Source organism: Pleurodeles waltl, chromosome 6 (assembly GCF_031143425.1).
Source record: "Pleurodeles waltl isolate 20211129_DDA chromosome 6, aPleWal1.hap1.20221129, whole genome shotgun sequence".
NCBI lineage: Eukaryota > Metazoa > Chordata > Amphibia > Caudata > Salamandridae > Pleurodeles > Pleurodeles waltl.
The window spans coordinates 351,436,905-351,725,262 of NC_090445.1; positions in this window are offsets into that span (position 1 = coordinate 351,436,905).

Here is a 288,358-nt window from a genome sequence, read left to right on the forward strand (position 1 = left end):
TGCTGGCTCTTCCTTCTGCCGGTTTCCGGTTCCTCCTTGCCTCAGCCTCTCTCCTACAAGCAACCTGCAAAAGAGAAAAAAAGACAAGGTTAGACTGATCAGTATCTCTTGCCAGCAACAAGTAAGTGCAAAACTTTTTATTACCTGAAAGAACTTTGACAACAATTTCTGGATTCGTGTATAGACAATTTGAAACAAGATACCTTCCACGAACATTGTGATTCAAACTCTTTGTTACAAGAATACTTTGCGGATCTTTGTGGAACTTTTAAGAACCATTAACAGCAAGGCAAACAGTAAATCAAGGACTTGCACAAATTACATGCTGTATTTTGATGTAAAAGTACAGTATTTGTTTTATAAAAGATTCTGGAAATATGGGAAAAGTGAGTCTGCTATTGGGAATTTAGGCTTTAGTTATATTAAGATGAATGTTTGATATTGGTAATTCTGATAACGGTATTTGTTTAATGTTTTAGAAGCTTTACAGTAATAGAAAGCACATTCCAGAGCAGTAACACATTCCAAACCTGGAAACTAGAGACCAGGATCCAAGAGGTACTTTTAGAAGAGAATTTCTAATAAATAAAGGGATAGTCAGGAACCCATTTAGGAATAGGTTGCACGTATCTGTTCTTTGTTTATGTTTCATTAGGCACCAGTTTCTACAGAAGTCAGAAAGGGCCGCAGATTTGTGCAGCACTTCAACAGTGGAAACGCAAGAACGGTGTTGTCTCTCTATTTTTTATTTTATCCACTTCCCCCCTTCCCTTGAGCTTCTGTTCTTAGTGCACTGTGTTAAAAAACTAGTGTGAACAAGCAGTTTCAGGGTGGGGTCGGATTGTCTTCAACCTCCATCAGAACTGAACAAGAACTCAGGTGAGCTGGGCTTTGACACAAGCACAAGCCTTAAAAATTTTCAGTTCTGGTGGACGATGAATACCGGGGAAGAAATAGAGGGCATTGACGTCACGGATATGGCGCAGGCCCTAAATGAGGACTTGGCTCATAATGAATCAGTGTCTGGCATCTTGCAACATATGCAAGAGGAAATAGAGAGATTAAAGATGGAGAATACCTCTTTAAAACAGGATTTAAGTAGGTATAAATTTAGGGGATCTCAGTGGAACACAGCTTTTACGCCTTTGTTTAAAACCTCCTCAGAGACAGGGGCACCATCAAAACATACAACTTTGCCTCCCCCAGTTGAGGTTACTGTTAATGTTCCTAATGCTGTGCCCTTAGCAGCACCTGAACGTTTTCATGGAGATAGTAACAAATTCCATGTTTTTATCAATCAATGTCAATTACACTTCGTTTGTAAACCACAACAGTTCCCTACTGATGCTACGAAAGTGGCATTCGTCTTGTCTTATTTGGGTGGCACAGCAGCCAATTGGTCATTTCCTTTAGTGGATAGAGATGATCCCATCCTCCATAATTGGAATCAATTTAAACGTACCATGACCAGCCTTTTTGCAAAACACACTTTCATGCAGGCAAGTGACAATGAGCTTTTAAATCTTAAACAAGGTAACAAGGATTTATTGACCTATCTCACTAGTTTTAATCGTTGACTCACCGAGACACAGTGGCCAAAAGAAAAGCGTGTCTCCCTTTTTTATAAAGATTTGAGAGACGAGTTAAAAGACGCGCTGGCTCATATCGTTGATTTGCCAGAAGACTATTCGGACTTTGTAGATTTAGTTGTGAAATTAGAACATAGACTAGGAGAAAGAAAGGGAGATAAATACAAACTGGAATCACGGTTAACTTTTATTAGACACGAGAAGAAAGACACAGATAATAAACTCCCTGAGCCTGAGCCTATGCAAATAGGGACACTCAGAGGTCCACTCACATCAGAGGAAAAAGAAAGAAGGAGAAAACTTCAATTATGTTTATATTGTGGCAGGGCAGGTCACTTTGCCAGAGAATGTCCAGTAAAGCCTAAAACTCCACGAAAGGGTGCTGTTTCCTCCACCTCCTCAACTGAATCGGGAAACGATTAAGCTCGACAAGGGGAGAGGTTACTTGTTCGAGAAAACATCGTAATCAAACCTCTAATGCTGCAGCCTTCATGGTACCGCACATACCCAGACATTTCATAATTCAGGTCGTTTTAATTGTTACTACCCAAGTGAGGCATTCTCTCCCTGTCCTACTGGAGACAGGAAATTTTGTGGATAATAAGTTAGCTGAAAACTTAGGACTTCCTATGTGTTAAAAAACTAGTGTGCTGGAACAAGCAGTTTCAGGGTGGGGTCGGATTGTCTTCAACCTCCATCAGAACTGAACAAGAACTCAGGTGAGCTGGGCTTTGACAGTAACTACCCAGTGATGATCGTCACTAGGTAATATCTACATATATGTAGATGTATATATGTATATATATATATATATATATATATATATATATATTTATTTCACTGAAAAAAAGAAAGGTTACAGGACGTTATAGTTAGGTTCATTTACTGACATAAAACCATAGAAATTCTGCAGTTATAGTTACCTGAGCTAACTATAACTTGTGCACCCATAGTGCACTGCTTATGACCTCGCATTTTATATCACTCATGACATCACTTATGACATCATCAACTGAACCTCTCACACACCCAGTCAAACCATCATAGAAACTGTCATAGAATCACAGACATAAAACTATTCATCTACAGACCTATAAAACAACTGACAGACACAACCATACTCTCACCTACACAGGACTAACTCAGCCATTCACCCAGACATATAGTTACTCACACAACAATTCAGAGACCATTTCAGTCACTGACTCAGCCACTATTACAGCCATACAACCACTCACATATTCACTAACACACCCACACAGCCATTGACACACCCATCATATTCCCATACAACCCCTCGTACACTACACTGTTTACTTACTAACACATTACTCAGTCACCCATCCATCTTCTATCTCACCCACTAACACAGCCAGAAACCACTTGTACAGCCAATCTCTCACTCATATAGTCATTGAGATAGATACTAACTAACATAGCCAGCCACTCTCAAACCAACACACTCACCCATGCAGACATTAACACACCCAGTCACTCATATATACAGTTTTTCAAACATCCACTCACTCTCTGATACAGTTACTAACAAAGTCACTCACTTATGGATACTGCCATCATACAACCACTCACTCGCCCATACAATCACTAACTCAGCCACTCAGTCAACAACACTGTCACTAACACACGCAATTGCTCACCCATACAAGCACTCACACACCCACTCACTTACCCGTACAACCACTCACACACCAACTAAGTTAACCAATCCAGCAATTCACACAGCTACTTTGTCAGCTATATGGCTACTTTCACATCCACTCATTCTCCCATAAAGTCACTGACAGATACACACACGTATGCATTAATGCACTGACACACCAAACAACTCACTGATACATTTACAAAAACACTGCTTAACTCAGCTGTACAAGTAGTCACACAGATACTCACCTGTAAAACCACTCACACTCACTTAACCAATGCATCTACTCAGAAACACACTCATTCACCAATACAGATACTTCTACATCCACTCACTCTCCCATATAGTGACTGACTCTACCACTTTCTCACCCATAGACCCACTCACACATCCATACAATCAGTTGCATTGACTGGATGATGTCATCAGTGATGTCATCAGTGATGTCATTTCAGATGTCATCAGTGATGTAATATGTGAGGTCATAAGCAGTGCATTAAAGGGCACAAGTTATAGTTAGCTCAGGTAACTATAGCTGCTGAATTACTATGGTTTTGGGTGAGAAAATTTAGAATCTAACTGTAATGCCCCTATAACCTTTGTTTTCTTTCAGTGAATATCTATGTTTTTTTTTTGTATTCTATTTCCTAACTATAACATCCCTGCAATGTTTTGTTTACAGTGAATTTGTATGTTTTTTAAAATTGTATTTCATAACTATAACATCCCTGAAACATTTGTTTTTTCAGTGAATGTTTATGTATTTTTAAAATCTATTTCCTAACTGTTGGGAAGTGGAATATTGGCAAGGGCAGGTAAGTACCTACACTTAGCAATAGGCTACTAACCCCCAATAGGTCGAGTTAGATCTCAATAAATTAATCCCAGCTCAACCCTTGGTAAGTGGCATGGCCAAATTGAGGGATGTTCCAAAGCATTTTTACTATGTTTATTTGTGGATGTATTATGTCTCTTTAAAGAGAGTGGAGCACTGTGGTGATTATGGGCTGTGAAAAAGATTGCTTGATCGAAACGAGTTGCCATTGTACTTTACTTCACATCTATGACTTTGGAGTGCGGTCTTTCTGTGCCTAAGAGAAATGGCATACTTTCTGTTTTCTATGTATATATCCATTTTTAAATGCAACCCGTTTTCCTTTAGGGAAAGCGGGCTGCATTAAAAAAAAAAACTGCTTTATTTAAAAGCAGGTACAGACATGGTGGTCTGCTGTCCCCAGCAGGCCACCATCCCTGTGAGGGCAGCCATTCCCAATGGGGTCGCAAATTTCGACCTACCTAATGAATATTTCTGAGGTAGGTCATTTGCGACCCCATTGGGAATCGTAAACAGTGTCATTGACACTGTAGTACATCAGCTTTTTCGAATCGCAATTTGCAAGTTGCAAAACCTAACATTCGTACATGTGGCCCTAAGTGAGTAGTTGATATTGTGTGTGTGGATGCACAAACGTTTGTATGAGTATGTAAGTGGATGCGTGAGTGATTCTGTGGATGATATCATTGATGTCATCAGCGATGTCATTTGAGATGTAATCTCTCATGTCATCAGTGATGTCACTGACCATGTCATCAGTGATGTAATATGGAAGGACATAAGCAGTGTATTATGTGGGCACAAGTTATAGCTAGGTGAGGTAACTATAGCTGCTGAATTTCTATGGTTTTGTATGTATGAAATGTCAGCCTAACTATGCCATTGTAACCTTTGTTTTTTCAGTGAATTTCTAAGGTTTTTCAAATTCTCTTACCTTACCATAACGTCCATGTAACCTTTGTTTTTTTCTGTGAATTTTTAAGGTTTTTTGAAATGTTAAGTAATATCTGCATTGTAAGGCCTGGTGGGATGGTTGATGCACTGTTTGGCTCTCTAATTTGTTGTTTGCTGTAGTATCTTTACTAGGAAATGCTTTCAGTTTTGAACTTTTATTCCATCAATATGGCTTTGACATGTGCCACATTTTTAGTATAATTTGTGATTGTAAGCAATGTAGTTCCTCTATAGAACATTGTGAGGTGCTGATCAGCAGAGACTTAACTGGCACTCTTGAAGTGGTGTCAAAAGTGAATGTTTGACTTTAATAAATATACATATAGAGAAAGTTCAGAGATAGTGGAATAGAGAGGAGTAATAAACAGAAAATGGAAAAAAAGAATATTCTAACCACAATAAGAGAACAGTAATGCAGTAACAGAGGGTAAAGAATTAGTAGAAAATGGGTACAAAGGTAAAATAAGAGAGCAGTAATGAAAGATAGTTTGCAAGAGAGATGAAGAAACAAGCAAAAAGAAATGAAAAAACTACAAACAGTGACTGAGGAGAAACATATAAGTACAAAGACTTCAACAAAGTATAAGTAATGATTTAGAACCAGATGAAACATATATACATACAAATGTTCTTATATGTAAAGATATACATGTGCACATATATAGATGTATACATGAATATATACATTTAAACATTAATACATACATATGTGTATTTGTATATATACATATGTAGCATATAGATTGTAAGAAAGAATGAGAAACAAAACAATAATGATAAATTTCATATATGCGATGATCGTGAAAACTCATGATACGTATGTTCCGGTTCTGCAGATAATTTGCAGATACCACGTGGTATTTGGAAATTCTAAAACACATATAGAGACTTGTTATACATGATGTTTCACTACAGCTGTTCTCTAATCTACTGTTAAAAATTACCTATGTGAAACTCTTTTTCTAGTGATTTAGTTTATGGGTGTATTTTGTGTGTTCACAATGATGTTGTTCCTCATGACGAACAACGTCATTGCAATTATTATGTGACCTAGAAATAGAGCTCAGTGATTGGAGAAGACACTTTTGAACACTTTTAAAGGAAGTTCCCTCCTTTTCATTTTTCCTGAAGGTTCTGCTTCATTCAGTTGAGCTTTTCAGCAGTGTAGCGCTGTTTTTGGATTGTTTGCTTGGCAAAATGACTAGTGGAGGGAATGAGAACCCAGAAATATTGGAAGAAAGAGAAGAGGAAGAATTGCAGGTAGTTTCAGAGCAACCAGGTGCGGATAACCAACTACAGCAAGAAGAAGTCTCTGAAGATGAAGTTCCACTACCTCGTAAACAGGGTGGCATGGGCTTTTTTTACTATCCCTCCTGGGAGTCAGAAACTGTGGCAAAATTAGTAAAATGCCCTTTGTGTGAAAAGATCCTCTTAAGAGGAACTTCTAAAAATGTTTCTTGCAGTACCACCAGCATGTTCTATCACCTCAAGACATACCATTGAAGATACCTTGAGAAGACAAAGCGGAGTCAGAAAGGAAAAGATACTTCTTGCTCAGCAAGAGCTGCTGCTGGAAAACATTTAAATAATGAATTATGTTTTATTTAAACTATTCATGATTTGATTTTCACTTTAATCAATTATATATTTTTTCTATTACATAGTATTATGATGTAACTTTCTGCAATACCATGTTATGTTATATATTATACATTGTATTTCTCACTCCGTTTTCTCCAGTGAATCTTTTCCCTGAAAAACTGTGGCTGTACTATAGTCTTTTCACTGTGCTTATGTTTTAGGTGGGTCCTTGAACTGTCAGATTGTGGAGATTTACTCCAGTTTTTTTTAATGTGATTTACTGCACAGAATAATCTAGACAGGTCACTCTCAAATAGTAGATGAAATATAAAAGGAATACACTGTTGAAATCTAGGGCACTCTGAATATAGTCTAGCTTACCTGTACTCAACTGCCTGCATTTGTACATCATACCTACCACCAACTTCGGTAGGGAATAGGTGTGGAAAGGAAGGAGCTTCTAAAGTTTTTCTCACACACTTAATAGAGCTCCCTGTGTTTTTCCCTGTGAAAAAGCTCAATAGCATCTCTAGTAATCTTTTTAGAATGTAGAGGATGAATACTGTAGTGTTCATAAATTTCTTCTGTTTTTGTTTGATCTACCTTTTCAATTTGGCCTCTTGGTTCTACAGTATCATCATCTGTATGGGAAATATCTTGGAGAGAATCTACATCTCTATAGTAAATGTTATTTTGTTCCAGATACAATGTTGATTTCTTAACTTTGATAACATCTACTCACTGTTGCCATATCATTTTACTCTTAATAGGCCCACCATTCACTAGAATTACAAGTCCCTCTTCCAAATCTTTTTCAACACCTATAGATTCAATATTCACCTTAAAATCTAATGGCAAGTAAACAACTTTACCTTTTAGACCCTTCTAGAGCTCACTTGCAGGCACCTTTCCTGTTTTTGGCTCCATTCGAACAATTGCTTGAAATGGATGCACATACTGTATAAGTATAGACTCATAAACATTCAACTCTTGCAATTTTTGTGGAATTGAAACTAATTCTAAGTTGTTATACACTGCTCTAGCTAGCATTTTATTCTCCTCTAGTTTATTATAACACTACTTACATATAATTTGTTATATACAACAAAGCTTTCTTCTCCAAACAAATAAGCTGCAAAATCTTGCCACTTACCTCTGTTATTTTCTTCAGTTTATGAACACACAATGATATACCGAGTTTTGCTTTTGTAGTGAGTTAATCTACAACATACCCAATCACAGTGTGGTTTCTCTAAACAGACTGTTTTAAACTTCCTAATTTCTTCTTGAAAGTTATCCACAGATATACTTAATTCCCCTTCTGCTACATTTGCATATTGTAACTGAGCATTTTCTCTGCACTCCTGTTCAGGTCCAAAGAAACAAAACTGGACATCATCACAAAAATGTTCTACTTCTGCTCAGGTTCCATGCAAAAGAACTTTATTATTTTTCCCTAAACATAGTGCAGGAGTCTTCACATGATAAAGTCTTCTAACTAAAGTTTGCATTTACAAGTGGTGCACAGCTAACATGCTAGTAAATGTCCTTGTCGATTTCTATATTTTCTTACTCTACCTGGATCTAATCCTTGCAAAATGGCTATTTTCTGTTTGAGACTTTTGCATCGAAATGAACGCAGGAAATTTCTCACTGTATCAATTGATTTTTGTCAAACACTGCTACAATTTCAGTTGTAAACAGGGGGCTGTCTATGCCTATCCTGAACTTCTTCAGCTATGACTTCTTCTACATTTCTAGGTACCATTACCTCTTTCTCAATAGGACAACCATCTTTAACTTCATCACACCGTCCAGATTTGTTAACTGCATGCACTAGGCAAGTAGCTTTTTTCATAAAGAAAGGCTCAGTACTAGAAGTATGTCTTTGTTCTCCACCAAAAACTTTGCAAACGTTAGTTCTTTTCATAAGTCTTTCTTTACATTTTTCTCCTCATACTCAACACTATTTTATCTAGTGTTTTAATTTTGTTCAAAATCAAAATAAAGAGCTTCCTCTTCCAAGCAAAGGGATTTTCAACTATACCCTCCACATATTCTCTTTGTTTCACAGTTCTTCTTTTATAGTTCTTCATATTTCTCATTAGATTCTGCACTACTCTGTTATGGAACATTCTTACTCTTATTTCCTTGAACCGGTACTGTCTTCTAGTAAAAGTTTCGGCTTCTTTATAAGATTTTTTTAGATGTGATATTATGTGGTGTTACTCTTTTCTTACTTGATGTGAAACTTTCGCTTATACACACTACATTTTGCTGTTTCTCAAGTTGGCCACATAGTATTTTAAGAACTTTCTTTGTTCTCTTACAAGAGCACCTTGTTCTTTCATTACTTTTCCAGCATTCTGACCCTTTTGTTTCTCAGTTCTGTACAGATAGTATTTTTGTTTTTCTTTCTTATTTTGCTCATTTTTCTACGCCATTGCAAGTCTTTGTCGCTAACTGGATTCTTCCACCTGAAAACTAATAATAGAAAATAAATTTAATTTCAAAATATTTATATCTACATCAAATATGTTACATGGTTAAGTACAATATAAACTATTGTAGTATTTTTGCTCATAAGGTTTCTGTTGCATATCACACAGGTGACTTTACAAACCAGTTTAACATCTAAACTTCACTGGCCAGTGACATATTTCACACAGTCTGAACTAGTAGGCCTTTCTCTTTAGAAAACCACTATTTATGTTGGTGTGTTAAAAACATCTGTAGGTAGTTGACTATATATCTCAATAAACGTAGCTATCTACATGTACTTGCGCAATGAGATATTTAGTATGCCTGCCGGTATGCAACTCCCAGGTTTATTTCTTGTATGAGAGTCCAAATCTGAACATAACTGCCTGAAAATATTTCTCAGTGCCTGTGTTAGGAATTCAGGGGTATTTGAGTATGTCTCTTATCGCCTTTATTGTTGCTGATTATATAAGTGTTGTCTTATTATATGAGTGACTCTAGAAGTGTCTTTCTTTACCTGTCAGTGGTTCAAACACAGCGTCATTGGTGTGGAAACATCAATCTCAATTCATTGGTGAGTGCTATACTCTAGGTACTGTTTGGCTTAGGGCTGTAAAGCACAAGATATATGCAATCATTATAACATTGGTAAAAACTGCCTACCGCTGCAGTGACGGACACCAACATTCCGTCACCTCGGCTACCATCCGTCCATCAAATTATGAGTACTGCCTGACTTCCGCCACAAGAAGGTCTTCCGGCAGGGAGTGGGAAGGGGCACTGCTACCACGAGCAGCGCCCCGCCAGCAGAACACCGTCAGGCCATATTACTGGTCATAATACGGCTGGCGGCGTTCTCCTGGCGTGGCGATGCTGGTGGTAGCAGCGCCAGCTCACCACTGTCTGCCACTATGACCACTGCCGGATTTCCGCCCTTCCTGTGGCAGAAGTCAGGCAGTGCTCATAATATGGTGGACAGATGGTAGCCGCGGTGACAATATGTTGCCGGCCGTCACCACAGCGGTAGGCATTTTTTATCGCCAATGTTATAATGACAGTCTATGACACATACATACAAAACCGAAAAAAAAACAGCCAAAACCACAAATCCGAAAGACCCACCGAACGTGATAAACTGTTGGTACTACCACCTATACCACTACGCCACCACACACACACCAAAAACCCCACCACTTCACACATCACCCACTGCACAACATACACAAACCACACAACACCCATGTCCCCACAAAGACACCTGTTTCACCAATGAGGAGTTGCGGGTAATGGTTGAGGAAATAGTCAGGTTAGAGCCAAAACTGTTAGGAGCACAGGTCCACCAGATTTCTATTGCCAGGAAGATGGAGTTATGGCAGAGGATTGTGGACAGGGTGAAAGCCGTGGGACTAAATCCACGCACAAGGGACAACATACGGAAGAGGTGGAATGACCTAAAGGGGAAGGTGCGTTCCATTGCAGCAAAGCACCAGCTCGCCATCAGGAGGACTGTCGGTGGACCCCCACCTCCTCCCCCACAGCTGACAGCATGGGAGGAGCAAGTCATGGCAATCCTGCATCCTGAGGGACTCACTGGGGTAGTCACTGGGGATTGGACACTGGTGAGTCAACATTTACTACCTATCACCCCCCCATACCTGCATGCCACCATGACTTCTCACCCTGACACCCATCACCCCACTCCATCCCACACAGTGCACCACCACAATTACCAATATGAAATGCCAAGCCCTGCATGCCATACCCACTGCATGCACATCCCTTCCAGCCCTGCATGTACACCCACCACCAATGCATGCACAGCATGAAGAACTAACAATCCCACAATCCATCTCCATGCTCAACCAAAGTTGGGAGGGCAACAGCAATAACATTGGGGAAGCTAGTGATGTAGAACATGTCACAGACATGTAGCATAATACACCACTTACATCCGCACAGGTGTCCCAGCCAATGTCAGCGGCGAGGAGGTGCCATGGATACCCAGTTCCCCACCAGAAGATAGCCCCATTGGTGACAGCAACTAAGGAGCTCAGCATTTGGATAAACTCCCCGGCCCTTCTGGTACCACTGGTCTGTCAGCTACCCCATCCCACACTCAGTCCACTACGGAGCCTCCCCGCTCAGAATCCAACACCACAGCAGCCACCCAACATCCACTGACCTCTGTCCCCAGGACACGTCAATCAGTAGTGTGCCCACCTATACAGGGATCTGAGTCCACACCTCACAGGCAAGATAATGAGGGTCTTGGGGTCAGTGGGAGTGGGCACACCGTTTAGGGGACACAGGCACAAGGGGCCAGGGACATTTGGAGTAGAGCTGTGCGTCAAGGGGAGGACAGGCCTAGGGAACTGAGTGACCAGGAGGACTCACTAATGTCCTGGGGGCATACCAATAATCCCAGGACAAGATGGGTCAGGTGTTAAACATCATGCAGGAGAACCAGCGGCTGCAGGGGGAACACCACCAGGAGATCAAGCAAGATTTGCAGGCCTTGAATACCACCATGGTCTCCATTGCAGGGGTGCTTTGTGACATGGCCAACATCATGGGGCAGTAAACAGCACAAAAGCGGGCCCCTTCCACTAGCCATTGCACTGACCAGCCCTCCACATTTGCTGCAGCTAGTGAATAGGAGGCCCTGTCACAGGACACACAGGCCACCAGCACCCCACCCCCTGTGGAAGATGAACTACCCCGCAATTGTTCCCTGTGACCCAGGCAGACACAAGAGACAGTTGCCAAGACCACCGCCAGGAAATGAGCCCCTCCTGAATGTCCCCCTTGTGTCACACTGTGTCACCTTGTCCACTTTGAACTGCCAATGCTCCCCTTCCTATGGCTCCTTGGACACTGGACCTGTGCAACAAACAGACTGACCCACTATAATGGACTTTTTTCAACCATCACCCCACTCCATTGCACGTTGCATCATTCACCAGAATAATAAATAAACACCCTTGGACACAATTTGAGTAATAGTGCTTTATCTGAAGTAAATTTACAATGTATTGAACTGTTGTGAACTGCATGGTCCTGTGCAAATGTCCAGCAATATGTTGACCCATCCTACATATGTGTCTCAGCAGTCTGTACACATCACAGGATCACACTTTTGTAACCACACGAACATCTGCAATATGGGAAGTCATAGGTGACCGTCAGTTGGGATGCAAAGACAGTGACTGACATAATGCTACAGCCACACAGCACAACACTTAGATGGAGAAATTATTAGTTCAACAGTCTTACCTGAGTGTCATTGGAAGCACTGCTGTATCATATGTGTCCTGTTGTCCACATCCTCCTCCCCTTCCTCCTCCTCACTGACCTCATTGTCCACTGCTACCACAGGTGCATTGTCATCACCCTCCTCCTGCAGATAGGGCACATGGCGTCTGATGGGCCAAGTTGTGCAACATACAGCACACAACAACAATCCTGCAGGCCTTCTCAGGGGAGTAGCATATGGATCCACCTGTCAGATGAGGCCCTGGAACCTGGCCTTCAGGAGACCGAAGGTACTTTCAACAATCCTCCCATACGCCCATGAGCATCACTGCGAGCATCATTGTACCTATTCTCAGCCCCTGTTCTCGGATTCCTAACAGTGGTCAGGAGCCAGGACAGGTTTGGTAGCCGGAATCACCCACAAGAAGTGAGGGATACACATTAGCCTTGCACAATGACCGGGGGTGTGACTCCTGAAGGCATAATCTGACATACATTGGGTGGGGATTCAGGATCACCTGTAAGCCACACTCTATGCCTCTGTAGTTGTGCAATCAGCTGTGGAACACTGCTATTCCTCAGGACAAAGGCATCATGCACTGACCCAGGATACTTGGCAGTGACGTGGGAGATGTACTGGTCAGCAAGGCACACCATCTGGACATTGAGTGAGTGGAAACTCTTCCTATTCCTAAACACTCGTTCATTGGCCTGGGGGGGGGGGACTAAGGCATAGTGGGTCCCGTCAATGGCCCAAATAACATGTGTTATATGTCCCATTGCATAGAATCCAGCCTTCACAGTGGGCAATTCATCTACGTGGGGAAATGCGACATAGCTGCACATGTGTTTTTGCAAGGCTGTCAAAACCCTTGCAAGCACAATAGAGAACATTGGCTGTGACATTCCTGCAGCCAAACCCACTGTCACCTGGAAAGAGCCAGTTGCCAGGAAATAGAGTACTGATAGTACCTGCACAAGAGGGGGAATTACTGTGGTGCAACGAACAGCAGGTAGCAGATCAGGCTCCAATTCTGCACACAGCTCTGTGATTGTGGCCCTGTGTGAGTATGATGTGCCTGTCCTCCATTGTAGCCAAGTCCACAAGAGGTCTGTACACGGGTGCTTGCCTCCTCCTCCTATTCCTCCACAGTGGTTGGTACCTAAAGGACCCAAAAGTAAGAAGGGAGTGACAACAGGAACTATGGACACACTACATCAGTGTAAACAGAGCATGTTTGTAAATTGGACACCTGAATTGTCTAGGTGTGTACATTTGACATCAATGACACACTTTTAAATCAGTACATGTGTACTAGCATTAGAAAATGGCAACCGCCTGTCCTGTATGTAGGGACAGGTGGAAGTGACCTCACTCCGCCGGCGTTAGGCGTCATGGCGGGAGGTGCTCCGCCCACGCCATGCAATTCCTCATTGGCTAACATGGTTCTCTATAGAGTATAGGAACCAATGATGATCAACGCCGGTGGTGACGGTGTTCCGTGCCCGCTATTTTCTTTCTACTACTTCACTTGATTCCTGACTTTCCACAGGACAACATCTCTATTGCATGTGCTGCAGTGACCTGTGTCTGGAACCTGTCATGGCCCGTGCAACAGGGGAAAGGGCCCCAGCCTTCACCTCAGAGGATTTGGAGAGGCTCGTGGATGGGGTTCTACCCCTGTATGGGGAGTTGTATGGGCCTCCAGACCAACAGGTGAATACATCATGGGTACGCTGCACGCGACAAGGCTGCATTACGATGTGTGTGTGCTGCAGTGTGTCATTTGGGGGGTATGGCTGGGGGCAGTGTACTTGAAGTGGTACAGGTCATGTGCGTGCTTGATGAGGGGCAAATGCAGTATGTGAGCCTTTTGTTTGACAGGCTGGATTATATTGTTAATGGTGTCCTTCTGAACAAATCAAACATTCACCCCCAGTCACAGATCTAGGTTTAATCCATCAGTTTGTTTGCTTGCCATGCCATTCCACCTCAGACCCAGCCATGTGCCAATCAGTCTTGACCCTGTTCCTCATGGGAACAGTCCAGCCCGAACTGCCAAGCCAGGTCCTCCCTAGACCGGAAACAAGCATCCTGTGACCGGTTTCAGGGTTTCACCCTTGATCAGCCAGGCTTGTTTGATTTGTTCTGCATTCCGTCCATATTTTGTTGTTTTTGCATTTGTCGCCCCAAGTGGGAAGGGTATGCCCAGACGTGGGTCCCGTGCTTGCTATGCCACCAGATTCGAGCTAGCCCGGCTGATGAAGGGTGATACACTAAAAACGGTCTCAGGATGCTTGTTTCTGGTCCAGGAAGGACCTGGCCTGGCAGTTCGGGCTGGACTGTTCCCATGGGGAACAGGGTCAAGACTGATTTGTATATGGCTGGGTCTGAGCTGGAATGGCATGGCAAGCAAACAAACTGATGGATTAAACCCAGATCTGTGACTGGGGGTGAATGTTTGATTTGTTCTACATTCCGTCCATCTTTTGTTGTTTTTGCATTTGTCGCCCCAAGTGTGAAGGGTATGCCCAGACGTGGGTCCCGTGCTTTCTATGCCACCAGATTCAAGCTAGCCTGGCTGATGAAGGGTGATACCCTGAAACCGGTCCCAGGATGCTTGTTTTTGGTCCAGGAAGGACCTGGCCTGGAAGTTCGGGCTGCACTATTCCCATGGGGAACAGGGACAAGACTGATTTGCATATGGCTGGATCTGAGCTGGAATGGCATGGCAAGCAAAAAAACTGATGGATTAAACCCAGATCTGTGACTGGGGGTGAATGTTTGATTTTTCTGCATTCCGTCCATCTTTTGTTGTTTTTGCATTTGTCACCCAGGAGGGTGGGCATCTCCTGCGGCCCAGGCACCTCAGGTCCTGCCCCAGTCAGCCCTGCTGCTCTCAGCGAGGAGGCTATTGACCTTCTGAGATCCATTTCTGTAGGGCAGTCAACCATAGTGAATGGCATCCAGGGGTAGAAATCCCAGATACAGCAATGCAATGCCTTCCTGGAGGGCATTTATGGTGGCTTGGCGGCCCTACAGAGATGGTTTCAGGCTCTGGCCTACTACCTGATGGCCGCCAGAGTCACTGTTTCTTCCGTCCCCCTCCAACTACCACTTCCCAGTCCCAGTCTCCTCACCCCAAGCCCATCTCATGCACACATTCTGACAAGCATGCACACAAAACAACAGACAAGACTTGCACAGACAAACACAGGAAGCAAACTTCAGTCCACATGCACTCACACAGGCAACACACAGATGCACACATAACATTATCCACTGCCTCCACTGCATCCCCCTCCTCCTCCTCCCTCACAGTCACATCTTCACTCACACCTGCATGCACTGCATCAACAGTCACTGAACCTGCCACCTGCACAACCTTGCCACAGTCTCCAAACAGCATACCCACAGACATGCACCCCACACACCACATGCACAGTCTCCACCACCACCATCACCACCTCACTTGCAGACACCACCACAACATCCATCCACACGTCCTGTTTGATGTCCGCCACCCTGTCTGCCCCCACCAAAGACACACAAATGCTCACACTGAGACCCCCAACAGCCATCCACCTCACACATGCACACTGTCCATGCCCCCGTACCCAAGTCCAGCACACCTCCTCCTCCTGCAACCACTCCCTCTATCTCCGCTCCCATCCCTACTCCCACAACCCACCCCATTGGCCCTAAGAAGCTTTTTCTTTCCCACCTTCACCTCTTCCCATCCCCTGCCCCCTTCCTGCTCGTAAGAGAAAGGTCCCACACCACAAGCCCAGTACCTCCAGCATCCAGTCTGACCCTGTTCCACCCCCAAAGACTTCAGATGCCACTAAGGGGCACATGAGTGTGACTCTGCCCCCCACCCCAAGCCCACTCCTCTGCCCCCAAAATGGAAGGCCAAAGTACCACCCCCTCCCAAACCAAAACCCAAAACTAAGGAGACACCTCCCAAAGCCAAACCCAAGGAGCCCCCTCCAAAACCTAAACCCAATGATCCCACTCCCAAAAAGAAGCCCCCCCCACCCCTCCCACCCCCCTGGCCCCTGAGGTGCCGACCTATTTCCAACATTATGCCCCTGCACAGTGGAGTCCTGTTGTTGTCAAGTTGGGTCTTGGACTTTGCCCTGTGGGCATTACAGACTTTGAACTGGCCAATGGCCCTGCCTGTACATATGTTTTTCTATTTTTATTGGATTTGGGCTTGTCATCCTACTGGATTACAGTGGGTGGAACAGAGGTATGTGTCCTGGCTTTCTTTGCTCCTGGGTTCTGTTACTGTTGATTTACTCTGCAGATAGTACTGGGTGTGTTGTGTATGTGTATGGTGTGTGTTGTATGTGTGTCACTTACCCCTCCCTCCCTCCCTTCCTCCCTTGTGTGCTAGGCGGCTGTACTCACCATTGTCATCTTCGTCAGCTTTGGTACTCCAGGCGTGGTACAGCGTGGTACAGCATCAGTAAGACTTGCAGGTCAGGTTCCATGGTGGCTGCTGACTCCTCTGTGTTCCTGGAGGTGAGTGTCTCCTTTTATATGATGTGTTTCTGCCAGGCTTTTGTTGGTGTTGCTACCACCCTGGAAATCCTGGCGGTGAACTATGTCATAATATGGTGGGAGGATCCTTGTCTTCTGCCTGCCTGGAGATAGCTACCGCTGTGTTCAGTGTTCGTACCACACTGGCGGTTGGTGTGGTACATTGGCTGCCTATGGGAGAGATCACCCCCATGATAATTATTTAGTGGTCATTACCACCGGCCTGGCGACGGTACTACCGCCATCACCGGCGTGGTGGTCACCTGACTGCCAAGGTCATAATGAGGGCCTTAGTGTATGAGTGACTGTTTTAGTTCCTGTATGACTCTCCAAATGTCTACCTAACTGATTACACATGTACCTTACTGCCTCAAGAGAAGCTATTCAAAATTGAAAAGTACATTTCCTAATTACTTAAGGTCATTGAAGCTTGATTGATGAGAAAGCTGACACATTTGCAGTAAAACATGACTTTCAGATTTGGCAAAGCAGTTTCACTGGCCGGTAAGATAGCACACAAAGGATAGACAGCAGTAGGCCTCACCCTTCAGAGAAGCACTATTTGTCTGGATACATGAGATAATTCTGTCAGTACTAGCCTACATACCTCAATGAACGTTGCTGTGTACCTATGGTAATGCAATGCAATGTTTTAGTACACTTGCCAGTGACTGCTTATTTTTGTTCCTGCATGACTGTCTAAATGTATACATTACTTACTGGTGGAACAAATAACTCAGTGCCTGTATTAAGGAATACAGGGGTGTGTGAGTGTGTCTGAAATTGCCTTTCTTTTTGGTTATATGTGTTTTCTGAGTATGTAAGAGACTATAAAAGTGTCTGTGTTTCTCTGTCAGTGGCTGAAACATAGCATCTATGGTCTGCAAACATGATTCTCAGTTCCTTGGTCAGTGGTATACTCTACACTAGACTTTCTATAGGCAGTGAAAGCACAAGAGAAGCTCTTTAATTTGTAGAAGTACATTTCTTAATCACGTTAGCTCAGTGCAGCATGCTTGGTGGAATACCTACAGCTTATCAGACACATGACACATTTGTAGTAAAACATGAGATTTGGCAAATGAGTTTTACAAGCCAACTTCACAGGCCACTAAGATAGCACGCACAGGGTAGGCACTTGTAGGCTTCACCCTTCAGAGAACAATTATTTGTCTGGATACATGAAAAGATTGTGTTAGTACTAGCCTACATAAATCAGTGAATGTAGCTGTTTACCTATAGTAATCTAATGACATTTTTTAGTACACCTGCCAGTGACTGTCTGTTTTCATTCCTGTATGACTTTCTAAATCTATATATAACTGGCTGAACAAATACCTGATACCTCTGTTAAGGAGCACATAGGTATGTATGTGTGTGTCACAATTGCTTTTCTTAACGCTGGTTTTAGAACTGCTTTCTGAGTATGTAAGGGACTATAAAAGTGTCTGTGTTTCTCTGTCAGTGGCTGAAACACAGCATCCATGGTCTGAAAACATGATTCTCAGTGCCTTGGTGAGTGGTGTACTGTACAATAGTCTTGCTAAGGGCAGTGAAAGCTCAAGAGAAGCTCTTTAAAACTGAAAAGTGCATTTCCTAATCACGCAAACTCATTGCAGCATGTTTGATGGAATAGCTACAGTATGCCCGAGAGCTGTTACATATGCAGTAAAACATGACTTTCCGAGTTGGCAAAGCTGTTTTACAAGCCAACTTCACTGGCAACCAAGATAACACACACAGGGTAGGCACTACTAGGCTTCATCCTTCATAAAAGCACTATTTTTCTGCTTCCATGAAAACATTCTGTCAGAACTAGCTTACATACCTCAGTGAACGTAGCTGTCTATCTATAGTAATGTAATGAAACTTTTGGTACACCTGCCAGTGACTGCCCTTTTTCTTTCCTCTATGACTGTCTAAATCTACACATGACTGGCTGAACAAATACCTCAACGCCTATGTTAAGGAATACAGGGGTATCTGAGTGTGTCTACAATTGCCTTTCTTATTGCTGGTAATTTAAATGCTTTCTGAGTATGTAAGAGATTATAATAGTGTATGTGTTTCTCTGTCAGTGGCAGAAACACAGCATCAATGGTCTGCAAACATGAATCTCAGTTCCTTGGTGAGTGGTATACTCTACAATAGTGCTTGGCTAAGGGCAGTAAATGCTCAACAAACGCCCTTTACAACTGAAAAGTACATTTCCTAATGACTTACGCTCATTGCAGCATGCTTGATGTCAGAGAGCGGACACATTTACACTAAAACATGAGTTTGAGACTTCACAAAGCAGTTTTACAAGCCGACTTCACTGGCCAATGAGATACCACACACAGGGTAGGCACTACTAGGCTTCGCCCTTCATGAAAAGAATCTCTCAGTACTTGCCTATATATCTCAGTGAATGTAGCTGTCTACCTCTGTCAGCGTAATTAGATATTTTAGTACACCTACTGAGATGTGTCTGCCTGTTTTCATTCCTGTATAGCTAAAACATGAATTTGAGACTTTGGATAGCAGTTTTACATGCCTTCTTGAATGGCATTTGACACAGCACACACAGGGTCTGCACTACTATGCCTCACCTTTAAAAAATGGTAGAGATCTGCATACATGAAAAGATTCTGTCAGTACTTGCATATATATCTAAAAAACATAGCTTATCCACATCCAAAAAGGTGTCCCATGATTCAAACAATAAGCACCATACTTCATGACTTACTTACAACATATCTCTTAGATCACAAATATGTAATTAAACATAGGATTTCTACTTTACTAATAAATTGCACATTCCATGAGAAACTGGCAGTGCCATATTATAAAAAGAGTCTGCACCAGGAAAAGTGACCCATATATCAAATACTGTATATTTAACTACATCTAGCACTCTAATGCTACACATCCAAGTCAGTACTATGTTAAACAACATTTATTCCATCTAATCACATACAAACCTGCTACTCATGGATCACTTTACCTAGTTTTAGTACATTCCTATAAACATTAGACTCTGTTTTAATAATGTTACATTAATTAGAATTTTTAAATAAAAAAAAAAATCAAATACACTTAAAATACCTTAAAAATAATTACATTGGAGATTTGCTCTTCGTATCTCATATGATAGTTTGAATACTCTCCGTAATTGTCTAAACTAAGCATAAGAATGGGTCAGCACTGTTACACTTAGCAACCATGAATGGCAACCTTTTCAACTTTAAACTGTGTGATATTGCACATAACAGCAAATAAATCCATACCTTTCATTTTTGTCTTTTGCAAGGCAACTTCTGAATGACTACTATATGTTAACCCTTCAGTGTAATTTTCTTAAGAAGCCATCATGCTAGCCTTATTTTCAGTAATTGCGGGTTAATCTTGATGATTGCGATTCATTCGCGAAAAAAAGGGGTGTCCAAAAATACATGTAGCTTGTTTATTTTATAAATTCAACAAGATTCTTTACCTAATCAGCAATCCCTCTTTAGAAGAATCAATGCTTATCACAAAATAAGTACCACACTTTTTGTTTTTCAAAAAAGACAATTGTCTCTTTCAGACCCTTCCCCCAATACAGCCTTAGGACAGTCTACATAGCAACCCACTAGAACCAATAGGTCACAAGTTCACTGCACAATCTCGAAAGGGCATAGTAGTTAGAAAATGAGATGCAGCAGGTGTGGTTTACTGTGCACATTGAAAAACATATCTAAGTCTCAGTGCACATTGGCCCTTATTACAACCCTGGCAGTCGGTGATAAAGCAGCTGTAATACGGCCAACAGGCCGGTGGTAACAAAAATGGAATTATGATCATGGCGGAAACCGCTCAGACAGACAGCCACTTTAACACACCGACTGCCAGGGCAGAAACAACAAGCACCACGGTGGTAACCGCCAACAGCCAGGCAGAAGACAATGTTCCGCCCACTGTATTATGACCGGCCAATCTGCCACCTTTTCCGGGGCGGTACCAACAACATCAAAAGCCTGGCGGAAACACTGCACAGAAGAGAAACAACTCACCTTTGAAGGCTCAGGGAACAACCACAACGCCATGGAGCCCAAGCTGCATGTCTTCCCCATGCTCGTTTACCTTCTGCTCCATTATGAACACCAATGCCAGTGAAGACAACCATGGTGAGTACTGCCGCCTAGCACACAAGGGAGGGGGGAGTAAAATGAGAGTGACACACACACTCAACAAGCAACACCCCCACCCCCACCCCCTACACCATACACACAAGCAGATGCAGCAATATCACATATTGACCCCGTACCCCTCAGGAATAATGCAAGGACAAAATGATTTGAAGAAAGTGAATGTAACAAGAAAAAATACTATGAATAAGTGCATCCAAATTCAAACGTATATACATATTTACAAATGTAGGGACACTGCCCAGTCCTCAATGTCCGTGGGCCACAGGGCCACAATACATAGGCCAAGGCCCCACCTCACTCATGCAACTACACGGAGAGAACACTGCAGGGGCATCAGGTCCAAAATAGACAGGCACCTCAAGGGGACAGGTAATGGGGGGCACCTCAGCCAGAAGATGGTACAACGCCACTGGTCTTGGAGGGGAATATATGCCCTGTGCGCTGTCCTGGGGAGTGCAAAGCCACAGTCTCTCAAGTGGGTGGTTTGCCCACTGCTTGGTCCTGGGGAGTGCAAGGCCACAGTCTCTTAAGTGGGTGGCTTACCCACTGCTTGGTCCTGGGGAGTGCAAATCCACAGTATCTCAAGTGGGTGGTTTGCCCACTGCTTGGTCCTGGGGAGTGCAAGGACACATTCTCTCACCTGGGTGACTACCTCCACTGGTTCGGAGAGAGCATTGTGCCCAGTGAGCTTCATCCTATGGAGAATGGGGTGTGTGGATGTCTTCTTCCATTGGTTCTGGAGGGGGCATTGTGCCCAGTGAGCTTCATCCTGTGGAGGATTGGGTGAGTGGATGGCTTATTGCACTGGTTCTGGAGGGGGTATTGTGCCCATTGATGCAGATCTTGGGAGTGCAAGGTCACAGTCTCTCATATGGATGTCACACCCACAGGATTTGCTGCTGCTAGGCCACACAACAGCCCATGGACACAGAACTACACACTGTCCGCCATTGGTGATGGCTGCTCAGTGGTGGCAGTTGTGGTGCTGCTGGTGGAGCTGGCAGTGGTGGGGGGAGGCTCCAGCCCATCCCCTGCAGCCTCAGACGGCTGTCCACTGGGGCTGCTGCTGGCGGTGCTGGTGGCAGTGCTGGCAGTGGTGGGGGGAGGCTCCAACCCATCCCCTGCAGCCTCGGACGGCTGCCCACAGGGCTGCTGGTGGTGGCGGTGCTGGTGGTGGTGCTGGCAGTGGTGGGGGGAGGCTCCAGCCCTTCCCTTGCAGCCTCAGATGGCTGAACCACCATGATTGGTGGTGGGGGCTTCAAATGAGTCCCAACACCTGGCCTCTTGTCCTTCCTGCCTGCTGGTGCAGGCCCCTTGCCCTTCCTGTCAGCAGCCGGGGATTTGACCTAGCGCTTCCCTGTAGCAGCTGGGAGTGCTTCCTTGCCCTTCCCTGTAGCAGCTGGGGGTGCCTCCCTGCCCTTCCTTGAAGCAGCTGGGGGTGCCTCCTTGCCCTTCCTTGCAGCACCTGGTGCAGGCACCCTTTCAGTGTGGCTGCCTGGGGCCCGGTATCCTCTCTCACCTGGAGTAGCTGTGGACACTACTGTGGCGTGGACTGTGTGGCTGAGGTGCTCACCTGGGTTCTGACTACCCTGATCTGACGTAAACGATGGGGGGGAGGGATAAGGAAGAGGTCAAGGGTGGAGAGGAAAAGTTTCTTAGGGACATTGGGGCGGGAAGAATGAGAAGCTTTGGGAGTGGAGGAAATGGATGTAGTTGTAGGAGGTTTCTGTCTGCTGTGTTTGGGTGCAGGTGCATGGGCTGGATGCTGTTGTGAGGTGGATGGCTGTTGGGTGTCTAAGTGCTTGTGTTTGGGTACTTTGGAAGGAGGGGGCACAGCCACAGTGGGAGAGGGCACAGGGGACGTGTGCATGGATGTGGGGGTGGTGACTTGCAGTGAGGGATGTGTACTGATAGGTGTGCTGGTGATGGAGGTAGTGGATGAGGATGTAGTGCATGCAGGTGTGAGGGGAGGCAAAACTGGGAGGAAGGTGGATGACGAGGAGGAGGGGGATACAGTGGAAGCAGTGGATGTTGGTATGTCTGATTCTGGATGGTGTTTGTGTGAGTGCCAGGGGATGATGTGTGGTGCTTGTGTTTCCCTGAACCACTCTTGTGTGTTGTCTTGTGTGCATGCTGGTCTGCCTGTGTGCTTGGGATAGGTTGTGGTTGGTGGGAATGGGATTGGGTAAAGGAAGTTGGAGGGGGAGGGTAGAAACTGGGACAATGGCTGCCATCAGAGAGGAGGCCAGAGCCTGGATTGATCTTTGTTGGGCCGCCATGCCAGTGTGAATGCCCTCCAGGAATGCATTTTTCTGTTGCATTTGTGCTGCCAGCCCCTTGTTGGCATTCACAATGGTTGACTTCCCAACAGAGATGGATTGCAGGAGGTCAATAGCCTCCCCACTCAGGGCAGTAGGGTTAACTGGGGCAGGGCCTGAGGTGCCTGGGGCGAAGGAGATGCCCACCCTCCTTGGTGAGCGGGCACGGGAAGCATGCTGAGGGGCTGCTGGGAGGGCGGTGCTGGTACGGGGGTGGCGGCTGCACCTGTAGTTGGGGTGGGCACAGAGGTGTCCGCCACCACCAGTGAGCTTCCATTGGAGGAGGTATCACTGTGAGAACTGTCCCCTCCAGTCTCTGCCGTGGTGCTCCCTTCGCCCTCCGTCCCACTGGTGCCCTCACCATCGGTGGATTCGCTGTCCTGTGGGATGCAGCTCCCTCCATCACCGGTGCCTCTGTTCCTCCACCAGATGATGCTAATGCAGAGAAGGACAGGGTGACAAAACAAAAAAGGGGGGAAGAGACAAAGGATACACTTGGTCAATGGCAGCACCAACACCACCGTTGGCGTGCACGACCCACACACACAGGGAACAGTCCTACGCACTAGGCAATGCACTGCCAGTCACAAAGCTAGTCACCAGCCCATGGACATGGACACCTAACACCAATTGCAGCATACCTGAGACCCACAGACCCCTGCCCAGTAGGGGATGCCTACTAGCTTGGTTGGAGGAAGTTTACATCAGAACCCTGCCAAACATGGGACCAACTCTGCAATGTCAGGCCTGGCCTACCGGCACCCACAGGCCCACATCCCCTACCCGGATACCACCCCATCACGCGCAAGTTGTGTATTGGGGCACTGTACAAACCCCCTTGTGACTGCTGTGATGCCCCCAAGCACCCATCCAGGTCTGGATAGGCCACCGCCACTATGCGGGCCATCACGGGGGTCGAGGTTCGACGGGCACCCCTTCCTCATTGGGAGGCCATCCCCAGCTGGGTCTCTGCCATCTTTCGTGCCCAGTGTCTCAGGTCCTCCCACTGTTTGAAACAGTGGGTGCTCTGCCTGCCGTAGACCACCAGGGTCCACACGTCTTTGGTGATGGCACGCCATATACCCTTTTTCTGATGGGTGCTGACCTGCAGGGAAATGGACACAGGGAAAGGTATCAGTCCGACCGTCCGGCCTGTTACACTCATGGTCCACCATAGCCCTTCCAATCCCCTTATGCACAAACATGGCCCAGCATACATGCTGCACGCTTCCCAGAGCCCATCCACCAACCCCCCTACACGCGCCCTTCACACACACCACTCCACGCATTCATGCCCCACGCATTGTGCTCACAGTGTACTCACCTATTGGTCTGGAAGCACATACAGCAGTCGTTACTGGGGTGGGACCCCATCCACCAGCTGCTCCAACTCTGCTGAGGTGAAGGCAGGGGTCCTTTCCCCAGTGACACGAGCCATGGTTGGTTCCAGACACAGGTCACAGCAGCACATGCAGTATAGGTCCTCTCCTGTTGAAGGTCAGGTAGCAAGTGAGTGAACAGATAGAAAATGGCGGTCACGTCCACGGCGGTGCATACCGTCACCGTTGGTGTACATCACGATTGGCCACTGTACCCCATAGGGCCCAATGATAACCAGTGAGGAGTTGCACTGCGGTTCTCGACCGCCTCCCGCAACGATGCACAACTTCAGCAGAATTACCTCATTTCCACATGTCCCTCCATACAAGACAGGCGGGTGCCATTTCAGGGGGGATGCAGGCCATGGCACCTAACTGCATCACAGTACACATATGCACCATTTGGACCTCTCCAACAATATACTGTTACAATCACAACATGCAATAAAGTGTAGTGGTTGTAAATATGAGATACTAACCAGCTGCTCACCGTTTTGCCCTATAGATTGCAACCGCTGCGGATGCATAGGAGATGGAGACATCCCCCGTGTACAGACCCCTCGTGGACTTGGCAACAATGGAGGACAGACACATCGTCCTCACTTATAGACTGGACAGGGCCACAATCACAGAGCTGTGTGCCCAATTGGAGCCTGACCTAATCTCAGCTATCCATCATCCCACCGGGATCCCCCCTCTTGTGCAAGTCATATCTGTGCTCCATTTCCTGGCAACTGGCTCCTTCCAAGTGACAGTGGGCTTCGCAGCAGGAATGTCTCCACCAATGTTCTCAATAGTGCTGACCAGAGTGTTGTCTACCCTGATTAAACACATGCACAGCTATCTCATTTTTCCCCAGGTGGAGGATTCAGCCACAGTCAAAGCTGATTTCTCTGCAATGGGACATATCCCCAACATTATTGGGGCAATTGATGGTACAAACATTGCATTCCCCCCCTCCGGAGAAATGAACAGGTGTTCAGATTTCGAAAGTGCTTTCACTCAATGAATGTCCATATAGTGTGTCTGGCGGACCAGTACATCTCCCATGTCAATGCAAAATGTCCTGGGTATGTGCATGATGCCTTTATCCTGAGGAATAGCAGCATCCCATATGTGATGGCTCAACTCCAAAGGCACAGGGTATGGCTAATAGGTGAGCCCTGGTTCCACTCAGTGGATGTTGATGTATGGGTATGGTATGGGCCCTAAGAGTTAGTGTGTACCTAACAGTTGTCCCTCAATATTTGCAGGTGACTCTGGTTAGCCCAACCTATCATGGCTACCGACCCCTGTGAGGAATCCCAGGACAAGGGCAGAGGAACATTACAATGAGGCACATGGGCGAACAAGAAGAATTATAGAGAGGGCATTCGGCCTCCTGAAGGGCAGGTTTTGTTGCCTCCATCTAACAGGTGGATCCCTGTGCTACTCACCCAAGAAGGTCTGCCAGATCATCGTGGCATGCTGTATGTGGCACAACCTTGCCTTACGTCATCAGGTGCCTTTTTTGCAGGAGGATGAGGCTGGAGATGTCCGTGTGGCAGCAGTGGATCCTGTGGACAGTGAAAATTAGGAGGCAGAGGATGAGGATGAGGACAACAGAAGTGCAATAATTCGTCAATACTTCCAATGACACACAGGTAAGACAGTGTAACTTAACATTAAATTGACAGTTTTGTGTTTGACATTGTCACTGGCAGGCTGATTTTCCCACTTTTATGGTCACTCACTGTACCCTTTGGCATCTCTATTTGCAGATATGCGTGCCCCACTATCGCTCCTTGTGTGTTGACTGCAGCCAACTACAGGTCATTCCTATGTATAAATTATTGTACAGTTGAACTGGAATGTTTAAACCTTGTTGAACAAATACATACTTAAATCATTTGACATACTCCATACTTGTATTTCTCAAAGGTTGTTTACTTAAGTCCTAAGAAGTAGAGGGGGATGCTTAATGGGCTGGGGTGATGGTGGAGGAAAGTCCAGGATAGAGTTCAGTCTATTTGTATCACAGGTGCATTGTCCAAGGGGGCATAAGAAGAGGAGCAATGGCAGTTCAAGGTGGACAGGATGACAGGGTGGGACACAAGGGTGACATTCAGGAGAGTCTTATTTCCTGGCAGGGGTCTTGAGAATAGTCTCTGGCTTCTACCTGGATTTCAGGTAATGTTTGCGGGGTGGTTCTCCTTCTGCAGGGGGAGGGGTGCTGGTGGCCTGTTGGTCCTGTGGTGGTTCCTCCTGTCCACTAGTGGCATTGGAGGTGGAGAGCTGTTCATCAGTTAGGCTAGTGGTAGGGGCCCTGTGGTTTTCCACTGTCTCCCTCATAGTGTTGGCCATGTCTGCCAGCACCCCTGCATTGGTGACCAGGGTGGTGTTGATTTCTTTCAAGTCCTCCCTGATCCCCAGGTACTGTCCCTCTTGCAGCCGCTGGTTCTCCTGCCTCTTGTCCAGTATCTGGCCCAGCATATCTTGGGAATGTTGATATGCTCCCAGGATCGCGGTGAGGGCCTCCTGGAGAGTCGGTTCCCTGGGCTTGTCCTCCCCCTGTCGCACAGAAGTCCTCCCAGCTTCCCTATTGTCCTGTGCCTCTGTCCACTGAACCGTGTGCCCACTGACCCCAGGTCCCTGATCGTCCAGTGTTTGTGGGGTGGCCTGGGGTCCCTGTAGTGGTGGACACACTGCTGATTGACGTGTCCTGGGGACAGAGGTATGGGCCCGCTGGGTGGGTGCTGTCGTGGTGTTGCCTGATGGTGGAGGTTCTGCGGTGGTGTGTGACTGTACCTGGGTAACCAACTGTCCGGAGATCCCTGATGGACCAGGGTGGTCATCCAGATCCAGGTGTCCAGAGCTGCTGTCATCCATGTGGGCCTCTTCTGGGGGGTGGCTGGATGTTGCTGGTACCTCCTCTCCAGTGATGTTGGCTGGGGGACCTGTGGGGATGTAAATGCAGTGTTATTATTTCTGCGTGTGACATATTTTGCATGGGTGTGTTGCCCTCTATGGTTGTTGTTGCCCTGGCAGATTGGCCTTTGTTTGAATTGTTATTTGGTGGGCTAGTTGATTCTCTCGAGTGTGCATGCAGTGGTGATAGTTATCAATGCAGGTCTGTGATGGGTGTCCATGCATTGGGGTTGCATGCAGGGCTTGGTATTAGGATGGGTGGGTTGTGATGGTGGGGTGTGTGGGAGGTGGTGGAGTGATGGGAGTGAGGGTGAGGGTGGGGGTTTGTGATGGCATGCAGGTGGGGGGTGGTGATAGTAATGGAGAATTGACTTACCAGAGTCCAGTCCTCCTCCTCCTCCTGCCAGGCTCTCAGGATGCATGATTGCCAACACTTGCTCCTCCCATACTGTGAGTTGTGGGGGAGGAGGTAGGGATCCACCACCAGTCCTCTGTACAGCTATTTGGTGTCTTGCTTCCATGGAACGCACCTTCCCCCGTTGGGCGTTCCACCTCTTCCTGATGTCATCCCTTGTTCTGGGGTGCTGTCCCATGGCGTTGACCCTGTCCACGATTCTCTGCCATAGCTCTATCTTCCTAGCAATGGATGTCTGCTGCACCTGTGATCCGAATAGCTGTGCCTCTACCCAGATTATTTCCTCCACCATGACCCTTAGCTCCTGGGGTGTCGTTATGGTGCCATGGGTGTAGTGTGAATGGTGTGGGTGAGGGTGTGTGGGGTGATGTGTTGGGGTGTGTGATGTAAGGTGCGTGGATGGTGTATAGGTGATGGTGGTGTGTGGCTGTGGTCTTGTCTGTGGTCTTGCTATCTCTCTTGTGGCAATTGTTTTTAGTTGTAAAGAGTTGTGGATACTGTGGATGTGTGTTTTACATTAATGTGAGTGTGTGGGTGTGGTGTGTGTATGTGCGTCAGGTGTGTGTAGTTTGAATTGTCCAATGTGGTGTTGTTTTGTATTTGTGTGTATTTTGAGTGCAGCCGTATATACCGCCAATGGTTTAGCGCCATTGAATGTCCGCCGCGGTGATCCGTGGGTCATAATGTTGTGGGCGTAGTTCAGTTGGCATAATGGTGTGGGTTTGGATACCGCCAGTTTATCAACCACCTTTGGTCTGGCAGACTTGTGCGTGTGGCTGTATAGTGACGGATTGCTATGTGTGTGTCATAAAATGCTTCGCGGTGATCCGCCACGGCGGCGGTATGTTGGCGGCAGTCAGCATGGCGGTAAGTGGGATTTACTTCCAATGTCATTATGAGGGCCACTGTGTTTTCACCAGAGCCAATGAAAGATCTACTTACTTGTTCTTTCAAGATACCACCTAATTTTTGTAACCTCCATATTCACATTAGCCAATCAAGTGAATGTTTTTTAAACCTTGACCACAGCTCCATTTTAACTTCATCCGATTTACAAAACTGTCTCATTCTGCTGTAGCCATCTCCTGATTGCTAAAGCTGATTCACTTCAAAATGGTTAGAATGTTGATTGTTGGGCATAGCTATGTGTTTTGGGCTAGAGAGGCTGCTAGAAAGAATGGAATTGACAAAGACTTGGATTTGTTTAATGTGAATATTAATTGGATTGGCCAGAGAGGATTAAAGTGGAATCAATTACTGTCTTCGGTTGAAAGCATTAGAGATTGCCAACCCCCTGGCCTCATGATTGTGCACTGTGGTGGTAATGACTTTTGCACACTGACTGGGTTAGTATTGGGAATCCTAATGTAGGATACCTTAGCACAATTGGTGAGACTTTTCCCTTACACTCTCTTTGGTGTACTCCAACATATGCCAGAGGCAGAAATGGAGATGGTCAACTCAGTTCTGTTCTCAGATAGACAAAGCCAGGAAACGTGTTGATGAAATGGTTTCAGCATTCCTCAGAGACCACAACATGGGCTATATATATCAACAATCTGCACTTTTACATGAATGGTATATATAGAAGTGATGGTGTCCATTTCACAGATAAAGGCAACAGAGTTTTTCTTTCAAAACTAAAACTCTGAATTCACACTTACATGTAGCTATAAAATATTTACAATGAACACAAAGCCTCTTCTCAGGGCCACCCTATTGCCCAAAACTCTAGTTAATTTAATTTATAATATCCTTTATTTTTAAATTCTTAAAAATATTAGTGACAACGTCACAAGATTCACTTTAATGTTGTGAAAAAGTAAAACAAAAACAAGTTTTTAATGCACACCAGCCCATTTAAAAACCATAACAGTATACATTAGAAATTTTCATGATCAACCATTAATTGTTTCTTTCCAAACAACTTAAAAAAAACATATATAACTCTCATTCTCACCAAATATTGCTAAGTTGTAGGTCTCTGACTCACAACATAATGGTCCAAATGGGTCTTTAAGTGGGTAAAGAAGTATGTGAATTCTTCTATGACAGGCTGTGTAAGGGTCAGAATGTGGCTGTGATTGGGTGCCTAAGAGTTTGCATGGCTCTGTAACTGGGTGCATAAGCATCTGAATGGGTCTCTGACAGGATCCAAGAGGGTCAGAGTCAATCTATGAGTGGGCGCATGAGTGTCTGAGTGGGTCTGTGAGTGAGTGCATAAGCACCTGAATTGGTCTGTGAGTGGGTCCAAGAGGGTTAGAGTGGATCTGTGAGTGGACGCATGAGTGTCTGAGTGGGTCTATTAGTGGGTGCATGACATCTGAAAACACACCATTCTCGAGCAGATGATCCTGCACTCGTGGGGGGTGGAGTGCTGTACCGGTCAATACACCGGCAATATAATCCACAGTCCAAGAGAATAAATGAATGAATCGCTCACTCCGGCAGCCAGTGTCCATTCCATTCATTTAACACACAGCCCGTTTCGCCAATATCGACTCCTCAGAAGGAGCCGGCAAATTACAAAGGAAACAACAGGCGCAAGGAACTGAGGCAGGGGTACATCGACCAGAAGCAGAGGAGATGGCAGATCCATCAGGGAACAAAAGAAGTGGATCAAAACAGCAAAGACGCATGGGAAACAATGAAAGTTGAGCAACACAGTTGTAATGTATCTTGAAATGGTAAACAAAACTATCATCTACTTGTTGGATAGAGTTTTGATTGATATTGAGAAACATCTTCAATGCTTTGGCTTGACATATTGGCCCTCATTACAACCCTGGTGGTGGGTGATAAAGTGACAGTAATACTGCTAACAGGCTGGTGAGAACTACCACCAAATTATGACCATGGCGGTGACAACTCAGATAGACAGCCACTTTACCATACCGACTGCCAGGGCGGAAACAACAGCCACCACAACAGTAACCCCCTACAGCCAGGTGGAAGTCAATGTTCCGCCCACCATATTAAGACCCTGGAAACCGCCACCTTTTCCGGGGCAGTACCAATGACATCAAAAGCCTGGTGGAAATACTGCACAGAAGGGAAAGGACTCACCTTTAGAGACACAGGGAAGAACCACGCCGCCATGGAGCCCGAACTTCAAATATTCCCAATGATTTTCTATGTCCTGCTCCACCACGAACACCAACAGCGGCCAAGACGAGCACGGTGAGTACAGCCGCCTAGCACACAGGGGAGGGAGGAAAAAGAGAGTGACTCACACACGCACAACACACACACACACCCCAAACACCATACACTCAATAAGCTGCAGTAATAAAACATATTTACCCCTGAAGAATAATTTAAGGGCAACAGGAATGTTCAAAAGTGAGTGTAATAATAACAACACAGTAGAAATACGAAAATGCAATGTAATGGTGTACAGTTCAAGGGACACTGCCCAGTCCATATTGTGCGTGGGCCACAGGGCCACAGGCCAAAGTCCAAAGGCCTACTTATTACCTGCACCAACACGGAGAGAACACTCCTGGGGCATCAGTTGGAAAATAAGCAGGCACCCCTGGGGGACAGGGAACGGGGGTGGGGGCACCACTGGTGGCAGATGGAACAAGACCACTGGTTCTGGAGGTGGTAACATGCCCTGTGCTTGGTCCAGGGGAGTACAAGGCCACAGTCTCTCAAGTAGGTGACTTGCCCACTGGCTCTGGAGGGGGCAACATGCCCTGTGCTTGGTCCTGGGGAGTGCTAGGCCACAGTCTTTCAAGTAGGTGACTTGCCCACATGCTCTGGAGGGAGCAATATGCCCGGTGCTCTGTCCTGGGGAGTGCAAGGCCAGTCTCTCAAGTGGGTGACTTGCCCACATGCTCTGGAGGGGGTAACATGCCCTGTGCTCGGTCCTGGTGAGTGCAAGGCCACCGTCTCTCAGGTGGGTGTCTACACCAGTGGTTCTGGAGGTGGCATCGTGTCCTGTGCTTTTGATCCTGGGGAGGCTGAGGTTGGTGGGTGTCTTCCCCACTGGTTCTGGAGGGGGTATCGTGCCCTGTGCTTCTGATCCTGGGGAGGCTGGGGTTGGTGGGTATCTTACCCACTGGTTCTGGAGGGGGGCATCATGCCCTGTGCTTCTGATCCTGGGGATGCTGGGGTTGGTGGGTGTCTTACCCACTGGTTCTGGAGGGGGCATTGTGCCCTGTGCTGTTGATCCTGGGAAGTGCAGGGTCACAGTCTCTCAGCTGGGTGTCATACTCACAGGATTTGCAGGGGGCAAGCCGCACAGCAGCCCATGGAGGCAGGACTACATACTGTCTGCCGGTGGACATGGGTGCTCTGTGGTGGTGGTGCTGGTGCTGCAGCCGCTGGTGGAGGGAGGCTCCAGACCATCCCCTGAGGCCTTGGATGGCTGCCCACTGGTGGTGCTGGTTGTGCTGCTGCTGCTGGTGGTGGTTGGGGGAAGCTCTTGCCCATTCACTGTAGCCTCGGACGGCTGCCCACTGGTGGTGGTGGTGTTGCTGGTGGGGGGGGCTCCAGCCCATCCCCTGCAGCCTTGGACGGCTGTCCACTGGTGGTGGTGGAGCTGCTGCTGCTGGTGGTGCTGGGGAGAAGCTCTTGCCTATCCCCTGCAGCCTCAGATGGCTGCACAACCATGGTTGGTGGTGTGGCCTCTGTCTGGGTCCCTGCCCCTGGCCCCTTTTCCTTCCTGCCTGCTGGCTCCTTGCCCTTCCTTGCAGCAGCTGGGGCAGGCACCTTGCCCTTCCTGTCAGCTGCTGGGGATGGCTCTTGCCCTTCCTGGCAGCAGCTGGGGATAGCTCCTTGCCCTTCCTGGCAGCAGCTTTGGATGGCTTCTTGCCCTTCCTGGCAGCAGCTGGGGCTGGCTCCTTGCCCTTCCGGGAAGCAGCTGGGGCAGACACCCTTTCACTGAGGCTGCCTGGTGCCCTGGATCCTTTCCCACCACGAGTGGGTGTGGAGACTACTGGGCCCGTGGACTGGGTGGCTGAGGTGTTTGCCTGTGTTTTTGCAACCCTGGCCAGACGTGAAAGATGGGTGGGGGGGTGTAGTAGGGAAGAGGTCAATGGTGGAGAAGAAAAAGCTTTTAGGGACATTGGGGTGGGAAGAGGGAGAAGGTTTGGGAGTGGAGGAAGAGGAGAGGGACACAGTGGAAATGGTGGATGTTGGTATGTCTGCATCTAGATGGTGCTTGTGTGAGTGTCTGTGGGATGACGTGTGGTGCTTGTGTTTGCCTTTGCCACTCTTGTGTGCATGCTCATCTGCCTGTGTGCTTGGGATAGGTTGGGGTTGAGGGGAATGGGATTGGGAAAAGGAAGTTGGAAGGGGCAGGGTGGAAACAGGGACAATGGCTGCCATCAGAGAGGAGACCATAGCCTGGATTGATCTCTGTTGGGCCGCCAAGCCAGTGTGAATGCCCTCCAGTAATGCATTAGTCTGTTGCATCTGTGCTGCCAGCCCCTGGATGGCATTCACAATGATTGACTGCCCTACAGAGATTGATCTCAGGAGGTCAATAGCCTCCTCACCCAGGGCAGCAGGGCCAACTGAGGCAGGGCCTGAGGTGCCTGGTGCGAAGGAGATTCCCACCCTCCTTGGTGAACAGGCACTGGCAACTCGCTGAGGGGCTGCTGGTATGGGGTGGTGGCTGCACCTGTAGCTAGGGTGGCCACAGATGTGTCCGCCACCACCACGGAGCTTCCATCGGAGGAGGTAGCTGTGTCCGAACTGTCCCCTCTTGTCTCCACTGTGGTGCTCCCCTCGCCCTCCGTCCCACTGGTGCCCTCAGTGTCGGTGGACTCTGCCTCCTGGTTCCTGTGGGATGCAGCTCCCGCCATCGCTGGTGCCTCTGCTCCTCCGCCAGATGATGCTAATGCACATATGGACAGGGTGACAAAACAAAAAAGGGGAGGGGAAGAGACAAAGGATACACTGGGTCAATGGCTGCACCAACACCACCGTTGGGATACATACCACCCTCACACACAGGGAACAGCCCTACGCACTATGCATTGCACTACCAGTTATAATGCTAGCCACCAAGGCATGGAGAGGGGCACATACCGCCAAATGCAGCACACCTGGGACCCACACAGCCCTGACCAGTTGTGGATGCCTACGAGCTAGGTAGCAGGATTATCACTTCAGAACCCTGCCCAACATGGGACCTACTCTGCAATGTCAGGCCTTGCCTAGGGGCACCCACTGACACACATCTCCCACCCGGGTCCCACCCTACCATGCGTACATTGTAATGATGGACACTGTACTCACCCACTTGTGGCTGCTGTGATGCCCTCAAGTGCCCATCCATCTTAGGATCGGCTACTGCCACTAAGCAGGCCATCAGAGGGGTCAGGGTTCGACGGACACCCCTCCCTCGTTGGAAGGCCATCCCCAGGTGGGCCTCCGCCATCTTCCATGCCCAGCATCTCAGGTCCTCCCACCATTTCCGACAGTGGGTGCTCAACCTGCCATAGACCCCCATGGTGTGCACGTCCTTGGCGATGGCACGCCATGTACCCTTCTTTTGATGAGCGCTGACCTGCAGAGAAATACACACAGGAAATGTCATCAGTCACACTGTCCTGCCTGTTTCACTTCTGGCCCACCATACCCCTTCACTCCCCATTTGCACACTCATGGCCCAGCACACAAGCTGTACGCCGCCCAGGACACATCCACCCACCCCCCTACATGAGGCCTTCACACACACCACTTCATAAATTCATGCAACATGCATCGTGCTCACAGTGTACTCACTGGAGGCCCATACAGCAGTCCGTACTGGGGTAGAGCCCCATCCATCAGTCGCTCTAAATCCGCCGAGGTGAAGGCAGGGGCCCTTTCCCCAGCCATGGTAGGTGCCAGGCACAGGTCACAGCAGCACATGCAGTGTAGGTCCTCTCCTATGGAAGGTCAGGTAGCAAGTGAGTGATCAGATAGAAAATGGCAGTCACATCCACAGCGGTGCATACCGTCACCGCCGGCGTACATCACCATTGGCCTAATGTTAAACAATGAGGAGTTGCACAGTGGTTCCTGACCACCTACAACAATGGCGCACAGCCTCAGCGGAATTACCTCACTTCCACCTGTCCCTCCACACAGGACAGGCAGACGCCATTTCGGGGGAGGGCAGTCTCTGCATAATAGATGCGTCACAGTTAAAAATAGGAAATACAGGACAAATACCACATAACCATTACAAATTAACATCATGCATTGTACTGTTGTGGCTCTGATATTCAGTTTGTGTTTGGCTCCTCACTCTTTTGTCCCTTAGACTGCAACCGCTGTGGATGAATAGGAGATGGAGACATACCCCGTGTACAGACCCGTGGTAGACTTTGCAACAATGGAGGACATGCACATTATCCTCGCCTATATAGTTTACAGGGCCACAATCACAGAGCTGTGTGCCCAACTGGAGCCTGACCTGATATCTGATATCTGTCACCCCACTGGGATCCCCCCTCCTGTGCAAATCTTTTGCTCCATTTCTTGGCAACTGGTTTCCAAAGTCACAGTGGGCTTGGCAGCAGGAATGTCACAGCCAATGTTCTCAATAGTGCTGACAAGAGTGTTGTCTGCCCTGATTAAACACATGTGCAGCCACATTGTTTTCCCCCAGGTGGAGGATTTGGCCACTGTGAAGGCTGACTTCTATGCAATGGGACATATCCCCAACGTAATTGAGGTGATTGATGGAACACATATTGCATTTGTCCCCCCCCCGGCAAAATGAATAGGTGTTCAGAAATCAAAGAGATTCCACTTCATGAATGTACAGATGGTGTGCTTGTCGGACCAGTACAACTCCCATGTCAATGCTAGGTATCCTAGGTCGGTGCATGATGCCTTTATCCTGAGGAATAGCAGCATCCCAAATTTGATGGCCCAACTACAGAGGCACTGTGTGTGGCTAATAGGTGAGCCCTGGTTCCCACCCAGTAGATGTTAGTTTATGGGCATGGTGCGGACCATATAGGATAGTGTGTGGCTACATGCTGTCCCTCGATATTTGCAGGTGACTCAGGTTACCCCAACCTATGGTGGCTACTGACCCCTGTGAGAAATGCGAGGACAAGGGCAGAAGAACATTACAATGAGGCACATGAGTGAACAAGAAGGGTAATCAAACTGACCTTTGGCTACCTGAAGACAAGGTTCAGGTGCCTCCATCTAACTGGGGGATCCCGGTGCTACTCACCCAAGAAGGTCTTCGAGATAATTGTGGCATGCTGCATGTTGCACAACCTTGCCTTGAGATGCCATGTGCCTTTTCTGCAGGAGGATTAGGCTGGAGATGGCCATGTGGCATCAGTGGACCCTGTGGAAAGTGAGGATGAGGATGAGGACAACAGAACTGCAGTGATTCGACAATACTTCCAATGACACACAGGTAAGACAGTGTTACTTCACATTTCATTATCATTATTTAGATTATCTTTGGCACTGGCATGCTGTATTTCCCACTTCTATGCCCACTTACTGTACCCTTTGGCAACTCATTTTGCAGATGATGGTGCCCCACTATCGGTCCTGGTGTGATCACTGCAGCCAACTACAGGTCTTTCCTATGTGAACATTACTGTACATTTGAATTGCAATGTTTAAACCTGGTTAAACGAATACATACTTAAATAAGTTTGACATAGTCCATACTTGTATTTTTTCAAAGGGTGCTTATTGAAGTGCTAAGAAGAAGAGGGGCAAGTGCGTTGGGACGGGGTGATGATGGAGGAAAGTCCAGGGTATTGTTCCAGTCTATTTGGTGCAGAGGTGCATTGTCCGAGGCGACATAGGAAGGGGAGCAATGGACAGGGTGACAGAGTGGGACACAAGGGTGACAATCAGGAGTCTTGGCAATAGTCTTTCATAATGTTGGCCATGTCTGCCAGAACCCCTGCTATGGAGACCAGGGTGGTGTTAGTGGCCTGCAAGTCCTATCTGATCCCCTGGTACTGTCCCTCCTGCAACCACCTGTTCTCCTGCATATTGTCCAGGATCTGGCCCAGCGTATCCTGGGAATGTTTGTAGGTTCCCAGGATCTCTGCAAGTGCCTTCTGGAGAGTTGGTTCCCTGGGCCTGTCCTCCTCCTGGCGCACAGCACTCCTCCCAGTTTCCCTGTTGTCCTGTGCCTCTGTCACCTGAACCGTGTGCCTTCTGCCACTGACCCCAGGTCCCTGATTGTCTTGGGTATGAGGTGTGCCCTGGTGTCCCTGTAGAGGGGGACACACTGCTGATTGACGTGTCCTGGGAACAGAGGTATGGGTAAGCTGGGTGGGTGCTGTGGTGGCATTTCCAGATGGTGGAGGCTCTGTGGTTGTCTGTGACTGGGCCTGGGTAACCGACTATCCAGAGGTCCCTGATGGGCCAGGTTGGTCACCCAGATCCAGGCGACCAGAGTTGCTGTCATCACTATGGGCCTCTTCAGTTGGGGAATGGATAGTGCTGGCACCGCTTCGCTGCTGACACTGGCTGGGATGCCTGTGGGGATGTAAATGCAGTGTTATTGTTTCTGTGTGTGACATATTGTGCATCGGTGGATTGCCCTCTTTGTTTGTATTTGCCCTGGCAGCTTTCACTTGTGTACGTTGGTGTATGGTGGGATGATTGGTTCTCTCTAGTGTGCATGCTTTAGTGATAGGTGACCATGCAGGTTTGTGAATGGTGTCCATGCATTGATATGGCATGCAGGGCTTGGTATTGGGATGAGTGAGATGTGATGGTGGGGGGTGTGGGAGGTGGTGGAGTGATTGGAGTGAGGATGAGGATGGGGGTATGTGATGGCATGCAGGTAGGGGGATGATAATAGTATAGAGTTGACTTAGCAGAGTCCAGTCCTCCTGCTACTCCGGCCAGGCCCTCAGGATGCATGATTGCCAAGACTTGCTCCTCCCATGTTGTTAGTTGTGGGGGAGGAGGTGGGGGTCCACTGCAAGTCCTCTGTTCAGCGAGTTGCTGTCTTGCTGCAATGGAAATGTACTTTCCCCCGTAGGTCGTTCCACCTCTTCCTGATGTCGTCCCTTGTTCTGGGGTGCTGTCCCGCGGCATTGACCCTGTCCACGATCCTCCGCCATAGCTCCATCTTCCTATCAATGGATATCTGCTGCACCTGTGCTCCAAATAGCTGATGCTCTACCTGGATGATTTCCTCCACCATGACCCTTAGCTCCTCCTCTGAGAATCCGGGGTGTCTTTGTGGTGCCGTGGGTGTTGTGTCAGTTGGGTAGGTGAGGGTGTGTAGGGTGATATGTTGGGGTGTGTGATGTGGGGTGTGTGGGTGGTGTATAGGTGTAGGTGGTGTGTGGCTCTGGTTTTGTCTGTAGTCGTGGTGTCTGTCTCGTACCAATGGTTTGTATTTGTAAGGGGTTGTGGGTAATGTAGGTGTGTGTTTTATAGTGGTGTGGGTGTGTGGGTGTATGGGTGTCAGGTGTGTGTTATTTAAATTGACCAATGTAGTGTTGTTTTGTATCTGTGTGTGTATTTTGAGTGTGGCAGTATGTACTGCCAATGGTTTACCGCCATTGAATGTCCATCGTGTTGATTCATGGGTCATAATGTGATGGGCGTTGTTCTGTTGGCTTAACGGTGTAGGTTTGGATACTGCCAGTTTATCACTGACCTTTGGTGTGGCGGACTTGTGTCTGTGGCTGAATAGTGACGGATTGGTGTGTGTGTGTCATAATATGGTGAACGGATATCCGCGGCGATATGTTGGCGCCAGTCAGCATGGCGGTAAGCAGGATTTACCGCCAATGTCATAATGAGGGCCATTGTCCTTTACAGAACTTTAATGATACAGGGGTTAGGGTAGATATATTTAAACAAATAAGAAAGTTGAAATAGGAAAAATGGCACCAATTAAGAACTAATCCCATAACCCCACAAGATTCCACTATGCGTGACATTACTTCTGAGAATGTTACTATTATTGATCTTGATGTATTAACCACCCTGCATGAATTACAGGGTGACAAGATGGTTTCAGATGATCCTCCCACATTGCTAGACAGTTTGGGTAGACCATATGATGACCCTTTTTCCAGTAGTTGTAAATCTCCCACTACACTTCTGCCAAGCATGCCCCATGACAACATAGATACATTCCATGATGTTGTCTTTCAGGATTTCAAGAGGCTGAGAACTAACTAGCATAGGATGGTCAAGTACAACACCTCATTAGAGCAAATGCAGGGCCTTGAATCTTTAACAAGGGATCACAATCAACCAATCAATCAATCAGTAATTTCTAAAGCACGGCTATTCACCCGTAGGATCATAGTATCATCTTCTACCTGCTAACAAAGGCGGAAACATTGTGGTTCTTAACAGAGAAAGGTATAAAGCAGAGGTGATGAGGCAGCTTAACATTGTTATATCGTACAAGGTTACTGACAGGGATGCATACACAGCATTACCAACTTATGGAACAGGCTTGCCACATGACGTGACAAGGGGCTTCTTGAATAGGAAGAATATTGTTTTTTTGAAGAAATAGTTCTCCTAATTACCTAGTCAATACTTTCTTCCCAAGATACATGAGGACAGATCCAACCTCCCTAGGAAACCTATTCTGTCCTTCAGGGTCAGTGCATATAAAAATGTATCCAAATATGATGACATTGTCCTATGAGACTTTGTCACCATTCTTCTTTCTTAGGTGAGAGATATAAAGGAATTCTCAGGGAAACTTTCAGGAATAAATTTAAAAGATGACTTTCAGCTTGAGACTGTTGATTTCAAATCACTTTACACTGTCATTGACCAAGATGCAGGCCTTCTGGTGTGTCACCAATTTTTGAGGGCCAGACCTATTAGACCACACTGAGATGATTCTGGAAATGATATAAATGTGCCTTCAAAACAATATTTTCTTGTTCAATTATACCCTGTACCGTCAGATTCTCGGTACAGTGATGGGCAACTGCCTCACCCCCAGTTTTGCAAATCTCTTTTTTGGGCTGGTGGGAGTAGCAGGTTCAGTGATGTCACTCTGGAGGCACACTGTGAAAATGTTGTCCTTTGGATAAGGTTTATTGATGACCTCTTCATCATCTGGAAGGGTTCTATAGATGAAATCACTGTTTTTGTTAAGATTCTGAATAACAGCACACATAATCGGCCCTTTACTTTGACTACCAGTAGTGATAGCATTAGGTTTCAGGATATCATGGTTGAATTACAGCAGGGAGAGATACAAACATGCCATTTCAGAAAACCTACAGTAGGCAATAGCCTTTTACATGCACTCACTGGCCACCCGGAAAATCGGAAGTGGAGTATTCCATTTGGTGAGTTACTGAGGACCAAAAGTAACCGTAGCACTGAGTCTGCTTATAAGAGCAACACAGTGTAATGATAGAAAGGTTCAAGAATAGAGGTTACCCTAATCGGGTACTTGAGAGGACTACCAAGAAAGGGAATAACAATGAAGATATCCTATTCACTAACACCTCAAGCACCAACAATGATTCCACATTTAGGCTGATTTTGATGTAGAACAGTAGCTCAAATGATGTACAACAAATTTTGAACAATCATTGTGGGATTATCACATGTGATTCAGTGATTGGTAAGCAAAATTACATATAAGCCTACCATCACATATTGCAAAGCCATATCTTTGGGGGCACCCTGGTATGTAGTGACATCACTCTCAACAAGGCTTATAATAAACTTGACTTACAGGGCTTTTTCCCATGTGGGCGCTGCAAGGCATGTAAATATAGTCAATATAGACAATATATTAAAGAGGGTTCACAACAGTGGGGAATTACAAACATCCTACCAGACAATTTCTTACTTGCATCACCCAGTATGTGATATATATACCTGAATGTCCTTGTTCTCTGAGATATGTTGGTCAATGTGACGAAACACATGTCGGCAGTTTGTTGGATGCACTACCTATTGAAAGGAATAAACATCTTTGAATTTACTTCTCCACTTGGATTTACACATTTGGACTACATCAGTGTGCCCTGGTTTATATTAACATAGTTTAGGTCTGAATGGCTCTCTGATCAGCGCTCCGACACCCCTGGTGATTGGGTGTCACACCAGGCTGGCACCCCTTTTCATCCGGCTATTTATAAGTGAAATTTTCTTACAACTGTTCTCATGATTTGAATTGGATGTGCGAACTCTTTGGCATCAACCACTTTGCTTTTGTATTATATGTTGGGAGCACCGTCTGCTCTGTAAAAACGTTGGTGCTTGAACATATGTGGGCCATTGAACATGGTGACCCAAGTACTGTGTAGTGAGATACTTTCAGGCTGTTCATTTTAAGGATTGTACTAAGTTATCTTTCTATGCTGTTGAACACATTGCTAGAGATCCTAGAGGTGGAAATCGCACTCTGCATTTAGGAAAAAGGGAGTCATAATAAATCATTGATTTAGAAACATTAACACTGAAGGGGGTTGAATTGTGATGAAGAATTGAGCATACACCTATACAGAGACTAATTGTACATAAGAGTTAGGTAAACATTACCATGTGTTTTTAGTTTTTTTTTTATTTGATATTTGATGATTGCCATAGCAACTTGTTTTGTTTCCATTTCTCTTTTGTTTCCTGTTTTTAACTCTTCTCTACTTGTTGAGTTCCTTTGTGTTACAGGAATAAAGGAAGGGGCATTTGATCGGCTCTCTTCCGCCTGGTTGGGGGATGAGCACCACTACCCTGTTCTTCATCTTCACTTGATTGGTGTGATAAACCTTAGGATAAGATTTGTATGCTATGTTTAATTTACATTAGGTCTCCTGAGCTTTTCGGCACCATTGCACATGTTAGGGTACATACTAATTTGGAATGTTATGTTTGTGACTGCATTTAATTAATACTTCTATTATTTTTATTTGTTTCTATATTCGTTTACCTTGTCCCGCAGTAAATTAATTTACAAGGAATTTGTTATGCTGTCATTGCATGTTTTGATTCAGCTTTGATGCTTTGATTTCTTTTTAGCCCTTCTTTCCTCTGAAGTATAGGAGCACAGTCTATGCATTCATTTTGCTTATGATATATTTCATTGTGGCCCTGCCATTGCTTTGTATGTTTGACATACCATTTATTTTCTTTTTTGTTTTTGCCCTTGAGAATGCCATACATGTTTGTAAGGCCCTGTCATTTGCTGTACATAGAATTCCCTGGCTGTTGGAGGTCTGTAGTGCTCCCTTGCTGCCTCCAGGATGTGGCATGTTTCAGTTATGAGGGTTTCCCACTCTTCATTGCACTAGGTGTGAATTACTGTATTTTTGAATCTGCAAAATGTGATCTACCCCACCGCATATTCAATATTTCACACTGAATGTACAGTAACATTTAAATTTGAACACCACATTAACTTGCTTGTGGTTAGTCTGACCTGTGAGGGGGCCTGGCATATCCATGTGATGACAATTGTACTTTGTGACCTCCTTCCTAGATTTCCTGTCCAGGTACAAGCAGTATAGTGTTACATAGTGGAGATCCTTACAGGGTGCAGCATTGTACTATATCATCACATTGTCACATATGTAGACTGCCTCGCCAGCACATGGTACACATATAGATTTTTTCTTTGTATATTTTCATATGAGCTCTTCTGCTTGGTGTGTTTAGTGTGTTTTTATGAAAATATTCATGTGTACCACACATTGTTTGATTTGACATATGCTGTATTTTACAAATGCTACAATATGCTTACTGATGTTATACTCTTTAGCAATATGGTACTGATAGTTTTTCTCACTATGGTTTGCTATGTTTAAGACGTCATTGATGTCAGTGACTGGGGTGATTTAAACACTTTGGGAATACACCTTGGTTATGTGAGCAAGGTGTCCTTTATGGCCAAAACGCATTATGTGGCAAATAAACAGATGTACGCTGGCTGCCTGAGTGAATGCTGCATTCATTTCTTCTCTTGGGCTGTGACACACACACGCACACACACACACACACACACACACACACACATATATATATATATATATATATATATCACACTCTCCTTTTCTTCTTCAAAAAGGATACGGCACTCCACAGTTGCTAAAAAATAATTTATTGACACACAAAGGAACGCGTTTTGGTGTTTATGCCTTTGTCGACCTCATGGTTGCAATATTGGGTTCCCCTTATATATCACATGATCAGTTCTTCGTATGAACTTATTTTTTAAATTTCCTTAAAGTTTTATAAATCAGCCAGTCTTCACAATCAATAATACTGTTCTTCATTTTACACATAATGATACTTCATTACTAATTATTTTGGTACATCTCTAACACCACTCATAAATCCATCTAAACAAAACAACATAGCGATATGAATAGTCTTAAAAATGTTCATATTATTTTCATCACAATTACAATGAATATGAATTACTAAGGCTTAAACAAATACTACACCCTATATATCCTGAATAATAAATAATTTCTAGGGTTCATTGATTCATGCACGATATTACTAATATAATCTTATGATTTTAATATCCACATTTATACTATCCATTATAAATTAACTTAATCATGAGTGCCCATAACTGCCCATTTAATTTTCTTATAATCTTAAACTTAATTTCCTGAATGTAACTATTCAACTATTTGGAGACATGACATTCAACCAATATTAGATAACCTGCATCTATTATCTTGACTCTCTAACTCAATTTACTTGTCTCCTACTTAGGGCTTCTAAACACTAAATATTATTGTAAATGTATGAACATTTCCTCACTACTGTTTAATCCATTAGGGTATTTGGTATCCAACATGATTATATACCTCAATTTCCAATGTTCTTAATTTTAACTCCCTATTTCCACCTATCTTTGACTATTCCATCAATCACACTATATTTTATTTCATCCAATTTTCCATTATGTCTTTCATGAATATGGCGCGCAACAGGATACGTATCATCCTTGTTTTGTATGGCTCTCAAATATTGTAAAATCCATTTATGTACCTGTAATTTGGTACTCCCTACATACATTTTGGGACAACTACACTATAAATCATTTATTACATAATCACTCTTACATGAATATCGTCCCCTAATTTTATGTACTGTTTTATGTTCTGACACTAATGATTTAATACTCCTATCATTTTCACAAGCTTTATATTTGGAACATTTATAAAACCCATCCTGTTGTTTTAACCACATGTCATCACTTTCTTTTTTTCTAATGTCACTTTTTACCAATATATCCCACATAGATTTACTCCTCCTGTATGTCAGCTGAGGTTTATTTGGTATTTCTGTCCCTATCACAGGATCACTTTTCAACACATGTCAGTGTTTTTGCAGTATCCTTCTAATTTGCATATGTGCAGTGTTACATGTCGTTATAAATCTATGAGTACCTGCTTTTGTCTTACCGTTTTTCCTTTCCTTGTTTTTTACGTTAAATAGGAGAGAATCTCTAAAACGTGACTTCACTTTTCTTTTTGCCACTTCCAATGTTGTATCAGAATAACCTCTCAGTTTCAGTCTCTCAAATATCTCATGTTGTACTGACTCAAAATCTTTTTCAGTGCTGCAAATCCTTTTAGCTCTTAACAACTCCTCTAACGGAATACTCTCCTTCAACGGTTGGGGATGAAAGCTTGCTGCATGTAATATACTATTCCCTGCAGTAGGTTTTCTATATACTGTAGTTTCCATTCTACCTTTATCTATTCTGATCTTTACATTTAGAAATTCAGTTTCTTGTATATGTATACTACCTATACATTTCAAATTCAAATTGTTGACATTAATCTCTTGAATACACTTTCTTGCACTTTCCACATCACCTTTCTATATAACAAAAATGTCTTCGATATATCTCAGCCGCATAATAATATGGTCATTCCATAAATCTAACGGAGGGTTGTTGAGCACCTGTTCCTCCCACCAACCCATATATAGGTTTGCATAACTTGGGGCGAAAAAGGTCCTCATTGCCGTTCCGCAGCTTTGTTAAAATATTTTATTATTAAAGAAAAAATATTATGTTTTAAGCACCAATCAATCATTATAATCAACATTCTGCTATGCTTATAAAACTTTATGGGTCTTGCCCTCAAAAAATATTCCACTGCTCTTACTCCTTCTAGATGTGGAATTCTAGTATATAGGGCTGTAACATCCAAGTTCATAGGAATCATATCAGTTTCCCAACTTACATCAAACACTCGTTGTAAAAACTCTGTAGTGTCTTTCAAATATGAGGGTAAACTAATGGATGCAAAAATATTTCTGTATATTGTGATACAAATTCAAATAGACTACCTTGTATTGCTACAATGGGTGTACCCAGAGTTTTTAAAAAATCATTTTTGTGTATCTTAGGAATCAGATAGAAAACAGGGAGTTTGGGATGATCTACCTTAAAAAAACTATGGGGGTCATTACAACATTGGTGGTAAAAGCTGCTTTCCGCCGTGCAGAAGACCACCAACACACCGCTGCGGCCGCGGAATACCGCCACAGCTATTATGACCCACTGTTCGGAATCCGCCGAAATTCAGACACCCACACAAGTCTGCCACACCAAAGGTCAGTGAAAAACTGGCGAAAACAAATCCTCCACCGTCACAGCAGCAGAAACACGCCCATGCAATTACAACCAACGAATCCACACGGCGGTCTTTCAACCGCGGTATTCCATTGGCGGTACACACCGCTGCGCTCAAAATATACACACATCTCCAAAATTGCCACATTGGACAATTCAAAATACACACACGTGATATACATACAAACACCACTCCCACACACCCATCACAATATAAAAAACACACCCACATCACCAACAAACCCCTACGACCAAAAATTAGAGATGAAGGCGACAGACAGAGAGCACAGCAATAGACAACCCCACCACACAGAGGCACACAACACCATCACCCATACAACATCCACGCACAAAACACCCCACACCACTACACATCACCACACTCATCAACATATACACCACTCCACACATCACCTACACCACCCCATAGCACGCCAAAGAAACCCCAGGTTTTCCGAGGAGGAGCTCAGGGTTATGGTGGAGGAAATCGTCCGGGTAGAGCCACAGCTGTTTTGATCATTGGTGCAGCACACATCTATAGCTAGGAAGATGGAGCTATGACAAAGAATTGTGGACAGGGTCAACGCAGTGGGACAGCACCCAAGAAATCGGGATGACATCAGGAAGAGGTGGAACGACCTTTGGGGGAAGGTGCGTTCAGTGGTCTCCAGGCACAACATCGCGATTCAGCGGACTGGCGGCGGACCCCCACCTCCTCCCCCACAACTAACAACATGGGAGGAGCAGGAGTTGACCATCATGCATCCAGAGGGTTACAAAATCTAAGAAAAGAGCAAACCGGGGCACTCCAAACAAAGAGAGTCCAAAAGTCGGGTGACTTAGTGTGGAAAAGTTTAATCCTCAGTAATTGGTCGTTGAATCATAGTTCAAAATTGTTTGAATCCACATATGAGAAAGTATATAGCAGGTTACAATAACAAACTGACTCCTCAGAATGAACAGGCATAGATGAGCAACAAAACAGCCAACACGTGTTTCGTCCTCTCGGACTTTTTCAAGGCTCTAGGTATACTTTTTAGGTAAAGAATGGCTGATGGTGTTCAGTTAGATATCCACACGATGAAATAGACCTGACAAAAGTAAAAGGATCCAAAGTACTGTAACTGTGTTCCTTCCAAATCAATACCGGGTGTTCCTTATGCGTAGTGACTTCAAAATCCAAAATGCATGCCCCCCAGTACGGGACATGCAAACAAACGAAAAAGTCTAAATAGACCCTGTCTGTTTCTAACCGTAGAGTTCGGGAAGCAAATAACAAAGGCGTATGTGCTTGCCACTGCAGCGTCTGATACCGCTGCCGTTTCACCATATGCATCCAGAGGGCCTCGGAGGAGTCGGTGGAGGAATGGACACTGGTAAGTCAAATCTTAACTATCATATCCCCCAACCTACCTGCATGCTATCACACACCCCCACCCTCACCCCCTCCCCTATCACTCCAACTCCTCACAAATGTACTAAGAACACAAACCACCCATCCCTACACCACCACTACTGCATGACACAACAAAGCATGGACACCCATCACTAAAGCATGCCCACTGCACATACCCATAACACCCCACCAACCATCATCACACAAGCCCTCACACAGGAATGCTTGCATTGGGGTACACGCACACCCACCCATTGCACACCATGACACACACAGATGCAATAATCATGCTTTTATACCCCTGTAGGACCACTACGTAACGTCACCAGACAGGAGAGTCCAGACGTAAGAGGCCCACAGTGATGACAGCAGCTCTGGTCAACTGGATCCAGATGACCAGCCCGGACCATCGTGGGCCTTGGGACAGTCGGTTCCTCTTGCACAGGCAGAGCCCTGCGTACCCAGGACACGTCAATCAGCTGTGTGTCCACCACTACAGGGAAACCAGGATAACCCACCACCCCAACAACAACAGGGACATGGGGGCAGTGGTGATGGGTACACGGTCCAGGGGACGGAGGCACAGGAACACAGGGGAACTGGGAGGGCCGCTGTGCGACAGGGGGCGGACAGGCCAAAGGAACCCACTCTCCACGAGGCACTCTCACCCATCATGGGAGCATACCACCACTCCCAGGAGATGATGGCTATGGTCCTGGCCAAGTTTCAGGAGACCCAGCGCATGCAGGAGGAACAGTAATTGGGTTTCAGGGAGGAGCTCAGAACCATCAGCTCCACCCTGGGCACCATCGTAGGGGTGCTGAAGGACATACAGAAGACCATGAGGGACACCGTGGCACTCCAAGGGGCCCCTGACACTAGCCTGGACGATGAACTGCCCACCACCTCCCCCGGCGCTAGTGGACAGGACGCCCCGCCACAGGACCACCACACCAGCACCCCACCCCCTGCAGATGGTGAACCACCCCGCAAGCGGTCCCTGAGATCCAGGAACAGGACAGAGCAAGATGGCAAAACCCCCACCAGGAAATGAGACCACCCTGATTGTCCTTCCACTGTCCCACTTTGTTACCCTGTCCAGATTGGAACTGCCCCAGCTCCACTTCCTATGCCCATATGGGCAAAGCACCTGTGAGACTAATAGACTGGACTCTGCCATGGACATTCCTCCGCCATCACCCATCACAATTTTGCCACCCCCTCCAATAATTAGCACTTCAATAAACACCCTTGAACCACAAAACAATCTGGAGTCAGTCTGTGATTTAGAAAATTTGTAATATCTATGACAATAACAAAAACCATTTGAAAATGTAATGTCAACATATCTATGTTACACATCACAAGCCCATGAAGGCTGCAAGCAGATGACATACTTTGGTAACCACACCTGTGAAACCGTAATGGAAATGTATCACTCAGTTAGCAAATACTACTTCAAATTGACAGACAGGATAGAGGTAAAAGTGTGAAAGTATATGTATTAGGCAGGAATGTGTTCTTAACTGTGTGTCACTGGAAATATTGCTGTATGACAGAGTCCTGTTGTCAATGTCTTCTTCCTCTGCTTCCTCCTCATCACTGTCCACAGGCTCCACAGCTGCCACAACACCGTCATCTGGACCATCCTCCTGCAGAAAAGGCACCTCGCATCGCAAAGCCAAGTTGTGAAGCATAGAGCAGGCGATGATGATCTGGCACACCTTCCTTGGTGAGTAGAATAGGGATCCACCTGTCATATGGAGGCACCTGAACCTGGCCTTCAGGAGGCCGAAGGTGCGTTCGATCACCCTCCTAGTCCGCCCATGGGCCTCATTGTAGCGTTCCTCTGCCCTGGTCCTGGGATTCCTCACTGGGGTCAGTAGCCATGACAGGTTGGGGTAACCAGAGTCCCCTAATAGCCACACACGGTGCCTCTGGAGTTGACCCATCACATACGGGATGCTGCTATTCTGCGGGATGTAGGCGTCATGCACTGAGCCAGGGAACATAGCATTTACCTGCGATATGTACTGGTCTGCCAAACATACCATCTGTACATTCATCGAATGATAACTCTTCCGGTTCCTGTACACCTGTTCACTCCTGCGGGGGGGACCAGAGCTACATAGGTGCCATCAATGGCACCTATGATGTTAGGGATATGTCCCAGGGCATAGAAGTCACCTTTAACTGTAGCCAAATCCTCCACCTGAGGGAAAACGATGTAGCTCCTCACGTGTTTCAGCAGGGCAGACAACACTCTGGACAACGCGTTGGAAAACATAGGCTGGGACATCCTTGATGCCATGGCCACTGTTGTTTGAAAAGACCCACTTGCTAGGAAATGGAGCACTGACAGCACCTGCACTTGAGGGGGGATTCCTGTGGGATGGCGGATTGGTGACATCAGGTCAGGCTCCAACTGGGTACACAGTTCCTGGATTGTGGCACGGTCAAACCAGTAGGTGATGATTAAATGTCGCTCCTCCATTGTTAACAGGTCCACCAGTGGTCGGTACACCGGAGGATTCCGCCATCTACTTAAATGTACCAGCTGACGGTGCCTAAGAAGGACAACAGCGACCACAGAGTCAACAAATTCTCAGGTATGTACCCACAGCTACACAGAACACGACACTAAATACAAAATTCTTCCTGTATGTGTGTTGAGTGTAGGCCTAGGTATGTGTGACACAGTTGTAAACGAAGCCATGTGGGCCCCTGAAATGGCAGCTGTCTGACCTCTAAACTGGGACAATGGGATGTGAGGTAACTGCGCTGGCGTTGTACACCGTCGCGGTAGGCGGTCGTAGACCGCGGTGCACTGCTGCATTTGGTAACATTGGACCCTATGGGTCCTAGGAGCCAATGATAAAGTTCGCCGGCGGTGATGATATGCACCGCCGTGGACGTCACCGCCGCGGACGTGACCGCCATTTTCTATCTGATCAATCACTCGATACCTGATCTTCGACAGGAGAGGACCTACACTGCAAGTGCTGCTGTGACCTCGGTCTGGAAGTGACAATGGCTGGTGCGTCTGGGGAAGGGGCCCCTGCCATCACTGCACAGGAGTTGGAGAAGCTCGTGGACGGGGTCCTCCCCCAGTACACGCTACTCTACGGTCCTCCAGACCAATAGGTAAGTACACAGGGAACACGCTGTATGGGCTATGCCTGGGTGGAGAGGGCTGGATGTCAGTAGGAAGGGGGCAGAGTTCTGCGAGCATGAAGGACTGTGAATGCATGTGCCACTGGCAAGGGTAGGGATGTGGGCCACTCACTTCGACGGTGAAGTTGGTAATGACTTCTCTTCTTCCCCTGTACATGTCATGTAGGTCAGCACCCACCAGAAGAAAGATATTTGGCGTGCCATTGCCAAGGACGTCCGGACCTGGGGGTCCACCAGAGATGGAGCACCCACTGCCGTAAAAGATGGGAGGACATTCGCCGCTGCAGCAAGAAGACAGCAGAGGCTCAGCTGGGGGTGGCCTCCCAACGTGGGAGGGGTGCCCGTCGCACCATGACCCCCCTGATGTTCCGGATCCTGGCAGTGGCCTACCCTGAGTTGGATGGGCACATGAGGGCATCACAACAGACACAAGGGGGTGAGTACACTCACATTCTGATGACTTTGCGCGCAGTGGAGGGGTCTGGGTGGGGGAGGAGGGCTGTGGGTTTCCCTAGGCCAGGGCGAGTTCCGTAGGATAGGCCCCTCCAGAATGCAGGCCATGTGCCACTCCACCCCACCTCTGTAGAGTGCCAAGTACAGATATACATGCCTCTGTGTCATCTATATGGACAGATGACACTCATAGCCATGTAGGCCATATCCCAGGAACTGCATCTGTAGAGGCCAAGAGCACGGCGTAGTGCAGGGGGCTGCTGTGTCTGTATTGTCCGCCAACGGTAGCGGTAATCCATGCTCTCAACCTGTCTTTCTTCTGTTTCCCCACCCCTTTTGTGCTCTCCCTGTTCTTTTGTGCATCAGCATCATCAGGCGGAGGTACAGTGGCACCGGAGCACGAGGGAGCTGCATCTCACATGGCCATGGAAGGCCACACCACGGACTCAGAATACACCAGTGGGACGGAGGGCGAGGGGAGCGTCACGTCGGTCATCGGATCAGCAAACAGCGACACGGACTCATCCTCCGATGGGAGCTCCCTTGTGGTGGTGGCACCATCTGTGCCCCCCACTTCTACAGGTACAGCCACCACCCCCCCTACCAGCACCGCCCTCGCAGCAGCCCCTCAGCCTTCGCTCCGTGCCCGCTCATTCAGGAGGGTGGGCATCACCTTCGCCCCAGGGACCTCAGCCCCTGCCCCTGTAACCCCTGCTGCCCTCAGTGAGGAGGCCATTGACCTCCTCAGGTCACTCACTGTTGGGCAGTCTACCATTGTGAATGCCATCCAGGGTGTAGAAAGGGAGTTGCAACACACTAATGCATTCCTGGAGGGCATTCATTCTGGTCAGGCTGCCCATCATCGAACCCTGCAATCTCTGGCCTCAGCACTGATGGCAGCCATTGTCCCTGTGTCTAGCCTCCCCCCTCCAACTTCCTCCACCCAGACCCAATCCCCTGTACCCCATCCTATCCCAAGCACACCATCAGACAAGCATGCACACACCTCAACACACAAAAGTGGCTCTGGCAAACATGGGCACCACACATCCCACAGGCACTCACACAAGCATCACCCACATACAGACACTGCAACATCCACTGCCTCCACTGTGTCCCCCTCCTCATCGTCTCCCTCATCCCTCCCAGAGTCGTCTACACTCTCACCTTCATGCACTACATCTACAGCCAATAGGACTCGCACCAGAAAACCCAGCACCACACCCCACTCACCTGCACTCACCACCCCCATTACCATTTACACGTCCCCTGTGTCCTCTCCCAGTGTGTCTGTGACGCCCCCTCCAAAAGTACACAAACGCAGGCACCCACACACCTAACATCCATCCACCTCACGACAGCCTCCAGAACCTGCACCCAAACCATCTAATGTTACACCTCCTACAACCACCTCCTCTTCCTCCACTCCCAGACCCCCTCCAGCTACCCATCCCAGTGTTCATCAGAAACTTTTCCTGAGCAACCTTGACCTCTGTCCCACCACCCCCGCCCCTCCAATTCATAGGTCCCGTACTAGCACCTCAGCCAAAAAAAGTCCGGTACCAGTGGTGTGTGTTAGAGGTTTGTGCAGTGCACCGGCCACCAGGGCAGCCAGTGTGACACGGAGCCAAAGCACTGCCAGTCCACCCCCTGTAAAGCACCAGAAGTTGGACAGTGCCCGACGGGAGAGGGTGAAGACTCCTGCCGGCAAAGCCGCTCACAAGGGTCCCGGGGGGAGTGCCGAGTCAGCTGTGACTCCTCCCAAGGTGGTGAAGGGGCAGAAGAAGTCTCCAAAGTCTGGTAAGAGCAGCACGGCGGAGAAGGCCGCCATCCTCCCCGCTGGCCAGGACGCCACTGCCAGCACTATCGTCACTGGTCCAGAGACCACCGCCAGAGTCAGTGCCCTGGAGGGCAGCACTATCGTCACTGGTCCGGAGACCACCACCAGAGTCAGTGCCCAGGAGGGCAGCACTATCGTCACTGGTCCAGAGACCACCGCCAGCCTCAGTGCCGTGGAGGGCCTCAGCAGCCACAGCCCCGCTGGGCACTGAGGGACCGTCATGCCACACACCGCTGCACAGGTCAGAGACAGCAAAGTCAAGCCCCACTGAACAGTGCAAGCACCGCTGAACAGGGCAAAGACCGCCATGGCAAAGCACCACTGAACAGGGCAAAGACTGCCATGGCAAGCACTGCTGAACAGGTCAGAAACTGCAAAGTCAAGCACCGCTGAACAGGGCAAAGACCGCCATGGCAAAGCACCGCTGAACAGGGCAAAGACCGCCATGGCAAGCACCGCTGAACAGGTCAGAAACTGCAAAGTCAAGCACCGCTGAACAGGGCAAAGACCGCCATGGCAAAGCACCGCTGAGCAGGTCAGAAACTGCAAAGTCAAGCACCGCTGAACAGGGCAAAGACCGCCGACTCAAGCATCGTTAGCCCATGTGCAGCTGGGACAGTGACGGAACTGGGACCGTACCGGGAAGCATGATGCACTCTGGGCACCAGTCCCCCTCCAGAACCAGTGTAGAACTGCATCCACTACCTCTGTCCTTCACAGGATGAAGCACTCTGGGCACCAATCCCCCTCCAGAACCAGTGGAGAACTGCATCCACTCCATCTGTCCTTCACAGGATGAAGCACTCTGGGCACTAGTCCCCCTCCAGAACCAGTGGAGAGATCCATCCACTCCGTCTGTCCTTCAAAGGATGAAGCACTCTGGGCACCAGTCCCCCTCCAGAACCAGTGGAGAACTGCATCCACTACCTCTGTCCTTCACAGGATGAAGCACTCTGGGCACCAGTCCCCCTCCAGAACCAGTGGAGAACTGCATCCACTCCGTCTGTCCTTCACAGGATGAAGCACTCTGGGCACCAGTCCCCCTCCAGAACTAGTGAAGAGATCCATCCACTCCATCTGTCCTTCACAGGATGAAGCACTCTGGGCATCAGTCCCCCTCCAGAACCAGTAGAGAACTGCAGGGGTGAAGGAGGACACCCACGGGCACGGGACACCAGCACAGGAGGGCCCCGCAAGCGAGAAGTCGGATGGCGAGTGAACACCATCTATTGTCCGGATCTGGTGCCCTGGAGACACATGTGAAGAACCGCTGAACAGGGCCCTTCAAGACCTGCACCGCTGAACAGGGCCCTTCAAGACCTGCACCGCTGAACAGGACACCGCCGTCTCAAGAACCGCTGAACAGGGCCCTTCAAGACCAGCACCGCTGAACAGGGCTCTTCAAGACCAGCACCGCTGAACAGGGCCCTTCAAGACCTGCACCGCTGAACAGGGCCCTTCAAGACCTACACCGCTGAACAGGGCCCTTCAAGACCTGCACCGCTGAACAGGGCACCGCCGTCTCAAGAACCGCTGAACAGGGCCCTTCAAGACCAGCACCGCTGAACAGGCCACCGCTGTCTCAAGAACCGCTGAACAGGGCCCTTCAAGACCAGCACCGCTGAACAGGGCCCTTCAAGCCCAGCACCGCTGAACAGGGCCCTTCAAGACCTGCACCGCTGAACAGGGCCCTTCAAGACCTGAACCGCTGAACAGGTCCCTTCAAGACCAGCACCGCTGAACAGGGCACCGCGTCTCAAGAACCGCTGAACAGGGCCCTTCAAGACCAGCACCGCTGAACAGGGCCCTTCAAGACCTGCACCGCTGAACAGCGCCCTTCAAGACCTGCACCGCTGAACAAGGCCCTTCAAGACCAGCACCGCTGAACAGGGCACCGCCGTCTCAAGAACCGCTGAACAGCACCCTTCAAGACCAGCACCGCTGAACAGAGCCCTTCAAGACCTGCACCGCTGAACAGGGCCCTTCAAGGCCTGCACCGCTGAACAGGGCCCCACCGTCTCAGCACCGTTCTGCTGGGCCCTTCCTCTAAAGCACCGCTCCGCTGGGCCCTTCCTCTCAAGCACCGCTCCGCTGGGCCCTTCATCTCAAGCACCGCTCCGCTGGGCCCTTCCTCTCAAGCACCGCTCCGCTGGGCCCTTCCTCTCAAGCACCGCTCCGCTGGGACCTTCCTCTCAAGCACCGCTCCGCTGGGCCCTTCCTCTCAAGCACCGCTCCGCTGGGCCCTTCCTCTCAAGCACCGCTCCGCTGGGCCCTTCATCTCAAGCACCGCTCCGCTGGGCACCGCCGTCTCTGCACCGTTCTACTGGGCCCTTCCTCTCAAGCACCGCTCCGCTGGGCCCTTCCTCTCAAGCACCGCTCCGCTGGGCCCTTCATCTCAAGCACCGCTCCGCTGGGCACCGCCGTCTCTGCACCATTCCGCTGGGCCCTTCCTCTCAAGCACCGCTCCGCTGGGCCCTTCCTCTCAAGCACCGCCCCGCTGGGCCCTTCATCTCAAGCACCGCTCCGCTGGGCACCGCCGTCTCTGCACCGTTCCGCTGGGTGCTTCCTCTCAAGCACCGCTCCGCTGGGCCCTTCCTCTCAAGCACCGCTCCGCTGGGACCTTCATCTCAAGCACCGCTCCACTGGGCACCGCCGTCTCTGCACCGTTCTACTGGGCCCTTCCTCTCAAGCACCGCTCCGCTGGGCCCTTCTTCTCAAGCTCCGCTCCGCTGGGCCCATCCTCTCAAGCACCGCTCCGCTGGGCAATGCCGTCTCTGCACCGTTCTGCTGGGCCCTTCCTCTCAAGCACCGCTGGCCCATTGGCAGAAGGGGCAGGCCCGGATCAGTGTCGGGCAGGGCTGCACGATACACTCTGGGCACCAAGACTCCTCCAGTACCAGTGGAGTCTGTCATCCACTTGAGAGACTGTGGCTTTGCACTCCCCAGGATGGCACAGTGTGCAGGCCACCCACTGTAGAGACTTGTGAGACTGTGGCTTTGCACTCCCCAGGATGGCACAGTGGGCAGGCCACCAACTGTAGAGACTTGTGAGACTGTGGCTTTGCACTTCCCAGGATGGCACAGTGGGCAGGCCACCCACTGTAGAGACTTGTGAGACTGTGGCTTTGCACTCCCCAGGATGGCACAGTGGGCAGGCCACCCACTGTAGAGACTTGTGAGACTGTGGCTTTGCACTCCCCAAGATTGAACAGTGGCCATGGAGGCCCCTCGTGGATCTAGCGTTGTGGACTCATCGGGCTGAGGTGCCCCCCCTTCCCTTCCCCCTGAGGTGCCTGTAGTTTTACTATCTGATGCCCCTGCAGTGTTCTCTCCAATGGATTCGGGTCTCCTGTGTGGGCTTTGCCCATGTGTTGAGGACCATTGGCCCACGTACAATGACTGTAAGCCAATTTTGACGGGACAATTTACATATGTGTATATAGTTATAGGATGTTCGAATTACTTATTTACTTAGCCTTACAATATATTTGGATTTCGATATCATATTTTTTTATCTTTGCATTCTTCCGGGGGGTTTGGGGGGTGTCACTCTGAGTTGTTGCTCTGCATTGGTGTGTAGGTAGTTGGGGGGGGTGGTGTGTCGCGTATGTGTGTGCCCGTAACCTTTTCTCCTCCCCCCCTCCCCTGTGTCGTAGGTGCAGTACTCACCGTTGTCTTCTGTGCCGGCGTTCGTGCTCCTGGTAGAGGAGCAGGTAGACAATTGCTGGTAGGATGTGTAGTTTGGGTTCCATGCTGTCCAGATTCCTCGTGGAGTGTGTAGAGGTGAGCGTTTTCCCGTTCGTAGTCTGTTTCCGCCGTGTTTTTATCGGCGGGGCTCCCGCCCCGGAAAAGGTGGGGTATTGGTGAGTTGTGATATGGTGGGCGGTACATTGTCTGCCGCCTGTCTGTTGGCGGTGACCGCAGCGCTGTTTGTTTGTCCCGCCGTGGCGGTCGGAGTGTTAAAGTGGCGGTCTGTGTTGGCGGTTTACGCCAGGGTCAGAATTCCATTTTTTTTTACCGCCTGCCTGTTGGCGGGTTTGCCGCCGCTTTAACGCCGACCGCCAGGGTTGGAATGACCACCATAGAGTGGGGGTAGTCGGGTGCGGAATGAAAACAAAGTTTTGCTCTTCTGGGGTAAGGATTTGCCTTGAACACCAGCGATCGAAAAGATCCTTCAGTTTTACTTGAATCTCTCTTGTAGGGTTTGATGAGAGTTTTTTGTAACAGGTGGTATCATTAATGTGTCTGTAAACTTCTTTAGGTAGTCCCTTTTGTTAAAAAAACAAGTGTAACATATCTATTGGACATAATGTTTTTCTCATCACTACAATATTTGTCAATACCGATCAGGGAATGACTACTTAGATTCTATGCTAAACATTTTTTAACTGTCTTCAAATATTATGTGAATATAGGACACTTAGGCCCTAATTCTAACCTTGGCGGACGGCGGAGGCCGTCCGCCAAGGTACCGCCGTCAGAACACCGCACCGCGGTCGAAAGACCGCTGCGGTGATTCTGACATTTGCCCTGGGCTGGCGGGCGGCCGCCAAAAGGCCGCCCGCCAGCTCAGGGCAAATCAACCTTCCCACTAGGATGCCGGCTCAGAATTGAGCCGGCGGAGTGGGAAGGTGCGACGGGTGCAGTTGCACCCGTCGCGTATTTCAGTGTCTGCTAGGCAGACACTGAAATACTTTGTGGGGCCCTCTTACGGGGGCCCCTGCCGTGCCCATGCCATTGGCATGGGCACGGCAGGGGCCCCCAGGGGCCCCGCGGCACCCCCTACCGCCATCCTGTTCCTGGCGGGCGAACCGCCAGGAACAGGATGGCGGTAGGGGGTGTCAGAATCCCCCATGGCGGCGCAGCAAGCTGCGCCGCCATGGGGGATTCTAAGGGCAGCGGTAAACCGGCGGGAGACCGCCGGTTTATCCTTTCTGGCCGCGGCTGAACCGCCGCGGTCAGAATGCCCTGCGGGGCACCGCCGGCCTGTCGGCGGTGCTCCCGCCGACCCTGGCCCCGGCGGTCTTGTACCGCCAGGGTCAGAATCACCCCCTTAATACTCTACGAAACAGCTATAACCTGTTACACAATATCAAACATCCTTCAGCTCTCCATCTGGGGAACTGATATACTTGTTACTCACAGACTGCATGTTTCTATAGGGCTACTTAGACCTAATACTTGCATAATGACAAAGAACATGCCCAAGACAAGTATCTGCAACCCATTTACTATTAGGTTCTGTCTAATACTCATGTGCATCTCATTATTGATTGACTAAATGTATCCAAGTGTTTTCATCTCACGGCTTGTTTCCACCTAGATCATCTACATTAAGCAATGAATTTTCCTTGATGTACAACGATAATGGTATGATGCCCTTTAACTATAACCGTTAACTTATATATTTGATCACTAACGATTACTATATATAATACTTATTTGTCAGTTATCCTAAGTTTCACGGTGCCAGCACTACGTTTACTCTGAATTTTGAATTTTAAACACTGACTATTCACACTCTACTTCTACTCATACTTTTTGAATCGTTTATCTTTGCCACAAGTCTATGAGCATGCTTGTTGACACCACAAGTTATCAATCTTCCATCTATCTCTTCATCCATTTTATCTATGCTACAAAAGTCTTGGGCTTGACTTCAGGACTTAAACTTGGTTACGATCACCACTCAATATTCCTTTTTCCCTCTTTAGGCACATCTATCATTTCTTGCACCAATGAATGGTATCTTCATTGGGCTTCTATTAATATTTTAACCTATCAGTCCTGATAGTAATACTACTCTGGCCTTATTATTCTTTCATTATTTGCAGCCTTGAAAAAGCCCCAGGTGAACACACCACAAGTAGGCGAAACACATGTAGTATGTTGGGCAATGTCAGTGCGTAAGGGGATGTGAGGGATATGGTGGGCCATGAGTGTAAGAGGCCGGACGGTATGGCTGATACCTTTTTCTGTGTTTATTTTTCTGCAGGTCAGCGCCCATCAGAAAAAGGGTATATGGTGTGCCATCGCCAAGGACGTGCAGTCCCTGGGGGTATACGGCAGATGGAGCACCGACTGTCAGAAACAGTGGGAGGACCTGAGACGCTAGGCATTGAAGACAGTGAAGGCCCTGCTCGGGATGGTCTCCCAACGAGGAAGGGGTGCTCATTGAACCCTGATCCCCCTGATGTTCCACATACTGGTGGTGGCCTATCCAGAGCTGGATGGGCACTTGAGGCCATCACAGCAGCCACAAGGAGGTGAGTACAGTTTCCAAATCTGCAAATTGATCGTGGTGGGGTGGTCTCAGGTGGGGGATGTAGGCCTGTGGGTGCCCCTGGCCAGGCAAGACATTGCATGGTAGGTCCCATGTTGGGCAGGGTTCTGATGTGAAAGTCTTCCAACCAAGCTAGTAGGCCTCCACTACTGGGTGGGGGTCTGTGGATCTCAGGTATGCTGCTATTGGCCTTAGGTATGCCTGTCCTAGGGCTGGTGACTAGCATTGTGACTTGTAGTGCATTGCATAGTGCATAGGCCTGTTCCCTGTGTGAGTGTGCTGTGTACGCCAATGGTGGTGTTGGGGCAGCCATTGACCAAGTGTATCCTTTGTCCCCCCCTTTTTGTTTTGTCACCCTGTCCTTGTGTGCATTAGCATCATCTGGCAGAGGAGCAGAGACACCGGCAACAGAGGGAGCTGCATCCCACATGGCCCAGGAGGCCGAATCCACCGATGGTGAGGGCAAAAGTGGGACGGAGGGCAAGGGGAGCACCACGGCAGAGACAGGAGGGGACAGTTCTGACAGTGATACCTCCTCTGATGGAAACTTCCTGATGGTGGCGGAGACCTCTGTGCCCAACCCAACTACAGGCACAGCCGCCACTACCATACCAGCACAGCCATCCCATGAGCCCCTCAGAGAGTTTCCTGTGCCCGCTCACCCAGGAGGGTGGGCATCTCCTTTGCCCCAGGCACCTCACGCCCGGCCCCAGTTAGCCCTGCTGCCCTGAGTGAGGAGGCTATTTACCTCCTGCGATCCATCTCAGTTAGGCAGTCAACCATAGTGAATGCCATCCAGGGGCTGGCAGGCCATTTGCAACATACAAATGCATTCCTGGAGGGCATTCACTCTGGAATGGTGGCACAACAGAGATCAATCCAGGCTCTGGCCTCCTCCCTGATGGCAGCCATTGTCCCTGTCTCTAGCCTCCCCCTCCACCTTCCTCTACCCAGTCCCATTCCCCTGAGCCCCAAACTATCCCAAGCACATATTCAGACCAGCATGCACCCAAGACAACACACAGGAGTGGTTCAGGCAAACACAAGCACCACACTTCATCCCTCAGGCACTCACACAAACACCATCCAGAATCAGACACACCAACATCCACTGCCTCCACTGTGTCCCCCTCTTCCTCCTCATCCACCACCCTCTCAGTAGCGTCTCCACTCACACCTGCATGTACTACATCCTTATCCAAACCTCCATCACCATCATGCCTATCACTACACACCCCTCACTGGCAGTCACCACCCCCACATCCATACACACGTCCCCTGTGTCCTCTCCCACTGTGTCTGTGCCCCCTCCGCCCAAAGTACACAAACGCAAACACTCAGACACCCAACAGCCATCTACCATATAATAGCATCCAGCCCATGCACCTGCACCGAAACACAGCAGAATGACACTTCCTACAACCACTCCCTCTTCCTCCACTCCCAGACATTCACCCTGTTCCCACCCCTGTGTCCCTAAGGAGATTTTCTTCTCCGCTGTTGATCTCTTCCCCGTCCTTCACATCGGGCCAGGGTGGTCAGAACCCAGGCTAGAACCTCAGCCACCCAGTCCATGGCCACAGTATTGTCGGCAGCTACTGCAGGTGGGAAAGGCTCCAGGGAACCAGCCATAACCGCTGGCAGTGTGCTCGCACCAGCTGCCAAAGGGAAGGACAAGGAGGCACCACCAGCTGTGAAGGGTAAGGGCAAGGTGGCACCACCAGCTGTGAAGGGCAAGGGCAAGGAGGCACCACAAGCTGGAGAGGGCAAGGGGCCTGCCCCTGCAGGCAGGAAGGTCAAGAGGCCCAGTGCAGGGACTGAATCGGAGCCCCCACCACCAACCATGGGGGTTCAGCCTTTCGAGGCTGAAGGGGACGGGCTGGAGCCTCCCCCCAACACGGGCATTCTCGACACCAGCACCACCACAAGCATCACTGCCTGCAGCCATGCCAGCAGCCGTGCCAGCAGCAGCCCCAGTGGGCAGCCATCTGAGGCTGCAGAAGAAGGGCTGGAGCCTCCCCCCACCACAGGCATTCCCGACAGCAGCACTGCCACCACCATCGCTGCCTGCAGCAGCAGCCCCAGTGGGCAGCTGTCCAAGGCTGCAAGGGATGGGCTGGGGCCTCCCCCCACCATGGGCATCCCCGACACCACCACCAGCACCGCCACCAGCATCACTGCCTGCAGCAGTGCCATCAGCAGCAGCCCCAGAGGGCAGCAGTCCGATGCTGCAGGGGAAGGGCTGGAGCCTCCCCCCACCACGGGCATTCCTGACACCAGCACCGACACCAGCCCCGACACCAGCAACACCACCAGCATCACTGTCTGCAGCAGTGCCAGCAACAGCAGCCCCCGTGGGCAGCCGTCCAAGGCTGCAGGGGATGGGCTGGAGACTCCCCCCAGCACTGGCATCCCCGTCACCAGCCCCTCTACTGCCACCACTGAGCAGCCGTCACCGCCGGCGGGCAGTGTGTAGTCCTGCCTCCATGGACTGTAGTGCGTCCTGGCCCATGAAAATCCTGTGGATGTGACACCCAGGTGAGAGACTGTGACCTTGCACCCCCCATGTGCTGCATCACAGGGCACAAAGCCCCCTCCAGAACCACTGGAAGAAGGCATCTACTCACCCCTTCCTTGCAAGGATGAAGCACACTGGGCACAAAGCCCCCTCCAGAAGCAGTGGAAGAAGCCATCCACTCACCCCATCCTTGCCAGGAGGAAGCACACTGGGCACAAAGCCCCCTCCAGAACCAGTGGAAGAAGGCATCCACCCACCCCCTCCTTGCCAGGATGAAGCACACTGGGCACAAAACCCCCTCCAGAACCAGTGGAAGAAGCCATCCACTCACCCCATCCTTGCCAGGATGAAGCACACTGGGCACAAAGCCCCCTCCAGAGCCAGTGGAAGAAGGCATCCACTCAACCCCTTCTTGCCAGGATGAAGCACACTGGGCACAAATCCCCCTCCAGAACCAGTGGAAGAAGGCATCCACTCACCCCCTCCTTGTCAGGATGAAGCACACGGGGCACAAAGCCCCCTCCAGAACCAGTGGAGAAGCCATCTTGAGAGACTGTGGCATTGCACTCCCCAGGACATCGCACAGGGCATGTTGACCCCTCCAGGACAAGTGGTGTTGTTCCATCTTCCGGCTGAGGTGCCCCACCATTCCCTGTCCCACAGAGGGCCTGTGTATTTTCAACCTGATGCCCCTGCAGTGTTCTGTCCGTTTTGTGACAGGAGTCAAGTGGGGCCTTGGCCTATGTGATGTGGCCCTGTGACCCTCGGACATTGTGGACTGGGCAGTGTCCCTCCATTTGTATATCTGTATATACTATTTTGATTTTGATGAACGTATTTCTAGTATTTTATCTTATTACCCTCACTTTAATCAATTCCTTTTGTCCTTGAATTATTCCTGAGGGGTACAGGGTGGATATGTAATGTTACTGCATCTATTTGTGTGTATGGTGTTGGGGGTGGGGTGTTGCGTGTTGCCTGTATGTGTCACTCTCTTTTTCCTGCCCCCTCCCCTGTGTGCTAGGCAGCAGTACTCACTGTGGTCGTCTTCGCCGGCGTTGGTATTCAAGGTGAAGAAGGAGATAGATGAGCATGGGGAACACCTACAATTTGGGCTCCATGGCGGCGTGAGTCTTGCTTAGGTCTCCAGGGGTGAGTTGTTTCCCTTCTGTGCACTGTTTCCGCCATGCTTTTGATAACGCTGGTACCACCCCGGAAAAGGTGGCGGATAGGCCTGTTGTAATAGTGTGGGCGGTACATTGTCTTCCGCCTGGCTGTTGGCAGTTACCGCCATGGTGCTTGTTGCTACCGCTGTGGCGGTCAGTGTGTTAAAGTGGCTGTCTGTGTGAGCGGTTTCCGCAGTGATCATAATTCCATTTTTTTAATCGCCGGCTTGTTGCCGGTATTACCGCCCCTTTCTCACCGACTGCTAGGGTTGTAATGAGGGCCTATGTCTTCTACTCAGGTAGCTCAAAAGGTGCTTTAAGAAAAAGAACCTTTCCAGAGATGGGATATTAAGTTATCGTCCTACAATGAAAATTGGCACTTGGCTCCTTAAGCAAGCTCTTAAGAGGTAGTACACACAGAGAAAACATCACAACGACCCATCATAGCCATACAAAATCCCACTCAGGAAACAACAATCTATGATCCACGGAATAGCAAGAAGCAACCCCCGTTTTCAATAATAAAAAATACAATTAGCTCTTCAAGATCAAGCCTGCAGTTTCCAGAGGTGCCCCAGCAAGCTAGCACACTAACAAAACCTGACTGGTCTTAGCTTCCCCTGGCCTTGTCAGACAGGTGGGAAACATGAACTGGGAAAGCAACTCAGTATGATACCAATAAGCAGGCCATTAAGTTCACCGGATAGCTGGTACCTCCACTTATAATATGCTCATGGAACATATCTGGAATCAAGACCAAGGTCACAAACCCTGCAGAGGTTGATTATCTAAGGTGGTTTCAAGTGATTGTGCTGCAAGAGACATGGGATGAACACTTGGTGCCTCTGGAGGGCTGCATGGAGATTTCAAGGTTTGCCACATGACAGAACAATAAGGGTTACTGGGTGGTGGGGGGAGCAATATCCATCTCGATGCAACTGAATGTCCAATTTAATCTAATCCCCTGCAGAGAGAACTGGCTCCAGGTAGCAAAAGTAGAGGACTGGGCTTACAAGGAGAAACATCCTTTAATATTCCCAAATGTTTATATTAACTCAGAGCGGATGTCAAGGCTAGCTACTCTTCTGACACTGGGCTCAATAATACTAAACCTGAAATCAGTTCAGGATGCATAGTTCAGAGTAATGGCTGGGGATTTCAATGCCAATCTTTTCACCACCCTTGCAAATGACAAAAATCTCCTGACACAAGGTGATATATGGAACATCTCATTAAAAGTAGTGCCACTACTTAGATGTAGTGACCAGTGCGGCTCATGAGTTTCTACAACCCTAAGAGCTTCAGGGATATGGATCCTTAATGGGAGATGTCCAGGGGATTCACCCTAAACCTGGACCCACTCCTCTAAAAGGTAATTTACTGTGATAGAATGCACAGCAGATTCATTACCCCCTTTCCAATCTATCGCAGTTTTTAAAATCGAAGAACATGAGGAATGAGACCGTAACCCACAGATAACTGCAGATAACTCCCCACCCACTGTCCACGTTTCAGCCAACACCTTTATTACTGAACGTAAATTGGAAAATCGGAAGCGGCTGCGTTGGCAAGCACAAAAGCAGGATGGAATCCTATTTGACCACACAAATCTATTAGGAGAATACTCTTTTTCAATAACAAGTGCTATTAGCGACTGGAAGCAGTGCTGCAGGATTCTGATAAGAAGGCTTGGCAAAAAGAAAACCTCCTACCTACCAATAATTACCATCCAGAAAAACCCAGCATGGATGACAAAAACCATCATGTTAGCAAAATAGGCTCTAGACCGGGAATTCTAACTGCTCTAAACCCTTAATGAAGGAAGAAGAAGTCAAAGTTAAAGAACTGCGCAAAGAGTGCAAGAGAGCAACAAGGTTGGCCAAGAAACAGCACTCAGATGTGTTCTGGGCAAAGATGGTTCATACCTTTGATTCGAGAGACTCTAGGACCTTTTGGAACATAATTTGCAAGTTAAACAATGGCAACACTGCACTATCTGAAACAAATAAAAGTGAGGAGGGATAGACCCAATATTTGCGAAACTTTTATTGAACGAGGTAAGGAGAGCCCCGGCATTCGATGGGATGGAACAAAGCTGCAGCATTCCTTTAACTCCGACTCAACAAGGCTGCAGCAGCTCTTAAACTAAGATTCACGAGACCCATACAGCAAGGCAAAAAGAGCCCTAAGCAAATACAAAGGAATGGATACAACAATGCTGCAGGGGCACTTCGAGGCCAACCAATCAAGTAGGGTTGGTCCTAGAAGGAAACAGGTCTCCAGAAAAAGGGCTGGTAAGGTAAACTGAAGACAAAGCAGGTAAGCAAGGAGTAAGCTGAAATAAACTCAAAACAATTAGAATCAATTACATGAAGGATCCTTCTGATAGTGCTGCAGGTCTGTATGGCCTCCTGCCTGCCTTGAACAAATCCAGTCCACATGTATGGGCCAAAAAAACTTTGCATACTTTTCCGCGCTGTAAACCTACATTAAGCAGTTCTGGACTCCTGGCATGGATCAATAACCCACTCAATTTTTAAAGGGGTGATAGAGGAGACCCAGCAAATTACCACCTCATAGACCTTCTTGATATTGATGCCAAGCACTATGCAACTTTGGTGCTGCAAGACCTGCAAGAATGGGTGTGAGAGAGCGTAGCTTATATAATCTATATTAACATGAAACATTTATATATTAATGCATAACGATGCTACATAGAAAACAATAGTAATAGCGGTTTTGCTTAAACGTGCACTGAATTGGGATTACGGTGTGTGGCCACCAATGTATACACAAACTAATAATGATGAGAAAATTGTTCATGTTATGATTAATCAAGTTTATATTAACATTTATGATATTGCATTTACAGTGTAAATCTTATAGGCCTTAAGTTAGCGTGAGCTGTGGGTTTTTAGCTGCCCATCTCTCATATTAAATGCATTTTTCTGTTTTTCCAGTGTGCTGACTCGCAAAGGGCCACAACCCTGCAAATGTTCCTTTTCTTCAACTTGGAAGATGAATGTATCTTTGTGATTCCTTTCCCAAGCGCACATTTGGTGCCTTGGTTTAAGATTTGTATAACAAATTGAAACAAATGTAGATTAATATAATGTACAAGTATGTTTAGACCAATGGACAGTAGAACTGCTGACCCGAGAAGACGTGCCAAGGTATGATATAACACCGGACGTGCCACCTCCGAAGACTTCAATTATGAAGACCAATCAGAATGTTATGAATAAATGTGGGGTGACAATTGGGATAACCTAATGTTTAATTTGATAGGTTAAAGATAGTGGGGTATAGTAAATGTCCAATAGAATCTTGGGGGAATGTATTACGAAAAAGGATAAAAACCCATGTCACAGGAGGGTCGTTAGAACTAGGTAGGGAATGCTATTGATTTTATCCAGAAACTCTGTCACTCTGTTTGGTGACTTTGAGACTTATTAAAACCATCTTCACCCATAGACTGCCCATTTTACACTTCTCCTCCTTATGAGGGAAGTGTCCCCTGTGCCTTTAGCTGAGTTTAGAATGATGGCGTTTTGACTGATGTCCTGAAGACGAAGACTGATCCTGTGTGCTGACCTAATACTTGGAGGGTAATTATGACAATGCAATTTGTAATTTGTCTGTTTGCTTTTCCTTTCTAGGTGCCAACTGCTCGTTTTGATAGAGACCATAGCTAGATGTTTTCCAAATTGGTGTTCTAAATTGTTTTGCATGCAGCCCAACATGCTAATGCTAATCAGTGGTTAGGATAGGAGTTCACTTAGACTGACGTAAATAGACAAACGACTGATATTATGCAATGCTGAACTGACACATATATGAAATCTGCTGTGTTCTGATCTATGTTTACGCCGTGCTATGTTCTGTTGTTTGTGATTCTTGCATTAATGAAATCTTATCACAGTTGCCATATCGTGACTATGGTATTATGCTTCTTGGTATTGAGATTAACTCTTTTGCTCGTAGATTGTAATCAATAGGGAATAAAAATTCATAAAATTCTATTAAAGGTGTGGTTATTCATGGCTGAAAGGTCATGGTTGCGTCGACAAATTGATTAATGTCTTTAACCAAAGTAAAGTGCATTGTGGTGGTAAATATTGATGATATTATTGATATATTGCTTGACATCTTGATCAGTTATCTCGTCCTACGGTGTCTCTCCACTGGGTCACAAGATTCATTGGCCTAAACCGAGTCCTAATGTGTAATAAATTAACATAAAAGGATGCGTTAACAGTTCTGGTAGCAGAGGATGGTTTTGGCCCTTGGGGGCCCTAGGACGGAGAATCATTGTTTAATTTGTTTTTCTGTGATAATGCAAATTGGAGGTATGATGGGTTTCTAAGTTCACCATGACTTTCCCGGGATCTCGGAGCCTGCCTAAGTGAGTTGGGAATGTTCTTGGCGTCATAATGTGTGTGTTTTAGGGTTGTTGCGCTTGCTCAGCTTATGCCTTTTGCAGGTGATTGTGAAATTTGTGTGTATTTAGGTAAGGTAAAAGTTGTTTTAGTAGGAGTGGGCATACTCCGCAATATGAGAGCAGGGAAGTTGGCGTACTTCATATGAGTGTGGTGCTTGGTGCTCAAAATTATCCATGTGGTTGGTTGTTTATGTACGGACCTGTCGTGGTCTAAGACTCCGGAGTATGTTGACAAGTATAGGAGACACTTGGGTTCATGTTGTAATCTGTGCGGTTTAAATAGGTCAATTGGGCGTGGTTGACAAGTCAAGTTTGAGTCAAAATGTATATGTGAGATCTTCGATGGAGATTTGGCAAATTCTAAAGTGCACTAGGATGAGCCATTGACAAGTCGAGAGTAGAATTTGCGGGTCGAATTCTGCTTGCGTATGCGGGAGCTGATAAGGAGAAAGTAGTGGCTGAGGCTTCAAGTGAAATCTCTATAAAGTTCTGAAGCGAATGTGTTACCCTTCCTGTAGTAAACCGACAGATTTGTGATTGTCATTTAAGGTGCTCGCAATAATTTGCATTAGTTTGTGTGGATTCAGTGAGGAGCGGACGAGCCGCAAGACTTTCTCAGCTGCAGTGTGTGAGTGTGACGTCAGTGATGCCACGCTGAGATAGGTCAGTTGTCGAGAGGGGTCGCGCACGGATTGGCTGCCGTCCGTGAGAGACAATAGGTTGAGAAAGGTGGGTGAAGAGCGTCCTGGGAACTAAGTCACATTCTGATTAAAATACAATTAAGAGAAAATGGCAAAATGAATTTTGTCAAAGCATTCAAGAGCGCTCTGAAAGGAGACGCATATATTATAGCAACTGATGGGGAGCCTACACCACCCGAGGGTACTCCAGCTTACATGGTTATGAAAGAGAAGGGTGTCACGCCTTGTTTATGGATGAAACAATGGTGCAAATTAACAGAGAAGGAGGGATGTTTAGCGTTCCTAGAGCATGGGACATTCAATCCGAAGGTGCTGGAGAACTTAAGGTGGATGTTAAGTACACAAAAACCACCTCCGAGGCCAGCTCAATATGAGGCTTTAGCTATTTGGGACTTGATGGCTCTTAAACATAGACAAGAAAGGTTTCAGAGAAGACTGAAAAGGGCAGAAAAATCTTATGCAGAGGCTAGATGGGATAATGAGAATAAAATGTGGAGACGGGGAATTGTTGACGGATTAAAATTGTTCCCAGCGATAGCACAGGGAGAAGAGACTCAGGGAAAGAAAGCCTCCTGTAAAACAGATAAAGACTCAAACAAATCTAAAGAGAATAATAGACCTTGGGAAGAGGAAGATGATTCAGATGATGATGAATTAATGGACAGATTGTTACATGATTGCCCGCCACCCTATGCGGTGAGCGACAGCACCCCAAGCACTAGCGTGGATCCTGGGAACCAGACGCAGGAGAAGGGAGTTGCTGATACAGTACAGACTAGTGATACAGCTTTGATACAGAATGGTGTCACTGTACCCACTGCACCAGACATGCCGATACAGTTGCAACCTCCACCGCAGATACAGAGAATCTACCCAGACGTACCAGTACTTGAGACTACTACAAATCTGATAGTGCCGCCAGACCTGATAGATACAAAATCAAAGTTAGTGCAAATTGAGTCCACTCCGAAATTGCTGTCCCAGCCGCAACGACAACTGATACCAGGGTACAACCCAGTAGCTGGTCCTCCATTAGTGCCTGTCCCGGGTACTTTGGAACAGACCTATGGAGTTACTGCTCCACGGAGTCTGGGACCAGGTCAGACACCTGCCGCCATATTGTTGCCAATTACTGTCGGTCCACCAGTGCCATTGTATGTTCAAGGCAAAACTGACGTATGTGATCAGGGAGTGATGGCTCAATATGTGATAAGAGGAGGGTCTATGGGAACTCCCCAGATAATGGCCCGGGAGAACAAGCAGTTGAAAAGCCAAGGTCTTTAATAGACCTTAGCCCAGTGGGAGCACCCATAGAAGCAATGCGTCAAGCAGGGTTAGGGGTTTTGACTCCACAAATGATGAGCACGAACGCCTCACAGTCGCCAATGATACATGCAGGGAACATTTCACTGCAGGCTTTTACAGTGCAACAGCTAAACGAATGGTTGGAAAAGACTTATACTTCACAAAAGACTACAGTGACTACAGTCGAACCACAAAAGGAAAGGCAAGATGTGTACCTAAATCTTGTAAGATTGGGATCAGAAGCTGCTGAATTAGTGGAAGGTACGATGGGAGTAAATAGATTGGAGTTATACACGGAAGCAGAATTGAGATTCCTGTTCCCCAAGATTACCAAAGAAGTAGGCAAGGTGCATCAGAGATAAGCGAACCTGGCAGATAAATACAATATTGATATTAAAAACACTAAACATTTGAAAAGAAGCTACAGATTAGATTTTGACTCCAAAGATTTTGAGCACATGAGATCTGCGGGAATGAAGGCACATTTGAAAGAATTGTTACAAAGTGCGCAAATTTGGGGTGCACAGGAAAAATGGGAAGGCAGATGGGCAAAGGAAAGAGATAACGGAAAGGGTGACAGTCCAGGGTCAACTCAGGCCAAAACTTCACCCAGTGCAGAATCGGTAAAAATATTACCCATGAGAGAAACAGCTGGTGGTGTCTTAGTTCATGTACCGTGGTCCAGAGGAGACATCCTATCCTTTACCAATGATTATCCCAGACTGAGGGAGAAACCGATCGAGTGGTATCAGCAGACAGACAGGTTTGTGAAACTTGCAAAGTGTCTCTGGGAAGACTTGAATACCTTGTTTGAGATCATTGTTCTGCCTGATTTGTGGCTCGAGTGCAAGAGAGGGGTAGATTGGCCAACGAAGGAGCCGGCAAGGGATAAGGTGACCGTAGCACCCTCTGAAGAGGTGATGAAGTAGTATCATAAGGTGATTGAGTTTTTGAAACAAAAGGTGTCGCCGAAGGTGACTGATTGGCAGAAGATTGACCGGACCTCACAAGAGGTTAAGGAATCAATACATGCTTACTATGAGAGATTGTTAAAGGCATTCAAACACTACAGTGGTACTGAGACTATCGAACCGAAGGACATGAACCATCTTGTGTTTAGATTCGTTGAAGGGCTGAGACCAGAAGTTAGCCAGATGATTAAGAATCATTTGATTTGTTGACAAGCGAAGCCGATTGATGAAGTGTTGCAGTATGCGAAATACTGTAGTGATGAGATTGAGCTGAAGCAGAAAAAGCTGAAAGAGAAAGTGATAGTGATGCAGATAAGGGCTGCACAGGCAGGAATACAAGGAAATGGAGTTCAACAGATGATACAGCAGCAACCGAAAGCTAATGGTGCATTTCAGGCGCAGCCGAGAGGTCGAGGGTTTGTGAATCGCGGTCCAGATCTGAATACCGTTGTGGTTCAAAATGACGTACAAGGGGTGAAAAAGATGTCACCATATCACTCGTGTGGGGCATTGGGCACTGGAAATGGGAGTGCCCGAATGTGGTACAGGATGGTGTTGTTCAGCAAAGCACTAATGTCGGTACATTGCAAAATGTAAGACGCCCAAAATTGAGACATCAAAACCCGAATTTTCAAAATAACCTGGTACAGATGCAAGGGGTACAGCCCATGCAGCAGATGCAAATGCTGCGTTTCCAGCCAGCGCAAATGCAACCAGTACAACAGCAGGTTCCCATGGTACCTAGACAGCAAATGCAATTACCAATGGCTTCGATGGGACAGCAACAGGTGATGCTTCCTCAACAGGTCACAGGCCAGGTGATGAGTCAAAATAATACAGTACAGCAATTCCCATTACGAGGTGAGAATGGCATGAATGGAGAGTGGTCAGATGATAGCTCAGATAGCGAAGAGTGCAGACTTGCAGCATCTTTAGAGGTGGATCAGAGGGGTCCCTATGTGCAAGGAAAGGTGATGGGCTACAAAGTCTCGTTCCTGGTTGATACCGGAGCTATGCGCTCTACAGTCAGAAGTGCAGAGGTTCCAAAATTACCACTTTCGGGCGTACCATACGGGTAGTCGGAATAGCAAACAAATATCTGACAAAACCGATTACAGATCCAGTTCAGGTTGAGATCGGCAACTTCCAGGGGCTACATAGGTTTGTAGTCTGCGATTCAAGTCCAGTATCCCTACTGGGAAGGGACTTACTGTGCAAGACAAAATGTTCGATTACCTGTTCCAATGATGGAATCAAAGTACAGACAAATAGTGACGATGAAGGAGATGAAGGTCACTTTTCAGAGGAAGAGACAGGAACAACAAATGAGGATTAATCTTTAATTACCTTGTTCCCGATGCTTACCATGATTGATCTACCTGTCGAGTTACAGGGGACGGTGACAGAGAAAGTGTGTGATCTGACAGGAAAAGAAGTAGGGCTAATAAAAGGCGTGGAACCAGTTAAAGTACAGGTAAAGCCGAATGCATTGTTTCCTCAGCTGCCACAATATCATATGGCACAAGATGTTCTTATCGAAGTGTCTCAGATAATTGCAGACTTTCTGAAACAGGGAGACCTGAAAGAGGTCTTGAGCAGTCCATGTAACTCTCCCATAATGGGTTTGAAAAAGCCTTGTGGGAAAGTCCAAATTGTGCAGGATTTGAGAAAAATAAACGAGATTGTGGTAAAATGTTGCCCCAGAGTGCCCAATCCAGCAGTAATCATGTTTCAGGTTCCATGTGATGCTGAGTGGTTCACCGTTATAGACCTGTCACAAGCCTTCTTTTCGATACCTCTTCATGAGGACAGCCAATTCTTGTTCAGCTTCAAATTCCTGGATAAGGTGTACAGTTGGTGCAGAATTCCTCAAGGTTTTTCTGAATCACCATCCATTTTTAATCAGATATTGAAAAAGGATTTAGAATCCTTAGTACTGCCTTTCAATTCGACTCTAGTGCAGTACAGCGATGATTTGCTGATCACATCCAAAACAAGGGACAACTGTAAATACAATACCATTGCCTTCCTGAATCATTTGGGAAAGAATGGGCATAAGGTGTCACCTAAGAAGCTGCAATACTGTCAAAAAGAGGTGAAATACATAGGGCATCTAATCGAAAGAGGGTCCAGGAGAATATCGAAAGAAAGAATAACAGCCATATTGCAAATGAACCCTCCAACGACAAAAAGGGATGTCAAGATGTTTTTGGGAATGGTGGGCTACTGTCGCCAGTGGATACCCAACTTCTCGATCATCTCAAAACCTTTGATAAAACTGACAGGAAAAGAGATCAAGGATGAGCCATATACCATAGCTTTGTCCAAAGAAGAGCTTGAGTCATTTATGGAATTGAGGGAGTGCATGTGCAGGGCACCAGCATTAGGTATGCCTGATTATACAAAGCCTTTTCTACTGTTTTGTCATGAACATGATGCTTGTTCTTTGTCTGTCTTGACACAGTTCCATGGAGGTGCAAATCGCCCTGTAGCATATTTTTCAGCTACCTTGGACCCCGTCGAAGCAGCCTTTCCGGGTTGTTTGCGTGCAGTTGCAGCAGTTGGTCAGAGCCTTACGCAGTGTGAAGGCATAGTCATGGGATACCCCCTAACAGTAATGGTTCCGCATTCAGTTGAAATCTTGTTGACTCAAACCAAAACTCAGCACATGACAAATGCTCGTCTTACCAAATATGAGACAATCATACTGGGGTCACCAAATGTTTCACTAAAACGATGTACTGTATTGAACCCGGCAACTTTACTTCCTACTGAAAATACTGAAATTAACAATGAGGAAGAATTCGAACATGACTGTCTTGAGGTAACCGAATTGTGTACCAAACCACGACCAGATATTCAGGACACACAGCTGAAAGAAAATGACTGTATCATGTTCGTCGATGGGTCCTGTTTAAGAGATTCTGTTGGAACACTAAGAGCTGGTTATGCTGTATGTACCATAGCCGGTATCATTGAAGCCTCCTGGCCTGAGAGAGTGTTTTCCGCACAGGTGGCAGAATTAATTGCCCTTACTAAGGCATGCCACGCAGCTGTGACTCTGAGAGTCACTATTTATACTGACAGCAGATATGGATTTGGAATTGTACATGATTTTGGCCAACTATGGTCACAGAGAGGTTTCATGAGCTCTTCTGGTTCTCCTATGAAAAATGGTGAACAAATAAAGGATGTGTTACATGCAATTCAGTTACCTCTTGAAATTGCCGTGGTGAAATGCAATGCTCATGTTAAATCACAAGACTTTGGGGGTGATTCTAACCCTGGCGGTCGGTGATAAAGCGGCGGACAACCCGCCAACAGGCTGGCGGTCAAAAAAATGGAATTCTGACCCTGGCGGGAACCGCCAACAGAGACCGCCACAATAACACTCTGACCGCCACGGCGGTACAAACAAACAGCGCGGCGTCACCGCCAACAGACAGGCGGCAGACAATGTACCGCCCACAGTATCATAACTCACCAATCCGCCACCTTTTCCGGGGCGGGAGCCCCGCCAATAAAAACACGGCGGAAACAGACTACGAACGGGAAAACGCTCACCTCTACGCACTCCACGAGGAATCTGGACAGCATGGAACCCGAATTAAACATCCTACCTGCTCTCGTCTACCTGCTCATCTACCACGAGTACGAACGCCGGCGCAGACGACAACGGTGAGTACTGCACCTACGACACACGGGAGGGGGGAGGAGGAAAGGTTACGGCACACACATATGCGACCCCCCCCCAAACTATGTACACACCAATGCAGAGCAACAAGTCACAGTGACCCCCCCCAAAACCCCGTGAAAAATGCAATGACATAATTAAATTGTGAATAAAAATTTATGTACAAAATAGCCTCTGATAAGTCATGGTCAAATAGCAATAACATTTTTTAAGAAACAATTCAATATGCATTGCAATGGATAAACCGAGGCAATTAGTCCTGCACATCTAACGAAATTCGAAGTGTCCGTGGGCCAAAGTGTATCAACACAAGGGCAAAGCCCACACAGGAGACCTGAGTCCTTTGGAGAGAACACTGCAGGGGCATCTGATGACAAAACTACAGGCACCTCAGGGGGAAGGGAAGGGGAGGGCACCACAGCCACATGAGTCCACGACGCCAGATCCACGAAGGGGCCACCATGCCCACTGTGCCATCCTGGGGAGTGCAAAGCCACAGTCTCTCAAGTCTCTACAGTGGGTGGATTGCCCACTGCCATATCCTGGGGAGTTCAAAGCCACAGTCACTCAAGTCTTTACAGTGGGTGGATTGCCCACTGTGCCATCCTGGGGAGTGCAAAGCCACAGTCTCTCAAGTCTCACAAGTGAGTGGATTGCCCACTGCCATATCCTGGGGAGTTCAAAGCCACAGTCACTCAAGTCTTTACAGTGGGTGGATTGCCCACTGTGCCATCCTGGGGAGTGCAAAGCCACAGTCTCTCAAGTCTTTACAGTGGGTGGATTGCCCACTGTGCCATCCTAGGGAGTGCAAAGACACAGTCCATCAGGTGGATTACAGTCTCCACTGGTCAAGGAGAAGGCATGGTGGGCACAGTGAACCGTGAACAGTAGCTCGACCCAGATCCGGCACTGTCATTGTGCCAGTGGTGCTTGAGACGGCGGGGCCCAGCGGAGCGGTGCTTGAGATGAAGGGCCCAGCGGAGCGGTGCTTGAGATGAAGGGCCCAGCGGAGCGGTGCTTGAGACGGCGGGGCCCAGCGGAGCGGTGCTTGAGATGAAGGGCCCAGCGGAGCGGTGCTTGACAGGAAGGGCCCAGCGGAGCGGTGCTTGAGATGAAGGGCCCAGCGGAGCGGTGCTTGAGATGAAGGGCCCAGCGGAGCGGTGCTTGAGACGGCGGGGCCCAGCGGAGCGGTGCTTGAGATGAAGGGCCCAGCGGAGCGGTGCTTGACAGGAAGGGCCCAGCGGAGCGGTGCTTGACATGAAGGGCCCAGCGGAGCGGTGCTTGAGATGAAGGGCCCAGCGGAGCGGTGCTTGAGACGGCGGGGCCCAGCGGAGCGGTGCTTGAGATGAAGGGCCCAGCGGAGCGGTGCTTGAGACGGCGGGGCCCAGCGGAGCGGTGCTTGAGATGAAGGGCCCAGCGGAGCGGTGCTTGACAGGAAGGGCCCAGCGGAGCGGTGCTTGAGACGGCGGGGCCCAGCGGAGCGGTGCTTGAGATGAAGGGCCCAGCGGAGCGGTGCATGACAGGAAGGGCCCAGCGGAGCGGTGCTTGAGATGAAGGGCCCAGCGGAGTGGTGCTTGACAGGAAGGGCCCAGCGGAGCAGTGCCTGAGATGAAGGGCCCAGCGGAGCGGTGCTTGAGATGAAGGGCCCAGCGGAGCGGTGCAGAGACGGCGGGGCCCTGTTCAGCGGTGCTCTTCTGCACGGCGGGGCCCTGTTCAGCGGTGCTCTTCTGCACGGCGGGCCCTGTTCAGCGGTGCTCTTCTGTACGGCGGGCCCTGTTCAGCGGTGCTCTTCTGCACGGCGGGCCCTGTTCAGCGGTGCTCTTCTGCACGGCGGGGCCCTGTTCAGCGGTGCTCTTCTGCACGGCGGGGCCCTGTTCAGCGGTGCTCTTCTGCACGGCGGGCCCTGTTCAGCGGTGCTCTTCTGCACGGCGGGCCCTGTTCAGCGGTGCTCTTCTGCACGGCGGGCCCTGTTCAGCGGTGCTCTTCTGCACGGCGGGGCCCTGTTCAGCGGTGCTCTTCTGCACGGCGGGCCCTGTTCAGCGGTGCTCTTCTGTACGGCGGGCCCTGTTCAGCGGTGCTCTTCTGCACGGCGGGGCCCTGTTCAGCGGTGCTCTTCTGCACGGCGGGGCCCTGTTCAGCGGTGCTCTTCTGCACGGCGGGGCCCTGTTCAGCGGTGCTCTTCTGCACGGCGGACCCTGTTCAGCGGTGCTCTTCTGCACGGCGGGCCCTGTTCAGCGGTGCTCTTCTGCACGGCGGGGCCCTGTTCAGCGGTGCTTGTCCAGTAATTCAAGGGAGCCATACCTGGCCTGGACTCCCTGCTCAGTCGCCCTCCGACCGTGCTGTTGCAGGACCCTTCGATGACGGAGTCCTGGGCCCTTTGGTGTCCTCCCTTACACCCGGGATGGGGCTTGTGGGGCCCTCCTGCTCCGCGCTCCTGCTGGCTGACTTCTCCGCCCTGCTGCCCTTTCGCTCCTTAGATGGGGCTCTCTGGCCCTTGCCTCCCCTGGATGTTGTGGCAGGTGAAGTGGCCGAACTTTGCTCCTTGGGGGCAGCCGTGTCAGTCCTCTCACGGAGGCCCTTGAGTTTCCGGGTCCTCTTGCCTGGGGGGGGGGCTGGCTGTCCCCTTGCTGCTGATAGAAGTGTCACTGCTGCCAAAGGGTGGACTCCAGAACCCATGCACCACAGTGACACTCGAAGCTGGGCTGGTGGTGGCTGAGGTGCTCTTGGGACTCTTAGCAGATGGAGGGGGTGGGTCAGGGGAGGGAAAGAGGTTAAGATTTGAGAGGTAAACTTTTTTAGGACCAAGGTAAAGGGTAGGAGTAGTGGTGATGGGAGTGGAGGAAGAGGATGTGGTTGTAGGAGAGTCAGGTGTGCTGTCTTTGGGTGCAGGTGATTGTGACGTAGGCTGTCGTGAGGTGGATGGCTGTTGGGTGGGTGGCTGCTTGCGTTTGTGTGTCTTGGAAGAGGGGGTGACAGACACAGTGGGAGAGGACAGAGGGGACGTGTAAATGGCAGTGGGGGTGGTGACTGCACTGTGCGGACTGTACTGGAGGGTGTGGTGGTGATGGAAGCACTGGCTGATGGTGGTGTGCATGCAGGTGTGAGTGTAGACGTCACAGGGAGGGAGGAGGGAGACGAGGAGGAGGGGGACACAGAGGTGGTAGTGACTGTTGGAATGTCTGCATCTGGGTGTTCCTTGGGTGACTGTTTGTGGGATCTGTGGTGCTTGTGTCTAGATGAGCTGCCCTTGGGTGTTGAGGTGTGTGCAGGCTGGTCTGATGGTGTGGATGGGATAGGCAGAGGAACAGGAGACAGAGACAGGGTGGAGGCAGTTAGAAGAGGGAGGCTGGAAACAGGGACAATGGCTGCCGTCAGTGCTGAGGCCAGAGCATTGAACGATCGTTGATGGGCAGCCTGACCCGAATGAATGCCCTCCAGGTAGGCATTGCTCCGATGCACCTCCCTTTCCACCCCCTGGATGGCATTCAAAAGGGTAGTCTGCCCAACAATGATGGTCTGAAGGAGGACAATGACCTCCTCACTGAGGGCAGAAGGGGTGACAGGGGCAGGGGCTGAGGTGCCTGGTGCGAAGGAGATGCCCGCCTTCTTGGGCGAGCGGGCACGGAGCGTAGGCTGAGGGGCTGCTGGGAGGGCGGGGCTGGTGCGCTGGGTGGCGGCTGTACCTGTAGAGGCGGGGGGCCCGGATGTTGCCGCCACCACAAGGGAGCTCCCATCCGAGGACGTGTCGGTGTCGCTGGTGTCACCACCGGTCCCCGTTGTGGTGCTCCCCTCGGCCTCCGGATCACTGGTGCCCTCGGTGTCTGTTCCAGGGCCCACCGGGGCCTTGTGACTTGCAGCTCCCTCGTGCTCCGATGCCAAATCTCCTCCGCCTGATGATGCTAATGCACACATGCACAAGGAGATAAAGAAAAAGGGTGGGGGGAGAAATAAAAACAGGTTGAGTGCATGCATTGTCAACACCGTTGGCGGAGAGGACAGACACAGGAGCCTCATGCACTAAGCCGCGCAATCGGGGTACACTACTCAGTACTTCTGACTAGGACAACAGGTCTAGGGACAACAAACGCGCACATGTGTGATGCAGGACCATGGATAGCTGTACTTGGCACCCTACAGAGGTGGGGGGCGGGGGCACAGGGCCATGCCTAAAGGAGAGGGCTACACTACAGAAAGCGCCCTGGACTAATGTCACCCACAGCCCTCCTCCCCCACCCAGACGCCTCCACTGCGCGTAAAGATAGCAGAATGTGCTGATACTCACCCCCTTGTGTCTGCTGTGATGTCCTCAAGCGCCCATCCAAATCAGGGTAGGCCACCGCCAGGATCCGGGACATCAGGGGGGTCAGGGTACGACTGGCACCCCTCCTAGGTTGGGAGGCCTTCCCCAGCAGTGACTCGGTGGTCTTCCTGGTTCCGCGGCGGATGTCCTCCCACCTCTTGCGGCAGTGGGTGCCCCGTCTGAGGTGGAACCCCAGGGCCCGGACTTCCTTGGCGATGGCACGCCAAATGTCGACTTTCTGATGGGCGCTGACCTATTTGACATGTACAGGGTGGGAAAGGAAATTTCATCATTTTTCTGCATGTTAGATGTGAATGCCCCCCCTCCCCAACTTTGCCATATGGCACATGCTCTCATCTGTCGTCCGTTGCACTCCTCATTCGCTCCCCACCCCACCAACTTACATCCACCCCACTCCACACAGGCATAGCCCATTCAATGTGCACCCAGTGTACTTACCTGTTGGTCTGGAGGACCGTAGAGTAACGCATACTGGGGGAGGACCCCATCCACAAGTTTCTCCAACTCTTCAGAAGGCAGGGGCCCTTTCCCCAGTCGCAGCAGCCATTGTCACTTCCAGACCGATGTCACAGCAGCACTTGCAGTATAGGTCCTCTCCTGTGGAAGATCAGGTCTTGAGTGATTAATCATGTAGAAAATGGCGGTCACGCCCGCGGCGGTGCGTACCGCGACCGCCGGCGCACCTCGTCATTGGCTCCTGAAACCCACAGACTTCAATGTTAACCAATGCGGCTTCGTACAGCGGTCTTCGACCGCCTACCGCCACGGTGTGCCACGCCAGCGCATTGACCTCACATCCCATTGTCCCACTTCACAGGTCAGGCAGCCGCCATTTCAAGGGCCCACATGGCTTAATTTCAACTGCGTCACACAGGCCTAGGCCTTGCATTGCCACACATACACGCCTTTCAATGCATTGCGATTCTTTTACTGTGCAAGCTGTGTGAACGAACCTGTGGTTTGCCTGACTCTGTGCTCCATGTTGTCCTTCCTAGGCACCGTCCGCTGGGACTTGCAAGGAGAAGGATGAATCCTCGCGTGTACCGACCGTTGGTGGACCTGTCGACAATGGAAGAACGCCATATTATACTACGATACCGACTTGACCGTGCCACTATACATGAACTGTGTGCCCAGCTGGAGCCAGCCCTGATGTCCCCCATCCGCCAACCCACAGGGATTCCCCCTCTAGTGCAGGTTCTGTCAGTCCTCCATTTTTTGGCAAGTGGGTCATTCCAGACAACAGTGGCCATGTCATCTAGAATGTCTCAGCCTATGTTTTCAAAGATTTTGTCCAGAGTGTTGTCTGCCCTGATGAAACACATGCGGAGCTACATTGTTTTCCCTGAGGAGGCTGATTTGGCCACTGTGAAGGGTGATTTCTATGCCCTTGGACATATCCCCAACATCATTGGTGCCATTGATGGGACCCATGTGGCTTTAGTACCCCCAAAAGACGATGAGCAGGTGTACAGAAACAGGAAAAATTACCATTCTATGAATGTGCAGGTGGTCTGTTTGGCTGACCAGTACATCTCCCATGTAAATGCCAAGTTCCCTGGGTCAGTGCATGACGCGTATGTTATGCGTAATAGCAGCATCCCTTATGTGATGGAACAGCTACAGAGACAACGTGTGTGGCTAATAGGTGACTCTGGTTACCCCAACCTGCCTTGGCTATTGACCCCAGTGAGGAATCCCCGGACAAGGGCAGAGGAACGGTACAATGAGGCCCATGGGCGAACTAGGAGGATCATAGAAAGGACCTTTGGGCTCCTGAAGGCCAGGTTTAGGTGCCTGCATTTGACAGGGGGATCCCTCATGTACTCACCAAAGAAGGTGTGCCAGATCATCGTGGCCTGCTGTATGCTTCACAATCTAGCATTGCGACGTCAGGTGCCTTTCCTGCAGGAGGATGGTCCAGATGGTGGTGTTGTAGCAGCTGTGGAGCCTGTGGAGAGTGAAGAGGAGGAAGACGACGGGGACGACACAGACAACAGGGACACAGTCATCCAACAGTATTTTCAGTAGCACACAGGTAAGAATCACCCACGCCAATGAACATTTCCTGAAAGCCTCCTGCATCTTTACTTTGTGTATTTCCCCCCAGTTCTTTTTAACTGATGTTTGATTTTCCCTTCCCTTTTCAGTGCTGTATGACCCACTGCGTGACTTCTGCTTGGTTAGCCCATGGACTAATGGTTATTGACATCGGTATGTTGTCATCATAAATTGACTGAACATTATTGAACATTAATGTGTAATACATTTGTAAATAATACAGGCTGACTCCTGAATGATTTCAGTGCAATGAGTGATTTATTTTTAGTGCTAGATATTGGTACATGATATTAAAACGGTGATGGGAGGGGGTGGAGTAATGTCCATGGCAGAGTCCAGTTCTCAGTTTCACAGGTGCATTGTCCATATGCCTGTGGAAGGATGGAGCAGGGGCAGTTCAAGGTTGGACAGGGTGACAATGTGGGACAGTGGGATGACATCAGGGGGTATGTTGTGCTGGCGGGGGTCTTGGCATCCTACTCTGTCTTCCTGTGAGATCTCAGGTTCCGCTTGCGGGGTGGTTGTTCTTCAGCAGGAGGTGGGGTTCTGGTGGCCTGACGTTGTGGTGGGGCCTCCTGTCCACTAGCGCCGGCGGAGGTGGTAGGCTGTTCCTGGTCCTGGCTAGTGACAGGGGCCCTTTGGGGTGCAACATGGTCCCGTAATGTGGTTTCTATCTGGTTGAGGGCCTGGACTATGGTCCCCATAGCGGTAGCGATGTTCCTGAGTTCATTGCTGAACCCCATGTAGCGTTCCTCCTGCTGTGCCTGGATCTCGGTGAACCTGGCCAGTACCGTCGCCATCGTCTCCTGGGAGTGGTGGTATGCTCCCATGATGGTGGTGAGGGCCTCTTGGAGAGTGGGTTCCCTGGGCCTGTCCTCCCCCCCTGTCGCACAGCAGCCCTCCCAGTTCCCCTGTTTCCCCGGGCCTCTGTCCCCTGGACGGTGTGCCCACTACCACTGCCCCCAGGTCCCTGTTGTTGTTGGGGTGGTGGGTCAGCCTGGGTGCCCTGTAGTGGCGGACACATCGCTGATTGACGCGTCCTGGAGACGGAGGCATGGGCCTGCTGGGTGGGAGCTGTGCTGATGTTCCCAGAGGGGGATGGGTCTGGTGTGGCCTGTGTCTGTGTGTGGGGAACCGACTGTCCAGAGGTCCCCGATGGTCCGGGCTGGTCATCAGGTTCTAGGTCGACAGAGCTGCTGTCCTCACTGGGGGCCTGTTCTGGGGGTGGGATGGACAAATCTGGACCCTCCGTGGCGGTGTGTTGGCGTTCGGGCCCTGCAGGGGTAAAATAGTGTGGTTATTGTTTTTGTGTGTGCCATGGCGTGCATTTTGTGAGTGCCCTTGTCCCCCAGTGCTGGCATTCCCTTGTGGGAGGTGTTGTGAGGGTGGTTGGGGGGGGGTGGATGGGTATGTGCAGTGGTCATGCATTGGAGATGGATGTCTATGGTTTGTGTTGGCATTCAGGGGTTGGTGTTGTTTAGGGTGGGTTGTGCTGGTGAGACAATAGCAGGGAGGATGTGTGCTGGGGGGTTGAGATTGGGGGTGAGTGTGGGGTTGTGGGTTGGCATGCTGGTGGTTGGGGCGGGGGTGAAGTAGTTGAGATGAGACTTACCAGAGTCCATTCCTCCGTGTACTCCAGCGAGGCCGTCAGGAAATAATACCAAGGTTCAGGTTTCCGGTCTCTATAGAATAAGATAGGGGCAGACACTTCAACAATGAGGTGATTAAGCTCATGTGTGCCGCACTAGACATTGAACAAAAGCTGCATTGTAGCTACCGCCCTGAAGCATGAGGACTGGTAGAGCAAATGAATGGTACTCTGAAATCGAGAATGGCAAAAATGTGCGCAGCTACCAATATGAAATGGCCAGATGCATTGCCCTTAGTGCTGATGTCAATGAGGAACACCCCTGACAAGAAAGCAGGACTGTCCCCCCATGAGATCCTCACAGGGAGAGCTATGAGGTTGCCAGCAGTACCTGCAAATGCTCTAGTGAATATCACAGATGATATGGTGTTGGACTACTGCAAAGGTTTGGCTGATGACACCTGCATTGGCTCCCAGTCAGCAAAAGGATCACCTTCCGTCTTCTCACCCACGCACACAAAGCCCTCCACAACAAGGGACCGGAATACCTCAACAGACGCCTCAGCTTCTACGTCCCCACCCGCCCCCTCCGCTCCGCTGGCCTCGCACTTGCTGCCGTCCCTCGCACCCGCCGCTCCACGGCGGGTGGGAGATCCTTCTCCTTCCTGGCGGCCAAGACCTGGAACTCCTCCCCACCAGCCTCAGGACCACCCAGGACCACTCCGCTTTCCGGAGACTCCTAAAGACTTGGCTGTTCGAGCAGCGATAACCCCCCCTTTCCCCCCTAGCGCCTTGAGACCCGCACGGGTGAGTAGCGCGCTTTATAAATGTTAATGATTTGATTTGATTTGATTTGATGTGATTCGCTCTTTCTCTCACCAGGTAGAAGCTAACACATTGCCACCGATTGGAGATCCAGGCCACACCCTACAAGCCAGTGATTGGGTGGTTGTCAAGAAGCACGTGAGAAAGTCGTGTTTGAAGCCACGCTGGAAAGGGCCGTATCAAGTAATCTTGACAACTACCACTGCCGTGAAGTGTGCAGGAGTTCCAAATTGGATACATGCCAGTCACACGTAGAAGGTAACGTGTCCTGCTGATGAGGAACTTGAAGTTTCCGGCACAACAGATCCAGGAAGAAAAGTCTCAGGGCCAGAAAACAGCCAAGAAGGAACTGAGACTGCAGGAGGGCCCACTGAGAACAGCCTTGTCCCTCAAACAGTGAATGAGTTCGAGAGAGGTGACAGAGTGCCTATCTCAGTAGAGGCAGCAGGAAAACTAAGTCAAGGAGAGGTTCTCCCAGAAGTAGACAGATACGGGTTAGAACTTGAACCCGGTACAGATCCGGAAGAAGAAGAAGAAGGAGAAATAATAGAAAGAGATCAGAGTGTGCCAGCATCCCCTGAGCCAGCTGCAGGTCCATCAAGTGAAAACACCATATCACAAGAGGATGGTGCTGTCCAACGTCCTGAAAAGACACATTGAAAGAAGATGCATAAGGGTGATAATTGGCCAGAGAAACTACTCTTAAGAATAAGAAACATACCAGATGAAACAATAATAGAGGAGACCGATACATCCCGAGTGGAAGACCTAAGTGAAGGAGAACAGCAAGGTGAACGAAGGTTGAAAAGAAAAAGAGTCGCAAACAGAAGATATACAGGACGTGAATGGGTGTATGCTACAACATCTGAATGGCAACAAGAATTCCTAGCATTCTGTTTTGATCGAGAAGTACCAGGCCAATACTACGGTACCTGAACTAATCAAAAGGAGAGACCTGGTTAAAATGGAAAATTGAAAACTGAGAAAGAGACTTATAAATTACCGAATGTGACATTAGAACCGGATTCAACTTTGAGAAACCTGATTATGACAAGCTGCTAACCTGATTTGACAAAAGGGGTCCTGGTGCGAATGAAAACGCTGTGAATACACTCGAAGAGCAAGAGAAAAGTTCTAAATCATCCTCGAGTTGATTGTTATTCTGCTATCTGATTCTATACAGACATGGCTTGTAATAGAGGTAGTAACAAGGGGAGTAAGGTGTGTGGTTGGTTGAGTCTTATAATAGGTATTGTGTGTGCGATAATAATTGTGGGAGTGATTGTGGGAATGCTGTGGTTGGAGAAAAAGACTATTAACTCTACTTCAAAACCTGAAACTACAACACTAACACCGTGGGAAAGATTTGAGCAGGATGCAAGACACTTGCAGGAGGGAACTAATTTAAAAGGGGAACTTTCTACTAATGTCTTCTATTGCTTGCTAAATGAATATGTGGAAACCATGGATGCGAAAGACTGTTATGTGTGCACCAAAATTCCTTCATCTGTGCAAGAAGGGGTTACCTACCATAGCCTTCCTCTAACCTACGGGATTAGCTGTAGTTTACTACTAACAAGATTCTATAATCAAGAACATGTGCAATACTTTTATTCAAATCTGGATGTTGTGTTTTCTTTTGTGCCTGTGATTGAATTCTTGAACAAATTAGCTAAGGAACATGATATAAAGATAGTTAGAGGATTCTTTGAGCCAACGCTTACATTTGGAACTGCTTATGCCCATCGCAATAATTTGACTTGCTTATTATCACCTGTAGAGAAAAGCTTTTTAGATCACACTGATGATAGACGCAAAGCATTGAAAGAGAGATTAGAAAAAGGATTAGAGAAAAGCACATATGCAAATGATTATGCTTACACCGCAATCAAAACGCAAGGCAAACTAGCTATAGATGCATTACATGTAGGTAGGCTTTGTATATATAGGCCAACATCTGAGCAGGACAATTTGTTTGTGGGAACGAGTGAATGCAGACATGTGTTTTTGTTTCAGAGTAAGTGGACATTTATGCTGAATGGACAAGATCCAGTGATCCCTGGGATCTATTACATTTGTGGACTTAATGCTTATTACCGTCTCCCTAAGTAATCGTATGGGACATGTTGTTTGGGAATAGTTTTCCCAAAGATTTACCAGATTGATGACTTAAAACAAATACCTAAAACGTCTGAATTACAACATCCTAGGCAAAAACGAGAATCAGTGGCTGCTGTCATTGGTGATATATTTGGAGCTATAATCCCTTCAGTAGGGGTTATCTTGAATTCTATGAAGATTCAAAAGTTATCTACTATTGTGGATAACATGCTGATGAATTTTACAGGGGCTATACTCCTGATGGATACTGAACTTGCTGCAGAAAGAGCTATGACTCTTCAAAATCGCCTTGCTTTAGATATTCTTTTTAGCAAAGAGTGGAGGGGTCTGCAAGATGCTCAATGAGCGTCACTGTTGCTCGTTCATTCCAGACAATAGTAAAAAGATTAGAGGTAAGCTTGTTAACCTAACTAGAGATAGTGCAGATTTGAATGATTTGAAGGAACCTGGAGTTTGGGAGAAATTTGGAAAAGGAATTGCCAGAGTAGGGAGCTGGTTTAGCAACATTTGGAATGGGTTACTTGCTAAAATATTAATGGGTCTATTAATTGTTTTGGCCTGTCTATTAGGATTATGGGGGGCATGCAAAATCAATGACAAAATTAAGAGAAATTGGACCAAGAGAACAAGAAGAAATGAAGAAAGTGAAAGAGAGAAAATGTTCAATGAAATCTGGGAAAGTTCACATAAGGGACAAGGTGTTGAAATGCGCATTATGCGTGAAGTGAAAAACTAAAATGAAAGGTCAAGGGAAAGGTTTGTGTGATGACGAGCGTCATCAGAGGAGGGACTGACAGAGCGTAGCTTATATAATCTATATAAACATGAAACATTTATATGTTAATGCATAACGATGCTACATAGAAAACAATAATAATAGCGGTTTTGCTTAAATGTGCACTTGAATTGTGATTACTGTGTGTGGCCATCAATGTATACGCAAACTAATAATGATGAGAAAATTGTTCATGTTATGATTGATCAAGTTTATATTAACATTTATGATATTGTATTTACAGTGTAAATCTTATAGGCCTTAAGTTAGCGTGAGCTGTGGGTTTTTAGCTGCCCATCTCTCATATTAAATGCATTTTTCTGTTTTTCCAGTGTGCTGACTCCCAAAGGGCCATGACTCTGCAAATGTTTCTTTTCTTCAACTTGGAAGATGAATGTATCTTTGTGATTCCGTTCCCAAGCACATTTGGTGCCTTGGTTTAGGTTTTGTATAACAAATTGAAACAAATGTAGATTAATATAACGTACAAGGACATTTAGACCAATGGACCATGGAACTGCTGACCCGAGAAGACGTGCCAAGGTATGATATAACACCGGACGCGCAACCTCCGAAGACGTCAATTATGAAGACCAATCAGAATGTTATGAATAAATGTGGGGTGACAATTGGGATTACCTAATGTTTAATTTGATAGGTTAAAGATAGTGGGGTATAGTAAATGTCCAATAGAATCTTGGGGGAATGTATTACGAAAAAGGATAAAAACCCATGTCACAGGAGGGTCGTTAGAACTAGGGAGGGAACGCTATTGATTTTATCTAGAAACTCTGGGGGTTATAACAACTTTGGAGGAGGTGTTAATCCGTCCCAAAAGTGACGGATATACCACCAGCCGTATTACGAGCTCCATAGGATATAATGGACTCGTAATACGGCTGGTGGTATATCCGTCACTTTACCGTCACTTTTGGGACGGATTAACACCTCCTCCAAAGTTGTAATAACCCCCTCTGTCACTCTGTTTGGTGACTTTGAGACTTATTAAAACCATCTTCACCCATAGACTGCCCATTTTACACTTCTCCTCCTTATGAGGGAAGTGTCCCCTGTGACTTTAGTTGAGTTTAGAATGATGGCGTTTTGACTGATGTCCTGAAGACGAAGACTGATCCTGTGTGCTGACCTAATCCTTGGAGGGTAATTATGACAATGCAATTTGTAATTTTTCCTTTCTAGGTACCAACTGCTCGTTTTGATAGAGACCATAGCTAGCTGTTTTCCAAATTGGTGTTCTAAATTGTTTTGCATGAAGCCCAACATGCTAATGCTAATCAGTGGTTAGGATAGGAGTTCACTTAGACTGACGTAAATAGACAAACGACTGATATTATGCTATGCTGAACTGACACGTATATGACATCTGCTGTGTTCTGATCTATGTTTACGCCGTGCTATGTTCTGTTGTTTGTGATTCTTGCATTAATGAAATCTTATCACAGTTGCCATATCGTGACTATGCTATTATGCTTCTTGGTATTGAGATTAACTCTTTTGCTCGTAGATTGTAATCAATAGGGAATAAAAATTCATAAAATTCTATTAAAGGTGTGGTTATTCATGGCTGAAAGGTCATGCTTGCGTCGACAAATTGATTAATGTCTTTAACCAAAGTAAAGTGCATTGTGGTGGTAAATATTGATGACATTATTGGTATATTGCTTGACATCTTGATCAGTTATCTCGTCCTACGGTGTCTCTCCACTGGGTCACAAGATTCATTGGCCTAAAACGAGTCCTAATGTGTAATAAATTAACATAAAAGGACGCGTTAACAGGTGTATATTTTGACAGTCATTCCATGTAATCAAGCAGGATTTCACTCTCTCCAGGGAAACCTGTCAAACCTTGCTGCCCTTACCCTCTGTACTGAGAAATCCTTTGTCTCAAAATCGACTTTACATGCCTATTTTATCGACTTTAATGCAGCATTTGAAAGGGTCTCACGAAACTTACTCTGGGAAAGACGTATCTCCCTTGGGATACCTCTGAAAATCTTGAGAGCTATCCAGGTCCTGTACACTGAAACCTGGTTACATGTTAAATTGGGCTACAGCTCTAAACTCTCCCAGAAATTCTATACAACCACTGAATTATAACAATGTTGTGTGCTTACCCTCTTACTTTTTGACCTCTGTCAAGTGTATCCTCAGAACCGGATTGCGTAAATGGCCATAAATCTAACCTCAGGGGCCGTGGCACCTCACAAATACCATAGGCAGATGACTTACTCTTGAGGAGCGTGATCCCGTAGGTCTCCAACAGCTTTTAGGTGCACTCTCAAGTTTTATGAAGCAACACAAACTATGAATTAATTATAAAAAAACAAAAGTGGTTAAATTGAGCAAAAAATGAAAAGAACCAGAGCATTGCTGATATAAGATGTTAAACTGTCAGTTGAATCAATATATAAGTACCTTGTAATGATTTTCAATGCAAGAGGCACCTTTACTGCACCAATGGATTTAATGCCATCCAAAGCTGCCTCCCTAACATTCAGTTTTAACACCCTGTCAAAACCTTTACAAGGTCCTATTTCAGGTCCCCTACAAGGGATATGGGGACAAAATTATTTCCATCAGTCGCGTACAGGTGCAAAATAATTATAGGTATAAAGGTGGCAAGACTGCTGGACTTGCTAATTGCCAAATCCTATTGGTCAGTACATTGGCTCACTAGCCATTAATCTCAGGCCCACCTATGCTTAGAGCTTGGCCTGATAAAACAATTGTTTGCCACAAAATGTTCCTTTCTAAAAATGTGGCACAGATTTAAGTAAATAAACTTAATTGGTATATCAATTCAAAATCATTAGAACATAAGTCACATGTCATAAATTCAAATAATTCAAATCGTTATAAGACCGGCAAAGTAAATAAATACAGCAGGAGCCAAGTCTCATGAGGGTCTTTTTTGTTTGAAGAAGACGCCATCGACTTTTGGCTAAAATTGTGCAAGTTCCAAGAGAACTATCATTCCTGTCTTGCAGCCCTGGCTTTGTGCTGAAAGACCTACAACATAAATGAATACAATAGGAATAGAGTTCCATTGGACTTTGTAAAGAAAACATAATTGTGTTTTGGCTAGAATACTGGCGATCCCACTTGTGCAGTTTCCAAGCGGTTTGTAGTTCCTATCTCTCAGCCATGATTTTGTGAAGGGAGGGAGCCAGTGCAAAGAAGTACCTAGGGGCAGATTTATACTTTTTGGTGCAAAACTGGACTAACGCAGTTTTGCACCAAGAAGTTTAGCACCGACTGGGGCGCGGCCAAGATGGCGACCGATGCAGACACTAGTTGAATAGCTCTAATCCTGGCCCTTAAGTAATCCTGTTGGAACACCCCACATGGACCCCCCAGACGCCGGAACTGAGATTCCAACAGCCCTGGGAATGTGGAACATAGACAAGGGGTACCGTTTCACCCACTGGTGACAGCCCATGTACCTAAGGGCTGTGTGGCCTGCGCGGCCTGCGCAGCCTATTGGAAAAAGGAGGCGGGACCCTGATGCGGCCTGTTCTGCTGCTAGGCAGACTGAGGAGGCGTGACACGCCGCGGTCCTGCATACCGGAGTGAGTCTGGCAATCGAGGGAAGACGTGACTGCTGAGGCCGGCGGCACGAGATGCAGTGGTGAAGAGGATGCTCGGTGGGCTGGAGGAGCTGCGCCGCCCGGGAAGCCCGAGAGACAGGAGAAACGCTACAGAGAGCATGCGCCTGCACCTCGGGTTGAGCTGAGCTCGCTGAGACCTGGAAAGGAGGCGAGCGTGCAATCACAGTCCAGGGCCTCCCCAAGTGACAGGGGAGGAGGCCCTCCCTTCAACATTTTGGAAAACCCCTGGCAAGGTCCTGAAGGGCCTGTACTCAACCAGTGCAGCCCTAATGAAGGGGGAACCGTGCATTGACTGGATATAGCAAACACTGCAATGGCGTGCTCAAGGTACCAGTGGGAGGCTCTTGGCCCCTTTGACCAGGCTGGATGCTAAGGTCAGGTGGTAGCAGGGTCGGTAATCAAGAACTGCCCATTTGCAAGATTGGTTCAAAGGGCCTGATAGTAAACTGTGACAGCCCAATACAACCAATACGCTATTGAGGGTTTGGTAATTGAAGCCTGCTCTGGGCTATTCAAGAAGGCTACTCCTCAACAAACTAATTGAACATTGACAAGTGGAGACTGACAAGTCACGCTGAGGGAGGGGTAATGGCCCCCTTGCTATATGCATGTGATTGGTCCTTGTTTGTATGCATCTGTTCCGTTTAGAGCATACAAAGGGGGAATTGTGCACTTGCGGGCACACCCTTTTCAGTGGCAGCACTCATGGTCAAACCAAAGACTGCGAGGTTGCTACCACTTACTGAGGAAACAATGCCTCTTCTGTCTGCCACTGCTAAGGATAACGCAGTGACCCTCCAACAGATGAATGAGACTTTAAAGGTGCAGGAGAGGACCTACACTGCATGTGCTGCTGTAACCTGTGTCTGGAACCTACCATGGTCCGCATGACTGGGGAAAGGTCCCCAGCCTTCACTTTGGCAGAGTTGGAGAGACTGGTGCAGGGGGTCCTACACCAGTATGACTGCTGTATGGGCCTCCAGACCAACAGGTGAGTACACTGTGGGCATGATGCATGTGGAATGAATGCATGGAGTGGTGTGTGTGAAGGCCTAGTGTGAGGGGGGTGGATGTCCTCTTGGCGGCGTATTGGTTGTGTGCAGGGTCATGTGTGTGTGAATTGTGATGTGAAGGGGTATGGTGGGCCATAAGTGTAACTTGCAGGACTGTTTGACTAATTCCATTTTCCTGTGTGTATTGCCTCTACAAGTCAGCACCCATCGAAAAAAGGTCTACGGCAGGCAGAGCACCCACTTTCGGAAACAGTGGGAGGACCTGAGACGCTGGGCACAGAAGATGGCGGAGACCCAGCTGGGGATGGCCTCCCAACGAGGAATGGGTGCCCTTCGAACCCTGACCCCCTAGATGGCCCGCATATTGGTGTAGACCTATCCTGACCTGGATGGGCACTTGAGGGCATCACAGCAGCACACTTCATCACACAGGCACTCACACAAAAAAACTTCAGATGCAGACACACCAACTTCCACTATTTCCACTGTCTCCCCCTCCTCCTCCTACACCTCCCTCATAGTTCTGTCTACATCCACACCTGCATGCACTACTTCATCATCCAATACCAGTATCATCACCACACCAGCAGAACAAACACCTCACCGGCAGACACCTCTACAACAGCCATGCACACATTCCCTGTGTCCTCTCCCACTGTGCCGGTCCCCCCACTCCTAAGGTATACAAACGCAAGCACTCAGACACCCAACAGCCATCCACCTCACAACAGCATCCAGCACATGCACCTGCATCCAAAAGCAGCAGACAGACACCTCCAACAACCACTCCCTCTTCCTTCACTCCCAGGCCTTCTCCCTCTTCCCGCCAAGTGTCCCTAAAAAACTGTTCCTATCCACCATTGATCTCTTCCCTACCCCTCCCACACGTCCTGCACGTATGGGCAGGGTAGGAAGAACCCAGCCAAGCACCTCAGCCACCCAGTCCACGGGCCCAGTCGTAACCACACACACTTGTCATGGAAAAGGATCCAGGCCACATGTCTTGAAGGTGAAGGAGCCTGCACTAGGCAGCCTCAAGGTATAGCAGCCTGCCCCAGCTGCCAAAAAGAGCAAGGAGTCTGCCCCAGCAAGCAAGAAGGGAAAAGAGCCTACACCAGCTGCCAGGAAAACAAAAGAGGCTGCAGTAGCTGCTAAGAAGGGAAAGGAGCCTGTCCCAGCTCCCAGGAAGAGCATTCAGCCTGCACCAGCAGGCAGGAAGACCAAGGGGCCTGGGGCAGGAACTGTGATGGAGCCTCCATCACCAACCATGGTGGTGCAGCCGTCCGAGGTTGCAGGGGATGGGCAGGGACCTCACCCCCCAACAGCACCACCACCTCCAGTGAGCAGCCGTCCGAGGTTGCAGGGGATAGACTGGAGCCTCCCACGCCAGAAGAACTACCACCTCCAGTGAGCAGCTGTCCGAGGTTGCAGGGGATGGCCAGGAACCTCCCAGCAGCACGACCACCTCCACTGAGCAGCCGTCACCTCAGGCGGATGGTAAGTAATCCTGCCTCCATGGACTGCTGTGCGGCCTGACCCCGGCAAATCCAGTGGGTATGACACCCACCTGAGAGACTGTGACCTTGCACTCCCCAGGATCAAGAGCACAGGGCACAAGGCCCCCTCAAGAACCAGTGGGTAAGACACCCACATACTCAAGACTCCTCAGGATCAAGAGCACAGGGCTTGTTGCCCCCTCCAGAACCAGTGGGGTATTCACCTACTCAAGAGACTGTGGCCTTGCACTCCCCAGGACCGAGCACAGGGCATGTTGCCCCCTCCAGAGCAAGTGGGCAAGTCACCCACTGAAGAGACCTTGTACTCCCTAGGACCAAGCACAGGGCATGTTGCCCCCTCCTGAGCAAGTGGGCAAGTCACCCACTTGAGAGACTGTGGCCTTGCAATTGCCAGAACCAAGCACAGGGCATGTTGCCCCTCCAGAACCAGTGGTCTTGTTTAATCTCCCAGCTGAGGTGCCCCCCCATCCACCGTCCCCCTGAGGTGCCTGCCTATTTACCAATTGATGCCCCTGCAGTGTTCTTTCAGTGTTGATGCAGGGGACATGTGTGGCATTGGGCTTTGGCTGTTGACCATGTGGCCCAATAACATTGTGGACTGGGCTGTGTCCCTTTTTCCGTACATAAGTATATATCTATTATGTTGCCTAACTTATTTTTCTTGATGTGTTCTCATTACATTCACTTTTTCGCAATTGTTTTGTCCTTGCACTATTCATCTGAGTTACGGGGTAAAAATGTTTTAGTAATGCAGCTGCTTGTGTGTATGGTGTTGGGTGTGTGTGTGTGGTACCTGTGTGTGTCACTGTCTTTTTCCTCCCTCCCTCTTTTGTGTGCTAGGTGTCTGTACTCACCATCATCGTCTTCTCCGGCATTGGTGTTCGTGGTAGAGCAGAACATAGAAGATCATGGGGAAGACATGCAGTTCGGGCTCCATGGCGGCGTGGTTGTCTCTGTGTCTCCAATGGTGAGTCCTTTACCTTCTGAGCTCAGTTTCCATCAGTCGTTGGTACCGCCCCAGAAAAGGGGGCGGATTACAGTGTCTTAATATGGTGGGCGTAACATTGACTTCCGCCTGGCTGTAGGCGGCTACCGCCGTGGTGGCTGTTGTTTCCGCCCTGGTGGTCGGTGTGGTACATTGGCTTTCTATCAGAGATCTTTCAGCCATGGTCATAAGTTGGTGATAGTTACCGCCAGCCTGTCGGTGGTATTACCGCCACTTTAACACCAACCGCCAGGGTTGTAATGAGGGCCATATTCTCTCTGCTGATGATGCGTTAATATATTTACGTAAATGTACATCATCCCTTCCGGAGCTATTAAACTTACTAGATCACTTTGGGGATGTCTCCGGATTGCATGTAAATTGGTCAAAATCCTGTCTGTTCCCCTTTACCCCGGTTTCGGAATATGTATGGCCTGCCCTCTCGCTCTATAGGCTTCAATGGTGCCACTCCACTTTTAAGTATCTTGGCATCCAAATCTACCATACTAAAGAAGATTTATTGGAGGGTAATCTGAGACGCGCAATGCATGTGATTAAGGGATCCTTACCGTTTTGGGGGGGTCACTGCCCTTAGGACAGCAGCTACTGCGAAGATGATAATACTCCCAAGACTGTTGTATTTCTTCACTGCTCTGCCATTGATAATACCTCACTTTTTCTTCAGAACCTTGAATGGCTGGATGCTAAGTTTCATATGGGAAACTGTTGTCGGCGAGCCGCACTCACTGTAACACACCAGCCGCTAGCGAGGAGAGGCTTAGGCATGCCAAATTATGAATTATACTATGCAGCAGCACAGCTACAATGGCCACTTCAGTGGTTAATGGAGTCCCCAAATGCGGAGACATTAGCAGTACAGGACAGTCTGGGCAGGATCAGCACACTTGCATGGTTACTAGATTCCACGATTCCTCCCTTACATGGAAATAATCTGATGGAAGTGGCTCGCACATGTTGGAATGGTTATGTACGTAGGAAAGATTTAATTCCACCTTATTCACCCAAGATTCCACTGCCAGATATCCCTGGTGTGAGGAAACTACAAGCACAACAAACTTTAGAACCATGGTTAGAACAGGGAATCCACACTATAGGCAACCTATTCAAGGAAGGTTACATTATGACGTACACAGAAATAGATGAAACCTTCGGTATAGGTCCAGGGTGATTTCTAACCTACAGCACGCTGAAACAGCTAATACATAACGTTTGGTAAAGCAGAGACGCATAACCCCCGTCCTTACTCATACTACATACCATATTGTCCGTCAAAGGGCCCAAGCACATTGTATCCCAGCTGTATTGCTGTCTACTGGGGAGACTCGATTCGGAGCAGGCGGTGGCTTGGGTGCAATGGGATAGGGTCCTCCATGAACCCCTAACTCAACCTGCATGGTCCACAGCTATTCAAATGACGAGGATGGTGCTGCAGAACTCTAGATTTTGTTTCATTCAATTTAATTACCTACACCAAACTTACCTTTCCCCTCACCACCTTCATCACATGTCCCCCCACTCTAATTATGTCTGTACTTGTTGCGAGGAACTTGATGCCACTTTCTACCACATGGTATGGACTTGCCCACCCATACAGAGGACCTGGCATGATATCACCTCCTTGACAGGGGAATTGGTCGGCCACACATTACATACCCCGTCGGAATCCTGCCTGCTAGGAATACTTCCCAGATCGAAAAAAGATAGGCAAATGCATAGGTGTGTGGATCTAGCATTTGTATTATTCAAACGCCTCACAGCAATGCGATGGAAAGCACCTGGGGCACATACACTTCACTCTCTCAATGACAGGGGCATAGTGATTAAAGGGCTGGGCCTTTGGGATAATTTTATAACCCAACTCGAAGCCAAAGATGACAATCGTCCTCCTTGATTTCGTTAAGGTAACACTGCAAATATTAGGCAACACAACCATATATCATTAGCTGAAATCGCAAATAGTAGGCGGGTACGAGGGGCCATGGTTATGAGTAGGAACACCAAGCGTAATGTGCCCCTGGGGAGTCATGAAGTCATCTACCCAAGGGTGACTTATCACCAACCGTACATACATGCAGTAACTAATGCAATACATGCAACAATATCCTTGAAGCTCAAGAAGCTGATAAAGTGCTGTTTAAAACACATACTATTGATGAAAAAGGCATGGTCCATGGGATGTTGGTATCTTCCGTTATTATATTATACGAAGGTTGAGAAGATGGGGTTTTCCTGCTTCTTTTGAATTTTATCTCTGCACATGGATGTCACGCACAGCATTGTTAAATGAGACTGAGTGATCGGACCTCTATTGCTGGTGGCCCTCCACCCCCATGTTGTATTTTATTACATGTCAGATGATACGTATACAGTGGCTCATGTCAAATGTCGATGTTAAGTGTTGCGTATGGAAAATGAATAAAGGGATTTAAAAAAAAGTTTTGCACCGGATTGCACTATTTTTGTGCACCAGCTGGGCACCATATTTGTGGAGCAAGCCGGTGCAAAAGGTAGGGTAGCATAAAAAAAATTACATTAGTAGGGTGGGGCTGGCGGAATGGAAGAAGTAGATTTTGCACCAAAAATGACATTAGGCAGGTTAGAGTAAAAAAAATGACTCTAACCTGCCTAGAGTATTTTCTGACGCAAAACCATCCATACCACATGTCTCTTATCTTAGAAAAGACAGGAGTCATGCCTACCACCCCAATGGCCAGCACAGGGGACCAGGGTCACCTGGGCATGGCTATTGTACCCAGTGCCATGCAGGGGGGGCAATTTCAGGCCGCCAATGGCAATTACAAAAAAAGCTAAATTCTTACCTGTACTTACCTGGGATGGGGTCCCCCATCCTCCGCTGTCACTCTGGTGTTGGTGGAGGTGTCCCTGGGGCCTAGGCAGGGCACCTGTGGGCTTATTCCATGGTGTTCCACATGGAAATTGGCCCACGGGTCCCCTAATGCCTGCCTTGACCCATGTATTAAAAATGGTGCAAAGTAAACTTTGCACCATTTTTTGACACCTCCTCCCCCCGTTCATGATTTTTGCATGGGAGGATAAATAAGGAGCTAGGGCCTTAGAGTCATTTTTTGCCCGGGAACGCCTACCTTGCATCTCATTGATGCAAGGTAGTTTTCTGCAGGCAAAAAATTACTTTAACTTCAATATTTTGGTACTAAACATGTCTAGCACCAAAATATAAATATGGAGTTAAGTTTGCGGTGGATTTGCGTAAAACAAAAACAACGCAAATCTGGCGCAAACAGAGTATAAATATGCCCCCCTAAGGTGCTTATGCGAGGAGGAGCCGTGAGTTTGTGCTTGGAGAGAGCCAGTTCAAAGTAGTATTGAAGTGCTTATGCAAGGAGGAGCTGTGATTCTGTGCTGGGAGGGAGCATGTGCAAAGCTAGTGCAAGAGTAAAGTGCTTATACAAAAGTAGAGAACTTATACAGATTACTGTTTTGACATGGCTGTTGATGATTGTTACCTTGCTGCATGCTACGTTGGCGATTCCCTTGATGCCAAGCTGGATGCTTTAGATGTCGGGACTGGATTGTTGAAATGAAGTCTCCCACATCTTAGACGTGGCAGGTGTTTGGGGATGGTGATGTTATGCTGATAGATAGGATGCCTTCTTTAAACTCCTGCCAACTCCCTGGAGATACTTTACTGTTTGAGAGATTGCTCGATGGTCTCCCTAGCTTAGGCAGGCGTGCATGTGTTGTGGGCAGAAACGCCTGGTTCCAAAAAGGTGGTGAGGGCTCAGTGTAGATCTACAGAGACAGATTATGCAGATTGCATCCTTCTTTGGACGACCACACAGCCTACAGGCAGCCTCTCCTGCCCGTAACCATTGAGCCACATGTAAGTTTGAAGGGGAGATGATGAGGAAGTGACTCAGAAAATTGCCTTACATCCTTCAGCTAAATGCCTCACCCAAAGTTTGCTGCAGCTTCAGCAAGTTATAGCTGTTTAGCAACTTCCAAGCGCGAGCAAGCTTTTAAAGTGATGCCCCGTCTTCTAAGGAGGATGTTAGTTTTGATGTTTTGTGCCACTGGCTTGAAATTAATCAGCCATAATCAAACTCAGGCCCATATTTATACTTTTTTAGCGCTGCAGCTCCATCATTTTTTGACACAAAAGCGGCGCAAACTTACAAAATTCAATTGCATTTTGTACGTCTGTGCCGTTTTTGCGTAAAAAAGCGGCGCAAAAGCGGCTCTACAAATGTATACATTTGGGCCTCAGCTTTTAGTAGCAGCCTCAGCGATGCCGTGCAGTTGCTGCAGGCCTCTATATTGTAGAGTGCAAGGCCATCACCTGCCGCATTTAAGAGGATTCTTAATAGACCTGCCAGACCTCTCGCCATGCAAGAAGACAAAGAGAAGCTGGGCATGCCTGCCTATGCCTGGCAAATCATTAACTCCTATGTGTTTTTTAAAGCCACTTCGATTTCAGTCTTATCTGAAGCATAAATTAATACTCCTTTGCTTCGATATCTAGCCAACACTGGACCAACTTCCCCCTGGCTAAGACCGGCAAAGATAAATTGCAGACTGTGATTTGGACAAAGAAACATTAATACACATCCTTTGCCTCTGCCCATCAATGCTACCAGAGCACAGAAGGATTTTGCGGGGCGCCTTCATTTAGGTGGCTGTCCAAACATGCAGGCAAGCTGTTTTTGCTACACTCAACCAAGTAACACACATCTCAACATCAGGGTGGTAAAACTCCTGGAAACTTTTGAAACTAGAATAAAAAAAAACACATGGATGAAGCTGAGGCCGCATACAGTACTGTCAAGGAGTAGAGATCTATTTCCACTCATTAATAACTTTTACGAATAGAGGTAAACATAAAGTCTGATAGTTCTCAGCTAGTGGTTGTAAAATAAAAACAGTGACGAACCACATCGTAGATTAGCCCAGCAAGTACCAACAATATGACCCGTAAAGAAATATCCTCTAAAATATGCTTTCACACTTCCAATTTCTCTGGATAACTATGGTTATGGTTGATACATGTTTTTGAACATACAGCCAGGCACAGTCAGTTTGAATTATTTATACGCTGTTGGGTTTGTAGGGGTATAAGGTGGGATGTTATTTAAATTAGAGATATTGGCCCTCATTATAACCCTGGCGGTAAATCCCGCTTACCACCGTGCAGAAGACCGCTAACATACTGCTGCGGCAGCGGAATTCCGCTACAGGTATTACGACGCACAGCCCAGAATCTGCCACAATACAGACACCCACAGAAGTCCGCCGCACCAAAGGTCGGTGATAAACTGGTGATAACAAAACCCACACCGTCACACCAACAAGAATTCACCCACACTATCATGACCCACAAATCAAAGCGGCGGTCTTTCAACCGCAGTAATCCATTGGCGGTACACACCGCCACACTCAAAATGCACACACATATACAAAACACAACCACATTGGACAATTTGAAATACACACACCGGATACACATACACACACCACACCCACACACACAATCCAATATAAAGCACATACCCACATCACCCACGAACACTTATTACCAGAAATTTGAAAGCAGGACAGAGCGAGACACTACCTAAAACAACACCAGCATCCACAGACCCACAACACCATCACTTACACAACATCCACGCACCTCAAACAACACACACCAACACACCCCCTCAAACATCACAACAGACACCACATCATGGCACCTCAACGACACCCCAGATTTTCTGAGGAGAGCTCGGGGTCATAGTGGAGGAAATCGTCAGGGTAGAGCTACAGCTATTCAGGTCACAGGTGCAGCAGGCCTCCATTGCAAGGAAGATGGAGCTATGGCGCAGAGTTGTCGACAGGGTCAACGCAGTGGGACAGCATCCAAGAACTAGGGATGACATCAGAAAGAGGTGGAACGACCTACGGGGGAAAGTGTGTTCCGTGGTCTCCAGACACCAGATTGCTGTACAGAGGACTGGTGGTGGACCCCAAGTTCCTCTCCCACAACTAACAACATGGGAGGAGCAAGTCTTGGCAATACTGCATCCTGAGGGCCTCGCAGGAGTGGCAGGAGGACTGGACTTTGGTAAGGCAAATCTTTACTACCTTATCGCCCTCACCCCACCTGCATGCCATCACATACTCCCACCCTTACCCTCACACCCATCACCCCAACAACCCACAGATACCCCACCAACACAACCCACACATCCCAAAACCAAGCCATGCATGTAACACCAATGCATGGACACCCATAACCCAAGAATGTCCAGTACAGAGACTCACTCATGCCCCAAAATCACCAATCACACAAGGACCAAGCCAATAATGCAAGCACTGGAGTAGAGGGTCAAACACCCATTGCACACAATGGCACACACAGATACAATAATTATGCATTTACACACCAACAGGACCTCTACCCAATGTCACCGGACAGGAGGTGCCAGACAGTCCCCCCACAGAAGAGGCCCACAGTGATGACAGCAGCTCTGCACGCCTGGATCAAGATGACCAGCCCGGCCCACCTGGAACCTCTGGACAGTCGGTTCCCCTGACACTCACAAGCCACCACAGAGCCTCCCCCTCAGGAAACACCAGCACAGCACCCACCCAGCGGGCCCATCCCTCTGTACCCAGGACACGTCAATCAGCAGTGTGTCCACCACTACAGGGAACCCAGGCAAACCAACCAACCCAAGAAAATCAGGGACCTGGGGGAAGTGGCAGTGGGCACACTGTTCAGGGGACAGAGGCACAGGATAACAGGGAAACTGGGAGGACTGCTGTGCGACAGGGGGAGGACAGGCCCAGGGAACCCACTCTCCACAAGGCACTCTCCAACATCATGGGAGCTTCCCATCATTCCCAGGAGATGATGGCAACGGTACTGGCCAAGTTTCAGGAGACCCAGCGGCTGCAGGTGGAACACTACTTTGGGATCAGGGAGCACTTGAAGTCCATTAACACCACCCGGGTCACCATTGCAGGGGTGCTGGCAGACCTTCTGAACACCAGGAGGGACACAGTGGCACAGCAAGGGGCCCCTGACACTAGCCTGGATGATGATCAACCCTCCACCTCCACCGGCGCTAGTGGACAGGAGGCACTGCCACAGGAACAACAGGACACCAGCACCCCACCCCCTGCAGATGGAGAACCACCCCGCACATGGTCCCGGAGATCCAGGAACAAGACAGAGAACATTGCCAAGACCCCGCCAGGAAATGAGACCACCCTGAATGTCACTCTTTTGTCCCACTATGTCACCCTGTCCATCCTTAAACTGCCATTGCTCCACTTCCTATACCCCTTTGGACAATGCACATGTGAAACAAATAGACTGGACTCTGCCATGGACATTCCTCCACCATCACCCTAGCCCATTTTACAACCCCCTCCATGTATTAGCACAGGAATAAACACACTTCAATAACAAAACAATCTGGAGTCAGTTTGTGCTTTCACTAATATGTAATTGCAAAAACTATGGAACATAGCAATGTCAATGCACTTGTTCACATACCAATGTAACACAGTTGTAGGCCAGCAGTAAACATAGCAGAGGGCACAAAGTGGGACCCAGATCTGTGAAAAGGAAAGTCAAAGTGACAAGTCATGGTCCATACACTAAATGAAAATGACAGACTTATGCTAGTTCCAACAATAGAATGAGATGTGGGAAGTAGTGACATCTTCTTACCTGTGTCTCACTGGAAGTATTGCATGATGATGTTGTTTCGGTTGTCGATATCCTCTTCTTCTGCCTCCTCTTCTTCACTGTCCACAGGTTCCACAGCTGCCACAAGACCACCATCTGGCCCATCCTCCTGCAGAAAAGGCACCTGGCGTCGCAAAGCCAGGTTGTGCAGCATACAGCAGGCCACAATTGTCTGGCACACCTTCTTCCATGAGTAGCATAGGGAGCCACCTGTCAGATGGGGCACCAGAATCTGGCCTTTAGGAGGCCGAAGGTGCATTCGATCACCCTCCTAGTTCACCCGTGTGCCTCATTGTAGTGTTCCTCTGCCCTTGTCTTGGGATTCCTCACTTGGCTCAGTAGCCATGACAGGTTGGGGTAACCAGAGTCACCTGCAAATGTCGAGCGACAACTGTTAGACACACACTAACCCTTAGGGACAGCCCCATACCCAGACAGCAAATGAAACTGTGTGAGGACTTTAGGCTCACCTATTAGCCACACACGATGCCTCTGGAGTTGCCCCATCACATAAGGGATGCTGCTATTCCTCAAAATGTAAGCGTCATGGACTGAGCCAGGATACTTGGCATTCACATGGGAGATGTACTGGTCTGCCAAACACACCATCTGCACATTCATAGAATGGTAGCTCATCCGGTTTCTGTACACCTGTTCATTTCTGCGAGAGGGTACAAATGCCACATGTGTACCATCAATGGCACCAATGATTTTGGGGATATGTCCCAGGGCATAAAAGTCACCTTTCACTGTGGGCAAATCCTCCACCTAAGGGAACACGATATAGCTGCACATGTGTATCAGCAGGGCAGACAACACTCTGGACAACATGTTAGAGAACATTGGCTGGGACATCCCTGATGCCATGGCCACTGTTGTTTGAAAAGACCCACTGGCCAGCAAATGAAGTACAGACAGAACCTGCACTAGAGGGGGGATTCCTGTGGGATGGCGGATAGCTGACATCAGGTCCGGCTCCAACTGGGCACACAGTTCCTGGATAGTTGCAGGATCAAGTCTGTATGCGATTAGGATGTGTCTCTCTTCCATTGTCGACAGGTCCACCAGGGGTCTGTCCACCGGAGGATGCCGCCATCTCATCACCTGCCCCAGCGGACGTGCCCTATGGGGGAGAACAGCAAGCAGAGAGTTATCCAACACTGAGGTATCACAATGTGTTATTTTCAGAAACGTTATTATTCCGCACTGTGCCGGTATCTGTCTATATTCCCAGCCTAGATAGATGTGACGCAGTTAACATCCATCCCATGTGGCCTCCTGAAATGGCGGCTGCCTGACCTGTAAGGTGGGACAAGGGGATATGAGATAACTACGTTGGCGTTGTACACCGTCGCGGTGGGCGGTTGAAGACCGCGGCTCAATTCTGCATTGGTTAACATTGGGCCCTATGGGTCCCAGGAGCCAATGACCATGTACGCCGGTGGTGACGGTATGCACCGCAGGAGACATGATCAACATTTTCTGTCTGTTCCCTCAATTGATACCTGACCTTCAACAGGAGAGGACCTACACTGCAAGTGCTGCTGTAACCTCAGTCTGGAAGCGACGATGGCTCATGTGTCTGGGGAAAGGGCCCCTGCCTTCACTTCGGAGTAGTTGGAGAAACTAGTGGATGGGGTCGTCCCCCAGTACACACAACTGTACTGTCCTCCAGACAAACAGGTGAGTACACTGTGAGCACGCTGCATGGGCAATGCCTGTTTTGAGTGGTGTGGATGGAAGATACATGGGGGGCTGAGGCCTGCATGTGCGGATGGGGAGTGTATGTGCGTCAGGGCAAGGGTGGGAACTGGGGGGCAATAAGTATGACGGTCCGGACAGGTGAGTCATTTCCTTTCCCCTGTACCATTCCTCTAGGTCAGCGCCCACCAGAAAAAGGGTATTTGGAGTGCCATCGCCAAGGATGTCTGGACCCTGGGGGTCTACCACAGATGGAGCACCCACTGCCGTAAAAGATGGGAGGACCTGCGCCGCTGGAGCAAGAAGACGGCGGAGGCCCAGATGGGGATGGCCTCCCAAATGTGGGAGGGGTGCCTGTCGCACCATGACCCCCCTGATGTTCCGGATCCTGGCAGTGGCCTATCTGGAGTTGGATGAGCGCTTGAGGGCATCACAGCAGCCACAAGGGGGTGAGTACACTCTCATTCAGCTGACTCTGCGTGCATTACGAGGTGTCTGGGTGGGGGAGGTGGGCAGTGGGTTCCCCTAGGCCAGGGAGAACTTGTTAGGCAAAGTCCCTTGTGAGGCAGGCTATGTTGCACCCCAACCCCACCAGTGGTAAGAGCCATCCACACCTAGTTAGGCTCCTGTGACTTCCAGGTGTGCAGCAATTGGTCTTAGGCCTCGTACCCCATGGTCAGCTGAAATTTCTAGGAACTGTTAGTGCATGGTGTAGTGCAGAGGGCTGCTCCATGTGTGTTGTGTCCGCCAATGATAGTGGTGTTGCATGCACTGAACATATCTTTCTTCTGTCTTTCCCCCCCTTATTGTGGTCTCCCTGTTCTTGTGTGCAATAGCATCATCAGGCGGAGGAGTATTGGCACTGGAGCAGGAGGGAGCTGCAACCCACTTGGCCCTGGAGGGCGAAACAACGGAGTCTGAAGCTAACAGTGGGACAGAGGGCGAGGGGAGCTGCATGGCGGGGACAGGAGCAGACAGCAGTGACAGCGACTCCTCCTCTGATGGGAGCTCCCTTGCAGTGGTGGGCATGTCTGTTTCCACCACATCAACAGGTACAGCCGCCACCCCCCTACCAGCACCGCCCTCCCAGCAGCCCCTCAGCATGTGTCCCCTGCCCGCACACCCAGGAGGGTGGGCATCTCCTTCGCCCCAGGCACCTCAGGCCCTGCCCCAGTCAGCCCTGCTGCCCTCGGTGAAGAGGCTATTGACCTCCTGAGATCCCTCACTGTTGGGCAATCTACCATTGTGAATGCCATCCAGGGTGTAGAGAGGCATTTGCAACAAACAAATGCATACCAGGAGGGAATTCATTCTGGGCAGGCAACCCAACAGCGAGCATTTCAGGCTCTGGCCACAGCACTGATAGCAGCCATTGTCCCTGTGTCCAGCCTCCCCCCTCCAACTTCCTACTCCCAGACCCAATCCCCTGTACCTCAGCCTATCCCAAGCACACCATCAGACCAGCATGCACACTCATCAACACACAAGAGTGGGCATGGTAAACATAAGCACCACACATCCCACAGGCACTCACACAAGCACCATCCCCATGCAGACACAGCAACATCCACTGCCTCCACTGTGTCCCCCTCCTCCACGTCCTCTTCCTCCCTCCCTGTCTCGTCTCCACTCAGACCTGCATGCACTACATCCTTAGCCACTGCCTCCATCACCAGCACCACCATCACCACACACCGCTCATGTGCACTCACCACCCCACTACCATTCACACATCCCCAGTGTCCTCTCCCAGTGTGTCAGTGAGCCCTCCCCCAAAGTACAGAAACGCAGGCACACACCCACCCAACAGCCATCCACCTCACAACAGCCACAAAATTCAGCAGACGTACACCTCGTACATCCACTACCTCTACCTCCACTCCCAAACCCCTTCCATCTTCCTGTCCCAGTGTGTCTAAAAAACTTTTCCTGGCAAACCTTGACCTCTTCCCCTCACCCCCAACGTCCTTCCCCTAGGGCAATGCTTTCCAGGTCCCAGCCCAGCACCTCAGCCACCAAATCCCCAGGCACAGTGGTGCCAGCAACTGCGGGGTCATCGAGTGCGCCACACATCAGGGCTGCCAGTGTACCACGTAGCAAGGGCAAGGAAATTCCGCCACCTGCCAAGGTGAAAAAGGTACCCATATCCTGGAGGGAGAAGCCAAAAGTACCAGCCACCAAGGGCTCAGCAAAAAACAAAGGTGATAGTTGCAAGACAACAGAGGCACCATCAAAGCTGGGGAAGGGCCAAAATCTGAAGAGCAGGTCAGAAGAGGGCATGGTGGCACCGACTGAGGGACCAGTGTCACACTTTCTGTCAACGACCATGCCAACCTGTACGGCGATGAACATCACCACAACCGCCACCTGCACCGCCACCTACACAGCACCCGGCACGTCTACAGCCTCAACGACAGTCCCCAGCCTCTTCCCCAGTGGCAGCCATCCGAGGCTGCAGGAGATGTCCTGCTGTGTCCCTCAGCAGGTGCTGACCATGCACCGCCGCCAACACTGCCGCAAGCACCGCTGCAACAGACACCACTGCAAGCACCGCCACCTGCACCACCCCCAGCATGTCTACAGCCTCAGCAACAGTCCCCAGCCTCTTCCCCCTTGCAGCTGTCCAAGGCTGCAGGAGACATCCTGTTGTGTCCCTCTACAGGTGCTGACCCATGCACCGCTGCCAGCACCAACGCAACAGACACTGCTGCAAGCACTGTCACCAGCCCCGCGGCATCCTCTGACACAGGCACCACCGCTGACATGGCTACCGTCCCTACTGGTCAGTCGTCTGAGGCTGGAGGAGAGTTCCTGGACCCTGGGCAGTTTCCATGAGGCATTTCTTCCATCACTGTTTGCATCTGCAGATGGAAGGCGCAGCCTCAGCAGTGTGGGGTATGTCGCTGCCTCCATGGTGTATCATGCTACCTGAACCTCGCAAATCTCATGGCAGGCACACCCAGGTGAAGAAATTGTACCGGCCACACTGCACGTGGAGCACTCTGGGCACCAGGCCCCCTCAGAACCAGTGGAGAAAGGCATCCACTACCTCAGTCCTTGGCAGGATGTAGCACTCTGAGCACAAAGCCCCCTCCAGAACCAGTGGAGAGATTCATCCACTACCTCAGTCCTTGGCAGGATGAAGCACTCTGGGCACAAAGCCCCCTCCAGAACCAGTGGAGTATCACATCCACTACCTCAGTCCTTGGCAGGATGAAGCACTCTGGGCACAAAGCACCCTCCAGAACCAGTGAAGTATCACATCCACTACCTCAGTTCTTGGCAGGATGAAGCACTCTGGGCACCAGGCCCCCTCCAGAACCAGTGGAGAAAGGCATCCACTACCTCAGTCCTTGGCAGGATGAAGCACTCAGGGCACCAAGCCCTCTCCAAAACCAGTGGAAACTGTTATCCACTTGAGAGACTGTGGCTTTGCACTTCACAGGATAAAGCAGTGGGCAAACTACCCACTGGAGAGACTTGAGAGACTGTGGCTTTGCACTCCCCAGGATAAAGCAGTGGGCAACCCACCCACTGGAGTGACTTGTGAGACTGTGGCTTTGCACTCCCCAGGATAAAGCAGTGTGCAAACCACCCACTGGAGAGACTTGAAAGACTATGGCTTTGCACTCCCCAGGATACATCAATGGGCATGGAGTCCCCTCATGCAGCAGTGGCATTGTGTGTTCATCAGGCTGAGGAGCCCCCCGCCCCCTCTGCCTGAGGTGCCTGTATATTTTCAAACTGATGCCCCAGCAGTGTTCTCTCCATTTCCAGTCAGTTATCATGTGTGGGCCTCACCCATGCATTTTGGGCCCAGTGGTCCAGGTACAATGATTAGTACACTATCCGGACTTGTGTAGTTGGTGTACATATTTGTATATACTGAATTTTGACTTTTGACTAATGGATTTTTAATGATTACAATCATTTCCTTTTGTCCTTGCGTACTTCCAGGGGGTGGGGGGGGGCGTATATGTAATGTTGCTGCATGTATTTGTGTGTGTGTTGTGTGTGAGGGTGAGGGTGGGGGTGTTGCGTGTTGCGTGTGTGTCACTCTCTTTCCTCCCCCCCTCCCCTGTGTTGTAGGTACAGTACTCACCGTGGTCGCTGCGGCTACCGTTCATACTCCTGGTAGAAGGGGAGGTAAACCAACATGGGCAGTATGTGTAGTTCAGGCTCCATGGCATCCTGGTTCCTCGTTGGGTGTCGAGAGGTGAGTGTTTTCCCTTCGGTGTACTGTTTCCGCCGTGCTTTTAATAGCGTTGGTTCCACCATGGAAAAGGTGGCGGATAGGCCTCTTGTGATACAGTGGGTGGTACTTTGTCTCCCACCTGTCTGTTGGCGGTGTCCACCGCCCTGTTTGTTTCTACCGCCGTGGCGGTCGGAGTGTTAAAGTGTCTATCTTTGTCGGCGGTTTCTGCTATGGTCATAATCCCATTTTTGTTTCCGCCGGCCTGTTGGCGGTATTACCACCGCTTTAAAACCGACCACCAGGGTTGTAATGAGGTCCATTATTTTTTTATTGATTCTTATTATGTACTTTTAAGTAATATATTTGAGCTGAAAATAAAAACTTGTATTTTAATTCTATTTTTTTTATTAGTAATAGTCTTAATAGCAGGTTGAAGGGTTTGTATGGCTATTGAGAAGGTAGTTTATTTGGTAATACATACCTAAAATGATTGTTATTTAGTTTGTAATGGGTAATTATTCAATTGATTGTTAATTATGTAAATAGTTTAATACCAATTTATTTAAGATATATCTTAGTTTCAGATTGCTCTGCTTGGCTAGGTAGTAGGAGAGGAAGATAAATCCATTCACATATAATTTAATATAATGCTATTGTTTTAAGGTATTTTGTGATTACAATTTATTGATGACTGTGTACAGTTTTTATGTAATTACAATTGTATTTGAATTTTTATGTATGTATTACACATATTTATCAGTGCTGTGTATTTTCTTAGGCAAACTGGTTAAGAAGAAAGTAAATTTATAATATGTCCATAATAATTGATATTTATATGTAATTTATGATTTGGTAAATAATTACGTATATTTTTTTATTTATCTTGTTAAAAAGTATTTATTTAATGGAATGTGCCTGCAAAAGTGTGGTTATTAAGTTCTGTCCTTTCTTTTTTAATTTATATTTCCTCTGGTTTTAATTGTTTTGAAACTATATATATTTATAGATATATCTATCTATCTATCTATCTATCTATCTATATACACATCTGTATATATATATATATATATATATATATATATATATATATATGTACAGACACACAACACTACCTACTGGCGGTCACTAGTAGGTAGTTATAGTTAGGACCATTTTTCCATGGACAGAGCATTTGTTTGTTTTGCTAATAACTTTGGCACCGTTTGACATAACTTCACAACATTTTCAAAACTTGTACTTTGGTTGGTTCTGCTGCTGTGTTGAAAGTGTTGAGGTGGCCCATCAAGCGGAGACCGAGAAAAAGGGGGAGTCCCAAAACACTTTTCCCCCATTTTACATCAATGGGATTTTTCATTTTTTTTAACACAACTACTGCCAGAACATATGAACAGACTAACACCAAATTCAGCCAATAGCTAGCTCTTGGTCCACAAATTGTGCTTTTTGTAATTTGGTGTAAATCCCTTCAGTAGTTTTGGAGCAATTAGAGTTTAAACAATATAGATATATAGGGAAACATATTCTCCACGGATCCAGCTGTCCCTGTGCTTATATCAGATTGGTTTCCAACACTTCAAGCAGGAAGTGTTGACAGCCATCTTGGGACTTGGCTTCAGAAAAAATGCAAAAGAAAAGGGGCCAGGGTAGGGACCCTCTGGTCCCTTAGCTCTGGAGCTGGAGTCCCAAAGGGACCCCGCCAGGGCTAATAAGCATTTATTTCAAAACATTGGAAAAATCCATGGGTCCAGGTCCATGGATTTTTCTGTCATTTAAAAAATAAAACTGTGGTTTCCGGCTTTTATTGACTGAAGGGTGGCTCAGGACCCAGGGGCATGCCAAAAATAAGGAGGGGGTGCCCAGGGTCCCCCTCCTTGGCTAGCTGAAGCCCCAGGGCAAAGATTTAGGCCCTCATTACAACCCTGGCGATCGGTGATAAAGCGTCGGTAATACCGCCAACAGGCTGGCGGTAAAAAAACAACAGAATTATGACCATGGCGGAAACCTCCATCACATACATCCATTTTAACACACCGACCGCCACGTCAGTAGCAACAAGCACCACAGCGGTAACCGCCAACAGCCAGGCGGAAGACAATGTACCACCCACAATATTACAACTGGCCTATCCGCTACCTTTTCCGGGGTGGTACCAATGCCATCAAAAGCACGGTAAAAGCAGTAGACAGAAGGCAAATGACTCACTTCTGGAGACTCATTGAAGAACCACAATACAATGGAGCCTGAACTTCAGGTGTTCCCCCTGCTGGTCTACCTCCTCCTACACCAGAAATACCAATGCTGGCGAATATGACCATGGTGAGTACTGCCACCTTGCACACAGGGGAAGGGGGAGGAAAAAGAGAGTGATACACACATGCAACACCCCCACCTCCACCCCAAACACATACACACAAATAGTTGCAATAACATTACATATTCACCCCCTACCCCTCAGGAATAATGCAAAGACAAAATGATTTGAAGAAAGTGAGTGTAATAAGATAAAATACTAGAAATACGTCCTAAAAAATCAAAACTGTATTTACAGATATACAAATGAAGGGACACTGCCCAGTCCATAATGTCGGTGGGCCACAGGGCCGTATCACATAGGCCAAGTCCCCACTTGACGCCTGCCTCAATACAGAGAAAACACTGCTGGGGCATCAGGTCGAAAATACACAGGCACCTCAGGGGGAAGCAGAAGGGGGGACACCCCAGCCAGAAGATGGTACAATGCCACTGCTCCTGGAGGGGGCTACATGCCCTCTGCGATGTCCTGGGGAGTGCAATGCCACAGTCTCTCAAGTGGGTGGTTTGCCCACTGCTTGGTTCTGGGGAGTGCAAGGCCACAGTCTCCCAAGTGGGTGGTTTGCCCACTACTTGGTATTTGGGAGTGGAAAGCCACAGTCTCTCAAGTGGGTGGTTTGCCCACTGCTTGATCAAGGGGAGTGCAAGGCCACCGTCTCTCAAGTGGGTGGTTTGCGAACTGCTTGGTCGTGGGGAGTGCATAGCCACAGTCTCTCTAGTGGATGGCTTCTCCACTGGTTCTGGTGGGGGCCTTGTGCCCAGTATGCTTCATCCTGGCAAGGATGCAGTGAGTGGATGCCTTCTTCCACTGGTTCTGGAGAGGGCTTTGTTCCCTGTGATGCAGCACATGGGGAGTGCAAGGTCACAGTCTCTCACCTGGGTGTCACATCCATGAGATTTGCTGTTGGCAGGATGCATTACATTCCATGAAGGCAGGACTACAGTCCATCCACCAGCGGCTATGGCTGCACAGTGGTGGCAGTGTCGGGGCTGGTGTCAGTGCTGCCAGTGGTGGGGGGAGGCTCCAGTCCTTCCCCTGCAGCCTCAGACAGCTATCCACTGGGGCTGCTGCTGGTAGTGGTGCTGGTGGCAGTGCTGGTGGCAGTGCTGCCAGTGGTGGGGGGAGACTCCAGCCCTTCCCCTGCAACCTCGGACGGCTGCCCACTGGGGCTGCTGCTGCTGGCAGTGGTACTGGTGTCGGTGCTGGTGGCGATGCTGGTGGCGGTGCTAGTGGCTGTGCTAGTGGCAGTTCTGTCAGTGGTGGGGGGATGCTCCAGCCCTTCCCCTGCAGCCTCGGACGGCTATCCACTAGGGCCACTGCTTCTGGCAGTGGTGCTGGTGGCAGTGGTGGTGGCAGTGGTGGTGGCGGTGCTGGTGGCTGTGCTGGTGGCAGTGCTGCAAGTGGTGGGGGGATGCTTCAGCCCTTCCCCTGCAGCCTTGGGCGGCTGCCCACTGGGGCTGCTGACAGTGGTGCTGGTGGCGGTGCTGCCAGTGGTGGGATGAGGCTCCAGCCCTTCCCCTGCAGCCTCAGATGGCTAAAGTGCCATGGTTGGTGGTGGGGGCTCAGATCCTGTCACAGCACCAGGCCTCCTGTCCCTCCTGCCTACAGGGGCAGGCCCTTTGCCCTTGCCCTTGGCAGCTGGTGGTGCCTCCTTGCCCTTGGCAGCTGGAGGTGCCTTCTTGCCCTTGGCACCTGGTGGTGCATCCTTGCCCTAGGCAGCTGGAGGTGCCTCCTTGTCCTTGGCAGCTGGTGGTGCCTCCTTGCCCTTGGCAGCTGGTGGTGCCTTCTTGCCCTTGGCAGATGGTGGTCCCTTCTTGCCCTTGCTATCTGGTTCAGGCACACTGCCAGTGCTGCTGGGTGTCTCCTTGGAGCCTCTCACACCTGCAGTAGCTGCCGAAACTACAGTGGCTGTGGACTGGGTGGCTGAGGTGCTGGCCTGGGTTGAGCCCACCTTGGCCTGAAGTGAAGGACCGGGGGGAGGGGTAAGGAAGAGGTCAAGGGTAGAGAGCAAAAGGTTTTAGGGACACTGGGGCGGGAAGAGGGTGAAGGTTTGGGAGTGGACGAAGAGGGAGTGGTTATAGGAGATGTCTGTTTGCTGTGTTTGGGTGCAGGTGCATGGGCTGGATGCTGTTGTGAGGTGGATGGCTGTTGGGTGTCTGAGTGCTTACCTTTGGGTACTTTAGGAGGATGGGGTCATAGACACAGTGGGAGAGGACACACGGGATGTGTGCATGGATGTGGGGGCGGTGACTGCCACTGAAGGGCATGTAGTGATAGGTGTGACAGTGATGGAGTTAGTGGATGAGGATGTAGTGCATGCAGGTGTGAGTGGATATGCTACTGGGAGGGAGGTGGACAGGGAGGAGGAGGGGGACACAGTGGAGGCAGTAGATGTTGGTATGTCTGCTTCTGGATGGTGTTGGTGTGAGTGCCTGTGGAATGATGTGTGCTGCTTGTTTTGCCTGAGCCACTCCTGTGTGTTGTCTTGGGTGCATGCTGGTCTAATTGTGTGCTTGGGATAGGCTGGGGTTCAGGGGAATGAGACTGGGTAGAGGAAGTTGGGAGGGGGAGGCTAGAGACAGGGACAATGGCTGCCATCAGGGAGGAGGCCAGAGCCTGCAATGATCTATGTTGGGCCGCCACGCCAGAGTGCATGCCCTCCAGGAATGCATTTGTATGCTTCAAATGCCCTGCCAGCCCCTGGATGACATTCACTATGATTGACTGCCCAACAGAGATGGATTGCAGGAGCTCAATAGCCTACTAGTTCAGGGCAGCAGGGCTAACTGAGGCAGGGCCTAAGGTGCCTGGGACGAAGGAGATGCCCACCCTCCTGGGTGAGCGGGCACAGGAAACTCACTGAGGGACTGCTGGGAGGGCAGTGCTGGTACGGGGGTGGTGGCTGTACATGTGGTTGGGGAAGCCACAGAGTTGTCCGCCACCAGCAGGGAGCTTCCATCAGAGGAGGTAGCACTGTCAGATCTGTCCCCTCCTGTCTCCGCTGTGGTGCTCCCCTCGGCCTTCGTCCCACTCCTGCCCTCACGGTCAGTGGATTTGGCCTCCAGTGCCATGTGGGATGCAGCTCCCTCCGTCGCTGGTGCCTCTGCTCCTTCACCCTATGATGCTTATGCACATAAGGACAGGGTGACAAAACAAAAAGGGGGTGAAGAGACAGAGGATACACTTGGTCAATGCCAGCAAAAACACCACAGTTGGCATACACAACACACAGGGGACAGCCCTACGCACTAGGCGATGCACTACCACTCACAATGCTAGTCACCAGGTCATGGACAGTAATACCTAATGCCCATAGCAGCATACCTGAGACCCACAGATCTCCGCTCAGTAGTAGATGCCCACTAGCATGTTTGGGGGTGGAGTGCACCAGGCGCAATTTGCAGATTTTGAAACTGTACTCACCCTCTTGTGGCTGCTGTGATGCCCTCATGCCCAGCTCCAGATAGGCCAGCACCAGAATACAGAACATCAGGGGGGTCAGGGTTCGACAGGCACCCCTTCCTCATTGGGAGGCCATCCCCAGCTGGGCCTCCGCCGTCTTCCTTGCCCAGCATCTCAGGTCCTCCCACCGTTTGCAACAGTGGGTGCTCCACCTGCCGTAGACCCCAGGGTCCACACATCCTTGGTAATGACACGCCATATACCCTTTTACTGATGGGTGCTAACCTGCAGAAAAATGAAAGTGGAAAAAGGGATCAGTCATACCATACGGCCTGTTACACCCATTGCCCACCATATCCCTCCAATCCCCTTACGCACATACATTGCCCACCATACATGCTGCACGCTGGCCAGGACCCCTCCACCACTTCCCCTTACACAAGGCCTTCACTCACATCACACCATGCATTCATGCCCCTTGCATCGTGCCTACAGTGTACTCACCTGTTGGTCTGGAAGCCCATATAGCAATCGGTACTGGGGTAGGACCCCATCCACCAGTTTCTCCAACTCCGCAGGGGCCCTTTCCCCAATGACTCGAGCCATGGTCGCTTCCAGATTCAGGTCACAGCAGCACTCGCAGTGTAGGTCCTCTCCAGTTAAAGGTCAGGTAGCAAGTGAGTTAACAGATAGAAAATGGCAGTCACGTCCGTGGCGGTGCATACCGTCACTGCCAGCGTACATCAGACTACTGTAACCCATAAGGCCCAATGATAACCAATGAGTAGTTGCACGGCGGTGCTCAACCGCCTCCCGCAATGGCACAGAACGTCAGCGGCATTACCTCAGTTCCACCTGTCCCTCCACACAGGACAGGCATTCTCCATTTCAGGGGATGAAGGCCATGGCACCTAACTGTGTCACAGCCGACGTAAGCACATTTTGGGAATAAACATAAACAAACTGTTTCTGTAACAACATGCAATGCATTGTACATTGAGGAAATGTTGAAAACTGACCAGATGCTCATTGTTTTGCCCCCTAGAGTACAACTGCTGGGCATGAGTAGGAGATGGAGACACCCCCTGTGTACAGGCCCCTGGTGGACTTGGCAACAATGGAGGGCAGGCACATTATCCTCACCTACAGACTTGATAGGGCCACAATCCAACAGCTGTGTGCCCAATTGGAGCCATAGCTGATCTCAGCTATCTGTCAGCCCACTGGGATCCCCCCTCTTGTACAAGTCCTCTCAAGCTCCATTTCTTGGCAAGTGGCTCCTTCCGAGTGACAGTGGCCATGGCAGAAGGAATGTCCCAGCCAATGTTCTCAAACGTGCTGACCAGAGTGTTGTCTGCCCTGATGAAACACATGCACAGCTACATTGTTTTACCCCAGGTGGAGGATTTGACCACAGTGAAAGCTGACTTCTATCCAATGGGACATATCCCCAACATTGTTGGGGCAATTGATGGTACACATATTGCCCTTGTCCCCCACCCCCGGAGAAATGAACAGGTGCTCAGATATCGAGAGCTTTCACTCCATGAATGCGCAGATAGTGTGCCTGGCGGACCAGTAAATCTCCCATGTGAATGCAAAGTGTCCTGGGTCTGTGCATGATGCCTATATCCTGAGGAATAGCAGCATCCCAGAGGTGATGGTTCAACTCCAGAAGCACAGGGTGTGGCTAATAGGTGAGCCCATGGTCCCCACCCAGTGTATGTTGGTATATGAGTGTGGGGTTGGCCCTAAGGGTCAGTGTCTGGCTAACAGGTATCCCTCGATATTTACAGGTGACTCTGGTTACCCCAATCTCTCATGGCTACTGACCCCAGTGGGGAATCCCAGGACAAGGGCAGAGGAACGTTACAATGAGGCACATGGCTGAATAAGACAAATTATAGAGCGAACCTTTGGCCTTATGAAGGCCAGGTTTTGGTGCCTCAATCTAACAGGTGGATCCCTGTGCTACTCACCCAAGAAGGTGTGTCAGATCATCGTGCCATGTTGCATGTTGCACAACCTTGCCTTGAGATGCCAAGTGCCTTTTTCTGCAGGAGGATGAGGCTGGAGATGAGCGTGTGGCAGCGGTGGAGCCTGTGGACAGTGATGAAGAGGAGGCAGAGGATGAGAATGTGGACAACAGAACATCTATCATTCAACATTACTGCCAGTGACACACAGGTAGGACACTAACTTCAGCTTCCATTGCAGTTTTGTGTTGTACATTTTCACTGGCAGGCTGCTGTTCCCACTACTATGGACACTTACTGTACCTTTTGACATGTCTAGTCACAGATATTTGTGCCTTTCTCTGGCTCCTGGTGTATTGACTGCAGCAAAATACAGGTCATACCTATGTATACATTACTGTAAAGTCTACTTGCAGTGTCTACAGATTGTTAAAGGAATACATACTTAAATCATTTGACATACTACATACTTGTATTTTTTAAAAGGGTGTTTATTTAATTGCTGAAAATTGAATGGGGATGTGCAATGGGCTTGGGTGATGGTGGAATAGAGTCCAGGATAGAGTCCAGTCTCTTTGTATCACAGGTTCATTTGCCAAGGTGGCATAGGAAGTGGAGCAATGGCAGTTCAAGGTGGACAGGGTGACAGAGTGGGACACAAGGGTGACAATCAGGAGAGTCTTATTTCCTGGCGGGGTTTTGCAATGTTTTCTGGCTTCTGCCTTGATCACAGGGACTGTGTGGGGTGGTTCTCCTTCTGCAGGGGGAGGGGTGCTAGTGGCCTGTTGTTCCAGTGGCAGGGCCTCCTGCCCACTAGTGTCAGCGGAGGTGGAGGGCTGTTCATCGGTGTGGCTAGTGTCAGGGGCCCGTTGGTGTACCACTGCCTCCCTCATGGTGTTGACCATCTCTGCCAACACCCCTGCAATGGTGACCAGGGTGGTGTGGATGTCCCTCACGTCCTCCTTGATCCCCAGGTACTGTCCCTCCTGCAACCGCTTTGTCTCCTGCAACTTGGCCAATATCTGGCTCATCGTCTCCTGGGAATGGTGGTATACTCCCAGGATTTTGGTGAGTGCCTCATGGAGAGTCGGTTCCCTGGGCCTGTCCTCTCCCTGTTGGACAGCAGTCCTCCCAGCTTCCCTGTTGTCCTGTGCCTCTGTTCCCTGAACCGTGTGCCCACTGCCACTGACCCCAGGTCCCTGATTGTCCTGTGTTTGTGGGGTTGCCTGGGTTTCCTATAGTGGTGGACACACTGCTGATTGACATGTCCTGGGGACAGAGGGATGGGCCATCTGGGTGGGTGCTGTGTTGGTGTTTCCTGAGGGGGGAGGCTCTGTGGTGGTATGGGACTGTGGCTGGGTCACCGACTATCCGGCGGTCCCTGATGGGCCAGGTTTGTCATCCTGATCCAGGAGAGCAGAGCTGCTGTCATCACTGTGGGCCTCCTCTGGAGGGGGTTTGGATATTGTTGGCACCTCCCCTCCTGTGAGGTTGGGTGGGGGACCTGTGGGGTGGGAATGCAGTGTTATTGTTTCTGAGTGTGACATCTTGTCCATGGGTGTATTGGCCTCTATGGTTGTAAGTGCCCTGTTAGCTTTGCCTTGTGTGAGTAGTTATTTTGTGGGCTAGGTTATTCTCTCTAGTGTGCATGCTGTGGTGATGGATGTCTATGCAGGGCTGTGAGTGGTGTCTGTGCATTGGTGGTGAATGCAGTGCTGGGTACTGGGATGGGCGGGTTGTGATGGTGGGGTGTGTGGGAGATGGTGGAGTGATAGAGTGAGGGTGAGGGTGGGGGTATGTGATGGCATGCAAGTAGGGGGGTGAAAGTAGTAAAGATTTGACTTACCAGAGTCCAGTCCTCCTGCTACTCCTGCCAGGTCCTCGGGATGCAGTATTACCAAGACTTGCTTCTCCCATGCTGTTAGTTGTGGGAGAGGAGGTGGGGGTCCACCACCAGTCCTCTGAACAGCCATCTGTTGTCTCGCAATCACAGAGCGCACCTTCCCCCGTGGGTCATTCCACCTCTTCCTGATGTCATCCCTTGTTCTGGGGTGCTGTCCCACGGCATTGACCCTGTCCACGATTGTCCGCCATAGCTCCATCTTCCTTGCAATGGATGTCTGCTGCACCTGTGATCCGAATAGCTGTGGCTCTACTTGGATGATTTCCTCCACCATGACCCTTAGCTCCTCCTCTGAGAAACTGGGGTGTCTTTGTGGTGCATGGGTGTAGAGTGTGTGGTTTGTGAGAGTGTGTGGGGTGATGTGTTAGGTGTGTGTTGTGAGATGCATGGATGGTGTATGGGTGATGGTGTTCTGTGGCTCTGGTTCTGTGGGTGCTCTTGGTGTGTCTCTCTCTCAGTTGTCAATTTCTTTGAGTCGTAAAGGGATATAGGTAGTGTGGGTGTGTGTTTTATAGTGGTGTGGGTATGTGGGTGTGGTGTGTGTATGAGTGTCAGGTGTGTGTATTTTTAATTGTCCAACGTGGTGTTGTTTTGTATGTGTATGTGTATTTTGAGAGTGGTGCTATGTACCACCAATGGTTTACCATGGTTGAATGTCCTCCACGGCGATTCGTGGGTCATAATGCTGTGGGTGTAGTTCTGTTGGCGTAATGGTGTGGGTTTTGCTACTGCCATTTTATCACTGCCCTTTGGGCTGGCGGACTTGGGTTTGTGTCTGTATAGTGACGGATTGCTATGTGTGGGTCATATTATGGGTAGCGGTATACCGCCGCGGTCGTGGTATGTTGGCAGCAGTCAGCATGGCGGTAAGCGGGATTTACCGCCAATGTCATAATGAGGGCCTTAGTTGTATATGGGGGGCTGTGTGGCCCACCTCAGCCTGAGGAACCACCACCTCCCTGAGGCTAAAATAATACAGTGGGGGGGTCCGTTTCGGATCCCCAGTCCCAGGGACCACCACCTCCCCAATGTAATACATGTTGGAGCGGGCCATGCTGCCCCTATCAAGGAGCAAATTATGCCCCTGGGGACCATCTCCCCAGGGCCAGCTCCTGCTATGTCCCGGGGTTGCCCTTCCTGGCACATAGCTGCTTGCTTTTGCTTGATGGGAGCTGATAGGTTCCACTAAGCAAAAGCAAACAAAGTCTGTTGTCAAACAACTCCCACTGGCAAAAAGCAGAATTTTCATCTGTTTCCCAAAAAATATTGGTCCCGCAAGCAGTGAGCTTCTATTTAAGCAGCTCTCTACTTGTGGGAGCAATGCTGGTTCCGGTAGGATGCGGGGAGATACCTAGGACCGCCAGGACATTGAGGCTGTCTCCTGTGCTCCTGTCACTTTTTTTCTCTTCCATCCTATGATGGGATGGAAAAGAGGGAGAGAGATTGTTATTGCAATGGTCTCGCCATACAATGACTTCAAAGAGACAGATAGCAAGATGTTTGGTAAGAATGTTATAGTTACATTTTGATGTACAGCAGAACATGGTCACTTCTGGTATAATGGTAAAGCTCTTGGACTGTCACTCAGTAGGCTGAACGTTCAAGTCATTGCATCTCAATGGAGTGTGTTTGTTTATTTTCCAGTGTTTTGACTGTTAAACATTTGTAGTGATGTAACATTGAATGTTTTTGTCCACTCACAATCATTGGGTTTAATGTCATAGCTAAGTCTGGACACTACATGCTAAGGAGTTACTTTTGACTAGTGGATAGGGTCGTAGATACATACACTGAAGGTTGAGGGTTCTAGGCTAGGTGTGACTATGGTCACTTCCATATTACATTTTGTTTGACTTAAAATATTTAAGGTACATACTGAAAGGTGATCTCACTCTACTTATTTGACAAATGCATTTTTTTTTAATTTGTCAGGCCATGCACAGTGTTCGGTTGCCTGACGAAAGGAGTTGGCCACAGGGCCTGGCTACTGGCTAGGCCCTGCAGCCAACCCCTGCTATGCATGGTGGAAGGCTGTGCACTGCATGGGTTTGGGTGGTTGTAGGGGTTGGCTACAGACCCTGTAGCCATCCCTCGCTGTGCACGACCAAAGGCCATGCGCAGGGATGAGTGGTTATAGATGTTGGATGTATGGCCTGGCTGCAGAAGGTAGTTGGATTAACATATAGTAATACAAATTACTTTACATTTAAAATAACATGGAAATTCAGTGAAAAAACAAAGGTTACAGGGACCTTATAATTAGGCTCACATTTTAGACTTACCAAACCATAGAAATTCACCTATTAAAGTTAGAATTATCTCAAGTAACTATAACTTGTGCCATAAGGTAACTATTACTCGCACCTTTACCAATTATTAAATGGTTTCTCCTGACGCGTTTTGGTCTGCCGCCTTTTCCTATGGTTTACAGGAGTCCATCCTCACCACAGTGAAATAAAATGCAAATGACATAGTGAAAGGACTAACAAAGCATGGCTCCATCTTCCACAGTAGTTTGAGTGCCATTTTGTTTTGTCACCGTGGCAATCTACCTTCATACTAATCTACTTCATATAACACAAATATGGTCATTAAACCATAAAAATAATAATAATCATTAAAATATTCATCCAAGTTAGCCAGCTACATGTGCTTTTCTGGCTGCAATTGATGACTGGCAATTGCAACCTAAAAGCATTGTTTAGAAACAGATTGCATAAACATATGCAAGGAGTGTAAAAAAAATACAGTGCACAATCATTTGGTTCAAAATGATTCCAAACTATACTATGCCCCTGTGGTCTGTCCCATGAACTAACTATAAATGAACATGAATTAACAGTTCATAACTGACGCAATACAGCTGTTTTAGAACGTTAGAGCAACCACAATAATCATCATGACAATGCAGCCCAAGTGGACAGAATAGCAAACTTGTTTAAGAACCATTCATCCAATCCCCCAGGTCACAACACTCATCCAGAACACCATTTTCTGACCTGAGTGAAAAGCAGAAATAATGGAGTTTAAAACCAGTACATACTGAACAATCTGAAGAAGGGAAAAACAGCAATGTTGGGTGTCATGAATACAAATGAACTGACATCTCTCCTCATCAAAATTCAAACCTTGAGGTTGTCAACATTCATAATGTACCTGGACTCCAATTTGCACAATTCCTTTTCTCTATCTCCTCTCCTACAAATGGGTAGTACACTGTCAATTACTATAAGCTGCAATAGATTGGAATTGCCACAGTGAGTTGCAGCAAATTTTCTGGCTTCAGGGCACCATGTGTCAGGCCCTTTATTGCTCTTGTATGTTCCAGCACCCACTTGTTAGCTTTACTGATAGTACTTCCAACATACAAATTGATAGTATGTACATATCATACAGTAAATACAATACTTGGTGAAATAAGAAGTATGTTTTCTAATCTCAAACTCTCTGATCATGTTAGGCACTGTGAATTTCAATGTATCATGACTGTTTCTGCATGCTTTGCACTTCTTGCCAATTAATATAAATTAACTAACATCTCTCATCAAAATCCAAAGCTTGAGGTGTGAGGTTGTCAAAATCCATAATGTACCTGGACTCCAATATGCCTGATCCCTTTCCTATAACTCCTTCCCTACAATTATGCAGAACACTGTCAATTACAACAAACCACAGTAGGTTTGAATATCTACAGCGAATTGTAGCAAAGTGTCTGGGTACAGGGTTCTGTGTGTCATGACATTTTATCTCTCTCTTATGTTCCAGCACTCACTAGCATTATGGCTAGTACTTCCAACATAAAATTGATAGCATGGACATATCAAACAGTAAATACAATACTGGTGTTACAAGAAGTATGTTTTCTAATCACAAACTCTATGATATGATAGGCACTGTGAGTTTCAAAGTATCATGACTGTTGCTGCATGCTTTGCAGTTCTTGCAACAAACAAAACCCTATCTTTGTTGTTTGGGTGGCGTAGTCCGAATAATCACATTTTTATCTTTCAATGAGTGACACCTTTGAATATAATCTGGGGTGTGTTGCCAAATATATTTACTCAAAGTTGCATCCATGCCTAGCATGTGCCAGTATTTAGTAAGAATTTTCCTCACCATGTGGGCTTGATTAGAAAATGTAGTAATGAACAATACTACCTCATGTTCATCCTTGATCTGTTTGTGCATTGGATACAATAAACTGAGGGCCTCATTAAGAGTATGGTGGTCCCAAGACTGCTGTTCCCATGGTGGCAGTCTGACTGCTGCAATCTTGGCTGTCTGACCCCCAGATTACGATACTGGCAGTCAGACCACCAGAAGACCACAACCACCACCCTGGATCATGGCCCCTGACAGGTTGGCGGTGATGTAAGTTGTGGTAAAGCATGGTGGTGCCGATGTCACCACCTCTGTGCTGATTACCACTTACCTTTCTGCCAGCCATGAAAAGGCTGTTGGAAAGGCAGAGATGGGGACACAGGGGGCCCTCATATTGCCTATGCCAATGTTGTGGGCAGTGCAGGGTCCCCCCTGTCAGCACACTCTGAATGCGCACTGTCTGCAATTGCAACAGTGTGCATTTTGACTGGGCTGGCTGCGCAGACAGTGTGGTGGCATTGGCCTCGGCTCCCCCTGAGAGCCAAAGCCAATGGTGTTGCACTGTCTGCACCATCCCGCACTGTGGGAACATCTTAATACAGTGGTCAAGAGGCTGCCAACTTGGTTGCCCTCTCTCGACTGTCGTGGTGGCATCCAACGTTTGGACTACCACCATCATAATTAGGCCCTTAGTCTGGTGACTTGTTCAACCTTCTTTGCATCTTGATTGATTACTTTTTTAGGGTACCCAATTTCCCTAAATCTACACTCCATGATCTTCTTCTCATTTTCAAAGGCTGTTACTCAGCTGCAATTTCTCTTAGCCCTTACGAGCTCCCTATTAGGAATGCTAAAAACTAGATTTCTAAGGTGGGCACTAGTGTCAAAAAGGAGACTATTACCAGAGGTAGGTTTACTCTAGTTTTCAATTTGTCCTCTAGTACTTTTACTTCCACATTTAAGAATTCTACCATCTGCCTACTGGTGTTACCTGTGAAGTGAAGATTACAGCAATTGTTATTGAGAGTCTCAATAAATCTCATGACTGATTCTTCGTTACCTAGCCAGAAGACATTATCAATAAATCTCAACCACAGTACAACGTGTTCAGTGAATTCTCGTAAACCAGTCAGCACCTGGTCCTTCCACCAGCCCATGAACAAATTTGTATAGCAGGGGGCAAAGCAAGTGCCCATAGCCTTGTCATCAAACATAAAAAAGTTGTTAGAGAGACAGATTTGAATAATCTCTAACAACATCTCTGAATATAGTAAGAAAGAGAGAGAGCTTGCTCTCAAGATATGTCTGCATGCGTTCAGACCAGATTTGTGCTGTATACTGGTGTAAAGGCTAGTGATATCAACGATTAGCAGAGTGAAATCTTTCTCCCAATGAATGTCCTCTATAATGGTCAGAAAAAGTGTTGTGTCTTTTAGAAAGGCAGGTAATGATGAGTCAAATGGCCTGAGGTAATGATCTGCATACCTAGACGTGTTCTCCAAAGGAGAACTGAAGGAAAATACAATAGGCCATCCGGGAGGGTTCTCTGAATGTTTGTGTAGTTTGGGAAGTAGATAAAGAAAGGGAAACTTAGATTTGTCACATGCTAGAAAAAGGTACTCTTTCCACTCCAAAAGGCCTCTGTCTCACCAATCTGTAAGAGTGTTCTAACTTCCTGAATTCCACCATGTTGGACAAAAGTACATGTTGTATCTGCCAATTGTCTTCTATCTTCCTTCAAGTACATCTCTTTCGATAATAGCACTATATTACCCTCTTTATCAGATTGGCATATCACTAAATTGAGACATGATCTAATTTTCTCAATTGCTTTGAACTGATTGGGGCTGAGGGTCTTCCTGTTATAGACGTGTTCGTATCTAATGTTTTTAAAATCTTTGATGACACCTTTTTCAAAAACATTGATTCTTTTACATGAAATCATAGGTAAAAAGACTGAACATGGTCTAAAATTACTGGCAACTCATGCCCACCTCAATCTAATGCCTTACTGCCAGAAACTTCACTCTCAGAAGTAACCTGATAACATATTGCTGGATTTACAGAACCTTCCAATTTATCATCATGATGCAACTGAACATATATCTTTTTATGAAATGTTAAGATGCATCCTGTTTAATAATCTTTATCATCCCTGATGAATTTGTGTTGTTTCCTATCAGTAATCTTTATTCCCAATTTATTCATTTTGACCAGTAAACTTGTCATGAATTCATCAAAGCGATCTTTAGACACCATACTCATCAGTTCTTGCTGGAGTTTGTTGATTTCCACTGACATATTGGCTCTGTCTTTTATTGCATATTTCACCCAAATGTGCATCAATATGAACTGAACATTTTTTGGAATTATCAGTGCATTCGATAAGAATTTCTGGGTCCCGATTGTCATATGTAGGTATGGTGAAAATTCTCAGACCCCTTGGCACATGCTTCACCTCTATGTACTTCTGAAGGAATTCCGCCTCCCACCATTTAGTCATCTCATTTTTGCTTAATTTCTCTGTGCTATCAAACTTCATTTGTATACCACCTCCATCATTACCCTTTGCAGTAGTTTCAAGGTCAGAGTGGTAAAAAATAATTGATTACATGTTTCCTTCTTTTTTACTTCCACATTAGAAGCCATATTACATTAGCGAAGACATATTACTTATGACACTCCAAATGGTATCAGTAATGGTGCCTGCACCCTCCAGGTGCTGTTGTCTCTGTGCTGTATATACAGCACAATATAGCAGCTCCACTGCCGCAAATCAGTCAGACTATATCACTGCCAATCACCCAATATACAGTGGCCCCTAATGGGGAATTACTGTTTACTCTGTTTGGTAACTGCATGGGGCCTCTGACTTGGGCTCAGCCTCCGTTTCTTTGTAACCACACCCGTCAGGCTCTGTCTGGGTTGCCAGCACATAGAGAATGCCAAGCCCATTGCAGAATCAATATGCTGGGGATGCCATGCTGGTAATGCTCCACTTGATCTGAATACTGCAGAAGAGGTCACACATTACGCTTCACTCTGAAATGTTCATAACTTGGAGACATTCAGGGGTAGATGTAAGAGTTCCCTGCTGCTGTATACAGTGATGACTGTGTCCAGGAGTCCAGGAGATCAGGAGTGTCTGAATGATTCCTTGCACGGAGGCATCTTTGTGCGTGTATGTGTGTGTGTGTGTGTATATATGTATATATATATATATATATATATATATATATATATATATATATATATATATATATAGAGAGAGAGAGAGAGAGAGATATCTGAAAAGGGGTTAAAGTAATGTTATAGTTAAGTGAATATGTCAGTGACAACATTAAATTAATATTTTGAACTAAAAAAACACAGAAATTCGTTCACCAACTATAGTTAGCAGAGCTAACTGTATCTTGGTCCCCACCATCCACTGCCTATGACCTCACCTATTACATTACTCATGACATATTCTATGACATCATTTATGACATCAGTGATGACATCATCCAAGCTTTGTTTTTGCACATATTACTCTATAAATTAGTATAGCATTAGAGACCTGAAAGCAAGTATAAAATGCCTCAGAAGGATATGATTCATTATTAATGCCATCACAGATTCAACTTCTTTAGGTGTAAAGAGTATGGTTTACGTGCAACATTGACCCTATAGCATTCACTTCATTGGTAGCATAGTTCACATTAACAATCAACCACAGATATATGAGATACCCTCATTGCGTTCTGTGTTTAATCTGTATTAACTCTTCAGAGTAAGCCAAGCTCCTAAAATACTGAGGGCCATATTTATACTTTTTGACGCAAAACTGCGCTAACGCAGTTTTGCGTCAAAACAATTAGCGCCGGCTAACGCCATTCTGAAGCGCCATGCGGGCGCCGTATTTATTCAATGACGTTAGCCGGCGTTAGCCGCCGGCGCTGCCTGGTGTGCGTGAAAAAAAATGACGTACACCAGGAAGCGCCGGCGTAGGGGAATATGGAGCTTGGGCGCCAAAAAATGGGGCAAGTCAGGCTGAGGCAAAATTTTCGCCTCAACCCGATTTGCGCCATTTTTTTCGACTCCCAACCCCCATTGAAATGACTCCTGTCTTAGCAAAGACAGGAGTCATGCCCCCTTGCCCAATGGCCATGCCCAGGGGACTTCTGTCCCCTCTGCATGGTCATTGGGCATAGTGGCATGTAGGGGGGCACAAATCAGGCCCCCCATGCCACAAATTTTTTTTTAAAAATTACTTACCTGAACTTACCTTAATGTCCCTGGGATGGGTCCCTCCATCCTTGGGTGTCCTCCTGGGGTGGGCAAGGGTGGCAGGGGGTGTCCCTGGGGGCATGGGAGGGCACCTCTGGGCTCCTTCCGAGCCCACAGGTCCCTTAACGCCTGCCTTGTCCAGGCACTAAAAAACGGCGCAAAAGCGGCTGGATGTCATTTTTTTTGACCCGCCCACTCCCGGGCGTGAATTTTGCCCGGGAGTGTAAATACGGCGCACATGCCTCGGAGTAAATTTTTTTGACGGGAACGCCTACCTTGCATATCATTAACGCAAAGTAGGTGTCCACGCAAAAAAATGACGCAAACTCCATGGACTTTGGTGCTAGACGCGTCTAACGCCAAAGTATAAATATGGAGTTAGTTTTGCGTCGGAATTGCGTAAAAAAAAACGACGCAAACCCGGCGCAAACAGAGTATAAATATGCCCCTGAATGTCTGTTTCAAAATTAATGCCTTCTTACAGACAGCATTTATCTGTATCAAACCCATGACAGTCACCAAATCTACATGGAGAAATGAAGTTGTTATGAGTAGAGAAGTGGGTACTGTAAACAGTATCAATTCCATGGAACTCTGTACCACACTGTTTGCAGACAATTAAACTTTCATGATAAATACAGTACATGGTATTAAAGAGTATTTTCTAAGAACAGTGCACACTCAATGCAACACTTGGCAAAACCAATATTCACTTAAAATAAGCAATGTCTGAAGGTGCTATAGGTTATACTACCTAGTAGCCTGCATACTGTGGTGAAAACTTTACAGAAAGCCTGTCTTTTGAAGCAAAACAATCATATGTACATAGCTTAATACTTGGTGCACACAGTCTTTTATGCTACATAGAAATTGTCATGCTGAGATGATTCTGTCTAATATCTCAAGACTGCTTACAATACCTAGTATGTTGTACGTAGATTAGTTGCCCTGTTGCAGACGTTTTCTACAGAGCCTAAAATCTTATGTGCAACATGCCGAACACAAGTTGTCAACTGTTACCTGCACACAGTGTTACTCTTCAACGGAAATATTTATAATGTTCAATACCCGTACACAGCTAAGATGTATTAGAAGCACGGGCATTTTGTAAAGACTTACACCATTAGCTTGTCACAGGATTACAAAATTAGATAAAGTCGTACCATGTAGTTATGCACCACTATGTCAACTATTATCAACATTTGATAATGTCATCAGTGATGTCATAAATGCTGTTATAGAACGTCATGAGTGGTGTAATATGTGAGGAGATAAGCAGTGCACTGCGGAGGCGCAAGTTATAGTTAGCATTGCTAACTATGGTGAAATTCTGTGGCTTTTTGAGTTCAAAACATTGATGTTGTCACTGACATATTCACCTAACCGTAACATTACTTTAACCTTTGATTTGTTGGTGAATTTCTAAGTTTTTTAAAAGTAAATGAATGTTTCTTTTTCTATGTATATTTGGTAGGATAACTAAAAAATTAGTCTTTTCTGCACACATCTTTTCGAAAGATAATGACTTTGTATTCTAACATAAAGGAAGAGAGTGTACTGTTTGGTGAAATCTATGTGAATAATGATGTCTGAATGTAATAGGGTGCGATGAGACAGTATTTCAGGTGAGGTTGGTCCTTATCAGTACTACATTAGAATATCTGCTCCTCAAGTTCAATGATAATTTAATAAAAGATTGCTCAAGGGCTGTGTAGGTGTTTTTACATCAAAGAGGTGATTGTAAATCAGACAAAGAGGGTGATCACTTTCAATAATGTATATCATTAGTATTAACTATTTAAATCTATTTTTATGGGTGTGTCATTGCTCTCACAAGAGTCTTGCCGAGCACCTCTCGGGATGATTGTGATGTTGTAGAGTCATACATTGTGTTTTATAGTGTTGTATAAAGCTGTCATCATTGTGCTGACTTAGGGGCATATTTACAAGGAATTGGTAAAGGGCAGCACTGCAAGTCTGTGCTGCCCTATGCCAATTTGAATGGCCAGGAATGCACGGTATTTGCAAGACGAAGTGCATTCATGTCCTTTCAGCTAGCATCGGTGCACAAATTCCTGCCTAGTTCCAACTCAGGCTCCCTTGCACCATGGTGCAAGGGTTTCTGCTTTGTTGGCAGGATTGTTTTGCTAAGGAAGAGACACCTTCCTTCACAAATCAGTACCTGGAGGCTTTTTCATGTGGCCCACACAGAAAGAGGAAAAACTAAGGAGAAATAAAAATAGTTCTCCTCATTACGCCTCCCCAGAGGAGGTCTACAGTTTTGATGCATTCCCAGGTTTACAGATTCTTTTAAATCTGGGAATGTATCAATTCCATGGGTGCTGCTTGGGAAAACCCACTGCAACACCCATGGTTTGCTCCCCTGATGCGTTCTAAGGCAACACCTCAACTTGCGCTGCATTGCCCTACACCATATCTACGAGGCCATGAAAAGCCAAGCATGCTGGTTTTGCGTGGCCTTGTAGCTATCGGTCAGAACTCTTGTAAATAAGCCCCTTAGTGTTTAATACTAAGATATAATAAATGTGTCATTTAAACATGTATATTATAGTTATTTCTTTTTCAATTAAAGAGTAACTACTGCATGCATCTCTTGAGAGACAAGCACACACTCCCCTGTGTGGAGTCTGAAGGGTCTGCACTTCCTCTTTGGTCCGCAAGGATGGCCCACAAGATTGTATTTTTGAAATTTAGTTTTTAATGTTTTATTGTAATTATGAAGAAAATATGTCACCAGAGATTTTGGTAAACTAACACAATTTGATTATGTATTCCACCATTTAACACATGCAATAATATTGTTTTATGATCCTGTGAGACACATGCATGCTCCTCATGAGAGGTCCAAAGAGACAGCCTTGGGAACACATTATGAGTGTGTCATATAAATGTAATTATATGCAAAAGGGATAATCAATTCTTTGTGCTTTACTCATGTTTTTGATTTTGGTGTGAGCACACCATGCTAAGTTCTTGTGTTTACTTATAGGAAAATGATTTTTTCAGACCATACCGTGTTGTCCTCTGACTAAGATGAGCAGACAGGAGAAGTTCCACCACCTCAGTCTGCTGAACCTGTCAAAGAAACTCTCCTTTGGCAATTCTTGAAATGGGAACATAAGGGAAGAAAGTGTCTGCTAGGTTTGTAATCTACAATCTTTGTAATAAGGAGTTTATCAGGAGGACTAAGCAACAGTACAGCATGTGACCGAAATGGATAGGTCCTCTAGAGCTTCAACATCTTTTCAGCCAGGGGACACTGTAACTGCTCAGTTTCTTTCAGGTCAAGTGGATAATAATCCTGCATACTTAAATAAACCTCTTTTTTGTTGCTTGTGTAAGCAGATTATTTTTCATCTGTAACTAGTAGAGCTCTGCAGGATAGGTTTGCATAATAGCATTTATGCCATCTTAGGGAATCGTTTTTTTGGGAGAAATTATTTTATTCCAAGTATTTGCTCTAGTTTTATTTTCAAAGGAAATATTGTTTTATTTTTTACAGTTTTTTACCAGAATTTTGTTTTAGTTCTACCCAGTTTTGTTTCACTATAAAAAAGATAAAGAAAATAAAATAAGTTTAAGAATGCAAAACAAGTTTAAAATTGTCCAAAAAACGTAAAGAAGTTCTTTTCAGAGGTACGCTATAATGTCATTAGCTACTGTTTTTCTATTGTAAGTTCTCCTTTTTATATAACAAAGCTCACACAAGAGTCTTGTGAGAGCTAGAGGGCCCAATGAACCTGAAATAAATCAAATGTTTAATTAATTGTAGTTATTTTTACTACTGTAGGTGGCTCTCAAATGAGCCTTTTTTGTTTTTAAAACAGTGCTTTTGGTAGCTTTTTTTTTAATTGTGGGAAACAGAAGTAAGGAGACTTCAGAAAAATAAGGGTTGGGGTATAGAGACAAGCTGGCTGCTGTGTGAGCAGCTGTAGATGACCCCTCGCTTCCCCAGCTTACCTACTGGATGATTAGAGGGGTGCTTTGCCCTCCGTGGAATGAGGGATTTTGCAGCGCCAGTGGGGTTTTTGCCCTTGCACTTTGCCAGAGCCAGGTACACTCCGGCTATCATGGACCTCAATCCTGTGGAGGAACCCTGGCCCTCCGGCTCGCAGCAAGCATCTGCGGAGGCTGGGGGCAGCTGTGCGGTGATTGGTCCAACGGTGGGGTCAGGTCAGAGAGCAAACTAGGGCAAGCTCAGAATGGCTCCAAAGGCTTCACACAGCTCTCAGGGGAGAGCTGGTGCTGCTGCTGGTGCTGGGAATGTTGTTAGCACCACATCAAACTTGGCAGCCAAATCTAGGGAACTTCGCATAGATGATGGGCTGTTTTGGGCCAGGGGCACTTGTTTGGAGGCTGGAAATAAGGATATTATGCAGCATGGAGGAGGTTCATTAATAGCTGATATTTTCAAAGAACTACGGCAGGAAAAATGCTTAGCAGTATTATCAGGGAAGAGGGCACCTAAATTGACTACATCTTCATTGAAAGACCAAACGATGAACAGTGGCAATTTAAATCTCACACCTGGAACCAATGTGGCACATGCAGTTCTGGACTCAAGTGTGCAGGCAGAAAGGCGAACTAGCTCCTTTAAGGTCAGGGCTAATGCTATGACAGTAAATCTGTAGCTTTAGAAGGGTCTTTTTCTATGGGGGAACATGATGCCAATCAAAATAAACATTTTGTAGAGCCTAAAGAAGTAATGGTTAAGCAAGGAGGAAGTCAAGCGACCCTTGACTCAGACAAGAATGCACTTGCACACCAGAGTGCAGAGTCTGTGACGCTGGGTGATAAATGTATTTTAATCTCTGGCCAGGAGCAAGGTGGTGAAACACTCAATGTATCTGGGACTGTCATTTGGGAAGTCACCGAAACGAGAGTGACTAAAGGAGGAGAGTTTGGGCAGGCTGAGATATTAGAAAACTTCTTTTCACTATCAGATCAGTCCAAGGACACAGATTCCTCTAGCTCAGTGCAAGAAGAAGATTCCAACAGGAGTTATACCTCTTCTATGGCGTCCCTCAGTGAGACTGCCTGTGAAAAGATAATGAAGAGCACTGGTTCTGAGAAAACAGGCAAGGGGACTTTGGATAGGGAGGGGGCAGAAAGACCACAAGAGGAATGAGAGGGATGTTATGGGATTATACATCGACACAGCAAATTTTTGCAAACTCTGATGGATCCTCTCCAAGTACTGCTGTGTGCTTCGTGCCCTTCAGGGTCACCTTCCCTTGATCTAATATTTCAGACAATGATGCAACAAGATGAGCAGACCCAGGGCGACAGTAGACAAGCTAGGATTGCTAACAAGCAGCTATATGCTTCAGTGAGAAGGATTGCTGAGGCTTATTTCAGAGATTGGAGAGCATATAAAAGTGATTGAGTCCCACACCAATGCATCAGGATCTGATGTTAGTGCTGTTTTGCAACAATCTGCCACGCATGACTCACATATTTCAGTAATTCAGTGGAAGATGGAAGATTTTGAAAACTGGCAGCAACGCAATAATCTGCAGATTTTAGGGATCAAAGAAGGGGTGGAAGGCCAAAACATGCGGGCTTATGTACTCATATTATTCAGTAGCGCCTTTCCTGATCTCGAAAACTGGAATTGGGAGCTCAAAATACAGAGAGCCAATCGGTTCCTGCTTTTTTTGAAAAAGCAGAAAGATGAATCCACTGACAGTCAGATTCAACCCAGGGCCCATTGTATGTTTCGGCAACTGTTTGAGAAGACTCGCCCTGATTCAAAGAGAAATTTTGAGGTGATTTTGTTCTTCTCTCTGCCTGATTATTGTCCCTCTGCTGTGGAGGGACGGCAACTGAGGCCAATGATTAACCCCTTTAAAGAAAGAGGAGCAGAAGCATATTTGAAGAACCCTGCCAACTTAAAGATTGTGTACAAAGGCTCTGCAAGGATGTTTACATCAGAGATCAAATCTAAAGAGTACATGGAGAAGCTGACTTGAGTTAGGGATAATGGATAAATATTATTGCGCATCGGTATACATTTATAGGGAAATGAGACATGATAGGAGGACAGGGCCTATCCTTCGGTGACAGTATAGGAAGTCTACTGGGTTCGGGGACATTAGTGCAGGAGATGGGAGTGCTGGGAGAGGGGTGGGACAACTATCCATCTTACAGACCTAACATTTGGCTGGATTTGGGAGGTGGGTTAGGGTGGGAGAGGTATGTCAGGGATTTAGGGTAGGGAAGCGGATTGAGAGGGGCTTGGTGGCTAGTTAGTGGTGGGTGGGAGTGTGGTAGGGAGCAAAAAAGGGCTTGAATTTGGTGAATTTACATTGGTGGCAGTTGTGGCAGAGATGCTTAAATATTTTATTGTTTGGGTGACACTATATACACTAATAAGATGCGTGGAAGTAGCTTGAGTATCACCTCGTTAAACATATGTGGTTTTAATGATGGTAGAAAAAGGCGTTTTGTGGCTGAATGGATTAAATCACTTAGAGCAGAGATGATTGGCATACAGAAGACACATATTATAGGCTACAAGTAATATCTGGTGGAATTTCCCAGCTATCAATTATTGGCCCACACTATGCAAGGGAAAACAACTAAAGGTGTAGCGGTAGTCACACACAATGGATTAGCAGAATTAATCAAAGAATCTACTGAAAAATTAGGCCACTGGGTGATTCTAGAATGCCTAGTCGGCAGTATTTTCTTTACACTATGCTCAGTTTATGAACCTAACCTGGATGATCAGGATATAATTGATTTTATCAATATTGAATTAGCGGCTTGGCCAATGCCTATTATTGCATGTGGGGATTTGAACATCCATATTAGCAGCAATCTGCCATTTCTGATTTATGGGCAGTATGAGGGGAGGAAACCCAGAGTATTTCAGGCTGTGCAGACCCAGAGTATTTCAGGCTGTCCATACCGTGTGCAGTCACGGTCTGGTAGATGTTTGGCAGCATTGTAAAGCTTCCGACCAAGGATTTACTTTTTTTTCTTTCCCCTACAAGAAACATGTCAGGCTAGACTATATTTTTGTATCAATTTCACTGTGGGATGGGTTAACAATTGAAAAACATCCAAGAATTATGTCTTATCATAACCCCTTGGTAATAGAAATATGGGCAGTGTGCAAAGAACAATATCCTAAGACATGGTCATTTGACAAGGGCCTGCTGTTGGATCAGGAATATATACAATACATGAAGAAATGGATACCAAATTTCTTGAAAATTAATCTGGGGACTGCCCCCAGCAACATGGTGTGGGATGCCCTTAATGCAGGAATAAGAGGCAAGACTCTTAGCTTTTGTTTAAGGAAGAAGGAGCTGCGATCCCAACAACTGATTGTAGCAATGGCGGAGTTGGTAAGACTGGAGTCCCAGATAGTGTAGGTAGGAAGAACTTACTTTCCTGTAAATGAGATTTTGAAGAAAATATCAGTGGTGAAGGCTAAAATTGCCCAATCTTATTTACAGAGGGTCATGGGCAAGTTTCAGGCACGTCCACAGGAATGTTATGAGTTCAGTGAAAGTGTTGGTAAATTATTAGCCTTCAGAGCGCTGCAAAAGATGATGCATGGCTCCATTAGCAAAGTCAGGGACATAGACGGACACATAGTGAGAGCTAATTCAGTAGTTCTCAAGGTGCTTAGAGAATTGTACTAGAACTTATATTTGCAGGATGCTGATATAGCAGAATATGAGACAGATCAATATCTGGGCAAAATCCCTTTTGGGCAGCTGCACAAAGAAGAAAGGCACAAGGTGGTGGCACCGGTGACCACTGATGAGATTGAAGTAGCCCTGAACTCACTACTAGTGTTAAGGTCCCAAGACTGGACAAGATTCCCTTCAAATTTTTTAAAGTATTTTTTTGGGAACTGAGAGACGATCTGTTTGCACTTTTCAAGGATGTCTAAGGTGGCTCTCAACGGCCAGCTTCATGGCTTACAAATATCATTGTCTTTTTGAAAAAAGAAAAGGATCCTCTTTTGCCCAGCTCCTATCGCCCTATCTCTTTAATTAATGGAGACGCTAAACTTTATGCAAAGGTTCTTGCCACTAGATTCAGTAAGGTGGTAAGTAAATTGGTCTCTCCTTAATAGCATGGCTTTATCCCTGGGAGTGGGATTATTGATCATGTTAGGCAGGTTACAGCTTTATTGGATGCAGCGCAGGTTGCTAGGGCTCCTATGTCATTTATTTTACTGGATGCTGAGAAAGCTTTTGACCAGGTAAACTGGGCTCATTTATGGGCGGTGCTTCGCAGGAACAATATAGACCCCGCATTTATTAGAGCTGTTCAGGGCTTATTTAAGAATCCCACTGAAAGACTATATATAGCAGGATCAGAATCTGACACCACCTCAATCTCATAGGGTACAAGACAGGGTTGTCCTTGCTCACTTCTGCTTTTTGCACTATATATTGATCTATTTATAAGAAACCTATTAAGCAACAAGACAATTACCCCAATTGAAATGCCCAGGCAGAATGCTAAAACAGTGGCATACGCAGATGACATCGCGGTAGTAACACCAGGCCCAAAGACAACAATAGCTGGGATTGAGAAAGAAATGGCAAGATTTGGTAAAGTGTTGGGATATCGGTTAAATAAGGCCAGGTGCCAGATAATGATCAATGAGTGGACTAATTTGGAGGATGAATGGAAGACTAAGCAAGTTTATGTACTTGGGGGTCACGTTTGATAGCGCATCCAGCCCTTCTAAATTACTTGTACTTGGACACGCTGGAGGTCGGTGAACCTTTTAGCCGAGTTGGGCTCTCCTTATCCAAGAATAGTCGGATCACTCAAATCAGTAATCAATAACCATTGTAATCAATACCCAATACTTAATCAATAGACCAAGCAACACATTAGAAATCAATAATAATCAGTATTTTGACGCACCATGACCTTTCAGTCATGAATAACCACACCAGTTTGTTAGAAGTTAATGAATTTATTTCCCTATATTAACAAAGCTAGCACAATATAAGTGAGTCTCAAAATCAAATGAAATATGTATACTAACCTTACTAGCTGTCCATAGCGGTGGAAGAAACGCAATCTATGCAAAATCTGGATTATAATACACTCGGTTATAGCAATGCAAATCACTAATATAAGTAACTGAATTTGACTAATTTCATACATCGGTCAGCATAACAAGATTTCAATTTATCATGGTGCATCAAGTGAATATCTCAACTAACCTCTAATTAGCACTGGCATGTGGGACTTCATGCAAAATGAATTTACTCAACACAAATTTAGAAAACTTGTAGCTTGGGCCCTATCAAACTAGCAGTTGGTACCTAGGAAGGAAAACACAATGCATAATACAATTATCGTTTCATATTTACTAAATACAATCAGCATTCAAGGAAAGTCTTCGTCCTTCAGGTCCCAGTTGACCAGCATGGGGAAGATTTTAAAGGGGCAAAGTTAAGGGCAAGTTTCCTTGCGGCAGCAAGGAACATGGGGTAAAAGTTACTGCATGGGCAAGACGGGGGCAAAGTCAAAGTTAAAGTCTCTAGGGTGAGAATTCTTTAAAGTCTCTTTCTCTGTGACAGAGAAAGGTATCAAAATGTCATTAAAGATGGCTTCTTGAATCTTGCTTCAAAATGGCATCAAGGAAAATGGCTGACTTCTCTTTGTCCAGTGGGTTTAAGCAAGAAACATTCCAAATTCTTCAGGGTCTTCCATTCGAGGGTTAATAGGGTGGCTTCCTTTTGACCAATGAATAGTGTCTTCTCTTAGTACTCATTTTTACATACATCGTCCTTGGAGCCGTGGAACACAAGTTGCAACAAAGTTTGCCAATTAATTTGATCTTAGTGCTTTTATTGTCTGCACCTGCAAGAGCTGAGCTTGCATCAAAGAGGATGAAACCAGCCTAGCACGAAACCTTGAGATAAGTGTATTAGTCATCTCTACTAGAAAAATACATCTTTAAAGTAAAATAGTATGTCTCTGTTAATACAAGTGAAAATCATGCAGTTAAAATTTGAGACCAGGCAACTAGGCCAAAGCCTCTGCTAAATTTAAGCTAAGCATATAACAGTTTCAACAAGAAAATCATGGAATACATTTGCAATTATGACGGATTACTACATTTGTAAATTCTTTATGATTAATTAAGTCCGTTTATAATAATGGCGAACTATCCCGTGGGCACAACTTCCCACGTACATAATTTTTCTTTGGTAAAATCACACTACCTTATACGATTTTGGTTACATGAAATATGAATATTTGTTAGTCCTTCTTTTTCTGCGTCATCAATTTCTCCTCTGATGACTAATTATGTCATCACATCAAATCTTCCCACAAATTTTATTCCATTAAAATTCTGTTATAGTAATTTGGCAATTCAGTCAATTACCTCTTCCTTTTGGTTCCCTTAGATTTTTCTCTGTATATTTCTACCATTTTATTTTGTTCTTTCTCTTCTCTTCTCCTTTTGTTTCTTGTTTTCAATATTTTAATAGCTTTCCATATTCCCCAAATACCTAATAAACAAATGAATGTTATTAATATTCCTTTTACTATTTTCAGTAATAGTCCGTTCCAAATGTTGCTGAGCCAATTTTCCACAGAAGAAAATCCTTTTCCAACCTTCTCCCATACTCCTGGTTCTTTCAATTCCTTAAAATCTGTTCTCTCGTTAGTTAAATTTGTAAGCATTTTTCTAATTTGCCCACTGTTGTCTGGAATATAAGAACAACAGTGACGTGCACTAAGCATTTTGCAAACGCCGCAATCCTTTGCTAAAAGAATGTCTATAGCAAGCCGATTTTGAAGAGTCTTAGTTCTTTCTGCAGCAAGTTCAGCATCCATCAGGATTATAGCTCCTGAGAATTTTGTCAACATGTTATCCACAATAGGAGACAACTTTTGTATTTTAATTGAATTCAATATGACTCCTACTGAAGGAATCATTGCTCCAAATATATCTCCTACCACACCAGAAGCTGTCTCCCTTTCCTGAACATGATGTGATTCAGACAGCTTTGGACATTTCTTTAAGTCGTCCAATTGATAAATCTTTGGATATACTATTCCCAAATAACATCTCCCATACCATCCCTTTGGAAGACGATAATAGGCGTAAAGTCCACAAATATAATATCCCCCTGGAATAACTGGGTCTTGTCCATTCAGCATGAACGTCCATTTAGCTTGAAACAAAAAAGTATGTTTACATTCACTCGTTCCCACAAAGATTGTGTCATAATATGATTTAGGTCTATATACACACAGCCTCCCTACGTGTATTGCATCTAAAGCCAGTTTCCCTTGTGTCTTTATCGCGGCAAAAGCATAGTTATCTACAGATGTCCTTTTGTGTAATTCCCTTTCTAATTTCTCCTTCCCCTCTTTCCTCCTATCGTCAGTGTGATCTAAAAAACTTTTTTCCATCGGTGAAAGCAAGCATGTAAGGTTTTCTCTGTGAGCGTAAGCTGTGTGAAAAGGTGACAATGGTTCAAAGAAACCCCTAACTAGCTTTATATAATAATCTCTTGCGGTTTTACTCAGGAGCTCTATTATGGGGATATATGCAAATACAACATCATAATTGGAATAAAAGTAGTGAATATACTCTTGACCATAAACTCTGGTCATTAATAAACTGCATGAAATTCCATACGTAAGAGGCATGCTATGATATGTCACTCCTTCTTTTACTGAGGTAGGTATTTGTGTGCACACATAACAATCTTTCGCATCCATTGTCTCAACATACTCATTCAGCAAGCGATATAAAACGTTTGAAGACAATTCTTTCTTGTCATGTAAATATTTCTCATCTAGTTCGAGTTTCTGCTGAGGAGTTAATTCAGTAGTAGGTTTAGAAGTAGAAGCATCATTCACGTCTCTTTCATTCTTCCCATGCATTCCAAGAACTATTGCTATAATTATTAGTACACATGCAGTTATCAAGCCTATACACGCGTATTTACAACATTTCATTTTGTGTCCTTTTGTAGTGTAGCCTGTCATGATCTATATAGAATCAGAAAGTTGAAGATACATTATCAAATCAGGTTTGCAGATATGTATATATAAAGCTGAACAAGTTAATGTTCACACAGTTTTCTTTTAGCAGCTTAGGGGGTCATTCTGACCTCGGCGGTAAAAGCCGCTTACCGCCGGTCAGAAGGCCGCCACAATACCGCCACGGCCGCGGTCAGCCGCTACGGACATTCTGACCCACAACAGGAAAACCTCCAAAAATCCGACCTCCACTGCAGTCCGCCACATCAGCGGCCAGTGGTAAACTGGAGATGACCAAACCTCCACCGCCACGGCAACAGAAATACGCCCATGCCATTACGACCCGCAAATCCACGCTGCGGTCTTTCAAACGCGGTAGTCCATTGGCGGTACACACCGCCGCGGTCAAAATACACACTCCTTTACAAAACACTACCACATTGGACAATGTGAAAGGCACACACCTGAAACACATACACACACCACTCCCACACACCCATTACAATATAAAACACACACCCACATCACCCACAAACCCCTACTAACAAAAATCTGAGACGAAGGAGATAGAGACACATCAGCGAAAATAGAGCTACATCACACAGAGGCACACAACACCATCACACACACCACATAGAAGCACAAAGCACCACACACCAACACACACATCACCACATACACCACCCCACACCTCATACACACCACCCCTTGGCACCCCAAAGGCACCCACGCTTTTCGGACCAAGAACTCCGGGTCATGGTGGAGGAAATCATAAGAGTAGAACCCCAGCTCTTCGGCTCACAGGTGCAGCACACCACGATAGCCAGGAAGGCGGAGCTATGGCAGCGGATCGTGGACAGGGTCAACGCGGTGGGACAGCATCCCAGAAATAGTGACGACATCCGCAAACGATGGAACGACCTACGGGGGAAGGTGCGATCGATGGTCTCGCGACACAACATCGCAGTGCAGAAGACTGGCGGGGGACCACCACCCACACCACCAGAATTCACAGCATGGGAGCAAGAGGTACTAAACTTCCTGCATCCTGCTGGCCTCGCTGGAGTATCCGGAGGAATGGACTCTGGTAAGTACACGCTCAACTACTTCACCCCCCCCCCAGCATGCTAACCCCCACCCCCACCCTCACCCCCAGCCCCCCATCACACATCCTCCCTGCGAATGTCTCTCCAGCACAACCCACCCAACACCAACCCCTGCATGCCATCCCCAAACTATGGACACCCATCACCTAAGCATGCCCACTGCACATACCCATCCCCCCCCACAAAACATCCTCACAACACCTCCCCCAAGGGAATGCCAGCACTGGGGGACAAGGGCACCCATAAAACGCAAGCAAATGCACCCACAGAAACAATAACCATACCCTCTTACCCCATGCAGGACCCGAACGACAACACACCGGTCAGGAGGGACCAGAAATGTCCATCCCACCCCCGGAAGAGGCCCCTAGTGATGACAGCAGCTCTGTCGACCTGGACCCTGATGACCAGCCCGGACCATCGGGGACCTCTGGACAGTCGGTTCCCCTCACCCAGACACAGGCCACTGCAGACCCAACCCCCTCTGGGAACAACAGCACAGCTCCCACCCAGCGGGCCCATGCCTCAGTCTCTAGGACAGGTCAAGCAGCGGTGTGTCTGCCACTACAGGGCACCCAGGGGAACCCACCACCCCAACAACAACAGGGACCTGGGGGCAGTGGTAGTGGGCACACCGTCCAGGGGACAGAGGCCCAGGAAAACAGGGCAACTCGGAGGGCTGCTGTGCGACAGGGGGGGGAGGAGAGGCCCAGGGAACCCACTCTCCAAGAGGCCCTCACCACCATCATGGCAGCCTACCACCACTCACAAGAGACGATGGCGACGGTACTGGCCAGGTTCCAGGAGATCAAGGCACAGCAGGAGGAACGCTACATGGGGTTCAGCGACCACCTAAACAACATCTCTACCGCTATGGGGAGCATAGTCCAGGCCCTGAACCGTATAGAGGACACGTTTCGGGACCATGTGGCATCACACAGGGCCCCTGTCACTAGCCCGGAACAGGAACAGCCTACCACCTCCGCCGGCGCTAGTGGACAGGAGGCCCCACCACAACGACAGGCCACCAGAACCCCACCTCCTGCTGAACAACAACCACCCCGCAAGAGGAGCCTGAGATCAAAAAAATCGACAGAGTAGGATGTCAAGACCCCCGCCAGCATCAGATACCCCCTGAAGTCCTCCCACTGTTCCACATTGCCACCCTGTCAAACCTTGAACTGCCCCTGCTCCATCCTTCCACAGGCATATGGACAATGCACCTGTCAGACTGAGAACTGGACTCTGCCATGGACATTACTCCACCCCCACCCATCACTGTTTTACTTTCATGTACCATCATCTTGCACAAAAAATAAATCACTCATTGCACTGAAATCAATCAGGACTCAGCCTGTCTTATTTATAAATGTATAACACATTACATATCAATTACGTTCTGTTAACTTTGTGCTGAACACATACCGAGGTCACTTAGCATTAGTCCATGGGCTAACCAAGCAGAAGTCACGCAGTGGGACATACAGCACTGAAAAGGGAACGGAAAATCAAACATCATGTTAAAAGTTCTGGGGGGAATTAGACAAAGTTGAGATGCAGGAGGCTTTCAGGAAATGTAAAATGGCATGGGTGATTCTTACCTGTGTGCTACTGAAAATACTGTTCTATAACTCTGTCCCTGTTGTCTGTGTCGTCCTCTAAGTCTTCCTCCTCATCACTCTCCGCAGGCTCCACAGCTGCTTCAATACCACCATCTGCACCATCCTCCTGCAGGAAAGGAACCTGACGTCGCAATGCCAGATTGTGAAGCATACAGCAGGCCACGATGATATGGCACACCTTCTTTGGTGAGTACATCAGGGATCCCCCTGTCATATGCAGGCACCTAAACCTGGCCTTCAGGAGGCCAAAGGTCCTTTCGATGATCCTCCTAGTCCGCCCATGGGCCTCATTGTACCGTTCCTCTGCCCTGGTCCGGGGATTCCTCACTGGGGTCAGTAGCCAAGGCAGGTTGGGGTAACCAGAGTCACCTATTAGCCACACACGTTGTCTCTGTAGCTGCTCCATCACATAGGGGATGCTGCTATTTCGCATAACATACGCGTCATGCACTGACCCAGGGAACTTGGCATTTACATGGGAGATGTACTAGTCAGCCAAATAGATCACCTGGACATTCATCGAATGGTAATTTTTCCTGTTCCTGTACACCTGCTCATCGTCTCTTGGGGGCACCAAAGCCACATGTGTCCCATCAATGGCACCAATGATGTTGGGGATATGTCCAAGGGCATAGAAATCACCCTTCACTGTAGGCAATTCACCCTCCTCTGGGAATATGATGTAGCTCCGCATGCGTTTCATCAGGGCAGACAACACTCTGGTCAAAATCCTGGAAAACATTGGCTGAGACATTCCAGATGACATGGCCACTGTTGTCTGGAATGATCCACTTGCCAAAAAATGGAGGACTGACAGAACCTGCACCAGAGGGGGAATCCCTGTGGGTTGGCGGATGGGGGACATCAGGGCTGGCTCCAGCTGGGCACACAGATCATGGATAGTGGCACGGTCAAGTCTGTAGCGTAGTATTATATGGCGTTCTTCCATTGTCAACAGGTCCACCAGCGGACGGTACACGCGAGGATTCATCCTTCTCCTCGCAATTCCCAGCGGACGGTGCCTAGGAAGGACAACATGGAGCACAGAGTCAGGCAAACCACAGGTACGTTCACACAGCTTGCACAGTTGAAGAATCGCAATGGATTGAAAGGCGTGTATGTGTGGCAATGCAAGGCCTAGGCCTGTGTGACGCAGTCAAAATTAAGCCATGTGGGCCCTTGAAATGGCGGCTGCCTGACCTGAGAAGTGGGACAATGGGATGTGAGGTCAATGCGCTGGCGGGGCACACCGTGGCGGTAGGCGGTCAAAGACCGCTATACGAAGCCGCATTGGTCAACATTGAAGCCTATGGGTTTCAGGAGCCAATGACGATGTGCGCCGGCGGTCGTGGTACGCACCGCGGCGGTACGCACCGCCGCGGGCGTGACCACCATTTCCTAGCTGATTGATCACTCGAGACCTGATCATCCACAGGAGAGGACCTATACTGCAAGTGCTGCTGTGACCTCGGTCTGGAAGTGACAATGGCTGCTGCGACTGGGGAAAGGGCCCCTGCCTTCACGTCTGAAGAGTTGGAGAAGCTCGTGGATGGGGTCCTCCCCCAGTATGCGCTACTCTACAGTCCTCCAGACCAACAGGTGAGTACACCGGGTGCACATGGTATGGGCTATGCCTGTGTGGATTGGGGTGGATGTAAGTTGGTGGGGTGGGGGGCGAATGAGGAGTGCAACGCACGACAGATGAGAGCATGTGCCATATAGCAAAGTTGGTGGGGGGGGGCCAATCACATCTAACATGCAGGTCATTGATGATTGTTTCCTTTCCACCCTGTACATGTCAAATAGGTCAGCGCCCATCAGAAAGTCGACATTTGGCGTGCCATCGCCAAGGAAGTCCGGAACTTGGGGGTCCACAACAGACGGGGCACCCACTGCCGCAAGAGGTGGGAGGACATCCGCCGCGGAACCAGGAAGACCGCCGAGTCACTGCTGGGGATGGCCTCCCAACCTAGGAGGGGTGCCAGTCGTACCATGACCCCCCTGATGTCCCGGATCCTGGCGGTGGCCTACCCTGATTTGGATGGGCGCATGAAGACATCACAGCAGACACAAGGGGGTGAGTATCAGCACATTCTCCTATCTTTCTGCGCAGTGGAGGCGTCTGGGTGGGGGAGGAGGGTTGTGGGTGACATTAGGCCAGGGCGCTTTCTGTAGTGTAGTCCTCTCCCTTAGGCATGGCCCTGTGCCCCCGGCCCCCACCTCTGTAGGGTGACAAGTACAGCCATTGATGGTCCAGCATCACCCATGTGCGCGTTTTACGTCTCTTGACCTGTTGTCCTAGTCAGTAGTACTGAGTAGTGTACCCCGAATGCGCGGCTTAGTGCATGAGGCTCCTGTGTCTGTCCTCTCCGCCAACGGTGTTGACATAGCATGCACTCAACCTGGTCTTCTTTTTTCTCCCCCCACCCTTTTTCTTCATCTTCTTGTGCATGTGTGCATTAGCATCATCAGGCGGAGGAGATTTGGCATCGGAGCACGAGGGAGCTGCAAGTCACAAGGCCCCGGTGGACCCAGGAACAGACACCGAGGGCACCAGTGATCCGGAGGGCGAGGGGAGCACCACAACGGGGACCGGTGGTGAGACAAGCGACACAGACACGTCCTCAGATGGGTGCTCCCTAGCGGTGGCGGCAACATCCGTGCCCCCCGCCTCTACAGGTACAGCCGCCACCCAGCGCACCAGCACCGCCCTCCCAGCAGCCCCTCAGTCTTTGCTCCGTGCCCGTTCGCCCAGGAAGGCGCGCGTCTCCTTCGCCCCAGGCACCTCAGCCCCTGCCTCTGTTACTCCTGCTGCCCTCAGTGCGGAGCTCATTGACCTGGTGAGGACACTCATTGTTGGGCAGACTACCCTTTTGAATGCCATCCAGGGGGTGCAAAGGGAGGTGCAACAGAGCAATGCGTACCTGGAGGGCATTCATTCGGGTCAGGCTGCCCATCAACAAGCGTTCACTGCTCTGGCCTCAGCACTGACGGCAGCCATTGTCCCTGTTTCCAGCCTCCCTCTTCTGACTGCCTCCAGCCTGTCTCTGTCTCCTGTTCCTCAGCCTATCCCATCCACACCATCAGACCAGCCTGCACACACCTCAACACCCAAGGGCAGCTCATCCAGACACAAGCACCACAGATCCCACAAACACTCACCCAAGCAACACACAGATGCAGACATTCCAACAGTCACTAACACCTCTGTGTCCCCCTCCTCCTCGTCTCCCTCCTCCCTCCCTGTGACGTCTACACTCACACCTGCATGCACCCCAACATCAGCCAGTGCTTCCATCACCACCTCACCCTCCAGTACAGTCCACACGCGTGCAGTCACCACCCCCACTGCCATTTACACGTCCCCTGTGTCCTCTCCCACTGTGTCTGTCACCCCCTCTTCCAAGACACACAAACGCAGGCAGCCACCCACCCAACAGCCATCCACCTCACGACAGCCTACAGCACCAGCACCTTCACCCAAGGACAGCACACCTGACTCTCCTACAACCACATCCTCATCCTCCACTCCCATCACCACTTCTCCTACCCTTTACCTTGGCCCTAAAAAACTTTTCCTGGCTAATCTTAACCTCTTTCCCTCCGATGACCTACCCCCTCCATCTGCAAAGAGTCCCAAGAGCACCTCAGCCACCACCAGCCCAGCTTCGAGTGTCACTGTTGTGCATGGGTACTGGAGTCCACCATTTGCCAGCAGTGACACTTCGATCAGCAGCAAGGACACATTCAGCCCCCCCCCCGGCAAGAGGACCCGCAAACACAAGGGCCGCCGTGCGAGGACTGACACGGCTGCCCCCAAGGAGCAAAGTGCGCCCACTTCACCAGCCACAACATCTAGGGGAGGCAAGGGCCCGAGAGCCCCATCTAAGGAGCGGAAGGGCAGCAGGAGCGCGGAGCAGGTGGGCCCCACATGTCACATCCCAGCTGTGAAGGAGGACACTAAAGAGCCCAGGACTCCGTCCCTGAAGGGTCCAGACACGTCACGGTCCGAGGGCGACTGAGCAGGGAGTCCAGCACAGGTCTGGCTCCCTTGACCTACTGGATGAGCACCGCTGAACAGGGCCCGCCGTGCAGAAGAGCACCGCTGAACACGGCCCGCCGTGCAGAAGAGCACCGCTGAACAGGGCCCCGCCGTGAAGATAGGCACCGCTGAACAGGGCCCCGCCGTGAAGATAGGCACCGCTGAACAGGGCCCGCCGTGCAGAAGAGCACCGCTGAACAGGGCCCCGCCGTGAAGATAGGCACCGCTGAACAGGGGCCCGCCATGCAGAAGAGCACCGCTGAACAGGGCCCCGCTGTGAAGATAGGCACCGCTGAACAGGGCCCCGCCGTGAAGATAGGCACCGCTGAACAGGGGCCCACCGTCTCAAGCAACGCTCCGCTGGCACCGCCATCTCAAGCACCGCTCCGCTGGGCACCGCCGTCTCAAGCACCGCTCCGCTGGGCACCACCGTCTCAAGCACCGCTCCGCTGGGCACCGCCGTCTCAAGCACCGCTCCGCTGGGCCCTTCCTGTCAAGCACCGCTCCGCTGGGCCCTTCCTGTCAAGCACCGCTCCGCTGGGCCCGTCCTGTCAAGCACCGCTCCGCTGGGCCCTTCCTGTCAAGCACCGCTCCGCTGGGCCCCGGCGTCTCAAGCACCGCTCCGCTGGGCCCTTCCTGTCAAGCACGGCTCCGCTGGGCCCTTCCTGTCAAGCACCGCTCCGCTGGGCCCCGCCGTCTCAAGCACTGCTCCGCTGGGCCCTTCATCTCAAGCACCGCTCCGCTGGGCACCGCCGTCTCAAGCACCGCTCCGCTGGGCCCTTCATCTCAAGCACCGCTCCGCTGGGCCCTTCCTGTCAAGCACCGCTCCGCTGGGCCCCGCCGTCTCAAGCACCGCTCCGCTGGGCCCTTCATCTCAAGCACCGCTCTGCTGGGCACCGCCGTCTCAAGCACCGCTCCGCTGGGCCCTTCATCTCAAGCACCGCTCCGCTGGGCCCTTCCTGTCAAGCACCGCTCCGCTGGGCACCGCCGTCTCAAGCACCGCTCCGCTGGGCCCTTCATCTCAAGCACCGCTTCGCTGGGCCAATCCTGTCAAGCACTGTTTATGGTTCACTGTGCCCACCATGCCTCCTCCTTGACCAGTGGAGACTGTCATCCACCTGATGGACTGTGGCTTTGCACTCCCCAGGATGGCACAGTGGGAAAGCCACCCACTGTAGAGACATTGAGAGACTGTGGCTTTGCACTCCCCAGGATGGCACAGTGGGCAGCCCACCCACTGTAGAGACATTGAGAGACTGTGGCTTTGCACTCCCCAGGATGGCACAGTGGGCAGACCACCCACTGTAGAGACATTGAGAGACTGTGGCTTTGCACTCCCCAGGATGGCACAGTGGGCAGCCCACCCACTGTAGAGACATTGAGAGACTGTGGCTTTGCACTCCCCAGGATGGTACAGTGGGCATGGTGGCTCCTCGTGGATCTGGCGTCGTGGACTCATGTGGCTGTGGTGCCCCCGCCTTCCCTTCCCCCTGAGGTGCCTGTAGTTTTTACATCAGATGCCCCTGCAGTGTTCTCTCCAAAGGACTCAGGTCTCCTGTGTGGGCTTTGCCCTTGTGTCGCTACACTGTGGCCCACGGACTATTCTATGTACTTTGGTTGTACAGGACTGATTGCCTCGGTTCTCCATGGCAGTGTATATAGTTTGATTTTTGTATATATTTTTTACATAGTTGACGTATATTTGTCCGAGCCTATTATTTACATAAATTAATCCTCACAATTTAATTATGTGTTTGCATTTTTCTGGGGTGTTTGGGTGGTGTCACTGTGACTTGTTGCACTGCATTGGTGTGTACATAGTTGGGGGGGGGGGGTCGCATATGTGTGTGGCCGTAACCTTTCGTCCTCCCTCTCCCGTGTGTCGTAGGTGCAGTACTCACCGTTGTCGTCTGCGCCGGACTTCGTACTCGTGGTAGATGAGAAGGTAGACGAGAGCAGGTAGGATGTTTAATTCGGGTTCCATGCTGTCCTCCTTCCTCGTGGAGTGTGTATCGGTGAGCGTTTTCCCGTTCGTGGTCTGTTTCCGCCGTGTTTTTATCGGCGGGGCTCCCGCCCCGGAAAAGGTGGCGGATTGGTGAGTCGTGATAGGGTGGGCGTTACATTGTCTGCCGCCTGCCTGTTGGCGGTGACCGCCGAGCTGTTTGTATGTACCGCCGTGGCGGTCGGAGTGTTAATGTTGCGGTCTCTATTGGCGGTTCCCGCCAGGGTCAGAATTCCATTTTTTGGACCGCCGGCCTGTTGGCGGGTTGGCCGCCGCTTTATCACCGACCGCCAGGGTTAGAATCACCCTCTTAGTCTCTTATCGGTTTAGCAGCTTTGTCTCAAAATCGGTTTCAAAGACAATCAGGTTGTCAATGTCTTATTCAGTAATGTTCATGGAATTTTTTACTTTTCAGGTACCGAAGTGTCGTTGTGCTTCTTTGTTCTCAAGACTGAGAGATAGGAATTAGTCTGACCAATCGTTAGTGGCTATGTATGCCCACTCCGGACCAGAATATCTTCTGCTCAGTATTCTTTTCCTTTTCAATTCTGCATCTCCTTTTGATTCTCTCTTGCTAATGTCTTGTTCTTTGGCTGTGTCCTTTTCTTCACTTGGTGTTGTTATTGCGACAGACACTTCTTTTCTTTTCTCTTTCAACTTTGGCCCTTCACTTACGTTTAATATTTCTTTAGTCCTTAATTTCACTGGTGATGTGCTTTGTCTCCATTTCGCACTATTTTCACCTGATGGACCTGCAACCGGTTCTAGAAGAGTTTGAACAATTTCACTCTTTCCTGTCTTGTCTTCCTCCCCCTAGGAGGTCAATCAGGTTTTCTTTTTCTTTTCCTTTATCGTCTGCTTCCGGGAAAGCCCTCCTCTGATCAGGCGCTCCTGCTCCTTCACCTGTCGCAGGCTCTTTGTCACCTTCGGGATCTTCGTCACTTCCTGAGGCTTCTCCTCGGTCCTCCTCAAATGGATCAGCTGTTTCTTCCTCAGAAAATATTTCCCCTTCCTCTATTTCTGCTTGTTCGCCTCCAGGTTCTCTTTGTCCTGTCTCGGTGCCTGGTACTCTCTTGTCAGTCACAGGTGATTTCAGCTCTTCAACTTCCTCTTCTGTGGGGCACGTCACCCTTTTCGTGTGACTGGCGTGAATCCAGTTGGGAACTCTCGCACACTTCACAGCGGTGGTAGTTGTCAGAATCACTTGGAAAGGTCCTTTCCAACGGGGTTCCAGACACAACTTCCTCACGTGTTTCTTTACCACGACCCAGTCACCTGCTTTCAGGGCGTGTCCTGGACCTTGGATCGGTGGCAAGGTGGTTGCCTCCACCTGGTGAGAAAAAGAGTGGACCACATCAGCCAGACATTTGCAGTAGTCCAATACCATATCATCGGTAATATTTACAAGTGCATTTGCAGGGACTGCTGGGAGTCTCATGGCTCTGCCCATGAGGATCTCATGCATTGACAGTCCAGTTTTTCTATCAGGTGTGTTTCTCATTGACATTAACACCAAGGGCAATGCGTCAGGCCATTTCAAGTTTGTCGATGCACATATTTTCGCCATTCTTGATTTCAGTGTGCCATTCATTTGCTCCACCAGTCCTGATGCTTCAGGGTATTAGCCACAATGCAACTTTTGTTCAATGTTCAATGCTGCACACAGTAATTTGATTACTTCATTATTGAAGTGACTTCCCCTATCTGATTCTAAAGAGATCAGAAATCCGAAACGTGGTATTAGTTCTCTCAGGAGTAGTTTTGCAACTGTGAGACTGTCATTTCTGCGTGTAGGGTATGCTTTGATCCAATGACTAAAAATACACACAATCACCAACACATACTTCAAGCCTGCATGCATAGGCATCTCAATGAAATCCATTTGCATCCTGCTGAATGGACCACCTGCTCTTCCAATGTGGCTCAAATTTACTACTGTTCCCTTCCCTGCGTTCATTTGTTGGCAAATTACGCAACGATGGTAAACTGCTTCAGCAACTTGACGGAATTTGGGATTGAACCAATCAATTTTGAATAATCTGATCATGGCATCCCTTCCAAGGTGGGCTTGTCCATGATATAACCTGGCCAATTGTGTTAAAAGACTGTCTGGAAGAACCAATCTCTCTTCACTTGAAACCCACAAATCATCTGGTTTCTTTATGCATTGTAGTTTGCTCCACTAAAATTTCTCATCTTAACTGACATTATTTTGTAAGAATTTCAATTCTTCAATTGTATCTACAACCTTTAGAGCAAAGGCTTCACTTAAGTTCTGGCTCATTTATTAAGTTCCATTCATCTCTGAGCAATATACAGTTCAATGCGCAAAACCTTGCGACTTGATCTGCATATCCATATCCCAAAGAAACAAAGTCTTGTGATTTCGAGTGTGCACTGCATTTTACCACTGCTACTTTCCCTGGTAACTGGATGGCGTGTAACAATTCTCTTATTCTGTCACCATTTTTCACTGGTGATCCTGAAGAGGTCATGAAGCCTCCATGTGACCACAATTGTCCGAAATCATGCACTATTCCAAATCCGTACTGACTGTCAGTGTAAATGGTGACTTTCATTAATGCGGAAAGTTGGCAGGCTCTAGTAAGGGCCACTAGTTCCGCTACTTGTGCAGAGTAAACTCCTTGAAGCCAGGATGCTTCCAGAACACCTGTTATTGTACATACAGCATATCCTGCTTTCAATATTCCTAGTGCATCTCTTAAACATGAACCATCAACAAAAATAACTTGATCTTTTTCTTCCAATCAGGTGTCTTTGATTTCAGGTCTTGGCTTTGTACAAAATTCAGTCACCTGAAGACAGTCATGCTCGATGTCTTCAGCGTTCTCAATTACGACATTTACACTGGGAAACAAGGTTGCTGGATTCAATGTAGTGCACCTTTTCAGCGGCACATTGGGTGAACCCAAAATTATTGTCTCATACCTTGTAAGCCTAGCACCGGTCATATGCTGTGTTCGGGAACGTGTCAAAAGTATTTTGACTGAGTGAGGGACCATAACTGTTAAAGGATGTCCCATCATTATTCCTTCACTCTGATTTAGTCTTATACCAACTGCTGCTACAGCATGCAGGCATCCTGGCAAGGCAGCTGTGACTGGATCCAAAGTAGCTGAAAAATATGCTAATGGTCTGTTTACGCCACCATGGGCTTGAGTCAAGACAGAAAAGGAACATGCATCACGTTCGTGACAAAACAATGTGAAAGGCTTTGTGTAATCAGGCATACCTAAAGCTGGAGCTCTGCACATGTATTCTTTTAATTCAATAAAAGCATCTATTTCATCTCTTTTCCACACTATGTCATCCAGCGCATCTTTCTGGGTCAGTTTCAATAAAGGTTTTTCTAGAGTTGATAAATTGGGAATCCATTGGCGACAGTAGCTCACCATTCCCAAAAACTTTCTCACCTCTTTTCTTGTTTTGGGTGGACTCATTTGAAGTACACTTGTTATTCTTTCTTTCATGATTCTTCTCGACCCTTTTTCTATTTGGTGACCCAAATATTTAACTTTCTTCTGGCAGAATTGTAATTTCGAAGGGGACACCTTGTGTCCATTCCTTTCCAAATGAATCAACAGAGCAATAGTGTCAACCGTACAGTCATTTTCTGTCTTGGATGCGATCAGTAAATCGTCAATATACTGTACCAAGGTTGATTCAAAGGGTAATTCCAATGATTCCAAATTTTTCTTTAGAATCTGATTGAAAATTGATGGTGACTCCGAAAACCCTTAAGGAATTCGACACCAACTGTAGACTCTGTCCAGGAATTTGAAACAAAATAGAAATTGGCTGTCCTCATGAAGAGGCACAGAAAAGAACGCTTGTGACAAGTCGATGACTAAGAACCACTTTGCATCACATGGAATTTGAAACATTATCACAGCTGGATCTGGCACCATGGGACAGCATTTGACTATTATGTCATTTATTTTTCTCAAATCCTGAACAATTCGGACTTTTCCACTCGGTTTTATTAATCCCATGATTGGTGAATTACATGGACTACTCAGCACTTCTTTCAGTACTCCCTGTTTCACAAACTCATCAATGAGTTGGGCGACTTTCCTGAGAGTGTCTTGTGACATGTGGTATTGCGGTGTCTGGGGAAAATGTACATTGGGTTTTATGGTCACTTTCACTGGTTCTACTCCTTTGACCAATCCTACCTCTTTCCCTGTCATATCCCACACTTCTTTTTCAACTGTTTCCTGTAACTCAGCAGGAATATCTGCTTCAGTGAGCATTGGATAAAGAGTAATCAAGGGATACTCTTCATCAACAGTTTCCACTTCGTCCCCTCCTAAACTGTCCTCTTCTTCCTCATCACTGTTTGTCTGAATTTTAATTCCCTCATTTGAGCACATAATCGAGCATCCCAATTTACACAATAAATCTCTCCCTAATAGGGATATCGGACTTGAGTCACACACCACAAATTTATGTGACCCTTGAAAGTTACCAATTCTGACTTGCACTGGATCTGTGATTGGGTTTGTCAGATACCTATTTGCTACTCCCACTACTTGAACTTTTCTCCCTGAAAGTGGCAAACTTGGTACTTCGATGCTTCTGATTGTAGAGCGTGTAGCTCCGGTGTCAACCAAGAACGAAACGCTGTGACCCATAACTCTTCCTTCCGCATACGGTCCCTTTTGATCAACTTCCAAAGATGCTGCAAGCATACAATTTCCCTCCTCATCTGAACTTTCACTCTCCCACACATCGTTTATTCCATTCTCACTGTGTAACGGGAATTGGTGTACTGTGTCATTTTGATTCATTCCTTGACCCGTGACCTGTTGAGGAAGCATTACTTGTTGCTGATTCATTGGTGCTAAGGGTATTTGCATTTGTTGATTAGGTACCATAGGAAACTGCTGTTGCATTGTAAACCCTGCATCTGATTCACATTATTTTGAAAACTTGCATTTGGACCACTCATTTTCGGTCCTCTCATATTCTGAAATGAATTGACATCATTGTTTTGCTGACCTACACCTTCCTGCACCAACATTGGGCACTCCCGTTTCCAATGCCCGACGATTCCGCACGTGTGACATGGCATCACCTTCTTCATTGCCTGTATACCATTTGGAATCACAACAGTATTCAAATCAGGACCATTATTCACAAAACCTCCTCGGCCTCTGCCTCTCATCTGTGGCTGAAACATAGCATTTCCCTGCTGTTGCTGCTGCGGCAACTGTTGTTGAAAACCTTGTAAACCTTGCAAACCTGTCTGAGCTGCTCTAAGCTGCATCACCATCACTTTTTCCTTCAACTTTTTCTGCTTCGTCTCAATCTCATCACTGCAATATTTTGCATAATTCAACACCTCATCGATCGACTTTGACTGCCAACAAATCAAATGTATTTTAATCATCTGGCTAATCTCGGGTCTCAACCCTTCCACAAATCTAAACACAAAATGGAGCATGTCTTTTGGCTCAATCGTTTCTGTGCCACTGTAATTTTTAAAGGATTTCAACAATCTCTCATAGTACGCATGTATTGATTCCTTAACTTCTTGTGCCGTTCTGTCAATTCTCTGCCAATCCACATTTTTCGACGCAACCTTTGTTTTCAAATGCTCGATCACCTTATGGTATAAACTCATTACCGTAGGTGATGGTGCACCTGTCTCCCTATCTCTTTCTGGTTCACTTGTTGGCCAACCTACAGCCCTTTTACAATCTTCCCACAAATCTGCCGGAACCACAATTTGAATAAGGTATTCAGGTCTTCCCAAAAACATTTTGCGAGTTTCACAAATCTATCTGTTTGTTGATACCATTCGATCGGTTTCTCTCTTAATTTTGGGAAATCATCCGTAAAGGACTGAATATCGCACCTGTGCCACGGTACATGTACAAGTTTTCCCCCGGCTGTTTCTCTCATTGGCAACATTGTTATCAGATCATCATTCTGTTGTACTTTCTCATTCCGATCTAGGGTATTTTCTTTCTTTTTGTCCTTTTTCTTAACCCACCTACTCTCCCACTTGTCTAAACATCTCCAAACCTGCGCGCTTTGCAGTATCTCCTTAAGGTGTGTTTTCATCCCTGCAGATCTCATGTGTTCAAAATCTTTTGTCTCAAAGTCTAACCTGTAACTTCTGCTCAAGTGTTTGGTCTTACCTACATCGATCTTGTTTCTGTCTGCAATTTCTTGTAACTTCTTATGTATGCTGCTTACTTCTCTTGTAATTCTAGGGCACATGTATCTCAGCTCTTCTTCTGTGTATGATTCTAACCTGTTCAAACCCATCGTTCCCTCTACTAGCTCATCTGCTTCCATGCCCAATCTTATTTTATTCAAATACTCTTCTCCCTTCCCGCTGGGTGTACTCTGCTGGGAGTTCAGGCTGTTCAACCATTGTGTTAACTGTTACGCGTTCAGTCCCATCAATGTAGCGCTTACATCGACTGCTACTGATGGTTTCTGTAACGTTTCTATTTTTGAAGTTAGCGGTACTAAAATTGGTGGACCTGACCTTACCACTGTTGACGGAGCACAGGCTGGAATTGGACTGAATTCCAACAAGGACCCAGATCTATTTAGCAGTGTTCCTACTGGAGTTGTTTCTGGAGTATTTTCTATGCATCTCCTTCCTGTCTCATTTTGTGTCATTACCCCTTGGTCGCATACATTCGGTTTTGCCTGTATATACAATGGCACTGGCGGACCTACAGTGATAGGCAGGGATATTGCGTCTGGATTCTGTCTGTTCCCCGAATTCTGTGGCATGTTAATTCCCACATTATGGTTCATCATTGGTGGCATATCTAGCTGGCTTTCTGCTATTTGTGTGTACCTCGGTACTTCTTGCATCTGCTTTTGAGGCATCAAAATTTGTGTTGATTCGGCTTGAATCAATGTAGGTCTTTCATAATTCTGTCCTCCCTGCGCCATTAAACTAGAAGTAATTTCCAAATTATGCTCATCACAATAGCACCTTTGAACCTGTGGCTGATAATCATTGACAGGTTTCAACATAGGCACGTTAGGATATATTCTCTGAACTTGTGGTATTTGTGGTGAAAAAGGCATATCGGAACTGCTCTGCCTCTGTGATATTCTCAAATTCGGTGTTACATTACCCTGTATCGGTTCTGGAGGGGCAGTACTGGTGCTTGGGCCATTTTCACTTTCTACATATGGTGGCGGGCGGTCATTTAGCAATTGCATAATGAACTCCTCATCATCTGACTCGTCTGACCTTTTCGAATTTCTGTTGTTCTCTCTCTGGACTGACTCCTGTTTGTTTTATAGGTAGCTTTCCTTCCTTCCATCTCTGCTTTGTCAGTAATTGCTGGAAACAATTTAATTCCCTGCAATACGTCTGATCTCCAAACCTTTTGAGTACTATCCCATCTAGCATCCGCTAGTGTCTTTTCTACTTTTCTCACTCTTGTTTCAAATTTCTTTTGTTGTTGCCTTCTAGCTATTAGCTCCCAAATTGCTAATGCTTCAAATTGTGCTGGTCTTGGAGGTACTTTCATGTCGTATAGTGCGAATCTTAGATTCTAGAAAACTATTAGATTAAACAACCCATGGATAGGAAACGCTACACTTCCATGCTTTTCTGTTAATTTGCACCATTGCTTTAGCCAAAGACATGGTGCGACACCCTTTTCTTCAATCACGATGTAAGCTGGTGTACCCTCAGGAGGTGTTTCTTCTCCCACGTTTGCTTTAATATATACATCTCCCCTTAAGGCACTCTTAAATGCTTTGAAAAATGTCATCTTTCCTTCTTTTATTTCTTTAAAAAATTGTAATCAATAAGTGACTTTAATTCCCGGAATACTCTTCGCTTGCCTTTCCCCACGAGTTGCGCTTCATGGACTGCGTCCAATCCGTGCGTAACCCTTCTCGCCAACCAACCTATCCCAGCGCGGCTCCTAGTGACGTCACACCCACACACTGCGGCTGACAAAGTCTCGCGGCTTGTCCTCCTTCATTCAGCTTCACTCAAACTAATTTCTGCAATATATCGCGGGCACTAACCAAAAAGAAGAAAACAAATCTGTCGGTTTACTACAGGAAGGGTAATACAATCGCTTCAGAAACCTTAGGGATTTTTCACTAGCCTCTGCAGTTATCCCATCTTTCTCGGTTTCCCACTTTCGCAAGCAAAATTTGACCCGCAAATTTTACTCTCAACTGATCAATGAACTATTCTAGCGCGCCTTAGAATTCGTCAAATCTCAAAGTCTAAAATGTTCTTTCATTCCTCAATATTCATGCTGACTCGTTGACCACGCCCGATCAACCTATTAAACCAAACAGATTACAACATCAATCAACTGTCTCATACACTTTTCAACATACTCCGGAGTCTCTTGACCTCGCAGGGCCCGTCTCAACATCAACAACAATGTGGACAATTTTTCTGCACAAAGCGCTACACACATGTGAAGTTTGACGACTTCCCTACTCTGACACTTTGGAGTGTCACTCCTCTAAAATTTTCCTTGGGGTTTGCAACCCCCTAAAATCCTCACAAACTTCACAATTCATCTGCGGCATAAGCTTTGCAAGCGCGAAACCCTAACTTCATTTATACCGTCACTAGAAACGCCGAAAACATTCTCACACCTCCATTTCCTCCATTCGCAAGCTCCGCGATTCCGGGAAAGTCATTGGGAATTTAGGGCATCATCATCTCTCCAACTTGTTTTATCAAAGAAAATTCTAACTTGAATCTGCCTATTGTTCGGATGGGGTCCCAAAGGGCGAAACCATCAATCTCTGCTACCATCTACTGATAGCGCATCCAGCCCTTCTAAATTACTTGTACTTGGACACGCTGGAGGTCTGTGAACCTTTTAGCCGAGTTGGGCTCTCCTCATCCAAGAATAGTCGGATCACTCAAATCAGTAATCAATAACCATTGTAATCAATACCCAATACTTAATCAATAGACCAAGCAACACATTAGAAATCAATAATAATCAGTATTTTGACGCACCATGACCTTTCAGTCATGAATAACCACACCAGTTTGTTAGAAGTTAATGAATTTATTTCCCTATATTAACAAAGCTAGCACAATATAAGTGAGTCTCAAAATCAAATGATAAATGCATACGAACGTTACTAGCTGTCCAGAGCGGCGGAAGAAACGCAATCTATGCAAAATCTGGATTATAATACACTCGGTTATAGCAATGCAAATCACTAATATAAGTAATTGAATTTGACTAATTTCATACATCGGTCAGCATAACAAGATTTCAATTTAGCATGGTGCATCAAGTGAATATCTCAACTAACCTCTAATTAGCATTGGCATGTGGGACTTCACGCAAAACGAATTTAGTCAACACAAATTTAGAAAACTTCTAGATTGGGCACTATCAAAATAGCAGTTGGTACCTAGGAAGGAAAACACAATGCATAATACAATTATCCTTTCATATTTACCAAATACAATCAGCATTCAAGGAAAGTCTTCGTCCTTCAGGTACCAGTTCGACCAGCATGGGGCAGATTTTAAAGGGACAAAGTTAAGGGCAAGTTTCCTTGTGGCAGCAAGGAACATGGGGTAAAAGTTACTGCCTGGGCAAGACGGGGCAAAGTCAAAGTTAAAGTCTCTAGGGTGAGAATTCTTTAAAGTCTCATTCTCTGTGACAGAGAAAGGTATCAAAATGTCATTAAAGATGGCTTCTTGAATCTTGCTTCAAAATGGCATCAAGGAAAATGGCTGACTTCTCTTTGTCCGGTGGGTTTAAGTATGAAACATTCCAAATTCTTCAGGGTCTTCCATTGGAGGGTTCATAGGGTGGCTTCCTTTTGACCAATGAATAGTGTCTTTCTCTTAGTACTCATTTTTACATACATCGTCCTTGGAGCCTTGGAACACAAGTTGCAACAAAGTTTGCCAATTAATTTTATCTTAGTGCTTTTATTGTCTGCACCTGCAAGAGCTGACCTTGCATCAAAGAGGATGAAACCAGCCTAGCACGAAACCTTGAGATAAGTGAATTAGTCATCTCTACTGGAAAAATACAACTTTAAAGTAAAATAGTATGTCTCTGTTAATACAAGTGAAAACCACGTAGTTAAAATTTGAGACCAGGCAACTAGGCCAAAGCCTCTGCTAAATTTAAGCTAAGCATATAACAGTTTCAACAAGAAAATCATGGAATGCATTTGCAATTATGACGGATTACTACATTTGTCAATTCTTCATGATTAATTAAGTCTGTTTATAATAATGGCGAACTACCCCGTGGGCACAATTTCCCACGTACATTATTTTTCTTTGCTAAAATCACACTACCTTATACGATTTTGGTTACATGATATATGATTATTTGTTAGTCCTTCTTTTTCTGCGTCATCACGTTTACAGCTAGGTTGAACACTATAGTGGATAATAACCTTGTTCCTGTTTTAGCTAAGACCAAGGGAGAATTACACTGTATGAATAACGTGCATCTTTCAATAGTAGGGCACTGTAATGTAATTAAAATGTTCTTTCTTTCTACGGTTCTGTATTTCTTCAGGACTATTCCACCGGTTTAAATGAATGGAAGAATAAGCTAGTTGTTTCATATGGTCTTTTTATAAAGCTCATTGAGGTTTAAAGTATTTAGGCCCCTATTTATACTTTTTTAGCGCCGCATTTGAGCCGCTTTTTGACGCAAAAACGGCGCAAACTTACAAAATACAATTGTATTTTGAATGCCTCCGACGCTTTTGCGTCAAAAAATGACGCAAATGCTGCGCTAAAAAAGTATAAATATGGGCCTTAGTGCTTCCAATGGCGAGGGGAGAATGGGCTTTTCCTAATTTCAGATTTAATTACTGTACGCCATTATGGAACACCCCAGTTTTGCCCTAGATGTTTTGTGATGAATACTGTAAAAAATGGACACAAGGAGGGGCTCAAAAATTAGGTGATTTTTTTTCAGGTAATCAAATGAAATCCTTCATGGAATTGAAAGAGGAACTCTCTCTCAATAGTAAAGATTTTTTTAAACTTTTTGCAGATTAGAGATTTCTTGGTAACTGCTTCCAGGGAGAGTTTTTGCGGAGAGAAGGTCGAACTGATGGAGCTTCTTGAGAGCTCAACGAAGTGTAATGGGCTCCATGCTAGGTCATCTGGGGAAGCAAGCAGAGAAATAGAGATGTCGCATTGGTCCCTCAGAAACCAGGTTTTTAGACTCCTTGGAAATGGCTCAGCGTGTATTACTCACTGCTGCCACAAGAGCAGCATTATAGGGCACTATTTAATTTATATTATGCCCCCACCAAAATAACTAAATGGGATGGGACAGCTGGGGTCACTTGTCCATGGTGTAACAGTATAAAAGCAGATTTATGCCATATTTTTTTAAGTTGTGACAGGCTTGCAGCCTTTGTAACTGATATGAGCAAGTTTTAGAAAGCTGTACTACATCAGTAAGAATGTTTAACACCTCAACTTGAATCATTCGGGATTGACGAAGAGGTATGCACAGGTCAATCTCAATGCTTCGTGTTCTTAGCCATGGCTGCAATGCGGAGCTATATCACATCAGATTGGTTAAAGTTTGATCCTCTAACTTATTATCAGTGGCTGGCCCTAATACTTTCAATGTATCATCTGGAGAGTAGCCTTTACGTGACTAAGGATAAAGCTGGTAGAAAGAGGGGAATGAAAATAGGGGTTCCATTGTCACAATGGCTATCAGAATAGCAGTCTGTAGTTTAAGGTAATTAATTTAAAACATGTGTTTATGTAATGATTGCTTTTAATGGATCAAAATTATGAACCTTTTTGGTTTCAAGGATGATGGCAATTTTTTGTTGTATCTTATTGTGCGCTATTTAAAATAAAAAAAAATTTTTTTTTAAAAGAAAGAAAAATAAGGGTTTGTAAACTGGGAAAAAACTATGAGTAAAAAAAAAACTCTAATGCCAAGGAGGGCACTTGTGCTTTACTGCCAGGTTGTCACAAGCTGCTTCATTCTCCTCCAAAAAGAAAATGTCTTGCAAAGTCAACAGAAAAGTGCCAAGTAGACCAGGCTATTTGTAGGCTGATTTGCACAACCTGAAATGCTGCTTATTGGCCTGGTTGGACAGATGAGACAAATAGATCTGCACTCCTGTGCATCTCAGTATGAGTTGGGCTCTGGGGATGGATTGCTCTTAGATGGTGCAACATTCCTGTTGTCCCCATATTATACCTTTTTTGTGTGCCCCTACTGAGCACTCCATATGGCACAGTTTGCATTTAACGTACTTGGTAGAAACCTTTTTCCCTTCAGCTGCCATTTTGAAGAACTACCATGTAATGAGTTCCTGGGGTGGTTTTGCTGGTTTAGATAGTCCAGCTTCTCTTTGATCACCAGTGCCAGATGATGACATGAAACAAGCTACAAAAGCCTCATCCAGGACTGTGACATGTAAGTTGGAATTTTCTTATGGCACACCCGAACAATATTCTTTTGGCACCACTGGGATGTGGTGCCATATGCGTTCAATGCATCTCAGTAAATTTGCCAGAATAGAGTTGTAGAAAAGTGTTGAGTCATCATCTGTGTTACAGCAACTGCACAAGCTAGAGATGCAAGGGCATTTTATACTCCGTCTGCGCCGAATGTGTGTCAAAGATTTTGACGCACATTTGGCGCAAACTGTGCACCATATTTAAACTTTGATGCCTGACCCCAGGGACATCAAAATCCCGACGTGTGCGTCATTTTCTGGATGCGGGAAACCGCCTTGCGTTAATGACATGCAAGGTAGGCGTTCCCATCCAAAAAATGACACAAACACCCGTGCGCCTTATTTATGCTACCGCGCAAAAATCCTGCACGGCCAAGAGGCGGAGTCGGAAAATGACGCACAGCCCGCTTTGCGTAAAACATTAACGCCTGGGTCAGGGCAGGTGTTAAAATGGGGCAAACACACCTGTATTTAATGAAAACACACAGAAGCAACAGCAGAGCTCCAAAAGGAAGACATGGAGGTGCTTCTCATCCAGTGTGCACGCAGACGCAGAGAACAGGACCAGCAACAGAATCTTCCACAACACCAGCAGGGACCCCAAAGGCAACGCAGAAGGCAGGAGGGGATATTCCGCACCAGGACAACACTTCATGGCCTCAGGGAACATGACACCATCCAGAGGTACAGGTTGAACTGGCAAGCCATTCAGAAGCTGCTGCGCAACATTGAGCCACAGTTGGCACCCAGCTTGCAGACACCACGCACCATCCCACCAGAAACCAAGCTGCTAGCTGTAGTACACATGTTGGCAAGTGGCTCCTTTCAAACCACTGGCGCCCTGGTTGCTGGGATCTCACAGCCATCATTCTCTGCCTTTCTGCCCAAGGTACTGGATGCCATCATCACACCCACACCCCGCCACATCTGCTTCCCCAACACACAGCAGAAGCAGCAGGAGACAAAACAGGGGTTTTACTTCATTAATGGATTCCCACATGTCCTTGGTGACATTGACTGCACACATGTACGCCTTGTGCCACCGGCTGCAACTGAACATCTATAACCCAACAGGAAGCACACACACTCCATCAATGTGCAGGCCATTGTGGATCACCAGGGATTCATCACCAACATCGTGGCAAAGTATCCTGGGAGTGTACATGATTTATTCATCTTCCATAACTGCACCATCAATCAACACTTCCAGGATGGATGATATGGAAATGGACTACTTGTTGGTAAGTACAGAAACCTAATTATATAGACACTGCACAGCAACCCTCTAGGACAAACAACACATACACCACGACATCGACATGTGGACAGGAACACACTGAAGTTGTGACACCGCTAGGCATGTTTGATATCCTCACTCATTTGGATACACACCTATGGACAAATGACAGATCCAAATAAAAACAGATGCCACTCCACAGACACAAGGGAACAATTTAAAACAACACAAAGACAATGAAATGGCCTCAACTGGCAGTACAACTTGGAAGATTAATCTTTCAATATCACATCAAAAACACTCAATCAAACACCCTTCCAACCAATACGTACTGTGTAAGGGGTGTGGAATGTAATTTGCTGCAGGTGAAACACCGTGACTCACATAGCATTATGATGACTACAATAAAGGTCACATGCAATCATTGAGGCGTTCCAGTATCTCACATCACTCCTGCTCTCACATTGCCCACTACCAAGAGGCAAGTGGACTGTGTGAAGAACACATCTTGATGGGACAATATGGAAGGTGCACATTCCTACTCATATGCATTGTGACAAATTAACACACACAACAGATGTACTGCCATGCGGACCTTCTGAAACTCAAAATGAAAACCTCACAACCAAGTTTGCCAGCTGAACTAGACCATGTGCAGTAGTCTAGGTAGACGTTACGACCTGAGTCAAGGGCAGAGAAATAGGTCTGCAGTGAACTTGTCACACATGTGAAATTAGTGTACAGTCAAATGTTAAGACGTCAATGATCACAACGTACGGAGAAGTTTGGCTAATTGTCACCTTGCAAAATGTAAGCGTCTCCGTGATGGTTAAATTAATCTATTGCATATGTCAAAATGTATGGGATGTCCAGGGTACATAGATACAAACGTGTTACCACCACTGTCGAATTGATTCTCACCCCCAGTGAAGACACAGGGACACCTGTAAACAAGTCACAATGCAAGGGAGTACACACTGTACTGCAACTCTCAAAATATACTGCTGACAACCGGTCAGCAGGCAAACACTCGTTCAGCCAAAGAAACAACCCAATGCTGATGGTACATCCTAGAAGCCTGGGAATTGCCACAATAACACAAACACAAATGAGTCTCAGAAAACACAAGAGAACTACTGCCATGCAAGGAGATATTAATGGGGCAAGCTACATCAACATGATCTCAATCATTTTCTCTTTTAGCTGATCAGGGGTATGGGATCCAGCCATGGATTATGACCCCATTGGTCAACCCAAGCACTGCAGCTGAGCGTGCCTACAATGAGGCACATAGGAGAACACGCACCATAGTCGAGAGGACCTTTGGCATCCTGAAGTCAAGATTCAGGTGCCTCAACATCACTGGAGGCAGCCTCTTATACTCACCAGAAATGGTCTGCAATATAATTTTAACCTGTGCCATCCTGCACAACATTTGTGTATGAAGGAACATTCCCCTATTAGAACCAGAGCCACAAATGCCTGAAGAGGAGAAAGAGGAGGATGCTCGACATAAACATGAGGGGGACCAACCAAACACAGCTGCAGGATTGCGTAGGCACCAACATATTGTCACCAATTTCTTTTGACTCAACTCACCATCACAACTGTATTAACATGTGTAAATAAACACCTATAATAATCACCATATCATGGTCTGGGTAATCATTTTTGCTCACCTTTATCTCTAACTATCAGAATAAGAGTGTTTCCTCATGGAGCATTGCTGATATACAGATCATGACACAGAAATTTCCAAAGCAATTGTGATGTGTATGAATCAACAGTCACATTCACAAACACTGTAAATGACATATACTGTACATTTTACCTTTGAAGGGCAATAGCAGAGGACCACACCTATTTCACACATACATGTTGGCAACATGGTTCATTGCAGCATATGGCACACATCTAAGACACCATCAGTCAATAATGGAAAAAAAAGCATCATACATGAGGCAGTGGATGTGCAATTCCAGTAGTAACATTAATGTATGGCCAGACCTTTGACAGCAGTAACTGTTACATCACCTATCTTTGCAAGGACTATGTGTGACTAGAATTCCATATAAGCAGAATATAGATAGCACAAGTGCCATACCTATGACAAGCATTGCGCACATGACATTCCATGTACATGTCAGACCATGTCCTAAGTCCTGACACACCCATGTTCCCGGCCTCACCCCACCCATCTTAAGAGGTCCCTGGAATGGTAATATGTGTACCCAGATAATCCCTCCTCTACACACACACAGACTCACAATGTTAATCCAGTGTGCTTCACCCTTTAGTATGGTATGCCATGGTCATTGTAGTTCTGTCTGCATGGACGTCGGGTTAAATAATGCACTGTCTTGTAGGCTCTAAGCCCTGTTATGAATTGTAGATTGCTTCCCATGGGAAAGGTACTGTTGGCCATTTGAACTTGAATCTCACCTACAGGACTTGTGAGAGACTGATGCAGCACACACCTGTGAGCACCTCCATGCAGACCAGCCATTTTAACATGCAGTGCCCTTGCAGATGCTTGGAACAGCATAGAAGCTGCGATTACACTGTTATGCATTGCCATAAAAATCAGCTGTGTAACACAGCCCTTGGGTTAATGTGTCACCTTCCAAAACACAGGACAAACACAGTTTTCCATGTCAACTGTCTTGTTCCTCCTCCGACCAGTCTCAGTCAGATCACTGAGTATGTACCTTGTGAAATTGCTGGATACCGATTGACCCTGCATCCTGTTAGTCTGACTGGCTCCTGTCTGTGCGTTACCCTAAAGGTTCCTTGTGACTACATATGTATAATAGTTGCTTTCCCAACCCTCACATTCCTCCTGGGGTATTTTATCAGGTGGGTCTACAATGCATACTCAAATACATTGTATAGCATAATCTGTTTAATTATTGTACCATTGTTGGGAACGTGTCTCCAAATACCCAAATCATGGCCTATCCCTTGTCTGAGTCTCATGTATGCATGAGTGACAAATTGTGAGAGTGTACAATGGCCGTATGCAGAGATTGGGTATGGTGCCTCCAGCCGAACCAGCAACGCCAGATAATGTGCATGAAAAGTCCACACATGTTAGGACCCTGACAGTCCACATGCTGATTCACATTGCTCACAACATATTGATGGGCCATGCGTTGTTAATAGCTGTGAGAATAATCAGCACAGAGGCTATGATGTTCCCAGATGCAGTGGGAATTTTAGAGGCCAACCTGTGTACAAATGTTGTGATGACACCTGCCAGTACAAGAATCCTAAGATATTATCTTACTCAGCACACCAAGGTTGCCCTGTTGACAGTCTCATAACACGTCTGCAGTGACAGGGTAGGACCATTCCCATGTGGATTCTCAAATCCTCATTGGCTTTACTTCCGTTGATCTCCGAAGGATACTCAGTAGATACAGGAATAGCTGCCACTGACTCATGACTAGACCTGGACGTATCAGTGACAACATAGACCCCTAAAAATATACAGGCTAAACAATGGCCCACACACATGAACCAGACACCTCTGTGCAATTGATCACTGGAAATATGTGGCCACGTGCTGCTTGGTCTGCTGGTCCTCCACTGCCACAGGAGAGTTGTGGCTCAGTTATATGACCTCAACTGTGGTGTGACATTACAAATGTGGTTTATCTTTGGCTCTCTGTGTCACAAACACGGTACCCACTTAGTATGTACATGTGCCTGACTCATGGTGGGTTCACCAACAAGTGCCTAGAAGCAGTATCCAAAATTCCAGGACATGTGATGGCCATGTTTTGGACCATTGACATGAACAACCGTCTGCTATCTATCCGGTGCATGCTTTGTCATTTGTGGTGTTTATGTTACCCAAAAACTAGAAAGTGCACACAGCAGTTGTTGCTACATGTATGACTAACACATGTCCTCTCTCATTTCCACACTGACTTGCATCTGAGGGTTTGAAACATTGACTCCACATGCATACAAGCATATTTGCAATAATGCATCTTGTGATGGTCACACAGTGGGTCAACAACAATATTAGCAGCCAAAGCACACACATTGAGCCATAGGTATTGAGGTATTGCACTTATGTGTGTCACCTTGCTATCCTCTCCTGACGCCAAACATGCCCAATTTGTGTAATACATATATGTAGGCCACACGTTTTGCCATCTATTGCGTCAGTCAAGAGTGTAAATCCTGTACATGAAGTAGCGGATCATGGTCCGCAGTAGTATGATGTGTCACATGTGCCCATACACCGTCATGACGAAAGTGGGTGCAATCAACCTATCTCAGTATTGTCACAACTGTAATGTACCATTAAAATGGTGAAATGACCCAAACCCAATTAATGCCTGAAATTTTGCCGCATACGCATCAAAAAATGATGCACATGTGTCTAAAAATGATGCTTATGCCCGAAAAAAGATGCATAATGCCCTGAAAGAACCATTGGCCCTGAGCGGTATCTTCCACACTGTACCTCTGAAAATTGGCTTAGTTTGAAACAATTTTGAACCATATGGATGCAGTCTTAAATCTACTCCTGTGCGTCAATAAAAAATGACGCGCATACTGTATGCGTCAAAATATTTTGACGCATGACAATAAAAACGCACCACATTTTAGGCAGGAAGTGATGTAATAGGATATCCTGTTTGCAGAATAGGTACAGTGGGTGTACTTTCACTTTCACTTTGCAGTCTGTGATATTTCCTGACTGTGTGGCTGTGTCTCGATTAGTCTCTGTGCATTTAGTGAATTTGTCTCCTGTGTGGTCTTTTTATTGTCTTTTTGTGATTAAAAACTTGTTGTGGTATCCTGTCTGAGTGTTTTTTGTGGTCATTTGTGTTGTAAACTATTGTCTTTGTTTTGTTGGGAGTCTGTTGTGGGTAGTGTTAGTTTGGGTATAGTTGGGCTGTGTTAGTAGTTTATTTGAATTTTTCCTGTCCTACTTTCCCCCATTCTCTTTTGTTCCACTTTATCCCCTATTTCTCTTTTTGTACCATTATGTTGGGTAGGCCTCGTCTTTGCAGGATGGGAGAGGAGGAGCTGGGTGGGTTCATTTGGCTGGTGTGCCATTTCCTACCCCTGATGATTGAGGCAGGTGGGAATGTGATACAGGGGTATCACACTGAGGCACGGAGGCTCCAGTGGGCAAAGGTGTTGCATCATCAGCAAAGGATTTACAAAACACCCAGAAACGACCACCAGCTGAAGCACCGCTGGGCTGACCTTGTCTCCAGGGAGCAAGATCTGCTGGACCACCTGTGGATTGTGATTGGTGGCCCTGTTGGTGAGTACAAATCATGTTAATGTGCACGTTTAAATGCTCTGTAGTGACATTAGCTGATTTTTACAATATCTGTCGGCAAAGTTGTTGAGTGTGTGGAATGCTACTGAAACATACAGGGTCATATTTCTACTTTGTTAAGGACCACAATTGCGAGCTGTTTGGAAGCAAGAGCTCCGCAAACTTACTGAATAAATTTGTATTATGTAAGTTAGTGCCGCCTTTGTGTCAAACAGCAACACAAATCAGGTGCCAATTATGTATAGATATAGGCCACAGTTGCCTGTGGGGTATTTTCCGACACATTACCATCATTTGTTGACGCAACAGCTAGACTAACTTTCTAAACACAACAGGAGCCTGAAAATTAGTGCAGGCTTCACCTCAATTGATGATAGCAATGTGGCGCAAACATATGTCTCATGTGTGTTTGGTGAGTGTGTAAGGAAACCGATCATGGAAATCCTGAAAATCTTAGGAATTATTGTGCCCCTCCTTCATTTTGGATACATGTCTGATCTGGATTTGGACACATAGGTAACAAGTTCTAGCTGCGCTCAGCTAACATCTTAGACTGGTATTTGGAGTTTGTAGTGCCACATTTAAATTAGGGATGGCTGGTAAAAGGTATGCACATGGGTTCATATCTCTATGGTTGGTGCAACTCATCATAGCTGTGCCACATCAAATGAAGAAACTGTAACAAATTGAGGGCTAACAACTGTCCCTGGCCCTCTGTACATTGTACCTGTGTGTCATAAATTGGTCATAGTCACAATGGCTGGTTGACTGGTAATGCAGTCCTCACGGAAAGTGGCTTTGGGTGTCTCTCATCGATACACATGATGAGACGAATACATTCCATGATTTTGTCTGCTCACTAATGAAGGACCATGTTTGCCACCACATGATAATTAGGGCCACTGCATGTGTGCAGATATGTGTGTATCACTCACTGGAGTCCCTGGGTCTCTACATGTTTGCGGTGGTATGTAGGATGCAGTAATAGAGGCTTTACTTTCTGATGTAATCTTACACATAGGGGGTCATTACAACCCTGGCGGACGGTGTTAAAGGTGCGGCAATACCGCAAACAGGCCGGCGGACAAAAAAAGGGAATAATGACCTTGACGGAAACCGCCAACAAAGACAGCCACTTTAACACACCGCCCGCCACGCGGTACAGACAAGCAGCGTGGCGGTCACCGCCTACAGACAGGCGGAAGACAATGTACCGCCCATAGTATCACAACCCGCCAATCCGCCACCTTTTCCAGGGCGGAATGACTGTGGATAAAAACACGGCGGAAAAAGTTTCTGCAATGGGAAAATGCTCACCTGAACACATCCCACGAGGAAGGAGGACTCCATGGATCCGGAATTACAAATCCTACCGGCCCTTGTATTCCTACTCATCTACGAAGAGCAACGCCGACGCCGGCGAAGACAACGGTGAGTACTGCACCTACGACATTGGGGAGGGGGGAGGCAAAAGTCAGGGGGACACACACGCAACACCCCTACCCCCAACCCCACCCTCGCATATTACAACACACACACCAATGCATTCACAAACATCACACTAACAACCCAAAAATTCCCCCGGAAGAATGTAAAGACAACACGAAATCAGTTCAAACATTGTAATCTTTCAACATATATGTCTCAAATATATACAGATATATTATAAAATCATTCAAAAGTATATACATTACGAGAAGTAGTGCAGATATGCACATATCAATGTCCGTGCACCACTAGTCCAAAAATGCATGGGCGAGGCCCACACAAGATACCTGTCCACAAATGGAGAGAACACTTCCGGGGCATCTGAGAGAAATACAACAGGCACCTCAGGGGGAAGGGAAGGGGGGGCACCTCAGCCGGATGAGTGCAAAGCCAGATCCACGACGGGGCTCCATGCCCATTGATGTATCCTGGAGAGTGCAAAGCCACAGTCTCTCAAGTCTCTACAGTGGGTGGTTTGCCCACTGTACCATCCTGGGGAGTGCAAAGCCACAGTCTCTCAAGTCTCTACAGTGGGTGGTTTGTCCACTGTACCATCCGGGGGAGTGCAAAGCCACAGTCTCTCAAGTCTCACAAGTGGGTGGTTTGCCCACTGTACCATCCTGGGGAGTGCAAAGCTACAGTCTCACAAGTAGATAACAGCCACCACTGGTTCTGGAGGGGGACTGGTGCCCAGACTGGATTACTCTCCCGTGACAGTTCCTGTCCCTTCACTGTCCCAGCTGCACATGGGATAACAATGCTTGATGTGGCGGTCTTTTCCTTCTTCAGCGGTGCATGTCCTGTTCAGCTGTGCTTTGCCATGGCAGTCTCTGGACTGTTCAGCGGTGCTTTGCCATGGCGGTCTGTGGACTGTTCAACGTGCTTTGCCATGGCGGTTCTGGACTGTTCAGCGGTGCTTTGCCATGGTGGTCTCTGGACTAGGCATTGGTGTGTGGCATGACGTTCTCTGGACTGGGCATTGGTGTGTGGCATGACGTTCTCTGGATTGGGCATTGGTGTATGGCATGACGTCCCTGGACTGGGCATTGGTGTGTGGCATGACGGTCCCTCAGTGCCCAGTGGGGCTGTGGCTGCCGGGGCCCTCCTGGGCAATGACTCTGGCGGTGGTCTCCTGACCAGTGACGATACTTTGGCCCTCCTGGGCAATGACTCTGGCGGTGGTCTCCTGAACAATGACGATACTTTGGCCCTCCTGGGCAATGACTCTGGCGGTGGTCTCCTGGGTGGCGGTGGTCTCCTGACCAGTGACGATACTTGGGCCCTCCTGGGCAATGACTCTGGCGGTGGCGGTGGTCTCCTGACCAGTGACGATACTTGGGCCCTCCTGGGCAATGACTCTGGCGGTGGTCTCCGGACCAGTGACGACGGTGCCGGCGGTGGCGTCCCGGCCGCTGGGAAGGATGCCGCCCTTCTCTGCCGTGATGCTCACACCAGGCTGTGCAAACTTCTTCTGGCCCTTCTCCACCTTTGGAGGAGTCACAGCTGACTCTGCAATCCCCCTGGGACCCCTCTGAGTTGTTTTGCCTCCAGGAGGACTTCACACGGTCCTGTCGGCCACTTTCCAACTTCAGAGCCTTTAAAGGGGGTGGACTGGCAGTGCCTTGGCTCCGTGTCACACTGTCTGCCCTGGTGGCCGGTGCACTCCACACACCTTGAACACGCACCACTGGTACTGGAGGCTTTTTGGCTGAGGCGCTACGACGGGACTGATGAATTGGAGGGGGGGTGGGGGCAAAAAGGTCAACTTTGCAGATGGACAGTTTCTGACGAACACTGGGATGGGTAGTTGGAGAGGGTCTGGGAGTGGAGGAAGAGGAGGTGGTTGTAGGAGGTGTCACTTTAGGTGTTTTGGGTGCAGGTGCAGGTACTGGAGGCTGTCGTGAGGTGGATGGATGTTGGGTGTGTGGGTGCCCGCGTTTGTGTACTTTGGGAGGGGGCATCACAGACACACTGGGAGAGGACACAGGGGACGTGTAAATGGGGGTGGTGAGTGCAGGTGAGCGGGTTGTGGTCCTGGTGCCTGTAGATGTAGTGCATGCAGGTGAGAGTGTAGACAAGACTGGGAGGGAGGAGGGAGACGACGAGGAGGGGGACACAGTGGAGGCAGTGGATGTTGCTGTGTCTGCATGTGGGTGATGCTTGTGTGTGTGCCTGTGGGTTGTGTGGTGCCTATGTTTGCCTGAGCTACTTTTGGGTGTTGAGGTGTGTGCATGGTGGTCTGATGGTGTGCTTGGGATAGGCTGGGGTACAGGGGATTGGGTCTGGGTGGAGGAGGTTGGAGGGGGGAGGCTAGACACAGGGACAATGGCTGCCATCAGTGCTGATGCCAGAGATTGCAGGGTTCGCTGAAGGACAGCCTGACCAGAATGAATGCCCTCCAGGAATGCATTACCATGTTGCAACTCCCTTTCTACACCCTGGATGGCATTCACAATGGTAGACTGCCCAACAGTGAGTGACCTGAGGAGGTCAATGGCCTCCTCACTGAGGGCAGCAGGGGTGACAGGGGCAGGGCCTGAGGTGCCTGGGGCGAAGGTGATGCCCACCCTCCTGGGTGAGCGGGCACGGGGCGAAGGCTGAGGGGCCGCTGGGTAGGCGGTGCTGGTAGGGGAGGTGGCGGCTGTACCTGTAGAAGTGGGGCGCACAGATGGTGCCGCCACCACAAGGGAGCTCCCATTGGCGGACGAGTCCGTGTCTCTGGTTGGTGATCCGGTGGCCAACGTGAAGCTCCCCTCGCCCTCCGTCCCACTGGTGCATTCTGAGTCCGTGGTGTGGCCCTCCATGGCCATGTGGGATGCAGCTCCCTCGTGCTCCCGTGCCACTGTACCTCCGCCTGATGATGCTGATGCACAAAACAACTGGGAGAGCACAAAAAGTGGAGGGGAAACAGAAGAAAGACAGGTTGACTGCATGGCATACCACTACCGTTGGCGGACAATACAGACACAGCAGCCCCCTGCACTACGCCGTGCTCCTGGCCTTCACAGATGCAATTTCTGGGATCTGGCCTACATGGCTATGGTGGACTTCTGCACACATGGATTCCACAGGGACATGTATATCTGTACTTGGCACTCCACAGCGGTGGGGTAGAGTGCCACATGGGCTGCATTACGGAGGGGCCTAGCCTACGTATTTCTGCCTGGCCTAGGTACACCCACAGGCCTCCTCCCCCATCCAGACCCCTCCACTGCGCGCAAAGTCTGCTGAATGAGAGTGTACTCACCCCCATGTGTTTGCTGTGATGCCCTCAAGCGCCCATCCAACTCAGGGTAGGCCACCGCCAGGATCCGGAACATCAGGGGGGTCATGGAGCGACGGGCACCCCTCCCACGTTGGGAGGCGATCCCCAGCTGAGCCTCCGCCGTCTTCTTGCTCCAGCGGCGAATGTCCTCCCATCTTTTCCGGCAGTGGGTGCCCCGTCTCTGGTGGACCCCCAGGGTCCGGACGTCCTTGGCGATGGCACGCCAAATGTCCTTCTTCTGGTGGGCGCTGACCTACATGACATGCACAAGGGAAGAAGAGAAGTCATTACCACCTGCACCGTCGATGTGAGTGTCCCCCCTCCCTACCCTAGCCAAGTGGCACATTCATTCACATGCATTAATGTCCCTGAACTCTGCCCCCTTCCCTCTTAGAACCAGCCCTCTCCACCCAGGCCTAGCCCATACAACATGCTCCCTGTGTACTTACCTGTTGGTCTGGAGGACCGTAGAGTAGCGTGTACTGGGGGAGGACTCCGTCTACTAGTTTCTCCAACTCCTGAGCAGTAAAGACAGGGGCCATTTCCCCAGACGCAGCAGCCATCGTCGCTTCCAGACCGAGGTCACAGCAGCACTTGCAGTGTAGGTCCTCTCCTGTCGAAGATCAGGTATCTAGTGATTGAACAGATAGAAAATGGTGGTGACGTCCGCGGCGGTGACGTCCGTGGCGATGATGTCCGCGGCAGTGACGTCCGCGGCGGTGTGTATTATCACCGGCGGCGCACTTGTTCATTGGCTCCTGGGACCCATAGGTTCCAATGTTAACCAATGCAGCATTGCGCTGCGGTCTACGACCGCCTACTGCGACGGTGTGCAACGGCAATGCAGTTACCCCACAATCCCATTGTCCCAGTTTAGAGGTCAGGCAGCCGCCATTTCAGGGGCCCACATGGCTTCATTTACTTCTGCTTCACACATAGCTAGGCCCACACTCAACACACATACAGCAAGGTTTTGTGTTTGGTGTCGTGTTCTGTGTAACTGTGGGTACATACCTGGAAAAAAGTTAACTATGTGGTCGCTGTTGTCCTTCCTAGGCACCGTCATTTGGGACAATTGAGAAGATGGCGGAATCCTCCGGTGTACCGACGGCTGGTGGACCTGTTGACAATGGAGGAGCGACATTTAATCGTCACCTACAGGTTTCACCGTGCCACTATCCAGGAACTATGTACCCAGTTGGAGCCAGACCTGATGTCACCAATCCGCCATCCCACTGGAATCCCCCCTGACGTGCAGGTGCTGTCAGTGCTCCATTTCCTTGCAAGTGGCTCTTTTCAGACAACAGTAGCCATGGCATTAGGGATGTCCCAGCCCATGTTTTCCAACGTGCTGTCCAGAGTGTTGTCTGCCCAACTGAAACACGTAAGGAGATACATCATTTTCCCTGAGGTGGAAGATTTGGCTACAGTGAAAGGTGACTTCTATGCCCTTGGAAATATCCCCAACATCATAGGTGCTATTGATGGCACCCATGTAGCTCTGGTCCCCCCCCACAGGAGTGAACAGGTGTATAGGAACCAGAAGAGTTATCATTCCATGAATGTACAGATGGTATGTTTGGCAGACCAGTACATCTCCCAGGTTAATGCTCTGTTCCCTGGCTCAGTGCATGACGCCTACATCCTGCGGAATAGCAGCATCCCTGATATGATGGGTCAACTCCAGAGGCATTGTGTGTGGCTATTAGGAGACTCTGGTTACCCCAACCTGTCCTGGCTATTGACCCCAGTGAGGAATCCCAGGACCAGGGCAGAGGAACGCTACAATGAGGCCCATGGGCGGACTAGGAGGGTGATCGAACGCACCTTCGGCCTCCTGAAGGCCAGGTTCAGGTGCCTCCATATGACAGGTGGTTCCCTATTCTACTCACCGAAGAAGGTGTGCCAGATCATCATCGCCTGCTCGATGCTTCACAATCTTGCTTTGCAACGCCAGGTGCCTTTTCTGCAGGAGGATGGTCCAGATGACGATGTTATGGCAGCTGTGGAGCCTGTGGAGCCTGTGGAGAGTGATGAGGAGGAAGCTGAGGAAGAAGACAACGACAACAGGGAGTAAGTCATACAGCAATATTTTCAGTGACACACAGGTGAGAACATTTTAATTTTTACCATTACATTCACTGTCACACGTCTTCCTCTATCCTGTGTGTAATTTTATAGGATTATTTGGTAACTGAGTTGTTCCTTTACATTACGGTTTCACAGGTGTGCTTACCAACGTGTGTCATCTGCATGCATCCTTCAAGGACTTGTGATGTGTGGCATAGGTATGTTGCCTTTACAACTAGAAACACATTTTGACACTGTCATTGATAATACATTTTACCAAATCATTGACTGACTCCAGATTGTTTTGTGGTTCAAGGGTGTTCATGTAACTGCTCAAAAATGGAGGGGGGTTGTAAAATGGTGATGGGTGATGGTGGAGGAATGTCCATGGCAGAGTCCAGTCTATTAGTCTCACAGGTGGACTTCCCATATGGGCATAGGAAGTGGTGCTGGGGCAGTTTAAGTATGGACAGGGTAACAAAGTGGGACAGTGGGGTGACAATCAGGGTGGTGTCATTTCCTGGCGGGGGTCTTGCCATCTTGCTCTGTCCTGTTCCTGGATCTCATGGACCACTTGGGTGGTAGTTGACCTTCTGCAGGGGGTGGGGTACTGGTGTGGTGGTCCTGTAGCGGGGCGTCCTCTCCACTAGCGCCGGCGGAGGTGGTGGGCAGTTCATTGTCCATGCTAGTGTCAGGGGCCCCTTGGAGTGCCACGGTGTCCCTCATGGTCTGCTGTATGTCCTTCAGCACCCCTACCATGGTGCCCAAGGCGGAGCTGATGGTCCTGAGCTCCTCCCTGAACCCCAAATACTGGTCTTCCTGCAGGCGCTGGGTCTCCTGAAACTTGACCAGGACCGTGGCCATCGTCTCCTGGGAGTGGTGGTATGCTCCCATGATGGAGGAGAGGGCCTCGTGGAGAGTGGGTTCCCTTGGTCTGTCTGCCCCCTGTCGCATAGCAGCCCTCCCAGTTCCCCTGTGTTCCTGTGCCTCCGTCCCCTGGACAGTGTGCCCACTACCACTGCCCCCAGGTCCCTGTTGTTGTTGGGGTGGTGGGTTATCCTGGGTTCCCTGTAGTGGTGGACACACAGCTGATTGACCTGTCCTGGATACGGAGGTTTGGGCCCGCTGGGTGGGTGCTGTGCTTGTGTTACCAGAGGGTGGAAGGTCAGTGTTGGGCTGTGCCTGTGCAAGGGGAACCGACTGTCCCGAAGCCCACGATGGTCCGGGCTGGTCATCAGGATCCAGAGCTGCTATTGTCACTGTGGGCCTCTTCTGTGGGTGGAGTGGAGTTGTCTGGACCCTCCGGTGTGGTGACGGTCCTTCGTGATCCTACAGGGGCATAAGAGCATGATTATTGCATGTGTATGTGTCATGGTGTGCAATGGGTTGCTGTGCGTGTACCCCAGTGCAAGCATTCCTGTGTGGGGGCTTGTGTGATGATGGTTAGGGGTTGTTCTGGGTATGTGCAGTGAGCATGCTTTCGTGATGGGTGTCCATGCTTAGTTGTGTCATGCAGGGCTTGGTGTTGGGATGTTCGGTTTGTGTTCTTAGTACATTAGTGAGGAGTTTGGGTGATAGGGGAGGGTGTGAGTTTGGGGGTGTGTGATAGCATGCAGGTAGGGTGGGGGATCTGATAGTTAAGATTTGACTTACCAGTGTCCATTCCTCCACCGACTCCTCCGAGGCCCTCAGGATTCATGATGGTCAAGACTTGCTCCTCCCATGTTGTTAGTTGTGGGGGAGGAGGTGGGGGTCCGCCGCCAGTCCGCTGAACCGCGATGTTGTGCCTGGAGACCGCTGAATGCACCTTCCCCCGTAGGTCGTTCCACCTCTTTCTGATGTCCTCCCGATTTCTTGGATGCTGTCCCACAGCGTTGACCCTGTTGACTATTCTGCACCATAGCTCCATCTTCCTGGCTATGGATGTGTGCTGCACCTGTGAGCCAAATAGCTGTGGCTCTACCCATAGGATTTCCTCCACCATGACCCGGAGCTCCTCCTCGGAAAAGCGGGGGTGTCTTTGGCGTGACATGGGGTGGTGTGTGTGATGTGTTGGGCGGTGTGGGTGTTGATGTGTGTGGTGATGTGTAGTGGTGTGTGGTGTTTTGTGCGTGGATGTTGTGTGGGTGATGGTGTTGTGTGCCTCTGTGTGGTGGGATTGTCCATTCTGTGCTATCTCTCTGTCGCCTTCGTGACTAATTTTTGGTCGTAGGGGTTTGTGGGTGTGTGTTTTATATTGTGTTGGGTTTGTGGGAGTGGTGTTTGTATGTGTATCAGGTGTGTGTATTTGGAATTGTCCAATGTGGCGGTGTTTTGGAGATGTGTGTGTATTTTGAGCGCGGCGGTGTGTACTGCCAATGGAATACCACGGCTGAAAGACCGCCGCGTGGATTCGTGGGTCGTAATAGCATGGGCGTGTTTCTGTTGGCTTGGAGGTGGAGGTTTTGTTTTCGCCAGTTTAACACTGACCTTTGGTGTCGCTGACTTGTGTGGGTGACTGAATTTCGGCGGATTCCGAGATGTTGGTCATAATAGCTGTGGCGGAATTCCGCAGCCGCGGCAGTGTATTGGCGGTCTTCTGCATGGCGGTAAGCGGCTTTTACCGCCAATGTTGTAATGACCCCCATACTATTTGTCTTTGGAATTGTTGTACAGTGCACAGACATTGAGCACATTTCTCCCTTCCATGCCTTACAGGTGGACCGGCACCCTACACTGTTTGCGAGGTGGCTCGATTTGAGGACCCAGACATCTCTAGTAAGTATTGATATGTCTGTAATGTATTGTGTTTGCTGGTGATGTGTGATGGACTCCTGTGCGTTGGACACATAGCAAGGTGTGATGCGCTGGCCAATCATTTGTTTTGTTCCATGAGTGGAATATCATTTTATCAACATCTTTGAGTTGGCCAATCCTTATCGTATTGTCATATTTTGGTATTCTAGGTCAGTCCTGTAGGCACAGTAATGTGAATAGGGATGCGTCATGTGGATAAAACTTGATTTAGAAAAAGTCGCACTGGACCATATTAGTGAATTAGTCAGCCATTCAGACCCGAATTCTCCCAGAATAGGGATGCCAAAGTCTTACCCACAGACTTCTGCTTCCCTATTCACTAATGAGCATGTTGAACTATATGTTAAACTTCCTAGCAGCATGTAGCTCCACATGTAGTGCTACGAGTATGTGGCACTTGAGCACAATGGCCTAGGTGTGCATGCAACTCATGGCCAGAGGTGTTCTTGCATCTCTCTGTTTGTTGTAAGTCATGGCTTACTGGTAGTAAATGATGTGGACAAAGGTCTGCATTTCCAAACATGAGTGTTGATGGGATTGGTCAAGGGTTAGCTGTCTCCTATTTGGAGATCCTCCTTACCTGTGGTGTGTGTGCTGGGCCAAACCCATGTCCAGTTTTCCTAAGCTTCCTGGGTGTCCTTGTTGTTAGAAATTATTAGTTGATAGTCCACCCCCCACCTCAGACACAGGCATCAGGTTGTGAATAGTGTACCTAGGACTGATGATACAAGTTTGGTACACAGACATGTAAATCAGTGAATCACTTAGTATACCCACTCATGATTAGCACATGCTTTCTATACTGGCAAGTCCATTTACAACTCGCAGATCATGTGGCCCTAGATTGCCATCCCGTACAATTACATTTGTAGCCTTGGTAGTGGTGAAGGATGTGCAGCATGATTTCTAGCTGACAACTGGCAGAACTATGATGCCAAAATCATGCCAGTTGTTACCCATCTTGTCGGGTTTGGATGTGCTATGTGTGATAGGACCTTTGTAGGCTGGCTTGCCATGTACTTCCTCAAGGACAATCAATGATCTGTATGATGATATGGGCTGTTACAAGTACATTAGATGTATTGTCTGATTTACTTCTTGTGCCATTTCACATCATTGCAGTACCTAGTGTTAGATTTTCTATTTGTCTTAACAGCTGCAAGTATGACTCCCATTCAGGTTAGGGAGTTTCAACAGCGGGCAATGAGATACTGCCACACACTTGATGTCGAGTCTGGGTACCGCAACATGGCCCGAAGATATCGCCATGAACGAGCCTCCGGAGCCTGGAGGGCATTTGCACAAGGCGGCCCTTCTTTGTCTACCACAGCCACCACCAGCACCACCACCACTACCACCCAGGTGGCACCAACAGCATCTGGGACCTTTGCGGGACCGTCAACGGCAACTGCTCCTGGACCAAGCACAGCACCACCTGCAGGGCAGCCTACAGCCATTGCCACAACACGGGCCTATACTTCCTCTGCTGGCACTGAGACCACCCCTGCTGCAGCCATTGACCCTGCTGCTTTTTCGCAAATGAAATTGGACCGTGTCCTTAGAAAGATGACCAGACTGCAACAGGAGGTGCAACAGGTCAACCGGCGGGTGCATTCCATCAATAAGACCCTCCGGAGGGCCAACCTATAGACATGTAGATGGACATGATTCCCTCCCCTCCCTCCTCTTTCCTGGTTCTTATACTTTGTGGGTTTAGGGGGCTTAGTGTTAGGTTAGTATAGGCTGATAGTTTAGTTAGTGTTAGTGGGTGGGGGCTCCTGAATATTTCTACTGTTTATTTTTATGTGTGTGGGTGGGTGGGGGGCAATGTTGGGGTTCTTGTGTTTAAAAAAAAAAATATATATATATATATATATAAATATTTGTTTAGTATAGGACAGTATGTGTTTAGGTTAGTATCTGTCGTCCTCCATGTAGCCCATCTCGTACGGCGGGGGGTTTGATGTTTAGATCGTTTCGTTAAATGTGATAAGTAAGTTTAGCTTAGGTTAGTTAGGGACAGTTGTGGGTAATGAGTAGTTAGAGTAGATTAGGTTAGGTAAGGTCTTTCCCAGAGTTTTCACTTCTGTTTTACTGTTTAATAAATATCTAGGTAACCCTTTACAGTATGTGTCAAATTCTTGTAGATCAGGGCCTTGGCATGAGTGAACAGTGTCTCTTTTGTATTAGATTTTGTGACCTAAGCTGCAAACAAATCCCAGCTGAGTTGTGACATTGGCAGCTACCCCAAAGCTACTTAGCTAAGATTCGTCCATTTATTGCAACCACCAATCACGGTTACTATGGATCCCAAAGTGTATTTTTTTCATGATGTATGTTTTCAATGTCACATACTGTGCTTCCAGATTTAGTATTGAGGACACTGTGTTAAGTCTGACTGCAGTCTCATGTCCAAGGAAATCCTTATAATGTGAGTGGTAGTAAGCTCTCTTGTAATATAATACTTATTTGGATGCAAACTCATACACCTCCATTCATGCAGTTTGGTGTGTGTTAGGTTAAATTTGTGGGAAATGCCACATACGTTAGTTTTGCATTGAAGCAACAATTTGAAGGCACTATTTTCTGGATTTGACGTCCCTTGAGGAAGTGTTATTCTGTCCAACACAGCAATATGGTGTATAGTTTCTCTTTCCTTCAGAAATAACCCTCAGGAAGGGCAGAGTATGGTATAATCCAGGCCACTATGCATAGTTATCAGCCCACATTATTTCTGGACAGTGTGTATTGACAATCTATGATATTTGACAGGAGGCAAAATTCAGTGCTCTCCTGCACAGTTGATGTGTCACATTACACAGAGACAAAGTGCTTGTGTAAATGCTATTTATTGAAAAGTGCTGTAGTGCTATATGTACATTGTTCATGATTGTGAGTCCATTATAGTGACATCTTACATTGTGATGCTACACAACTGCAAAAGGACTTTTCATTGGACATGCTGGGGTGAAGTGTCAGACAGTGCAGAGGGACAGGACTTGCCAATGATTTACTGGGAGACAATCACTGGGCAGGCTGACAAGATAAACAGTGGTTTGCAGAACACTGCTTGAGTACAGTTGTTGCAAGACTGGCATGTTACAAAGCTGAGGACCTTGGTAATAGGTGGCCATGTGGCAGGGACTAGTGCTACCGGCTACTCTTACGAGTGAAGGTGATCTGTTCCTGGTCTTCATTTTCTGATGTGTGTGTTTGCCTCCTCTGCCCCTGGTGGTGGTGGTTGTGAAGGGGCAACACACACCTCAGTGTGTGTAGACATGGAGTCAGACATCCCGGTAGCTGCTACCTGTGGGGGTCTTAAGGGCAGTACTGCTGCAGTGAGGATCTGCTGGTTCTTAAGAATAGCAGCCACATCACATGGTAGCAAGCCAGGTCGGCCCTGAGGGGTTCAATGTTGCATTTGTGCACGTGTTGACAGGATTGCTGTTGTAGGTGTTGGGTCAACTGTATTACAGCTGTGCTGATTCCCTTCAGCCTTTTTTCTACTCCTGCAAGATAGTTATTCACCCTTGCATAGCTACTGCCTGTTCTTCAGCTGACATCATACACAAACACACCCTCTCTAGTCTGGCTGCCATACTTTGCATCTCCACCCGCACCTCCTTGGCCAGCTCCCGCTGTACTCCGACTACAGTTCTCTCAAAGCTGGTGCCAGTGTCATCAGAGTCCTCAGCTGTATTGGAGCTGGCAGGTCGTACAATTGGGGTGGTGGGTGGGTCCTCTATGATTGCTGCTGTATCTGTGCTCCTCCTTGTGACTGAAGGTGGGGTCTGGAGGGTTCCAAGGACCTCTTGGAGGGTCTGCTGGCTGATGTTTGTCAGCTCGTCATCCATGTCATCAGGGTAGTCCTGTACAGGCATATCCGCAGAAAATCCATCGTCCTCTGCAATGAAATACGGTACAATTAGTGTGTCAGTGTTGTGGGCTTTGTAATGTGACATGCCTGCCCTGTGATTATTTTCACATTTTGATCTTGGTTCCTGTTCATTGCTCCTGTCTTTCAGATGGGCATTCTCACAGGCCTATGCCCCACCTGCATGTCACATGTATTGTGGTCAGTTTGTGGACTTGTCAGCATCATCTCCTCTAGGTGTTGGTTCTGGCCAAATAGTGATTTGCCACCTTCTTGTCCTACTCAACCCTCCATCTACTTCCATTCTCATGGTGAGTCCTTTCACTGGCTGTGGGTGCTCTGATGGCACTAGCACCACACTTAACAATCTGGGCCTGCCCCAGTCTCTGATCTTTCATATCCACCTATATGTAGTTGAAATGTAGCGTATACTATGTATAGCATTGTTATGGCACAATATGGATGTCAGCATTGGTATTGTGCACTGCTGATGTTGGGGAACGTGTGGTACATTGGATTGCCCTGATAGTCGTAGCAGTGTCCTATTTCCTCATCTGACTGTGCAGGTGTATTTCTGTGACCAGTTACATGTGTCCTCCCCCTCAATGCTGTTGTCTGAGCAGTATGACATTTGGGATGTTGCATTGTGACCCACGCACAGAATAGACCCTGACATGTGTAGCATGGGTATGACATTAGTGCTGTGTACCCCCTAATGTGCATAACATTGGCTGATGTTTGCAGCAACTATGGACATTCACATTTGACAGGTCTGGAACATTTGTCTTGTTTCAGGGGATTGTTAACGTTGTCATCCTAAACTCTCTAATTTGGGTGTGTTTGATCCATGGGGACGTTACTGCCATTAGTTACATGACCTGCACACACAGCGGAGGTTGTAGTGGCAATTGTTGTCAATGTTACATTCCAGTTGTCGGTATGGCTAGAGGTTGTTAATTGGGCCCTAGTTAATGTAGGGAGTATAGTGGCTGACGTGTGACGGGATGCAAGTTTGACATTGTGCCCTTCCCTCCGGGCCTAGCTTTACCTTTGCAACATCGTTGGTATGGCAGCATACACCCATGAAAAGGTTGTTGGTGTTGTGTAGTGCTGTGCCCCAGGTTTCCTCTGAACAGTCCATGGCCCGGTGCCGTGCCCCGTTACCCATGCCACACCGTGAATATCATGACATACATGCATTGTGTAGTAGGTATTTCCCCCCTGCTGGCAGTTAACATTTGTGCATTTTAATTCCCCATGTGACTTACCCTGCATGTGTGTTGTCTCCTGGTAGTCTGCGCTGTCCTGTCCTTGAATCCCTGTGACGATCTCCTCAGGGATGACGGCTGCAACCATCTCCTCCATGTGGTCCACGGCCTCCTGTGGTGCTGGACTCCCACCTTCAGTCTGCAGTGCTGTCTTCCTGTTTCTGGCCATCTTTTCCTTGGTCATGCCAGCGTTTCTTGCACTCGATGACTGTTCTGCGTACTTCTGCCACACTGATAATCTTGTCAACAATTTGCTGCCATATTGCCTCTCTCCTACTGATTGGCAGCTTTGAGGTGACAAACAGTTGGTTCTGGTGTTCCGTCACCTCTTTAACCAGAATTTCCTGCTCTGAAGCGACACTTTCTTTTCTTCTTCTCCCTGTCCTGGGTCTTGTGTGGGTCCTCCTGGCTGGTTCCTGGTCTGTTCTCATCTTCCTGGGGTCTGTGCAAGCATCTGGGATCCATTTTGGCTCTCCTCTGCACAAATTGCTGTGTTGCGGCGAGTTGTGATGCTATTGCGTCACAAAACGCTGCATATCCGGTTTGCGGTGTCGGAAATCGACTCACAGTCATTTCTGCCGCGTTAATGTCGTTTTCCTCTACGACAGTGGTTCCCAACCTGTGGGCCGGGAACCCCTGGGGGTCCGCAAAGCCTCATCAGGGGGTCCGCGGCTGCTTAAAAAATGTAAAAATATTAGGTCCCAGCTATCAGTATTGACTCAGTGGGGGTCCCCCGGTTCCAATAATGATTCAGTGGGGGGTCCCTGGGCTCCAGTATTGATAAAATGGGGGTCCACAGAAGTGAAAAGGTTGGGAACCACTGCTCTACGACATGAAGCTGTGGTATGCGTCAAAGAAAATGACTCACATCTGTGGTTTGCGCCAACGTGCGCCAAAGTATAAATTTGATGCCCGCACGGCGCACAGAAATGGCGTTAGCCGAAGGTAATATTTTTGACGCAAAACTGCGTCGGAGCAGTTTTGCATCAAAAAGTATAAATATGGGCCGCAGTATCTCCAGATGTTCAGGTTACAAAGGTAGACTGCACACCTGCCTATCTAAATAAGGTTCTCTATTGTCAACTTAGTGGGAGAAATATTTTTGGCTCTTAAATGTCTAGAAATATTTGAAACAACTTTGTTCAGGCACACATATGTCCTCCAGAATAGTAGAATATTTTTTATAATTTCTGTTTTAATTGCAAGTTTATATTTCTTGCTTTCCTTCACAACTGCTGGATGCATAAACAAAATTTCAAATTTTATTTTACAACTCCCTTTGTTATGAGGAGTGAAACTTCAGTTGGACTCTTGAAGAAGTAGTAGTATAAAAACAGCACTATTCCCTATACATTTGTAAAATTAACCTGTTGTGAGCATCACATATGCACATATATTTCATTGTGTGTAGTAGGCAGTGAGGATGAACTGGATGCTTATGTGAGACTACCCTCTGACCTCTCTGGTGAAACCTCTCTTAAGGGTAAAATACGTATGTAGTAAATTTTGTTAGACATCAGCCTCTCTCTCGCCTGAAAAGTCTATTTTGTGTAATGGACATACAGAGAAGATTGCTTTTAGGGTCTAGGATCTATGCTAAGAACTCTCCTTTGTATGATGGCTATAACTAGACAGATCTCATCTTCAGATGTTCTTTAAAGGTGACATTAGGGGTAGTAATGTGTGCAGAGAGAGAGAGCATTATTCATTGACACATACCCAGGGTAATGACTATGGTTAGTAGATGTTGGAAAATGGCCTTTCTGAAGGGTCACCCCAAACATTCTGCCTTTCTCCTCTTCTTTTTCTGAAATCATTTTTTTGCTGGCTTTAGAAGTCTGGACTCTTGACCATTCTTAACCAGTGCTAAAGTGCATATGCTCTCTCCCTTAAACAAGGTAACATTGGTTCACTCCCAATTGGCATATTTAATTTACTTGTACATTCTTAGTAAAGTGCACTAGAAGTGCCCAGGGCCTGTAAATTGAATAGCACTAGTGGGCCTGCAGCACTAATTGTGTCACCCAAATAAGTAGCTCCTTAACCATGTCTCAGGCCTGCTATTGCAAGGCCTGTGTGTACAGTTACACTGTCACATCGACCTGCCATTTAAAAGTAATTGCCATGCCTTAAACTCTCCTTTTTCTACCCCTACGGTAGGCCCTAAGTAACCCATAGGACAAGGTGCTATGTAGGTAAAAGGCAGGACATGTACCTATGTGTTTTATATGTCCTGGTGGTGGAAAACTCCTAAATGAGTTTTCCACTAATGTGAGGCCTGCTCCTTTCATAGGATAGCATTAGGGCTACATTCATCTACTGCTTGCGTGGTATATTCTGATGGTAAAGGTGTAACCAGGTCATATTTAGTATGGCCGGAATGTTAATAGAAAATCCTGCTTATTGGTGAGGTTGGATTTTGTATTAATATTTTAGAAATGTCACTTTTAGAAAGTGAGCATTTATCTGCACTTAAAATCCTTCTGTGCCTTACAGCCTGTCTCCAATCAACATCTGGACTGGGCTGGTTGACAGCTTGCTTGTGCATTTTACCCATATAACCACAAACACAGGATACTCAGTCACGTCTGCACTCATCTGCATACTGAATGGGTCTTCTTGGGCTGGAAGGGTGGAGGGCTGGACACTTACATTTCAAAGGCTAGTGACCTGCCCTCATACAATGGACTGTCAAACCCCCTACTGGGACCCTGGCAAACAGACCTGTACTGAAAGGGGAACCTTGTGCACTTCAAAACCACTCTTTGAAGTCTCTCCACTTCAAAGGCATTTTGGATATATATAAACTGGGTCTCTGACCCCACCAACTCAGACACATCTGGACCTGAACCTGCAAGCTCTCATGAGGAACTACCTGGCTGTCCAAAGGACTCATCTGGACTGCTTTGCCGAGAAGGATATCTGCCCTGCTGTTGCCCTGCTACCCTGCTGACATCTGACTTTGCTTAGAAGTGCTCTCAATGACTTAGGACCTCATTACAACCCTGGCAGTCGGTGTTAAAGCGGCATTAATACTGCCAACAGGCCGGCGGTAAAAAAAATGGGATTTCGTCCCTGGCGGTAACCGCATTCAAAGACTGCCACTTTAACACACCAACCGCCAGGGTGGTAACGGCCACTGGGCTGGAGATTTCAGTCTCCAGCCCGGCTGTAGTCACAATCCCACCCTCGGGATTATGACCCGGCCTACTGCCATGGTTTTTGTTCCAATCTTACTGCCACGAAAACCATGGCAGTAGGCACTATCAGTGCCAGGGAATACCTTCCGTGGCACTGATAAGGGTCTCCCTGCCCCCTTCCCACCCCAAAGTTCTCCCCCACCCTCCTCCTCCCTCTCCTTCCCCCAGACATATGCACACCCACACGCGCACCCATTTGCACACATGCACACACGCATACCCACCACCACCCATGCATGCACACATACATACCCACACACTGCAATACACACCAAAATACCTTGTCACACACATGCATTCACAACACACAACACTCACAATCACTTATTCACGCACGCATTCAACGCGACTCACACCCTCATGCACACATTCCAAAACATACACACACCCCCACACATACACACAACACCCCCCTTTCCTGTCGGAGAACGTGACTTACCTGCTTGCAGGGGGTCCTCCGGCTGGAGACGGTCCGCGGCACTGCTGTCAGCAGCAGCATCCACCAGCAAAACACCGTCAGGCCGTATCATTGGTCATGATAAGGTCAGCGTTGTTTTGCTGGCACCTTACCGCCGCCCTGCGCCATGACCATTGGTGGTGTGCCGGCAGCATTCTTGCGGTATACCATCGGCGGTCATGATACACGTAGACAGCTGGTAGCCACAGCGGCGGTATGTTGCCGCCCATCGCCGTGGCGGTAGGCAGTAGATACCGCCAATGTTGTAATGAGGGCCTTAATCTCTTCAGGAAACTCCTTGTGCACCAAAAAGCGACGCATAGCCAGCCGGAAATGATGCACAGCCTGCCTTGCAACCCAGAAATCACCTCACAGCTGAACCAGAATGACGCAGCCTGACTTCCTGAGTGGGAATTCAACACAGCGCCTGCCTTGCAACTGAAAATTTGAGACAACGCCATACCTGATTGACGCACAGCCCAACCCGAATGACACAGCAGACTCACTGAGTGGGAAATCGATGCAGCGCCTGCCGTACGAAAGAAAATTTGACGCATCGTTCTACCAGATCAACGCAATGCCTGTGACTTCTCCCAGCGTGCCCAGGATTTCCCTGCATTGTCCCTGGGCGTCAAAAAGATCCCTACATCGCAATGAGGAACCAAGACTGAGCACGGAAAAATAACACAAGCCCCTTGCAGCTTGGAAAGAAACAATACATCTCATGTGTGGCATCAGAAAATCCAACACACACCATATTTTTCCACACATCTCCACCTCTGTGGTCTCCGTGCGTGTTATTTTTTACGCAAACCAGGTACTTTGTGTAATCAAGAGACAACTATTGATTTCTAAGATATAAGACTCTTTTTAAACTTAAAAAAGTGATATTTCAACTTGTGCTTATTGGCTCTTGATCATTTTGACATTATTTTATTCAGATAAATCTTATCTATTTGTCTAAACCTGTGTGGTGTATTTTTGTGATGTTTTCACTATTTTACTGTATGATTTATTGCACAAATACTTTATGCGTTGCCTTCTAAGTTAAGCCTGACTGCTCAGTGCCAAACTACCAGAGGGTGGGCACAGAATTATAAGGATGGTGTGTGACTTACCCTGACTGGTATTGTGGTCCCTACAGGAGATATAAGGTCCCCCGGCCTGCATGATGGATGTGAGTGCGGATGTGGGGAGAGTTGTAGCCTTTGCACGCGGGTCAGGGTCTTCTCCCTTGAGGCCCGCCTCTATCATCAAGCCCAGCGCAGTGCATGCAAGGTGGTGCCTGTCTCAACGTGACGTGCCTGGGCCATCTAGGCCTCACTGCTGTGTTGGTGGAGCGGTGCAACCTGGGGTGAGCGAGGATGAGAGAGAGACACTCTAATTTATTATCGTGAGATCGAGGTATGGTGGCTGCTTAGCTTGTTCTTCTGTACCCTCCCTGACCCCAGAGTGTCCTGATCTATCATACAAAGGCTTGGGGGGGCACTGCTTCACTCCCACCTGATGCGTGACACTTTGTAATCTTGGCCTGCCTGCCATTCGAACTACATTTCTTCAGTGGCAATAAGGCCTCCCCGGGCTGCAGGCGTCACTGAGCGAGGCTCGACTTTTATGAGCCTCTGTAGGCCCTGTGGCTGTACCTCTCTCATGTCTGTTAGGGTGGAGGCTCACTGGAGAAAACCATTGGGCCTTGCCACAGGCCCACAGCGCCCGCCATCTTTTTCTCTGCATGGCCACATTGTGGCCCTATTTCAAGACTCAAATCATCCTCCCCAGGGCTCCAGACTCAACCGTTGGCTTTGCTATGTGGGCAGGGGGTGTTTGGCGTTAGTCCCAAATTGGGGGGGTTCTTCTTACACCAGGCAGTAGCGGGGAAGAGGACTGAAAATCCATCTCTCGGTCTCGCCATCTTCCAATTTTATCTTTTAAACCTTTTAGTAATTCAGAAAGAGGTACCTCAGGGGTGGGAAATCTGCTATGGCAGAGGAGCTATACTTTGTTTTTTGTCCGTCACCACCACACGCCTGCCACCCAACCCCTTTTCCCTCCTGCTAGGTAGTTTTTGTTTCCATTCTAACAATTGCTTGTGCTGATGTGCCGCTGAGGTAGTTTTTGTTTCTATTCTAACAATTGATTGTGCTGATGTGTTGCCTGGGGTCCCAGAAAGGGATTTTCTTTTCTCCGGTTCAGGGTTCAACAAGCACCAGCACACAGGTGAGGCACCATCACTATTCCCACCTATGGAGGTTGACGGAATCTTTGGACTTGGTGAAGAGTGTAGTAGTCAGAGTCATTCAATCAAAAACCAATAACATTGTACCATAAACAATATTAGACACCATGAAATATTCAACACTAAATCAGACTCCAAACTGATTAAAGTTTCAAAGCTTTATTACAATCCCTAAATCAATGTCACATGAATGGTGCACAAGACTAAATTATAAACATACATGAAAACCATAGGCTGACCGAAACATCTGAAAAGATTTAGGGGGTCATTACAACATTGGCGGTAAAAGGCGCTAACCGCCGTGCAGAAGACCACCAATACACCGCCGCGGCCACGGTAGACCGCCACAGCTATTATGACACACATCACGGAATCCGCCGAAATTCAGACACCCACACAACACCGCCACACCAAAGGTCAGTGATAAACTGGCGGAAACAAATCCTCCACCTCCACACCAACAGAAACACGCCCATGCTATTACGACCCACGAATCCACGTGGCGGTCTTTCAACCGTGGTATTCCATTGGCGGTACACACCGCCGTGCTCAAAATACACACACATATACAAAACACAGCCAGATTGGACAATTACAAACACACACACCTGATACACATACAAACAACACTCCCACACACCCAATACAATATAAAACACACACCCACATCACCCACAAACCCCTACGACCAGAAATTCTGAAAGAAGGCCAGAGAGAGAGCACAGCAATTGACAACCCCATCACACAGAGGCACATAACACCATCACCAACACAACATCCACGCACAAAACACCACACACCACTACACTCACCACACTCATCACCACATACACCACCCCACACCTCACCCACACCACCCCATGGCACGCCAAAGACACCCCCGCTTCTCCGAGGAGGACCTCAGGGTCATGGTGGAGGAAATCGTACGGGTAGAGCCACAGCTATTTGGCTCACAGGTACAGCACACATCAATAGCCAGGAAGATGAAGTTATGGTGCAGAATAGTGGACAGGGTCAACGCCGTGGGACAGCACCCAAGAAATAGGGAGGACATCAGGAAGAGGTGGAACGACCTACGGGGGAAGGTGCGTTCCACGGTCTCCAGGCACAACATCGCAGTGCAGCGGACTGGCGGCGGACCCCCACCTCCTCCCCCACAACTTACAACATGGGAGGAGCAAGTCTTGACCATCTTGCATCCTGAGGGCTTCGGAGGAGTCAGTGGAGGATGGGACACTGGTAAGTCAAATCTCAACTATCATATCCCCCACCCTACATAAATGCTCTCCCACCCCCCCACCCTCACACCCTCCCCTATCACTCCAACTCCTCACATATGTACCCATAACACAAACCACCCATCCCAACAACAAGCCCTGCATGACACAACTAAGCATGGTCACCCCTCACTGAAGCATGCTCACTGCACATACCCAGAACACCCCCCCAAACCATCATCACACAAGCCCCCACACAGGAATGCGTGCACTGGGGTTCACGCACACCCACCCATTGCACACCATTACACACACACATGCAATAATCATGCTCTTATGCCCCTGCAGGAACCCGAAGGGCCGTTACCACACCAGAGGGTCCAGACAACACCACTCCGCCCACAGAAGAGGCCCACAGTGACGAGAGCAGCTCTGCCCTACTGGATCTTGATGACCAGCCAGGACCATCGTGGGCCTCAGGACAGTCGGTTCCCCTTGCACAGGCACAGCCCAACACCGACCTTCCACCCTCTGGTAACACCAGCACAGCACCCACCCAGCGGGCCCAAACCTCCCTGCCCAGGACAGGTCAATCAGCGGTGTGTCCACCACTACAGGGCACCCAGGGTAACCCACCACCCCAACAACAACAGGGACCTGGGGGCAGTGGTAGTGGGCACACGGTCCAGGGGACGGAGGCACAGGAATACAGGGGAACTGTGAGGGCTGCTGTGCGACAGAGGGAGGACAGGCCAAGGGAACCAACTCTCCATGAGGCCCTCTCCTCCATCATGGGAGCATACCACCACTCCCAGGAGACGATGGGGACGGTCCTGGACAAGTTGCAGGAGACCCTGCGCCTGCAGGAGGAGCAGTATTTGGGGTTCAGGGAGGAGCTCAGGACCATCGGCTCCGCCCTGGGCACCATCGTAGGGGTGCTGAAGGACATACAGCAGACCTTGAGGGACACCGTGGCACTCCAAGGGGCCCCTGACTCTAGCCAGGACGATGAAATGCCCACCACCTCCGCCGGCGCTAGTGGACAGAACACCCCGCCACAGGACCACCACACCAGCACCCCATCCCCTGCAGACGGACAACCACCACGCAAGCGGTCCCTGAGATCCAGGAACAGGACAGAGCAAGATGGCAAGACCCCCGCCAGGAAATGAGACCACCCTGATTGTCTTCCCACTGTCCCAATGTGTTTCCCTGTCCATATTCGAACAGCCCCGGCTCCACTTCCTATGCCCAGATGGGCAGTGCACCTGTGAGACTAATAGACTGGACTCTGCCATGGACATTCCCCCACCATCCCCCATTGCCATTTTACAACCCCCCTTCATTTTTGAAGCACTTAAATAAACACCCTTGAAACACAAAACAATCTGGAGTCTGTCTATGATTTGGTACTTTGTATTATCAATGACAGTGTCCTAATGGCTGTACCATTGTGAGGCTAACATACCTATGTCACACATCACAAGCCCATGAAGGATGCAAACAGTTGACACGTAGGTTACCACACCTGTGAAACTGTAATGGAAGGGTACAACTCAGTTAACAAATAGTGATTGAAATGGAGGAACAGGATAGAGGTAGACGTGTGAAAGTTAATGTAATGTTAAACCAGAAAATGTTCTCACCTGTGTGTCACTGGAAATATTGCTGTATGACCGACTCCCTGTTGTCGTTTTCTTCTTTCTCAGCTTCATCCTCATCACTGTCCACAGGCTCCACAGCTGCAACAACATCATCATCTGGATCATCCTCCTGCAGAAAAGGCACCTGGCGTCGCAAAGCCAAATTATGGAGCATGGAGCAGTTGATGATGATGTTGCACACCTTCTTCGGTGAGTAGAATAGGGATCCACCTGTCATATGGAGGCACCTGAACCTGGCCTTCAGGAGGCCGAAGGTGCGTTCTATCACTCTCCTAGTCCGCCCATGGGCCTCATTGTAGCGTTCCTCTTCCCTGGTCCTGGGATTCCTCACTGGGGTCAATAGCCAGGAAAGGTTGGGGTAACCAGAGTCCCCCAATAGCCATACACTGTGCCTCTGGAGTTGACCCATCATATCAGGGATGCTGCTATTCCGCAGGATGTGGGTGTCATGCACAGAGCCAGGGAACATAGCATTTACCTGCGAGATGTACTGGTCTGCCAAACAGACCATCTGGACATTCAGGGAAGGATAACTCTTCCTGTTCCTGTACACCTGTTCACTCCTGTGGGGGGGGGACCAGAGCTACATGGGTCCCATCAATGGCACCTATGACGTTGGGGATATGTCCAAGGGCATAAAAGTCACCTTTCACTGTTGGGAAATCCTCCAGCTCAGGGAAAATGATGTATCTCCTTACGTGTTTCAGCAGGGCAGACAACACTCTGGACAAGACGTTGGAAAACATAGGCTGGGACATCCCTGATGCCATGGCCACAGTAGTCTGAAATGACCCACTTGCAAGGAAATGGAGCACTGACAGCACCTGCATGACAGGGGGGATTCCAGTCGGATGGCAGATTGGTGACATCAGGTCTGGCTCCAACTGGGTACATAGTTCCTGGATAGTGGCACGGTCAAGCCTGTAGGTGACGATGACATGTCTTTCTTCCATTGTCAACAGGTCCACCAGCGGTCGGTACACAGGAGGATTCCGCCATCTTCTCATATGTCCCAGCTGACGGTGCCTACGAAGGACAACAGCGAAGAACCAGTCACTATTCCTCCAGGTATGTACCCACAGTTACACACAAGACTACACCAGACACAAAACCCTTCCTGTATGTTTGTTGAGTGTAGGCCTAGCTATGTGTGACGCAGTAGTAAATGAAGCCATGTGGGCCCATGAAATGGCGGCTGCCTGACCTCTAAACTGGGACAATGGGATTGTGGGGTAACTGCGCTGGCGTTGCACACCGTCACGGTAGGCGGTCGTAGACCACGGCGCAATGCTGCATTGGTTAACATTGGACCCTATGGGTCCCAGGAGCCAATGACCAGATGCGCCGGCGGTGATGATGCGCACCGCCGCGGGCGTCACCGCCGCAGACGTCACCGCCATTTTCTATCTGTTCAATCACTAGATACCTGACCTTCGACAGGAGAGGACCTACACTGCTAGTGCTGCTGTGACCTCGGTCTGGAAGCGACGATGGCTGCTGCGTCTGGGGAAAGGGCCCCTGCCTTCACTGCACAGGAGTTGGAGAAACTTGTGGATGGGGTCCTCCCCCAGTACACGCTACTCTACGATCCTCCAGACCAACAGGTTAGTACACAGGGAGCACGTTGTATGGGCTAGGCCTGGGTGGAGAGGGTTGGGTGAAAGAGGGAAGGGGGCAGAGTTCATAGAACATTAATGCATGGGAATGAATGGGCCACATGGCCAGAGTAGGGAGGGGGCCACTCACATTGACGGTGCAGTTGGTAATGACTGTTCCTCTTCCCTTATGCATGTCATGTAGGTCAGCGCCCACCAGAAGAGGGACATTTGGCGTGCCATCGCCAAGGAGGTCCGGACCCTGGGGTCCCACCAGAGACGGGGCACCCACTGCCGTAAGAGATGGGAGGACATTCGCCGCTGCAGCAAGAAGACGGCGGAGGCTCAGCTGGGGATGGCCTCCCAACGTGAGAGGGGTGCCTGTCGCACCATGACCCCCCTGATGTTCCGGATCCTGGAGGTGGCATACCCGGAGTTGGATGGGCGCTTGAGGACATCACAACATACACAAGGGGGTGAGTACACTCTAAATCTGCGGACTTTGCGTGCAGTGGAGGTGTCTGGGTGGGGGAGGTGGGCTGTGGGTGTCCCTAGGCCAGGGCGAGTTAGGTAGGCAAGGCCCCTCTGTAATGTAGGCCATGTGGCACTCAACCCCACCTCAGCAGAGTGCCAAGTCGAGGTATAGTTGCCCCTGTGGCAACCATGTGCGCAGATGTCCACCATTGCCATGTAGGCCACAACCCAGAAATTGCATGTGCTGACTGCAGGAGCACGGCGTTATGCAGGGGGCTGCTGCGTCTGTCTTGTCCGCCAACGGTACCGGAATGCCATGCACTAAAACTCTCTTTCTTCTGTCTCCCCCCCTTTTCCTGCTCTCCCTGTCCTTTTGTACATCAGCATCGACAGGCGGAGGTACAGTGGCACCGGAGCACGAGGGAGCTGCATCCCACATGGCCATGGAGGGCCACACCGCGGACTCTGAATGCACCAGTGGGACGGAGGGCGAGGGGAGCTTCACGTAGGCCACCGGATCACCAACCAGCGACACGGACTCGTCCGCCGATGGGAGCTCCCCTGTGGCACTACCAGCACCGCCCTCCCAGCAGCCCCTCAGCGTTCGCCCCGTGCCCGCTCACCCAGGAGGGTGGGCATCACCTTCGTCCCAGGCACCTCAGGCCCTGTCCCTGTCACCCCTGCTGCCCTCAGTGAGGAGGCCATTGACCTCCTCAGGTCACTCACTGTTGGGCAGTCTACCATTGTGAATGCCATCCAGGGTGTAGAACAAGAGTTGCAACACGGTAATGCATTCCTGGAGGGCATTAATTCTGGTCAGGGTGCCCTTCAGCGAACCCTGCAATCTCTGGCCCTAGCACTGATGGTAGCCATTGTCCCAGTGTCCAGCCTCCCCCTCCAACTTCCTCCACCCAGACCCAAGCCCCTGTACCCCAGCCCATCCCAAGCACACCTACAGACCAGCATGCACACAAGTCAACACATTCAAGTAGCTCAAGCAAACATAGGCACTACACACACCACAGGCACTCACGCAAGCCTCACCCACATACAGACACAGCAACATCCACTGTCTCCACTGTGTCCCCCTCCTCCTCTTCTCCCTCCCAGTCTCGTCTACACACACACCTGCATGCACCACATCTACAGGCACTAGGACTCGCACCAGGACACCCAGCACCACAAGCCGCTCACCTGCACTCACCACCTCCACTCCCATGTACACGTCCCCTGTGTCCTCTCCCAGTGTGTCTGTGACGTCCCCTCCCAAAGTACACAAACGCCGGCAATCACTCACCCAACATCCATCCACCTCACGACAGCCTCCAGTAACTGCACCTGCACCCAAAACAGCTAAAGTGACACCTCCGACAACCACCTCCTCTTCCTCCACTCCCAGACCCCCTCCAGCTACCCATCCCAGTGTTCGTCAGAAACTGTCCCTGTGTAAAATTGACCTTTTTGCCCCCACCCCCCCTCCAATTCATCAGTCCTGTCGTAGCGCCTCAGCCAAAAAGCCTCCAATACCAGTGGTGGCAGTTCAAGGCTTGTGGAGTGCCCCGGCCACTAGGGCAGGCAGCAGGACCCGGAGCCAAGGCACTGGCAGCCCACCCCCTGTAAAGGCTCTAAAATTGGAGAGTGGACGACTGGACCATGTTAAGACTCCTGGTGGGACAACAACTGACATGGGTTCGAAGGGGATTGGTGAGTCAGCTGTGACTCCAACAAAGGTGGGGAAGGTCCAGAGGAAGTCTGCCCAGCCTGGTGTGAGTGTCACGGCGGAGAAGTGCGCCATCATTTCCGGCGGTCCAGACACAACCGCGAGCACCGTTGTCACTGGTCAGGACACCACCACCAGAGTCACAGCCCAGGAGGGCACAAGTATCGTCACTGGTCCAGAGACCACCGCCAGAGTCACAGCCCAGGAGGGCACAAGTATCGTCACTGGTCAGGAGACCACCGCCGGAGTCACAGCCCAGGAGGGCACAAGTATCGTCACTGGTCAGGAGACCACCGCCAGAGTCACAGCCCAGGAGGGCACAAGTATCGTCACTGGTCCAGAGACCACCGCCGGAGTCACAGCCCAGGAGGGCACAAGTATCGTCACTGGTCAGGAGACCACCGCCGGAGTCACAGCCCAGGAGGGCACAAGTATCGTCACTGGTCAGGAGACCACCGCCGGAGTCACAGCCCAGGAGGGCACAAGTATCGTCACTGGTCAGGAGACAACCGCCGGAGTCACAGCCAAGGAGGGCACAAGTATCATCACTGGTCCAGAGACCACCCCCAGAGTCACAGCCCAGGAGGTCACAAGTATTGTCACTGGTCAGGAGACCACCACCGGAGTCACAGCACAGGAGGGCACAAGTATTGTCACTGGTCAGGAGACCACCGCCTGAGTCACAGCCCAGGAGGGCACAAGTATCGTCACTGGTCAGGAGACCACCGCCGGAGTCACAGCCCAGGAGGGCCCCGGCTGCCACAGCCCCGCAGGGCAATTATGGAACGTCATGCCACACGCCAATGCCCAGTGTAGAGAATGTCATGCCACACACCAATGCCCAGTGTAGAGAACGTCATGCCACACACCAATGCCCAGTGTAGAGAACGTCATGCCACACACCAATGCCCAGTGTAGAGATCGTCATGCCACACACCAATGTCCGTATCAGAACCGCCATGGCAAAGCACCGCTGAACAGGGCAAAGACCGCCATGGCAAAGCACCGCTGAAAAGGGCAAAGACCGCTGAACAGGGCAAAGACCGCTGAACAGGGCAAAGCACCACTGAACAGTGCAAAGACCGCTGAACAGGGCAATGACCGCTGAACAGGGCAAAGACCGCCATGGCAAAGCACCGATGAACAGTGAACAGGGCAAAGACCACTGAACAGGGCAAAGACCGCTGAACAGGGCAAAGACCGCCATGGCAAAGCACCGCTGAACAGGGCAAAGACCGCTGAACAGGGCAAAGACCGCTGAACAGGGCAAAGACGGCCATGGCAAAGCACCGCTGAACAGGGCAAAGACCACCATGGCAAAGCACCGCTGAACAGGGCAAAGACCGCTGAACAGGGCAAAGCACCGCTGAACAGGGCAAAGACCGCCATGGCAAAGCATTGCTGAACAGGGCAAAGACCGCCATGGCAAAGCACCGCTGAACAGGGCAAAGACCGCCATGGTGAAGACCGCTGAACAGGGCAAGGACCGCCATGGTGAAGACCGCTGAACAGAGCAAGCACCGTGTAGGAATGAAAAGGCCGCCACATCAGGCATCCTTATCCCATGTGCAGCTGGGACAGTGACAGGACATGAACTTTCACGGGGAGACTCATCCAGTCTGGGCACCAGTCCCACCTCAGTACCAGTAGAGAACTGCATCTACTTGAGAGATTGTGGCTTTGCACTCCCCAGGATGGCACAGTGGGCAACCCACCCACTGTAGAGACTTGTGAGACTGTGGCTTTTCACTCCCCAGGATGGAACAGGGGGCAACCCACCCACTGTAGAGACTTGTGAGACTGTGGCTTTGCACTCCCCAGGGTGGAACAGTGGGCAACCCAGCCACTGTAGAGACTTGTGAGACTGTGGCTTTGCACTCCCCAGGATACATCAATGGGCATGAAGCCCCATCGTGGATCTGGCTTTGCATTCATCTGGCTGAGGTGCCCCCCCTTCCCTTCCCCCTGAGGTGCCTGTAGTATTTTGATCTGATGCCCCGGTAGTGTTCTCTCCAATATTGGTCAGGTATCGTTTGTGGGCCTCGCCCATGCCTTTTTGGACTGTTGGTGCACGGACATTGTTGTGAACATATCTGCACTACTTCTCGTATTGTATATATGAGTGATTTTGAAATATATATCTGTATATTTTTGTATGACATGTATATTGGCACATTATAATGTTTGACCGAATTTCGCATTGTCTTTGCATTCTTCAGGGGGGATTGTGGGTTGTTACTGTGATTTTTTGTGAATGCATTGGTGTGTATGTTGTAATATGCGAGGATGGGGGTGTTTGGTGGGTGTCCCCATAACTTTTGCCTCCCCCCACCTCCGTGTCGTAGGTGCAGTACTCACCGGTGTCTTCGGCGCCTACGTAGCTGTTGGTCGTAGAGGAGCAGAAAGACAAGGGCAGGAAGTATTTGTAATTCCGGCTCCATGGTGGCCTCCTTCCTCGTGGGATGTGTTCAGGTGAGCTTTTTCCCATAGCAAAAGCTGTTTCCGCCGTGTTTTTATCCACGGTGAATCTGCCCCGGAAAAGGTGGCGGATTGGCGGGTTGTAATAGTGTGGGCGGTACATTGTCTCCCGCCTGTCTGTTGGCGGTAACCGCCGCCTTCTTGTCTGTACCGCCGTGGCGGGCGAAGTGTTAAAGTGGCTGTCTTTGTTGGCGGTTTCCGCCAGGGTCGTAATTCCCTTTTTTTGTCCGCCGGCCTGTTTGCGGTATTTCCGCAGCTTTAACACCGTCCGCCAGGGTTGTAATGACCACCTTAGCATGCTAAACAGCAACACTGTTAGACACTCCAAAAGAAACAATGTAAATTAACAACAACAGATTATGATGATAGTAAATCATCAAAATGCAATTTATCATTCAATTTCAGATTTCAGGTTTCCGAGCTGGGCCATTCCTATCACTAACACGAATTTGGACTTGCATGTGTGAGAGCAGGCTAAAACATGCGGGCAAAAGCAAAAACAAAAGATAGAAAAAAATAATTTGAAAAAACATCTAACTAGAATAACTCACTACAAAAATATGCTGATGTAAGTAACTAACTGAAAAGAAGACATGAAACCACATTTAGTTATACCTCTTCTCATGGGACAGCAGACAGTAGTAGTTTGTCAGGCAGGACAGTCACCTTCCTCCAGTGTCAGTTGACAGCAGCATCAGGACAGTGCAGAACACCATCTGCACATAGGACAGATCAGCAGTTTAGAATTAGTTGGTCTTATTAGTACTGAACCACATACATACCAGAACAGGAGAATTAAGACTATAATGAGGAAATTCATCAGGGGATTCAGAGAATAGAATGTGACAGCAAATTTAGCAGACTTCGACAGAGTTCTGAACAGCATTGAAGTTGGGGACAAGATGGACTGAAGAAAATTAACTTTGACAAGACCTAGAAAGAACTGAGAACTTTTTTAAGGGTCTTCACTAATTCACAGTGGGTACCCATTAATTTGTCCCTCAGGTGGGCACACTCCAGATGTCAGTTTCGGCATGCAATCACTGCAGATGGCATCATCGAATTCTGTTACTTTTCTGAATCTTCTCAGCAAAAATGCATTGTCATAGATTAATTTCACACATTGCCAACAAAATATTACATTCTCCAATTATTTGTTACTTGAGATCCTTTCTCACAGAACACAATAAACAAAATTAATACTTTTCATGTTAGAACTACAAATGTCCTGTCCTGTTCGACAGCTAGAACAAACAGGGTTACCTTGGTGCATCTAAAACATCTCTTCCCTCCAATACAATAGGACATTCAAAATTCATGTTAACAGCCTAGGAAAAGAATTCAGGTCAGAGGGAACTGAATAAACAAGTGATTTTCCATGACTGCAACAAAATGAATCTTTCTGGCCTAATCAAGCTAAGAAGCATTAATACACATTAATACATTTAATACACCTATTGTGCACCATACAATTCATAAATGCAAAGCAAATTATTTAATTGCAAACGTCATTTGTAACATGTTAGAACCAATTTTAAAGTGCATTTATTTTTCTGCACACATGTAACTCATAAAAATACAATTCATTTAGTTCAATATAAATGCAATTAGTTCATATTCATTTAATACACTTCAGTAAAACTCTTGCTATTCATTCACATTAGTACTTTATTTAATACGAATGCAAAACTCTCATGTTAAAACATAAGGGCAGATTGAAGAAAAGTGGTGCTGCATCTAATACAGCGCCACATTTCTTGCACCCCTTATCGCCCCCTTAATGCCACCATGTGTGCACCGTATTTAAGTTATGGCACACCATAGAGGTAGTTAGGGAACTAGCTTCAAAATTGTTTATGCTAGTTTGGCGCTTAGCAGGATTAGCATTGAAAACATTGATGCTAAAACTGCAAAGCACATTGTGGCCCATTACAAATCATGGTGTGTCTCCTCTTAACACCTGCTGTGTGCTGCCGTTAAAGATGCCGCAAAAAATGGCGCAAAGAAATCTCTTAGATTTCTTTGCACCATTTTTTGGTCCAACCTAACGGGGGAACGCCCCTCTTGCATACATTATGGGCCTGATTACAACTTTGGAGGAGGGTGTTAATCCGTCCCAAATGTGACGGATATCCTGCCCACCGTATTACGAGTTCCATAGGATATAATGGACTCGTAATATGGCGGGTGGAATATCAGTCATATTTGGGACGGATTAACACCCTCCTCCAAGTTGCAATCAGGCCCTCTGTCTGCCACATGCATAACGTGGTGCAAGGGGTTATAAAGAGGCTCAATGCATGCATTGCGCCACTTTGTAAATCTGGTGCTGCGATTTTTGAAGCCGAGCACACATTAGCATAAAGAAATGGCACTAATGTGAAGCTATAGCTTCTTTAATCTGGGCCATAGTGTTTAATACGAATGGGGGCCACATGGTTCACCATAATTCAAACATGTGCATGCTACAACTCATGTTATTTTCTCTGTTAGGCCCTTAAATGTAGGTGAATTAATCATCATATGCTAACTTCTATACCACTAATTTATTAATAATATTTGATCTCTCTCAGTCCCTCTTCTGAAGGCAATTTATGCCATCACAAAAGAACAATTCTCCTTTACAAAGAGGCAAAATCAAAACCTTGTAGTTTACATAGATCTAGGTTTGTATTTCCTTATCCCCTTGCTTTAATTTGTTATGTAAGTGTAGCAATACTGTGATTTCAAAACTTGGCTTTCTCCGTCATCTTTTGCCAAAAGGATGTCTAACGCAAGGCGATTCTGAAGAATCATTGACCTTGCTGCATCCATTTCCGTGGCCATTAGGAGCATTGCACCTGAAAAATCAGTTGACATCTTCTTACAATTGTTGATAACTTCCTCATCTTTCTATCATTCAAGATCACACCCACTGATGGAATAAAAGCTCCAAATATATCTCCTGTGATTTCTGAACTACTTGTTCCTCTTTTAAATCTCATTTTAGGTCTCTCTGCAGGATTGTTAATATTTTCCACTTGGTACATTTTCAGGACAACCACTCCCAAATAGCATGTACCATATCAGCCTTTCAGCAGGTTTTAATAGGCATTCTTATCACAGATGTAATAGACACCAGGTTCAGTGGGGTATTGTCCATTTAGCATAAAATCCCATACATTCTTGAACAGGAACACATGTCTGCATTCACTTGTTCTGACAAACTTATTGTCAGCCTTTGATTGTGGCCTATATGGATAAACTTTCCTACATGTTGCCAATCTAAAGCTAAGCGTCCTTGTGTGTCAGGTGTGTTGAGAACTGTTTTCTTCTTATAACTATTCCCTTATCTATCCTTTCTTTCATTGCTTTTCTTCTATCATCTACTTAATTAATGAACTCCTTTTCTACCTGTGTAAGAATATATTTCAGGTTATTCCAGTGTGCATATACTATGCCAAGCATCAGCGTAGGCTTAAAGAACCCTCCTACTATGTTTGTATTCCTAGTCTTTGCAATGCTGCTCAAATTCTGATTAATGGGAACAAAAGAGAAAACTACAATATAGTTATAATAGAAATGTTAAATGTACTCTTGATTGTACAAAGGTGTTAATAATAGACTGAAACTAATTCCATATGTTAGTGGTAAGCTGTGATAAGTGATTCCCTCTTGTACTGATGAAGGAATTTGTGTATACACATAACAAACTTGCACATTCATTGTGCCCACATACTCATACAGCAAACTATATTATACACTGGAAGATAAGTCTCTCTCTGTGTCATCTAAATGAAGCATTCCCTCATCTTTATAGACCTTATCATGCTTGGATGTTGTCATTCTCAACACTGGATAGCTGCCTGAAATCATGGACTACACTCCATCTGTATTGACCATCTGTGAATATTGTCACTTTGAGCTGCTCTGATATGGGGCATGCTATTGTAAGTGCAATCAATTTGGATACATGGGCAAAATGACTCCTTGAAGTCTTGAGGCTTTGACCTCTCCTGAGAGGGTGCAGACTTCGTAACCTGCCCTCAGAGTACCTCCACTGTCAGCCATTAACAAAAACAACCTGGCCTTTCTCCTCTAGAGGAGTATCCTGAATATCAGGTCTGAGTTTGATGCATGGTTCTGCCATATCGAGACAGTCATGTTCTATTTCACTAACATCATTTGAATCATCAGCATTTACAGGCATTACTGTGGTGGGATGTAAGACCGCACACCTCTTGACTTTTACCTTTGCAAATCTGAGGATTAATAACTCATAACAGGTAAGACGGGCATTGCTTAAATACTGGGGTTTTGACCTGGTTAGGAGTACCTCAACTAAGTGTGTGACATAAACACTTAAAGGGTGTCTCATCACAATGCCTTTGCATTGACTAATATTCACACCAGCAAAAGCCATGGTTTTCAAACAGCTGGGTAAAGTAGCAGCAACAGATCCACTGTGGAAGAATAATATGCCACTGTCCTGTTTGTTCCTCCATGTGGCTGCATCAAAACAGAAACAGCACAACCATCACGTTCATGACAAAACAATGCAAAACCTTTTGTGTAATCAGGCATTCCCAAAGCTGGAGCTCTGCACAAACTCTCCTTCAAGTTAGTGCAATCTTTCATGCATACTTCATTAAAGGGGACTGCATCTGTGACTTCCCTTACTGAACAATTCAGAATTCATTGGTGACAATGGCTCAGCATTCCCAGAAAAAATCTGACATCTCTCTGTGTAACTGGAGGATTCATTTGTATATTTACTTCAACTCTTTCTCTGTACACTTTCCTTGCACCTTATCAATTTGGTGACCTAAATACCTCACTTCTTTCTGAGAAGACTTTAACTTAGCAGGGGAACCCTTATATCCATTTTCACCCAAATGATTCAATAATGCTATGGTATCTTGTCTGCAACATTCTCGTGTTTTGGATGCAACATCAGGTCATCAATGTACTGCACAAAAGCAGACTGAAATGGCAAGTTCAAAGACTCTAAATTCTTCTTCAGGATCTAATTAAAAAAGCTGTAGAGTATGACACGATGAATACACATGGTTGCCAAATAAGACTGGAAATAAGAACGGATTAGCCTTTTGCAATGGCACTGAGAAAAACACCTGTGACAAATCAATAACTGTAAACCATTCTGCTTCACATGGAATATTAATTAAAATCACTGCTGGATTTGGCACTACGGACACCAGGATACTACAATTTCATTCACCTTTTTCAAATCCTGAACTGTGTGATATTTCTCACTTGGGTTCCACAATCCCATAACTGGTGAATTACATGGGCTGCCCATCACTTCTTTTAACACTCCCTGCTCAACAAAATCTGCAATTACTAGGGTAATACCTTCAATCACTTCTGGGGGCATGTGATACTGTGGTGTTTTGGGAAAACTGCATTTGACTTAACAGTCACTTTGACTGGATCAACACCTCGAATAAGTCCAATATCTTTTCAAGAAAGATCTCAGACTCTCAGCGTTACTGTCTCTAATAATTCATCAGGCAAGACTTTAACTGTTATGGTAGGAAACAATGCAATTAGAGGATACAGCTCATCAATTTTACTGGAAGTTTCATCATTGCTATTGGTTTAGATTGCTATCCCTTCGTGTATACAAGTGATAGACTATTTAAATTTACAGAGCAAGTTTCTTCCTAACAGACTCACAAGAATTGAATCTCAAACTACAAATCGGTGCAGACCATCAAAGGTTCCTATTTCATCTGGAAAAGGCTCTGTAATGGGGTTTACAAAATGCTGGTTTGTTATTCCTACAACCTGAGCTGTCCTTCCTGAAAGAGGTACATTAGGGACTTCTACAAATCTGACAGTGGAACTAGTTGCTCCAGTGTCAACCAGGAATTAAACATCGTGACCCATAACACTAACATTCACATAAGGACCATGCTGATCTACCTCAATGAGGCAGCAAACACACATTCTTACTCTTCTGAACTCTCACTCATGCATTCTTCAATCATTTCATCATCACCGAAATCAATCAATGGGTATTGTGTGATTAACTGATTTACTTTTGCATTTGTTCTTTGGTTCACGTTCTACTGAGGAACCATCAGCTGTTGCTATGCCATCAGAGCCTGTGGTATCTGCATTTGCTGTCGGACATAAATTTGCTGTTGGGGAAATTGCACATGCTGCTGGGGAACCTGCATTTGGACTGCTCCACTAGGAACATTCATGGTTTGATTTTGGGATTATTGAACTCTCTGATTTAGAAATTGACTGTTGTCAAACATCTGTGCAACACCACCACCTTGCACCAAATTGTTTACATTATTAAATGGACACTCCTGTTTTCAATGTCCGACATTGTTGCACACATGACAAGAACACATTTTCTTCTTGTTCTGAACATCAGCCACATTTGCATTCAGATCTACTGAAATTCCACAACCTCTTCTTTTATACTTAGGTGCCAGGTTGCTTTGCTGTTGTGTTCCCTACATTCTTCCTACGTTCACCATTCCCTGAGGACTCTGCATACCTGCTGCTTGGACAGACTTGATTTGCATCACCATTGCCTTTTCCTTCAACCTTTTCTGCTTCAATCAATCTCATCACTAAAGTATTTTGCATACTGCAACACTTCCTCAGTCGGCTTTCCTTGCCAAAAAAACAAATTATTCTTAATCATATTACTAACTTCAGGCTTCAATCCTTAAAAGAATCTAAACACAAAATGAATCATGCCTCTCAGCTCAATAAAATCTGTGCCACTGTATTATCTGAATGCTTTCAGCAGTCTGTCATGATAAACATGAACAGACTCCTTTGCTTCCTGAAATGTCCTGTCAATTGGTTGGCCAATCAATATCTTTAGGGGAAACTCCTCTTACCTTGTAATAGTTTTTTATCACCTCAGCAGATGGCACACCTGTTACTGCATCTCTTGATGGCTCACTTGTTGACCAATCATTGTTCTGCTTACACTTATCCCACAAATCTGCTGGAACCACAATCTCAAACAAAGCGTTCAGATCTTCCCATAAACACTTTGCAAGCTTGACAAACCTCTCTGTTTGTTGATACAGTTCCATGACAGTATGTCACTTCTGCTTCAAGGAACATTAACAAAATTCCCTCCTGGAATCTCTCTCATTGGCATAATTTGTACAGCTCCCTCAGCCTGCTGTACATCATTTGAAGATGAAATCAGCTTCTTCTTTTTATCTCTTTTCTTTGCCCATCTGCTCTTCCTATTTAGCTAATGCTCCCTAGGTTTGAATGTTCTGAATCAACTCCCTAATGTGAATTTTCATTCCAAATGATCTCATGTTTGCAATGTCTCTTGCATTGAATTCTAATCTATAGCTCTTCTTCAACTGTTTGAATTTATTCATCTTGACTTCATATTTCTCAGCCAAATTAGTTAATTTTTCATAAACATGTCCTGCTCGAAGGGTAACATCCTTGCACATGAAGCACAATTCATTTTCATAAGAAGTGTTTCCTTCAATCATCTCATTTTATTCCAATTTTAATCTAGCCATGCTCAATGTCTTTTCTCCCTCAGGTGTGTTTCTTGGAACTGATGCTCCACTCAAATTCAGTTAAATGCTGGGCTGATAACCCTTGCAAACTAATATTATTTCCTCTATCCCGGGGCATAAACTGTAGTACATTGCATGGGGATCCCATTACCTGCTCTTGAGCCATCACTGAACCAAAATAATTCAAAGGGGTCATGGCTGGCACAGTAGTGCTCAGTCTCTCCATTTCTGCATTAGAACAAAAAGGCGAATTCATTGCTGATACCAGATATGGAATCTGGGGACCACTCTCAACATTGCCCAGGTCATACAACTGGACTGCTGGACATGTGGTTAAGGGAACTGTTAATGCTTCTGGTCCTCTCAAATTCATCTGATTTTGTGGGAACATTAATCTTTTACTCTGGTCAGTTAATACTGTACCAAAAGTCTGATTTGACTGATTTGGGGCAACATTCAGTGGTGTCATTACTGGGGAATACTCTGGCATTGTCTGCCTCTGGTTCAAAAATTGCGTAGGTGTCAGTACATTAGGTGTGGACTCAAATCGAGTCATTCCTGCATTATGAATTGGCTGTGACATAACTGGAACTGGGACATTCTGAGATGTATTAACATTTGAAAGTATCTGGTAAACTGCTGGTACCTGTGCAACATTACCAGTAGGTACTTTTTCAATTATCTGAACCTGGCTTTGTTCAACTGGAGCTGTGGCAACACTCGGGCTACATTCTGGTTTACTGATTCAACTGCATTTTATTGTAAGGGACGATTCTGCATCAACTATGTTATAAATTCATCATATGAATCACTCTTGGCATCAGCTACTGTTTAATTTTTTCCCAATTTCTGTTCTGCATCTTCCTCAGATTTCTTTTTGGCTTTAGGTTTAACACTCCAATCATTTTTCTTTCTTGAAACAACTTCATTGCATGTACATTATCTGCTCTCCACGTCCTCTGCTCTGTTCTGCATCCCATCTAGCTTCTTCTAACATCTTTTCTGCTTTCCTCATTCTCCTTTCAAATTTCTGAGCCTCTTTTTGTCTCGCAACTAATTCCCAAAAAGCAAGTGCTTTAAATTGTGCAGGTCTAGGAAAAGGCTTTGATTCATACATCACCCTCCTCAGATTCTCTACAATTCTCAATTTAAATCATTCATAACAGTGAAAAGCAAAGTTGCCCTCCTTCTCAGTTATTTTGCACCATTGATTTACCAAAAGACATGCTGAAACCATTACTTTGAATGCTGGTGTACCTTCAGGTGGAGTACGCTCACCCTCCCTAACTGGATTAAAAACATCTCCTTTCAACATACTACTTAAAGCTTTGAAAAACTTAATTTTTACACAAATCTAATTTAAAAACACAAAATCTATGAAGTGAGGAAATAATTTTCAATCCCACAATCCTTTTAATGAGTCGTTCTCAACCTGTAGCAGTGCACTCTTGTCAACCAATCAGTGTGCAGCTATTCTCACCAACCAACCTATCCCAGCCCGGACCTAAATTACATCACGCCTGCTTCACTCAGCAGCTGCGACTCCCTTCAGAGCCGTCTTCTACACCTCTCGTGCAGAACCTAAAGGCAAATATTGCAAGCACAAAAACCAAAACCTGCCTGTTCACTAAGCGTAGGACTCAAACACTTTGAAAGCTGTATGGAAATTTCAACTATGGCCTTTCACACAAAAAGCTACTCTTCTGGCTGCGGCTTCCTCACAAACGCAAGTAAGATTTGACCCACAATCCTCACTCTGATTGGTACTGATACTCTATGTGCACTCAGGATTCACCTAAAACCAACCAACAACTGACACTCTCAAAGGAAATACTATTGGCATTGACAACATCACTCAATCAACCAACAACTTACCCGCAGACAATAAATTAACCAAATGTCTCCATACACTTGTACAATTCTCCAGGCCTCGCAGGACCCATTAACAACAACAACCATGTGGGCAAGTTTTGAGCACAAAGTGCAACATTCTCTTGCAGTACACCAACTCCCCACTATCTGACCTGGAGTATGCTAAGTCCTTATTCAATTACCTTGGCGTATGCAAACTACCTACTTCACTTCATACATCACACTTCACTGCAATGTAGCCAAAGCACTGCAAGCTCAAACCCTACTCAAAACACATACCTTACACTTGTAACACAACGCTGGAATTTCATCAACCCTTACACTACATGAAAACTAACTTACAATGTGGGCAAACTCTTACTCTCCTCCTCACAAGACATAACCGTAACTCTGCTACCAAAATTGCTGACATGCCGCCTAGGGCCCATGAAGTAATTTTCTTCTCCCCGGTTCTGGGTTAAACAACCACCAGCGTGCGGGTGAGACACCATCACTATTCTCACCTATGGAGGTTGACTGAATCTTTGGACTTGGGGAAGAATGTAGTAGTCAGAATCATTCAATCACAAATCAATGGCATTATACCATGAACAATATTAGACACCATGAACTATTTAATACTAAATCAAACTCCAAACTGAATAAAGTTGCAAAGCTTTATTACAATCCCCAAATCAATGTCACATAAATGGGGCACAAGACTAAATTATAAACATATATGAATATCATAGGCTGACCAAAACATCTGAAAAGATCTGGGAGCATATTTATAAGCCCCCCAGCGCCACCTTGCACCACCTTAGCATCACTTTTTTATGCTAATGTGGCCCAACAAGGCCAAAATCCTTGTGTCATCTTTACAAAGTGGCACAGTGCATGCATTGCGCCACTTTGTAACCCTTTGTGCTACATTATGCCTGCACAAGGCATAATGTGTGCAAAGGGTCATTCCCCAGTTAGGGGGGCTGAAAAAATGGTGCCAGGAAATCTGACAGATTTCCTGGCGTCATTTTTTATGGTAATTTTAACGCCTGCTCAGAGCAGGCACTAAAAGGGGGTTTCCATTATTTATAAAGGGCCCCTATGTACTCTGCAGGAGTAGTGCCAGTATTTGCAGAGTACATCAATAGAGTCAATAAAAATGACGCTATTGCCCCCTACCCTGTGCCATGGTGTGGCGTATCTTAGATACGATGCACACATGCTGGTGGAAGAGGGGTACTAAGGGGCGGAAGGAAAGTGGCGCTGCACTAGGTGCAGCACCACTTTCCTTTAATATGCTTCTTAGTCTACTGAACATCAACACTGTTACACACTCCAAAAGAGTAATGTAAATTAACAACAACACAATATGAACATTATTATTAGAATTCCAAACCCTTGATGGTGACATCAGTAAGTCATCAAAATACAATTTAAAATTCAATTTCAGATTTCAGGTTTCAGAGCTGGGACATTTCTAAAGCTAATACGAATTTGGACTTGCATGTGTGGGAACGGGCTAACACATGCAGGCAAAAAACAAAAACAAAATATTGAAAAAGATAATATGTAAAAACATCTAACTAGAATAACTCACTACAAAAATTTGCTGGTGTAAGTAACTAACTGAAAAGAAGACATGAAGCCACATTTAGGTATACCTCTCATTATGTGACAGCAGACACTGGTAGTTCATCAGGCAGGACAGTCACCTTGCTCCGGCATGAGTTGACAGCATCATGAGGATAGTGAACATGGGCTGCACATAGGACACATCAGCAGTTCAGAATTAGTTGGGCTTATGAGTACTGAACCACATAACAGAATAGGACAATTAATACTATGATGAAGAAACTCATCAGGTCATTTAGAGAATAGAATGTGACAGCAGATTTAGCAGACTCCGATAGAGTTCTGACCAGCATCGAAGTTGGGGACAAGACGGGCTGAAGAAAATTAACTTTGGCAAGACCTAACAAGAACGGAGAACATTTCCAAAGGTCTTCACTAATTCAAAGTAGGTACAATCCATTCATTGGTCTTTCAGGTGTGCACACTTCGGAGTCAGTTTCAGCATCCAATCACTGCAGATGGCACCATCGAATTCTGTTACGTTTCTGAATCTTCTCAGTTAAAATTAATTGTCATCAATTAATTTCACACATTACTAACAAAATGTTGCATTCTCCAGTTATTTGTTACTTGAAATCCTTTCTCCCGACACACAATAAACTAAACTGATACGTTTCACATTAGAACTACAGATTTCCTGCCCTGTTTGACATCTAGAACAAATAGAATTACATTGTTGCATCTAAAACATGCCTCTTGCCTACAATACAGTGGGACATTCAACATTCACATTAACAGCCTAGGAAAAGAATCCAGGTCAGAGGGGACAGATAAACAAGTGATTTTCCATTACTGCAGCAAAATTAATCTTTTCAGGGCTTGTCCAGCTAAGAATCCTTAATACACATAAATACATTTAATACACCTATTGGGCACCTTACAATTCATATATGCAAAGGAAATTATTTAATTGCAAATGTTATTTGTAAAATGTTAGAACTAATTTTAAATGTGCATTTATTTTTCTGCACACATGTAACTCATAATAATAACATTCAGTATAAATGCAATTAATTCATATTCATTGAATAAACTTCAATAACACTCATAATTCTAATTCAAATTAGTAATTTGTTTAATATGAATGCAAAACCCTCATGTTAAAACATAGGCCCTCATTATGACCCTGGTGGTCGGTTAGAAAGTGGCAGTAACACCGCCAAAAGGCTGGTGATAACTACCACCAAATTATGACCATGGCAGTGATATCTTCAAAAGACAGCCAATGTACCACACTGACCGCCAGGGCAGAAACAACAGTCACCACGGCAGCAGCCACCTACAGCCACGCGTAAGACAATGTTCCGCCCACCAGTTAATGACATGGCAATCCGCCACCTTTTCCGAGGCAGTACCAAGTCCATCAAAAGCCTGGTGGAAACAGAGCTCAGAAGTGAAAGGTCTCACCACTGGAGACACAGGGAAGAACCATGCCGCCATGGAACCAGTACTGCAAGTCTTTCCAATGATCTTCTATGTTATGCTCCACCATGAACACCAACACTGACGAAGACTACGACGGTGAGTACAGCCGAGTAGCACACAAGAGAGGGTGGGAGGTAAACTCGAGTGACACACAGACGCACAACACACACCCCACACACACACACCATACACACAGCCAGCTGCACAAGAAAACAATTTATCCCTGAAAATTTACTGAATAATGCAAGGACAACAGGAATTGACTAAAGTGATGGTAATAAGATCAACATCAATAATAATAAGATGATGTGGCAATGCAACAGATATGTACAAATGCACAAAAAAGGGACACTGCCCAGTCCACAGTTCACAGGTACCACATGGCCACAGGGCAAAGTCCAAGGCCCCACTTGATCCCTCCACCAATATGGAGAGAACACTGCAGGGGCATCAGTTGGCAAATAGACAGGCACCTCAGGGGAAGGAGGGGGCACCTCAGCCGGATGCAGAAACCAGGCCACTGGTTCTTGAGGGGGCAACATGCCCTGTGCTTGGTCCTGGGGAGTGCATGGCTCTCGAGTGGGTGCTCTGCCCTCTGGTTCTGGAGGGGGCACCATGCCCTGTGCTTGGTCCTGGGGAGTGCAAGGCCCCAGTCTCTGGAGTGGGTGACTTGCCCACTGGTTCTGGAGGGGGCAAAATGCCTTGTGCTTGGTCCTGGGAAGTACAAGGCCACAGTCTCTTGAGTGGGTTCTCTGCACACTGGTTCTGGAGGGTGCAACATATCCTGTGCTTGGTCCTGGGGAGTGATGGGCCACAGTTTCTGGAGTGGGTGACTTGCCCACTGGTTCTGGAGGGGGCAACATGCCCTGTGCTTGGCCCTTGGGATTGCAAGGCCACAGTCTATTGAGTGGGTGCTCTGCCTACTGGTTCTGGAGGGGGCAACAAGCCCTTTGCTTGGTCCTGGGGAGTGCAAGGCCACAGTCTCTGTAGTGGGAGACTTGCCCACTGGTTCTAGTGGTGGCAGGCTGCACAACAGCCCATGGAGGCTCGATCATATGGCGTCTACCGGCAGTGATGGCTGCACTGTGGTGGTGGTTGTGGGAGGCTCCTGCTCAGCCCCTGCACCCTCCGATGGCTACACTGTGGTGGTGGCCGGTGGAGGCTCATGCTCAGCCCCTGCACACTCTGATGGCTGCACTGTGGTGGCGGTTGTGGGAGGCTCATGCTCAGCCCCTGCTGGCAGTGGGGGCTCTGTGACAGCTGCTGGTGCAGGCTCCTTTCCTTTCTTGCTGGCTGGTGCAGGCTCCTTCCCCTTCTTGCTGGCTGGTGCAGGTTCCTTCCCCTTCAGTATTTGTGGCCTGGAATCCTTTCCACCACTAGAAGGTGCTGATGAAACTGGGCCCGTGGACAGTTTGGCTGAGGTGCTTGGCTGGGTCCTTGATACCCTGACCATACTTCGAGGACGGGGGAGTAGAGAAGAGGTTTATCTGGGAAATTAAACACTTTTTAGAGACATTGGGGTGGGAAGAGGGAGACGTAATGGGAGTGGAGGATGAGGGAGTGGTTGTTGGAGGTGTTTGTCTGTTGGATTTGGGGGCAGGTGCATGGGTTGTATGCAGTTGTGAGGTGAATGGCTGTTGGGTGTCTGAGTGCTTGCGTTTGTGTACTTCAGTAGGGGGGACAGACACAGTGGGAGATGACACAGGGGGCGCGTTCATAGACATTGTGGCAGTGTCTGCCAGTGTGGTGTGTGTTCTGTTTGGTGTGGTGATGATGCAGGTAGTGGATGGTGATGTAGTGCATGTTGGTGTGAGTGTGGATGTAACTGGGTGGGAGGTGGAAGATGAGGAGGAGGGGGAGACAGTGGAAATAGTGGATGTTGTAGTGTCTGCAACTGAATGGTGTTTGTGTGAGTGCCACATATTGTCCCCCTGCCAGAATGAACAGGTGTTCATGAATCGTAAGAGTTTCCAATCTATTAATGTGCAGATGGTGCGCTTGGTGGACCAGTATGTCTCCCACATCATTGCTAAGTACCCTGGTTCAGTGCATGATGCCTGTGTCCTAAGGAATAGCAGCATCCCAAATGTGATGGTCCAACTACAGAGGCACAGGGTGTGGCTATTAGGTGAGCCCTGGTTCCCACCCAGTAAATGTTGGTGTATGTCTATTGTTGTCAGGATACTTCTATTCGATTTCCTCAGAAGCAGAAGACAACTCCTCAGTCCCGACCCGAGCTACTCACAACGAATATTAATCCTTCGTGCTGAGTACCCCGGAGGGGGAAAGGGGAATGGGACGGTAGAGAGACTGCCACAGAGATGATGAACGTCAGTACTCAGTCTGCCTCTTCACATCTAAGATTGGATACAGCACCTGCAAGAGTCACAGTTGCAATTACTAGGGACATACAACATCAGTTTTTTCACTTTCTACTCTCAACACTTAATTCTCTTTAATTCTATTATTTCTTCACTCACCCTGAGTTCTCTGTAGCCTTGCTTCTCTCTATAAATGATAGCTCTTCTTAAAAAAATGCTTATTACTGATTCTGGAAGAACTTCTCAACCTTTGTTAGAGATTGGTTTTAAGTTGCTATATATATATATATAGTTGGTGATAATGCGTTCTTCAAATCAGCTGTTATTTAATTTCTCCTGTCTTATTGTGACTTCTGTCAATACTTGTATTTGTAAATGCTTGTTTATTAAAGTTTGTTTCTCCTTTCTTACTTCGACATTTGTTGATAACTTGTATTTGTAAATGCTTGTTTATTACAGTTAGTTTCTCCTTCCTTACTTCGACCTCTGTCGATAACTTGTAGTTGTAAATGCTTGTTTATTTAAGTTCGTTTCTCTTTTAAACTCTGTTTTGGTTTATTACCATTGAATTTGTAAATGCTTATTTGTTAACAGTTCATTTCTCCTTTAAACTTGGCCCTTGTTTATAACCTTGACATTTGTAGATACTTGCTCTTTTAAAGTTCGTTTTTTCTTTGACTTTAATATCTTAAACAAGAACCTTGTAAACATAAGGTTAATTCATACATTAACTCTGTAGCCTTGCCGACTTCCACGGGAACGGTCTACTATCAAACTCTTTGAATAAACCTTCACAATATTTATATTTTTTCTGTAATATAATCTTCAAATGTAATTTTACCTCACAGGAGTTTCTGTTCTGAAGCGCGCTCTCTCTCCACACAGCTGATTCCTGTCAGACCTCAGTTGAAGTGCAAGGCTTCCAGCTGGAGAGCTCGTAACCTAGCAACCAACCGATTGCAAGACTAGAACTGTAACTAACCTTCAGGACTCACAGCGGCCATCTTGGATCTTCTCTTCTTGATTCTTCTTTTGAAATAAGCGCACGATTACTCTGCAAACCTTCTTCCAGTTTGGGCTTTGCTGTCTCCACTGAGGATATCTCTTTGCTTTTCTCATGCACTTCTTTGTTTTGACTTGGCATGTTTGTGTGGTCATGACAATGGTGTTGGCCATATGGGATAGTGTGTGGCTAAATGTTGCCCCCTCAATATTTGCAGGTGACTCTGTTTACCCAAACCTATCATGGCTGCCTACCCCTGTGAGACATGCCAGGACAAGGGCAGACGAGTGTTATAATGAGGCACATGGGTGAATCAGAAGGGTCACTCAAAGGACCTTTGGCTTCCTGAAGGCCAGGTTCCAATGCCTCCATCTGACAGGACCTCCCTGTGCTACTCACCCAAGAAGGTCTGCCAGATAGTAGTAGCATACTGCATGTTGCACAACTTGGCCCTCAGACGACATGTGCCTTTTCTACAGGAGGAGGAGACTGGAGATGCCCCTGTGGCAGCAATGGATCCTGTGGACAGTGAGGATGAGGAGGCAGATGATGAGGATGTGGACAACAGAACATCTGTAATCTGTCAGTACTTCCAATGACACACAGGTGAGACAGTGCAACTTTACATTTCCATAACTTTGGTTGTATTATGTGTGGCATTGGCATGCTGGTATTTCCCACTACTATGCTCACTTGCTGTTGACTCTGGCTATTCATTTTGCATATGTTGGTGATTTGACAAATGCTCCTGGTGTGATCACAACAGCCAGTACAGGTCATTGATTCTATGCTCATTCTATGTACAGTTAATGTGCACTGTTTGTACCTGTTTCAATCAATACATATTTGAAATACATGCCATACTCGAAATCGATTTATGTCAATTGGTGTTTATTGAAGTGCTAATATATAGAGTCAGAGGTGCAATGGAATAGGGTGATGATGGAGGAAAGTCCAGAGTATTATTCCAGTCTGTTCGTAGCACAGGTCTATTGTCCAAGGGGACATAGAAAGGGGAGCAATGGTAGTTCCAGGTGGACAGAGTGAGTGAGTGGGACACAAACGCCGGTGGCCTGTGAGACCTGTGGTGGGCCTCCTCATAACTAGCTGCAGTGGAAGTGGAAGGCTGTTCAGATGACTGGCTAGTTGCAGGGGCCCACTGGTGTGACAATGCCTCCCTCATAATGTTGACCATGTCTGCCAGCACCCCTGCTATGGAGAACAGAATACTGATAGCCTGCAAGTCCACCCTGATCCCCTGATACTGTACCTCATTCAACCGCCTGTTCTCCTGCACGTTGTCTAGGATCTTGCCCATCGTGTCCTGGGAATGTTGATAGGCTCCCAGGATCTCAGAGAGCGCCTCCTGGAGAGTCGGTTCCCTGGTCCTGTCCTCCCCCTGGTGCACAGCAGTCCTCCCAATGTCCCTGTTGGCCTGTGCCTCTGTCCCCTGAACTTTGTCCCAACTGACCCCAGATCCCTGGTTCTCTTGGGGGTGTGGACTGGGGTCCCTGTACAGGTGGGCACACTGCTGATTGACGTGTCCTGGGGACAGAGGTTTGGGTACACTGGGTGGGTGCTGTGGTGTTGTATCCTGATGGGCGAGGCTCTGTGTTGGTCTGTGACTTGGCTTGGGTAACCAGCTGTCCAGTGATCCCTGATGAGCCAAGTAGATTGTCCAGATCCTGAAGACCAGAGTTACTGTCATCACTGTGGGTCTCTTCAGTCGGGGGACTGGATAGTGCTGGCACCTCCTCTCCGGTGACATTGGCAGGGGTACCTGTCGGGATGTAAATGATGTGTTATGATTAATGTGTATGACATATTGTACATCCCTGGCTTCCCCTCTATGGTTGGTGTTGCCCTGCCAGCTTTTACTTGTGTATGTTGGTGTATGGTAGGATTGTTAGTTCTCTATACTGTGCATGCTTTCGTGATGAGTGTCCATGCAGGGCTGTGAGGGGTGTCCATGCACTGGTACACCATGTAGGGCTTGGCATTGGGCATTAAAGAGATGTAATGGTGGAGTGTGTGCGATGAAGTGGAGTGATGGAAGTGTGATGGCATGCAGGTGGGGGGTGATAATAGTAGAGAGTTGACTTACCTTAGTCCAGTCTTCCTCCGACTCCAGCCAGGCCCTCAGGATGCAGTATTGCCAAGACTTGCTCCTCCCATGCTGTGAGCTGTGGGGGAGGAGGTGGGGGTCCACCACCAGTCCTCTGTATTGCGAGCTGGTGCCTTGCTGCTATGGAGCATACCTTCCCCCGTAGGTCGTTCCACCTATTCCTGATGTCATCCCTTGTTCTGGGGTGCTGTCCCACGGCGTTGACCCTGTCCATGATTCTCCACCATAGCTCCATCTTCCTGGCTATTGATATCTGCTGCACCTGTGCTCCAAATAGCTGTGGCTCTACCCTTACAATTTCCTTAACCATGACCCTTAACTCTTCCTCGGGGTGCCTTTGTGGTGCCATGGGTGCTATGTGATGTGTGTTGGTGAGGATGTGTTTGGTAATGTGTTGGGGTATGTGAAGTGGGCTGCATGAGGGATGTATGGGTGTATGTGGTGTGTGCATGTAGTTGTGGCAGTGGTCTTGGTGTCAGTCTGGTGGCTATGATTTGTAATTGTAAAGGGTTGAGGGTAATGTGGGTTTGTATTTTATAGTGGTGTGGGTGTGTGGATGTGGTGTGTGTATGGGTGTCAGGTGTGTGTTTTGTCTGTGGGTGTCCATTGTGAGCGCGGCGGTATGTACCACCAATGGTTTACCGCCCTTGAATGTCCGCCGTGGTGATTCGTGGGTCATGATGTGGTGGGCATTGTTCGGTTCGTGTAATGGTGTGGGTTTTGATACCACCACTTCATCACTGAGCTTTGGTCTGGCTGATTTGTGTCTGTGGCTAAATTCTATTGGATTGGTGTGTGTGTGTCAAAATATGGGGAACGGATATCCGCCGGCGCTATCGTAAGTTGGCGGCTGTTAGCACGGCGGTAAGCGGGATTTACCACTGAGGGCGATAGTGTTTAATACTTACAGTGGCCACATGGTTCACCGTAATTCAAACATGCACATTTTACAGCTCATGTTATTTTCTCTGTTAGGCCTTTAAATTTAGGTGAAGTAATTACCATACGCTTACTTCTATGCCACTAATTTAGTAATACAATTTAATGTCTCTCACATGGAAGTGATGCACTGTTTGTATGAGAGTACTCTCATACACATTGAGGTGTTGCACCTCCGAAGGAATTGGAGAAACTCCCAATTTATTATGAACACCTCTAGCAGGAAATGTTATTATCATCCAGTTAATAAATATCATTTTTACAGACAGTCTGCCTCTTACACAAGTAAAACTCATATTCAGCTATCAGGTAAAGATCCAGTTTAAACTACTGTACTGTATCCTCTTTTCTGTTTCTTCAAATATCAATTTTTTGGTTTGTGATCTATAGTGAGTTCACATGCAAACGACACAGACTTTGCAGGAACTTCTGCAGCCGCTATTATAAAAAATCAATTGTCTTTTTAACATTTTCTAAAAATTCTGCTTCTATTAGAAATCTCAGGGTTGGTCTCCAGAACCATTTCATTCTCTTCAGTTAACTTTTCAGGTCAAAGGTATGTCATCTGAATATCATCTTTAACAGAACTGACTTCAGGATTACTACCTTTTAATAAAATATAATTTAGTTTCTGAAGGTAGAAAGCTGGACTTTTCACGTAATACAATCTTCTTGCTAGATCACCTTTTTTGTGTGGTGCACAGAAAGCATCTGTATGTGTTAGAAAGCATTATCACAAATCTGTTGTTTTAAGCAAACCAATGTATGTCCATGAAGGTTTGTCAATTTCCTAACTCATCAAGGATCAAGTCATTGCAGTGGTTTCATTTTGTGTCTCACAGTTCCTCTGCTGTATTTATTTAAGAACGCTCTAAGTTTGTCAATAGACTGTTGTCTTATATTGCATACTTTTTTGCACTTCCCCCAAAAACTGGCTGTCAAGGGAGTTGACCTAATACTTCATTGTTAGTCAGTCAAAACATATGTTTATTTAGACCATGGTCTTTAAAACAATTTCTAAAACCAAATTGTGCACAACTCCAGTATATACAATTAAAATGAACATGGATTTAAAACAATAAAATCTGGTACATACAAATATAAAATCTATATATTCTAAAACATCTCTGCTCCTTCAAAAGGGGGCTCCACTCTAATTGGCTAGCTTATTTCCATTTGACTGTAGATGGTTATCAACAGACATTAAAAATCTCCCCAAAGCACGTCACATCAAAATATCTAATTTCAGCCAACAGCTTGTCCCCTATCCCTAATACCATATTTAAAAATAATAGGCTTTATAAAGGTCTTCCATTGGGCTAAAAGTCATTGTCAATCCACAAGGACATGCGTTCAATTCCCTTTTACGTTCAGGCCACCTTAACAGATTTTCCCTTCGCTTGGGAGGCTACAGTGATTCCCTAATATTAAAACTTGATTTAATCAACATCAAAATCTAAACAGGCTGCAGCACATCTTAATATTATGCAGTCTCTTTAAATAGGGAGAGGTCTCACCATTCGTCCATGAACTTAATAAGTGAGAGACTGATTGTTTTTTCTCTAAATAAGTGAGATCCACATCCCTTGAAACCTGTTGTATGATTTTTTTTCAGCTCTGTCTTGCTAACCCCTAACTGGTCACTGCCCTATACAACATTTATTTATAGTTCTCTAGCACATTTCATTTCTAGCTCTAACTCCACAGGCCCAATGCACTACGCAAAGCAATATCTCTTTTTTGCATAATCGAGATTTTAGGGGATTTCGCACTGTCTATTACGGCCCAAAATGTTATTACCTCTGCCTGTGCTAGAGTTGTCCACCCTGGTAAGCCTGTTTCCACTCTAACTGCCTGCAACATAGAGGAAGAGGGAGGGAGGGAGAGTAAACCTTTTAGGCACCTTCCTTCCTCAAGGTTCCAACTCTTTTTACCCCCAATACCAACCACCTCAGCACCATACTGAAACTGAGGCCTTACCATAACTTGGAAGGCCTTCAACACTGGGCGGCACAAAGGACCCCATAGCAATTGTCAATTTTTTTTAATCCCTCTACCGACAAGAGTGCTTCAACTTGTGTCACAGCCAGATGATCCTGCCACCCTAAATTACTGGACAGCCATACACCTACATATTTATATTTATTGACTCTCTCTATCTTAACCTTGTTGATTACCTAACTCATGCTTCCCCTTTGCCTCCCTGTCTGGAGCACTTTAGCTTTTCCTTATTTATTTTAATTTTTTTCCCCTTGAAGTAATCACCCAAAACATTCTGGCCCTCATTATGACATTGACGTTAAGTGCCGCTTACCACCATGCTGACTGCGCCAACATACCGCGACCGCGGCGGTATACCGCTACGCATATTATGAAACACATATCGAAATCTTCCACTATACAGACTCAAACAGAAATCTGCCAGATCAAAGGTCAGTGAAAAAATGGTAGTAGCAAAACCCACACCGTTACTCCAACAGAAATACGCCCACAACATCATGACCTACGAATCACTGCAGCGGACATTCAACTGCAGTAAACCATTGGCAGTACAGACCGCCGTGCTCAAAATACACACACACTAACAAAACACCACCACATTGGACAATTAAAACTACACACACCTGACATACATACACACACCACACCCACACCAATATAAAACACACACCCACACTACCCACGACCCTTTACGACCCAAAGAATTCGACAACTGAGAGAGAGACAAGCCAGGAACACCCACTGAATCAGAGCCACAAAACACCATCACCCATACACCATCCAGGCACCTCACAGCACACACCCCAACACATCACCCCACATACCCTCACACACACCACTCACACTACACCCATGACACCACAAAGACACTCCAGGTTCTCAGAGGAGGAGCTAATGGTCATGGTGGGGGGAATCATCTGGGTAGAGTTACAGCTATTCAGATCACAGGTACAGCAGACGTCCATTGCTAGGAAGATGTAGCTATGGCAGAGAGTCGTGGACAGGGTCAGCTCCGTGGGACAGCACCCCAGACCAAGGGATGACATCAGGAAGAGGTGGAACGACCTACGGGGAAAGGTGTGTTCCGTGGTTGCAAGACACCAGATAGCTATACAGAGGACTGGCGGTGGACCCCCACCTCCTACCCCACAACTAACAACATGGGAGGAGCAAGTCTTGGCGATCATGAATCCTGAGGGCCTGGCAGTAGTAGCAGGAGGACTGGACTCTGGTAAGTCAAATCTTTACTACTTTATCTCCCCCTACCTGCATGCCATCACAAACTCCTACCCCTACCCTCACCCCCATCACTCCACCACCTGACATATACCCCACCATCACAAGCCACTTATCCCAATACCAAGCCCTGCATGCTGCACCAATGCATGGACCCCCATCACAGACCTGCATGGACACCCATCACCACAGCATGCACACTAGTGACAATCACTAAGCTAACCAAATCACAACTCACACAAGCCCAAGCTGCCTTGGTAATAACAGCCATAGAGGGGAGCATACCCATGCACAAGATGTCACACACAGAAACAATAACACTGCATGTACATCCCCACAGGACCCCCATACAACGTCACCAGAGAGGAGGTGCTAGCCACATCCAGTCCCCCCCAGAAGAGGCCCACAGTGATGACAGCAGTTCTGCATGCCTGGATCAGGATGACCAACCTAGCCCATCAGGGACCTCTGGACAGTCGGTGACCCAGGCACATTCTAAACCACCACAGAGCCTCCCCCTCAAGAAACACCGCCACAGCACCCACCCAGCAGGCCCATACCTCTGTCCCAAGGACACGTCAATCAGCAGTGTGTCCACCACTACAGGCACCCCAGGCAACCCCACAAACACAGGATGATCCGGGACCTGGGGTCAGTGGCAGTGGGCACATGGTTCAGGGGACAGAGGCACAGGACAACAGGGAATCTGGGAGGACTGCTGTGCGACAGGGAGGACAGGCCCAGGGAACTAACTCTCCACGAGGCACTCACCAACATCCTGGGAGCATACCACCATTCCCAGGAGACGATGGGCCAGATACTGGCCAAGCTGCAGTAGACCCAGCGGCTGCAGGAGGGACAGTACCTGGGGATCAGGGAGGACCTGAGAGACATCCACACCACCCTGATCACCTTTTCAGGGGTGCTGGCAGACATGGCCAACACCATGAGGGAGGCAGTGGCACACCAACGGGCCCCTGACACTAGCCACATCAATGAACAGCCCTCCACCTCCGCTGACGCTAGTGGACAGGAGGCCCCATCACTGGAACAACAGGCCACCAGCACCCCACCCCCTGCAGAAGGAGAACCACCACGCAAAAGGTCCCTGTGATCCAGGCAGAAGCCAGAGAACATTGCCAAGACCCCCACCAGGAAATAAGACTCCCCTGAATGTCACCCTTGTGTCCCACTCTGTCACCCTGTCCACCTGGAACTGCCATTGCACCACTTCCTAATCCCCCTTGGACAATGCACCTGTGATACAAATAGACTGGACTCTACCCTGGACATTCCACCACCATCAACCCAGCCCTTTGCAATACCCCCTACACCTATTATCACAGAAATAAACACCCTTGGAACTAATACAAGTATGGAGTCTGTCAACTGATTGAAATATGTATTAGTTTAACAATCTGTAAACATTGCAATTCAAATGTACAGTTACATATACACAGGTATGACCTGTAGTGGGCAGCAGTAAACACACCAGGAGCCAGGGTGGGGCACAGATATCTGAAAATAGAGATGGCAAAGGGTACAGTCAGTGGCCATAGAATTCGGAAATTCCGTCTGCCATGCACAATTTCCAACACAAAACTGCAATGGAAGATGAAGTTACAGTGTCTTACCTGTGTGTCACTGGAGGTACTGTTGAATTATAGTAGTTCTGTTGTCCGCATACTCTTCCTCTGCCTCCTCTTCATCACTGTCCACAAGCTCCATCGCTGCCACATGCCCATCTCCAGCCTCATCCTCCTGCAGAAAAGGCACCTGGGGTCTCAAGGCCACGTTGTGCAACATGCAACGATGATCTGGCACACCTTCTTGGGTGAGTAGTACAGGGATCCACCTGTCAGATGGAGGCACCGGAATCTGGCCTTCAGGAGGCCAAATGTGCGCTCAATGATCCTCCTTGTTCGCGTATGTGCCTCATTGTAACATTCCTCTGCACCTGTCCTGGCATTCCTCACTAGGGTCAGTAGCCATGAAAGGTTGGGGTAACCAGAGTCACCTGCAAATATTGAGGGATTCCTGTTAGCCAGAAACTCACTCTTAGGGTCAACTGTATGGGGACCATGGATTCACCTATTAGCCACACCCTGTGCCTCTGGAGTTGAGACATCACATATGGGATGCTGCTATTCCTCAGGATAAAGGCATCATGAACAAAGCCAGGATAATCTGCATTGACATGGGAGATGTACTGGTCTGCCAAACACACCATCTGCACATTCAGAGAGTGAAAGCTCTTTTGATTTCTGAACACCTGTTCATTTCTCCGGGGGGGGAACAAAGGCAATATGTATACCATCAATAGCATCAATGATGTTGGGGATTTGTCCCATTGTATAGAAGTCAGCCTACAGGGACTACAAGGTAGCTGTGCATGTGTTTCATCAGGGCTGCCAATACTCTGGTCAGCACGGTTGAGAACATAGGCTGTGACATCCCTGATGCCATGGCCACTGTCGTTTGGAAGGCACCACTTGCCAAGGAATGGAGCACTGACAGGACGTACACTAGAGGGGGGATACCTGTGGGGTGGCGGATAGCTGAAATCTGGTCTGGCTCCAATTGGGCACACAGCTCTTGGATTGTGGCCCTATCAAGTCTGTAGGTTAGGATAATGTGCCTGTCCTCCATTGTTGTCAGGTCGACCAAGGGTTTGTACACAGGGGTATGTCTCCATCTCCTATTCGTCCGCAGCGGTTGAACTCTAGGGTGAAAAACGATGAGCAGATGGTCATATTCAAACATACTCAGATTAATATACTTTTTTTTCTTTTACAGAAACAGTATGTGAACGTGTAGGTCCGTTGATGTGCCTATGTCTGCTGTGACGCACTTAGGTGCCATGGCCTGTGCCCCCCTGAAATGGTGGCCACCTGCTCTGTGAGCAGGGACAAGTGGAAATGAGGTAATTCTGCTGGCACTGTGTGTCTGACCTTCAACAGCAGAGGACCTACATTGCAAGTGCTGCTGTGACCTGTGTCTGGAAGCGACCATGGCTTGAGTGTCCGGGGAAAGAGCCCCTGCCTTCACTTCGGAGGACTTGGAGAGACTGGTGGATGGGGTCCTACCCCAGTACCGTTTATTTTATGGTCCTCCAGACCAACAGGCGAGTACACTGTGAGCTTGATGCATGGGGCATGAATGTATGGAGTGCTATGTGTGTAAGCCTTGTGAATGGGGAGCTGAGGGGTCCTGGGTATAGTGCTGCATGTATGGTGGTCAATGTATGTGTGTAAGGGGATGGGAGTGATATGTTTGGCCATGAGTATAACTGTCCAGACGGTATGAATAATACCTTTTCAGCTGTTCTTTTTCTGCAGGTCAACGCCCATCAGAAAAAGGGTATTTGGCCTGCCATCGCCACGGAGGTACGGACCCTGGGGGTCTTTAACAGGCAGAGCACCCACTGCCACGAACGGTGGGAGGACCTGCACCGCTGGGCAAGGAAGATGGCAGAGGCCAAGCTGGGGCTGGCCTCCCAACGAGGAAGGGGTGCCCATTGTACTCTGGCCCCCCTGATGTTCTGCATCCTGCGGTGGCCTATCTGGAGTTGGATGAGTGCTTGAAAGCATCACAGCAGCACAAGGGGGTGAGTACAGATTCAGAATCATGACTTTGTGTACGTTAAGGTGTTACATGGGTGGGGGATATGGGCTATGGGTGCCCCTAGGCTAGGGCGAACATGGCAGGGTAGTTTCCATGATGGGCAAGCTCAGATGCACTCTAACCCCAATTATGTTAGTGGGCATCTACTACTGGGCAGGGTACTGTGGGTTTCAGGTGTGCAGCTAATGGCGTTAGGCATTGTACCCCATGGCCTGGTGACTAGCATTGTAACTGGTAGTGTATGGCCTAGTGCATACGGCTGTTCCCTGTGAATTGTGTACGCCAACAGTAGTGTTGTTGCTGGCATTGACCAAGTGTATCCTCTGTCTCTTCCCCCCTTTTTGTTTTGTCACCCTGTCCTTGTGTGCATCAGCATCATCTGGCGGAGGAGCAGAGGCACCTGCAATGGTTGGAGCTGCATCCCACATGGGACTGGAGGCTGAATCCACCGACGGTGAGGGCACCAGTGGGGTGGAGGGTGAGGGGAGCACCACGACAGAGACAGGAGGGGACTGTACCGACAGTGACTCCTCCTCTGATGGAAGATCCCTGGTGGTGGAGGACACCTCTGTGCCCACCCCAACTACAGGTACAGCCGCCACCCCGTACCAGCACTGCCCTCCCAGCAGCCCCTCAATGTGTTTTTCATGCCTGCTCACCCAGGAGGGTGGGCATCTCCTTCCCCCCTGGCACCTCCGGACCTGCCCCAGTCAGCCCTGCTGCCCTCAGTAAGGAGGCTATTGTCCTCCTGAGATCCCTCTCTGTTGGGAGATCAACCATACTGAATGCCATCCAGGGTCAAGCAGGGCATTTGCAACAAACAAACGCATACCTGGAGGGCATTCACTCTGGCGTGGCGGACCAACTAGAGCATTCCAGGCTCTGGCTAAGTCACTGATGGCAGCCATTGTCCCTGACTCCAGCCTCCCCTGCCCAGTCCCAATTCCTTCAACCCCAGCCTATCCCAAGCACACCTTCAGACCTGCATGCACCCAAAATTTAAAACAAATCTTTGGATATCGGACATTCTTTTAACACATCCCACAGCAATACTCGGTTAACGGAGTCAAAGGCAGAGCTAAAATCAACAAAACAATAAAACACTCTGTCTAGCTCTGTGGCTTTCTTTGCAATGGCCCACAGGCTAAAGCTGTGGTCAATCATCAAGTGGTTCTCGTTAAACCACCCTGTTCCTGAGGTGTGATAGCATTTACTTCAGCCTACTCTTTCAACATTCCCAACAAGATGTTTGAGAAGACCTTACTACTTACATCCAGCAGGCTAATTTTCTGGTAGTTATCAGGTAGAGTATACTTCCCTTTTTTGGAAATAGGTTAAATCTCTACTCCCTTCCAACTATGTGGGAATCTTCCCATCTAAAGTATTCCCTGAAAAAGGCAAAAAAACTGACTGGCCCGCCATGCAGTATCTGTCTTTTTTTATTATTACTGCCAGTACATTATCAGGGCCAGCAGACCTTGCGAGCTTTCACATTTCAATTGTTTTATTAATTGTTAACTCAGACAACATGCCCATCATCTAGCTTTTAACAAGGAATCTAGTTGGATGCTGAGTGAAAGTGGCATTACTGCTATAGAGCTCCTGTAAATATTTACCCCACGCATCTTTGCCCGCATGGCCTGATAACTGTCCCTGGATTTCCCTGTCCCGCTCTGCACCAATGTTCAAAATGTCTTTAAATTATTTGTCTCAATGGCTTCCATCAAGGCTTCTGAACACTTTGTATTTTGTTCCAATTTCTTTCCAGCCACCAAATTTTTAATTTCTTTCTTTTACTTAAGAAGGCGCAACCCACAATTTTATTTCTTGAACGCCTTAGGTGTCTTTCAAGTTTCTGGATATTTTGTTTCAATATTCTACATTCTTTATTGTACAATTTATTTATTTTTATTTTGAGTGGAGTTAAAAAACGTGACTTCTATTTTGAGACACACAATCACCTTTTTGATTATTTCTTCATACCATACTAAGGGATCTACGGCTGCCTTCTTAGACTTCATTCCTCCAATGTTAAATTGGAAATCCTTCAGTAAGTCTAGGAGTTTCTCTGAGAGCCTCGTTCTCAGATGTTTAGATCAACCAATCTTCAGTGGTAAGTCCTTCATCTGCCTAGGTGACATAATCTTTTTAAGGTTTGTACATTGAGGATAATGATCACTCCCCTCCAACTGAAGGACCTCAAATGGCTCAATTAGGGCATAAGCACATAGCAAAACAACAATGTAATCAATTGCATAATTCTGATTACCATACAGAAACGTTTTCGTAGCAGGGGCATTTTCAGGCACTCACCCATTTAGACTCTCAAGCCATTTAATAAGAGGAAATCTAACAATGCAACATCTCTTCCCAATGCCACATTTGATGATGTACAAACATGTTGTATATTGAAGGCGATTAAGCAGTCCTCATATTTCTATCCACTGTCTCAGAAAGCAATTTATGATTGAAATTTCCCATCAGGATCATCAGCTTATCGGTAGACAGGGAAACTATATTAAGCACGTCTTCATTAAACATTCAATCTTTTCCTTGAAGTCAGCGGTACATCCTGCGTGCATATATATATTTAGTACAACAATACATTGCTCAACCTATCTCCATTCACCATTTGCAATGTGTTTTAACCTGCCAGACACTATTGGCGAATTTGGAGGCTACCAATGTTAACGATCCCCCAGAGGGCCATCCTGAAACATTTTCTACTGCCTTGAAATAAACTCCCAAAAAGCTGACTATTTGCAAGGGCTCTCTTCACAGCCATATCTCCTGGAAACATAGAATAGAATCCTGCTTTATGAATTCTTTAAACCCCTGCAACCTCATTACATTGTTTCATCCGTGAGTATTCCAGGAGAACAATTTAATGCTGTGCAGAGAAACCAGGCCCTAATACACATTACTTAGATTTCCGCATTCACCCTCTGACTCTTCCCAATACAGGCAGTCATACCTGTTCTGGTCGGCGGGATTGTCCCCATACCTATATGCTTCCTTTTGGAAAAAAGTGACTGGAATTCTACCTTCACTACATTTCAAGGCAGTCATTTTTCATTTTCAATTTGGACACCTTTATTCAGTTCATATGCATGAGCATATCTATCAATTGAAAATACTAAGGGCTTAATTACATGTTTAGCAGTCCGTGCACTGCCATGGTGGCTGTGGAGCTCTGACCACCATCAGCTTGGCAGTCAGACCACTGTCTTGAGAGTCAGGCGGGCCTATGGATCAAAGACTGTCACCGTCCCGCCGGCATGACCAGGAAGCACTGACTGCCACAGTCATGAGGCAGCACAAATAGGCCTGAGGAGCTTTTGTTACAAATGTGACTGTCGCGGTCCAACCACCGCGTCTCGGCAGGTGGAGAAGGAGAGTATAAAGGGAGCAACTCACCTACTTGTGTTGTGAAGCTCAACAGCAGATTGGCGTGCCATCATCCACATGATATGGGGGTCCATAAGGTATCTCAAGGACAAGGACAAGCAGTACTGTAGCCAAGTGGCATGCCTATCTGCACAATGTGGAACTGCAAGTCAAGAAATCACATACACCAGCAACTGCATGGGTCAGAAATCTAGATGAAGTAATTATAAGATACACACAGCAAAATGGACACATGACATTCAAATGCTAAGGAAGCTAGCACAAATGAACATCCTCCATGACTACACAAAGAAAACTCGAGCTCCCACACATGAGACAAATGTACAATGCATATAAGGAGGACAAGTCTAACACCATACATGCTGACTTTGGACAACACAAGATGAAATACTTACCAAACATGATACAATGCAATGACACCACAGTTGCATTAACACCAACATATCCATACAGTCAACATGTACCTTTGTCTTGGGTGACACTAGCAATTCCCACGAAGTCAGATATTGCAAACAACAGCAAATGGATCAGCGATCAGGGTGAAACAACTGTAGGCATACAACCCAAATTAATCAGGAACAACATAAAGTTAACAAAGGCTTAGCAGGACAAATTGGTGCCCCAAAACAACAACTGTTCTGGTTTATTCATAACCAAATGTACATTGTCCAAGGCCATTGGCCAGTCCATTTTATAGTCTTTCACAGGACAACACTGTGTCAACACGTGACCCCTATTACTGCCAGAGAACCAAGTGGGCAGGCAGGCACCTCAGGGATCATCCTTTAGTGAGAGGGGTTGGGTTGGCTTTGGGATGTCTGGGTTTGGGAGGTGTGGACTGTTTCTTAGGAGGGGAAGCCTTCTTCTTGGGGGGGTAGGGGTGCTTCCAGGGGGGGCAGGTGTGTTGTGGAAGGACATCGAGGTAGGATGGGGGGGTTTGGATTTGGGTCGGGCCCCTTGGGTTTGGGACACAGTAGAGGGAACAGAGGAAAGGGCAAGGTCAAACAAAAAACTTTCCTTAGGAACATGGAGGCAGTCATCAGAAGGGGGTGGGGATTTGGTGGTAGAGGGAGTGGTTGTCTGGTATGTCTATGTAGATGTCTTGGGTGTGTGCGTCTGTGAGGTATGCTTATGTTTGACTGCTGTTTGTTTCATGTGTGAGTGTGATCATTTGCGTTTCTTGCAGGCTGGGAGGTGAAGGTGCTTGGGGATGTGGGAGTGATGGATGTGTGTGTGTGTCCATTGGGGTGGTGCCTGCAGGTATGCTTGATGTGATGGATGTCTGTGTGTCTGTTGGAATGGTGTCTGCGGGTATGGTGGGTGTGGTGGATGTGTCACTGTCTGTTGTTGGGGTGTATGTTGGTATGCTTGATGTGATGTGTGGGCCGGTGGGGGTGTCTGGGGAAGTGGTGGCCGATGTGTGTGTGGGTGTCTGTTGAGTACTTGCAGTCCGGTGTGTTTTGTGACGTTTGTGTTTATAAGTGCTGCTTTTGTGTGTTGAGGTGGGTGCATGCAGGTCTGTCTGTGTGTTTGGGATAGGTAGAGGAATGGGGGATTTTGAGGTGGAGGGGGGTGACTGGCTGCTGCCTGTAAGAAAGAACCTGAAAAGATATCTGTGGGCCAGACATGGCACTATGAATGCCTTGCAGGAAAGCATTGTTCTGCTGAAGTAGGCAGGCGAATCCCTGGATGGCATTCACAATGGCAGTCTGACCCACAGAGATGCACTTCAGGAAGTCAATAGCCTTCTCACTCAGGGTAGCACGAGTAACAGGGGCTGGGTCATTGATGCCTGTGGCAAAGGAGACACCCACCCTCTTGGTTGAACCTGCACAGCCAACTGGGTGGGGAGCTACAGGTAGGGTGGCATCTGGGGGTGAGAGACAATGGTGATACTGGAATATGTCTCAATGGGTCCACCACCACTAGGGAGTGACCACAGGAGGAAGAATCCAATGATGAGGATGTAGATCCCATCCCCTTCAAGGCACTCCCCTTACCCTTCGGGCCACTGGGTCCCTCTGTGTTTGTGGTGTCTTGACCCGAGTTCCCATGACCAGATGCTTCCCACTCGGCTGCAACCTGTTTCCTTCACTTACCTGGGCTGATGCTGCAAATACAAAGAGAAAGAGGGTCATCACATGTCCATGATCACACTTGAAAAACAGTTGTGATTAGCAAACTTTACCATGATGTCAAGTAGGCCCCAGAAACAAACTACACCTAGGTGGCCTCTGCATGTACCATACCATATGGATACATGCCATCCGAACTGTCAACAGTTGCCCAAAGGAAAATCAGGATCTCAGACAGGTACAGTTGCATGGCTGAAGTTTTGCATTCACAGTAACATTTGAACAAGTAGGAGACCACATCACCTTCAATGCTTTGCCTCATGGAACATACCTCAGTTACATGTTGCCACACATTAGTAGGCCAATGCCAACTGCATCTTGTCAGATCCCACACAAGGTCGCGCAGGCATTTATTTGTCACATACACAATAACACAACAATCCAAAATGATGCTCCCAGAACATGCAATGTTGCTGACAACAGTACAGTAGCCTGGAGAAAGTGACATGGAAATCCTCATGTCACATTGAAAACATATCAACAATGCCCCAGTAGAGTAAGGGGGTAGTACTAATGTTGCTCAGATATGCTACATATTTGGCATGGAAATATACACTGTAGACATCATGTGCAAAATGTCAGGGAGATATGTCCCTAAAATTCATAACACAATGAATCAGCAAGTCCCAGTGAAAACACCACTAATGTCTGACACCGCTTTCAATGACATACCCTGATTGCAATAGTAGACAGCATTAGTCCATTGGGTGTTGGATGCTGCATGCACTTGCAGAAGGCCCTCAACATGTTGCCCAGTGGGATGTCTCCATTTCGGTCATGCAAACCCAGATGTCTGGAGAATAATGGTTGCACCCAAACATGAGATTGTAAAATAATTGCAAGTCACAGAATCAGCTAATAGAATATACATTTGTAACGGGGAGTGAGGACATTTTCTAGAATTGTTTAATGGACATGTACATGGACAAGTTGTTGACTGCTGTTTTGGAATTGTATATCCTTTCATTTTTTTAATTTCTTAAAAAAATGAAGAGTTTAGATCAATGTCATGATCATACATATTCCTTTGGTACAGATTATGCATTTTGGCTGCCTCAGATATTCTTTTGGAATTTCTCAGCAAATGGAATACATCCCTGTGATATTCATTAGGTGTGATAGAATTCCATCTTTAGCTAACCTATCTGTTTAAAAACATAACAGTTGCATGAGGTATTGGCTAACGGACACAAGGTGTTTTCTGGTAATTTGAAGCATGACATATTTTCTTTCACGTATACACCTAGGGTTCTTTTTGCCTGCAGTGATTTTCTAATAAATAATCTTTATAAATGGGCCAAAATCTATTAGCACAGGGTATGTGAACTATCTATGCATCTAATATTGAATGATCAATTAATATTTCATGAGTAACACATGGATATAATGAATCTTCTTTATACCTTTTCACATGTGGTGGTTTACCTTTTTTATGTTCTATCCTTCATTACCAATTACTCTCTACTGTTTACATACATCTTATAGGTATATATTGAGATCACTCAATCATTCCCCTCTATTTTGTGCACATTATCAAGGGTGAGTAAGATGGGGTAGCTCCCTCATTTCTTCTTTCTTCTTTAATTGAATTACTTTATATCTTACCAGACTTGGGAAAGCCCTAGGTAAATATACCCTAGGGGGTGAAACACATGTCGGCTGTTCTTCTTCAGGTATGTGTCAATAAATTACCTTTGGATTTACCTTTTCAAAATAGTGTAATTTTCTACAAACAAATCTGGTGGTGGAAGTTCTAGACATAAATATTAATATTGATGGTGTGCCTATCAATCTTTTTTATGCATTGTAAAATGTCTACTATGTGACTAAGCTACTGACTCACATATCATGGCCTCCTAGGAATCAACACACTGTCTGTACTAAGCCAGTACAGGACAAATATGCCCTGTGTGAAGGTGACAGCACAGCTGCGGAAGTAAGGGATCGGTCATGAGTCAAAGACACACATTGACAATGATGCATAATCCACATATGGACTATTTTATTGATTAACTTCAGTACCCATTCCTAATCTAGTCAATGGACTAAGGCATTCTGGCCACGGTTTCCCACTAGAATGTCATATTGTCTACATGCCAGTATTTGCTGGTGTACAGAGAGTGGGCACAGTGCCACAGTTGGGTAGCCACAGTGACTCTCCCACAGCCAAGACTCGTTCCCATACTGGGAGATCCATTTGACAGGCCCTGGTTTCTGTAGGCTGAGCATACAGAACCTACATGAAACTCAATTTCCATCACTTCCATGCATGACAGTATATCTTGTGGCCATCAGAAATTTGGTATGTGATGTGTGTGGAAATCTGAAGGGCAGAGTGAGTCAGGATATGCCTTTCAGGATACAGTTTGGCAAGGCCAGCTGTGGCTTGAAAGAACTGTGGTACTATACACATTGTTTACAAGATAATCAAATGACTCAGACAAGATGCATACACAGCTCATGCTGTCATGCACATACATGTTGTCCAACATTCACAACAATCATGTAGAAAGAAATGTCAGCGGATGGCAGTAAAGTCTCCTCACCTAGTTATGTGCATCCAACACAATGTGACTAAACTTAACATATAATACTGGAAATCAATTCCTGCACCTTATACATCCCATTGATGCTACACAGACTGCAACAACAGGCACACAAGAAGTCTAACTGGCACACATGGGCACACTTTAGCCTGTGAGGAGGGAAATGATGGTGAAGTACAGAGAAAATTGTGCACATGAGATTCTTGCCTGCTCCTCTGGTGAGCTATAGAGCTGTCCATACCGGGGTAGGACCTCATTTACAAGCATCTCTCCAATTCCTCTGGAGAGAAGGAAGGGGCGCTATCACCTGCTGGCATGATTGCTCCCAGAAGCATCATACAGTAGATCAGGTCATGGAAATGTTGCTGGTAGCAGTGTCAAGAGTCAAGTGACTGAATCTGCACAACATGGCGGTCACGTCCACAAGGTACGCTGTCGTCACCACCGGCAGACACAGTCATTGTGCCGTGGACACCACTGGCAACAACGTTAGCCTATGGCTGTGTCCGCTGCAGTTACAACCACCTACCGCCATGACCACTTCCGCCAGCGGTTGTGGGCGGTTCCTAATGTTCAGTCGAGTAGGTCAAGCATTCGCTATTTTGTCAGCCTGAAATTCTGTATTGGGCTTCCTAAACTGTGTCACACTTACAATAAATGTTGTGTTGCATCACAAACATCCATTTCATGCTGTGTCATGCACACCCTTCTCTTCAACCACCATCGTAATATGTTTCAGGGCACAGATGGCATTTTCCACCGGTACACGGTCCACCACAGCTGATGGTCTTTTTGGCAGTCGGAATATGCAGTCACATTTCGAGTGGCAATTGTGTTGGACATATATGAATTTTGTCCAAATCCATGTTCTAGACAGGTGTTGAAATCCATGGATATCACATGTGGCCCTTGTGTAGTTGGCAGCTGTGTCATGTCTATTCAGTCAGAAATGCTTGTCACATGATATCATTGACATGCTTCACGTATGTTACTGGGGACACACTGACTGTCACAACTCCTGTCTTGTCACACATTGGTACCCTGGGAGAGGGAGGATGCGACAACCGCCTGTCTATTGTCCACTGCCAGATGTTCTGACCATGGAAGAACGCCATATCATCATGTACTACCATCTGAATAGGCAAACAATAGTGGACTTATGTCGTTGGTTGGAGCCAGATTTGATGCCAGATATCAGTTTTCCAAATAGCATACCACCCATTGTATGAGTCATGTCAGTACTGCACTACCTAGCTACAGGGTCATTCCAACATACAGCGGCCCTGTCTGCTGGTATGTCCCAACCTATGTTCAGTCTGTTGTTGAAGGACTTCCTCTCAGCAATGTTGAAACACTTTGACAGCAATATCTGGTTCCCCTAACGTGAGGATTTGGCCAATGTGAAGGCTGACTTCTACTGTTTTGGCTTCCTCTCACATATGATGGGGGCCATCGATGGCATACATGTTGGGTTGGTGTCACTGCAGGCCACTAAATAAGTCTATCATAACCGAAAGAACTTCCATTCCATCAATGTGCAAGTTGTCTGTTTGGTGGATCTCTACATATCACATGTGTGTGGCTATTTTCCGGGTTCAGCCCATGATTCCTTCATAATGCAGAACTGCACTATTTTCCAGCTGATGTCACAACTGCAGCCAAAGAGGACCTGGCTGGTTGGTAAGTCATGTCTGTCCTGATTGTGTGTGAGCAATGTCAGGTACTACAATCATGAAGTGAGTGACTCATCATTGCACTTTTGTCCCATTCCTTGATAGGAGACATAGCATATCCAATCTGTCCTTGCTTGTTGACGCCACTGATGAATCCAAATACACCAAAGGAAGTACCCTTCAATTAGGCCCATGGAGGAAAACAACAGCCAGTGAAGCAGGCTTTTGGGTTACTGAAGGCAAGACTTAGGTGTCTTGGTCCTCCTCTACTCACCTGGGAAAGTGTGTCAGATCACTGTGGCATGGTACATGCTCCACAACATCGTCCTGTAGAGGAATATCCCGTACAGTCCAAAGAAAGGGGAGCTGCAGTGCCACTAGGTGAGAATCCCGAAATGCCATATGCGAATTACAGTAGTGAAGAGGAAGGAGCTGACTTGCAAGATCTCATCAACAGCTACTTTTTATGAGTATATGTTATGTGAGGTTCTGACTGTGACTGTACACTGAACTGCAGTTGTGAGAGTGTGTAGAGCTGAGTGTTTTAGAAACAGCTAAGGAGCTGATACTCTGCAATGTTTGGTCAAAGACTGCTTGATAAGATAGTTTTTGACACCCCCCCCCACCTTGATGATGTTGCTGTGTTTGTGTCAGTTTCTTTGCAATGTACTTTGTTTTTCATTTGCTTGCCATGTGACTTGTGCCATAGGTATGGTTTAAAGCCTATACTTCTTGTTTTGTTCTTTGTAGGGGTACTTTAACCATGTCATCTTCATTCGGGCATTTCAGAGTTGTGACATTGGCAGGTATCTGATGCTATTCTAACATACGAAGTGGGCATGAATTTTTCCAGGTAATGTAGGTTGCAAAGTTTGGATGTATGAGACCTGTACCAAGAGAGTTTGCACAGTGTTTGGGTGGAGGTACAGAAGTGCATATTGGATGAGTTTTGTGTGTTGTAGTGGGTCTGATGCATCCTTTCTGTCATTATGTGATTGATTGATTGATTGATGTGGTCATACGATTTGTAGTCCATTTTACCTTCACATTGGCTTAACACTCTTTTTTTCTCTCACCTGTAAATAGCTGTAGATTTGTTTAATCATTGCAGGCCACAGTGCTTGTGACACTTTAATGACATATGTTTGGGTCATACCACAAGATGCATGGTAACTAGATTATGATGGGCCTGTGATCAGGAACTGTTGCATTGCCATCTGTCTTTAACTTGGATTTTGTGATGTTGGATTACTTTGGTGTGGTATGCGATAAGGCTCAAGCTGGTGACATCAATCACTTTAATGTTTGCCTATTCAACAGAACAATGTCTGATAAGGCCCTTCCTACCGTGGTCTGGGGGTCTATACCTTGAAATATGTACTTTGATTCAGTATGAGTCACACATTCTTGTTGCTAAAAGTCCCGACATATTGACAGCCTATGTGCTGTACACTAGAATTAAATTTTTGGTTTGACCAGACACTTGTACTGATATGTTGTTGTGTGATGGTTGTAATCCTGAGCTGGACACTGTGTACCAGTAACGTATCCATTTTTACCCAAGTAGCTTGTGTCTTCCTCATATGGTTCACATGGTCTCACATCTCAACGTAGGAAAAAGTGGTAAATTAAGCAAGCAAACAATGCTTTTGTGATGGGTGAATTTCTTACAGTGCTAATGCAGAATTAAATTTGGAACATGAAGAAACAAAAAAGTAAAGGGAAGGGGTCAGTAATGATGAATGAAATCATTGGAGTAGATGCCACACCATTGGGATTCCTAAATCCAGAGAAATCCTCCCATTGGAAATGGAAGGTGGTTTAGGATCAGTCCACAGAGTAAATGTATGGCACACAAACGTGGTCCTTAAAGAAGAGTTCGCTTGCTGGCAGTGGTGGGTATCCTGCCATCCACATCTCCTAGATTCTTTGCTGGATGCCCTGCTTGTCTGGTGAGGGGAGGATCAGCTGCTACAGAGGCAGGGGATCTGGGTCTGGTTCCTCATCTGGCAGTAGCAGTCTTTTCTGGTGCCTCTGTGCCTAGTGGCAGCTTGACTTGTTGATGTGAAACGTTAAATGTCACTGGTTGTATTGTGACATCTACCTCCAACAATTTAGTGTTACAGTAAGCAGAGACCTTGTACAACGTTAATTTTTAGTTAATCCTTTTGTGGCAAGTACCTTTCGTATTGGTTGTATTAACATGACATTTGCAAGTCATGTTAATTGCATTTAAGTCAAGCAGCTGCTGAAATGTGCAGATCATTAGCACTTGGGAGGATGGCCTGAGAATGCCATATTGCCCCCAGTGCAGACAAAACAGTGACTAGGCAAGATATTGCATTGGTAATTTTGAAGCTTAATTGATTGTGACGCAGGCAGAACCAGGAGTTTGTTGTATATGTGACTGGAGTCATAATGTGGTCAGTGCAGTTTGAATGTGTCTGCCCGCATTACCATTCTGGTTATGCATCTTGAGGCCTTAGGGATAATTGTTCTTCACACTGGGTAAGATGTCATTCCTGTCCTCCAATATTTCATCTGGGTTAGCATGTCAAGCTGGATCTATATTGATAGATATGTATGTGATTTGGACGTGATCTGTGTTTGATCACTCCCAAGTGTGTATACTTCATTTGAGAGTTGACAAACAGATGTATTGTAGCATGTGACCACTGTGCTGGTGGTTGGGTTGGAGAAACAGTGCCTCCTGGTAGTTGCAGTCATGTCACTCTCTCTACTACACACACTTGAAAAATGTCATCCTTCCAAGTGAGTAAATTTAATTTGAGAGTTAACAAACAGGTGTATTTAGGCAAGTGACCATTGTGCTGGTGGTTGGATTTAGAGAAACAAGGCCTACTGGGAGTTAGAGTCATGTGACTCTGTACTACCCACACTATACAAATGCTGGGTATTGCATATCTGTAAGTAGACTGCATTTAGGTTTGGCATACATTTATCTGTTGAGACAAACCATGAGCCCTGGGATAGTTTGTGTATGTTGAAAGACGTACAGACGAAAGACGTAATGCCCTTTTGGACATATGGCATGTGATTGGTCTTAGTAGCTGCACTGTTGGGTCAAACAATACAGATTTACAGTGTTTACACTCTTATACTCTGGGTATTGAGTGATGGTGGGGTACATGAATAAGACAGTGGGAAAAGCTGAGCTGTGAGCATGCATAACATGGCATTTTTGTGACATTTTCTGTGTTGTGACTTACCAGACTCATATCCCCCAGGTGTTCCTGTTAAGCCTATGCAACAAATATAGGGTACACTGTTCCAACAAGGAAAGAGAAAACATAGGGAAACACTTCTGTTAGAAGCAATAGCCCAATAGGATGTCATGCTTCATCATTGGGCATGCTCCTCATCAGGCCGGCGCTGCAATGTCTGATGGGGCCCCTAATGTGGGGGCTCTTAACCGGAGATCTTTTTCCCAATGTATCTGTGCCGCAGACAGTCACAACATACAGGCACAGGTAGGATAGGAGAGCAAAAAAAGGGGTGTAAAATTTGCTCTAAACCTAGTAAGTCAACATCAATTTTATTCGATCAGAAGAGGGTTCAGACCTAGATTAAAAAATAGTAAAGAGAGTGCAGGAAGAGGTAATGCTCATATGCGCTCTCAAGTCAAGCAAAAGAAGGGGAACAGGACACTATCCTACCTCCTCTAATACTGGGTCGACATGTTTTGCGTCTCAAGGATCACCAAGGATCCATTGACGCTTCATCAGGACTAAAACAATACCTAAACTTCTCCTTAGAACAATACATAGACCTTAATATGTCTCAAATTAATCAGTATGCTAGGCTCTGGTCACTTACTTCAACCAACTGCGCATCTGGCTAGTCTAGTCAAAAGGTCGCCCTGTGAAAAAAGGATAAAAACAGTGACAAACATCCAGAATCCTGTCATGAAATACCATTCACAGTCAACAGTTGGGTGGCACTCAGTGAAACAAAAGTGATAATGTGCTCAAAGGTAGTGTGGAAAAACATAATGTGGAAAAAAATATATATACAGGCTCACCGTCCCAAATTATGAAGACAGCTCCCTAGGAATACACGTGCCCAAGGACAGGTGCACATCACTAAAAAGAATATTGAACATTAGAAAAATATGAAAGTATTGTCAGTAAGGTATTTTGTTCTACAAAAAGCACTCACTCATATTCCATCCTTCTGGGGTAAATGAAATGGGGTAAATGAAAAAGGATACACGTTTCCTAGTAACTTAGGAAAGGTCAACAGTCTACCAACTGTACCATCTCTCGTCAAAACCAAAGAGGCCTGAAGAGGATCAACGCAGCTGTGTATGGAAGACCAAACTAAAGTGTGATAAAAATCTAATGTGTTCATCGTCGAGCAATTAGGGGCGGCTAGTGCCGATCTTATATACATCAAGAAATGTCACGTGAAACCGCTTAACTAAAGCGATCAGGGAATTAGAAAGAAAACACAAGAAAAGTCATGGCTCACTAGCGTGAGGAAGTACTTACTCGTGTGTAGCCTGTCAACTGCCGGGGACCTACCCCGGGGCAGCGTTTTCTGCAAGTGGATTCAGAACGCACTCAATGTCAAGCCCTCAGGATGCAGGATGGCCAAGAGCTTCTACTCCCATGAAAAGAGATGTAATGGGGCACTGGGAGGGCCACCACCAGTCTTCTTGGCCTGCAGCTAGTGCCTGGAGACCAGGGAATGGACCTTAGCCCATGAGGTTGCTTCACCTCTTTCTGATGTCCTCCTTTGTGCACCAGCACCAGGTGGTGCCTATAGCATAGCCTTTGTCGACTATCCTGTCCAACATTTCCAGTTTCCTTCTGAGAAGAGTGTGCTGGACTTGTGCTCCAAACAATTGTGGCTCTATTCTTATGACTTCATCCGTCATGACTCTTAACTCATCTTCTGAAAAACTACGATCTTTTAAACGTGACGTGTGGAAACAAAATTACTGGTGACAGGTTTACACTAAACAGGGGAAGTGTAAAAGGGTGTGAATGGACAAAAGTGCATGCAGGGTGTTCTATGGGATTGTGAAAAAAGGGGTGTCTAATCTATGGAGTGTTTGTGAAAGAAATCGCTCTGGTTTCTGTGTTTTATATTGAAAATGCAAAGGATTGTGATGTATGAAGTGGTGTGTTTTATAGTGCATTTTGCAGGTGGGTCCACTGTGGCAATGTGTGTCAGCTATGATTTTTTCAAATTCATCCAATGTGCAGTTTCTTATTCTTTTGCTGACCATGAACCACCGTGGTTTGGACCGCCATTGGCTGATGGCGAATGGGGGACTGCCATGGTTACTGTGTTCTTGTAATATGCTTGGTCAGGGTGCTATTGGTGCTGGAGGTCGGATCGCTCATTTCCAGGCTGCCATTTCGCTGGCAGTCTGCCCTTTTTGCTTGGCGGTCGGCGATCCTGTCTATATAGCTCGTAATATGGTGGTCTGAAAGTCTGCCAACATAGCGGTCTTTACAGGCCCTACAACATGACGGTCTGGCGGTCCGACCAACAAAGCCACAATAAGGCCCTAAATCACTTTCTTGAAAATAGCATTCCTTATTAAAAATGCCTACCTACTAGAGGTGTGTCCCACTCCCTGGAAAATACAGTAGTGCAGATGTTTGTTTTACAAACTTGAACATCTTGATAACATTTTTCAAAAGTGAATTAACCAGTTTATCTAAACATCCCATTCTGTTCAAAGTGAAGCTAAATAGCATTTTCTTCAGTACTGCTTTTCACTGCCTTCATGCTCCTCATGATTTTAGGCACTACTCTTCTATGGAAGAACTTCTGACAAAGTTCTTTGAATCTCCTCTTCTTAAATATGTCTGGTTGCCCCTTTCCTTTTCTGGCATTATGATTTTTTTTTTTTTTAAAGAGTGGGATTTTTTCCATACATTTGATAAATCTTCATTACTAGTTATACCTGCAGAAAAATCTTTACATAATGTTATTTTTTATGTAAAATACTGAGTGCTCTTACTGGATTACAATATTTTTTTACAATTTTTTCTTTCCTGTGTATGTGTTCCATGTTCGGGATTTCTTTGTAGGAGCTTTGTTTTGTTCTACTTCTTTCTCTGCTCTTTTGTTGGCATTTTTAATGGACTGCAAGCCCTATAGAGAAAATAAAAGACATATTATATTTGTTTTGGCTTCTCAAAGTAATACTATAAAATCAGATTAATGCAATGTTCACTTTCTCAAGAATACCATTGCCATTGTCATTTTTAAACAAAGTCTAAAGTTTCTGCAGAATAAGTTAGATAAACACTGCAATTGCATTGTCACATTTTGAGAGAGTACATATTCTGTAGGCTACAGTTTGAAGAGCTTCTTTCCATAAAAGGATATACAGGACAAAGAGAGACGCCTGTTCGAGGTGAAGGCTTGGTGTGAAAGGCTTTTCTAGAAAGTCATCCCTCTCCAAAGACGTTTTCTCTGAGTGAATGGGATGTTGGTTCATTACAGTAAGACCACTCTCTTTAATGATTCTGCTACACACAATAGACAATCTGTGTAGAAGGATTAAGACAAAAGCTGTTCCCTGTGCTAGTAAATTCAACATGCTATACATTCTGAATGCTAGAGTTCTCTAAGACAGTGATGCTGTCTCATATCACTCTATAACAGCAGCCCCTCAGTAACACCTCAACAGAGAGATAATGCTCTGTATAGAAGAACTTGGAGAACTAGTACCTTCTAAGTCTTACCCTGTTACGGGGTGGGTCAGGTGATATGAAGGACTCGGAGACTTGAATAGGTGCAGGTGATAATTTATTTAAGAGTTCTTGCAATATTCATTTGGTGTCTTGGTGTGTTTCTCTTCTTTAATGTCTCTCTTGTTGTTCTTCCCAGGTTCCCTTCTTGACTGGCGCTGAATCCCAGTGGACTCCCTAAGTGTTCCGGAAAAGGAACGAAAGGGATGGTAAGTCAGGGTGCAGGGTTATCTCTATCATAAGAGTGAGACTGGAAGAGAGAGCGAGAGAGAGAGAGAGAGAGAGAGAGCGATAGAGAGAGATAGAGAGAGAGAGATATATAGACCCGGTTGTGTTTGTAGAAGTGGATGAAACAGGTGCACTTCACTCAGACACCCTCTGTGCTCCCAAGTAGGGTCTTGTCTCCTAGTGCCTGTAATTCAGTTTAGAACTCTTTCAGGTATTTTCCTGTTCTTATCTGTTATATCGGCTACTCCCCTCTAAACCCTCTCAGCTGTTCCCCTCTCAACCACTCCCCCTCCGTCCTCGCTCTCCTCCCCTCCGACCCTTGTTTCTGTACTTCTATACTGTCCTTTAAACATGGACCGTACCTTGTTTAGCCACGTCCCTCCTGGGACGCGAGGGTGAATGCTCGTCTCCGTGCGGTTGGTCCTCTCTGCGGGCCCCGATTTCGTGCTGGGAAGCTCAGAGTTCCCAGTCGCACCTCCTCCGTTTTTTGAAGCCGCGTCCTTTGGTTCCTCCGTCCTCTTGTTCCTCTCGGTCGCATCCAAAGACTCCTCCTCTCCCCTTCTCCGGAGTCCATCATCTCTCTTTACTCTGTCTGGGACCCGGAAATCGGGGCTCAGAGCGTCGGGGTCCGCCCCCATGCTGTCATGGAAATGGTAGACGCATTCCTCCGACGCGCGCGAACAGCGCCAGTCGGAGGAATCTGTAGCCGTGTTGGCCGAGAGCCGGCTACATACCCCTTTAAAAACAGCAGGTTCTCTACCGATACTTCTGAACAGAGTAAAGGGTTGTGAAGGTCTCTGAGAAATTCTAGGCCCTATACCATTATATTTTAACAAATTGAAGATTGAGCACGTTAAACCTTGATATAAAACTAAACCTTTCTAATATAATTCTATACACAGTGAATGGCTCACTTTCATGACAACATTGCCTATCTATTAATAATACCAGTGTACAGATTAAAGACTCAGGGGTTATTTTGGGGGAATTGGCATAGGTCAGCGCCTCAAGTTCTCTTGCTGTGCTGCCCCAAGCTAATGTAAATGGGCAGGAATGAACTGTATTTATGCTATATGGTGCATTCCTGTTCTTTCCCCCTGCACCATGGTGCAAGGGTGTGTGCGTTGAATGCAGGATGGTTTTTGTGTAGGGAGGGGCACTTTCCTGAACAAAAACACTTTTGAGAGGTGTTTTCCTCTTTCCATGTGATCTGCAGAATGCAGTACACATGGAAAGAGGAAAAAAGAGGAGAAATACAAATATTTCTCCTTGCTACACCTCACCTGGGGAGATTTAAGGTTTTGGCTCTTCCGCAGGTTTACATGACTAAGTGAATCTAGAGCAGCATCAAAATCCATGGGTGTTGTGTGGTAAAACCCACCACAATGTCCATGGAACACCTCCCTGGTGTAGAGTAAGGCAGCACAGCAATGTACGCTGCTTTGTCTTACTCCATATCCATGAGGCCATTCAAAGCCATGCAAAGCAGCTTTGCGTGGCCTCATAGATATGGTTGAGAGGTTGGCGCCACTGAAGCATCAGACAAAGTTATGCTCCAGTGGAGCAAGCCTCCCATAAATATGCCCCTGAGTGTAAAAGGCTTTTAGTGATTAATACACCCTCTATAAAGATGTTTCCTCTGAGACAACATACTATATGAATGGTTCAGTTTTTTAATAACACACAACCTTTAGTGATTGCACTCTACAGGTTAAACAGTGTTTGTGAAGGGCTTTACTAATAAACCCATCTCTTGCTACATATCTTTTCTCACACTGAACAGGGTGTCATACTCAGTTTACAAACAGCAATCTGTCTACAGACACCATTGGAAAGGGCAAAGCACCTGTGTACAATGGTCCCTGGAAACACTAGGCCTTGTATTATCACATTTGAAGAGGGTGCAGCTTCTGTATGTTACAATTTGAAGAAAGAGTGGCTCATTTTGGTAATTGCAGGCTAGATACTTCTTGTTTATGACAACAGGTGACATCTCTCTTTAAGATGAAGTCTGGGCGTGAAAGACTTTTCTGAGAAACTCATCATCTCTAAAGATGTTTCCCTTAGTGAACAGGGTGTTTGATTCCTAAGAGCACTCTCTTTAGTGTTTCCTCTGAACAGACAGTCTGTGTAGAAAGACTAAGGAAAAACTAGGCCTTGTTCTAGTAAATTTCAATATTCTATACATTCTGCATTGTATAGTTTCACAAAACAGTGATCCTATCTCACATTACTCTATAGCAGCAGCCCCTCCAGTGAGACCTCAGCAGAAAGCTAATGTTATGTGTAGAAGAACTTGAGTGAACTAGTACCTGCTGTGATATATGGCTTTACAAACAGCATGTTCTAGACTGGTACCTTTGAACAGAGTAAAGGGTTGTGTAGAAGGTCTAAGGGAAACTCTAGGCCCTGTGGTAATACATTTTAGGTAAGTGCAGATAGAGCATGGTAAACCCTGATGCAAAACTAAACCTTTTTGATACAATTTTGTATAGAGTAAATGGCTCACTTCTATGACTTCATTCTCCCTCTATTAATAGCTGTATGCAGATTAGAGGGTCTGTGTAAAAGGCTTTTGTGAGTAATTCAACCTCTATAAAAATCTTTTCTCTGAGACAACATACTGTATGAATGGTTCAGTTTTCTAACACACCATCTTTTGTGACTCCTCTCAACAGGTTAAGCAGTGCATGTGAAGGGTTTTACTAATGAACCCCTCTATCACTACATATCTTTTCTGAGACTTAAAAGGTTGTTAGACTCGTTTTACAAACAGCAATCTGACTACTGACACCTTTGAAAAGGAACTTAATTCTGTGTGCAAGGTTCCATTGAAACATTAGGCCGTATATTAGAATATCTGAAGAGGCTCCAAGTTCCATGTTACAGTTTGATGAAAGAGTGCCTCCTTGTGATATAACTGCATACAGGATAACTATTTCTTTTTTATGATAAGATGGCCTCTCAGGTGACATATCTCTTCAAGATGAAGGCTGCCTATAAAAGGCCTCACTGAGAACGTCATACCTCTACAAAGATGTTTTCTCTGAGTGAATGCTGTGTTGGTTCAGTACAGTAAGACCACCCTCTGTGTATCTGGATAAAGAGGAAAATCTAGACCTTGTGTAGGAAGTTGGCTCTGTATGTGCTATTTCAAAGTAAGGAATAGCATGCACAGAGTCCAAGGGTTCCCCTTAGAGGTAAAATAGTGGTAAAAAGAGATAATACTAATGCTCTATTTTGTGGTAGTGTGGTCGAGCAGTAGGCTTATCCAAGGAGTAGTGTTAAGCATTTGTTGTACATACACTTAGACAATAAATGAGGTACACACACTCAGAGACAAATCCAGCCAATAGGTTTTGTATAGAAAAATATATTTTCTTAGTTTATTTTAAGAACCACAGGTTTAAATTTAACATGTAATATCTTGTTTGAAAGGTATTGCGGGTAAGTACATTAGGAACTTTGAATCATTTCAATTGCATGTTTACTTTTCAAGTTATTCACAAATAGCTATTTTAAAAGTGGACACAGTGCAATTTTCACAGTTCCTGGGGGAGGTAAGTTTTTGTTAGTTTTACCAGGTAAGTACGACACTTACAGGGTTCAGTTCTTGGTCCAAGGTAGCCCACCGTTGGGGGTTCAGAGCAACCCCAAAGTTACCACACCAGCAGCTCAGGGCCGGTCAGGTGCAGAGTTCAAAGTGGTGCCCAAAACGCATAGGCTTCAATGGAGAGAAGGGGGTGCCCCGGTTCCAGTCTGCCAGCAGGTAAGTACCCGCGTCTTCGGAGGGCAGACCAGGGGGGTTTTGTAGGGCACCGGGGGGGACACAAGCCCAAACAGAAATTTCACCCTCAGCGGTGCGGGGGCGGCCGGGTGCAGTGTTAGAACAAGCGTCGAGTTCGCAATGGAAGTCAATGAGAGATCAAGGGATCTCTTCAGCGCTACAGGCAGGCAAGGGGGGGCTTCCTCGGGGAAACCTCCACTTGGGCAAGGGCGAGGGACTCCTGGGGGTCACTTCTGCAGTGAAAGTCCGGTCCTTCAGGTCCTGGGGGCTGCGGGTGCAGGGTCTTTTCCAGGCGTCGGGACTTAGGTTTCAGAGAGTCGCGGTCAGGGGAAGCCTCGGGATTCCCTCTGCAGGCGGCGCTGTGGGGGCTCAGGGGGGACAGGTTTTGGTACTCACAGTCGTAGAGTAGTCCGGGGGTCCTCCCTGAGGTGTTGGTTCTCCACCAGCCGAGTCGGGGTCGCCGGGTGCAGTGTTGCAAGTCTCACGCTTCTTGCGGGGAGATTGCAGGGTTCTTTAAAGCTGCTCCTTTGGATAAAGTTGCAGTCTTTTTGGAGCAGGTCCGCTGTCCTCGGGAGTTTCTTGTCGTCGTTGAAGCAGGGCAGTCCTCAGAGGATTCAGAGGTCGCTGGTCCCTTTGGAAGGCGTCGCTGGAGCAGAGTTCTTTGGAAGGCAGGAGACAGGCCGGTGAGTTTCTGGAGCCAAGGCAGTTGTTGTCTTCTGGTATTCCTCTGCAGGGGTTTTCAGCTAGGCAGTCCTTCTTCTTGTTGTTGCAGGAATCTAGTTTCTTGGTTCAGGGAGAGCCCTTAAATACTAAATTTAAGGGCGTGTTTAGGTCTGGGGGGTTAGTAGCCAATGGCTACTAGCCCTGAGGGTGAGTACACCCTCTTTGTGCCTCCTCCCAAGGGGAATGGGGTCACATCCCTAATCCTATTGGGGGAATCCTCCATCTGCAAGATGGAGGATTTCTAAAAGTTAGAGTCACCTCAGCTCAGGACACCTTAGGGGCTGTCCTGACTGGCCAGTGACTCCTCCTTGTTATTCTCATTATTTTCTCCGGCCTTGCCGCCAAAAGTGGGGGCCGGGGCCGGAGGGGGCAGGCAACTCTACTAGCTGGAGTGTCCTGCGGTGCTGTGACAAAGGGGTGAGCCTTTGAGGCTCACCGCCAGGTGTTACAGCTCCTGCCTGGGGGAGGTGTTAGCATCTCCACCCAGTGCAGGCTTTGTTACTGGCCTCAGAGTGACAAAGGCACTCTCCCCATGAGGCCAGCAACATGTCTCTAGTGTGGCAGGCTGCTGGAACCAGTCAGCCTACACAGATAGTCGGTTAAGTTTCAGGGGGCACCTCTAAGGTGCCCTCTGTGGTGTATTTTACAATAAAATGTACACTGGCATCAGTGTGCATTTATTGTGCTGAGAAGTTTGATACCAAACTTCCCAGTTTTCAGTGTAGCCATTATGGTGCTGTGGAGTTCGTGTAAAACAGACTCCCAGACCATATACTCTTATGGCTACCCTGCACTTACAATGTCTAGGGTTTAGCTTAGACACTGTAGGGGCACAGTGCTCATGCACTGGTACCCTCACCCATGGTATAGTGCACCCTGCCTTAGGGCTGTAAGGCTTGCTAGAGGGGTGTCTTACCTATACTGCATAGGCAGTGAGAGGCTGGCATGGCACCCTGAGGGGAGTGCCATGTCGACTTACTCATTTTGTTCTCACTAGCACACACAAGCTGGTAAGCAGTGTGTCTGTGCTGGGTGAGGGGTCTCTAGGGTGGCATAATACATGCTGCAGCCCTTAGAGACCTTCCCTGGCATCAGGGCCCTTGGTACCAGAGGTACCAGTTACAAGGGACTTATCTGGGTGCCCGGGTGTGCCAATTGTGGAATCAAAAGTACAGGTTAGGGAAAGAACACTGGTGCTGGGGCCTGGTTAGCAGGCCTCAGCACACTTTCAATTCAAAACATAGCATCAGCAAAGGCAAAAAGTCAGGGGGTAACCATGCCAAGGAGGCATTTCCTTACACCTTGTGATAGTACATTTCAACATGCTATACATTCTGTATGGTACAGTTTCATCAAACAGTGATCCTATCTCATAAGACTCTAAAACTGCAGCCCCTTTAGTGACACCTCATCATAGAGCTAATGCTCTGTGTAGAAGACCTTAGGGAGCTAGTATCTGCTGTATTTTGTGGCTTTACAAACAGTGAACTCTCTATTGATACTTCTGAATAGAGTAAATAGTTGTCTAGCACAGTGGTTTCCAACATGTGGTCTCCTCAGGGGTCCGCGACTGCTTAGACAATTCACTTACATTAACATATTAATAAAGTGTATATACAAAAAGTGGGTAAATGTAGAACTGAAAATTCAAAACGTACTGTCACTATCAAGGAATTTGAACTTGGAGGCTACACTTTAAATTAGTATCCTCATATAGATCCATGGGAGCAGTGCAGGAGCATCAAACAGAATATAGTGTAGACGATGTATGGCTTCAAATAAATTTAGAAAAGCTTGAACCTTCCTATATAAATTACAATTTGTATTTTTTTATTTATATTTGTTTGTAAATTATCATTTGTGTATGTGTTTGATGAATGATTGTTTCTGCATTTACTTGGGCAATGTTTTGTAATTCAAATCATTGACACTTTTTGGGCCAGGGTCCCCAGTTTCCAGTAAAGATTCCCTAGGAGAAGTCCTCAGACTCAAATAACTATTCAGTGGGGGTCCCCGGGTTCCACTAATGATAAAGGTGGGGTCCACAGAAGTCAAAAGGTTGGGAACCACTGGTCTAGATGGTCTCAGAAATGCTCTAGACTATATGCAATCACATTTTAAGAAAGTGCAGGTTGAACATGTTAAACCTTAATGCAAAACTAAACATTTCTAATACAATTCTATACAGAGTGAATGGCTCACTTCTATGACAACATTCCCTCTCTATTAATAGCTGTGTGCAGCTTGTGTGCAGAATAGAGGCTGGGAGTTAAAGGTTTCAGTGAGTACTTCACTCTCCATAAAGACGATTTCTCAGAGGAAACATGCTGCATGAATGGGTCAGCTTTCTAACAATACGGTGTTTACTGACACCTCTCTACAGTTTAAATGGTGGATGTGAATGTCTTTATTAATAAACCCATGTCTCTCTACAGTTCTTTTCTCAGAGTGAACAAGCGGTTAAACTCAGTTTTCAAATAGCACTCTGTCCACAGACACCTCTGAAAATGACAAAGGATCTATATAGAAGGGTTCGTGAAATACTAGGCCTTGTATTATCACATTGAAGAGCTTGCAGATTTTGTATATTACACTTTGATGAAAGCGTGGCTTCTTTTGTTATAACTACATACAGGGTAAATGCTTCTTTTTTATTCTAACACGATCTTTCATCCAGATGAAGGCTGCCTGTGAAAGGCTTTACTGAGAAACACATCCCTCTGCAAAGATGTTTTCTCTGAGTGAATAATGTTTTTGGCTCACTACACATAGATTATCATCTCTAATGATTCTCTGAACAGAATAGACAGTCTGTGTAGAAGGAAAACGAGGCATTGTACTACTACATTTCAACATGCTATGGATTCTGTATGGCAGAGTTTTATGAAACAACCCCTCTCTCCTAATTGATCTGTGGCACCTAAAGAATAGGTGTAAAAACCTTTATTGAGGAACTAATCACGCTATAGACACTTTCCTTTCAGTAAATAGTGTTAATAATAAGGTTTGGTAAAAAAAAGAGCCCATACAGTAATACATGACTAGAAAGTACAGACTCTATGCAGAGGGTATAACAGAAGCACTATACCTTGTTTTTCATATTGTAACAGAGTACACAATCTCTCCAGTACATTTTCCTACATCAGCTCCTCATCTCGGTACTCTAGACAGGCTCAATATTTCATTATTATGACAACCTATGCTCTTAGCGAACACTTGTATACTGAATGATACCTAAGTTCCATAAGATTTATTGTGAAAGTCGCTCCCCTTCAAACACCTTTTCGATTAGTCAACATACTTTATCACTGAGTTTAGGGCACCCAATGTCCAAAATTATAAATACTAAGTTCAAGACTTGGAATATACATCAGGTACTCTTAAGAGATACCTAGACCTCAATGCAAAAATATCTAAATTGTACCTATGAACACAACGGCGTATCAGATATAGAATCAGTTAAGGCTTGATAGGTTGCACTCTTACTTTATATATCACAGTTAATTTTATAAAACTTATGAAATTTTAACAACAACTAACATAGTAAAATAAAAACAAACAACAAACACAAAAGTGCAATTACCACCAAAACAACAATATTACTCTAAAATTTCCAATATTCATGTGTTCAAAAAGTTTCAACAGCAAAGAGTTTGGCAATCACTTTTTAACTATACAAATTACTAGTACTCTCATAATGAACAAACATATTGAAACTGATTTGTAAATATATTATTAAAAAATGTAGGCCCTCATTACAACCCTGGCGGTGGGGGATAAAGTGGCGGTAATACCGCTAACAGGCTGACGGTAACTACGCCAAATTATGACCATGGCGGTGTGAACTCAGATAGAAAGCCACTTCACCACACCGAACGCCATGGCGGAAACAACAGGCACCACTGCAGTAGCTGCCTTAAGCCAGCCGGAAGTCATTGTTCTGCCCACCATATTATGACAACACAACCCACCACCTTAACCAGGGGCAGTACCAACAACATTAAAAGCCTGGCGGGAACAGAGCTCAGAAGGGAAAGGATTCACCTTTGGAGACACAGGGAACAACTATGCCGCCATGGAGCCTGAACTTAATATATTCCAGGTGATTTTCTACATCCAGCTCCTCTACGAACACCAACGACGGTGAAGACGACCACGGTGAGTACAGCCACCTCTCACACAGGGGAGAGAGGGAGGAAAAAGAGAGTGACAAACACGCAACACACACACCCCAACTCCCAGCACCATACACACAATCAGCTGCAGTAATAAAACATATATACCCCATGCCCCTCAGGAACAATGCAAGGACACCAGGATAGTGATAAAGTGAGTGTAATAATATAAATACAGTAGAAATATGCAAATTCAATCTAATGGTATATACAAATGTACAGTTTAAGGGACACTGCCCAGTCCTTAATGTGCGTGGGCCACAGGGCCACAGGCCAAAGTCCAAGGCCCCACTTGTCACCTCCAGCAACACGGAGAGAACACTGCAGGGGCATCAGTTTAAAAATAGGCAGTGGATGGGGGGCACCTCAGCCGGCAGATGGAACAACACCACTGATTCTGGAGGTGGTATTGTGCCCTGTTCTTCTTATCCTGGGGAGTGCAAGGTCACAGTCTCTCAGCTGGGTGTCATTCCCACAGGATTAGCAGGGGGCAGGCCGCACAGCAGCCCATGGAGGCAGGACTACATACCGTTCACCAACAGTGACGGCTGCTCAGTGGTAGTAGTGGTTCTGCTGATGCTTGTGGGCGGAGGCTCCAGCCCATCCCCTGCAGCCTCGGATGGCTGCCCACTTCTGGTGGTGGTGGTGGTGTTGCTACTGGTGGTGGTAGGGGGAGGCTCCAGCCCATCCCCTGCTGCCTCGGATGGCTGCACAACCATGGTTGGTGGTGGGGGCTCCGACTGAGTCCCTACACCAGGCCCCTTGCCCCTCCTGCCTGCTGGTGCAGGCCCCTTGTCCTTCCTGGCAGCAGTCGGGGATGGCTCCTTGCCCTTCCTGGCTGCAGCTGAGGATGGCTCCTTGCCCTTCTGGGCAGCACTTGGGGCAGGCTCCTTGCCCTTCCGGGCAGCACTTGGGGAAGGCACTCTTTCCTTGAGGCTGTCTGGTGCCCTGAATCCTTTCCTACCACGAGTGAGTGTGGAGACTATTGGTCCCCTGGACTGGGTGGCTGAGGTGCTTGTCTAGGTTTTTGCCACCCTGGCCAGACGTGAAGGAGGGGGGGAGGGGTAGGGAAGAGGTCAATGGCGGAGAGGTAAAGCTTCTTAGGGACATCAGTGCGGGAAGAGGGAGAGGGTTTGGGAGTGGAGGAAGAGGAAGTGATTTTGGGAGGTGTCTGTCTGCTGTATTTGGGTGCAGGTGCATGGGCTGGATGCTGTTGTGAGGTGGATGGCTGTTGGGTGTCTGAGTGCTTGCGTTTGTGTACTTTTGGAGGGGGGGCAGACACAGTGGGGGAGGACACAGGGGGTGTGTGCATGGCTGTTGTGGTGGTGTTTGCCACTGAAGTGTGTGTTCTGATAGGTGTGGTGGTGATGGCGGTATTGGATGAGGATGTAGTGCATGCAGGTGTGAGTGTAGACACAACTAGGAATGAGGTGGAGGAGGAGGCAGTGGATGTTGGTATGTCTGCATCTGGATGGTGTTTGTGTGAGTGCCTGTGGGATGATGTGTGGTGCTTGTGTTTGCCTGTGCCACTCTTGTGTGTTGTCCTGTGTGCATGCTTGTCTGCCTGTGTGCTTGGGATAGGATGGGGATGAGGGGAGTGGAATTGGGAAGAGGATGTTGGTGGGGGGAGGGTGGAAACAGGGACAATGGCTGCCATCAGTAAGGAGGCCAGAGCCTGGATTGATCTCTGTTGGGCCGCCAAACCAGTGTGAATGCCCTCCAGGAATGCATTAATCTGTTGCATTTGGGCTGCCAGCTGCCTGCTTGGCATTCACAATGGTTAACTGCCTAACAGAGATGGATCGCAGGAGGTCAATAGCCTCCTCAGTCAGGAAAGCAGGGCTCACTGGGGCAGGGCCTGAGGTGCCTGGGGCAAGGGAGATGCCCACCCTCCTCGGTGAGCAGGCATGGGCAACTCGCTGAGGGGCTGCTGGGAGGGCGGTGCTGCTACGGGGGTGGGGGCTGTACCTGTAGCTGGGGTGATCACAGAAGTGTCAGCCACCACCAGGGAGCTTCCATTGGAGGAGGTATCTGTGTCTGAACTGTCCCCTCCAGTCTCCGCCATGGTGCTCCCCTCGCTCTCCATCCCACTGGTGCCCTCACCGTCGGTGGACTCTGCCTCCTGGGTCCTGTGGGATGCAGCTCCTTCTGTCGCCGATGACTCTGCTCCTCTGCCAGATGATGCTAATGCACATAATGATGGGATGACAAAACAAAAAGGTGGGGGGAAGAGACAAAGGATACACTGGGTCAATGGCTGCACCAACACAACCGTTGGCGTACACACCACAGTTACACACAGGGAACAGCCCTACTCACTATGCAATGCACTACCAGTAATAATGCTAGTCACCAGGGCATGGGGAGTGGTACATATTGCCAACTGAAGCACACTTGGGACCCACACAGCCCTGACCAGTTGTGGATGCCTACAAGCTAGGTAGCAGGATTCTCACTTCAGAACCCTGGCCAACATGGGACCTACTCTGCAATGTCAGGCCTGGCCTAGGGGCACCCACTTACACACATCCCCTACCCGGATACCACCCTACCAAGCGTAAGTTGTAATTATAGGCACTGTACTCACCCCCTTGTGGCTGCTGTGATGCCATCAAGCGCCCATCCAGCTCAGGATAGGCCGCTGCCAGTATGTGGGCCATCGGGGGGTCAAGGTTCGACGGGCACCCTTTCCTCATTGGGAGGCCATCCCCAGCTTCCATGCCAGGTGCCTCAGGTCCTCCCTACGTTTCTGACAGTGGGTGCTCTGCCTGTTTAGACCCCCAGGGTCCGCACATCCTTGGCGATGGCACAACATATTCCCTTCTTTTGATGGGTGCTGACCTGCAGAGAAATGCACAGGAAAAGGTATCAATCAATCAGTCAGACTGTGCTGCCTATAACACTTATGGCCCACCATGCCCCTTCACATCGCCACTTGCACACACAGGGCCCAGCAGAAAAGCTGCACACCGCCCAGGGGACATCCACCAACCCCCCTGAACGAGGCCTTCACACACGCCACTCTATGCATTCATGCCCCATGCATCGTGCTCACAGTGTACCCACCTGTTGGTCTGGAGGCCCATACAGTAGTCCGCAATGGGGAAGGACCCCATTCACCAGTCGCTCCAACTCCACCAAGGTGAAGGGTGGGGCCCTTTCCCCAGTCACACTGGCCATGGTAGGTTCCAGACACATGTCACAGCAGCACATGCAGTGTAGGTCCTCTCCTGTTGAAGGTCAGGTGGCAAGTGAGAGATCTGATAGAAAATGGCGGTCACGTCAGCGGCACTGAACCGTCACCACCAGCATATATCACCAATGGCCACTTTACCCCATAGGGCCCAATGTTAACCAATGAGGAGTTGCAAAGAGGTTCCCAACCGCCTCCCGCAAAGGTGCACAATGTCACCGGAATTACCTCACTTCCACCTGTCCCTTCACACAGGACACAGATGCCATTTCAGAGGTGGGGGGCAGGCCCTGGATAATAACTGTGTCACAGTTCAAAATTGGACATACGGGACAAATACCATTTATACATTAAAAATCAACATCATAGATTGTACTGTTGAGGCTAGGATGTTCAGTTTGTGACCTGCTCCTCAATTGTTTTGCCCCATAGATTGCTACTGCTGTGGATGAATAGGAGATGGAGACATACCCCCGTGTACAGACCCCTGGTAGACTTGGCAACAATGGAGGACAGGCACATTATCCTCACCTATAGACTTGACAGGGCCACAATGACAGAGCTATGTGCCCAATGGGAGCCTGACTACATACCTGCTATCCGTCACCCCACTGGGATCCCCCCTCTGGGATCCCCCCTCTTATGCAAGTCCTATCTGTGCTCTATTTCTTGGCAACAGGTTCTTTCGAAATGACATTTGGCTTGGCAGCAGGAATGTCACAGCCAATGTTCTCAAAAGTGCTGACCAGAGTGTTGTCCACCCTGATTAAACACATGTGCAGCTACATTGTTTTCCCCCAGGTGGAGTATTTGGCCACAGTGAAAGATGACTTCTACACAATGGGACATATCCCCAACATCATTGGTGCGACTGAAGGTACACATATTGCATTTGACCCACCCCCCTGGCAAAATGAACAGGTGTTCAGAAATCAAAAGAGTTTTCACTCCATGAATGTCCAGATGGTGTGCTTGGTGGACCAGTACATCTCCCATGTTAATGCTAAGAATCCGGGGTTGGTGCATGATGCCTTTATCCTAAGGAATAGCAGTATCCCAAATGTGATGGGCCAACTGCAGAGGCATAGGGTGTGGCTCATAGGTGAGCCCTGGTTCCGACCCAGTATATGTTGGTGTGTGGGTATGGTGTGGGCCATATAGGATAGTGTGTGGCTAAATCTTGTCGCTCGATATTTGCAGGTGACTCTGGTTACCCCAACCTATCATGGCTACTGACCCCTGTGAGGAATCCCAGGACAAAGGCTGAGGAATGTTACAATGAGGCATATGGGCGAACAAGAAGGATTATCAAATGTACCTTTGGCCTCCTGAAGGCCAGGTTATGGTGCCTCCCTCTAATAGGTGAATCCCTGTGCTACTCACCCAAGAAGGTCTGCCAGGTAATCGTGGCATGCTGGATGTTGCACAACATTGCCTTGAGGCACCATGTGCCTTTTCTGCAGGAGGAGGAGGCTGGAGAAGGCTGTGTGGCAACGCTGGACCCTGTGGACAGTGAGGATGAGGAGGCAGAGGATGAGGATGAGGACATCAGAACTGCATTGATTCGACAATACTTCCAGTGACACACAGGTAAGACAGTGTTACTTCACATTTCATTGTCATTTTTTGGTTTATCTTTGTCACTGGCATGCTGGAATTTCCCACTTCTCTGCCCACTCACTGTACCCTTTGGCAACTCATGTTCCAGATGTTGGTGGCCCACTGTCACTTCTGGTGTGATCACTGCAGCCAACCACAGATCTTTCCTTTGTGAACATTACTTTACAGTTGAATTGCTATGTTTGAACCTGGTTAAACGAATACATTCCGAAAACATTTGACATACTCCATACTTGTATTTATTCAAAAGGTGTTTATTGAAGTGCTAATATATAGAGGGGCAAGTGCAATGGGATGGGGTAATGATGGAGGAAAGTCCAGGGTGTAGTTCCAGTCTATTTGTAGCACAGGTGCATTGTCCAAGGGGACATAGAGAGGGGAGCAATGGCAGTTCAAGGTGGACAGGGTGATTGTGCGGGACACAAGGGTGACAATCAGGAGAGTCTCATTTCATGGCGCAGTCTTGGCAATAGTCTCTGGCTTCTGCCTGGATCACAGGAAACATTTGCAGGGTGGTTCTCCTTCTGCAGGTGGAGGGGTGCTGGGAGCCTGTTGGTCCTGTGGCAGGGCCTCCTGCCCACAAGCAGCAGTGGGGGTAGAAGGCAGTTCAGATGTCTGGCTAGTGGCAGGGGCCCGTCGTTGTGAGACTGCCTCCCTCATAATGTTGGCCATGTCTGCCAGCACCCCTGCTGTGGATATCAGGGTGGTGTTAATGGCCTGCAAGTCCTCCCTGATTCTCTGGTACTGTCCCTCCTGCAGCCGCATTTTCTCCTGCACGTTGGCCAGGATATGGCCCAGCGTATCTTGGGAATGTTGGTATGCTCCCAGGATCTCAGTGAGTGCCTCCTGGGGAGTCGTTTTCCTGGGCCTGTCCTCCCCTGGCACACAGCAGTCCTCCGAGTGTCCCTGTTGTCCTGTGCCTTCGTTCCCCGAACCATGTGCCCACTGCCACTGACCCCAGGTCCCTGATTGTCTTCTGTATAAGGTGTGCCCTGGGGTCCCTGTAGTGGTGGACACACTGCTGATTGAGATATCCTGGGGACAGAAGTATGGGACGTTGAGTGGGTGCTGTGGTGGTGTTTCCAGATGGGGGAGGCTCTGTGGTGGTGTGTGACTGTGCCTGGGTAACCAACTGTCCAGAGGTCCCTGATGGGCCAGGTTGGTCATCCAGATGACCAGAGTTGCTGTCATCACTGTGGGCCTCTTCTGTGGGGGGACTGTATAGTGCTGGCATTGGCTGGAGTACCAGTGGGGATGTAAATGCAGTGTTATTGTTTCTGTGTGTCAATATTGTGCATCAGTGGGTTGCCCTCTTTGGTTGTATTTGCCCTGGCAGCTTTCACTTGTGTAAGTTGGTATGTGGTGGCCTAGCTGATTCTTTATAGTGTGCATGCTTTAGTGATCGGTGTCCATGCAGGTCTGTGAGTGGTGTCCATGCATTGGTATGGCATGCAGGGATTGGCATTGGGATGAATGAGATGTGATGGTGGGGTGTGTGGGAAGTGGTGGTTTTGATGGGAGTGAGGGTGAGGGTGGGGGTATATGATGGCATGCAGGTAGGGGGGTGATAGTAATAGAGAGTTGACTTACCATAGTCCAGTCCTCCTGCTACTCCGGCCAGGCCCTCAGGATGCATGATTGCCAAGACATGCTCCACCCATGCTGCTAGTTGTGGGGGAGGAGGTCTGGGTCCACCTCCAGTCCTCTGTACAGCGAGTTGGTGTCTTGCTGCAATGGAATGCACCTTCCCCCGTAGGTCTTTCCACCTCTTCCTGATGTCATCCCTTGTTCTAGGGTGCTGTCCCACGGTGTTGACCGTGTCCGTAATCCTCCCCCATAGCTCCATCTTCCTAGCAATCGATATCTGCTGCACCTGTGCTCCAAATAACTGTGGCTCTACTCTGATGATTTCCTCCACCATGACCCTTAGCTCCTCCTCTGAGAATCAGGGGTGTCTTTGTGGTGCCATGGGTGTTGTATAAGGTGTGTAGGTGAGGGTGTGTAAGGTGATGTGTTGGGTTGTGTGATGTGGGGTGTGTGGGTGGTGTATAGGTGATGGTGGTGTGTGGCTCTGGTCTTGTCTGTGGTTGTGGTGTCTGTCTCGTGCCAATGGTTTGCATTTGTAAAAGGGTTGTGGGTAATGTGGGTATGTGTTTTATAGTTTTATAGTGGTGTGGGTGTGGGTGTGGGTGTGTGTATGGGTGTCCGGTGTGTGTTATTTAAATTGACCAATGTAGTGTTGTTTTGTTTGTGTGGGTGTATTTTGAGTGTCGTGGTGTGGATCGCCAATGGTTTACCAACTTTGAATTTCCGCTTTGGCGATTCATGGGTCATAATGTGATGGGCATTGTTCTGTTGGCGTAGCGGTGTGGGTTTTGATACTGCCAGTTTATCACTGACCTTTGGTGTGGCGGATTTGTGTATGTGGCTGAATAGTGATGGATTGGTGTGTGTCATAATAAGGTGAACCGTTGTCCCTGGTGGCGGTGGTATGTTGGCTGCAGTCAGCATGACAGTAAGTGAGATTTATCGCCAATGTCATAATGAGGGCCTTAGTCTCAGAAACACAAGAAATATATCTCTTCCACAGTACATGTACTACAACTACCACAATCCCCCTTTAAAGATTTTTCTGAGCTTTATTCATTTTAATTATTAACATTGACAACCTGTGGTTTATTTTTTTATTTTATTGTTATTTTAACCCATTAATGACCCTTGTACTGGGCTAATACACATTTTTTTCTCTTGCTGTACATTCAAGCATGCAAGACTCTTGTATGATCGTAAAATAGCTCAAGGTAGAATCAGTCAGTAAATTTCCATGTAACTCTTGTGTGAGTCTCACGGGATTGTATGAGGCACACAGCAAGCTTCACCTGCAGAAGCTAGTAAATGCCTCTCGTGAGACTATCACAGGATAGTAGCCGTATTTCAGAAGCACCCAATAGAAAAGCACATACTGCTTAACCAGTTACTGTACTCCATAGAAACAACAGTTGATCACAACCTCACCTACTTTTTTAACTGTCAGAAATGTACCAATTACATGTATACTTTTGCCACCGTCCCCTTTTTTCACTCATAAAACTTCATTATATATTATATATTGCTCCTGAAGCTTACTCATTCTGCTGAGCATTTCTTGTGTGGCTAGCATCTCCATTCTGCTTCTTGGTTGGCCTCTGTATTGTGGTACACAGCTGCATCCACTGGGCTGGAAAATATGCCATTAAATGTGGTATTAACAAAAATCTTGGATTTCCAAACTTGGATATTACTTGGATTGGCTACAAAGTTTGAAGTGGCATACATTTTTACCGACGGTTGAGACCAATTTGGATTGTGAGCACTTAGGCCTGATAATAGTGCACTGTGCTGGCAGTGACCTAGGCACAAGCACTTAAATTACTCTTGAAATCCACATGAAGGAGACGTTTTCACAACTGATGTCTCTCTTCCTCACACAGCCTTTGTTTATGCTAATATATGTCAAAGTTAAAAATGGCAATAGTCAAAAGAGTTTTGTCCTAAAATTGAGAAGTCCTTGAAACTTGTTAATAGAGCAATTTCTGTATTTCTTCATTACCAGTGCATTGGCTCTATTTATCATAGCAATATCTGTTTTGGTATGCCAGGAGTCTATAGGCAAGAAGGAGGGCGCTTTACTACAGAAGGAAGCAAGGAATGCATCCAGTTCTACGTGTAACTGAATATTACACACTAGAAACTCAAAGGCTGTTCTCAGAGCCATGTTATGCCTACATTATGTGATTCTTTCATGTTATAACTCACTTTTTTTTAGATACTGACACCCGTTAGACTCTCATGAGAGTAGGAGGACCGGAATGCAGCACACATTGAAGTAGCAAATCGTCATTATTTAGTGATTGCTTATGTGCAGGAAGGGAACCTTCCTGCACATAGACAATCATTACTAGCCTGTTGCTCTCAACATGTGTGCTGCATTCTGCAGCACACATAGAAAAGGAAAAACGAGGAAAAATAAAAGTATTCCTCCTTGTTGTGCCATGCTAATGCCACCTCTGGGGTGGCGTTAATTTTAGGCGCTGCCTCAGATTTACATTTCCTTATAAATCTGGGGCAGTATCAAAAGCAATGGGTGTTGCGTGGGTACGCCCACAGCAACACCCCTTCCATGCCCCTCCATGCACCTCTGAGGAGGCCCATATTTATAATGAGTCGTTAAGCCACAAAAAGTGGCTTAAAGCCGCACTGTGAATATGGCACCAGGCACAGCACCACCGGAGCATCACAAAAAGTGACGCTTTGGTGGCGCTAAAGGCTTGTAAATATACCCCTATATCTTTGCTATCTGTGCATACACTACCACCTCAAATACTATCCAATCAAGCAGCTACTAACACAAACTTTTTAAAGAAGACTGTATTTTTCTCCTGCTGTAAGCAAATTATTTGTTCTTGTGAAACAACTACACCTTCCAGGATATGTATCATAAGAACATAAATACTCCTCTAGGCAATAGTTTTTTTTTCGATTTTCCAGAAAGTTATTGTTTCCTGCTTCTTCAAAAGTGAAAAGGTTTTGTTTTTCTCCTCCATATATTTCACGGTAGTTTTCTTTTATACAATCTCTGTTTTCCACTGTCCTCCTACAAAAAGGGAACATAACAAAAAAAATGAAAAGGTGCATACTGCTAAATAAACAATAACAGTAATTCATCACTTTATCGTCTAAACATTAGTACATTTTTCACCCACGATAAAAAAAATATATTTAGTGTATCACTAACTTGGTACTCCTTTCTCCTGAAAAAATCTACAGCCTCAACCAGTGCATTCTTTCTTTTTTAACAGATGAAGTGAAACACAGCTTCGAATCTGTGGTTGATGTACCTAGAAACATTTGCAAGATCAATACAACACAGTATTTGAATTAGTTGGCCTGAGAAACTCAAGATCATCCAAAACATACTATACGCAACTCAAAGTGACAAGGCAGGTGGATGCATCTACATTAAATAACATACACTTTAACTGTTGACGCCTCTCTACAAGGTAAAAGCTTGATAACAGTGAGGTTAGGGTAAAGGATGTGTATACTAAGGTTTAGGAAAACACTAGGCCTTGTATTAACACATTTCCGATTGTTTGTTTTATAATTTAAGAAACATTGCCTCCTGTACTTACAAATGTATACAGGGTGAACAGTTGGTTTTTTTAAACAACGTGCAATCCCTGCTGATATTTCTCTGCAATTTAATGTCTACTTATGAAAATCAATATTGGCAAACCTACACCTTTACGAACTGCTTTTCATGCAGTAACATGGTTTAGAATAAATGCCATATTTACAAGAAATTACGCATGTGCTTTGCTACAACAGCATCCTACAACATGGATGCATTGTATTTACAATATGGTACACCATGGCATAAGGTTTGTGGGCAAAAAGGTCATGTTGTGCAGTGCATCAGTCACACTACCCAGTTACATGTAGCACAGCTCACTAAGGCTCTGGCACATTTATCCATTACATGTGTGAAGTGAAGCACCAGTCCAGGTTCACCTTTGTAAATTGGCATGTGTAGTGGAATGAACAACATGAGTCACCAGAACTACAAGTTTCACAATCCAAAGTAAAAAAATGGGGGCACAATCACAAGCTAAGTGGTGCAGGGCAGGGCTGCAAGTCACCTTGCCCTGTGCCACATGGAAAGTGGAGAAATGGGCTGCACCTACAATATTACATCAGTTTCTGCCCTCTCTCCAGGAACTGGCACACACTTGACTGGCTAGCACCGATGCAAGCACCCTTGCACATTGTTGCAAGAATGCCTGGGTCGCAGACAAAATTGTCCCTGTGCAGGAAGAGACACCTTCCTGCATAAAAACAATCATGTCAGGCGTTGTCTTCTTCCTATGTGTGCTGCAGAATGCAGTACATATAAAAAACGGAAAAACTAAGGAGCAAAAATCATATCGCTCCCGTGGGAAGGTGTAAGAATTTGGCACATTCCCTGGTTCACAGATCCTTGTAAATCAGGAAATGCAACAAAACCCATGGGTTTCGCATTTGAAAACCCACCACAACGCCCATGCAATGCCCCCTGACACAGATTAAGACAACCGAGCAACTTGTGTTGCCTAGCCTAACTCCGTATCTATAAGACTAGTAAAAACCATGCTCTCTGGCTTGGTGTGGCCTTGTAAATATGGGCCTTCAGCCTGCTCTGCTGGTGTGTCACAAAAAGTGATGCACCAGTGGTACTGGAGCAACACATCACGCATGGACACCTGAACCCTATACAACCTGATGGTAACAATGCAGGCCACCTTGCACCATGAGGCTCTGTTTCTTACATGGGCCCATAAACATAAATATGCATTGTAAAGGAAACTAAGGGCTTGTCAGAGGAGAAAAAGCTCACCTGAGAGGGGGAGTCAGGTGTGGGGTATGTGAGGTATCAAGACATAGAAACACGCCAAGGGCCATGTGTATATTAACTGCCATGACAATGCACAGCATACAGCTGTCCTGATGTGAGTGGTGAGACCACACAGGTGTCAGTTGCCATGGTATGGATCACCATAACACATGCTACGTACTAAATCTGACTGGGTCAGGGTTAATGCAAGTGAGGCACACCAGATGACCATGTCTGTTCAAATCAAAGCTGATGTGCGGTCCTGGTGGGTCCCTGGATGTGCAGTGCATTGTAAGTGCTGGCTGAGTGGGTTGAACTGCCACTGTGTCTGAATGGGGCGACATTTCATAGCAAAGAGGTCAGAATGGATATGTGTACTACAAGGTAGCCAGACCAATGCACATGCACTGCTGTGGCTGACATGTTTACACTTGTATTGCAGCTGGGACGGGATGACAGAGAAGAGCCCATTGGGTTACAACATCCTACATGTGATGTTGTTCTGGGTGAAGATGTAGCATGTGGCAGAAGTGATTCTGAAGGGAAATTGTCTCACCATGCTACATATGTCTCAGTAGGAGGATGTTTAATTAGGATCTGTCAAGGTACAGGAAGAACGAGTCTGCGACAACAAAGGGCAGGGGTCAGATATGTTTGGAGACTGAGGTGGATGTGCCCAGTCATGATTCACACCTGGGTAGAAATGTGTCACCAACTCTAGCACTACTACCATGTGGGGTACATCTTGACCCATAGCCCTCAATAACAGCCAAAAATGTCAGTACATTGGATATGGTCACACACATTGTTGGTGTTGTGGGCACCTGAGTGTCAATGTATGATCTGGGTTACATCACTGTGTGGCAGTAAATTGAGTCACTGGCATAAAATGAGGAGTGGCAGGGAAGGCATGTACATGTACAAGTGAGGGGGCCTGAGTCAAAGTATGTGTCATACTATCCAGATATCCAACTCTGGCAATTATCAACTGTGGTGAGTATCAGTGATAGCAATCTACCTAGTGTGACAGGGCCCATACCCTCAGATTTGGTACATAGTGCCCACTGTCCACAATGGTTGAGCTAAAAGTGTATCCAACCAAATCAAATGAGGAGACAGCAATAGATAATACATGATAGGTCCATGCCTTCACACATTCCTGGAGTATAGCAAGGTTGTTTAGTGTGTAGGTTTGTGCAGGAAAAGTGTTACAAAATCAACACTTGCCAACATGAATGCATAATGTGCATGCAAGAAAGCACAACAAGGTAGAGTGCCATAATGTACAGTGTGAAACCCAGATGGCAGGATCAGTGCAAATATATGCCCAAACCCACGTCACAGGCACAGAAACAGTGAGCTGAATGCTAGCCACAGGGAATGCAGGCACCCTGGCAATTAGGTGCAATCTAAACAGTAGGTCTCTCAATATGTCAAAATACAATCACTGCAAACATCATGACTAACAGTGCAAATCACCTTGACAGATATAGACCTGATCTCCTCTCGTACATCCAGAAATGGTAGGCCAATGACCTGTGTAACTGTGTTGCAATATGTGCCATGAGTCCAAAAAGTCAGCCTTATTACACAGTGGTTGTATTAAGATTGCAGAAAAACTGCCACATGAAAGGCAACTACAGTGCATCTCCAGACCTCCAGGTAACGGACATCCTATGCATCAATGATGTATTGAAAGTCAAATATTAGCAAGTCAGACAGTCAATCTGATTACTTATGTCAACATGTAACATAGGGCACCATTAACATTTCTGTCTCTCATTGATGTACCTACACCTCCTGAGCAGCTGCCTGTGCATGATGATGATCTGGCTGAGAATGACAGCCTGCTAATTCCTGACAATGACACCATCTGGCAAATCCTGGCCTCCTTTGACGCACCATCTCCAGTTTTGGGAAGGGACAATAGCGTTCCAGGATTGCCAGAGGATCCACCCAACAGACACCACCTGCCAGCCCACCCCCAGCCCTGGACTTCAAGGACCCCCAAGCAGAACTTCAACATTGTATGGGAGGAATCCATCAGGAGATGCTAGATGTGGTGGGGGTGAAGATCATGGCAGGCACCCTTGAGGAAGTCTGTAGGTGCCTCAGTCCCAATAAGGATACCTCAATCCCTAAACAAGGCACCTACCCTCCTCTCTGTGGACTCTGACAGTCCTTGGCTGGCATCACTGGTGTCATGAGGGAGAGGCATGAACAACTGCCCTGTCAGAGGTTTCCCAGTGAGGTTTCCAAACAGCTGGGGGCAATCCACAGCATCCTGGAGTCTATGGAGTGGAAGCAGGACACATACATTGCCACAACGGGTGCCTACTGCTGTGACCTTGGGGATGTGCTGGAAAACTAGCAGGATCTTCTCAGTGCAGTGTTGCCGCACCTGTTGGCACAGAGAAATGCTGCAGCGGCCTGGGGATTCTCATCTTCAGACCCTGATGTGTGTGTGAGGCTCTGTCCTATCCAGCACCTATAATACCCCACTCACAGGAAGCACCACACACATCAGAGGAGGAGGAAGTGAAAATCATGTCTTTCCAGCATTAAACTACCCGGTAGCATTTCCCTGTGCCAAATTGCAAGTTTCTCCTTTTCCCAGTGCTGATGACCATGGCAGTGTACTTCTCAAGTGGTATTTTCCTCAATTTGCTGTCCCACCTGTTGATCTCACAATTTTGTGGACTGTCAATGTGGCCTATCTTCACTACTGGCAATTTGTTAATTCCCTTCCTCACTGAACCACTCCTCTCTACCACATATCACATGCAGTGGATCCCCAATGAACTCTGTCTGGACATTCAGTGGCTCAAACAAACGTTTGGAGTTCTAACGCTAAGAACTGTGCCTGTGATCCTACAAAGTTTTGCACTGAGTTCACCCTCTGTGTTATATGTCTGTTGGAATCTGGACTAAGTAGAACATGGTAGATTGTGTGAGCCAAACACACCAACTACTCAACAAAGGGCCATGTGTGAAATGGAGCCGTGGACAAAGCTACACAGGCTGAAGAAAATATATTTGGTGAACCCTATCTGGAAGTAGACTAGCAAGGAGCTACTCAAGATTACAAGCATGAAGTGCAACAAGTTGCATGCAATCACTGTTAATGATGAATGGAGTCACATCAATGGTAGGGAGCACATCCATGGATACTAGCCAGCAAACACTGCTGAGACAAGCAAAAGACGCAAGGGTGATGTGCAAGGGGCTGACACCAGTGTGTGACCCTGAATCTCCTTGATTTGTGACAATGGTTTAACATCACCATCCCTCCAATGCATGTTGCATGACTTACACACACAGAACAACATAATGTGAATACCTGTTTTGGCCTGCCAATCCATGCACATCAAGAGTGCCACTTACAGTGCACAACTATTTTTGTAGATATCTTCTGTGATACCAAACCTAACTTGACAGATTCCTCTTGTTAGAAATGGGGTCTTTGGTTGACAGTCAGGTTACCCCCTGTTCAAGCATGGACCCTCACTCTAGTCAGGGTAAAATAGAATCACCTTCAGCTAACCCCTGCTTACCCCCTTGGTAGCTTGGCAGAGCAGTAGGCTTAACTTCAGAGTGCTAGGTGTAAAGTATTTGTACCAACACACACAGTAACTTAATGAAAACACTACAAAATGACACAACAACGGTTTAGAAAAATAGGAAATATTTATCTAAACAACACAAGACCAAAATGACAAACATCCGACATACACAAGTCAAGTTATGGATTTTTAGACATTAAACAAAAAAATAGCACTTAGAAACAAAAATGCTTTGATGAGATGTTAACACGGCGTTGTGACAGAGTCGTTCCCAACAAGCCGACACCAGCGGTGCCGGACACGGAGTCGTGTAGACCCCCAAGTACAGTACCTTTGGTGAAGAGTGAAAACAAGCCGATGCGCGAAGTCTGGGATCGCGGCGTCTGTGCGAAACGTTGAATCCGCGCACTTCGAGCGGTGTCGGTCACGACGTGGTGCGGCGACTTCCACGGAGTCGCGGACTTCAGCGGGGCTGCTGCGGCGTCGGGCCTGCGAAGAGCGTCGCGTTCCAGCGAAGGTCACAGCGTCAGGTGCAGGCGGCGTTACCGGATTCAGCAGCGGCATCGGTCCGAAGTCATCCGAAGTCGATTTCCTTGGATTCCACCAGCTTTCCTTTCAAGGGCCCAGGGACTGGATAGGGCACCACTTGTCAGAGCTGGAGTCTCTCCAGAGACTCCAGGTGCTGGCAGAGATACGTCTTTGCTGTCCCTGAGACTTCAAACAACAGGAGGCAAGCTCTAAATCAAGCCCTTGGAGATTTCTTCACAAGATGGAAGGCACACAAAGTCCAGTCTTTGCCCTCTTATTCTGGCAGAAGCAGCACTGCAGGAAAGCTCCACAAAGCACAGTCACAGGCAGGGCAGCACTTCTTCCTCAGCTATCAGCTCTTCTCCAGGCAGAGGTTCCTCTTGGTTCCAGAAGTGTTTCTAAAGTCTGTAGATTTGGGTGCCCTTCTTATACCCATTTTAGTCTTTGAAGTCACCTTTCTTCAAAGGGGACTCACACCTACTTGTGAAATCCTGCCTTGCCCAGGCAAGGCATCAGACACACAGCAGGGGGTTGGAGCCGGCATTGTCAGAGACAGGCACAGTCCTTTCAGATGAGAGTGACCACTCCACCCCTCCCTCCTAGCAGAGATGGCTAATCAGGAAATGCAGGTTACACCCCAGGCCCCTTTGTGTCACTGTCTAGTGCGAGGTGAAAAACAACCCAACTGTCAAACTGACCCAGACAGGGAATCCACAAACAAGGCAGAGTCACAGAATGGTTTAAGCAAGAAAATGCTCACTTTCTAAAAGTGGCATTTTCAAACGCACAATCTTAAAATCAACTTTACTAAAAGATGTATTTTTTAATTGTGAATTCAGGGACCCCAAACTCCACATGTCCATCTACTCTCTAGGGGAATCTACACTTTAATCATATTTAAAGGTAGCCCCCTTATTATCCTATGAGAGAGGCAGGCCTTGCAACAGTGAAAAACGAAGTTGGCAGGATTTCACTGTCAGGACATATAAATCACATTACTATATGTCCTACCTTATCCATACACTGCACCCTGCCCTTGGGGCTACTTAGGGCCTACCTTAGGGGTGCCTTACATGTAAGAAAAGGGAAGGTTTAGGCCTGGCAAGTGGGTACACTTGCCAAGTCGAATTTACAGTGTAAAAATACACACACAGACACTGCAGTGGCAGGTCTGAGACATGATTACAGAGCTACTTATGTGGGTGGCATAACCAGTGCTGCAGGCCCACTAGTAGCATTTGATTCCAGGGCCTGGCACCTCTAGTGCACCTTACTAGGGACTTACTAGTAAATCAAATAGGCCAATCATGGATAAACCAATTACATACAATTTACACGGAGAGCATATGCACTTTAGCACTGGTTAGCAGTGGGAAAGTGCTCAGAGTTCAAAAGCCAACAGCGACAGGTCAGAAAAAAATAGGAGGCAGGAGGCAAAAAGATTCAGGATGACCCTGCATAAGCAAAAGTCCAACACCTCTCCATAGGTCTTTCACCTAGTCACACATGTCTACAAACACTGCCAGCAAAGCCAACTGCATGTACTTAACATAATAACCTAAGCAAGTATAATAACTGCTGCTCAGTAAATCATGATGTAGACAAAATTGCTATTTAATGTAATAATAAAACGTGCTCTACCTAAAGCTACCTAAACTACATTAACTTATTTATGTAACCTAAATTACACCTAAACTAAACTTTGGTACCTAAACTACTCTACCTTATCCTGAACATTATGTAAAACTAGCTTATGCTATCTTACTCAACACATAAATAAAGATATGTTTTGTGTTTTTTGTTTTTTTTTAAACTAAAACATTTATCTTAAACATCAACTCCCAACCCACTATATAATCTACACACCCCTAAACCCAAATAATTAACCTAGCTCACCTAAAATATTAAAACTGCTACACCTAACTTATGCCTACACTAGCTATGCTATAAAAACAGTAGAATAAAACCAAAACTTAAAACATGGGGAAGGGCAGAAAGAGTCCTAGTGGCCTACAATTGCTCCCCGATTCTGTCCGCAGTTTGCTGCAGAGTTTGCAATAAATGTTCTGGGGCCACTACCCAGTGTTTCAGATCTGAAATTTCCTTCATCATAAGATGTTCAAATATTGAACCATGTCCAGTGGGTTGGAATTGGGGCACTGCTGGCCCTGTGGACTGACTGGTGGATATGCGCAGCATGGAGGCTGGGGCACCTTCCTGGTCTGCTGCAACATTCTGACATGGGCCTGGCTGGGCATGTGTGACTGGGCCCAGGGATGTTACGTGCCAGGGTCTGGCTGCCCTCTCCTCCACAAATTGTTTGGCCACCTGCAATATGCCTTAGCCCAGAGGGAGATGGACCTGTAACATTCTGCACGGATGAGGTTTTTTTTCTGCTCCACCGTCATGTTGTCTGTTGGAGAAGAATGAAAATCTATCAGACAAAGCATAACTAGGAACTGTGCCAATCATCATAATGCTTCATTAAGTATCAAACATCACATGTGGCATTGCTAAATCCCCAAAATCATCTGGAGGGATAAAGTGACCATCCATCTACAAATACATTTTCTTCTCCAAATTTCACAAGGCCAGAAATACACAGGTGTTGCAAATTTTCACTACTGCAATTGTTTTGTCCCACCAAAGCTAGGCATAACCATGTCTATACAGAGTATGCTTAGGAACAATGCTGTTGTGCACACATTGTATGGCACACATGTCCCTATTAATTGATCATTTGTGTCCCTTCTGCAGCCTGCAATGGGATTGATTCCAAGGCCACTAACCAAGGTAAGATGAGTATTGTCTGGCAAGTCCATGTATTGTGTCTAAATATTGTGTAACTGACATGGCAAGGACACAACTCTGGACACATTGAAACATAGATTTACTATGTCTCTGGTTTTGGAAATATGAATGGCGGTTGGCTAGCCAACTCACATCAAAAAAAGATGTTCTAAATTGACTAATGTAAATACCTGGCGGACCATGCTATGGCTCATCGATTGCAGGCAAAGTAATAGCTTGTGTCCCTCTACATAGCCTAGTGTCTGTCCCTACATGTCAGCTATTAATGTCACTTTGCTGCACAACACTCAGCAAATCCATGTGATGGATGTGTGCATGGATGCTGTACATCTCTTATGCACAGTTATCTTGTGATATAACTAACAAATGTTAGCCAAAGTGTAAGCTTGGCTTACAAATTATTGGCAAGTAGCTATGGGTAACACCAACAGAAGGTGAATTGTGTAAAGGACTGGCAGATGACAATGCTCTACAGACATGCCTCTGGTCAAACACACCTTGGCATTTCTGGTATGAAGACAGTGCAAAGGTATGACTGTATCAAATATTGAAAATGGTGCATCAGAAGGCATGAGTGAGGCCTTCATCTGTATTGCCATGTGTGGCATGCTGACATCTGGGCCTGTCTTTACTGAGGTGTGAATCCTCATATCCAGTGTGGACTAGCCATACAAAATGTACATAGAATGCAATGTGGATGACTACAGTAGCAATGCACATCTGATATGCATTGTGAAGGTTGTCCATCCCAAGCCATGTTGACCTGTAATCCAGCTCCCATATATTTTAAGAGATTATGGCATTTTGATCATGGCTCCTCCATCATGTGGGCCTGTATAGATTGGGAATACATTCACCTTGACATTAGTCAGAAGCTAAAGCACATGCAACTTTGACATATTATATTTATGATGTGCCATGCCTGGAACAAATTATTCCACTGGAATAGAGATGCCCATTGAACATGTCATTGCAAGCATTATCCAATATCACACACAATCCTTGCACAACACAGTAAACATTCAGGTGACACTCACTGGTAGCATCCGGCTGCTTGAAGCTGTCCACCTCAGCTGTTTTATGAGGTGCAGGTCCATCTACAAGACAAAGCATGTTACATTGCATTGTGAATGTAGAACACATATACTGTGGACATATGCACAGTACATTGAATTAGCAGTTGTCCATTGCTGACAGTTATCCCCAAGGCGTCAAGTGTATTTAGTAGGGTGTGGCTCAGACCTCTTCCCAAGGTGATATCTGTAAATACTGAGCTCTGATAAACAACTACCATCTCCAGTCAGACTGCTTTCTACAGTGGCAGGTCTGAATACCACAGTGTATTCAGAAATCACCTACTCCTTTCTACATTTTACGATTCTACAAGAGTCATGCAAGATTGCGTATTTAAAAAACATGTATTAACATTTTATTCATCACAGTACTTATGCCTTACATACCTCCTTTCGAACACTAGAGTAATAATATGCATTTCTCTTAGGAGTGTGTATTGAGAACTCATCTGTTCTTTTTTACTTTTCACAATCCTGGGAGAGTCAAGTGAGTTAGCAAAATTTTGTTAAACCAATGTACATTCACTTTCATCAAAGTAGTTAAGGCTTAGAGACCACCTCTCTAAATCTAGAGGGCCAGGATGCCTTCCTTCTGCCCCCGTACATACCTGTCTTACTTCTTTTCCACCACACCAGCAATCTTTACCAATAAACGGAAATGGTGGTCATTTAATTTATAAACCTCCAACAGCCACCCAATCAGAGTGCTCGCTCCCGCGGCACTCACAAGTCTCTCACTCCCAAAAGAGCAACATGGCTGACAGAAAAATCAGGCCTCTCAACCAATCACAGGGACCCATTTTTGAATTTGTGCTCTTGCGGACCTCCATCGAAACTTTCACGCACCCAACTGCCCAGATATACAGTTAATTTTGAACATTAATTTCTCAAAAACTTACACCAAATCACAAATAAGCACAATCTACAGACCAGGATCTAGTTTTCTGAAAAATGTAGTTTGATTCCGTTCAGCAGTTTTTGCTGTAATCCTGCCTAAAGGAGTCTATGGAAAAAGCATGTGTATTTTGCAATTTGAGATCCTTTTATTTTTCTCGGTTCCCCCTTCACAGATCACCGTGAAACCCTCCATGTGCAAACAAGCAAAAAGTATCCAATTTTTGGAAACTTTCATGGAGATTCTTCTAACACAGCCAAAGTTATTAGCAAAAAAAAAAAATATCCTATGGAACATCTAACCTAACTATAACTACCCAGTGGTGACCAACACTGGGTGTATACGTATATATGGAGGTGGCCTTACGTGGCTTGATAAATCTTGTTTAAGTTTTCTGTTTCTTTGTGTCCCCTTGAGTGGTGCAAGGGCGATGCAAAACCTTGATAAATGTGGGCCCCAATTTTTATTTGCACTATGTTCATTGCTGGGATTGAACTGTTATGGTTTGGTCAATGTCTTTAATATTCTATGTTTTTACCTTTTTGCTCCCAATGTTGCACTTTGTTGGTGTCACTAAATGGCCTTCCAGGGAGAGAAACCTGTTCAAGGGAGTAGGAGGTTGGCTGTCCCATCTACTAGTGGTTAACGTCATCGATGTGTTTAGGAGGGGATAAAAGGACACACTATGTAGACTCTCCAGCTTAAGTGGATGTATTGAGTTGAAATAGCTGAATGCGCATATAAAATTGCTTTAAAATTATGCATTGAATTATTAATTGCACTACGTTCATTGCGCGGACAGAATTCTTTTATGATTTGGTCAATGCGTTTAATTTGACTGTGTTGTTACCTTTTTGCTCATGCTATTACACTTTGTTGGTGTCACTGAATAGCTTACCATGGAGAGAAACCTGTGAAAGGGAGTAGGAATGGCTGTTGCATCTTGCAGCGGTTAGCACTCTAGATGTGTTTGATGAATAATTGTAGACCAATAGCTTTATCTTTTTGCTCACACTGTTGAACTTTGTTGATGTCACTGAGTGGCCTTCCAGGGAGGGAAACCTGTTCAAGGGAGCAGGAAGTGGGCAATCCCATCTAGCAATTGTTAGCCCTCTAGATGTGTTTGATAAAACATCTAAGACCAATCTGAGCTTTAAATTATCCTTGATTGGTCTTTTTGCTTTTTCCAAATTTACCCTAACTCTACCTGACTGTTTGTGACTGCAAGAATAGAATTTGAGATCCTCAAGCTGGTGAGCTACACTGTAGCTGAGCACGAGGAATTTTTGAAGGAGAGGGGGCTGCCCGTCAAAAGGAGTATCAGGAAGGCAGAGTTCCAAAAGGCTCTGAGGGCATGTGCAGAGACCCACATGTTACACGTCACAACAGATGACCATGATGGAACTGATGATGTGGAAAGGCAGGGAGAGGGCTTTGATACTGGTCCTGAGATACAGCATTTAGCTGGGGTGGATGACCTATCTCCTGATAAGCAGAGATCAGTGTGTATTCTCAATGCCTGACCCGGGAGTATCTGGCAGACAGAAAGCATGAAAGGGAGTTCAGACTGCAGATGGCCCAGTTAAGAAAGGAGTAAAATAAACTGTCTATGGAGGAAAAGAAGAATGAGGCTGAATATGCCTTAACAAATGAGAAGGCTGAGAGATCCTTGGAGAAGAAGAGCTGAGCCATGAATGAGAGTAGAATGGCCAATGAGCTATGTCTCAGAACTGGACATCAGAGCTAAGCAGGTGGAGTCCAACAATTATGATGGCGGTGATCAAACAGTGGCCTCTGGAGACAAGAGTGTCCACCTTCCTAAAGATCTGGTTTCTGAGTTTGCTGTTGGGGATGACACTGACAAGCGGTTTGAAGCTTATAAGATAGCTTCACAGATCAATAGCATCAATCAGGAAGATTGGGGGCTAGCCTCTGGAAGCATATCCCTATTCAGTTGAGAGACACCCTACTGGCCCCAGAGAAAAGGGACAGGATGAGGTATCCCCGTGAAGGAAACACTTGTCATGAAATATGACCTTACCACTGAAAAGCACAGACAGAGGTTTCGGGCGACCAGAAGGTGGCCCATCAGTCCTGTGTGGATTGTATGAATTCCTATTGCAAGGTACTGGATGCCTGGGTGAAGGGCAGTGATGCAAAGGATTAAAAATGACTGTATAACTTGATTGAAAGAGGTAACATGTTCAGTTTTTGCTTCACAGATCTATGCCAACCTGATTGATAAGCCCACTGACTCTAGGGAGCTTGCTAAGGAGGTGAACCGCTGGCTCACCACCAGGGTCCACAAGATGGTATCTGGGGGGATCACTATAAGAGTGGGCAGGGTCCCCACCCGATGAAGGAAGAGGGAGACAAACATGAAAATGAGGAGTTCTCTAAAGTTCCCCAAACTAGTTCAAAGGGTACGGACTGCCAATGCCCACCTGACAAAGAAATAAGTGGTTCGCTGATAATAGATCCTCAGGGAAATGAAATGCTATGAGTGCCAACAGGACGGGCACTACAAGGCAGATGCCAAGTTTCCCAAGAGGGTAAAGCCCCTCACTGGTGGGCAGACACAGGGGCTGGCTAAAATAGAATTTAGGGAGGAGATTGTCCCACATAGATTCAGGGTACTGTAGAGGTTGCCATAGAGTCCCTTGGTGATGGATAAATGATGCCAAGGGCTCACATGCCCAATAACACAAGGAAAAACAGGCAGTGGGTCACCATCAATGGGTAGAGGGTGGAGGCTCTGAAAGACACTGGAGCCAGAATGCCAATTGTCAAATATCATCTAGTGAGCTGGTAGTCCCTAATGCATTCCACCAGGATAGGATATTATAGCCAACAACCATGAGAGCCACAGTCCATTGGTTCTGGTTTCCTTTTACTGGGAGGAGATCTCAGGTTCCTTGAGAGTAGTCTATTCATGGCTATGGGTTGTCTGCATGGTAATGACCTAGAGCACCCCATTTGGGAGGAGGTGGGGCACAGTTCACACCTAAAAAGGTTAGGGTTGCCTGAGTGGATGTGCCTGAACACACAATCCATGGCAACCCGAGAAGTTAGTCAGGAGGACCTGGAACCTGGAATGATAGCCCAGATGCCTGCCAAAAAAAAGAAGGGAAAGGGCCACGGGAAACCCACTCCTGAAACATCTATGGTCTGGGAGGAGGCTGAGCCTGACAACAACACCCAGACCTACAGGGGAGGGCATTGCAGCCCTGGGGAGCCTACATGAGCTGACCAACTGGCAAAAGGCAGGGGGTCCCACATGAGAAAAAAACTGCAAGGGGCAGAAGCAGTGTCCTACTTTGGAAGGCCTATGTTAACAGACCAAGGTCTAAGCAGCTGGTACTCAACGGATCAATTGGGAGAATGGTCTTGTGTATATCGAGCCTAAAGTATCTGAGCCTGACGCAACCTATGTGTTGGTGGTCTTCCAGTGTTACTAGACTTTCCTAATGGAGCTCATGGCTCATGATCTTTCCCTGGCTGGGCCTCTAGGGCAGGAGAAGACCTTTGAATGGCTTGTCACCAACTTTTATTGTCCTCAGATTAGGGTGGCCTCAAATGCATTTTGCAGGAGATAGCCCACCTGCTAGGGCAATGGCAAGTCAGGAGGAAAGCACAAAGCTGCACTGCAACCCTTGCATGTCTTTGGCACTCCCTTTGAATGGGTGGACTTTGACATTGTTGGGCCACTGCCCCCAAGACAGCCCTGATTATCAGGCTCCTCCTGGTCTTGGTGGACTATGCCACCTGGTACCTGGAGACTATACCTCTGAGAACAGCGACTGCACCCGTTGTGGCCCAGGCACTGACAGAGATATTTACCTGTATGGGGTTCCCCAAGGAGATGGTATCTCATTGTGGAATCAAATTCATGTCTGCATATAATAAGTCCATGTGGAAAGAGTGTCAGGTAACCTATAAGTACTCCACACCCCATCATCGTCAAACTAATGAACTTGTTGAAAGGTTCAACACGACCATGAAAGGTGGAAGTGGGACATCCTCTTTCAATGCCTTTTATTTAGTACAGGAAGGACCCAGAGAAGGTGGTTGAATTTAGCCCCCTCTGAGCTTCCGTGCAGGCACCTTTTGCGAGGGCCTCCCAGTCTGGTAAAGGAGCGTTGGGAGCGAGCTCCCAAGAAAGCCACACAGGATGTGATCAACTACATGCTGGAACTCCACACCCAGATGAAGCTCTTCTGGAAGAAGGCTAAAAAGAATCTAAAGCCAGCCAAGAGGTAATTAAATGGTGACCAAAGGCCACTCTGGTTGAGTTTCAGCCTGGCCAAAAACTGTGGATGATAGAGTTTGTGGAGCCCACGGCCCTACATGACCGCTGGGCCTTATGAGGAGAAAGGGTGCAATAGTGAGATCACCTATCTAGAGTACCTCAAGACTCCCAGGAACCCTTTGAGTGTTTTGCATGTCAATCACCTTAGTCTCCAATTTGAGAGGTCTGACATAACCATGCTTTTAGTCATGGATGATGGAATAAAGGCGGAGACTAAACCTCTCCTTGAGCTCCATTGTTCCAAGGACCAGGATGGGTCCGTGGAGGGTGTCAGCCTCTCCCTTACCCTGACCCTATAGCGACAGAGGGAGTGAACCAAGTTGCTGAGAATGTTTCCCTCACTTTTTTCCCTTACCCCAGGACTCACTAGATGATGCACCTGTGATATTGTCACTGAGGAACCATTGTGGGCTCAATGCCATCACCAAGACTGATGCTTTGGGTTGAAGAACTCCCCTGCCACCTTCCAGAGGTTGGCCAACCATGTCCTGGCTGGGTTGGAGAACTTTAGTTCTGCCTACCTAAATGTCATTGTGGCCTTCAGCTCCAGCTGGGAGGAACATTTGTACCATGTTAGGGAAGTGCTTCAGGCTGTCACGCAACATTAGTTCCATTCCTACCAGTTAGGATTCCGGCTCAGGCAGACAATCAATTTGGTCTCACAACATGTTTGCTGTCACATGTTACAGGCCTGTCCAATCTGATTAGACTAGGAAGAGAAGTGGACACAGGCTCTTGTCATTTCATGTGCTTAGAAACAACATGTACTTGATGGAGGCTATCACCACACCCGTTTGATTTTTCGCACGCTCTTTCTACAGTACGGTGAATGGTACTCCTTTCTTCCACTGTCTTGAGTAGGCCCACACTTTATAGGGGCTGAAACGCGTCAACATCTTCTTTGGAGGAGTTGCTTGAAACTATTATGATATTTAAATGAGACTGGGAAACACATTCCTTAAAATAAAGTTGGCAGTCGTACCCTACTGATGTGCTCTCCATTTCAACTACCTCCTAGGTGGTCTGATAATTAGAACAAGGACTATAGCCACACTAAGCCGAATTATGAGGCAGATTGGAGTTCGACCAGAGCGAACGGAACTTTGTGTTAGGATTTTTTTGTCTTTGTGGATTGTGGCAATTTATATTGTATGTCTTTTTTATATTTTAGATGTTAAGTGTATTAAGCATAAGACAACTGTGTGATTTTGACGAATCGTAATAAATATGTGTGTAGGAATGATTTTCTGGATTACTAGTGAATAATTAATATGGTAACTGATGTTACAATGACAGTATTATTATTCCCTACTATAGAACCTTTTCTGTGTATATTGTTGGGCTCTGGAGATAAAAGGCCTGACTGTCTAGGCCGGTAAATACCAGATATGGCAGTGTTCCATGGTCTACTTGCAAAAACTAGTGGAAGGAGGCAAAGTGCAGCCCATCCAGGGCAGGAGCTAAACCATTCTTGCTTGGCAACCCCCAGAACCAGATGGAGGCGAGAACTTTCCTAACCCTCACTGGATACGGCAGGAGATTCATTAAGGGGTTTGGCACTATTGTTGCTCTCTTGACAGAGCTGCCTTTTAGGAAGAAGCACAGACAGGTGATCTGAACAGAGGCATGTCAGAACACTTTTGACACACTGAAGAAGGCCATGTGCACAGCACCCCTGGTCAAGGCCCCTGACTTCTCTAGAGAAATAATTGTGCAGACAGACAGCACAGAGCATAGCATAGGTTCCATTCTCTCACAGCTTACCGAAGAGGGCCTGGATCAACCTGTAGCATTCATCAGTTGGAGATAACTTCCCAGGGAACAGAGGTGGAGTGCAATAGGAAGTGAATCCTTTGCAGTGCTCTGGCTACTGAAGAAGGTGACTCCGTATCTGTTTGGTGCTCACTCCTGGGCTCAGATAGACCACAGACAACCAAGAAAGCCAATGCAGCTGAGGCGTGAGAATCCCACACTCTTAAGGCGGTCCATCTCAGTTCATGGATTGTCCTTTATGGTGGATTGCCAGGCCCAAACCTACCTTTTCAATATATAGAAATCACTCCTAGAGTAGGCCCTGGACAGTCCAGAGGGCAGGGTGCAGTATATTTAAAAAGGTGAAAATGCACTTTTAAGATTTACATGTCCTAATAGTGAACATTTTTAATTTGTTTTTCACTACTGCAAGGCATATATCTCCTATAGGATAACATTGGAGTTACTTTATTTCAGTTAATAAGCTGTAACTATCTAATTGGAACATGTAACTAGTTCATATTTGGGTTCTTCGGAATTGTAAGTCTTCCCCTCATGGTAGAGTTGGATTGTAAATCACAATTTTGAAAAATCCACGTTTAGAAAATTGCAGTTTTCCTGCCTTAGTGATTTAGTGCTGCCAGCCTGTCTGGATCACATGACTGGGTGTAGTTGGCAGTTCACTTAGTGTATTCTCACTAGACAACTACATGAAATAGAGGGCTCAGTTGTGCATAGATGGACCAAGACTGACAGGATGGAAGGACAAAGCTGGACACAGCCATACTTACACTTGAATAGGCTGTGGTCTGCCTCTACACAAAGCACTGCATACCTCCTGCAGTTAGTCTGGAGCAAGGGCAGGATAGGCAGGAAACTAGTGCACTTCAAAGGTAAACCTCTAGAAGCTTCTCCCAAATCAAAGGAGGTACCTCGTATAAATATTGGACCTCATACACTAACTCTTCAGTATACTTCTGAAGCTGTGGAAACAATGCCAGGAAGAAGGACTGCTCTGCTGCCTTGCTGGAGTGCTGCCCTGCTGGATTGCTGCCCTGCTTCCCTCATGCCTGAGTAAGAGGGATTGGACCTGCTTGTGAACCCAAGACTCGCAGAGTGACTCAAAGAGCTAGTCTGCAGGCCTCCTGTTCAGACCCACAGGACATAACAGGAACCTAACCACCTGAACTAGCACCTAGGTACAGCTGGAGCCAGCCCCTGACCCCAAGTGTTGCCCCTCAGGTCCTGGACATTTGGTGTAGCCTCAGGGGACCTGAATTGAAGTTTTTGGGCTCTGAACACTCGCAAACAGACCAGTTGGTGGCAAACAATTCTCGTTTGCACGGTCCACCATCACAAAGTTCCATCAAACCGACTCTTCACCCTCTATAGCAGGGAAAGCCACCACAAAGTTCTAGCCTGACAGTTTGCAACAACAATAGGATCTTCACACTATAGCAATGGCCATCACTGATGCCTAACCTGCTCTTCATGCTACAATAATAACCATTCCCGATGCTTCCCAGCTCCTCGTAGCCCCCCTCCACCACAATTAGGACTCTGTACTGGACCAAGAAGGTAACTTTTCAACTGGACTGACCTGGTCCCTGTATCTAACCCGTGCCCCATATTGGTCGGTGTGAACTTGTGACTTTCTCTCTGTCTTGCATGATCAGATTGCCCCAAATGGTCCTTTGGGCTTTTCAGAGCTATTTGCACCTAAATCATTAAAATTGCATATCTTCAGTTCTACTGATTCGATTTCTGTCATTATAGTCTTAATTTATCAAATTTTGCTCTATTTTTCTGAACTGGTGTGGGATTTGTCTTGTAAGGTTTTTCCACTTTATTACTGTTTGAAGTGCTGTATAAATACTTTACACTTTGCCTCTAAGTTAAGCCTGACTGCTCTGTGCCAAACTACCAGGGGGTTGAGCACTGGTTAATTTGGAGTTTACTTGTGCCTTACCCTGACAAGGATTGTGGTTGCTGCATTAGTAGGGGTTCTCCCCCTTCAACCACTAACCCACTATCTCACACATGATGAAAAGTGTAGAGAAAAGTGAGTGCTATAGAGAGAGTAAATCAAAATAAAGGAGGAACACAGAGAAATTGAAGTGAAGGAAGAGACATGGCAGAGGGTTATAATGGAGAAAAAGAGATACAGTCAAAGAGAAAGAGTTAGAGAAAGACGTTTCTAGGAAGATAGTAAGAGTGGTGAGAGGAGTGAACAGAGGTAAAAAGAGCCAGAGAGGGGGTAGAGGGTGTTGACGTGTGAGGTAGCAAACAAGTAAAGAGTTAACCTCAGAGTTTAGTTAGTGAGATGGGGTAGAGGGAGCTGAGGCATTGAGAGATGTATAAGAGACAAATGAGGAAGAGAGTGATGAGATAGTGTGAGGTATGAAGAAGAGGTAGAGGGCAATGAGGTATAGAGAGAACTGCAGAGGCATGTGGTAGAGCAGATGTCTCCAGCCAGTGGATTGCAAGCTACAAGCATCTCCCAGACACCTTCACATAGTAGCTCACAGCCTTGAGTTAATTTTTTAAAAAAGCACAATGTCATATTTTCCATTTTTTAAGTTAAGGGAAGGCTGTATTTATTTTTCATTATTATCATAAGGCTGCAGATAGTAGGGTCTGATAATGAGCAGTGCTCAGTCAGATTTATGACCCAGTCTGGGCTGGAGCACAGAGGTGTACAACTGACTTAAAATCTTAAATAAAGGTTCTTCACAACTCATTGCTGGAGCTGTGAACAAAATTATGTTTCTGAATGCCTTTAAATGGAAAAAAAAAAATGAAAAGTTACCTAATTTTCTCTCATTTTAAAGTGTCAAATTTACAAACTGCAGGCCTCTTGCTCACAGTGGGCAGTAAACATTGTTCCATTAGTATAACTGACAAATACAGCCATTTTTTAAATGAGAGAGATTTAAAGTTTAAAAAAGTTCAATATTAAGAACATTTTTGCAGAACATTGTTCTGTACTTTGAATTTCTCCCATGGAAAAAAAAGATTGTATGTTTGGTTTTACAAGAAACAGTGCCACAAATGGCAAAAGTGGTGTCCTGTGCTGCTAGTACATATGAGAGAGGCTCTCAGTGATCCATTCACATATATCTAATTTATACACATACATGTACATACATCCTCAAAGAAAACACTCTTACTGACACACATAGCAGCACCAACTTATGGTGAAAAACTTTCTACAACATTACAGCACTTGCTGCACCCATTTATGGTGAAAGACTTTTTGAAATATTATTCAAATTCATTCTAATGACTGCATTTATCATGATGCTTTGGGGCTATTCGAGCTGAAATGTAAGACAGGGTGCTCCCTTTTTGGATTGTGTATTTAACGGCTCCTGTGAGCCTTTGAGCTGATGAGCTCTGGTGAAGCACCTGTGCGCCTACTGAGTGGTACAAAAACCTGAGAATACATTTAGGCGGCATTTCAAGCAACCCTGTCTGCCACACTTTGCTCTCCGCTGATGAAGGCCGAAAGCCAGAAACACATGTCTGGAGATATGGCATTCGCCGCACCAACTTATGGTGAAAACCTTTCTACAACATTACAGCACTTGCTGCACCCATTTATGGTGAAAGACTTTTTGAAATATTATTCGAATTCATTCTAATGACTGCATTTATCATGATGCTTTGGGGCTATTCAAGCTGAAATGTAAGACAGGGTGCTCCCTTTTTGGATTGTACACATAGCAGGACTGTTATAGTGCCCTGAGTCAAAGTATTTTGTTCAAACCATAGAATCTGCCCCATTGGAAAATAGGCTTAAAGTCAATGAATCTGGGCGTGGAGGTGTTTGGTAACAATGCACACGTTTTTTAGCCTTGAGTAGCTCACAATGATTTTCACTGATCAGAAGTAGCTCTCACTACAGAAATGGTTGGGGACTCCTGAGGTAGAGAGAGGGGCTAAAGAGGTAAAGATGTATACTGGGGCAAAGACAGTGGTACAGAGGTGGAACATTCACAGATGAGGTAGACTTGGTTAGGTAGACAATGCTGCAATAGAGAAAGAGGAAAAAGTAAAACTGCAGGTACACAGATGTACAGCTGGGTCGAAAGCGAGAATAAAAGTGACCGGGATAAGGCGGAAGAGGTAAACTTAGAGAGAAACAGAATAATAATTTTACATTTAATTGCCATCAGCTTACTGAGAGCACAAGGGCTAAGGTGAGACAATCTGGGCACGTCCAGATGTCAAATTAAAAAATAATATATTATGCACACCTTTATCACTTTGTCCGGGGGCCCCTTTAAAAGATTTCTGCCTCTGCCTTTTTAGATGGGTTTCTGCTGTAGGTGGGGCATAATGGAAGTAGTGGGTGGTAAAGCACTCTGACTAGTTTCTCGTCACAAATGAGGCTGATGATATTACAAAGTATTATGTGCCCTTGCTCTTTGCTGAGGACAATATTCACAAACCTTTACTTATGATGGTGCACATGCATTTATGGTGACCATTGCAATCATCAAGTGAGTGACTTCATGTAAGCTGACTATTTGGTGTTGTTTCTGCTTTATTGATTGATGTTTTATTCTCATTAATTAGTAAACAAAAGGGGTTAAAGGCATTTCAAACGTCTGTGCACACTACAAATTGTATGCTTCACAAAAGCAAAACGTCTTGGCACATCAGGCATATTAAAAGAATGTGACTGCTATCCAGTTGGCATTTTTCACTCAGATTATGTGTGAAATCCCTCAGTATTCAGTTTTGTCCTGGCCAGATGTTGTACCCTTATGATTTATCAGCTCCAACCAGATGATATCAAAAGATGCAATCTTTAAATAGAAACAATCATGAGCATCACCACTTTTTAGTTTTTTTTCTGATTCTTGGAGTTAACCAAACAGAATAAGATAATTCTGTAATATTGACTGAACTACACGTATAACTGCCTTAAAGGAGACCATTTGAAACCGGGTCATTTTTACAACACATACCTACTTTTGAACTCTTGTCACATTAATCAAATTGTGCCATATATTGGAAACCCTTGACATATTTTGAGCCAATTACTTTGGAACTACCAACTTTAAGAAAAGCATCTTCTAACTTTAAAGTTACACATTTAAATAATGTCATAATGCCATAATGTATGGAAAATTGCCTGTATTAGATGATCTTTTGTAGATATTCGCTCTTATCTTCAAGTAGAATTTGGCAAAATTTAAATTACCCCACACAATTTACAAAATCCTTGATATTTGTGTCACTGTATCACTGGAAACCTCATAGTACCATTAATTAAATAATTTTTTGCTTTGAATCCCATTTGGTTAACAAAGATGTAAATGTTATTGAGCTCAAAATGTTGTGTGGGGAGGTTAGGAAAATGTACTTAGTCTACAGAAAAGAGAAATGTGTAAAACAAATAAAGCAGTTCTGAGAAGGTAAGAATATCTGTTGATGTTGTGGTTAAGATCAAGGAGCCTGATGTACAGAGATTCCTATGAGGAAACCGTAAATTGCATCAAATAATGATCTAATTAGGAATCCACTGATATGGACTTGGTGGAAGGGTCTTTAGTTTTCACACCAACTTCTCCCGAGTGCATTGGTATTTTGTGAGCAAACCTAAGTATTAATAGATTGAGTCACAAAATACCCATTCATAGTGGGTCATAATTTAACTAATTAATATGCATTAGCTGGGTCACAAATTGAGACTATGATTGGTTAGAGTCACAAGCTAGTGGCCTTTTGGTATCAGCAGACAGTCATGTCTGTGAGTGCTTTTAAAGAACGCAATCTTTTTTTTAATGTAGCCCATTTTCCTAAAAGGAAAGCAAGCTGCGTTTCAAAAAGAAAATGAATAATTTTATGAACATTTTTAGGAGCAGGGATTGATCCGTTAAACTGCTACCTCCTACTAAAAATGGATTTGATGACATTCACAAAATGAAAGGGGTAAATATTTCCTGTTTGTGAATAGTTACCTCCAACTTGTTTAGCACCTGGATTTCGGTTGCAAAACATTAATATATACGTTAAGGAATCAGTATTTGGTAGAGATGATCTGTACACATCCCTTCCATATATAATTCAGTATTTAGGCCCTCATTATGACATTGGCGGTAAATGTCGCTTACCGCCCCATTGATGACCGCCAACATACCACTGCGGTGGTGAATAACCGTTTGTCATATTATGACATACACACACCAATCCGACAGAATACTGCAACATACACAAATCCACCAGCCCAAAGGTCACTGCTAAAGTGGCAGTCCCAACACCCATACCGGTACGCCAACAAAACAATGCCCACCACATTATAACCCACGAATCACCACAAGGGACATTTAATGTCAGTAAACCATTGGCGGTACACAATGCCAAGCTCAGAATGGACACCCACATACAAAACAACACTACATTGGCCAATACTAAAAAAACACCCACCCACTATACCCACAACCCTTTAAGAACAACAATTTCTGCCAGGAGATTGACACGAATAGCACAGAGACAACTAGACACACACCACATACATCCATACATCCTTCACGCACCCCACATCACACACACCACCACATTACTCAACACACTCTCACCAACACACACCACACAACACCAATGGCCCCACAAAGGCACCCCGTTTCACTGATGATTGGAGGAACTTGTCAGGGTAGAGCCACAGCTGTTTGGAGCTCAGGTACAGCAGATATCTATTGCAAGGAAGATGGCGCTACGGCGGAGAATCGTGGACAGGGTGAATGCCATGGGACCTCACCCAAGAACAAGGGACAACATCAGGAAGAGCTGGAACGACCTGCGGGGGAAGGTACTTTTCATAGCAGCAAGGCACCAGCTCGCAATACAGAGGACTGGTGGCGGACCTGCACTTCCTCCCCCACAGCTCACAGCATGGGAGGAGCAAGCCTTGGCACTATTACATCCTGAGGGACTCGCTGGAGTAGCCGGAGGACTGGACACTGGCAAGTCAACATTTACCACTTATCACCCCTATACCTGCATGCCATCTCACACCCTCACCCTCACTCCCATCACTCCATCCCACACACTTCACCTACACATATGATTAACCCCAATGCCAAGCCCTGCATGCCCTCATCCTCACCCTCACTCCCATCACTCCACTCCATCCTACACACTGCACCTACACATATGACTAACCCCAACGCCAAGCCCTGCATGCCATACCAATGCATGGACACCCCTCTCAGCCCTGAATGGACAGCCATCACCAAAGCATGCACAGCATAGGGAAACTAACAATCACACAATACTTCACCATACACAAGCAGATTGTGGCAGGGCAACACCAACGATAGAGGGGAAGCCAGGGATGTACAATATGTCACAGACATGAAGCATAATACATCACTTACACCCCCACAGGCATCCCAGCCAATGTCAGCGGTGAGGAGGTGCCATGACAAACCAGTCCCACAATAGAAGATGCCCCCAGTGATGACAGTAACTATGGACTTTAGGATCTGGACCAACAACTTGGCCCATCAGGGACCACTCGACAGTCAGTCACCCAAGTCCACTCATAGTCCACCACAGAGCCTCCCACATCAGTATCCAACACCACAGCACCCACCCAGCGTACCCACACCTCTGTCCCCAGGACACGTCAATCAGCAGTGTGCCCACTTGTGCAGGGACCCAGGCCACACCTCATACTCAGGACAATCGGGGATCTGGGGTCAGTGGCAGTGGGCACACCATTCAGGGGGCAGAGGCACAGGCCAACAGGGACACTCGGAGGACCGCTACACGCCAGGGGGAGGACAGGCTCAGGGAACCGACTCTCCAGGAGGCACTCTCCCAGGACACGATGGGCCAGATCCTTGACAATGTGCAGGAGAACAGGCGGCTGCAGGAGGAACAGTATCAGGGGATCAGGGAGGACTTGCAGGCAATTAACACCACCTTGTTCTCCATAGCAGGGGTGCTGGCAGACATGGCCAACATCATGAGGGAGGCAACAGCACAGCGGGGGCCCCTACCAGTAGCCATTTTATTGACCTGCCCTCCACCTCTGCTGCAGCTGGTGGGCGACAGGGCCCGCCACAGGACCCACAGGCCACCATCACCCCTTCCCCTAAAGAAGGTGAACCACCCTGCAATTGTTCCTTGCAAGCCAGACAGAAGCCAGAGACACTTGCCAAGACCAATGCCAGGAAATGAGACTCTCCTTTGTCCCACCCTGTCACCTTGTCCACTTTGAACTGTCTTTGCTCCCCTTCCTATGGCCCCTTGCACACTGGATCTGTGCTACAAACAGACTGGAACAATACCCTGGACCTTCCTCCATCATCACTACATTCCATTGCACTGTCCCCTCAATTTCATAGCACTACAATGAACACCCTTGAACACAACTTGACTACTAGTATTTTATGTTTTGAAAATGTGCATTAATGGAAACAGTCACATCTGGTGCAAATGATATAAACACTGTGAGAGCATAGAAATAAGGAGCTTTAGCTGTAGTCAGCACATCAGTACAAAGTTGTTATATCACCTTCATCTGTAAAATTGCAAGTCAGAAGTGACAGTAAGTTGAGATGCAAAGGAAGTTAATGCCATCATGCTGCAGCCACACTGAATTCATCAATAGTCAGAGGAATGGTCAGTTGCACTGTCTCACCTGTGACTCATTGGAAGTATTGACAGATAACTGATGTTCTGTTATCCTCTTCCTCATCCTCAGCGTCTTCATCTGCACTGTCCCGAGGGCCTACTGCTGCCACAGGGGCATCTCCAGTCTCTTCCTCCTGTGGAAAGGGTACATGCCATCTGGGGGCCAGGTTGTGCAACATGCAGCATGCAGCATGCCACTACTATCTGGCAGACCTTCCCAGGTGAGTTGCACAGGGATCCACCTGTCAGGTGGAGGCACCTGAACCTGGCCTTCAGGAGGGCAAAAGTCCTCTTGCTGATCCTTCTGACTCTCCCATGTGTCTAATTTTAATGTTCCTCTGCTCCTGTCCTGGCATTACTCACAGGGGTCAGCAGTCACAATAGGTTTGGGTAGCCAGAGTCACCTGCAAGTATTGAGGGACAACATTTAGCCTCACACAATGATATGGGGATGACACATGAAGACATACACTAACATACAGTGGGAGGGGGCCATGGCTCACCTATTAACCACACCCTATGCCTCTGTAGTTGGGCCATCACATTTGAGATGCTGCTATCCCTCTGAACAAAGGTGTCATACACCGGCCCAGAATACTTAGCATTAACGTGGGAGAGGTACTGGTCCGCCAGGCACACCATTTGCACATTCAGTGAGTGGAAACTCTTATGATTCCTGAACACTTGTTCATTCTGGCGTGGGGGACAAATGCAATATGTGTTCTGTCAATCGCCCCAATAATGTTGGGGATATTTCCCACTGCATAGAATCCGGCCTTCACTGTGGCCAAATCTTCCACCTAGAAGAAAGCAATGTTGCTGCACATGTTTTTTACCAAGGCAGACAAAGCTCTTGCCAGCACGATTGAGAACATTGGCTGTGACATTCCTGCTGCCAAGCCCACTGGCACTTGGAAAGATACTGTTGCCAGGAAATGGAGCACTGATAGCACTTGCACAAGAGGGGGGATCCCAGTGGGATGATGGATAGCAGATAGCAGGTCTGGCTCCAATGGGGCACACAGCTCAGTTATTGTGGCTCTGTCCAGTCTATAGGTGAGTATAATGTGCCTGTCCTCTGGTGTAGCCAAGCCCACAAGGGGTCTGTACAACAGGGTATGACTCCTCCTCCTATTTATCCACAGCAGCATGTATCTAAGGGACACAAGAGTGAGTAGGCTGTCACAATTTGAATAATGGAACCACAAATTCAGTGTACATAGTGCATTTATGTGATGGGACAGTGGGAATGGCGAGTTATGTGCTAATCTAGGCTGTGACACAGTTAAGGCTGATATGAATGTTGTTCGTCACCATGAAATGGCGACCGCCTGCCCTGTATCTTGGGACAGGTGGAAGTGAGGTGACTCAGCTGACGATGGGCGTCGTGGCTGATGGCGGTCTTGCAATGCCATGCAATTCCTCATTGGATAATATGGGGCTCTATGGAGTACAGTGGCCAATGGGGATCTGCACCGGCGGTGACGGTGTACACCGCCATGGACGTGACCTCCATTTTCTATCTGATTCCTCACCTGTTTCCTGACCTTCAACAGGAGAACACCTTCACTTAATGTGCTGCTGTGACCTGTGCCTGGAACCTACCATGGCCCGTGTGACTGGGGAAAGGGCCCCTGACTTAACTTCAGAGGAGTTGGGGCGATTGGTGGATGGGGTCCTACCCCAGTACAGACTGCTGTATGGGCCACCAGAGCAACAGGTGAGTACACTTTTGGCACGATGCATGTGGGAAGGATGCATGGAGAAGTGTGTGCAAGCATCGTGTCATTGGGGGGAATGTCTTGTGATGGTGTACATGGTGTGCACCGGCCGATGTCTGTGCCAATGGTGACGGAAACAGGATTGGTGGGCCATATATGTGACAGACTGGATTGTATGTGTAATGGTGTTATCTATATCACCTCTGCAGGTCAGCGCCGATCAAAAGAAGGGATTATGGCGTGCCATCGCAAATGACATGTGGACCCTGGGAGTCTATGGCAGGCAGGGCACCCATTATCGGAAATGGTCGGAGGACCTGAGACCCTGGGCACGAAAGTCCATGAAGGCTCAGCTGTGGATGGCCTCTCAACGAGGAAGGGGTGCCCAGCGAAACCTGACCCCCCTTGATGGCCCCCATACCGCCGGTGGCCTACCCAGAGCTGAATGGGCACTTGAGGGAATCACAGCAGCCACAAGGGGGTGAGTACTGTGGGCATTATTAACATTTTTGCCAGGTAGCATGGGATCCGGGTGGTGGATGTAAGTTAGCGGGTGCTCCCAAGGCCAGGCCAGACATTGCAGGGAGAGTCAACTCTAGAGTAATGGGTGTATGGCAAATACAGTTAACCTAGTTTGTTAGCATTCCATGTCAGTCAGGGCTTTGTGGATCCCAGGATGGGTGAAGTTGGCGGTGTATGGCCTTCATCTTGCCATGGCATCTAGTGAAATCACTGGCAGTGCAATGTATAGTGCTGAAGCCTGACACCTGTATGTACGGTGCTGCGAATGGCAACTGTGGTGTTGGTACAGTAATTGAGTGTTTCCTTTTTCTCTCTCCCCCCCTTTTATCTTCTGTCATCCTGTCCATGTGTGCCTTAGCATCATCTGGCAGAGAAGCAGGGGCACCAGCGACAGTGGGAGCTGCATCCCATAGGACCCAGGAGGCAGAGTCCACCGATGCTCAGGGAACCAGTGGGACGGAGGGCGATGGGAGCACCACAGCGGGACAGGAGGTGACAACACAGACCTCCTCCGATGGAAGATCCCTGGTGGTGGCGGACACCTCTGTGATCACCCCAGCTGCAGGTAATGCCACCACCCCCTTTACCAGCAGCACCCTCCCTGTAGCCTCTCAGCGAGTTGCCCGTGCCCACTCACCCAGGAGGGTGGGCATCTCCTTTGCCGCAGGCACCTCAGCTCTGCCACAGTGAGCCCTGCTGCCCTGAGTGAGGAGGCTATTGACCTCCTGAGATCCATCTCTGTAGGGCAGTTAACCATTGTGAATACCATCCAGGGGCTGGCATCCCAGATGCAGCAATGCCATGCATTCCTGGAGGGCATCCACAGTGGATTGGCAGCCCAACAGAGATTGATTCAGGCTCTGGCCTTCTCTCTAATGGCAGTTATTGTCCCTGTTTCTACCGTCCCCCCTCCTACTTCCACTTCCCAGTCCCAGTCTCCTCAACCCCAACCCATCCCATGCACACATACAGATGAGCATGCACACAAGACAACACCAAGAGTGCCACAGTCAAACACAGGCACCACACTATATCCCACAAGCACTCATGCAAACTCCAGACATTTCCAGACACAACCACATCCACTGCCTCCACTGTCTCCCCCTCCTCCTCCTCCACATCCCTCACAGTCACGTCCACACTCACACCTGCATGCACTGCATCAACATCCACCACCAGCATCACCACACCAAGCAGCACACACACCTCACTAGCAGACACCTCCACAACATCCATGCATGCGTCCCCTTGGTCCTCTCCCACCCTCTCTGCCCCCCCTCCTTAAGGACACAAACACAAGCACTCACACACCCAACAGCCATCCACCTTACATTAGCACACTGACCATGCACATGCACCCAAATCCAGCAGACATACACCTCCTACAGCCACTCCCTCAACCTCCACTCACATCCCTCCTCCCTCCTCCCGCCCCACCATCCCTGAAGCTTTTCCTTGCCCAACTTGACCTCTTCCCTCTCCCTCCGTCCGTCTTGCCCTTAAGAGCAGGATCCCAATGACTCAGCCCAGCACCTCAGCCAAACAGTCCATACAGACAGTGGTGGCACCACCTAGTTGTGGTGGCAAGTCAGTGAAGGATCCCACTCCACTAGCCAAGAAGGTTAAGGATCCCACACCTCCTGCCATGAAGGGGAAGAAGCCTGCACTTCCTGCCATGAAGAGGAAGAAGCCCTTGACACCTGCCCAGAAGGCTAAGGAACACGCACAACCTGCCATGAAGAAAAGAAGCCCTTAACCCCTGCCAGGAATCGTAAGCACCCCATGTCTCATGCCATGACGGGGAAGACATGACAGGGTGATACCACTATGGTCACGAGGCCCCCACCACCAGCTGAGGAAGTGCATCCCTCAACCACCAGCAGAGGCTGCCCAGGAGGCACCTCTACCTGCCTCCAAAGTTCAGCCCTCCCCACCAGCAGAGGCTGCCCAGGAGGCACCTTCATGTGCCACCACAGTTCATCCCTCTCCACCAGCAGAGGCTACTCAGGAGGCACCTTTCCCTGCCACCACAGTTCAGCCCCCACCTCCAGATGACACAATTCAGCCATCACCACCAGCGGAGGGCATGTAGGCCACCCTCCAGGTGCTGCTGTATGAGGGTCCCCCTCCAGGAGCAGTGGGCATGTTTCCCACATGAGAGACTGTGGCCTTGCGCTCCCCAGCACAGAGTAATGGGCATGGAGCCCCCTCCAGAACCAGTGGGGAAGACACACACTCCATAGACTGTGGCCTTGCACTTCCCAGCACTGACAAATGGGCATGGAGCCGCCTCCAGAACCAGTGGCAAAGACACCCATCTGAGAGACTGTGGCCTTGCACTTCCCAGCACTGACAAATGGGCATGTGCACCCTCCAGAACCAGTGGGAAAGACACCCACCTGAGCGACTGTGGCCTTGCACTCCCCAGCACTGACAAATGGGCATGGAGCCCCCTCCAAAACCAGTGTGAAAGACACCCACCTGAGAGACTGTGGCCTTGCACTCCCCAGCACAGCGTAATGGGCATGAAGCCCCCGTCAGAACCAGTGGGAAAGACACCCACCTGAGAGACTGTGGCCTTGCACTCCCCAGCACAGAGTAATGGGCATAGAGCCCCCTCCACAACCAGTAGGAAATTCACCCACCTGAGAGACTGTGGCCTTGCACTCCCCAGCACAATGGGCTTGTTCTCCTATTCGGCTGACATGCCCCCCACCCACCATCCCCCTGAGGTGCCTGCCCACTTGCAAACTGATGCTCCTGCAGAGTTCTATCCGGATTAAGTCAGGATTCGAGTTGGGCTTTGCTTGCACTGTGCCCTGTGGCCATGTGGGCAATAGTAGTACATTGAACTGGGCAGTGGCCCTTTGTGTACATTTGTACATATCTGCTTCACGTACAATTGGATTATTTAGCAGCTGTTTATGTCAATACATTCTCATTACTGCATTCTTGTTTTCTTTGCGTTATTGTGCCGTCTATCGTGTGCCATTGTTTTTTGTCTGCAGCTAGGTGTGTGTATGGTGTGTGTGTATCGGGTGTGTGTCGTGAGTGTATGTGTCACTCTCGTTTTCTTCCCTCCCTCCCTTGTGTGCTAGGCGGCTGTACTCACTGTTGTCGTCTTTGTCGGGGTTGGTGTTCCAGGTGGAGCATGAAGTAGATGAGCATTGGGCAAACTTGCACTTACAGTTCCATGGCGGCGTTGTTCTTCCCAGTGTCTCTGATGGTGAGTCCTTGCTCTTCTGTGGTGCGTTTCCACAAGGCTTTTGATGGCATTTGTACCACCCTGTAAAATGTGGCGGGTTGATGGGTCAAAATATGGTGGGTGGTACTTTGTCTTCTGCCTTGCTGTTGATGGCTACCACCATGGTGAGTGTTGTTTCCACCCTGGCGGTTGGTGTGGTACATTGGCTGTCTATGGGAGTTATCACTGCCATGGTCATAATTTGGTGGTAATTACCGCCAGCCTGTTGGTGGTATTACTGCCACTTTATCACTCACCGCCAGGGTCATAATGAGGGCCTTAGTCTGAAATCCAAATTGGGACTGTGTAACCTCAATTGCAATTTGGGTTTTATACATTTAAAAAAGCCATTTAGTGGTCGTAAAGGTTCAAGTTTGATCACAATGATCATCAGGTCCAAGGTGCCTACTGAAGCTAAAAAAGGTTTTTCAACCATTTCTAAACAAGAGACTGTTGTTTGTGTTGGTAAATGTTCAGTATTGTGTAACAGTGGGTCAATGTCACTGGTTACTCAGGTGAAAATACTCCAGGCAATCGACAGGAGTAGCTCTTCTTCAAAGGTGGAATGGGAATTAATCACCTCTGAGCATGAAGAGATTGTAGGGGGTTGTGGGTTGCCCATGACGAAAAATATTTCCTACATGTTGTAGTGTTGTGCGAGTGTGAACCCTTTTGGCTTATCAAAGACTCCATAGAGTGATGACACGAGTATTAGAACGTGATAAGTGAATGCAGGTTTAGGATGTGGAGTTTGTGGTTAAAAACTAATGAATAAAGTTGTGTAAAACATAGCTCTGTGTGTGGCATATTCATTGGTGAGTACCCAGGCTGGGGAAGGCGCTACAACTGGTGAGGAGATAGGGCATAAGTAACCCAAAGATTGACAGTGCTCTCCCAGAGAGTTTGCTGTGGTCCAAGCAAACTGCTCATATGTGCCACATACAACGCATGCATTCGTCAAAGTGCATAATCGAAGTGTGGCGTATGTGGAGTCAAAACGCAATTCCAGCTGGTATCAAGCCTTTGAGAGCTAAAGAAAGCGTCAATGAGAAGTCTACATGACATTGGCCATGAAACTACAATCAAGGCCATACTGAAAGGGACAGCACTACTACACAATATAAAGCTGTACAGTGCACATAGTGATGAAGCTAAAGGCAACCACAAACAGATACAGAAAAGAGCGCTATCTGACAAAACAGTTGATAACAAAGCATTCTGTAGTTACACTACCTGAGTCCCAAGAAGAAGAGCTATGACCTCAGTGGTGGGCAAGGAAATGTGAGAAGAAGCATAGGGGTTGTGCTTACTGAGCTGTCCTGTAGCTGAAGCGGCACCCCACCAAAGCTGCCTGGTGGCAGCTCAGCACAACTCCAAGAGTCTCCAGAAAGTGAAGGGCTCCAATGGAGACCAAGAAAGAGGTCACAGTTACATTGACTGTCCAATGATGACCCAGAGGCCACCACATCAAAAGGCTTCAGAAATGGTGTGCTTGAACAAATTCACAAAGACCTCCAGATGGAGTCAGAGAGAGCTCCAATCCTGTGTCAGCCACTCTCATGAACAGTTATAATTCTGCCGCCTTTCTAAAAACCACCACCACCCTTTGATACTGCAAAAAAGCAAAATAATGGCGCTAGATAGACTGCCTGGATAGAAGCAGCTGATGGTTTCATTGATGTGCTAGAAGAAATAGATAACAAAAAGATTATCAAGTATTTGAAGAATCTTGCTGGTGATGGTGTAAAAGAAGTCATAAAGAAAATATTGTGAGCTGATGAAGTTATGTACTGTCAAATTAAAGAAGCCTTGAATCTCAAGTTCAATCCAATAGCAAATCTAGATTATGAAAGGCACGTTTTCAGTCAAGAACAACAAAGAATTGCTGAAACCATAGATGTAGATGAATTTGTTGAGAGACTGGATACACTCATCAAATACAGCAGATTCAATTAATTTAATGATGAAGAAGCAACACGTTTCAGACTTATTGATGGATGCCTGTCAGAATCATTCAGATGACAAATGCTGAGAGAAAGTCTTAGGGCCTCATTTACAGTTTGGCCAGACACCACATTACAATCTCCATAGGCCATTATGCAATCATAATACAGTAGACAGGATATCCATCACACTTGTGATGGGGAAACCCCCTCTGCCAAACTCTATATCAGGCCCTTAGTCTGGAGCGAGTTCTCATAGTTGCCAGAGCTGAGCAGCATGCTGATTAACAAGCTGCTGGCATGGAGGCTGAGGTGCCTTAAGTGAGTCATTCATGAACATGAAAAGAAAACTGAGACACAAAGCTGAAGTGCAAAAGGTGATGACTCCATGAAAAATAGGTCTGTTTCAGTGTGGATTACCATTTCCACATAAAGGTAAATGTCCCGTCATTGGACAGGTGTGCAAGGCTTTGGTAAAGAGAACCATTTCTCTGCAAGCCAAAAGAAAAAGTAAGTGCATCACTACGAGAAGACAAAATGACTGACTGAACGTTCCAGAAGCGACATTCGACGCATGCCTACAAGGCCAAGTGACATCAGTTGATACAAATCAACACCAAACAAAGGGGATCATTATCTAACTCAGTGTTGAAAAGTTCATCAGTGCTAGTATCAAGTGAAAGTGAAAAAGATGATTGTGCAATGTAGATGTTTACCTCAGAAAAATTATCTCATGTTGGACTGGTCACATGTAAAGAAAAATACCAGTCATAGAAAATGCGACATGGAAAAGCACCCAAGTCATTCAAACATTGTCCGAAAATTGCACTGAAGATAAACAGTTGCTTAATACTTTTCATCATCGACCGTGGAGTGTTGATAAGCATTATGTCTGAGGAAAAATATAATACCTATCTCCATTGCCACAACTCATGCTGTCGAAAACCAAAGTGTTCACATGGCCTGCATTGAAACTCCATAAAAGTAAAGGTTCCTTCGTAGTGATCATGAAACACAAGAAAACAAAAGTGCAAGTGCCCACACACATACTTCAAGGTACAATGTGAAGTGCCTGTTTACTCAGTATCAGCACAAATTATGATAGGGAACTGATCTCAATGAACTATAGTATGAATGCTCATCACAAAGCAGCAAGTACATTCACTTCATTGTTTCACAGATTAGGAAAAATTAAGACCATGAAAGTACAATAGCACATTAAAGAGGATGTACATCCTATTGTATGTCCTGTTGCTCTAAGACACTGAAGAATTTCATTTACAAGAAGCTGTTGAATAGGAGCTCAAATCAATACCCAGGCGCCTATTGTAAGCAATGGAAGCCTCCTTTTAACAACTGCTCTGAGCAGGTGTTAAAAAGTGCCGAACATAAATGGTGAAAGGAAATGACAAGGCACTTTTGGCCTTCTAAT